The sequence below is a fragment of the Mobula birostris genome, chromosome 11 (assembly GCF_030028105.1).
Source record: "Mobula birostris isolate sMobBir1 chromosome 11, sMobBir1.hap1, whole genome shotgun sequence".
NCBI lineage: Eukaryota > Metazoa > Chordata > Chondrichthyes > Myliobatiformes > Myliobatidae > Mobula > Mobula birostris.
The window spans coordinates 16,933,049-17,210,475 of NC_092380.1; the positions used below are offsets into that span (position 1 = coordinate 16,933,049).

The 277,427-nt window shown below is 45.4% G+C and overlaps 6 protein-coding genes and 1 long non-coding RNA gene across 10 annotated transcripts; 4 read left to right on the plus strand and 3 right to left on the minus strand.

Moving 5' to 3' along the window:
* Window positions 1-1,462: 1,462 nt before the first annotated feature.
* Window positions 1,463-52,321, minus strand: foxred2 (FAD-dependent oxidoreductase domain containing 2). 2 transcript variants are annotated; one of them, XM_072271766.1, is made up of 9 exons: window positions 52,226-52,321; window positions 38,200-38,758; window positions 34,350-34,601; window positions 24,271-24,555; window positions 21,502-21,668; window positions 14,993-15,158; window positions 10,399-10,640; window positions 8,391-8,561; window positions 1,463-6,471 (listed from the first exon to the last, which is right to left on the minus strand). In XM_072271766.1, exons 2-9 carry the CDS (start codon window positions 38,730-38,732, stop codon window positions 6,380-6,382), a joined length of 1,908 nt encoding a protein of 635 aa, XP_072127867.1. In that variant the 5' UTR covers window positions 38,733-38,758; window positions 52,226-52,321; the 3' UTR covers window positions 1,463-6,379. The 2 variants fall into 2 exon arrangements, 1 of the variants encoding a protein (XP_072127867.1); XR_011887716.1 differs by having other exon boundaries at window positions 6,394-6,471; window positions 8,178-8,561.
* Window positions 52,322-55,369: 3,048 nt separating this feature from the next.
* LOC140204875 (uncharacterized) lies at window positions 55,370-60,110 on the minus strand. Its single transcript, XR_011887717.1, has 3 exons — window positions 59,838-60,110; window positions 57,058-57,204; window positions 55,370-55,775 (listed from the first exon to the last, which is right to left on the minus strand). It is a non-coding gene; the product is annotated as an uncharacterized lncRNA (long non-coding RNA).
* A 33,956-nt stretch (window positions 60,111-94,066) lies between these two features.
* Window positions 94,067-105,440, plus strand: hmox1a (heme oxygenase 1a). Its single transcript, XM_072271768.1, has 8 exons — window positions 94,067-94,313; window positions 95,339-95,459; window positions 98,737-99,228; window positions 99,456-99,520; window positions 101,327-101,447; window positions 101,899-102,390; window positions 103,440-103,530; window positions 104,055-105,440. Exons 1-8 carry the CDS (start codon window positions 94,300-94,302, stop codon window positions 104,192-104,194), a joined length of 1,536 nt encoding a protein of 511 aa, XP_072127869.1. The 5' UTR covers window positions 94,067-94,299; the 3' UTR covers window positions 104,195-105,440.
* A 12,836-nt stretch (window positions 105,441-118,276) lies between these two features.
* mcm5 (minichromosome maintenance complex component 5) lies at window positions 118,277-144,853 on the plus strand. The gene is made up of 16 exons (XM_072271769.1): window positions 118,277-118,568; window positions 119,247-119,373; window positions 121,349-121,477; window positions 122,969-123,141; window positions 125,011-125,166; window positions 125,473-125,639; window positions 127,691-127,862; window positions 131,549-131,660; window positions 134,909-135,052; window positions 137,202-137,267; window positions 138,331-138,507; window positions 139,467-139,579; window positions 140,305-140,433; window positions 140,553-140,695; window positions 143,566-143,693; window positions 144,482-144,853. The coding sequence occupies exons 1-16, from the start codon at window positions 118,402-118,404 to the stop codon at window positions 144,581-144,583; spliced, it is 2,205 nt and encodes a 734-aa protein (XP_072127870.1). The 5' UTR covers window positions 118,277-118,401; the 3' UTR covers window positions 144,584-144,853.
* Window positions 144,854-158,758: 13,905 nt separating this feature from the next.
* Window positions 158,759-173,605, plus strand: ndufa6 (NADH:ubiquinone oxidoreductase subunit A6). The gene is made up of 3 exons (XM_072271770.1): window positions 158,759-158,939; window positions 169,000-169,115; window positions 173,401-173,605. Exons 1-3 carry the CDS (start codon window positions 158,804-158,806, stop codon window positions 173,530-173,532), a joined length of 384 nt encoding a protein of 127 aa, XP_072127871.1. The 5' UTR covers window positions 158,759-158,803; the 3' UTR covers window positions 173,533-173,605.
* A 7,767-nt stretch (window positions 173,606-181,372) lies between these two features.
* On the minus strand, window positions 181,373-185,719 carry smdt1a (single-pass membrane protein with aspartate-rich tail 1a). Its single transcript, XM_072273019.1, has 3 exons — window positions 185,515-185,719; window positions 184,511-184,654; window positions 181,373-182,427 (listed from the first exon to the last, which is right to left on the minus strand). Exons 1-2 carry the CDS (start codon window positions 185,674-185,676, stop codon window positions 184,517-184,519), a joined length of 300 nt encoding a protein of 99 aa, XP_072129120.1. The 5' UTR covers window positions 185,677-185,719; the 3' UTR covers window positions 181,373-182,427; window positions 184,511-184,516.
* Window positions 185,720-186,909: 1,190 nt separating this feature from the next.
* naga (N-acetylgalactosaminidase, alpha) lies at window positions 186,910-231,957 on the plus strand. Of its 3 annotated transcripts, none has more exons than XM_072271771.1 (9): window positions 186,910-187,112; window positions 194,431-194,602; window positions 196,993-197,167; window positions 201,011-201,188; window positions 205,990-206,084; window positions 210,333-210,494; window positions 212,744-212,941; window positions 214,492-214,635; window positions 227,679-231,957. In XM_072271771.1, exons 2-9 carry the CDS (start codon window positions 194,451-194,453, stop codon window positions 227,835-227,837), a joined length of 1,263 nt encoding a protein of 420 aa, XP_072127872.1. In that variant the 5' UTR covers window positions 186,910-187,112; window positions 194,431-194,450; the 3' UTR covers window positions 227,838-231,957. The 3 variants fall into 3 exon arrangements, with proteins under 3 accessions (XP_072127872.1, XP_072127873.1, XP_072127874.1); XM_072271772.1 differs by lacking the exon at window positions 186,910-187,112 and adding an exon at window positions 189,803-190,086; XM_072271773.1 differs by lacking the exon at window positions 186,910-187,112 and adding an exon at window positions 190,792-190,812.
* The last annotated feature ends 45,470 nt before the right edge of the window (window positions 231,958-277,427 follow it).

Below are 277,427 nucleotides of genomic sequence, written 5' to 3' on the forward strand. Positions count from 1 at the left end.
CTGTGGTGCAACCAGACAGAAAGCTCTCCAACTTACATCTACAGAAACTTTTACAATAGATTATGAGGACACACAGTCCTCTTTTATTGTCATTTAGTAATGCATGCATTAAGAAATGATACAATGTTTTTTCAGAATGATATCACAGAAACACATGACAAACTGACTTAAAAACTAACAAAAACCACATAATTATAACATATAGTTACAACAATGCAAAGCAATACCGTAATTTGGTAAGAACTTTACATGGCATGGTAAAAAGTCTCAAAGTCTCTCGAAAGTCCCATCATCTCACGCAGACGGTGAACCTCCAGCGCCGCAAACTTGCCGATGCAGCATACTGGAAGCATCCAACCACAGTCCGACTCCGAGTCCGTCCGAAAAACTCCGAGCCTCCAACCAGCTCTCCGACACCGAGCACCGAGCACCATCTCTGCCGAGCGCTTCGACCCTGGCCCCGGCAACAGGCAAGGCCAAGGATTTGGGGCCTTCTCTCCGGAGATTCTCGATCGCACAGTAGCAGCAGCAGCGAAGCAGGCATTTTCAGAAGTTTCTCCAGGTGTTCCTTCGTGCTTCTCACGGCTGTCTCCATCAAATCCGGATTGTGCACGGCCCCCCAGTTAACACATACGTATTCATTCGGAATGGCCGCGTGCGCTGCGTCCAATTTGCAAGAGTCTTTGGTGATATACCAAATCTCTTCAGACTCCTAATGAAATAAGGCTGCTGGACATATGGGCTGAAGGGCCTGTTTCAGACTCCGTGTGTGACTCTATGATTCTATAAATTCAAAAAAATGAGATAGAACCATGGAACATTACAGCACAGAAACAGGCCTTTTGGCCCTTTTTGGCTGTGCCGAACCATTTTTCTGCCTAGTCCCACTGACCTGCACCTGGACCATATCCCTCCATACACCTCCCATCCATGTACCTGACCAAGTTTTTCTTAAATGTTAAAAGTGAGCCCGCATTTACCACTTCATCTGGCAGCTCATTCCACACTCCCACCACTCTCTGTGTGAAGAAACCTCCCCCCCCACCATGTTCCCTTTAAACTTTTCCCCCCTCACCCTTAACCCAGGTCCTCTGGTTTTTTTCTCCCCTTGCCTCAGTGGAAAAAGCCTGCTTGCATTCACTCTATCTCTACCCATCATAATTTTATATACCTCTATCAAATCTCCCCTCATTCTTCTACGCTCCAGGGAATAAAGTCCTAACCTATTCAACCTTTCTCTGTAACTGAGTTTCTCAAGTCCCAGCAACATCCTTGTAAACCTTCTCTGCACTCTTTCAACCTTGTTAATATCCTTCCTGTAATTTGGTGACCAAAACTACACACAATACTCCAAATTCGGCCTCATCAATGCCTTATACAACCTCACCATAACATTCCAGCTCTTATACTCAATACTTTGATTTATAAAGGCCAATGTACCAAAAGCTCTCTTTACGACCCTATCTACCTGTGACGCCACTTTTAGGGAATTTTATATCTGTATTCCCAGATCCCTCTGTTCTACTGCACTCTTCAGTGCCTTACCATTTACCTTGTATGCAAGAACTCTGAACCAAAAAACTTCAGCAATTTAAAATGAACAATCATTTATTAACTCAATAATACATGCACATCTGTAAACATATGAGAAAACACAATTACATGCCAAGCAATCAGCCCATGATCAAGATAGACAGGGTTCTTCTCTTTACTCCCACTCCCATTCCCATAATGTCCCACGCTGGGTTTTGTTTCCACACACCCACCCTCTTTGCCACCGTGCCCGAGGAACCAGTCTTCTCTTCGGTCTGCCCTCAGGCTGTTGAACTACAGGGCAGCACGTTGCAGCCATCTTGATAACGTCCACACAGACATACCCAGCAAGGATTTCTCCACCTTATTCCGTTTCGTTGGCAAACGCCAGAATCAGTAACTCACTAGATGCAGGGATCGCCACTGGACACAGGTCCGAGGAATTATTTAAAAGAGAAGAGGGAAAATTGAGGCATGAGGCAGTAGGCTACTGTGGACCACAAACCTGAACCATCAACAACCTCTCCCTGAGGAAGCTGCTCGACCCGCTGGGTGTTTCCAGCTTTCTGATTGTCTCACAATTATACCAAACATACACACACACAATGCTGGAGGAACTCAGCAGGCCAGGCAGCACCTATGGAAAAGAGTAAACACTGGATGGTTCGGGCCGAGACCCTTCCTCAGGACTGGAAAAGGAAGGGAAGAAGGTGGTGAGGGGAGGAAGAAGTACAAGGTGGCAGGTGATAGTGAAACTAGGAGAGGGGGAGGGGATTGAAGTAATGAGCTGGGAAGTTGAGTGGTAGATGAGATACAGGGCTCGAGAAGGGGGGATCTGATAGGAGAGGACAATATACAATGGAAGAAAGGGAAGGCGGAGGAGCACCGGGGGGGGGGGGGGGTGATGAGCATGTAAGAAGAGAAGGTGTGAGAGGGAAACAAGTTTTTTTTACTCCGAGAGCTAGGCTTCTGCAGCAGGGAAAGGGGAAATTTCCCTATGATATCCAGAACCCCCATTAAGGGTATGACAGGATGGTCAACAACCAAGACTCAAAAGATCAAGCTAGAGGGCAGGCCACCCCAGCACGATTTAGACCCCCATCCAGTCCACGTTGACAATCAACACTTTTACCCTGATCCTAGTTTAACCCCATTTGTATTCTCTCATTTCTCAGATTCTACCCCAGACACACACACACGCACACACACCCACACACACACCCCAGGGGAATTTTACAGAGGCCAATTAACCTACCAATTTGCATTATCTTTGGGATGTGGGGAGGGGGAGGGAAGCCATGGTGGCAGGGACAATGGAGGCATTTTTACATTGAGACCCGAATGCAGCCCTTGCTTGCCGCATGCACTTGGCAGCAGGAGTCAGTGGGTGGCCAGAGGTGGGGACTTTGTGCCAGATTGTCCACCCACCCCCCGAATTCTGAAACGTTCTCACTGTTGTGGCTGACAGCAACAAGCTTCATGTGGGCCACTGACTTGTAGTCAGGACACTGATGACCCACAGTGTGGCCAGTAGATTGTATTAATTATCAGAGAGAGAGAGAGAGATACAGTAGAGAAGCAGGCCCTTCAAATCTATGCCAACCATCTATATTACTAATATGCTAATTCTATGTTAATCCCAGTTTTCATTCTCATTACATCTAGTTACCAGCACTGACACACTAAGGACAATTTAGAGCGAGCAGCCTGCACGCTTTTGGGACGTGGGATGATACTGAAGCACCAGAGGAAACTCACAGACTGGAGATCAGGTCTCTAATGTTGTCAGGCAGCAGCTCTACTCGCTGTGCAATTGAGAATACTTTCTCATAACAGGTTATGATCTGGATTGTGCTGCCTGGAGGATTTATCAAAGATGATTCAACAGCAACTTCCAAATGAGAGTTAAATTATTTTTGTGGAAATATTGAAAGACTTACTGGAGAGTTGTTGTGAGGGGGCAAAACCTTGCAGGATTCTGAATATTAATACTAAATCACTCTCGGCTTTGTCTCCTCCAAGGCAAGCTGTATCCCATGAAGCCACAGGGACGAGCAGCAGTGGAAGACAGGTGGGCACAGCCCTCCATTGCTACAGTCATTATATTGGGTCCGCGCCAAGATTTAGCCTTTGAGATTAACATGCATTGTTGCAGTTACCTTATAAGGTAACTGGAGAATGCACCCTAACAGGTGTCTGCAACAAGTAATCTTTTGCTTAACTCTCAGCAGATCAGAAAGTTAGAGAGTGTTTGTTCTGCTATCTCACGGAGCTCATGACAGTGTAAACAATCACACTCTGAAGGTGAAGGCGTTCCCCACTGCCACGGGGCCCAGCTTGCAGTGGCTGGAGTCAGCTGATTCAAGTTTGGTTACTGGAAAACATTAACCAAACTTAGTGTGAGCTCTCTTGGTATAAACTCACAGCAACAGGGACTTGGGTTGAATCCTGATCAAAGTTCTTACTGACAGTTATTTCATTTCTTTTAAACAAACTGGAATTTGTAGTTTATTATCCTTGGATTAGCTTTAGGTTTACTTCCACTTAAAAATTCAGTGCGCACATGTTGTTGTCACTGGGCAAAAAATTGCACAGCGCAAGATTTTTTGCGCACTGTTGCCATTAGAGGGAACATTGGTAAAGGAGCATTAGTGAAAGGCCTTCGAGCGGAGAGCCGAAAATGAAAGTAATAGGGTGGGGCAGGGGGACTGGAGAGGAAGACGTACTAGACAGGAGAATGGCGTAGACATATCCTGTAAGGAACACTGCGCTAGTGAAGCACACCATGTGGCTGGGGGTGTCATCCAGCATCAGTTCCCTGACGTTTACCCAGTGACACAGCACAGAGCATCGTCCAGCACCATGTCAGGATGCAGCTCATCCTCCTTTTGTCACAAGATTCAACCTGCGATCACATTTACACCGTCTGCAGGCAGTGGGGAGGAAACGGGTGGACTTCCTTTTTGCAGAATCCAGCGAGACTTCATACCCTTACTGAGGATTGTACTGATTAAATGGAGTGTATAAGATCATAATGGAACAAAAGAAACAGTCTGACCTGACTGTGAATGACTTAAAGGCAATGAATCATACACGCAGAGCCTGGAACAATGTGAGCCACAGGAAAAGCGAGCAGACAAGGAAAACAGGGGGAAACAAATCCAAACATGTTGAAAACCACGAGGCCAGCAGAATCTGAGAATGTAAGGAAGGGCATGGTGCCTGTACTGGGAAAGGTGCCCAGTAGGTGATTGATTGCAGCCCAGGATTCCACTGTGCTGATAAGTTTGGAAACTAAGCCCAGGGTGAGGAAAAAAAGACCTCCATCTGCCCCCCGCCCCCAGGATGACAACGCTTTTTTGTAGGTTGGGTTGACAGAAATTACAGATCAGGGAGGGCTTCTGTCTGAATGAATCTCTCTCAAGTCTCTGTGATTTACACAGTTGCTGACTTTGCACGCAATACAAGGAGCATTCTGCCCAGTTTTTACTTGGAGTAGAGCTTCCGATTCTGTTGGTCACCCACACTCTCACCTTTGGGGATTATATATTTCAGTCCTTTGGCCTTTTGATTCATGCACACTGCAACATCTTCCCACTGCCTGTATACTGACTCTGGTTTTTTTTGGTCCAAAACACATTTATTCAGTTGCTTTTGCTGTCCTGCTACCCTTTCCTCTGACTGATGTGACTTCCCGAGGCCTTTTACACCCCGTTCTATTTGCCAAGTCTCCACTGATTCATTCCTGCCAGTAGATTATTTGGCATGTGGCTCAGAATTTACCCATGTCCACTAATGACAATAGCTCAGTTGCACCCTCTGCAGGAATCTCGTGGCATTACAGTTCTTTTTCTTTGGATGAGATACAGCGAAGGAGAGGTGGCAAGTCCAGGTCTGTCTGACTGCTCCTTTGCTCTGCATGTTGTTTACAAGCACCAGTCTGAGCTGAACTCAGCCACGGTTCCAGCAAGCCTGTCATACAAGGCCTCCAGTCACGAATAAAAACAAGCCCCAACTCAGAAACAAGAAATGACTTGCATTCATTTGTGCCTTCCAAAACCACATGAAGTACAGTCCCTGATGGAATGCAGAAAATACCGAACAGGCATGCCCACACAGAACTGCGATAATGCCCAAGTTCCTTTAGTGACTTTAGGTTAAAGCCAGATCGTCACTATACACCAACTAGCAACACTAACGGATCAGCCGTATGTCATGCAAGTCCTAGTTTAAAAAATTTTTTAATACCAGGAGTGACTTGAATACAAAAGTCTATCATGCAAACAAAAATCTATCACACCTACAATAAAAAACTTGTTTAAAAAATGTTTCAGGAAAGCCCCAGTGAGTAGCGAATCCAATAATGTAAAAACAGTCCCCCTGTTAAATGAGTAAATATTTTTTGGCTTGATAATTCATGTATAAATGTTACATTACATTGCATAAAATCTAAACAGGTCTAGCAAGCTGTCTAGGGAGAGTATAGTAGCTGGGTTGGGTTCTGCTGATGTCGCCAGACCTGCTGAGTGATTCCAGCATGATCTGCTTTTGCTTTGAAGTTCCCTTATTTGCAGCATAATGCTTTACTATATAGAAGTTTAGCTTTTAAGAGTAGATCTGTAAGGTACTGGAGAAACTGTGAGTGCACTTGGGCCTCACCTGGCTGAGGTACACTGGTGGATAGACCACTACGTCACAACTCCTCAGTACTTGCTCAGGTAATCACTGTGGCCAAGGGCTTCTCCCTCTGCTCGTTGGACAAGCTCTGGTGTGAGTGTTCCTCGACAGAGACGGTGTCGTGAGAAGGATAGTCCATTTCCTCAACCCTGTAAGTGTGCCGCACGTTCTAGTTGACCAGTAACCCTTGCATGTTTAAGTAACCATGGTGACAGCTGGGTGGCAGGTGCTGGCTGGTCAAAGCAAACTTGAAGCAGGATTCTGCAGGGAGAATGGAAACTCGTTGGAATGAAATGTTACCATACATTCTTATCCAAAAACTATCCATTCTTCAAATAAGAGACTTTCCCAGTGTTATCAAAGGGTTGTTTACGACCTCAAGATGCTCCATTTACAATAAATTGAGTACTTCTGAAGTGTAGCAAACATTAATTACAAGCTCTCAAAAGTTATGTAATTAATGGCATGGAAATTGGTTTTAATGATGTTGACTAATCAATAAATATTGGTCAGGGCATAGAGAGATCCTAATCTGTTGCTCAAAATTGTGCCCAAGGCTTTATTGATTTTAAATATCTCAACTCAAGGAAGTACCTCTACTCTTTCAGGACTGCACATAAAGAGTCAACTCTTTACCTGACAGAGGGGGAAGAGTTCCCTCTAGGTCATTGCTGACAGTCAACAAAGACACCACAGCTTAGCCACACAGTTTATCCTTAACCTGTGTGGAATTGGCAAACCTCAGAACAGCTTGATTGCTAGAGTGGAGGAAACTGGAAAACGGCAAACGAGTGCTCGGTTGTACCAGATTCTGCCAATCAAGTGCACACTAAACAACTTGCTCTACCACTACTGCACAGGTCTGTTGCAATGAACCTTCTTCACCTGTTCCTTTATATCACAATGGGTATGGGCCAAATCTGAAGTGGACAGGAAAAACCTCAGCAAAGACATGACTGACAGAATGGCCTCCCCCAGTATTGTAGGCTTCTATACCACCAGCAGATCCTGCCAGGCAGTCTCTTTACAGCTGTCACCAGATGCATTCTCAACATCCTCAATCCACAGAAACATTTAACCCTCAACCCAGTCTCTGAAGATGTTGCTAACTGCAAGCTGATGGAAGAAAAATCATGAAAGCTGCAAACTGCACAGCTTACTACCCAATCTGACCTGGGCCCAGAGTCCATAAGACATAGAAACAGAATTAGGACATTCAACCCAGTGAGCCCGTTCCACCATTTGATCACGGCTGATTGACTTTCTCTCTCAACCCCTTTCTCCTGCCTTCTCCTTGTAACCTTTGACACTTTTACTAATCAAGAACTAATCAACCACTCCTTTAAGTATACCCAATGACGACCTCCACAGCCATCAGTGGCAATAAATCCCACACTCTATGACTAAAGAAATTTCTCCTCATCTCTGTTGTAAAAGAGCGTCCTTATGTTCTGCGGTTGTGCCCTCTGGTCCTAGACCCTCCCAATGCAGGGGGTTCCACAGACTGCTTGCTTAATGGTAATTGGTCCATGGCATAAACAAGGTTGGGAACCCCTGCACTTTTGGAAACTAATCAGGGTAAGCAACAGTGAGCAGGGGAATAAATTGTACAGCATTATGGTTCTGATGCAGATTAGATACTGGCACATCTGGACTGGTAAATGAGAACCAGCTGAGAGACTGGCAACTGAGACTGCGTCCAAGGCACAGCGAATAAAGATGTGACTGCGAACCACGTGGCCAAAGTCAAGATCCCTGGAACAGCATGGAACTCCATGAAGCAATGTGACCCATCCACCCTAACAACCACCCCACCCTGCGACCCCCCCCCCCCCCACAAACCTCACAAGCTCTGCTACAGGGGCATTGTCCTGCCAACTTACCTCAGCTCTGTCGACCAGACAATGAACTTCGTAGTCTAGCCCATTTGACTACCCTGCAGCCCAGGTTCTATGCTGATAGCTCACCTGAGAAGGTGCAGGATGGTAGCAGGAGGTAGAGGACAGCTGGAGTCAAGGACACAAAGACTCCTGGCTGTGATGGCGCATCATCCCATCCAGTGTTTCCTTATTGCTACAGATTCCGAGAGTGCATGCATTCACAGAAACAGGAACCATCCCCAGCCTGGGGCAAACACCTGGAGTTAAAGGAAATGCCTTTGTTCCAAAAGGATGTCACACCTGCAAAGAAGTTTCTGAGGTCAGTGCCCAGGCAGGTCTCCAGGAAGCGTCGCAGGGGCAGAATGTGAGCTTTGGCAGCTGTCCAGTCTGTCAGGAAGTCTTCTACAATGTGATGGATGTGGCTCGGCCGTGGCAGCGGCCAGAACTTCGGTCTTTGCATCATCTCTGTCTCTGGAAGTGAACAAAAAAAAAGACAAGCTGCATCTACTCTGCCCGTTTAGAATCTGCTCCCACTGCATGATCGCACTATCAGCCATGTTCCTGGGTTACTGCATGGCCATAGACCACACTGAGGGCTCTCCGAACACAGACTGGCAGCACTTCCGGCACGTGGGCAGACTGCATATGCCGCGCGAGACTCTATACCTGGGACCTCCAGCTCATTGCACCCAGAACTCCCTGTTATTTATATACTGTAAATCATTTGTACATGAATGCACGAGACATGGTTGATATGCTCGCTGATAATGCTAAACTAGGGGGCATCGTAGACAGTTAAGAAGGCTATCAAAAAATTATAAGGGAGATCTTGATCAACTAGCTGGGCAAGTGGGTCAAGAATCAGCAAATGACTATCAATCCAGTTAAGTACAAGGAATTGGACTTTGGGAAGTCAAACCAGGATAGGATTTACATAGAGAATGGCAGGGCCCTGGCAGTGTTGTGTAACAGAGGGACTAAAGAATACAGGTACACAGTTTGCTGAAAATGGTGGTGAAGGAAGCTTTTGACACACTGGCCTTCAACAGTCAGTGCACTGAGTACTGGCGTTGGGATGTTACGCTGCAGACATTTTGTGAAGCCACATTTGGAGTAGTGTGTTTAGTTTTAGCCACCTTGTTCTTTCAACACAAAATTGGAAAGATACAGGAGTAAAGGAGATTCACAGGAACATTGCCAGGGCTCAAGAGCCTGAGTTGTTAGGGAGAGGCTGGGCAGACTAGGACTTTATTCCTTGGAACGTAGGAGATTGAGAGGTGACCTTATAGAGGTGTATAGAATCAGGAGGGACATGGGGGGGTGAAAGCACACAGATTTTTACCAGGAAAAGGGAATCAAAGACTAGAGGACAGGGGTTCTAGAGACAAGGGAAACATTTTAAAGGGACCTGAGGAGCAAATTGTTCATGCAGCGTGTAGTGCGTATATGGAATGAATTGCCAGAGAAAGGTAGTTGGGGTGGGTACAATAATGGACGTTTAAAAGACATTTGATTAAGTATATGGATAGCAATGGTATAGAGGTATATGAGCCAAATGGAGGAAAATGGGACTCACTTTTGTGAGCACCTTAGTTAGTATGGATGTGTTGGACTGAAGGGCCTGTTTCTGTGCTAAATGACCTGTCCAGGGTAAACATGTTGGCTTTCACCATCAGTTCTAATGCCATGAAGAACAAGACAAGATCCAGATGACCTCTTGAAACTTGAACATTCTCAAAGATTCACGAAGTCATACTGCACAGATCAGGCACCTGGGACCCACCACATTTATGTCAATCATTAAGTACTAATCCCACTGACCACACTTGCTCCATATTCTGCTGTCTTTACAATTCAAGTGCTTGTCCAGATGCTTAAACATTTTAATGGTCCCTGCTTCCAACTCCCCCTCAGGCAATGTGTTTCCAGATTGAAACCACCCTTTGGGTGAAAAACTTCTTTCCCTCCGGTCTTAGGCATCCCAGTGCTATTGGAAAAGAATTCAAACTACGTGCTCTATCTTTGTTCTTATAATTTTGTACACCTCTACCAGGTCCTTCCTCAGCCTTCTTTGCTCCTAGGAAAACAAATCTAGCCTATTCCATCTCTTCAAGTAACTGAAGCATTCAATCCCAGGCAATATCCTGGAGCTCCAGTCAATCACATACTGTGCTGTCTGGAACCACAGCTGTAGTTCTCTTGCTAAAGTTGACACACCTATTGTATCAACATGAGAGCCAGCAAACAGGCCATGGCATTCAGGGGTCTTTGAAGAAGCAAAAGGGGGTGGAAAGAATGAAATACTGACCTGTTGGGAGGCATTTGTAGAAGTAGATGACAGGATGGAGGAAGTTCGAGAGCCATGCATCCTTTGGCTCTCCCACTGAACGGCTAGGATGGAAAACATCTGCCTCTGGTTTGGAGAAGTTGCTCCCATATTCCAAATTAATAACGAACAATCCGTTTTCAACATTCTTCCCAGTGTTTTCCCAAAGATACGGAAGTACTCCAATTGGATACTCTTCCAAATATTCAAACTCGGTGGCATTCCTAAATATTCCAAAGCAGGAGTAACATTAACAGCCAGTGAGCACAGAAAACTCCCCCTCGAGGCTGATATATATTAGGATTTTCACTTCTTTCTTGAAGACAGTGATCATATCGAGCAACTGTGCGCAGAGCCCCTTGAACTTACCCCAGTGACCCTTCCCATCCATACAGCTTGACTGGAGTTACACCTCAACCCAGCCTCATCTTCAATAATCTCCACTAACACACAACTTCCAGTTGCTGTGCACTGATAACAATTGGGCGATCCAAGACCCTTGCCAGAAAACTTTTTTAAAAAATGCTTTCAAACCCACTTCCTTCTTACAAGCATGTTCCCCACCCCACCAGCTCTCGACTCGATTCTAGACATTCTTGCTATAGAGGGAGTACGAAGAAGGTTCACCAGATTGATTCCTGGGATGGCAGGACTTTCATATGAAGAAAGACTGGATTGATTAGGCTTATACTCACTGGAATTTAGAAGATTGAGGGGGGATCTTATTGAAATGTATAAAATTCTAAAGGGATTGGACAGGCTAGATGCAGGAAGATTGTTCCCGATCTTGGGGAAGTCCAGAATGAGGGGTCACAGTTTAAGGATAAAGGGGAAGCTTTTTAGGACCGAGATGAGGAAAAACTTCTTCACACAGAGTGGTGAATCTGTGGAATTCTCTGCCACTGGAAACAGTTGAGGCCAGTTCATTGGCTATATTTAAGAGGGAGTTAGATATGGCCCTTGTGGCTAAAGGAATCAGGGGGTATGGAGAGAAGGCAGGTACAGGGTTCTGAGTTGGATGATCAGCCATGATCATACTGAATGGCGGTGCAGGCTCGAAGGGCCGAATGGCCTACCTCTGTACCTATTTTCTATGTTTCTATTTGTAAGGGGGTTTCGTCTTTTATGTTACTGCGGAGGCTAATTAAAATGGCTTCTTTGTTATGTTATACTCGGGAATGGTTCTTTGTTATGTTAAACGTTGAGAAAGCTTTGTGCCAGCAGCTTGTTGTGGGTTAGAGGGTGATAAAAGGATGTTACGAACCAATTGGGATAGTTGTTATGACTTTGGTGTATCTGGAAGATTTGTATGCGTGGGGTTTTGAGGGAGAAGGCGGGAGAGAGAGACAGAGAATGGACCCGGTGCTGTGAGTCCACTAACGGGGTTGGACCCTGAGCCGGGTGTTCGGCGAGGAGGGGAGATGGAGATGGACTCGTGTGGAGCGTCTGGTCGACCACCGTTGTTAGTCCCAGGCGGCCGGTCGAGGTGGTCCAAGGGGTCGCAGGGTGAAGAAGAAGGGTCCCGAGCTCCAACTGTTTTGTGCATGAAGAGATTGAACTTTGATAAGTGTGGCGCCTTTTATTTTCCTTTTATATTTTATTCTCTATTAATTATATAGATCCAGTAATACCTATAAACTGTAAATCATCTAATCGTATCTGGTGTATTGTCTGTTATTTGGGCGGGGTGGGGTACCTCACACAGCATCCAAACAAACTATTACCCAGTTTGGTGGGGCTGAGGGCTGTTTCTCTAGACGACAGCGAGCCGAGCGACCCTGAGGGTGGCCAGGGGGGCTACATATTTTAAACATCATTCAGGGTAGATAAGCCAAGCACGTCGACGTATACCCAGCAACTGGTGTCACTGTTCCTTTTTGGTTCTTTTGGGAAAGACTTGATTATTCTCTAGGAAGGGCTGTGATTGTAGAGAGACCATGGATGGATAAAGGCCTGTGCCACGTTATTAGGGGGCAAGATAACAAGTCCTGGAATGGGTTTGAAGAAGCACATGCCACAATGAGAGCACAAGTTGGAAATTTCTACAAATGTTAATCACTGGCTGTGCTCAAGAGGTTGCAAATCCATGGGGACCAAACTGCAACACTTTCCTGCACTCTATTCTGTGGGGACTCTGTTAACCAGAATAGCCCAGATTAGATCTGTGGGGTATTAACCCAGATAACATTGAACAACATACACACATTTGAACAAAACAGGCAACGAGTTCTTCATGACTCATGTAGTAACAGCCCCAAGAAACAAAGTGACATTGGTACTTTATTTCCCCAAACAGTGCGGATTTGCCAGTCTCAACCAGTCCACAGTCCTGCCTTCACTAACGTGGGTTAGGAAGGAGAAGGCAAGTTTACACCCCCATTGCTGAGGATCACTAATGCTCAGGACAGAATCAGGACAAGAACAAGACTGAGTCTCCTGGGATGCATTATCTGAGTTCACCCCTTAAATGGTGCATGGCCATCGAGCCAACAACAGCATTAGAATTGTATGCTGAGGAAACTGCATAGGACATGAGGTCCAAATAAAATTAACTGCAGCTTCTCTGAGGTTATTCTACATTATGCCTCATCATAAGCGGACAAGAGCAGAGCTTTGAAGGTTACTCTTTAATCCAATCAATCGATCATGTTGGTTTGCAATTGACTGGTTTTCCTTCAGCTAATTTCATGCTATTTTTCCAGGGTTACCAGCCTCAAAGCAGCTGCAAAGTGAAGAGACTAGGTTCACTCAAAGCTTGGCTTCAGCAGATCTTCCCAAAGATCGGTCTTTGCAAACCCAGTTTCAGAGGCACAATCAGCTACTGTACATTAACACTTGGTGCAGACTGAAAAGGTTCAAAGGTTCATTTATTATCTAAGTATGCAACCATGTACAACGCTGAGACCCATCTTCACCAGATAGCCACGAGGCAGGGAAAACCATGGATGTAGTTCACAGAGAAACATCAAACCCACTCCTCCCCACACAAAAAAGAACGGCAACCCCTTCACCCACACAAAATGCAACAGGAACACTGACACCCCCCAAATCCCCCCTTTGCACAAAAAGACTAGCAAAACAGAACAAGAACATCAACCCCAAACCCCCCTCCCCCCACACTGCTATGCTGCTGAATCTCATTACATTAAAGGTCCTGGGGCAATAATTATATGGTGTTCTATTTAAATATTCAGAGCTGCAGCACAACATCCTCAGGGTCTAAAGTATGTTCATATTGAAGGTGAGCCTCACTCTGGAAGACAATGAGTTCTGCAGACACAAGGGTCCATAAAGGACAGGACAGAGACCTTAAGACCCTGTGGGGAAGGAGCACAACCTAGGTTCCTTCTGGCATCTCACATGGAAAGGCTGAGTCAGGTGGGGAACTTCTCAAATGTTGAAATGGTGGATCACCCAAGGGAGCCATATGAGTGGCAACACTACTAATTACATTTAAAAATTGTTAACACTACTGAACGCAAAGACCATGAATGTAAAATATTTGCACTGATCTTTTTTTTATACACTGTATATTATGAATAAATGTTATTTTTGGGAAAAAAAAGGCAGTCTCTGGTAGAACCAGGAAATCCAGGAGAAGAGAACTGGATCCTACAGACAAAAAAAAACAATGCTTAGTTTAAGGAGCTGCGTTCTACAGGGTCAGGCCCTGCTGAAGTCAGGGTTCCATCCCAAAGTTTTAATCAGGAACTTGTGCTGGAAAATTCATGGGGTAGACAGAACACTGAGATTTGGGGTTAGATTTGTCTATAAGAAACACAACTGTATCGCATCATCACCCATATGTACACATATAAAATTATGAAAGGGATAGATAAGATAGAGGCAGGAAAGTTGTTTCCACTGGTAGGTAAGACTAGAACTGGGGACATGGTCTCAATATTCAGGGGAGGAAGCTTAGGACGGAGATGAGAAGGAACTGCTTTTCCCAAAAAGTGGTGAATCTGGAGGAGGTTGCTGCTGACCGCACCACGTGGCGACAGGTGTGTAGGGACGGGGTTCGTATTCTGGAGATGGAAAGAGCAACCAGGAGACAGCAGAAGACAGCCAGGAGAAATGCAGCCATGGTTGCCACCACTACATATACATGTCCCACCTGCAATAGAGCTTGTGGGTCCAGGATAGGACTGTATAGTCATCAAAGATCTCACCGTTAAAGGAATGGACGTCATCATCAGATTTCGGTGGACAACCAAAGAGAGAAGAGAAGAGGTGAATCTGTGGAATTCTCTGCCCAATGAAGCAGTGGAGGCTACCTCAGTAAATATATTTAAGAAAAGGTTGGATAGATTTTTGCACAGCAGGGGAATTAAAGGTATGAGGAAAAGGCAGGTAGTTGGAGATGAGTCCATGGTCAGATCAGCCATGATCTTATTGAATGCAGGCTCAATGGGCCAGATGGTCTACTCCTGTTCCTTATGTTATTACGTTCTTATGTACACTGGACGATGTGATCTTAACTATAGAGATGGGAGCTTTTATTCAACAATGAGGATGAGAGGTCACTAATACTGAACCCTTCTAATTAGTGACATTAAAGTGGCAGTTTACTCACTTTTGCAGCAGCACAATGTCAGCAAGGACACTGAACATTTGGTAAGTACCAGAGGCCTCATTGATGCGCCTGATGATGGCATTAGTCAGCTGGGTGATGGGCTGGACAGTAGATGGCCAGTTGACACCGTGGTATCGATACTCCATCAGACGGTGGACTACACGAGCTGGTGGAAGCGACCAAAAAGCACAAGTTTTTTACAAGCATAACCCACAAGTGGCAGCCAAGCTTCATGCGTGATCAGGCATGTTCAAAATATTTTTTTAAATGTTGAAGAGAATGATATTGGCAGCTATGACAAATCTGACTTTGATTTGGTGAGGGCATCCATTCAAACTCAGTCATGGATCACGCTGCATGTGCCAGAGTATCCGATGTCGTAATGTAAGAACTTGCAATTATTGACCAACTTTCACAAGTTATGGAGTCGCAGAATCATAGAAAACTACAGAACAGAACCAGGCCCTTCTGTCCATCTAGTACATGCCAAACCACTTAAACAGCCTACTACCGTTACCTGCACCGGAACCATAGCCCTCCACCCATGTACTTATCCAAACTTCCTGAAATTAAGCTTGCAAACACCACTTGTGCTGGCAGCTTGTTCCACATGTTCACGATCCTCAGAGTGAAGTTTCCCTTTACATTCCCCTTAAACTTTTCACCTCTCACCCTTAACCCACGACTTCCGGTTGCAGTCCCACCCAATATCAGTGGAAAAAGCCTGCTTGCATTTACCCTATCTATACCCCCCATAATTTAGTATACTTCTCTCAATCTTCTATGTTCCAAGGAATAAAGTTCTAACCTATTCAACCTTTCCTTATAACTCAGGTCCTCCAGACCCAGCAACATCCTTGTTAATTTTTTCTGCACTCTTTTGACCTTATTTACATCTTTCCTGCACATAGGAGACCAAAACTGCACACAATACTCTTAATGTCTTATACAACTTCAACATAACATCCCACCTCCTATACTCAAAGCTTTGATTTATGAAAGCCAATGTGCCAAAAGCATTTTTTTATGACCCTATCTACCTGTGACACCATTTTTAATTAATTATGGCCCTGTATCCCCAGATCCCTTTGTTCTACCACACCCCTCAGTAAGACCTATCTTCACTGGTCCTACCAAAGCGCAACACTTCGCACTTGTCTGCATTAAATTCCATCTGCCATTTTTCAGCCCATTTTTCCAGCTCGTGGTGATCCACTGCAAGCCATGATAGCTTTCCTTGCCATCTGCTATACCCCCAGTCTTAGTGTCATCTGCAAATTTGCTGATCCAGTTCCAGCTCTTGTTTCAAAGAAACTGAAGAAGCTGCAAAGCAGGTCATATCCTCTAACTAGAGCAGAATTATAGAGCAATTGCAAATTGCTTTGCTGCCCATTAACAGAACTACCCTTCCCAAGCCCAATCTGTCACCCTCCGGAGAAAACTGGTACCAAATTACTCCATGGTCTCCTCGGCCTAGGAAGATAACTAATTGCTTGAGCAGCCTGGCATGAACTGAAAGACCTTGGAGAATTCTGGTTCTCAGCACTCATATCCAATGCAGCGTAACCAAAAGTCAAGGAATAGATACGTCATCCAGGACAGCTTATACACGTGACTCTTACTTTAAAGGGTATATGTAATCAGCCCAAGGTCTTGTCTCCGCTGGACAGGGAAGTATTCTTTGTTTTATGTTTCTCACTGATCTGATGTAACATCAGACCTTGGCCAAGATGTCAAAAAGCTATTAGTGGAGAAGATAAATTGTCCTCATCTTTCCTGTCTGTTTCAGACCAGTAGGCCATTTGATTATTATGAGTCACTTTTCCACTTCGTTTACTCAATGTTACAGGTCATCTCCTTATAAAGTGAAACCAAATCCACCTGATGGGAGTTGCTCGAAAGTCATTTCCTGTACACAAGTGTAAAGGAGAACGAGATTGTTGCTCCGAATCTGACGCAACACACAAAAGATAAAAAACAATAAATATAAATACATACATACATAGATTGATCGGACGTCCATAAAGTGATGTTATGCTGCATGTAAGCCGACTGACAGAAAATAGTAAAAGTAGTGGAGGAGTTAGTGGGTGGAGGTATTGATCAGCCTTACTGCTGGAGAAAGTAACTGTTTTTGAGTCTGGTGGTCCTGGTATGGATGCTACGTAGCCTCCTCCCTGATGGGAGTGGGACAAACAGTCCATGAGCAGGTTGGGTGGGGTCGTTCATGATCTTCCTGGCCCTCTTCTGGCACCTTTCTGTCCATATGCCCTTGACTTCGGGTGGGCTGGTGCTGGTGGTGCGTTGGGCAGTTTTAACTACCTGCTGCAGAGTCTTTCCATCTGCTGCAGTGCAGCTTCTGTACCAAGCAGTACTGCAGCTTGTCAGGAAGCTCTCCACCGTGCACTCGTAGAATGAAGTGACTATGGATGTGCAAAGTCCAGCTCTTTTCAGACTCTGCAGAAAGTAGAGGCATTGGTGAGCTTTCCTGACTGTATAGGTTGTGTTCTGGGACCATGCGAGGTTGTGTGTGATTTGCACTCCCAGCAGTTTGGAACTGCTTGCTGTCTCCACTGCTGTGCCGCTGATGTAAAGGGAGGTGTGAGTGGTATGAGTTGAAAACATCTCATTTGTCTTTTGACATGAAGGAAGAGGCTATTTGCCTGGCACCAGACGTCTGTCATCTCCTCTCTGTAGACCACCTAATTGTTGGCGATGAGCCCCAGCACTGTCGTGTCATCAGCAAACTTGGCGCTGTGATTGCTCTGGTGTTTGGCCCTGCAGTCACGGGTGGGCAGAGTGTACAACAATGGGCTCAGCCACAGCTCTGGAGGTTGGGGGGGGGGCCTTGTTGAGGATGTTGGGGAGGGAGGAGCAGTTGTGGATCCTGACTATCCGAGGTGTATTCGTTAGGAAGTCCAACACCAATTTGCACAATGGTGTCTTTAGAACGAGGAATAGGAGTTTGTTCACTAAGGTATGCGGGACAATTTAGTAGGGTGTGCATCTCTGTGTTCAGCCAGTACTTTTGGTTGGGCCAAGAGATGATCACTTGTGAGGTACCAACATTGTCTACACATTTACTGTAGTCGACGACAGATGAGGCATAGTCCTTGAGGTCTGAAACTTCTCCATTTGTCGGAGCTTCCTTGAACATTTGCTAGTTGGTCTGTTCAAAACAGTCCTGGAGTACAAAGAGTGGCTCTTTAGGGCATGCAGTGATGGTCCTCTTGACTGGTTTCTCCAATTTCAGCAGTAGTTGGTATGCTGAATTAACATTGTGGAGATGTGGTCAGAGAGGCCAAGATGAAGGTGTGGAATGGCTTTATAAGTACTGCGTCTGTTTGTATGAACCTTATCAAGTCTGTTTGCTCCCCTAGTGGACATGGTGATGTGTTGGTGGAATTTGGGTAAAATGTCCTGCAGGTTAACATGATTGGAGTCTCCTGCTATTATGAAGAGACTATCCAAATGTTTGTTTTATAGAGAGCTGATGATACTGTAAAGCTCTCCCTGTGGGACCTTGGCATTCACACTCAGGGGAATGGAGACAACAGTGATGAACATAACAATAAACTCCCTGAGCAGGTATGTAGCTGGAACTTAATTTTAAGATACTCAATTTCCCCAGACCAGTGACTAAGTACAGACGAATTAGTGTACTTTGTTAATGTGCACTCAGATTTCCACCTCCTTTTGATTTGGCCAACAGGGACTCCCTGTCTGAGGAGAACAGAGTCATCACATCCCGTCAAAACAATGAGTCAGGCATGTTCTTGTTTAGCCATGTTTCAGTGAAAACTAGAATGCAGAAGTTTCTCATCTCTTTCTGTGTGTTCATTCTCAGTGATTCCATTTTATTATCTAGTGAGTGGACACTGGCCAGGAAAAGTGATGGTACTGATGGTCTGGTTGGGTCAGTCTAGCTAGCCCCTAGTTCTCTTGCCATGTTTCTGCCTCCCTACCATTTCTTTGGCTGAGCTGCTGCACATAAGTCATTCAAAATCTTAACAGTAGGTTACCAAACATGGAAGAGCACTGAGTGAACAGAACACAATGCAAGTTAGGATTAGCTTGCATCATGTTAGGACTAGCAGAGCTTCAAAGGAGCCGAATATACCAAGCGTGCAAGGTGGCAGATTGGCCCAGACCGCAGCCCGTCAACTTCAGGTTCATTTCATGATCAACAGGACAGTTTCTGAAGTAAGAACAGCTGTAATAACTGCAGGAGGAATTGCAGCATTAATACACTTCAGCAGAAGAGTTAACCCACAGGTTCAATGCTATTCAACAGAAAACCCTCCAGCCAACCTGAAAAAATCTCACAGCTAGATCAGATTAAGTTTTTTTTGAGTGCAGTGGGTGTTACAACACAACACAAACATAGATGATTTATATCAAGCAGGATTGTAAGTTAGTGAGTTATGTCTCCACATACTATTGACCTTCATTAGAAAAGTATCTTGGACTTGCACCAAGCTTTACTACAGTTAGGAGATCACTGCACGAACACCAGTCTTACGGACAGGCTCAGTAGAACCTTTAATATTAGAATCAGAAAAGGACCCATGGAAGTTATGGGCAGTCTACCCTAAATCTTGTTATTACTCATGTTGAAAATGGTAAACTGCAGATGCTGTAAATCCAAAATGCTAGAAATGCTCAGCATTAACCTCAAATGTTAACTTTGTTTCTCTTTCCACAGATGTTGCCTGACCTGTTGGGTATTTTCATTCCTTAAATACAAGAGATTCTGCAGTTGCTGGAAATCTCGAGCAACACATACAAAATGCTGGCTGGACTGGCAAGTCAGGCAGCATCTATGGAGGGAAATGAGGAGTTGATGTTTGGGCTGAGATTCACCAGGACTGAAAAGGAAGGGGACAGACGCCAGAATAAAGTGGGGGGAGGGGCAGGTGTACAAGCTGGCAGGTGATAGGTGAGAGCAGGTGAGGGGGAAGATTGGTGGTTGGGGGAGTAGAGATAATGCAAGAAGTTAGGAGCAGATGGATGGGAGATCTAATGGCTGAAGAAGGGATCTTATAGGAAAGGGCAGTGGACCATGAAAGAAAAGGAGCCAGAGGGAAGTGATGGACAGGTGAGGGTAACCGGAGTGGGGAATGGAAAATAGAGATAAGAGGGAAGTAATTGCTGGAAGGTAGAGAAATTGATACTCATGTCACCAGGTTGGAGGCTACCCAGAAGGAATATGAGATGTATTTGCCTTCCTCACCACTGACTCAACCTGCAAGTTAACTTTAAGGGAATCCTGCATGAGGACTCCAAAGTTCCTTTGCACCTCGGATTTTTGAATTTTCTCCCCATTTAGAAAATAGTCTACACCTTTTTTCCTTCTACCAAAGTACATGACCATACACTTCCCTACACCATATTCCATCAGCCACTTCTTTGCCCATTCTCCCAATCTAAGCCCTTTTGCAGACTCCCTGCTTCTCAACACTACCGGCCCCATGTACTTATCTTTGTAGCTGCAAATTTGGCCACAAAGCTATCAATTTAGTCATCCAAATCATTAACATATAACATGAAAAGAACCGGTCTCAACACTGACCCCTGCGGAACACCACTAGGCGCCGGCAGCCAACCAGAATAGGCCCCTTTAATCTGGAGGAATGCAGCAGGCCAGGCAGCATCGATGGAAAACAGTAAATAGTTAACGTTTCGGGCCGAGACTCTTCATCAGTCCTGACTCGTAATGAAACATCTGCCAAGCTCGGCAAACACCGCAACATCAAACACCTCTACCCAAGCCTCCAATATTCACCACCATCCTAAACATATGGAGTTACCTAAACTAGGAAATTAATAACTTCAACAGGGAATTCAGAAGAAATATCTTTACCCAGAATGTGTGAGAGAATTTGTAACTCATTGCCACACCATAGCCGAAGCAGAGAGTGCACAAACATGTTTCCGGGGTGAGGGGGGAGAGGCGGACGGTTAGACAAGCAGGAGGGACAGAAAGGAATAGAGTGATGTGCTGAATGGATGATGGTGATGAGAAGTGGAAGCACAGATACAGACTTGTAAGGTGGAATTTCTGTATCTATGCTGCAAACTTAATGTGTGTTTTCAGTTCAGGTACTGCAACTGAGGGTGGCAGGGTGGAGGTACGTCTCTACCAAAGGAGGTGTAAGGCGCTCGTTCTCTCTGCTAGCCTGCAGGTCACCCTTGGGTAAGGTGTAGCACCTGCTTAGCCCCCGATCGGGATCACATGAAGCTATGGGAGCAGGTGATGGATGGTTGTATGAGTAGCTTTGCACATTACAAGTCTGGTTATGTGACACTGACGCCAGGCAGACGATCTCTGAAGAGTATTGATAATGGCTGGGGTTATCATTCATGTAAACTCACCAGCCAGAAGAAGGCAATAGCAAACCAATTCTGTAGAGAAATTTGCCAGGAACAATCATGGTCAAAGACCATGACTGCCTATGTCATTCAACACATCACATAACGAACAAACTGCATTTGGTTCTGATACATACCTGTGTAGCGGAACCCATGGATGAAGCCGCCAGCTGCCTTCCTAAAATCAATGGAATGACTGGCTGTCCCTATAACGTACATTCCTGGAAGATTTACTGCTTCGTAAGAGGCTTTGATCAGTGGATACTTATTCATGCGACCTTGACCCCTCTGAAGCTTCGTAAGACTGTTGGGAAGACAACAGCATTGGGAAAGCAAAATGAATGCTTCAACAATTTAGGGTGGTGAAGTAAATAAAGCCACTGCCTCTCATTGCCACAAACAAGTTTATTTCTGCCTCAGGTGCTAGCTGTATGGAGTCCATGGTGCTCCAAGCTGTATGGAGTTCATGGTGCTCCATTTCCCTCCCACATCCCAGACACGTGCCGGTTAATAGATTAATTGGCCCAAGACTGCGAGTGGTGGAATCTGGGGGTAGTTGATGAAAATGCGGGGAGAATAAAAAAATTAATTAACACATGATTACAGCGTATGGATGATTGATGGTTTGCATCGACTTGGTGGGACCAAGGGTCTGTATCTATGCTGTACCTCTCTATGACTTAATGAATTTCAGGTCCCTTCTATCTTCATAGTAGTCAAGCTAGGTATCCCTTGGTCCCTGTCACTGAGACCTTTAATTCTACATTCATTCTCATTCTGACCTCTTGCACTATATCACAACAGCTCAGTGCAAGTTCAACGATCGTCACTTCAACCTTTAACTCATCACTTTACAACTGTCAGCATTTAACAATAAATTTCAGACAAGTAGTCTTTCCAGTTTGTCATCTACCTGCAACTCAAAATTATCTCCTTCTACAGACATTGCCCGACCTATAGGGCATTTCCAGCACTCTCTTTTATTTCAGATTTGCAGCAACTTCAGTGTTTTGTACAGTACTGCAGTGGTCCCCAACCTCCAAGCCGCGGACTGATACCGGGCAGCAATCTTCTCGGCAATCGCCTCTGACCTGGGCGGCACCTAATTAATTAGCTTGTTTATTTCGGCTTTTTTCTTAAAGATGTGCTGGGTGCGTTCTGGTTACCGCTGCACCCCTGCATGCTCCGCGGCCCGGAGGCTGGGGACCACTGCAGTACTGTATTTGTCAATATGGAGCGGAGAGCAAGTTTGTAAATCTAGCCGGAGCAAAGGATGTGAGGCTGGAGCACCGCGGGAAGGCTGTGGGACAAATGGCAGAGCAGAAGTGGCAGGGGTAGTGTGGGTACAGACACACCCAGCCCCAAGATGCCAGGCAAGGTCATTTGATTCCAAACAACTGATTTATTGATTATTACAAGATGTCTCTCTAGTGCTTTTCACTCCCCTCCACTCTCCCTTCCCCTTTTCCCAACCATGATTCCCCTCTCCCTGCCCCCTTCCCACTCTCAGTCTGCAATAGAGACCCAAATCAGAATCAGGTTTATCATCACTCACAGATGTCATGATTTTTTTTCAGGCAGCAGCACAGTGCAATGCATAAAATTACTACAGTATTGTGCAAAGGTCTTAGGGACCCCAGCTAAATATGTGTGCCTAAGACTTTGCACAGTACTGTATCTCTCAGGCCCAGCATCCCTTCCATTTCCTCTCTTTGTCTTCTTTCATTTCCTTCTGATAACACCTTTAGACAAATCAGCTACGATTAACAAGCTTTCACCGCCCTCTCTCAGCAGGCACTATGAACGTCCATGTCATTCGGTATCTTTGTTCTTCACTCTATCATGCAAAGCTTCAATCTGCAGATTGAAATACAGTAGAAATACACTTTCTAACTTTCCAAGTTCCGAAGAAATATCACTGGCCTAAAACCAAGTCCATTTCTCTCTCTGCAAATGCTTTCTAGTAGTTTCTGTTTCTGATTCAGATTTCCAGTACCTGCTGTTGTTTGCTTTTCAAATGTTTCTTCAGAAGAACTGTTTCAGAAAAACATGAAAAAAAGGAACAGAACAAGGAGAGAAGAACCTGAACAAATGTAAGTAAAAGGCCCTAAAGGTTCTTCAATGGGGAATGAGACATCATACTGACAAAAAATGATAAAAGCAAGTCTGTGTGTAGCTGAAGGACTTGGTATCAAACTCCCGTGGCTACTGGGTATATTTCAGTGAGATCATGGCAGATCTGTGACCAAACTCCATGCACCTGTTTTTGCTCCACTTTCCAGCGTACACTTGATTAACTAGAATGTCAGAGTTTGAATTAACATCTGACACAGTCATTTGAGTAAATTACTCCTAAAATTCTATGATCCTTTGTGGCTTATTTCATAACTTAATTTCCAAAATGGCTTGGTCCAATGCTTCTCCTTGACTTTCCAACCAAGAGAAATATCTATCTTACTCCCCGAAAATGTTGACAGCTTCAGTCAAATCAAACCTCAGATGTCTGAATCACACAGAATGTACCTCTAGTTCAGGGGTTCCCAACCTGGGCTCTACAGACCTCTTGCTTAATGGTATTGGTCCATGGCATAACAAAGGCTGGGAACCCCTGCTCTAGTTAGTGCAGTTTCAGAAGGTAACTTTTGCTAGATCAAAACTATGCTTCCTCCAAGGCCAATAAATCCTCCTGAAAATGTGGTACACAGAACTGCTTTACTGTGTGGACCAGGACAACTTTGAAATAAATTGAGACAATCCTGTTGGATACAAGTGTGGGAAAGGAGACACGGAATTTCATGAATGGAATAGTGCACCAGAGCACTGCATAAATAATAGGTAATAGTGAGAGGGAATCTTCTGTAGCTGCTACTTGACACCAGTGAATGGTTCTCTGACTATTCACTTACTTGTTGAAAATGGAGAAGTTGAACTTCCAACCCAAGCAGCGGATAACACGATCATAAGGCAGACGCACTGCCAGGTTATCTGCCCATTCTTCAGTCAGGAGGCATGGCTCACTGCTGTCGGAGGGTATATCTTGCGAGGTGTTTTTCTGGACAAAGTCACGTCTTCGCTGTAAGTGGAACTTTCCCTTTTTGTCTTGGATTATCATAATATTTTCCAGGTCTCCCTCCAGCAAGCCATCCAGCGACTTCAGTTGATAGGTGTCCAATAGAGCATTGTTCACTGCCCTGAAGAGCACAAGAATTATAAAGGTTGAAAGGTACATTTAATGTCAGAGAAAGGTATACAATATACATCCTGAAATGCTTTTTCTTCACGACCATCTACGAAAACAGAGTGCCCCAAAGAATGGATGAGAGTTGAATGTTAGAACCCCAAAGATCCCCCCCGCCAGCTCCCCTCCCTCCCGCGCGTAAGCGGCAGCGAGCAACAATCCCCCTTCCCCCCACCGGCAAAAATAAAGTGCACCTGCTACCAGCACTCAGGCATGAGCAAAGTAATAGCAAAGACACAGACTTGCAGTTACCCCAAAGCCTTCGTTGTTCACCTGATAGTTCGACATGCTGCAGGCTCTCTCTCTCCTAGTAAGGGAGAAAGAGGTGACTCCATTCTAAGTAGCTGTTAGGTAGTGAAAGCATTAGGGTTCTTTCACCTACCACCATTTAACAGCTGACTAACCAACACAATTTTACATGCATCAGCCTGAGGAACTCAAATGGACAGTGATATTTTGTACAGTCTGGTTTCTACCCTACTCAGAGCAGATTCACTGAGAGATTGCATGGGATGGAAATTTTTCAGAGAAGGGATTAGTCTATTAGGCTAAATGTTAAGCATTTGTTCTCCATAGATCAGAGGAAATTGACAAGAGTATTGATAGAAGTACATAAGATTATGAGTGGCCTGAATAAGGTAGATACTTTTCTCCCTGGCAGGGATCTTTTAGACCAGAGGGTATAAGTTTAAGTTTAGCGGGGAACGCTCTGCCCAAGAAGGTGGTGGAGGCAGGCACTCTCACAACATTTAAGCATTTTCACAAGTACTGTACTTGAATCACCAAGGCATAGAAGGCTATAGACCAGAGCTGGTAAATGGAATCAATACAAAAAGGTACTTGATGGTTGGGAAGGACATTAGAGGTAGAAGGACTGTTTCTGTGATTCCTGCGAGCAAGGCCAAGTCAGTTCTATCCATGCAACAGAAGCTGGCTTGCTGTTGTGCTCTTCCAATTTTGATCAGGGTGTTAGAATCCGTATCAAAGGTTGCCCAACCTGGGGAAAATGCCTGAGAGCTGAACAAACGTTACGTCACTGAGGTCAAACTATTTTTAAATCCACATATAATATGAGCAGTGAGAGATATGAAGGATATAATATGAAGGGTCTCGGCCAGAAACGTCAACTGTACCTCTTCCTAGAGATGCTGCCTGGCCTGCTGCGTTCACCAGCAACTTTGATATGTGTTGCTATAATATGAGCAGGCCGTTTCACTGTACGTTGCCTTGTGGCTAGACCCAGCAAGCGATACAGTTCAAGCAACACACATCAAAGTTGCTGGTGAACGCAGCAGGCCAAGCAGCATCTGTAGGAGGAGGTGCAGTCGACGTTTCCGGCCGAAACCCTTCGTCAGTGATACAGTTCAGTCTGCTCTGAATGTCTCAGAGTTCAGCAAACCATCCTACCTTCTCACTCCCTGAATCGTGTTGAACCACAGCAGCAATTTGTATCCCAAACCCAGTACTGATTGGCAATGCAAGCCCTACTTCCAGAGATATGTTGATTGCAGTTTAAACCATACTTACAGAATTACCTTCCAAAAATGTCACTGTTGAACATTTTTGACAGAAGTATTCAAAGGTTATTAACACAAATCATAATATTAAGTGCGCATGCACCAGACGTGCATGCAGCCTGTTACAGCTGTTCCGATCAGTATTCTTACTTTTTAACTTATGTTATTTTTGTATTTTTTTTCTCACGGTAACACGTCGAAGCTGCACCCTTTCTAACATGCTGGTAGAGAGAGTTTTATTTAGGTTTTTAGCGCTGGAAATAATTACATTCCGACACGTCTCATTAGCGGGACAGAAGCATGGTCGCATCGTGTATTCCAGGGACCAGCTGCTTGCGCTTATGCTGGCCGGTTTAGTGTGCAGAGCGGCGGACACCCCTGCTGAAATCTGGAGGAAAACACCCAGAGGATGTAGAGGGGGATCATAAAGTCGAGGAAAGAGGACCGGGTCGAGACAACAGAGACTTATGGAGAAGAGGAGTTCGGTGGGTAATAAAATGGATGAGTTCACGGCGCTAGCCAGGCGTCAGAGAACATTTCGGGAGGGCAGTGTTATGTGTTTCACTGGAACGGGGCTGCATGAGGACATACCCGATCAAAACTTCTCCATGGACGGCTTCCAGACCGTTCGGGCTGTCCGGAAATGCACTGAGAGCGGTAAGCGTAAGGGAGTTGGGTGCTTACTGTTCTGGTTAACAACAGCTGGTGCAATCCAGGTCATATTACGATCAAGGAACGTGTTTGTGGACCGGATATTGAACTTTTTACTGTTGGACTTCGGCCATATTCCACCGAGATACAACACTGGAGGTCGTTCCTGCCTGTGGCCATCGAACTTGCGGCTCCTCCCATGGAGGGTCAGACACCCTGAGCCAAAAGACTGGTCCTGGACTTATTTTCAATCTGGCGTAGTTTGCATTTTGTTGTTTGATTGTTTGTGGTTTTTGTATTGCTATATTTATGCTCTATTCTTGGTTGGTGCGGCTATAACGAAACCCAATCTCCCTCGGGATCAATAAAGTATATCTATCTATCTATTTAAAGTTAATCACATATTAAAACGCTTAAACATCAGTAAACACATGAAATAACTAAGTGTAATTTCAAGAAAAATGCTGATGCTGTGTCTAAAATAAAATCCAAAAATCGCTGCAAATGTTCAAGCTGGCCAAGCCGCATCTAAGGGAAGAGAGACGAGTTAATGTTCACAATGCGGCCTCCTCTACATCAAAGAAACCAAATATCGATTGGATGAGTGTCTTGTGGAGCACTAGCATTCAGTCTACAGAAGCATCTCCGAGCTTCCTGTTGCCTGTCACTTTAATACTCCACCCTGGCCTCTAGTACTGTTTCAATGAGGCCCAATGCAAACCTCATCCATCTATAGATTTATTGAGTATACCCACAAGAAAATGAATTTCAAGGTTGTACATGGTGAATTTCAGGGTTATATATGCACTTTGATAATAAATTTACATTGAACTTTGAAAACATTGCAGCCTTCTGGACTTGATATTGAATTCCACTGTCACAGATAACTTGATTTCTCCATCTGTAGCAGTCATTTGATAGTTTTTTTAAACTCAACCCTCCTTTTTTACTTTGGGAGTGGTAGAGATGTCCATGCTCTACATTCCACAACACTTACATTCTTTTGTCTATGTTCTCAGTCTCTAACTGCTCCCACTCACTCATAGAGCACTACAGCATAGAAACAGGCCCCTCAGCCCATCTAGTCAATGCCAGCCTGTTTTTATGCCAAGTCCTATTCACCTGCACCCAGACTACAGCCCTCCATCCATGTAGCTATCCAAATTTCTCCTAAATGTTGCAATTGGACCCGCATCCACCTCTTCCACTGGCAGTTCCTTCCACAATTGCACGGCCCTCTGAGCGAAGGAGTTCTCCCTCAAGTCCCCCTTCAATATTTCACCTTTCACTCTAAACCTAGTCTAGTCTCACCCAAACTCAGGGTAACGAAATCTGCATGTCACCCTAGCTATACCCCTCGCTGACCAGATAATCTCGTTATTGAACTATGGCAATCCATTGTTTACCTTATCAGACATATCCCTTCCCCACCCTCTCCTCCTCTGACTAAGGTTCTATTCTCTCCTTCCCATTTTAAACAATGAGATCATTTTTGCATGCAAGATAACAATGAAAGTCTTTTAAATTAAGTAAGAAAAGTCTGAATTTCTTGAAACTTACTTCCCACACTCAAAGCTGTTCACTCCCCACTGAAACTGTCTAACTGGCATAAATTCAGCAGGAATGTGAGTTGGTGCTCAGTCAGATAGATGGGATTCAAACTCTCAGGAAGCTTAAGGCTTCCATTTTTTTACAGATAACATCCAAATGAGATTCCAATGTCATCTGGCCTCCCCTAAAAAGCATTTTCATCTCTTAGATCATATGTGCACACTGTGTTCCAGAGGCAGTTATATCCCTTAGATTAATTACAAGTTTGTTCAGGGACGTGATGACTTGACTGCATAAGAGACAGCCAGAAGGATTCAGAGAGTAGTCCTGGAGGCATCTTAGTCCTTCCTTTTATCCAAGAGTTACAAGGTTCTTGCTCCCTGTTTGGATGAGGAACGCAGAGAAGTCCATGTCCAAGGCAGACATGTCCCTTGAAGTGGGAGGAAGGAGGAAGCCAAAACACATGTAGTAGTTATAATGGATAGCATCGGTAAGTTAACAGGCACTGTTCTTGGCAGCAAAGACAGAGTACTGGTACCAGACAACAAACAACAGGAATCCTGCAGATGTTGGAAATTCAAGCAACACACATCAAAGTTGCTGGTGAACACAGCAGGCCAGGCAGCATCTCCAGGAAGAGGTACAGTCGACGTTTCAGGCCGAGACCCTTCGTCAGGACCTCTTCCTAGAAATGCTGCCTGGCCTGCTGCATTCACCAGCAACTTTGATGCGTGTTACTGGTACCAGAGTTAGAAAGATCACTCCTGAATTGGGAGAGAACTTGAAGTGGAAAAAGGAGAAGCTTCAGTAGTCCTGGTCCACATAGGCACCAACAATATAGGTAGAACCAGAAAGGTGGTTTTATTAAAGGATTAGGAGTAGCTTGGAAAAAAATGAAAAGCCGAGCACATAGCTCAAAATCTGGGGTAGGAGAAATGGGCTCTGCTTCATGGGGTAGATGGTACCAGTACTGAGGAAAGGGAGAGTTGTTCTACTGGGACGGGCTCTCGATAGTACTGGCGAATCACATAAACAGGCTTGTAAAAAGGCTTTAAAATACCTAGGAGGGGTAGGTTCAAGTGATGGGAAGTTTAATGAATTAGAAAGAAATATAGAGCAGTAGCAGAGAAAATCAAGGGGGAGAATGAAAAGTATGCAGGAAGGATCAAAAAATAAGTGTAGTGTGCAACTTAAAATAAATCTGGAGTAAACAAGATCTGTACAACTTTTAAGCAACACACATCAAAGTTGCTGGTGAACGCAGCAGGCCAGGCAGCATCTGTGGGAAGAGGTGCAGTCGACGTTTCAGGCCGAGACCCTTCGTCCTGATGAGTCCTGACGAAGGGTCTCAGCCTGAAACGTCGACTGCACCTCTTCCTACAGATGCTGCCCGGCCTGCTGCGTTCACCAGCAACTTTGATGTATGTTACTTGAATTTCCAGCATCTGCAGAATTCCTGTTGTTTTTGTTTCTGTAAAACTTTTAGTGTTTACTTGATTTGACCCTTTATTTGATTGCATACAGAAGTACCAACATTTCCTCTATTTTTTTTTGGCTGCACAGACCGATCATTGCTCTGAACAGGAAACTTTTACACAGCCTGAAAACTGTGCAGCAATTTACATTTATTTTGTAATATGCGTACAATGATTATTTAGGATAAAAATTGAAAAATCACATGCTTCTGATTTTATCTATTAATTAAAGGATATAATGAAATACAAAACAACAAAGAAAATCTTTCATGTTTCGTTAACATTTCCTTATCTGTCTTTATTACAAATCCATTGTCTATAAACACTGTCCGGATTAAGGGGGTGGCATGATAGTGTAGTGGTTAGCATAACGTTTTACAGTACCAGCAACCTGGGTTCAAATCCCATCACTGTCTGTATGGAGTTTGTACGTTTTCCCCTTGACTATGTAGGTTTCCTCCAGGTGCTCTGGTTTCCTCCCACAGTCCAAGATCTGTGGTGGTAGGTTAATTAGTCATTGTAAATTGTCCTGTGATTAGGCTAGGGTTAAATTACTAGTTGCTGGGTGATGCAGTTTGAGGACCTGGAAGGGCCTACTCTGTGCTGTAACTCAATAAATAAAGTAATTAATTTTGCATCCAGATGAAAGATATGATCTCAATCCTCATCAGATCATCCAAATGTTCCACTTCTAGTGCAATAGTTTGAATTCATAAGACTGAATCCACTTTTACAAGCTTGAAATTTTCCAATGATGTCAACAAGAATTGATAGTTTTTCAAATTCTTTGTTTCTAAGCACGTAGTTCAATATATCAGTGAACATATTAATTGAACCAGTCTTTGATTTCTCAGAAATGACAAATTTGAAGTCACAGTATTGCTGCAACATTTCTGGGGCAATGTTTTTGGCGTAGTTCATAATAGTAACTGAGTATTTTTTGTCAGTCGTATGACAATTCTCTTTTCCAAATTCAAAATTGGTTGCATTTGCAATAGCAACAGGGTCAAAAGCTTGCCATTCTCTTAACTCATCACCAGGAAATCTCTTATCCAAGTGATTACACACATGTTGAACGAATCCATTAACAGGCGCAGTACTGGTGTCAGAACTTATAGATGCATGCAGATCTTTCTCGGTTTGTCACTCTAATAAATAGTATTGCCAAGCTACTGTGACTGAAACTTGTTAATTTTTGCTCTTGCATACTGCAGTGCCTCAATTGTATTCACACCGCTTTTCTTAAGAAATTTAGAAAGATATGCCAGATCTTCTAAGATATCATTAAGGACAATTAATGCTACTTGATATTATGAATTGATCAAAATCTTCAGATAGTAGTTGCTGATAAGATCATTACATTTATTAACTTACTCTTTGCAACAATGTTGGTGCGTGGCCAAGTGGTTAAGGCGTCGGTCTAGTGATCTGAAGGTCACTAGTTCGAGCCTCAGCTGAGGCAGTGTGTTGTGTCCTTGAACAAGGCACTTAACCACACATTGCTCTGCGATGGCCCTCGTGCCCTTCCCTTGGACAACATTGGTGGTGTGGAGAGGGGAGACTTGCAGCATGGGCAACTGCCTGTCTTCCATACAACCTTGCCCAGGCCTGTGCCCTGGAAACTTTCCAAGGTGCAAATCCATGGTCTCACGAGACTAACGGATGCCTATTCATTCATGCAACAATGGATCAAAACTTCATAATTCCCCATTAAATCCGTAAAGGCAAAATAGCTTGACAGCCATTTTACTTCATTTCGTGGTTGAAATGTCACAACATCACAGTCTGTGCCATTAGCTAATTCCAGCTGCGCAGCAACAAAGACCACGTGCGCGGAAGCATTTCGGTTACTGCTCAACCGTGCACCATGCAGCTTAGAGGGAATAGTGATAACTAGATAGACTGGTGGTGCAGTGGACTTGAATTCAGCACAAGGCAGATGATCCTGAGTTCAAACCCAGCCGGGTCCCAACCTGGGCAACAGCACGGAAGAAAGGCCTGGCGATCTACTTCCATATCTTGCCCTATGCACCCTATGGTCCATGAGGTCACGAAGAGTTGGGCTCGACTTAACAACTGAACAAGATAGACAAATGATGGCACATATACATTAATGCACAAAATGCTAGAGGAACTCAGCAAGTCAGGCAGCATCTACAGAAGGCAATAAACAATGGATGTTTTGGACCAAGATCATTCATCAGGACTGAAAAGGAAGGGATCAGAAGACACAACAAGAAGGTAAGGTGGATAGGGAAGGAGTACAGCTGGCAGGTGACAGGTGAGATAGGTGAAACACCATGTTTCTAGGCTCTGTATCTCCTTCCTGTACTCTGACTCATTGTTATTTGAGAATTGGCCCACTAAGGTGGTGTTATCTACAGATTTGTGGATGGAATTAGTGCAGAATCTGACGTGCAGTATTGAGTGTATAAGGAGTAAAGGGTTGTGGACACTGTCTTATGAAGCACGAGTATTGAGGATAACATGGCAGAGGTGTTGTTGCCTGTTCTTACTGATTGTAATCTGTCAGTGGGGAAGTCAAGGATCTAGTTGCAAAGGAAAGCACTGAGTCCCAGGTCCCCAGAGTTGAGTGCAGGGCCAAGGAGATAGCACCTGCCAGGGAGGTTGGCAAATTGCAGTGCATTGAGGTTGAGGAAAGATTAGCTTTATTTGTCATATGTAGATCAAAACCTCAAACCATACAGTGAAATCAGAATCAGAATCATCTTTATCATCACTGGCATATATCGTGAAATTTGTTAACTTAGCAGCAGCAGTACAATGCAATACACGATAATATCAAAAGAAAAAAAAAGAAAATAAACAAACAAATAAATAAGTGGAACACATCATTTGCATCAAATCAAAGCATTAAGGATGTGCTGAGGGGAGCCTGAAGTGTTGTCACATTCCAGCACCAAATAGCATGCCCACAGTTTACTAATCGTAGCCCTAACCATACATCTTTGGAATGTAGGAGGAAACTGGATCATCTGGAGAATCCATGTAGAAACGGAGAGAACATATATGTTGGTAGTATTTTGGCAACACACTCTTGAAATTGGCCTGGATGAAGTCACCAGCTTTAACAGAGGGGACTTCAGGGTATTCCATTTCAATGCTGTTGACCAAGGAGATGAACTATCAATTGCAGGCTTCACGTCTGCCTGGGATGGGATGTAGACTACGTCAGGATAGCTAAAGTAACCTCCTGTGAGATATAGTATAGGTGGCACTTCACTGTCAGATATTCCAAGTCAGGTGAACAGGAACTCACCAGGATCATCACAGCTGAGCACAATATGACAGTCAAATCCCTTTCATCCTCTGTGCAGTTTGGGTGTAGGGAAGTTTACATGGAATTACAAAACACCCTCCTAAGACTGAGGCATCGCACAGCCTTGGGGGGGTCAAATTAAAAACACAACACTATAATAGGCCATTTGGCTACCTCTTACATGCACCTATGCCTTCCTGATCAACTGTTCTCCGACGTAGTGAATGCTGCATTGCAACTGCTCCTTGAATTCCCAGTGTGATTTATTAGTAATTGTCATTTACACAATAGATTCTGCAGACGCAGGAAATCTTGAACAACACAGACAAAACACCAGAAGATCTCAACAAGTCAGGCAGCATCTATGAAGGGGATTAAGCAATCGACATTTTGTGCCGAGACCCGACATCAAGACTGCAAAGGAAAGAGGCAGATGCCAGAAAGAGAAGGATAGGGGGTTGGATAGGGAAGAAGTACAAACTGGTAGGTGATTGGTGAAGCCGTGTGTGGAGGAAGGGGAAGGGTTGAAGTCATGCCCCCTCTCCCCACCAGCCGTGATGGAATGGCAGAGCAGACTCGACAGGCCAATTGGCCTGGTTCTAATATCCAAAACATCTACTGTGTATCCTCCCCACAGTCGCTGCTTGGCCTGCTGAGTCCCTCCAGCACTGTGTGTGACCTTAACATAAACCTTACTTTCCACAAATAGCTTCTTCTTCTCGCTATCTCCCCTTTCAAAATCTTAAGGCTTGTCTAGCAGAAATTATGCTATTGAAGAGCATCTCCCACCTCCACTCTCAGCACTTGTTTTCAACGACCTAGGACCTTAAACACAGTAAAACATTTCAATGCACTTCACAAGAATTGTATCAATGACAACCCAACATCAAACCACTTCAACAGATATTAGGACAAGTGGCCAAAACCATGTTCAAAGTTCTGAGTTTTCATACAGTAAATACACTACAAAAAAGTTTAGTGAAGAGATCCCAAGTCTTGGGAATGAAGCAGCAGAAGGCCTTCTTATCCATGTTGCAGGAATGCACAAGTTGCCAAAACTGGAAGGCAGAGTAGGGCTACTAAATGTAACACGTATAATAACATTCATACAATTTGTTATTTTGCGAAAGTTCTAGCTTCAATCAAATGAACTGTTCTTCATGGTAATGATGAAAACATAAAGCATTGAAATTCTGAAAGCGTTTGCAGGAGAGTTCAGTCGGATCATTCCCCACCACGCAAGGCCCTGAATGAAGTGCCCTATTTGACTTACCGGAGATCTCCAACATAATGAGTAGACCAGGCGAGCCGTATTCGGGACCGACTCAATCCGTGGATAAAGTTAGTTACTCCAGCAATGTTGTCTGCTGTCTCAAATGCCGAATTGCCACGACCTAGAATGAGGACTGATTGCCCAACGAAGTCAGCTGGGTCTATGGAAACACTCTCATAACCCTCAGCGTATTCAGAGCCTGGAAAATTGGGCTCATGGGGCACCTCTAATCCGGTTGCTACCAACAGGACACTGGAAGGAGAAGGGGAACAAGAAAGATAACAACAAGGCATTAGTAGCAGTAGAAGACACGTGAGTGCGCTTGCCAATTCCCAGAATTTGACAGAACACTTTAACGTGTCACATAGCTCTTGTCTGCCTGGAGGAAAGCGCCTGATGCTGTCAGGTCAACAGTGCATTTAAAGCCCAAGACCAGCACATCGGTGACCTGTGGCAGCAGTAGAAGAAGTTCAGTGCAACATAAACTTTATGAGGTCTCAGTTCAACAGTGTGGTGTAAACAAAATGATTTTAAAAAGATGTCTCATGGGGGGGGGTAATATCTCATGCAACTTTGAAGCAGATATTACTTCTTAGCTGATCACTGATGCTTTTCTAAGATTTCAGATTCTCTTGTGCAACTTTGCTCAGTTTGAACCCCCTATTCTAAACTCCAGATCCAAGCTCTCCTCTTCTGTCCTCGCTGTTACGGAATTAAGTCTCACTCATCCCTATTACCAAAGCATTCACGACTGGGACCCTAAAAAGTGCAGTCTTCTGTCAATTTACTAGCAATGGATCACTGGTAAAGCTTTTATTTGCAACAGAAAGCCGTAAGATGGGAATATAACCAAACTGACACTCCAGTACAATACTAATCAACAGATGCACAACTGGGTGGTGCCTTTTGAATGAGACTTGTCTCACTCCAATTGTGCAACACTCTCTGTTCTCTCAGGTGAATTAAAGATCAAATCTGACTATTTTATAAGATGATTAGTTAAGTCCTCTTTGATGTCCTGGTTAATACTTATGTTCTTTAACTTATAAGGGAAATTGATGCTTATGCAGTAACAGGAAAAGAATCTGTAGAAAACAGAGGGTGATATTGGATAGCTGTTTTATGGACTGATATGATATGCAGTTTCCCAGATGTCATTTGTAAGGTTCAATAGTCTATTCGACCTTTATAATACAACTTGGACGTGGTACTTCACAATCAGAAACATTGTGAAATTTGTTAACTTTGTGGCAGCAGTACAATGCAATGCATGATAAATTGAGAAAAAAACTGAATTATAATTAAGTGTGTGTATATCTATATATCTATATATATATATATATATATATATGTATGTAAAATAGTTAAGTTAAAATAAGTAATGCAAAAACAGAAATAAATTTTTAAAAAGCAGTAAGGTATTGCTCATGGGTTTAATATCTATATAGAAATCGGATGGCAGAGAAGAAGCTGTTCCTGAATCACTGAGTGTGTAGCTTCAAGCTCCTGTACCTCCTTCCCGATGGTAATAATGAGAAGAGGGCATGACTGGGTGGTGGGAGTCCTTGATGATGGATGCCACCGTCCTGAGGCACTGCTCCTTCAAGATGCCAGTACCCATGATGGAGCTAATTATACAACTTTCTGCAACTTACTTTGATCCTGTGCAGTACCCCACACCCCCACTCCAGACCAGACGGTGATGTCAACAAAAAGCTGAGCGAACCGGACAGAGGAAAGGCTTTAGGACCAAATAACACCACACTGAAGACACAAGTTCTAAAACCAGCTGTACTGTTAATCTGTTCCAGCGTAGTTAAAACATTATACGTGGAAGGGAATTGTCTAATTGCGTCCTGTTCACATAAAGAACAATAAACAATCAGCGAGTTGATGAAAAGTAGCACCATTTGTGATATCAAACTGCATGTACTCATTAATAATTTGCTCAACGGTGATCCGTTTGGGTTTTAAAAGGACAAACCATCTCCAACCTTCATCACAGCCCTGACCCAAACATGGACCAAAGAGGCGAGTTCCAGGAGTGAGATAAGAGTGACTGACCTTGACACCAAGATGACATTTGACCACGGCAGCAGCAAGAAGCCCAAACAAAACTGAAAATCGACAGGCAACAAGGAGAAAACACCAGTGGAGTCATACCTCACTCAAACAATGCTGACTCTAGTTCTTGGAGACCAATCATCCCAGCCTCAGAACATCACTGTAGAAGTTCCTCAGGATAATGTCCAGTGCTTCATCAATTACCTTCTTTCCAATATAAGAGCAGAAGTGGAGATATTTGCTAATGTTTCTATAATGCTCCAACCCATTTGTTACTTATCAAATACTTATCAGTTCATGCCTGTATACATTAAACCCAAGCCAATATTCAGACATGGCTAATAAGTGACAATTTACATTTGGACCAAAGAAATGCCAGACAACTACCATCTCCAACGGGAGCAAAACTAACTGCCTACCCCTGACATTCAATGACATTACAAAATAAATTTACATGGCTACAAGAGCAAGCAATGTCTCACCCCTGCAACTGCAATGCCTTTCCACTGTCTCTCAGGCACAAGTCCAAAGTGCAATGGAATATTATCCAAATGCCTGAAAGACTGTACCACCAACGATTCTCAAGAAGCACAACACTATCTAGGGCAGAGCCCACATGTTTGACACTCTACCTAATGCTCCAAGCATTTATTCTCAAGACCTTCAGCAAAGTGGCTGTACTGTGTGCACCATCTACTACATGCATTAGTTACTCATTTAGATTATTGCAACAGCACCTTCCAAAACCTGATCTCAAGCACCAAGGATGGAAACGAGAGGTAGAAGGGAACATCAGCTTAATCAGGTTCCTCTCCAAACTGCGCTCCATCCTGACTTTGATAATGTATTCCCATTCTTTCATCACTTGCTTTTCAATCCTGAACTCACTCCCTAACCTCACTATGAAGCACCTTCAGTAGGATGCAGCGGTTCAAGGTAACATGTCACCACCGCCTTCTGAAGAGCAATTAAGAGTAGGCAATTTGTCTGTGACACTCAGATCCTAAGAAATTAGAAAGACATTACCAGAGATGCATGACTTGAGAAATGAATTGAAAATACTTGGATTATTCTCACCGGAACAAAGAAAGGTTAAGCTATGTCGTGAGCAGATTTCAAATGATGAAGTTACTTATTAAAAAGAAAAAAAATGGAAAAAAAATATTTCATCGACTGTGTGGATCAGTAACCAGAGGTCAAGGATTTGAAATCACTGGCGAAAGATTAAATGGGACAAAATTTCAATTAAAGTTTTGGAACTTGTCATGCTCTCCTTGAAATAATTTTATAAGAGAATTGGACAGGCATTTGAAGAAAAAGAACTAGAGTTTAGGACAAACACTTTGGTTTAGGAACCCAGTAAAACTGCTCTTTCTTAGAGTCTGACAAGTAAACAGTCCAAATGGTCTCCTTGTTTCTTTAAAGTCTATTTACTCAGGAATTGAGTTAAACAGCACACTAAGAAAATTAAATTACAACAAAAAAAAACTTAGTTATTTCCAAGTTTGCTTTCTTTACATTTCATTACAGGAACCTCCCTACGAAAAATATCCATGAAGATAATAGAACCCTGAATAAAAACTACAGAAACCTCTATTGAGTACAGATTACACTGCTGTAAGAGATATGGACTGCTATCTCCATTGAGACTAATTGAAGAAACACCCAACCATTCTGGCAGGAAATAGCAATGTTTCTACATGCACCCTTGACTAAGAATAAGCAAAACCACCCATTACCTTCAGCATAATATGAAACTGACAAAGGTTACGATGATCTACCATACCTGCACCTGTAATGATGGTTATTCTGATCTGTCAGAAAGAAATAATGCCCATTCCAGGCCTGGGGATCGCTTTCCGCTTCAATCCACTTTATCTCTGTATTGTACTGAACCTTCAGTTTCAGTGTTTTAGTAAAATCATTCAAGTATCGGAGCATGGTGTCAGCATGAGGGAAGAAATCTTTGGTGTAGTGCTTGAAGAGTAGATTGTCATCATGACTGAGCAGTGAGTTCCAGTCATGACGGAGGTTAAACTCTTTGTTCTGTTTCCCAGTGTAACGCTTGTTGATACTGATGAGTTTCCGATGGCGAGGATAACGTATATAAAAGCTCCCAGAGATGTTACTACGTTCAAAAATCAGATACTGCCTTTGGGACTGATGTAGAAAATAACCAATCTGCAAGCCACTAGGACCTGCCCCTATCACACAGTAGTCAAGGTGGAGATAGTTTGATGGTACAGCTCTACTCAGGGAGGCAAAGGCAATGGATGCCACAAGTGTGCCAAGCGTACATCTTATCCATGATGCTGCCATGCTGCTCCCACACCATCAGCGTCCAACTGGAAATGAAAGAGAAAGACATTCACCTTGAAATTTAATGTCAGCCATTGGTCAGGGGCACTTCCAACTAAGTCACAATCACGTGAGTTAAAGTCCACATTTTCATCACAAGTCTAGTTCACCCTATTATTACAACATTAGCAGAAAGTTAAACAGGCAAGACACTGTGGGCAAACAGGATTAGTGTGGATGGGCTGAAGGGGCTGTTTTCATTAGTAACCATTGACACACAACTGTTGAAAAATAGTCCATGTGGTTTTAGCTGAGGGGAGACCTGGTGGAGGTTTATGGGGTGCTGAAAGGCATAGGTGGACAGCTGGTATTTTTTTCCCAGGATTGATATATCTAATACTGGAGGACATGCTTTTAAGGTGAGACCAGTGAATTCGGGGAGATGTGCAGTGCAGGTTTTTCATACACGGGTGCTAGGAATAGGCTGCCAGTGGTAATGGCAGAAGCAATTGCGATAGAGGTGTTCAGATGGCTTTTAGATAGTACACAAATATGGAGAGAATGGAGGGATATGGAAATTGCGTGGGTAGAAGGACTAATTTAGTAAGGTGTTTAATTAATTCTGCACTACATAATTGGCCTAAAGGCCTGTTCTTGTGCTGTACTGTTCTATGTTCCGACACTGATTCCAGCCCCTCAATGTGCAATGGTGGAAGAGGCCTCAACTGAAGCCCATCCCCTCAGAGTCCCTTGCTGTGATTGCAATCAGCTCCAACACAACCCTTAGCACGCACCCTCGACCATTGAGCAGTTTACAGCCTCAGCCTGGACAATACCTTGGTCTGGAACACCAGTGAGTTTCGGGAAGTCTAGGGTGCATCTTTCACTGTTGATAACTGCCCAGCAGCAGTTGAAAGTTGAGCACCCTTCCACCTCCAACCACCGTGATTCTTTCCCCTCCTCTTCCCGTGCTATCTGCTCGTCACCCACCCTCTCCCATTCTCCCCTCCCTCCGCTGTTCCCATCGGCCATCCCACCTCCCTTGATCCCTGCTCCATCTTCCTCATTATCAGCATCCACCATCTGCAGTCCTTTGTTGCCTCCACTAAGCACCTCACAGCTTCTGCCCTATTTCTACTTTTCCCTTCTCTTCCACATCCACCTATTGCTTGCCAGCTCCTGGTCCATCTCTTCCTCTTACTTCTTTATACTGGCTATTTTCCAATCCATATGAAGGGTCTCTGCCCCAAACACTGACTGTCCCTCCACAGATACTGTCTGACTCAGGGTCTCTCCACTAGTTTGTTTTTGCTGTAGTGACAAAATTGTATTAGAAATCAAGCTAGGTCATTATCAGGTTTTGGTTACTTGAGACAACAGGCCTGTAAGTTCATTGGAAGCCTCTGATTCCCAAACACTGGAGATCTCCTCAATTCAGATCCACCTTCTTTAGACTCACTCATAAAGAATGGTCACTCTGGAATAACCGACCACACCATTACCACGAACAAGAGAAAGTCTGCAGATGCTGGAAATCCAAGCAACACACACAAAATGCCGGAGGAGATCAGCAGGTCAGGCAGCATCTATGGAAAAGAGCATAGTCAATGTTTCAGGCCGAGACCCTTCAGCAGGACTGAAGAAAAAAGGCTGAGGAGTCAGAGTTAGACGTGCGGGGGGCGGGGGTGGAGGGGAGGAAGAAACACAAGGAGATAGGGGAAACTGGGTTGTGTGAGGTAAAGAGCTGGGAAGTTAATTGGTGAAAAAGATACAGGGCTGGAGAAAGGGGAATCTGATAGGAGAGGAAAAAAGGCCATGGAAGAAGGAAAAGGGGAGGCATACCAGAGGGAGGTGATGGACAGGCAAGGAGATAAGGTGAGAGAGGGAAAAGGGAATGGTGATGGGGGTATTACCTGAAGTTCGAGAAATCGATGCTCATGCCATCAGGTTAGAAGCTACCCAGAAGGAATATAAGATGTTGCTCCTCCAACCTGAGTGTGACCATGGACTGACATGTCGGAATGGGAATGGGAAACAGAATTAAAATGGGTGACCACTGGGAGATCCCATTTTTTTTGGCGGATGAAGCTTATGTGCACAGTGAAGCAATCTCCCAATCTAAGTCAGGTCTCATCGATATACAGGAGGCCACACCAGGAGCACCAGATACAGTAGATCAGGGGTGGCCAACCTTCTACATTCCATGCGTCAATTTTTTCACGCATGAGTTCAGATGCACCATACAATTCTTGTACCTCCATTCAATTCTTTTAAAAATGTTAATATAGACATATTTAGCATTTTTACATGATATATTGATTTAATATAAAAACAAGACAAAACATTACTTACCTTAATGAGACTTTTGAGTTTGTTTTGATTTTGCTAAGTTTTTAATGTTTGGAGTTAAATTAGTTACTGACAGCAGCAGAGAATTCTTCAAATTTGAATCAGTCAATTGCGACCTCGTTTTGTTTTTAATCAATTTCATGGCTGAAAATGCTTGTTCACATCTGCACATCGTTCCAAAACGACAGATATAACTCTGGGCAAATGTTCACAGGGTAATGATCGCCAGAAATTAATCATGTTGGAAGCATTTGGGACATCAAATTTCATGTTCAATAATGAATTTGTTTTCAAGTCAATAAGTTCTATTTGTATGTTTCTAGGCATCTTCATGATTTTTTGTTCACTAAGTGAAAATGGGTTTATAAATGCAAGTATGCAGTCTTCTTCTTTAGCAAAATCACGAAGACAACTTTCAAATGAATCTTGCAATAACCTGATTTTTTCAATATACTTTGTAAAATTGCCATTATCTTCAGCACATTCACTCTGCTCTTTTAAGTGCGGAAACTGGATCAAATCCTCATTTTCTAACTGAGAGGTAAACAGTTTTGACTTCATCTTGAATGCATTGATATAATTTACTAAGCTAGGGAACAATTTGTTCTTGCCCTGGAGTTTCAAATTTAGATCATTGAGATGGCTGGTAACATCAACTAAAAATGCTAAATCAAATAGCCAATTGTTATCACATAAAACGGCTCTTTTCTCAGGCAGCTCATTTTTCTCTGTTAGAAAATTACCAACAGTATTTTTCAGTTTCCAAAATCTACTCAGAACCTGTCTTCTAGAAAGCCAGCACACCTCACAATGAAGGATATTCCACAATATTCTCTGAATTCTCGTCTGTTTAATCCTCTTGCTCTAATTTTATTCATGCGTTTCACAATCAGTAACATAACATGCTGTGAATTTAAAGTTTTTCCACACAGTGACTCCTGGTGTATAATGGCAGTGATATTTTAGTAGAGGACAACCTAAAAAGTTTTCAACCGAAGTTGTAGTCCCAGCGGCTTTACCTATCATTGACGGCGTTCCGTCAGTACAAACACCGATGAGTTTACTAGAGTCTATCTGTAGATTTTCTAGGCATGATTTTACTTTGTCAAATGTGGCTGATCCTCTTGTTTTTCCATGAAGCAACTCAAGACCAATAAGTTCTTCAAAGATGCTAAAATTATCATCAATTCCTCTTATAAAAATGCTTAACTGGGCTACATCACATATGTCAGCAGATTTGTCCAAAGCTAAAGAAAGTACAAGCATGTTTATCATCAAGACATCTTGCAAATATTTGGAGACAAGGCTTAACAATTTCTTCTCCATCAGAGAAAGACTTCCATTTTTTGGCCAATGTCAAAGCAATTTTGTAGGACGCTTCTGTCATCGCCAAACTTTCACAACTTCTTTTAACAAATATATTTTGTCTTCTTTTGAGTTCTTCCTTTCCCTTAATCATATATTCTTTCCGTAACTCAGACCCAAGCACTAGCTTCAGTTTTCCTTCTATTTCAGTCTGATGTTGTGATTTATAGTGTCTATTAAGATCATGTCTTCCATTATGTGAGAAAGTGTTTTCACAAACAATGCACAACGGTTTTCCTGACAGACCTGCTATAAATAAGAACTCATTTTCCCACTGTTCATTGAATTCATGCTTACTACCACCTTCTGCTTTTCTTTTGCTCATTTCCTTTTGCACTGTGATGGGTACCTGAATGTAAAAACAAGGCTTAATTTCTGAAAAAGTACAAAACTGCAAATGTTCACAAAGGACGAACAAAGCACAACTCCGTAGCGCACGAGTGTCAATTGTAAACTGACTGGCAAAAACCTGCGACGCACCACCGGTGCAGACGCCTGGCGCCTCAGGATCAAACAAGTATCAAACGTGTATTGAACAGTTATGGAACGACTGCAGAACAAAAGTCCTTCTTTCCTAGTTTGACTCATTGAACTTTTTTTAAAATTGAAAACAGATTAATGTGAAAGAAGATAACATTCGCCAAAAAATGTGCACGAAATAATAAAATAACTAAAAATAATTGCTAAGTTTTAGATTTATTCTCAGTAAAACCCATTTCTAGCTCTAAGCCACTTGAATTCCTGTTATAGATTTTTTTCCTACAAATCAGTTAATACTTTTTGCTTGCTTTCAGTAATAGTAAGGCTTACTTTTTTATTATTATTACTGGGGTGCATTGCGCCACTTTTGCCGCATACACCATAGATTGGCCATCCTTGCAGTAGATGATCCCAACAGACTCACAGGCGAAGTATCACCTCACCTGGAAGGACTGTTTGGGGCCCTGAACGGTAGTGAGGGAAGAGGTGTGGGAGCAGGTGTAGCACTTATTCCGCTCGCAAGGATAAGTGTGGAATGGACACGGCAGTCACGTAAGGAGTGATCCCTACAGAAAGCAGAAAGTGAGGGGAAGGAAAGATGTGCTTGGCGCTGGGATCTCTTTGCCATAAAGGTTACAGAGAATTAAGTGCTGGACGCGGAGCCTGGTGGGATGGTATGTGACTACTAGGAGGCTAAGAAAATGAAGCTCAGTTTTTCCATGTTCCTTGTTTCCTCTCCAACATAATAACACTGACAGAGAGTATGGGCACTTCACAAAAACCCCTCAAAGGGTTATTACCTTCCATATGGCGTGTGAACATGCATATTGTTTTCAGCCTTCCCAGCACGTAAGGGGTTGGTTCCGTGAGCACCAACTTCCCACAAAGGGCTTCACCCACACTGGCATTCCTTATTGATGTGGGCATCTAGACAAAGAATACTACAGGGTACATGTAATCAATCCAAATATTTCACTGCCTGAACATCTGCAGTTAGGCAGGTGCCAGCTCATTGGGCCGAAGGGCCTGTTCCCAACCTAGGGTCCACAGACTTCGCGGTTAACGGTAGGGGTCCATGGCATTAAAAAAAAGTTGGGAACCCCCGCTCTAAGTAAAAGAAATAAATTCCACCCACCCCCAACAACAGAAAAAATGGCCATTCTTTTCACCCACAGCCTGATCAGAGACTGCTAGAATCAAACAAGACCTCCTTATAAAGGAATAGGGGAATAGTAAAATACGAAGCAGACAGCAGGGACATTTATTTAGATCGTTAGCCAATGCTTCTTAGAGTGGGAGCAGCAGCAGTAGATGGAGTAATCTGAGATGTATTCAAAGACACATAAGCTTATAGGTAAAGGCATCAAAAGTGGTGAAGCAAAGACACTGGCATGTACAACCACCCCAGCGCAGAGGATGCAAACTAGAATACAGGCAAGAAAGTTCTGAGAAATAAAATGTAAAGATTTGTAAATGTTGAAGATTTTGATTACTTTGAACCATGAGGACTGGTATCCAGTGAAGAAATGAAGATTGTGTCAGGAGTTGCTAGAGTTCTGAGTGAGATACTATGGAAAAGTGAAACTTTGGGAGAGGATCTGAAAATATGCAGGGGTGCACACAGCCTTTAGTTGGAAAATGTGTACAGGTAGGTATGGGGTGAGACTGGTAACATTTCCAAGATGAAGTTATATAGAAATAAAATTGTAAAGGAATGAATGAAAGATTTGGAGCTCAGCAGAAAGTAAACAAAGCAAGGTCTGCAAATATCTAGGCTTAGCTTGACCAGTGATTGAGGAAATTGGGTAGAGCTACCCCATAGTTGTACAAACATTTTACTGGAGAAGTGTGGCTTGCTCTCCCATACTAAATGACTGACAAGCAAGTTGGGTCTTTATTCTTTGGAGCATAGAAGGTTGAGGGGGGACTTAATAGAGGTATTTAAAATTATGAGGGGGATAGATAGAGTTGACATGGATAGGCTGTTTCCATTGAGAGTAGGGGAGATTCAAACAAGAGGACATGAGTTGAAAGTGCTGCGTGGAACGAGCTTCCAGCAGAAGTGGTAGAGGTAGGTTCGATATTGTCATTTAAAGTAAAATTGGATGGCAAAATGGACAGGAAAGGAATGGAGGGTTATGGGCTGAGTGCAGGTCGGTGGGACTAGGTGAGAGTAAGTGTTCAGCACGGACTAGAAGGGCCGAGATGGCCTGTTTCTGTGCTGTAATTGTTATATGATTATTTATGGTAAAACACAAAATAATTAATTGCATAAGTATTCACCCCCTTCAAGTCAGTATTTAGTAGATGCACCTTTGGCAGCAATTACAGCGTTGAGTCTATGTGGACAGATGTCTATCAGCTTTGCACATCTGGACACCTGCAATTTTCCCCCATTCTTTACAAATTGCTCAAGCTCTGTCAGATTGCATGGGGATCGTAAGTGAACGGTCCTTTTCATGTCCAGCCACAAATTCTCAATTGGATTGAGGTCTGGACTCTGACCTGGCCACTCCAAGACATTAACTTTGTTGTTTTTAAGCCATTCCTGTGTAGCTTTGGCTTTATGCTTGGGGAAAACATATCTTCTCCCAAGATGCAGTTCTCTTGCAGACTGCATCAGGATTTCCCTGTATTTTGCTGCATTCATTTTACTCTCTACCTTCACAAGCCTTCCAGGGCCTGCTGCAGTGAACCATCCCCACAGCATGATGCAGCCACCACCATGCTTAGTGTTTTTGATTATATGTTTGGCTTGAGCCAGACACAGCATTTAGTCTGGTGGCCAAAAACTCAATTTTGGCTTCATCACACCATAGAACCTTCTTCCAACTGATTTCAGATTTTCCTATATGCCTTCTGGCAAACTCTAGCAGAGATTTCATATGAGCTTTCTTCATCAGTGGCGTTCTCTTTGCTACTCTCTCATAAAGCACCTGGGTAACAGCTGTTGTATGTGCAGTCTCTCCCATCTCAGTCTCTGAAACTTGTAACTCCTCCAGATATGTCACAGGTCACTTGGTGGTCTCCCTCACTGGCCCCGTTCTTGCACGGGCACTCAGTTTTTGAGGACGGCCTTCTCTAGACAGATTTACAGCTGTGCCATATTATTTCCACTTCTTGATGATTGACAACTGTACTGTGAGGGATAGTTAGTGACTTGGAAATGTTCGTACATCCATCTCCTGATTTGTGCTTTACAATAACCTTTTCGCAGAGTTGCTTGGAGTGTTCTTTTGTCTTTGTGGTGTAGTTTTTGCCAGGATACTGACTCTCCAGCAGTTGGACCTTCCAGATACAGGTGTATTTTTACTACAATCAATTGAAACACTTTGGCTACACACGGTGATCTCCATCTAATTAATTATGTGACTTCTCGAACCAATTAGTTGCACTAGTAATGATTGGTGTGTCATATTAAAGTGGTGAAGACTTAAGGAGTCAATTATTTTGATCTTATATTTGTAATTAATTTAGATCAGTTTGTAGAGTTCTGTTTTCGCTTTGACACGGAAGAGTCTTTTTCTGTTGATTGGTGTCAAAAAAAGCCAAATTAAATCCACTGTGATTCATTGTTGTAAAACAATAGAACATGAAATTAAATTGGATAGATATATGGACAGGAAAGGAATGAAGGGTTATGGGCTGAGTGCAGGTCGGTGGGACTAGGTGAGAGTAAGAGCTTGGCACGGACTAGAAGGGCCGAGATGGCCTGTTTCCGTGCTATAATTGTTATATGGTTATATAAATCTTCTTTCCAAAATGCGAATAATATACAGATAGCCAAACAGCCTTTCAGATAGTTCATTCAGCAGTGGCGTCAGTAACAGCAGCGGGTATAGCCTGAACAAAGTCCAGCGCAGCTTTTGGACCAAAGAAAGTACGAGGAGGAGAATTAGCAGGAAAAACTTTAATTTTTGTTGGATACCTCAAAGAGGGAAAGAGTTTTTTTTTAATCATATGCTTGTTTCATTACCAGGGCAAATTTTGATCTTTGTTCTATTATCTCTCTTGGATAATCTTCGTAAAAGCGGAGCTCAGATTCCATAAATCTAAAAACCCTCTGTTTTCTTGCCTGTCACATTATTTGATCTTTAATTTTAAAGTGATGAAAGCAAACCAGAACAGATCTTGGTTTACTAGAGTCCTTCAAATTCGAGATAAATGCCCTGTGTGCCCTTTCTATAGCAGGCGGCTTTGATAGAATGGTAGGAAATAAAGTGTGGAAAAGCTTAACAAAGTAAGCCGTTAGATCTCCATCTTCAGCTCCCTCCTGCAGCCCAACAATTCTTATATTCCTTCGTCGAGACCTAGTTTCCAGGTCTATAATCTTATTTTGATATCTTTCCAAATGAGTTGTAGCTTCAGACAACTTTTGCTTAGTTATCTTCAATTCCTCTTCATGTGTAATAACTTGAGTTTCCAGGTCTTTAAGTTTTCCCAGAAATGACTTTATTTCATTACTATTCTTTTCCAGTTGGTCCTTAATTGATCCATTCTGATCCTTAATTGAATTCAGTGTCCGAATGATACCTTCAGCCCGCGATGGCATTTCATCAGATCTTTCCTTTTGCACCTTTCCTTTCCCATTACCTTTATCACTAGAGTCAGGTAAATTCTTCCCACTTCTCGCAGACATAGACATGTTGTTCCCCCTCAAGAATCAGCAAATAAAAATTTTAAATTCAAAGTTTAAACTAGGGGGAGAGAAAGAAAACCAAGAGCAGCACAAAATTACTGCTACTCCATTTGCAGACAGGGGCAGTACTCCCTTCCTCACTTCTCGTATAAACTCCACCACTGCTGCTCTGCCGTCCTTCTCGCCAGTGTCCCTTTCCAGTCAACTTTAGCCAGTTTCTCTCTCATGCCACTGTAATTTCCTTTACTCCACTGAAATACCGACACATCAGATTTCGGCTTCTCTTTTTCAAATTTCACAGTGAACTCAATCATGTTATCATCACTGCCTCCTAAGGGCTCCTTTACCTCAATCTCTCTAATCACCTCCGGTTCATTACACAATACCCAATCCAGTACAGCCGATCCCCTAGTGGGCTCAACAACAAGCTGTTCTAAAAAGCCATCTTGCAGACATTCTACAAATTCTCTCTCTCTCGAGATCCAGTGCCAACCTGATTTTCCCAATCACTCGCATGTTAAAATCCCCCACAATTATCACAACACTGCCCTTCTGACAAGCCTTTTCTATTTCCTGTTGTAATTTGTAGTCCACATCACTGCAGCTGTTTGGAGGCCTATAAATAACTGCCATCAGGGTCCTTTTACCCCTGCTATTCCTTAACTCAACCCATAAAGATTCTGCACCTTCCGATCGTTTGTCACCTCTTTCTAATGATTTAATATAATTTCTTACCAATAAAGCCATGCCTCCCCCTCTGCCTACCTTCCTATCCTTCCGATACACCGTGTATCCTTGGACGTTCAGCTCCCAGAGACATGCCTCCTTTAGCCACGTCTCAGTGATGGCCACAATATCACACCTGCCAATCTGTAGCTGTACAACAAGATCATCCACCTTATTTCTTATGCTGCGTGCATTTAAGTATAACACCTTAAGACCAGTATTTGGTACTTTCCACTTTGATTTCACTGCAACTCATCCCAATGGCTACAAATTTGCCCCATCACTTGCCTGTCTTTCCTGACATCCTTACTGCTCACTATCTTAGATTTATTTCTGTTTTCCCCTTCCTCCGCTCTATCATTCCGGTTCCCATCTCCCTGCCAAATTAGTTTAAAACCTCCCTAACAGCTCTATTAAACCTTCCCGCCAGGATATTGGTCCCCTTCGGGTTCAGGTGTAACCTGTCCATTTTGAACAGGTCATACTTCCCCCAGAAGAGATCCCAATTATCCAAGAATCTGAAGCCCTGCCCCCTGCACCAGTCTCTCAGCCACGCATTCATCTGCTTGACCCTACTATTCTTGCCCTCGCTAGCATGTGGCACAGGTCGTAATCCCGAGATTCTCAGCTTCCTTCCTAACTCCCGGAAAAATCTCTCTTCAGGACCTCCTCCTTTGTCCTATCTATGTCATTGGTACCAACATGTACCAAGACAACTGGCTGCTCACCCTCTCCCTCCAGAATATTCTGGATCCAATACGAGACATCCCGTACCCTGGTACCTGGGAGGCAACACACCATGCGGGTATCTCTATCAGGCTCACAGAATCTCCTGTCTGTTCCCCTGACTATGGAATCCCCTATGACTACCGCATTTCTCTTCTCCCTCCTTCCTTCCTGCACAACAGCGCCAGGCTCAGTGCCAGAGATCCGGTCACCGTGGGCATCCCCTGTCAGGTCATCACCCTCAACTGCATCCAGAACAAGATATTTGTTGCTGAGGGGGACAGCCACAGGTGTGCCCTCCACTATCCTGGTATCTTCCTTCCCTCTCCCAACAGTCAGCCGATTTTCTGACCCCTGTAGCCTAGGGATGACTACCTCCCTGTAGCTCCTGTCTATCTCCTCTTCACTTTCCCTGATAAGCAGTAGGTCATCAAGCTGCAGCTCCAGATCCCTAACACGGTCTCTGAGGAGCTGCATCTCGGTGCACCTGGCGCAGATGTGGCCATCAGAGAGGCTGGAGGTCTCCCAGGATTCCCACATCTGACACCCTGAACAAAGCACTAACCCTGCAGGCATGCTATCTAATTCTACAGGAATGAAACAGGAAAAATAAGTCTACTCACCCACTTACCTCGCCAAACAGACAAACCCTTTAAACCATTAGCTCGTATCGTTAGCTGTGTGAGCCCTGCTGTTCCTGTCTGTCCAGACCGATTTGCCAAGGGGGAAAAAAAACCAGAGTTGGTGCTTCACTCTCGCCTCTTCCGGTTTACTGCCGAAGCCCGTTGAAGCCAAAGCCCTACACTCTGCTACCACTCACTCCGCTGCCCACTCCGTCAGCTGCCCGCTGTATAGGGTGGTCTCCTTTTTAAACTCTCCACGCTGTCCTGTTACGTCACGCACCTGCGCAATCTCGTCCTTCTTGCACTCAAAGAAGTTTTTTTAAAAAACTGACTTCCTTCAGAATTCAGCTCCCATGTCGCTCTGTTGTCCTGATCCAAAAGAAAGCCGTTGGAAGTAACCTTCCTTTTTAAACTCTCCGCGCTGTCCTGTTACGTCACGCGCCTGCGCAGTCTCGTCCTTCTTGCACGCGAAGAAGTTTAAAAAAAAACTGCCTTCCTTCAGAATTCAGCTCCCACGCCGCTCTGTTGTCCCTATCCAGAAGAAGTAGACCTATCAGTTTTCTCTGTGGGCAGGCTTTACAGTCGATCCCTCTCTCTCTTTCCTTGTCCATCAGTTCAGCTTAGTGTCCTGCAGCACCATGGCAGAGTGTTCCAAAAAAAGAAAATATAAAACGTACGTCACCCCAGACTACACTAAAGTGTACCCCTGCCTAATAGGGGTCAAAAATAATGACAGTGTTGCTCGCTGCACTGTTTGCAACAGTGACTTTTCTATTGCCCATGGTGGGTTAGGACTGTTAGACATGTTGAGGTGAGTTTAACAGGTGTCATTCGTTCATTAGCATAGCTAACGTTATTTAAACTAGCTGGCTAGCTAAGGAGCTACTCTATTGATGTCCTACGTGATGAGGCCAAACTCCCTGTAAACTTGTATAAAGTTGTAATAGAATAAGAAATGAGTCCATGATAATATAAGTACATATTTTATGAGGTTGAGACTTCCGGCAAAATGCTCAAATCTGCCAAGCCAGCCACATCACAGTACAAGGAAAGTCTGAAAAAGAAATAGAAAAGCTATTTGCATCAGCATTTAGCTATTTAGCATTGAGACTGCCAACAAAATACTCAAGTGTGTGTCTGTAAATAGTTTCAATATGTGATCAAATAAATTGTTCTGTTCTTTCATAATCAAATATCCTATATACGTACAGGTTTCCCCCACCATCCGAAGGTAGAGCGTTCCTATGAAACGGTTCATCAGCCGTAATGTCGTAAAGCGAAGAAGCAATTATCATTTATTTATATGGGAAAAATTTGTGACCATTCGCAGACCCAAAAATAACCTACCAAATCATGCCAAATAACACATAAAACCTAAAATAACAGTAATATATAGTAAAAGCAGGAATGATGTGATAAATACACAGCCGATATAAATTAAAAATACTTCTCTACAACGATTGCCTACACTGTTCTCATAGCCAAAATCTCAAGCAAGCACTCTCGGCAGAAACACTGCGCAAGTGCTCTCCAGTAACCTTTAAGCTATGAAGTTGCCAAATCAAATTAAAAAAAGTCATACTTTATCATTGCAGTGAAAATCTCACGCAGTTGCTTCACATTCGGTTCCTGAACCACTGCACTTTTGCTACTACATTCGGTTTTGTTTGTTATCCTTTCCTCTTCCAATTGTATCAGCTCCTTACCTATCAGTTCTTGGTCATGGGATGCCAAAACTTCTTCAACATCATCTTCTTCAACTTCCACAAGCCAAACTCACTTCGTCCTTACTTCGTTCACCATGATCGAAATGCTTAATTATGTCTAGTTTTATGCTAAGTGTAACACCCTTACGAGCTCTTTCAGGCTTTTCCGATACCTTAGAACTCACGTTGCAAACGGCTGCTCACAGGCACGTGTTTAAGCAATGCCGGCGAGAATGCAGTTCCGAATCTGGGGGAAAGCGGCTGCTTGGGGCACGTGGCGTGCTGCTTTTTTTCGTAACAGTGAAAACACCTTCTGTTAGCGAAAACAGGTAACTAATATAGGTCTTTCGTAACAGCGAAGTTTCGTAACAGCGAATGTTTGAAAAGCGGGGGAAACCTGTACACCCTTTGAGGTCGACGGGCTGGGGTGGTGCTGCCCCCTCCCTGAAGTGAGTTTTTCCAGGGTGGGATGTCCACAGATCAACCGGCAATTGTCAATAGTGGGGTAGAATGGGTTAATGGAAAAAACCAAACTGAAAGGGATTCGGCAGGGGATGCATTGAGAGAGAATAGTTTGGAACGGTGAAGGGCTCCCTGGAGCCGCGCCTGACGAACCCAATGACTCCGATGCAAGACAGCCGATCTGATGTGAACGTTTACGGAAGACGGGATGAAGACTGTGGGAAATCGGTAAAAGGTCAAGGCCAGGCGCGGGGAAAATGTGACGGGAGGTGTCTGGAGGCGCGGCTGAACCGCGAGTTCTGCGAAGGTGTGGGGGACGCGGCGGCCCGGGATCACCACCTGGTTGATCGGTGTCCCGTCCCCTAAATCCCAGTCACGGCGCCGGGGAAGAGGGGCAAAGGCATTTCAAACGACCCGCGTCCCCCACACCGGACCAACCTGCCGCCGCCGACCGACTCGCCCCGTCTCCTTCACGGCTCCAGGCCCGGCGCCGTCACCGATTGCGTCAAACGTCACTTTCCAACGCTGCGTCGCCAACCGGAGCGCGGTGAGGAGCGGGGGTCGCTGGAGGGGTGGGCAGTGAGTGGGGGGGGGTTGGGGATGGAGGGGGGAATCCGATTGCCTTAGCGCTCCCTCTACAGGCTGGAGGGAGGATAGCAGGGAGTGAGGCACCGCAGAACAACCTACTGAGAATGAGAATCAATCTTATTATCTCCGACATGTGTCATGAAATTTGCTGTTTTGCGGCAGCAGTACAGTGAGGTACATAAAATTTAAAATAGTTTACAATAAGAAATATAAAATATATAGGTAATACAAAACCACAGAGCTTTAATCAATCAGCTTTAAGTTCCTTGGGGTCAACATCGCAAATGACCTGACTTGGTCCAACCAAGCAGAGTCCACTGCCAAGAAGGCCCACCAGCGCCTTTACTTCCTGAGAAAGCTAAAGAAATTGGCCTGTCCCCTAAAACCCTCACTAATTTTTATAGATGCACCGTAGAAAGCATTCTTCTAGGGTGCATCACAACCTGGTATGGAAGTTGTCCTCTCCAAGACCGGAGGAAGATGCAAAAGATCGTGAACACAGGCCAGCACATCACACAAACCAATCTTCCGTCCATGGACTCACTTTACACCGCACGCTGTCGGAGCAGTGCTGCCAGGATAATCAAGGACACGACCCACCCAGCCAACACACTTTTCGTCCCTCTTCCCTCCAGGAGAAGGCCCAGGAGCTTGAAGACTCGTACGGCCAGATTTGGGAACAGCTTCTTTCCAACTGTGATAAGACTGCTCAACGGATCCTGACCCAGATCTGGGCCGTACCCTCCAACTATCCGGACCTGCCTCTCGGTTTTTTTTGCACTACCTTACTTTCCATTTTCTGTTTTCTACTTATGATTTATAATTTAAATTCTTAATATTTACTATCGATTTGTACTCCAGGGAGTGCAAAGTGCAGAATCAAATATCGCTGTGATGATTGTATGCTCTAGTATTAATTGCTTGAAGACAATAAGGTATAAAGTATAAAGTATCACAGGTAGACCCCAGGACAGTGTGCTTCACCCCCCCCCCACTCAAGTCATTTTACACCTATGATTGGATAAGCACAGCTCTGGTACCATATTCAAGTTTGCTGATGACACCACTGTTGTGGGCTGAATCAAAGGTGGTGACGAACGAGCATGCTAGAGGGAGATTGAAAATTTGGCTGAGTGGGGTCATAACAACAACCTCTCATTCAATATAGATCAAGGAACTGATTATAGACTTCAGGAAAGGGAAACCAGAGGTCACAGGCCACAGGCAGCTGTGGAGGCCAAGCCTTTATGCAGACAGCTCACCCTGCAAAAACTCATTTCAGGGAGGTAGCACCATCAATTTGTGGGAGACTTCCGGGAGAGGTGGGATGTCTGCAATAGAGTAGCTCCTTAGCAGCTAGCCAACTAGTTTAAATGACGTTAACTATGCTAATGAACGAATGACATCTGTTAAACTCACCTCAACATGTCTTTTACAGTCTTAACCCACCATGGGCAGTAGAAAAGTCACTGTTGCAAACAGTGCAGCGAGCAACACTGTCATTATTTTTGACCCCTATTAGGCAGGGGTATGCTTTAGGGTAGTCTGGGGTGAGGTACGTTTTATATTTTCTTTTTTTGGAACACTCTGCCATGGCGTGTTTTTCTCTTTCTTTCTCTCTCTCTCTCTCACACACACACACACACACACACACACACACACACAGAAGAATGAGATGTATGAAATGCCGCCTCCCCGAAGTGAGATTTTGCAGGGTGGGATGTCTGCAGATCAACCGGCAATTGTAAATAGTCGGGTAGAATGGGTTCATGGAAAAACCAAACCGAAAGGGATTCGGCAGGGGATGCATTGAGAGAGAATAGTTCAGAACGGTGAAGGACTCCCTGGAGCCGCGCCTGACGAACCCAACGAAGCCAACGACCCCGATGTTAGGGAGCCGATGTGATGTGGAGATCAGCCTGATCGGGAGCACCTTGGAACAACACCTTATACCTCCTCTACTGTAAAGATGAAGGCACACTCAGGTTGGAGAAACAACACCTTATATTCCGTCTGGGTAGCCTCCAACCTGATGGCATGAGTACTCCCGATGTGGCCTTCTATATATTGGTGAGACCCGACGCAGACTGGGAGACCGCTTTGCTGAACACCTACGCTCTGTCTGCCAGAGAAAGCAGGATCTCCCAGTGGCCACACATTTTAATTCCACATCCCATTCCCATTCTGACATGTCTATCCACGGCCTCCTCTACTGTAAAGATGAAGCCACACTCAGGTTGGAGGAACAACACCTTATATTCCGTCTGGGTAGCCTCCGACCTGATGGCATGAACATCGGCTTCTCTAACTTCCGCTAATGCCCCACCTCCCCCTCGTACCCCATCCGTTACTTATTGTTATACACACATTCTTTCCCTCACTCTCTTTTTTCTCCCTCTGTCCCTCCGACTATATGCCTTGCCCGTCCTCTGGGTCCCCCCCCCTTTTTTTCCTTCTCCCTGGGCCTCCTGTCCCATGATCCTCTCATATCCCCTTTGCCAATCACCTGTCCAGCTCTTGGCTCCAACCCTCCCCCTCCTGTCTTCTCCTATCATTTTGGATCTCCCCCTCCCCGTCCCACTTTCAAATCTCTTACTAAATCTTCCTTCAATTAGTCCTGACGAAGGATCTCAGCCCGAAATGTCAACTGTACCTCTTCCTAGAGATGCTGCCTGGCCTGCTGCATTCACCAGCAACTTTGATGCGTGTTGCTTGAAATTCCAGCATCTGCAGAATTCCTCTTGTCCACATCTGGACTGCCGTTTTTGGTGGAGTCCATCTTGCTGTGATTCATGTGGTTCTCAGATCCCGTAGCAGACAGGGGTAAAGGCAAGAAGATCCTTTTATGTTTTGTTTTTCTGATTATTTGTTTCTGATTTTCTGTTTTTAATTATTTAAAACTTTTTAGCTGATTTGCTATCTTCTAAAAAATTATAAGGATTTAAAATCTCAAGTTTCATTTTGAATTACTTTTATTTTTTTTAGATTGACAACTTTCAAAGGTGTCAGGGGACTCTTGAATGGTACAGCCAAGGTCTCACGACTGCAGTCCAGGACAGTTCAAGCAGCAAGATAGGCCAGGTGCATCCTGACCAGATGGGTCCTGTTTGGGGTGACTGCTGGCAGTGAGATTGCTCGGATTAACGTATCTGCACGCCCAAACTCTGGCCACTAGGTGCTGCTGTAGAACACTTTTAAAACTCTGCTCTCAGTCCGGCCATTATGACTACCTGTACCTGCAAAACCAAACTGTTGGAGAGACTCGGCAGGTCTGACAGCCGTCTACGGAGCCGAGGGAAATGTCGACTACCCCTCTGGAATTGTTTGCTCCACATTCCAGCATCTGCATCCTCCCGTGTCCCAGGAAATGCTTGCACGAACTGGTTGCTGTGCTGTGTATCTGAAAAAAATAATTTTAAAAATAATTATTTTAAAAAATAATCATTCATTGGTTGTGAACGTTACCAGTCTGGTCCCCCAAATGTCTGAGGGCTGCCTTCTTGAAGCCGCTTTAGGAGGGTGGTTGCTCCTTGCAGGATAGGAGTCACAAACAGGCCAAACCGGGAGAGGAAAATGGATTTTAAACTCAAGGACTCAAAGGAACCGGTTGTACTTTTGCCATGATCATGCAGCTTCATGTTCTGCTTTAGATTATGAGAACATTCAGTGCTCTTTCATTGTCATTTAGAAATGCATACATGATACAATGTTTCTCCAGAGTGATAGCACAGAAAACAGGACAAACCAAAGACTAACACTGACAGAACCACATAATTATAACATATAGTTACAGCAGTGCAAAGCAATACCATAATTTGATGAAAAACAAACCATGGGCACAGTAAGTAGCCAATAATAGTCCTATTTCTCTCAGTTTGGATAGCTAATTTGTTCTTGGGAGATTAATAACTGAAACCCTACTGTAACCTACTGTTGAAACCGTTGTTAAGGACTGTTGACAGTGTTGTTAATAATTCATATGGTGTGTGGCCTTTATCAACCGTGGTATTGAGTTCAAGAGCTGTGAGGTAATGTTACAGCTATGTAAGACCTTAGTTAGACCCCACTTGGAGTACTGCATTCAGTTCTGGTCACCTCACTATAGGAAGGATGTGGATACTACAGAGAGAGTGCAGAGGAGATTTACAAGGATGTTGCCTGGATTGGAAGGCGTACCTTATGAGAATAGGTTGAGAGAACTCGGCCTTTTCTCCTTGAAGTGACAGAGGATGAGAGGTGACCTGATAGAGATATATAAGGTGATGAGAGGCATTGATCGTGTTGATGGCCAGAGGCTTTTTCCCAGGCCTGAAATGGCTAACATGAGTTTTAAGGTGCTTGGAAGTAGGTACAGAGGAGATGTCAGGGGTAAGTTTTTCACACAGAGAGTGGTGGGATGCACTGCTGGCGGCGGTGGTGACGAGCTTCTTGGGTAGGTACATGGAGCTTCGAAAAATAGAGGGCAATGCGGTAGGGAAATTCTAGGCAGTTTCTAGAGTAGGTTACATGGTCAGCACAACATTGTGGGCCAAAGGGTCTGTAATGTGCTGTAGTTAAAAAAAAAAGAAAGGAACAGAATGAACCATTCTATCATTCCTCCCAAAGAAATAACCAACTAAAGTCCCAAGAATTGCACCCCAGGCCACCAACCATCTATCTTGATAGGCAGTCATTAAACACACCTCTCCACGCTCTGCTCCTTTCCTCAGAGAAACATCCATACTGGGTCTTGTGCATATGAAAATGTAGTTCAGACAGAGAACAGCAGGAAAGCTTCCACTCGGAGTTGGAGTCACACGGGAGCCAGCTCAGCACAGAACAGGGTCTTCCTTCCCCAAAAAAAGAGACATGTGAAACGACTATTTTAACTGAAATAGCTGATTTAACCTGTTTCCCCAAAAGCCCCAATGAGAGCTGAACTCAACTTTCTGCATTATTTTTCATGTCACTGGATTAACTAGCTGAGAAACACGAACCCCCACGAAGAAGAAGGCAGAACTAAAAACACGTGATGCTTATCCACGCCGCCTTAAATGTAGAAAATCTGATTTCAGCTCTTCCCCTGCTTGACGTATGAAAAGCCCGTGCGTATGAGTTAGTGCCTGCGAGCTCGGTGGGATGACTTTGCCAACTACTGCATGCTGCAGGCATCTTCAGGCTGCATTTCAAACTTTGGGTTACAAACACTTCACAGGAATGCAACCCCTACTGTAACCTATGAAGACCCTGAAGTTAAAATGAACTTGCATTTATAATACAGCCTTCCATTATGACAGGTTTCGTTACCAACAAATTGTTGTGCAGACGATGACCTTGGGCTCACAGAGGATCGGCAGTAGTGATGTGGTTTTACTGCTGACATCCCCGGGCTGTGGTTGCATGGGAAATGGACACATCCCCCCTCCCCCCCAGTGCCACTGATATTTGCGGAACAATGCATAGTCTGCCTGATAGGTCTGGTTGGGGCTTCAACAGGATCACAGCAAACTGGTAAGGAGACAGGTAAATGTGACGTGACCGAAAAATGGCCTGCTGTGACTGTCAGACACTAATTGTTCCACCAGACTATTGTCCCATTCACTCTAACCCATCAGACTGTCCCACTCACTCTAACTCTCATCAACCTAACATCCCACTCACTCTAACCCCACTAGAATAATGTCCCACTCACTCTAACCCCACTAGAATAATGTCCCGCTCACTCTAACCCCACTAGAATAATGTCCCATTCACTCTGACCCCACTAGAATAACGTCCCGCTCGCTCTGACCCCTCTAGAATAATGTCCTGCTCGCTCTAACCCCACTAGGATAATGTCCCACTCGCTCTAACCCCACTAGATAATGTCCCGCTCACTCTAACCCCACTAGGATAATGTCCCATTCGTTCTAACCCCACTAGAATAATGTCCCATTCGCTCTAACCCCACTAGAATAACGTCCCACTCGCTCTGACCCCACTAGAATAACGTCCCACTCGCTCTGACCCCACTAAAGTAACGTCCTGCTCCCTCTAACCCCACTAGAATAACGTCCCGTCCACTCTAACCCCACTAGAATAACGTCCCGTTCGCTCTAACCCCACTAGAATAACGTCCCATTCGCTCTAACCCCACTAGAATAACGTTCCGTCTGCTCTAACCCCACTAGAATAACGTCCCGCTTGCTCTAACCCCACTAGGATAACGTCCCATTCGTTCTAACCCCACTAGAATAACGTCCCGTCCGCTCTAACCCCACTAGAATAACATCCCACTCACTCTAACCCCACTAGAATAATGTCCTATTTGCTCTGACCCCACTAGAATAACGTCCCACTCGCTCTAACCCCACTAGAATAAGGTCCTGCTCGCTCTGACCCCACTAGAATAATGTCCCGCTCGCTCTGACCCCACTAGAATAACATCCCGCTCGCTCTAACCCCACTAGAATAATATCCCGCTCGCTCTAACCCCACTAGAATAACGTCCTGCTCGCTCTGACCCCACTAGGAATACGTCCCGCTCCCTCTAACCCCACTAGAATAACATCCCACTCACTCTAACCCCACTAGAATAATGTCCTATTTGCTCTGACCCCACTAGAATAACGTCCCACTCGCTCTAACCCCACTAGAATAAGGTCCTGCTCGCTCTGACCCCACTAGAATAATGTCCCGCTCGCTCTGACCCCACTAGAATAACGTCCCGCTCGCTCTAACCCCACTAGAATAATATCCCGCTCGCTCTAACCCTACTAGAATAACGTCCTGCTCGCTCTGACCCCACTAGGAATACGTCCCGCTCCCTCTAACCCCACTAGAATAATGTCCCACTCGCTCTAACCCCACTAGGATAATGTCCCGCTCGCTCTGACCCCACTAGAATAATGTCCCATTCTTTCCAACCCCACCAGAATAATGGCTCTAATCCCCAGCACCTAACAAGCTGTTCCCCCTTCTACGAGATGAATCAAGCTGGGAAATCTTGAACTGGGATCCACCCAGCCGCCCGCCTGGCACCACTCTCTGCAGAGTCCTGCGATCGAGGGAAGTACAGTTCCCGTACCAGGCAGTGATGCAGCCAGTCAGGTGTGGAACAGTCACCCAGAGTTGCCAGTATTCACACCCAGGCATCTTCCACTGCCTAGAACTGGAGCAGAAGTGTCATCCCAGGGGACTGTCTGAGAAATGAGAACCTCCTGCCTGCCCCGTGCCCACACTACCAATCGTTAGTGAGCTGTCCCATTCAATACGCCGCTCGATGTGCGCCATGCCTGCCGGAGCTTTCAGCCACCGCACTCGCCATCGGTTTCATTTTCCACGTATCTAGTGGAAAATGAAACCGATGGCGAGTGCAGTGGCTGAACCTTTTATCTTTTTATCAGTTCCATTTCCTTTAAGGTCATTTATTGAAACAAGCAGGTACATTTGCTGAAAATTTGTTCAAACCTGAGGAAATGTGCCTAATTATGAAATGACTTACTGCCCATTACGCCGCTGGTGTTTAGGTCAGCAATGAAGGTCCGCCATCCCTGGTGATGTTCAGGGCTTCCTTCGTCGTGTCAGTAGCCTCCTCTCAGTTTTCACTCCTGTCAGTCATGTGAGTCCCAAGTGGAGACTCAGGAATACTGTCACACTCAGATGTAGAAGAATTTTTCATTGCTGTTTCTGTAACAGTTTGTTTTGCCAGTCAGGGTTGTTAGCCCCACCCCCACCCCCTGAACTGGCAGAGCAGTGGTCCACTCTTAGTCTGACCTTTAACCCTTTGACCCATTTGGCATGGGTGACCCCACCAAGAGCCAAGACAAAAAGCCCTGACTCCAGCCAACATGGCTCCCTGGGTTTTTGAGGCTCGCAAGCCTCTAAATCTAATGACAAGGTTGTGATCCTCTTGGAGGGATTAAGAAATTGCAAATGAATAATTTGAAGGGTCAAAAAGGCACCACCAAAAGGTACATGGTTCATTGTACCATGATGAGATCAGCAGCACTTTGGTAAATAAACCCTTGCTTCTGTTTGTAATTCAAAGGCCAGCAAGACAGTGCTCTCACAGGGCGAGTTCATTAGACGCGCAACGTGTCCAGTGTGCCTTGGGTTGGAATCCTTTGTCAGTTTGGTGGGGAGAGCCAGAGGTGAGTCAGCGATAAAACTGAAGCATTACTCATCTCTTCCCGACTTCTTCTTCAGTAGTCACAGGACATCAGGGGACTGTGGGCACCAAGCCAGCATCAGGCATGTGCATGAGGTACAAACCTCTCTCCCCATGGTTGAGTCACTTTGAAAGGACAACAGCCTGGCAGTTCTCCAAAACTGGTCTCAGCATGAAATGAAGGGGAGGAGGAACTCAGTAGCAATAACCATGATTCAGCCTGGTAGGATAGACGATATACCAGAAGGTCCAAGAAGGTCAATTTTCCACATATAAAGCAAAAGACACAGTGCTATCCTCCAGAAGTACTCATTTGTCATTAACCCATTAAGAACCTAGCAGTTGTAAGCTAGCCTAATGGCAGAGACAGGAAATATGACTGTTTATAGGGAACTGAACGGGCTTTACAAAGTACTTTAGAAGTGAAAGCAAAGCCCCTTTGTACAACAGAAATGAACTCCCGATCACTCAAATCACTTCATCGTGACCTCACATACCTTATTGTCTACCTTCACAGGATCTTTTTCTGTAATTGTGACGCTATATTCTGCGGTGACACATACAAAATGCTGGAGGAACTCAGCAGGTCAGGCAGCATCTGTGGAAATGAATGAAGTGTTGGCCTTTTGGTCCAAGAGCCTTTCATCGGAACTGGAAAGGAAGGGGGTAGAACCCAGAATTAGGTGGTGTGGGGGTGGGGAAGGAGTTCAGGGTGGAAGGTGATAGGTGGGTCAGGGTGGGGGAATGAAGTGAGAAGCTGGGAAGTGATAGGTGGAAAAGGGAAATGGCTGAAGATGAAAGGAATCTGATAGGAGAGGAGAAAGGGAAGGAGGAGGGGCACTAGAGGGAGGTTTTAGACAGGTAAGAAGAAGAGAAGTAAGAGGGAAGCCAGAATGGTCTCCTTACATGAGGAAGGATATACTGGCTTTGGAGGTAGCGTAGAGGAGGTTTACTAGGTTGATTCCAGAGATGAGAGGGTTAGACCATGAGGAGAGATTGAGCTGCCTGGGACTGTACTCTCTGGAATTCAGAAGGGTGAAAGGAGATCTAATAGAAACATATACAATTCTGAAAGGGATAAATAAGACAGAGGCAGGAAAGTTGTTTCCACTGGTAGGTGAGATTAGAACTAGGGGACATAGCCTCAAGGTTTGGAGGAGTAAATTTAGGATTGTCATGGTCCGGTCCGTGAACTCCGTATTCTGGTTCACAGTCCAGTCCATTGACCCTTGCTCCTGGTTTTCCTGTCTACCCTGTTTCTGTTCTTGTTGAGCTCTAATGGACTCGTTGGGTCTGGCTGCATAAATACCTTCAGAGACCAGGGCGTGGCTGCTGGATTGTTCTTGTCCTTACTCCCTGTATCCCTTCTTCTGCCTTCTGTTTCCTGGCCTGAAGCCCTGCCTTGTCTTGCCGGTAACTCTCGCCTCACCTGAAGTTCTTGTCTCACCTTGCATTGCCTGAAGCCTTGCCTTGTCTTGCTGGTAACTCTCACCTCATCTCGCCTGCAGTCTTGTCCTGGAGCCACCCTGTACCTAGCTCCCTTCCTGTCCCTTGCCTCTGCCCAGGTAAGCCAGTCTTGCCATTACCTGCGGTTGGTTCTGTCCCTTCCTGTCCCTTGCCTCCGTCGGGTAAGCCAGGCCGTCTTGCCATTACCTGTGGTTGGTTTTGTCCCTTCTTGTTCCATGCCTCGGTCGGGTGGTGATCCGCACCCTGCCCAGGAGTACCGCGCCCTGCCCAGGTGAACCACGCCCTGCCCAGGAGGAGCCTGCCTAGCCCCAGGCCTGAAGACTCCGGCCTCCTGCCTAGCCCCAGGCCTGAAGACTCCGGCCTCCTGCCTAGCCCCAGGCCTGAAGACTCCGGCCTCCTGCCTAGCCCCAGGCCTGAAGACTCCGGCCTCCTGCCTAGCCCCAAGCCTGAAGACTCCAGCCTCCAGCCTCCTGCCAAGCCTTGCCTCATGTCTCTAGCCTCTAGCCTCAAGCCTGAAGACTCCAGTTTCCTGCCTCCTGCCAAGCCTCGTCTCTAGCTTCTAGTCTTAAACCTGAAGACTCCAGCCTCCTGCCAAGCCTCGCCTCTAGCCTCAAGCCTGAAGACTCCAGCCTCCAGCCTCGCCTCACCTCGTCTCCTGCCTCCAGCCTCGACTCGCCTCACCTCAAGTCTCCTGCCTCCTGCCAAGCCTCGCCTCAAGTCTCAAGTCTCCTGCCTCCTGCCAAGCCTCGCCTCAAGTCTCCAGCCTCCTGCCAAGCCTCGCCTCAAGTCTCAAGTCTCCAGCCTCCTGCCAAGCCTCGCCTGAAGCTTGAAGACTCCAGCCTCCTGCCTAGCCTCAAGCCTGAAGACTCCAGCCTCATCCTGCCTGCCAGCCAAGCCTCGTCCTTGCCTGGTTCCGGGGTCTGAGCCAGAGGCAAGACCCAGGTACTGGGTCCTTGTCCAGTCTCTGGCTCAGAGTCCAAAAGCCCGGGCTCCTAGCTCTCTTGTCCAGTCCTGTTCCGGGTTCCCAGTTTTCGTGTCCATGACCTTGCTCTTGCCCTGTATCCTAGTCCGGTCCCTAGTACTTCAGTGTCTGTGTCTTGCACTTGGGTCCGTTCCTAGCCACTGCTCTATGACAAGGATGGAGATAAGGAGAAACTGCTTTTCCCAAAGAGGGGTGAATCTGTGGAATTCTCTGCCCAATGAAGCAGTGGAGGGTAACTCAGTAAATATATTTAAGACAAATTTGGATAGACTTTTGCATAGTAGGGGAATTTCCCATAGTAGGGGAAAAGGCAGGTAGGTGGAGATGAGTCCATGGTCAGATCAACCATGATCTTATCGAGTAGCGGAGCAGGCCCAATGGGCCAGATGGCCGACTCCTGCTCCTATTTCTTACCTTCTTTTGTGCTGTCTTTTATTCACAGTGATCTGTCTGGATGGCATTCAAAACAAAACTTTTCACTATATCTTGGTACATGTGCCAATAAATAAACCAATTAAAAGAGAAGGAGGAGGTTCAGCTCTGCAACATCAATTCACCATGGCTGATTTTGTACCTCCACACCACTTTCCTGCCCTTTCCCCTGAACCCTCTATTCCTTTAATCTCCTGAAACCTAATCACTGAGCCTCCGCAGCCCAACAGGGTGGAGAATATCCCCAAAGATTCACTGCTCTCTGACTGAAGAGATCTCTACGCATTTTAGACTAGAGGAGAAATCTCTTCACTCAGTGCATTGGACCTTTGGAATGACGGAGGGAGAGGAAAACGAAGAAGACGGTGTGCACAGTGATGCACTGTCGATTACTCTAAAAGACTGGAAGTAGAGTAAATACTGAAAGGCTTTTATTAACAGTAAAATGGGACCTCGTCCATGCCCTGGACTGAGAGGGGGAGCAGTGGCACAATTGCCTTTATTCAGGGGTCTGTGGGAGGAGCCACAGGAGCAGTCAGCAGAGGGGCGTGTCCAGACAGGTCACCCAGTTACAACATATATATATGGTTTACCACACACAGTGGCTCACGGACACCTTCAGCACTTCACTCATCCAGGCTGCTGTCCCCACGTGCTTCAAATCAGCTGCCACCATCCCGGTACCAAAGAAATCTACATCTTCAGAACTAAGCGACCACCGCCCGGAGGCACACTCGCCAATCTTCATGAAGTGCTTTGATTGGCTGGCAAGTAGTAAAGCTGATCAGTACCTCCACCCACTAACCCACCCCAGCACATCCCTCACCACCACGACTTTATCACTTCCTGTCAGAGTCACCTTATGTATAAAAGCTCCTGTGTCTAGTGTCACATTATGGGCATATAATCAATCTATCTATATACAGTAGGCTATCTTTTGAATTCATGTTTGTTCTGTTTTTTATTATTGCATTTTTTAATTTCACTATGTTTTTTTGTGCTGCTTTGGAGTAAGGATTATTTTGTTCTCCTTTACAATTATGTTCTGATTAAGATTAAAGTCTGTCACGAGCCTTGTGGCCCATCAGGCCGGTGCTTATGCCGGTTTCCGTGGAGTGAAGAGACTGAGAGTACGAAACTCCCCCGCCGGCCCACCCCCCCCCCCCGCCAAGATAGGACGCCAGTCTATCACAGGGTTAACCCCCGGCATTTTTGCCGGTACCCATTCTCAGCTGGAGCACTGTTTTTTTTAAATTAATTTTTTAATGCATTTTTACAATAGAGCTACAGAAAAAAAACCATCAACAAAATGGAGATTTTTACAGTGCAAAACAACATGTCCAAATAAAAAAAGCACCTAAAATAAAATCATGTAAGATTAGAATCCACCCCAACCTCCCACTTAAAAAAAAACCCAGACCAAGAATTTCTGTGTATAAAAGAAAAAAAGTTAATCGGAGCATTCAACCCCACAGAGCTGTAACTATATATAAGAAAAAAGAAAATATAATGCTGACTACCAAAACTATAATGTAATTCACAACAAAAAACTGTAAAACTTACAGGAAAAAAAAGCTGAAAGTAAGGGACTGTAGCATACAAAAAAAAAGGATCAACTTAACCTAAAGAGGAGTTAACCCCCAGAAAAGCTCCCCACACCTTATGAAACTTTATGTCGGAATTAAGAAGTGAATAACGCATCTTTTCAAGGTCTAAACGGGACATAATATCACTAAGCCATTGAACGTGAGTGGGTGGGGAGACTGAAGCATTGTGTAGTTAAGTGCCTTGCTCAAGGACACACACCAAGGCTCGAACCCATGATCTTCAGATCGCTAGTCCAATGCCCTAACAACTTGGCCACGCGCCACACACTTATGATCTGGAAATGACATTAAGCAATCTTGAAAGGTTCAAGCAGAATCAAGAGCCAGTGCCACCTCTTTACTGAACAGAATGACGGCTCTGCAGGACGGTACACGGGGAGACTGGGTTGCTGACCGCTCCCGGCGTGCACAGAGTCAAGGCTGGTGTTGCATCTGACTGGCTCCCCTCCCTGACAGTGCCACCCCCATCATTACCGCGGAGGTCTTGTTGAGAATGGGTTGGAGCGTGTGGGGATTGTCTATGCATGGAGGAAGATGGGTAACTTGGGCGGTGCAATATAAGGGTCCATAATCGGGTGCGGAGAGCGCCAGTGATTTTGGGGAGCTACTTGGGAAGATGACTTTTGCAAGAGTGTCAACAGTAAATGAGGGTGTTAAGTAGGTGGTATACCAGGTTGAAAACTATTCTTGAAGGATTATTGCATCGCAGGATATATATCAGCTGGTTTTGGACTTAGTACCGTTTCAGAAATAGCAACAGGACAATGATGAGATGATCTATTTTGAGTGACATAACAAAAGAAGATATTGGAAATGCAAAGCAACACATACAAAATGCTGGAGGAACACAGCAGAGCAGGCAGCATCCATGGAAATGAATAAACAGTCGATGTCTTGGGCTGAGAACCTTCTTCAGGGGTGAAGGGTCTTGGCCCGAAATGTTGACTGCTTGTTCATTTCTAAGGATGCTGCCTGACTTGCCGAGTTCCTCCAGCATTTTGTTGTGTGTTGCTTTGGATTTCCAGCATCTGCAGAATTTCTTGTGTTTATAATGAATAGAGTTAATATCCTACTGTGGCCTTTTTGTTTGTTCTAATTGTGTTCTTTCTTGTTAAAGTTGTATATAAGTTACGTTTCCTTGTGAATGCTGCGTACATGATGTTTTGTGCATGTGAGCTGCTGCAATTGTGCCTGTGCATACATTTCCCAGGGAGGCAATTGCAATGTTGGTTGGAGTCACTAGCTAGCCTCCTTCCCCTGTCCCCACATTTTCACCCAGGCATCTTCCCCCTTCCTTTCCAGTTCTGAAGAAAGGTCTTGGCCCTAAACATCAAATGTTTACTCTTTTCCATTGATGCTGCCTGATCTGCTGAGTTCCTCAAGCAGCTTCTGTGTGTTGATCTTGAAGTAGGTTGAAAGATTGGCACAACATCATAGACCAGCGGGCATATATTGTACCGTTCTATGTTCTTTATACTTGTGCATATGACTACAAACTTGACTTTGATGTTCAATGGCCTATCATAAGGTTTTAGTGATGTTAATATAGGAGTAAATGTTAGCCAGGTCACCAAAAAGAATATCCCTCCCCTTTTATTGCCACTTGAGAAAAAGGTGTGGCCTTGGTTTAACGTCTCATTTGAATGCCAGCACATCCCTCCGTACTGCTCTGAAACATCAGACTACCCTGTGGTCTGAGAGTGGGGATTGAACTACTTTTTCGCTCAGAACTAAGGGTACAACAACTTCAGCCAACGCTGAAGGAAGACATTGAACCATCTTGCCTGGGACATCTCTTTGAACGAGCTGCCTAATTCACCCAGTTCTGGCTTCAAGTTAAAAGGATGGCAGAGTTTGTCATCAAAACGCTGGCCTGAAGCCCGAGAAGCGTTTATTCATCTCTTTGGGTTGATTGTTATCCACCTTCCCAACAGAAGTAACTGTTGAAGCTTCTCCTAGTGTTTCGGACAGCAAACGCTGCCTGGAGGGATTCCAGAGAGCTGCAGGTTTTACAGTCTGCTGGGTTTCACTTTTCACCGAGCAGTTGTAAAATGGGGAGTTTTGGCAAAAGGTGCCTCAGGAATAACGCAGGCATTTGGTAAGGTACCCCATGCAAGGCTTATTGAGAAAGTAAGGAGGCATGGGATCTGAGGGGACATTGCTTTGTGGATCCAGAACTGGCTTGCCCACAGGAGGCAAAGAGTGGTTGTAGAAGAGGTCATATTCTGTATGGAGGTCGGTCACCAGTGGAGTGCCTCAGAGATCTGTCCTGGGACCCTTACTCTTTGTGATTTTTATAAATGACCTGGATGAGGAAGTGGAGGGATGAGTTAATAAATCTGCTGATGACACAAAGGTTGGGGGTGTTGAGGATTGTGTGGAGGGCTGTCAGAGGTTACAGCGGAACAGTGATAAGATGCAAGACTGGGCTGAGAAGTAGCAAATGGAGGTCAACCCAGTTAAGTGTGAGGTGACACACACAAAAAATGCTGGTGAATGCAACAGGCCAGGCAGCATCTATAGGAAGAGGTACAGTCGACATTTTGGGCCGGGACCCTTCGTCAGGACTAACTGAAAGAAGAGATAGTAAGAGATTTGAAAGTGGGAAGGGGAGGGGAGATCCAAAATGATAGGAGAAGACAGGAGGGGGAGGGATGGAGCCAAGAGCTGGATTGGCAAAAGGGATACCAGGCTGGAGAAGGGAGAGAATCATGGGACGGGAAGCCTGGGGAAAAAGAGAAGGGGGGAGGGGAGCCCGGAGGGTGGAGAGCAGGCAAAGAGTTATAGTGAGAGGGACATAGGGAGAAAAAAGAGAGAGCGAGAGAAAGAAAAGGGGGGGAACAAAATATATAAAATATATATTAAATAAATAAATAAATAAGGGATGGGGTATGAGGGGGAGGTGGGGCATTAACGGAAGTTAGAGAAGTCAATGTTCATGCCATCAGGTTGGAGGCTACCCAGACGGAATATAAGGTGTTGTTCCTCCAACCTGAGTGTGGCTTCATCTTGACAGTAGAGGAGGCCGTGGATAGACATATCAGAATGGGAATGAGACGTGGAATTAAAATGTGTGGCCACTGGGAGATCCTGCTTTCTCTGGCAGACAGAGTGTAGGTGTTCAGCGAAACGATCTCCCAGTCTGCGTCGGGTCTCGCCAATATATAGAAGGCCACATCGGGAGCACCGGACGCAGTATATCACCCCAGCCGACTCACAGGTGAAGTGTCGCCTCACCTGGAAGGACTGTCTGGGGCCCTGAATGGCGGTAAGGGAGGAAGTGTAAGGGCATGTGTAGCACTTGTTCCGCTTACAAGGATAAGTGCCGGGAGGGAGTTCGGTGGGAATGGATTGGGGGGAATGAATGGACAAGGGAGTTGCGTAGGGAGCGATCCCTGCGGAATGCAGAGAGGGGGGAGGGAGGGAAAGATGTGCTTAGCGGTGGGATCCCGTTGGAGGTGGCGGAAGTTACGGAGAATTATATATTGGACTCGGAGGCTGGTGGGGTGGTAGGTGAGGACAAGGGGAACCCTATTCCTAGTGGGGTGGTGGGAGGATGGGGTGAGAGCAGATGTGTGTGAAATGGGAGAGATGCGTTTGAGAGCAGAGTTGATGGTGGAAGAAGGGAAGCCTCTTTCTTTAAAAAAGGAAGACATCTCCTTCATCCTGGAATGCAAAGCCTCATCTTGAGAGCAGATGCGGCGGAGAAGGAGGAATTGTGAGAAGGGGATGGCATTTTTGCAAGAGACAGGGTGGGAAGAGGAATAGTCCAGATAGCTGTGAGAGTCCATAGGCTTATAATAGACATCAGTAGATAAGCTGTCTTCAGAGACAGAGACAGAAAGATCTAGAAAGGGGAGGGAGGTGTCGGAAATGGACCAGGTAAACTTGAGGGCAGGGTGAAAGTTGGAGGCAAAGTTAATGAAGTCAATGAGCTCAGCATATGTGCAGGAAGCAGCGCCAATGCAGTTGTCGATATAGCGAAGGAAAGGAGGGGGACAGATACCAGTATAGGCTTGGAACATGGATTGTTCCACAAAGCCGACAAAAAGGCAGGCATAGCTGGGACTCTTACTATCTCTTCTTTCAGTTCTCCCCCTCCCTCTCCCACTTTCAAATCTCTTACTATCTCTTCTTTCAGTTAGTCCTGATGAAGGGTCCCAGCCCAAAACGTCGACTGTACCTCTTCCTATAGATGCTGCCTGGCCTGCTGCGTTCACCAGCATTTTTTGTGTGTGTTGCTTGAACTTCCAGTATCTGTAGATTTCCTCGTGTAAGTGTGAGGTGGTTCATTTTGGTAGGTCAAATATGATGGCAGAATATAGTATTAATAGTAAGACTCTTGGCAGTGTGGAGGATCAGAGGGATCTTAGGGTCTGAGTGCATAGGACGTTCAATCATGGGATTGAGTTTAAGAGCTGAGAGGTAATGTTACAGCTATATAGGACCCTGGTCAGACCCCACTTAGAGTACAGTGCTCAGTTCTGTTCGCCTCACTACAGGAAGGATGTGGAAACCGTAGAAAGGGTGCAGATGAGATTTACAAGGATGTTGCCTGGATTGGGGAGCATGCCTTATGAGAATAGGTTGAGTGAACTCGACCTTTTCTCCTTGGAGCGACAGAGGATGAGAGGTGACCTGATAGAGGTGTATAAGATGATGAGAGGCATTGATCGTGTGGACAGTCAGAGGCTTTTCCCCAGGGCTGAAATGGTTAATATGAGAGGGCACAGTTTTAAGGTGTTTGGAAGTAGGTACAGAGGAGATGTCAGGGGTAAGTTTTTTTACAGAGAGTGGTGAGTGTGTGGAATGGGCTGCCGGTGATGCTGGTGGAGGCGGATACGATAGGGTCTTTTAAGAGACTCCTGGATAGGTACATGGAGCTCAGAAAAATAGAGGGCTATGGGTAACCCAAGGTAATTTCTGAAGTAAGTACTTGTTCGGCACAGCATTGTGGGCCGAAGGGCCTGTATTGTGCTGTAGGTTTTCTATGTTTCTAATGTCTTCTACCGCCATTCCTTTTCCAGGACTGTGTCAGAACCATAAGTCACCTCGTGATCCTACGCAGCTGCCAAAACTGACCAGGAGCGACTGAAGTCTTCCACACCAAAGAGATGAGAACTGTGAATCTGATTTGCACTGGAAGTCACGGGCAGTGTGGGGATTAGCAGAACCTCTGGTAGGACAGGCATAAATCATGGATGCTGACCTCAAGGTTCTGGTGGACAGAGGAGGAACCTTCACTCCAGAAGACCCAGGAACAGTCTAAAGACAGAGAAAGTACTTAAAGGCCATGATATGGTCCACTCTCCTCTCCTATCAGATTCCTTCCTCTCCAGCCCTTTATCTTTCCTACCCACCTGGCTTCACCTGTCACCTTCTAGCCATCCTCCTTCCCCTCACCCCAGCTTTTTATTGTGGTGTCTTCCCCTTTCCTTTCCAGTCCTGATGAAGGGTCTTGGCCCGAAACGTCGACCGTTTATTCATTTCCACAGGTGCTGCCTGGCCTGCTGAGTTCCTCCAGCATTTTGTGCACATTGCACTAAGTAATTGGTTTGTTATTATCACACGCATTAAACTTTGCTTTGCATACCATCCATGCAGACCATTTCATTGCATCAGTACATTGAGATAGTGCAAGGGGAGAGTAGTAACAGAATGCAAATGAACTGCTGAGGTTTTCCTGCATTTTGTGTGTGTTGCAAATTAAAGTGCCACAGTTACAGAAAAAGTGCACTGTGAGCAGATAACAAAGTGTGAGGCCACATTGAGGTAAAGAGTGAGGTCAAGAGTCATTTTATTGTATGAGGCCCATTCAATAGTCTTATAATTGTGGGATAGGAGCTGTCCTTGAGCCTAGTAGTACCAGCTTTTAGGCTATTGTATCTGCTGCCCAAAGGGGTGGGGAGAAATGAGGGGTGCAGGATGGCAGGGGTCTTTGATTACTGGCTGCCTTAGTAAGGCAGTGAGAAGTGAAGACAGAAAGGAGACTTCTTATTTGTGGTGCGCTGAGCTGTGTCCATAATTCCCTACAGCTTCTTGTGATCTTGGGCAGAGCAGTTGTTGGTATAAGACACTGGCCAGGAGGAGGAAAAACAAACTATTTCTTTTTCTTTCACATTTTAAATCAAAGTTTCATTCAACTATAATAAAAATACCAACCTGCCTGCATCAGGTAGAACAGAAAATAAGCAAAACACGGAACAGGTACGGGTAGTTTCAATTTGCTCAGTAGTCAGGATGGTAAAAAGTACTAGAAAGTTTCATCTTGCCACAGGCCACTTCAGTAACACACATTTAAAGTGTTTACATGTAATACAAATTACACAACATTTTGCAGTGTTTGAATATATGGCACCCGTCTGTTCAGACTGGTCATGTGTTACTTCCCAGCTGGTCAAGTTATCTGCCCACCTGAATAACAATCTGTGAGCCATTGTTCTTGTTTTCCTGCTAACCTCTGTTGCATCCCAATACATCTTGGAAAAGGAAAAGCTGGATAACGGTAGTTACAATCCATCTAATGAGATTTGTAAACTTTAGATTATGACCAATGGTGTGTGGAATGAGCAATACCCAATTACTTGGAAGGACAGAACAAAAAAACAAACAATTTCTGTTGAAAAAATTGCCAAGAACAATCATGAACATGGAAAGACCATGATTGCCTGTATCACGGCACATAATGAACGAACGATCAATAAAAATTGGTGAGGGTAGAGGAGGACATGCCCAATTTTCTCACCCTCCTGAGGAAGGAGAGGTGCTAGTGTGCTTTCTTGGCCACGACATCCATACGGTTCGATCAGGACAGGCTGTTGGTGATGTTTATACCAAGGAACTTGAAGCTCTTGGAACTTGACCCCAGTGCACTAAGAATTTTAGGGCGGTACAATGGCATAGCAAGCAGAGCTGCTGCTTTACTGCTCCAGTAACCTGGGTTCAATCCTGACCTTGGGCACTGTCCGTGTGGAGTTTGCAAGTTCTCTCTATGATCACGTGGCTTTCCCCTGGGAGCTCCGATTTCCTCTCACTTTCCAAAAAACTTGTAGGCTGGCAGCTCTATTGCTGCAAAAGGCAGGCGAGCGGGAAAATCTAGGGGAAGTTGATCTGGAGCAGAGGATCCCAAACTAGGGTCCAAGGACCTTTCGGTTAAAAGTAGGGGTCCACGGCATAAAAAAAGATTGGGAACCCCTGATCTGGAGAGAACAAGGGGAGAATAAAGTGGATAGGATGGGTGTTAAAAGGCATTTGGTGATTGGTTCAGACTCTGTGTGCTATAGTGCCTGTTTCTCTGCTAAATCTCTCCATCAAACTATTGTATTACTCTTAAGTTTAATGATCTAACTTGTGGTCAAAGTCAGTAGAAACAACAACAGGTCCCACCTGTACCAAATCCACTCTCTCACACCGTCTCTCCAACAGTCTTACACATACCCACATTTCACTGTGTACACACACGTGCAGCTTGCATCAGTCATGGGATGTATTTCGTAAAAGCTGCAACACACTCACTAACGCCCCTGCCTATTGCCTCCAGAATGAGGTAGTTCATCATTCCATGTCCAAGGGCTCAGTGCAAGTGACTGAGGAGTGGAAACATGTGACTTTGGGGACGAGTGATTAGCAATATTGAGGTTGATTCGAAACTAGCTTGTCCTCTCATTTCACAATTCTGATGTAGGGTCTTCAACCTGAAGTGTTACCTTTACTCCCCTCTCCACAGACGCTGCCTGACCTGCTGAGTGTTCCTGACAATTTTTGTCCTTATTTTAATATTTTTTGAATGGTCGATTTTATCAGTGTGAGTGGGCATGTGGCCAAGTGGTTAAGGCATTGGACTAGCGACCTGAAGGTTGTGAGTTCGAGCCCCAGCCGAGGCAACGTGTGTTGTGTCCTTGAGCAAGGCACTTAATCACACATTGCTCTGCGATGACACTGGTGCCAAGCTGTATGGGTCCTAATGCCCTTCCCTTGGACAACATTGGTGTCGTGGAGAGGGGAGACTTGCAACTGCTGGTCTTTCATACAACCTCGCCCAGGCCTGCGCCCTGGAGAGTGAAGACTTTCCAGGCGCAGGTCCATGGTCTCACAAGACTAATGGATGCCTTTATCAGTTTAACCACATAGTGAAGGAACAATGGGGGACCGAATCAGCTGATACTCGGACGCGTATGGAAGGTTTGGAGGAGAGCAGAATGGAGTTATTAAAGGTAAATGGTGTCTAAATAATTTTAGAATATGTTGGTGAGTAACAGGGGAGGTCAATGTGGCATTAATGAGCTTCCAAAAGGCATCTGCTAAGGTTTCACCCAATAAGACTATAAGATGTAGGAGGAATATCAGGCCATTTGGCCCTTAGTCTGCTCCGCCATTTCATCACGGTTGATCCATTCTCCCTCTCAGCCCCACTTTTCTGCCTTCTCGTATCCTTTCATGCCCTGACTAGTCAAGAATCCATCAACCTCTGCCTTAAATATGCCCATTGCCTGTGCCTGTGGCATCAAATTCCACAGATTCACCTCTCTCTGGCTATAGGAATTCCTCCTCATCTCTGTGGTAAAAGGATGTCCCTTTATTCTGAGGCTGTGTCCTCTGGTCCTACACTCTCCCACCATAGGAAGCATCCTCTCCGCATCCACTCTATCGAGGCCTTTCAACATTTGATAGGGGTCACCCCTCAATCTTCTGAATGCTAGTGAGTACAAGCTTGCCATAAAGATTGAAGCCCTTGAGACGAAAGTCCCTCTTACACCATAGGCAGAAAATTAACAAAGAAACAATAGGGATGGTGCAGAACAGTTTTGCGGACTAGAGGGAATTTTACAGAGGAGTTCCTGGGGTTAACACGAAGGGCCACTGTTTCTCCTAATATTTATTAATAACCTGGACATGGGGCTGTTCTGCTTTTTTTGCCACAAAGCCGGTGTGTGCAGTCCAGGCGAGATCTTCGGTGACGTGTATACCGAGGTACTTGAAACTACTCGCCCTCTTAACTGTAGACCCATTGATTTTGAACGGGGTGAGTCTGTCCCTGTTCCTCCTGTAATCCACAATCAGCTCTTTTGTCTTTAGCTGCAATACCATATAGTTTGTGATGGCCGACATGTAAATCCCATATATAGTCTGTGATAATAGTCATGTAAATGAAACAGGCTGCCTGAACTTGTTTCGTTGAGTGAATTGGAGTAAATTAATCATACATCACTATACCCACACCCATTTTTGGGGGCATTCTAATCTTGCCCTCTAGAAATCTTCCCAGATTGAGGCCCACTTACACCCTTACACTGTACACACCTAAAGTCTGTGGACACATTCACAGTCACAGACACACTAACACACACACACACACACACACGACTAACCAGGTGGATGTACTCCGACTCATGTAGCATGGAAAAGGCCCTTCAGCCCCACTGGTCTATACTGACCACAGCATCCTCCCTGCCAGTCCCAGTCACCCATGTTCAGCCCATAACCCTTCAAGTCCTTTCCATCCACGTACCTGATCCGAGTGTGACTTAAATGTTGCAATCGTATCCACCTACCTATTAAATGCTCCCAATGGCATGCGCCTCAAGTAGCCGCCGACAAGTCCAGCTTCTGGCTTTCATGCATGTACCAAGCCCCGAGGAATCATTTCTACTGACAGAAAGGGCAAAGGCGGGTCACTGGCGCTTAAACCAGTCGCTCCAGGCAGATGGGGCTCATCCGCCGTTGTTGCCAGCTCATCTAGGAGAAGAGAAACTCCGATCTCAAACCTCAGCTGCCTTGCGGCAATAGCCGCTCGTGGCAAAGGATTCAGAAGTAAACCCCAAGGGAAGATCTGGAGCTGGAGTGCCTAAGGCAGCCCCACGTTGGGTTCAAGCAGACTGGCAACTTCTGCGCCACCGCTGGTGCCAGACTGTACCGGTCTCGGCCGTTCCTTTGGGTTCATCAGCGGTGTGGGGAGGGGGAGTCCGCTGCGTGGGCAACAGCTTGTTCTCCATGTCGTACAGCCCTGGCTTGTGTATCAAGCAGACAGCTAGGGCACAACGTCCATGGTCAACCTCAACAAACGGAGGGCCTCCAAAAAAGTACCGACCTCAACCACATCCTCTGGCAGCTTATTCCAGGAACTCACTATCCACTGTGTAAAGAAATTACCTCTCAGGTCTCTATTAAATCTTTCTTATATCTGTGCCTTCTAGTTTTGGACTCCCCAACTCTTTGGAAAAGGATTTGACTGTCAACTGATCTATATCCCCTTGTAATTTTTTTAACTGCTATGAGTTCACCTCTCAATCTTCTACACTGAATAACAATACAATGTGGCCAACCTCTCCCTATAATTCAGGCTCTCTAGCCCAGGCAGTATCCGTGTAAATCTCCTATATGACTGCAACTTAATGAACCCTACTCCTAAACTTGATACCCTGACTGATGAAGGCCAGAATGCCAAACGCCTTCTTCACCGCCCTGTCTACATGTGTGGGCACTTTCAGGGAACTGTGCACGTACTCCCAGCTCTCAAGTCAAGTCAAGTCACTTTTCATTGTCATTTCGACCATAACTGCTGGTAGAGTACACAGTAAAACAGCTATTCCACAACACTTACCAGTGACCTGCCACTCACTGTATAAGCCACCCCCTGCTTTGACTATTCACATAGCGTTACCTCACACGTATCTGAGTTGAAATTCATTTGCCATTCCTTTGCACATCTCCTTAACTAATCAACATTCGATGATTCCAGCATAGACTAGGCCGTATCCACTACTTTTTGTAGGCTTCCTGCTCCAGGGCATTGGTGTTGCATCACGCCTGGTATGGAATCACCAACACCCACGAATGGAAAACCTACAAACAGTTGTGGATACGGCCCAGTTCATCACAGGTATATCCCTCTCCAACTTTGAGCACATCCACAAAGAACGCTGTCGCAGGAAAGCAGCATCCATCGTCAAGGGCCTCCCCCATCCAGGCCATCTTCTTTTCTCGCTGCTGCCATCAAGAAGGTGGTACAGGAGCCTCAGGACCTACACCACCAGGTTCAGGAACATTTATTACCCCTCAACCATCAGGCTCTTGAACCAGAGGGGATAACTTCACTCAGCTTCACTCTCCCCATCACTGAACTGTTCCCACATCCTGTTGGCTGCAGTCTTTCATTGATTATATCGTGGTTTCTTATACTTACTGTGTATGCCCACAAGAAAATGAATCTCTGGGTCGTATGAGGTGTCATATATTACTTTGAGAATAAATTTACTTTGTGCTCTTAATTCATTGTAACCTGCTTCACTGTCAGTAAGTTCCCCTAATTTAGTATCATCAGCAAACTGCGCATCATGCCGTGGACATTCTCATCCAATCCCATGAATAACAGGGGTCCCAATACCGACCCCTGGGGCTCCCCAGTTGTCACAGGTTTTCAGTTGACCCTCAACTACCATCCTCTGTTTCCTATCATTCAGCCTATTTAAGAGACCTAACCTCCAGGTCAACCTGCCATGTTAGACCTTGTCAAAGGCCACAGTAAAGTCCATATCGACGACATCCACTGCCCTACTTTCATCTATTCCCTTAGAGACAGCTTCAAAAAACTCCAAACAATTTTTCATGCATGACTTCATAGTCATTAAGAGGATCTGGTCTCTCCCTAGGCACCCGACTTACTGTTCAAGTAACTGAACAGACTCTTGGGATTATCTTTAACCCTGCCTGCCTGCACACCCCTTTTCTTCCCCCCCCCCCACCGATTTCCTCAAGCCTGGTCTTTTATACAGTACTTGTTGAAGGATTCATTTGCACCCTGTGCTAGACGTGATGAACGCTTCCTTCTTGTTCCTTCCTAGAGTTTCGACATCTCCCATCAGCCAGGGTTCCGTGAACTTGGTATAGCTTCCTTTCACTCGGGAACATACTGCCCCAGACTCTTGATAGGACCCTTTTAAAAGCCTCACATTTGCCAGCTGTTCCACTGCCTTTGAAGTCTTCTCCCCCACCTCCAACATTGCTGATAATTAGCAACTCCATCATTAGGAAACTCAGAATTAGAATCAGGTTTAATATCACCGGCATATGTCGTGAAATTTGTTAACTCAGCACCAGTACAACGCAATGCATGATAATATAGAAAAAACTGAATTACAGTAAAAAAAATATATAGTTCAATTAAATAAGTAGTGCAAAAACAGAAATAAAAAAGTAGTGATGAGTGTTCATTAGTTCAATGTCCGTTCAGAAATTGGATGGCAGAGGCAAAGAAGCTGTTCCTGAATTGTTGAGTGTGTGCCTTCAGGCTCCTGTACCTCCTCCATGATGGTATCAATGAGAAGAGGGCACGTCCTGGGTGGTGGGGGCACAGCTCCTTGAAGATGTCCTGGGTACTACGGAGGCCAGTGCTCCATCATGGGCAAGTCAAAACTGAGTCAAAGCTAAGGGTGACTGTTTTGTTTTCCCAGCACTAAAGTCTCTGATATAATGTACAAACTCCCTTGCCCGCTAACTGACTACCCCGCTGTAAAAAGGATCGTTGTCTGCGTTAGTACAAATGACATTATTCAGCAGCAATCTGAGCTGCTGGAAAGTAACTTTAATGGTCTCTTTGAATGTCTAAAAATCTGTGGCAAAGGCATTTTTTAAACGTCCGGACCAATTCCCACACTGGGTTGCAGCTCTGGGGGGTTTAGCAGGCTCCTCAGTCTGCGTGATTGGCTTCAGACGCAATGTAGGGTTCTGAACTTTTGCTTTATTGACTATTTTAATCTATCTTAGGAACATGCCACATTTTTCAAACCTGATGTTCTTCACCCAAACAGACTGGGCTCATGGATGCTGTCTACAGATATATTCCCCTGCACACTAACAATACTGACTATTCACTATCAACGGAGTGTGCAATCAATCCCTAATGACTTCCTCCTCACCGTCCACCAGTTCTGTAAACATTACCCATCCTATTCAGACCATTGTCACTGGAAGGGTCCCCAGATTGAACTATCCTATTAAAGGTGTTAACAGAAATAAACCTCTACTCTTAAATTTAAATCTGTTGTTCCTCTCCAAGCTACTTCTAAATGTGCGATCCCTTTCAAATAAGACTTTTATCGTAAATGATTTTATTCCCTTTCCAGACCGTGATTTTATGATCTTAACTGAGACCTGGTTGTAGCCAAATGAATACAGCCAGTTATCTGAACTGTATTCCCCCCCTCACAGTTTCAGTGTGCCATGGCCTAGAAAATGAGGTAGTGGGCTTACCACCATGCTCAGAAAGCATTTTAGGTGCAATCTACTGTCTGCCAACAATTTTCTTCAAGTTTTGAGGTGCATTTGTTTAAAATTTGTGGTCCTCTGTGTTATAATTTGTCACCCTTCTAAATCCAATGCCAGCTTTCTTTTGGAATTCTTATCCTCTATTTTGTTGAACTATGACAGGACTTTCATTGCTGATGATTTCAATATCCATATTAATGATTTCTCAACCGTGAACTCTATGGCAGCTAATTTGTGAGCTTTCTAGATAGCCTAGATCTTACCCAGGATGTCACTGAGCCTACCCTTTGACTTGAAAATACATTTGACTTAGTAATGACTAAAGGGTTAAGTATTATTAATGTCGCTCTGCATGACACCACTAACTCTGATTCATTTTTGTGCACTTTTTGATGCTCTCCTGCTTTTAACCAAGACCACAAAAGATACTGTTTCATACAACTTAAATTCTCTGAGTTGGCTGGTTTATCTGACCCATGTGACTTAAACTACTTGGCAAATGAAATAGTTGATTCTTTCAACAATGACTTGAGAAACATGTTAAGCACAGTGGCCTCACTGAGGGTTAAAAAGAATCACTTAGTAATAAAGTTAAACAATTCTGTCTGCGAATTCATGAGATCATGCAGAGTAGCTGAGAGAAAATGGAGAAAAACTGGACTAGAAGTATATTTCCAAGGAAAAAGCAGCCTCCGTCAACATTGCAATATGCTCTGCAAGAAAACCCCCTTTTTTTTCCCCAAGATTATTACAGAGAATAAAGGCGATTCAAGAATATTGTTATTTTTGAAACTGCCCCAACCTATTATGTCCTCAGTCAAGCATCTGCCACAAAATGTGAGGAATTTGCAATATTTTCTATGTCAAGAAAATTGCTTCCATTAGGGTGAGTATAGCTACAGATTCTAGTGATCTGTACAGCCAACCTCATAAAAAATGGCAAACATGTCAAAATTTGCAAGTATTTCTGATTAAGAACTCTATAAGATTGTAATAAAGAGTAAACTGTCTCAACCCTGTCCCTACCACACTTCTTTAAGAACTCTTTCCAAAGTGTTTTCAATTCTGTTATCCCTTGAAACTGGAGTTTTTCCAGACGCCTTCGAAACTGCAGCAGTCAAACCTTGATAGTGAGGTACGTCGACTGTACCTCTTCCTAAAGATGCTGCCTGGCCTGCTGCGTTCACCAGCAACTTTGATGTGTGTTGTAGTGAGGTGCTAGCTAATCAAATCTTCCTTTCCTGAGCAAGATTCTTGAGAAAGTTACTTTCAACTAACTCAACAACTTTCTGAATGAGAACAATATTCCAGAGAAGTTTCAGTCAGGTTTTAGAGCAAACCACAGCATGGAGACAGCCCTTACTAAAATTGTCAGCTTCCTTGGGCTCAGCACTGGTGCCAACAGAGTCTCAGCTCTAATCCTGTATACACGAGGAATTCTGCAGATGCTGGAAATTCAAGCAACACACAGCAAAGTTGCTGGTGAACGCAGCAGGCCAGACAGCATCTCTAGGAAGAGGTACAGTCGAGGTTTCGGGCCGAGACGTCGACGGTACCTCTTCCTAGAGATGCTGCCTGGCCTGCTGTGTTCACCGGCAACTTTGATGTGTGTTGCTTCAGTTCTAATCCTTCTAGCTCTAAGTGCTGACTTCGACACAATTAACCACAACAATCTTCTAGACTGCATTGAGAACTGGATTGGCATCTCCGGTAGTGCCTTTAATTGGTTTTGCTCACATATCTTAGAGAGAAATTTTTTATCCGTCTTGGTGACTCATCTATTGAGAGATATGATGTACTTTCTGCTGTTGCTCAGGGAAGCTGTCTTGGTTCCCTACACTTACCCTGATACATGTTCCCCTTAGAGAGCATAAACTCGATTCACAGTCATTCAGATGACACACAATTGTAAATCTCAGTTGAGCCTAATGATAATAACACTCTATCTTCTCTGACTTCTGAAATGACTGCAATAAACAAATGCATGAGCAGTAATTTCTTAAATTAAATGAATATAAAACTTAAATACTTTTGGTCAGCCCCAAAGCCAAAAGAGATAAACTTGATAAACTTCGGAATTTGGCTCCACTTGTAAAAATCAGAAGTAATTAGCCTGGGTGTTAGCCTTGATTCAGATTTGAATTTTAAATCCCAATGAAGATAGTGACCAGAACAGATTTCTACACTTAAGAAATATTGCAAAGGTACGTCGGTTTCTGTCACATAATGGTACTGAAAAGCTAATTTATGCCTGTATATCAAATAGATTAGATTACTGCAATGCACTTTGTACTGGCCTTCCAAAGCAAACTACTGACAAACTTTAACACATTCAGAACACTACTGCTAAACTTTTAACCCAAACCAAGATGGGGGAACATATCACTCCTGTCCCAGCTGATCTGCATCGGCTTCTTGTATCTTTTAGAATTGATTTTAAAGTTCTCTCACTTGTTTTTAAAGCTCTTAATGGTCTGGGACAGGAGTACATCACAAGATTATTTTTGCTTTGAAATCCTGCTTGAGATCTCCTTTGCTGGTCTATTAAATTTAAACAATCTCCCCTAAAAGATAGCTGGCAGGTCAGCTTTTATTGAATGGCGCCCCTAAACTGTGGAATTCAATACCTAAAATTACAAAGGATGCAGACTCAGTTGACACTTTTAAATGCCAGCTCAAAACCCTAATTATTTAGCCTTTGCTTTTAACCAACATCTTGCCTTTTATTTTCATGTTAATTTTTATTTTTTTTCATGTTTTTATGTTTATCCCATTGTAAAGCTCTTTGAAATGCATCTTCTGTATGGTAAGTGCTCTATAAATAAGTCATTATTGTTATTAGTAGATGGAGTCATCCGGTCCACTCCAACTAGATCCTGTCTGATGTCCTCAAGGTCACCCTGTTCCTGTGGACTTACTGAAAGCTAGCAGAATTGTAGTGACTGGATCACCACTCCCTAAATTGCCACTTCAATCACTTGGCCTGCCTTATCCCTCACTTACACAGAAACAACTGGAGGAAGAAACATGTGGACACAGGACGCACAGTGAAAATTAGGCATCGACATACAAAGGGAGAAACAGACATGTACACACACACACACACACACATACACCATTCACAGATACACTCACAGATATGTTCGCATGCAACGTTCAAGAACCCTCCCATATATGATATGCTCTGATTGCTTCACTGTTTAAGCAACTTTATTTAACGAAGATTACTAGGCATTATTTTTGCTGTGTCACTCTTTGCTGAACACGATACTAATCAAAATCTTGCTCTGCTGAGTCAATGGCAGCTGAGCAAACTTTGCTGAGTCACGATGGACCAAAGTCCTGTCAACAGGAAACTGCTGACTAACTTTTGGCATTGACTTTGTGCTGAATCATTGTTTCAGTTCTGATTTTATTCCAGTTCCAGTCACAAGCTGCTTTGGCAGGCAGCCAGTGTCAATAGAGATTTCTGGAGGGTTGAGTTACTGCAGTAACTTTCCACAACATTTCACCTCAAGCTTTGCAGTATTATATCACGTTCTTAACATAGGAAGCTGCTCGGAAACATCTCGCAGGAGCAAGATTCTGGGTTAAAAAAACAGGGGGTTTTAGGGGTTTTTCTCTGTTTTAGTTAGTAGGGGTTCTTTTTTTTCCGTCTTTCCTTTTTTCCATAAAAAAAGCTTTAATACTTTGTTTTTTGATTATCATTGATATACTGTTTACAGACATCCCACCCTGCAAAAACTCATTTCAGGGAGGTAGCCCCATCAATTTGCGGGAGACTCCCAGGAGAGGTGGGATGTCTGCAGTAGAGTAGCTCCTTAGCAGCTGGCCAGCTAGTTTAAATGATGTTAGCTATGCTAATGAACAAATGACATCTGTTAAACTCACCTCAACATGTCTTTTACAGTCTTAACCCACCATGGGCAATAGAAAAGTCACTGTTGCAAACAGTGCAGCGAGCAACACTGTCATTATTTTTAACCCCTATTAGGCAGGGGTACGCTTTAGGGTAGTCTGGGGTGACGTACGTTTTATATTTTTTTTGGAACACTCTGCCATGGCATGCTCTCTCTCTCTCTCTCCCTCTCTCTCTCTCTCTCTCTCTCTCTATCTATCTATCTCTCTCTCTCTCTCTCTCTCTCTCTCTCTCTCATGGTCGCTCTTGCGCTCTCTCTTGCTTTTCACTCGCTCGCTCTCAAAAAAATTGATTTCCGTGATATTGTATATAATTTGCGGCCATCAGGGAGCCACTATTAATATGCGGGAGAGTCCCAGAAGTTCCGGGAGAGGTGGGATGTCTGTGTTTAACCTGGTTAATAGTTTAACTTTTACTCTACATATGGATATGTTATCTTGATTATTTTGATGTATTCTTTTCTGTTGTTGATTTTCTATAATAATTAATAAAAAGATTTAAAAATAAAGAAAAAAAACAAGTTCATAAAAAAGGGCAGAGATATAAAAGGTAGAAGGCATTTAAGAATCCAGATCTTAAGGCCCAATTAGGAAAATCAGGAATCCCCAAAAGGCTGGAGAAGGGGAGATGCAAAGATCTGGATATGTAGGCAGCTTCAGTGTGGTTCAAAGTTCAAAAGATCAAAATAATATTTATTATCAGACTACATACTGTACGTAAAACCCTGAGATTCTTCTTCCTGCGGGCATACTTAGCAAATTTACAGAGCAGTAACTGTAAACAGGATCAATGAACAACAAGCTGTGCCAATGCAGATTTAAATAAATAGCAATAAATAACGAGCATGAAATAACAAAATAAAGAGTCCTTTAATGAAACAACACACATCAAAGTTGCTGGTGAACTCGACCTGAAACATCGACTGCACCTCTTCCTACAGATGCTGCCTGGCCTGCTGCGTTCACCAGCAACTTTGATGTGTGTTGCTTGAATTTCCAGCATCTGCAGAATTCCTGTTGTTTGAGTCCTTTAATGAGTATAGTTAGCCCCTTTAGTTCAGGAGCCTGATGCGTGAGCACAAAATCTTGTGCTGTGCAATTTTTTGTGCACACTGAAAAATTTCTTCAATAAAAACAGTGTAAATAAGCCAGTTCTAAAATCTGCAGACAATTCATCACAAACTCCACGTTGTCAACACCGTAGGCATCAGGGAAAGGAAATGTGATTGTGTACGATTATGAAATATACTTAACGTGCCGATGAGGTAGAGGGTGACAAACTTTTGTGCGCAGTTTAAATTCCGTTGTGCGCTGCCAGCGAAAGGTGTGTGCATGCGCCCACGCGCACACCTCAGAGGGAACATTGGTGGTGACGAGGTTTGATGGTGGACGATGGAGGTGCGAGAGCATGGAGAGATTTGAACCCAGCCACACTCCCAATGCTGTTTGTAAGGAGTTTACAGGTTCTCCCCTTAAACACAAGTGTTTCCTCCAGGTGCTCTGGTTTCCTCCTGCAGTCCAAAGCCGTAGCAGTTGATAAGCTAATTGGTCACTAGGCTAGGGTTAAATTGGGGTAACTTTAATTAGTAGTGAACATATTCAGTAATCTATTCCTTCCCAATAAATGTGTTGAAGAAAATAAAGTAAAGGTTTCTCGTTACAATTTATGAGAATTGCCCTTGGCTTCCTGCCTAGACTAATCTGCCTTGTTGACTTCAAGCAAGCTGACGTGCTTGCTACCCACACACCAGTAACTAGGCAATCAATCAATTGAGCCCTTTGCCCAACTGTTGTCTGCATCTGATAAAAACTGCAGTTTCAGAGCCAAGTTTTCCCCACTTCCATCTGCTGCAGTGGTAAATTCAAAGAGATGGTCGTCCCACAGTTAGATCAGTTCAACTGCCCTAGCACTGGTAACACAGCTATAGAACAACTATTGCGATGTTACAGCACAGAAATAGAACCCAGGCCTGTTCCCTCGATGTTGGAATACATAAAAATGGAAAATACTGGCATTTATCCAAAACATTAACTCCACTTCACGACCTTAATTGTGGTTTTGATGTCCGAATCCCAGGGTCCCCTGCAGTCTGGCTCCTTCCATTCACTTTGTGTCCTAGCAGATATCCGCGATGACCCACAAAATCTTGACAGCCTCAGATAGCTGCCCTGGGCCAACTGAAGGAGAAACTTGGTGTGGCTGGATGTGAGGCATGGGCGAGGGTGCTGCTCAAGAGCTGTGGGAGGTGAAATGGTGCCCTCAAGGAGGATGCATCGAGGTCCTGAACCTGGACACCAAGTGACTCCATTGGGCATTGGATGACAATCCTGTTGGCACTCACACTGCCCTACTGATGTTTCACCATCCAGAGCTGAGACACCTGACAGGTATCTGTCTGGTCCCTGGAGACACAAGAGGCTCAAGATGCTGTCACCTATGGAGGGAGGTGGGCAGCCAACTTTTTTTGGCATGACCCTTCATCTGGATCCTGCTATCTCGACGGTTCCTTCTAGAGACATCTCGTGCAATCTACGCATGACTCTGCTCATTAGAGACAGCTCGTGCAATCTACGAGTGACTCTGCTCACTAGAGACAGCTCATGCAATCTACGCATGACTCTGCTCACTAGAGACATCTCGTGCAATCTTCATGTGACTCTGCTCACTAGAGACGGCTCGTGCAATCTACGTGTGACTGCTCACTAGTGACATCTCGTGCAATCTATGTGTGACTCTGCTCACTACAGACAGCTCAAGCAATCTGTGCATGACCGCTCACAAGGAAGAGAAGTGTGAATGGAGGTGGAAGGGAATATGTCACTCTGATGTATTATAATTCACTGTGATGTAAATGGAAATAGAAACTGGGTGCTGTATTTTTGATCGAGCAGGAGAGTTACCCGGCATGTTTGCTCACGCTGGACTTGTGTCCTGCTAACATGAACTTGTGTGCGTGTGGGAACAGTGAGCACTCACGGGCTCTATCCCTGCACGTACTGGGAGGAGCATTCCCGTCACACATAGCATCCTAACTTACAGATGGGACTGCAATCTGCGCATGAGGGGCAATGAACTGAATCAAATGGATTCAGAGTGAAGGGAGGCACGGATGGTTTGTTACTGCTCCTGAAGAGCTTCAAGCTGCTCATGTGGTGGATGCAACGCAATGCAGGCTCTGTCTGCCACTCATCTGAGCCAGTCAGCTCCGTGACAGGATTGTTGTTGAGCCCTTACAGCTTCCAAAGAGACAGCGGCCTCCAGACTCCTGGGGGAGCTTGGACTGGCCGTTGTAACGGATGGTGTCTAGTCGTCATGTGGAATTGACTTTATGTCTTGCATCCTTCATATACATGAGCAGCAAAAATATTTACAATACACCTCTGTCTAAATGTACAATGTGCAATTATAGTAATTTATAATAAATAGTATGTATAAGAGGATAGTCAATATAACATAGAAATACAGTTATGTCAGCACGAATTAATCAGTCTGATGGTCTGGTGGAAGAAACTGTCCCGGAGCCTGTTGGTCCTGGCTTTTATGCTGTGGTACCGTTTCCTGGATGGTAGCAGCTGGAACAGTTTGTGGTTGGGGTGACTCAGGTCTCCAAAGATCCTTCAGGCCCTTTTTACATACCTGTCTTTGTAAATGTCTTGAATAGTGGGAAGTTCACATCTACAGATGCGCTGGGCTGTCCACACCACTCTCTGCAGAGCCCTGCGATTGAGGGAGGTACAGTTCCCATACCAGGCAGTGATGCAGCCAGTCAGGATGCTCTCAATTGTGCCCCTGTAGAAAGTTCTTAGGATTTGGCAGCTCATACCAAACTTCTTCAACTGTTTGAGGTGAAAGAGGCATCCGTTAGTCTTGCGAGACCATGGATCTGCGCCTGGAAAGTCTTCACTCTCCAGGGCGCAGGCCTGGGCAAGGTTGTATGGAAGACCAGCAATTGCCCATGCTGCAAGTCTCCCCTTTCCACGACATCGATGTTGTCCAAGGGAAGGGCATTAGGACCCATACAGCTTGGCACCAGTGTCATCGCAGAACACTGTGTGATTAAGTGCTTTGCTCAAGGACACAACACGTTCCCTCGGCTGGGGCTCGAACTCATGACCTTCAGGTAGCTAGTCCAATGCCTTAACCACTTGGCCACGTGCCCACTGTTGTGCTTTTTCACCACACAGCCAGTATGCACAGACTACGTGAGATCCTCGGTGATGTTTATGCCAAGGAACTTAAAGCTGGAGTGTACCTTTAAGAGCTGAGCAACTAGCTAAAGGGCATAGAGTTAAGGTGACACAGGAGAAATTTAAAGGAGACCTGAGCAAGATATTTTTCACACAAGGGTGGTGAATATATGGAATGAGCTGCCACATGAGGTGGCAAAGTCAGAAACATTTAAAAGGCATTTGGGTGGGAGGCTACAGCGGGATATAGACAGGGTGCGGGACTGGGCAGAAAAGTGGCAGATGGAGTTCAATCCAGAAAAGTGTGAAGTAATAGTCCCTGAAAGATTGAACTTAAAGATGCAGTACAAGGTTAAGGGTAGTGTTCTTGGCAGGGCGGAGAAACAGAGGGACCTTGGGGTCCACGTCCATAGACCCCTCAAATTTGCTGTGCAAGTTGATAGGGTGGTTAAGCAGGTGTATTGACCTTCATTAGTTGGGAGATCGCGTTCAAGAGCTGTGAGATAACATTGCAGCTCTATAAAACTCAGGTTAGACCACACTTAAGAGTATTGTGCTCAGTTCTGGTGACTTCAGTATAGGAAGGATGTGGAAGCTTTGGGGAGGGTGAAAGGAGATTTACCAGGATGCCACCCTTTCTCTTTAGAGCAAAGGGGGATGAGAGGTGACTTGATAACAATATGAGAGACATAGATAGAGTGGGCAGACAGTCCCTTTACCCCAGAGTGGCAAAGACCAACACCCAAAGATATCCATTCAAAGTGAGTGGAGAAAAGTTTGGGGAATGTCAGAGGTAGGTTTTTCTTTTATAGAGAGAGGTAGGTACCTGAAATACATTGCTGGGATTGGCAATAGAGACTGATACAATAGGGATGTTTGGAGTCTCTTAGCTTGGCATATGGATGTAAGAATATTTACTCCCTATTTACTCAAAATATTTTCATAACCTCAATTAAAGCTGTCTTCTTCTGTAGAAAGAACAGCCTCCACATCTCTCCATATTATGTCACAATATTTTGTTTCCCGCTCCTGATCTGCAGAATGGATAAAAATGTTTCGCAATTCGTTTGTTTGTGTGCAACAAAATAGTCCGCCCTCAGACCTGCATCTCGGGAGAGAGGGTGGCAATGAAACAACAGGGAGCCTCTCTTCTTGCTGGGTCTGGCTCCAGTCCCACCAGCATCCCACCTCGTTTGTTCTCAGCCAGACGTCAACAGAGAAGCCTTACCCAAAAATGTGAGTGCCACATTGCTGCCTTAGGACGAGCATGCCTTGTCCACCAGCTTGTGGTGACTGGATGCCCACTCTGCCAAACTGGTTGTGGCAATGAGGCTATTACCTCACTGCTCTGGGAGCCCCTGTGCACAAAATGTCTCTCATTTTGCCGCTTCGGACAATCTAAGAAGGTGTGGAGGTTTCTTGGATGGGCTAATGATCCAGAACTTCCTGAGCACATTCCTTGAACCCACTCATTTTTTTCTGTTGCCCTTGGCAACTCCTTGAATCATTTCCCCTTGAGCTACTCCCCTGCAATTCCCATCCTTCACCTGAACATTTCAAACTACGTTTCTGCTTTGATTTTACCAAGCAGCCACACCCTAACTTAGTCCTCTGATGCTCCCCAAATTTGATTGCTCTTTCAAACCACCCAGCTGTAGAATTCTCCACTTTCTCTGTTTAAAACACATGACTTTTCCGCTTGATTGCACTGTCCATCAGTCTGCTACCCTGATCTCACTGTCCACGACATGTGATCACAGTTAGTCCTATTATTCAGAAGTTGAATAAAGATATAACAGAAATGCTATTTGGGACTCTGCCGCTGCCCTGGGGTTTGGATGGTGGGTGGGATTCCCCTCAGCTCTTTGTGGCTTGGCTAGCAACTTACTGGTGTTAGACCTGGGCACAAAGTTGCTGGCCAGTGCTGTGCTAACCCTAGATCCTAGCAGCAGGAGGCTTAGAGGTTGAAACAGGCTTTTTGATTACCGGGTGATCTAATTAAGTTGTTCAGAGAAGTAGTATGGTTAATGGAAAGGGACCATGATGGACGAGTCCAGAACAAAAAGTTATAACAAAGTTACAGTAGGCTGTTCAGGAAGTGCTTCACACTGAAATGATTAGAAATTTGGAGCTCTTTCCTCAAGTGTTCTTGGTCAGGAATGGGGAATGACAGTCCTTGCAATTGGATCTCCATTGCTGATCATGAAATATTCAAATGTCCTCCTAATTCAAAAGCATTTCGAGAGGTTAAGAGTTCAATATAAGGAGGTGGTGACTGGAATAGTTTTAAGGGGCTGAGTGACCTCTATTGCCCTGCAGTTCTGATGATATTGCTCTGGAAAAAGCAAAGACCAACTTGGTAAATTGGATTATTATTGCCACCTGTACTGAGGCACATGAAAAACATTATTTTCCAAGCCATCCATACAGATCATTTCATCATATCAGTATGCTGAAGTAGTACAAGAGAAAGGTGATAGCAGAATACAGAATAAAGTGTTACAGTTATAGAGGAAGCACAGTGCAGGCAGACAATGAGGTGAAAGGCCATAATGATGTAGGCTGTGAGGTCAGGAGTCCATCTTCTCCAGTGGTTTGCTTTTGTTTTAGATTCCAGCATCTGCAGTCTCTTACGTCTCTCTGATTATATACGAATTCCAATCAGACCTAATCTATTTAAACTGTATAACAGGCCTGAGGGGTTGAATAGCCTTTGCCTTTTTTGACATTTACATCTCTAGTGATGCAAACAAGGTTACACCAGGGCAGTCCTGTCGTGTCAACCAGCAACACCAACAAAATGCTGGAGGAACTCAGCAGGTCAGGCAGCATCTATGAAAATGAGTAAACAGTTGACGTTTTGGGCCAAGACCCCTCTTCAGGACTGCTATTTGCCATCTTGGTTTGCTGCTATATTTCACCTTCCTCTCACTTTCACATCATCCATCCTTAACTCTTTCCTCCCCTTTCTTGACGTCTCCACCTCTATCTTAGAAAATCAGTTCGAGGCTAATATACATGACAAGCCCCCATAACTCCTCCCACCCTGTTTCCTATAAAAACTTCATTTCACACAGCCCAGCATCTTTCACAATGATAATATGTTCTTGCTGTACCAGTCCTTTTGACGTCTTCCTTCCCCACCCCACACTGTAGCTTCCCTCCACTATATCTGACTGAGATCTCAACCACACTGATTCTAATATTATCCTCACCTGTCTCCATTCCTCAATGAGATGCTACTATGGAACACATCTTTCCTTCCCTTTTCAACATCTAAAGGTACTCCTTAACTCAGTGTTCTACCAACCCCAATATCCATACTCCTTCCCACAGCAGATACAATGCCTGCCCTTATACCTCTTCCTTTGTCACCATACAGGAAACCAAACACAAATCTAGACGATGTTATTGAAGAGATCACATTATGACACAGTAAAATTCTTCCAATGCAGTAGGTGCTCACAACGTAGTCTCTTCTGCAAGGGAGAAACCAAATGAAGAATAGGCGACCATTGTAGGACAGTTCAGTTCAAACTGCAAGGGTAATCCTGAGCTTTCAATTGCTTATTACTTTAATTATCCATCCTACTGTCACTCTGAACACTCTATTGTTCCAAACATACCCAAGGAAAGTTTGAGCAACAGCACCTCAACTAATCATCATACACACATCAGGACTCAACGACTTCAGATAGTATCCTTTCTAGCCTGGGTCATAACTGGCCATTTCTGGTAAAAAAAAGAGCAAATTGTAATTATATTTTAGTTCAAATCTTGCCACACAGATGCTGACTAGTCTGCTGATCTGATCTGCATGAATCTATTTAGGCCTTGCCAACTCCTACCGTTGGTGGAATTTGAGGAACTTGTTTTTTCTATTCAGCCCTATTCAGATCCCTTTTCCCACTTTATTTTTCACTATATGAGTGAAACCTCCCACTCTTGCTCTGAACCAGAAAATATCTTCATCTTCGCTGCCACTCTTCAACTTCGGTCCATCTCTGATGTGTGTTGACAATAAGCCATCGTCCTGTGTTCTCCGCAGCCCACCAACTCCCATAGCTATCAGGGTCACACTGCCTCCCACCCTGCTTCCAGTGGTTATGTCACATCTGTTCTGATTCCATAGCTTCCTTCCGTAGCTCTCCTTGAGATACGTCTTCCATCCGGCATTACCTTTCAGCATCAGGGAGTTCGGGTTCTCTCTTCCCGTACTTGCCCCCTTTCTCTTTTACCCCCTCCCTTCCATGCTTCTACAAGCCTTTCCACACGATTAGTAAATAATTTGAACTGCTAACTCAGCATTTAGGTTTGCTGCTCAAAATGTAGTTCCCTCCCTTCTGGGGAGAACAAGTGCAGACTTGGTGACCATTTCACAAAACACCACTATTCAGGCTGAACAGTAACCCTTAACTTTTGATCCACTCTCACTTTGAATCTCTTCCTGCTTCCCACTCCATCCTCTTCCTCTACAAAGCACAACCGAGTTCAAGGAACAGTTCTCATTTTATGATTAGGCATATTATAACCTTGACTTCTGAAAACTGAGTGTTTCTCTTCTAACTTATAGTGTCAACAGTGATTTCCTGTGCTAATTTTAGACAGTGATTCAGGTTCACACATTTACCTATCTGGTAAATAGGTCCTTTATCTTTTTTTAATTTGCTTTTTTTTCCTTAGTTGTTTTTGTCATATCTTCCAATATGCTAAAAAAATCCCTTTTGTAGTCTCCTTGCCTTCTCACTATGCAGCTTAACGTCTGTTTTATGACCAGAATTAGGCCATTCAGCCCATTGAGTCTGCTCTACCTTTCCATTATGGCTGATTTATTATCATTCTAAACCCTATTCTCCTGCTTTCTCTCTCACACCTTTGATACCCTTACTAATCAAGAACCTATCAACCTCTGCTTTACACGTACCCAATGACTTGGCCTCCACAGCCACCTGTGCAATGGATTTCACAAATCCACTACCCTCTGGCGAAGAAATTCCCCCTCATCACCGTTCTAGAGGGGCATCCTTCTTTTCTGAGGTGATATCCTTTCTCTTTTCCAATAATGATGTCAGATTATTGAGTTGAAGCATCACCCATGCCTCTCTTTCTACAGATATTGCCTACCTGCTGAGTGTTTCTGGCAAAGAATGGTTAACAGTAGAGAAGATGGCTACTTGAGGCTGTGCTGGCCCTATTTAGGCAAACTCATCATCTCTTTTCCAGCTCTGTCCCTGTAGCCCTGCTAGCTTCAACTGCCCATCCCTTCTCTCCCATTAATGCCCCTCCCTCCTCACTCTCAAGAGCCCTTCCAATTCCCCTTTGTTTCAGTTTAGGGCAGCACAGTCATGTAGCACCAGCTACCGGGTTCAACTCCTCCACTGTCTGTAAGGGGCTTGTACAGACATCCCACCTCTCCTGAAAGTTCCGGGAGTCTCCCGCAATTTGATGGTGCTACCTCCCTGAAATGAGTTTTTGCGGGAGGGGGGGGGGGGCGGATGTCTACTTGTACATTCTCCCTGTGACTATGTAGGTTTCCTCCAAGTACTCCAGTTTCCTCCCACATTCCAGAAAGATGTACGACTAGTGGGTTAATTGGTCACATGAGTGTTATCGGGTGGCGCAGGCTTATTGGGCTGGAAGGTCCTGTTATTGTGTTGTATCTCTCTATAATAAAAATAACATTTCTAGTATCAGCATTATTTTGCTTCTCTGTGTACTTTAATTGTGCAAGAGTCAATGATGGGATGGAAGGTGGAAGGATAGGTGGCGCTCCTTTCAGCGTGAGTTGGATCAAAAGCCAGCTCAAGGAGCTGAAAGGTCAGGAAGGCAAGCCCACCAAAGAAAGGAGCATCAGAACTGAGGGGACAACCGATCAGACAGCCAATGCAGAAAGGGCCTCACAGAAGGCCTACTCAGTGAGGAGGAGGAGGAGGAGGATGCCAAGAAGCTACTGACCAGGTGACCCAAGGCTGGGATGACCAGCTGGGGGTGGAAAATGAGAATCTTCATTTCCTTCCCATTTTATTGCCTAATGTTTCTATTTTGATGCAGGGGCAGTGAGAGTTTATGTGGCGGGATTAGCAGGAAGGTGGAGGGAGTGGGCATCCTGTCAGTTCCTGCTGTGTGATCCTCAGAACCAGGCCATGTGTTAGGAAATAATCCACGAGTAACTAAAGGCAGAGGGTCCATAGGCTTTGGAAGACATTTGTACAAGTACGGGGACTGGAAAGATTTAGAAGAATATGGGCCAAATGCAGGCAAGCAGGGGCTAGCACCTTGTTCAGCATGGACGGGATGGGACAAAGGGCCCATTTTTCCATGCTGTATTACTTTGTGGCTCTTCCACTAAAGACTAATGCAATTCAATGTTCAAAATTCATTGTTTATGGAGACTGGGGGGTGGGGAGAAGCTGCACTAAGGAAAAATACAGATATGTTGGGAGAGTGGGGAAGACGGAATTGAGGGGAGCGGGACTGAGGGATTATGGAGAAATGAAACAACAAGAAGGGGTAGTGTGGACAGAGCATGTCACTGGGAGGGAAAGAGTGGGGGAGTGTGACAGGAGAGCGAGAAGGAATGATGGAGGGAAATGCGGAGTGAGAGGAAGGAGGGTGCGTGAAATGAAGGGGATGGGATAATAAGCAGAAGGGTTTGTCATGGGGATGAGTTTGCCGGGAGAGACAGCAATTAGGTTTGTGGGGAGTGACAACAAGAACGACAGGGGACAAAGGTTGGGAGAAGAGGAGGAGGTGAGGGAGGAGAGTGTCTCTACACTGTTCTGAGAGGTCCCCTTTACTGGCTACGTTCCTTTAGAGAAAGTGACCAGCATAGGAACATCGGGCTCTTCCACCTACACGGTTAAGGCTGATTTATACTTGTGCATACGGGCTACGCCGTAGCAAGCATGCGTCGCTCTGCAATTCACCGCCAAAACGCTAGTTGGCGGTGGGGTTTCTATGCCACTGTGTTGAGTTTCTTCGTGAGAGACATGGACAGGGAAATGCATTTCAAATATTTTTGGATGTCAGCAGGTAGATTTGACGATTTGGTTCATCATCTCCAACCATTTATTTTGCATCAGTGTACGGACATGGCGGAGAACAGCAACGGGAAATGCAACGCTACCAAGCGAACCAATCACAGTTGTTGCGGTCTGTGTTGCCACGACGTGTGTTACATTTTTGGGGAGGTGCACGTCACCCTACGGCGTAGTGTATGGCATAGGGTACGTGGTACCTACGGCGTATATTTGACGCAGAAGTATAAATTGGGCTTTACTCTGCAGACAACTTTTCTGCCCGAGGGCTTGTGTCACTATCAGAGGTGCCATTTGTTGATGGGAAACAGGTCCCAGGCATTTTCTGTGTGCAAAAGGTCTTGGGGGACTGTTTCAGAGAAAGGAGAGTTCTCTGTGCACCAGCTTGTAATCAGTATCACAAAAGTACTTGCTCCATGAGGAATTTGGCCGCTCGTAGATTGACTGCACTGCAAGAAAACCTCAGTGGGCGTGAAATGTCTCACGTCCTGATATAACTGTAAGCTCCATCTTGCTTCCTGAGCCCCAGCGTGACTTTCCACGGACTCCTCATCTTGATGCTCGGTAAACAGCAACCAAGGGGTTAAACCCCGGGCAGAGTTCTGCCGATGCTGACTCTGTTGTTTGCACCACCCCAGCCTGCCTGAGTTGGGCGGCTCACTTAGAGCCACAGAGGAGCAGCGGACGGTCCCTGAGGAAATGGAGTCAACCGGCTTGCAGGGCGGCCTCATTGTGCGGGCACCGTCATGTGAATGGTGGGAGGAACCTGGCCACAAAGACAACCCCTCGGCACGTCACTGAACCCGAACGAGAGATAAAAGAGAGTGAAGCTGCCCGCTTCCAGCAGTCCGAAAATCAGAAGCATCGAGGGGGGAAAAGATCAAGAGGAGAAGGCGCTCCCCATGGATACTGAAAGGTAGGAGAGAGCAGCACGACCCAAGACTGAAGCTGGAATTGGGGGCGTGCAGAGTGTAAGAGTTAGAGTGAAAAGTGATCCGAGTTTCCGAGTAGATGGGGAACTGGGCAGAGCCAGGAGTTAGACCAGAGGGATGGAACCGGGAATAGTAGCCGAAGATTTGTTGTGGGGAGGGGGAACCCAGGATTCGTAGTGGTGGTGGGGGGGAATTAACCTAGGAGATGGAGCACGGGAGGGGGTCACCTAGAGAATGGAACAGTGAGGAGGGGGTTAACCCAGGAGATGGAGTGAGGGGGTGATGGGGGGGTGACCCAAGGGATGGAGTGGTGGTAATGGGGGGGAAACCCAGGGGATGGAGTGAGGGGGTGATGGGGGGGAAACCCAGGGGATGGAGTGAGGGGGTGATGGGGGGGTGACCCAGGGGATGGAGTGAGGGGGTGATGGGGGGGTGACCCAGGGGATGGAGTGATGTTGATGGGGAGGGTGACCCAGGGGATGGAGTGGTGGTGATGGGGGATAACCCAGAGAATGGAACAGTGAGGAGGGGTTAACCCAGGAGATGGAGTGATGGTGATGGGGGGGCGTGACCCAGGGGATGGAGTTTTGGTGATGGAGGGTGACCCAGGGGATGGAGTGATGGTGATGGGGGGGTGACCTAGGGGATGGAGTTTTGGTGATGGGGGTGACCCAGGGGATGGAGTGGTGGTGATGGGGGGTGACCCAGGGGATGGAACAGTGAGGAGGGGTGTTAACCCAGGAGATGGAGTGGGGGGGTGGAAGCCAGGAGTTATAGAAGGAGTGTGTGAGCCCAGGAATGGGGGAAGCCCCGGTGTTAGGGATGGGATTGAAACTGGGAGTTAGAGTGGGGGGGTGGGAACCAGATGTGAGGCAACCCAGGAGTTAGAACAGGAATGGGGCACGTATTCAACCTGATTAACTCCTCCTGTCCTGCCCCAGGATGTGTTTAACTCGGAAAACTCCCTGTGTACTGCTGTACTTGACCCAATTTGACCTCTTTGTCCTAGCATGCCCACCGACTTATCAGAGGCTCTGAAGTTGGCCACAAAGGAGTCACACGAACTTGCTGAAAACTCTGAATTTATGAGAAACTTCCAGAAGGGTCAGGTCACAAGGGATCAGTTTACAGTAAGCATCTACCTTTGACAATTTGGTCAACCTAGTATACATGGGGGTTAAGTGGGATGGAACTATGCTTGAGAACTTCTCGAAATCATCTATCTTTGCTCTACTTATCCATATTTCAATAGTTGTCCCAGCAATAAAATCGTGGATCTTTCACTGCTGAAGGAGATCTTTTGGTCCTTCATGTCCATGTTGGCTCTTCAAAGGAGCTATCCAGTTAGATTCCATCATTTTCTTCTTCCAAGCCCTATAAATGTTTTCTCTTCGAATAGTTATCACAGTTATTAATAATGTCTTTCATTATATATCTGAACTGAATTCATCTCCTCTGCTGTTTTATCAACTATCCTCCATCTGTGTCCATTGGTTACCAACCTCGTCTGTTTAAACCCATTTACGAATACCCCTGTTAAATTTCCCCTTAACCTTCCCAATCTAAGAGGAATGAGCACAGATTCCCTGTTGTCATACTGCAATGTGCCAGAAGATTATAATCTTTGAGATGGCTTACAAAATGAGGTACAATCCTGCCGCTGTCCATAAGGAGTTTATGCGTTCTCCTCGTGACCTCGTGGGGTTTCCTCCGGGTGCTCCGGTTTCCTCCCACAGTCCAAAGACGAACCGGTTGGCAGGTTAGTTGGTCATTGTAAGTTGTCCTGTGATCAGGCGAGGGTTAAATCGGGGATTGCTGGCAGCAAAGCTGAAAGGGCCTGTTCCACACTGTGTCTCCACAAGTAGATGAAGTTCACTGACCTTGGCCTTGGGGAAGATGGTGATTAGGGAATTGGTGGGAGGCAGTGAGACCTGGAACCTGTGAGACAGGCAAGGCTTTGGGTATAGACATCAGGCCAGAGCCATACATCTATACATGTAAGGAAGGATCACTTTTACTGCTTCTTTCACAACCTCCATAGCATTTAGTTGGCTGTTAGGCACTACGTGAAAGATAGTTACGTTTGTTATGTAGGAAATACTTGTGCATAGCAAATAGCTTGTTAGTGCTGAAGTACATTCCACCCTCCTACGAGATTCTTTCTTCTCCAGCCCTTCACCTATCACCTTCCAGCTAGCCTCTTTCTCCTCTCCCCCTCCACACTTTAATTCAGACATCTTGCCCCTTTCTTCTCAGTCCTGGTGAAGGGTCTCAGTCCAATATGTCAGCTGTTTACCCTTTTTCCATAGATGCTGCCTGACCTGCTGAGTTCCTCCAGCATTTAGTGCAGACTCTTGTGTTTATAAATATAGTTATGGGTTCCATGGAGAAACCCACTGCCCTTTAATAAAATTGAATCTTGAGATAATTCTTCACACAGACTTGAAAAAGACAAGTCTTCATTTGTCTCACCTACGGATGAGTTAGCCAGCCCAGTCTCATCTACTGCAACAAGTCTGGAAACTGACAGATTACAGAATTTCAGAATCAGATTTACAATTGCTGACTTGGATAACGTGAAGTGTGTTGTTTTACAGCTGCCCTGTCAGTTCTGCTCAGTTGCACAACACTGGTCACAACATTGAGATTCCCAATTGGGAGTCGGGCACCTACAAAACAACAGTTGTTATACTGGGCAACCTCAGTCTGTGCTGAAGGGGAGGAGATTTTATGGCTTTAAAGAGCCTGGCAACTCTTATCAGCAATTAAGGAACATATTGTGCACTTGATTGTAGAGCACTCCGATCATTTGAAATGAGGACATTACCCAGCTCACCATGGTCAATCTTTACAAGAAATTACTGTTGTTTTAATTGGTTTTCTAAATTCAGAAATCATTGGCATAACTGATCTCCCTCAACTTGAACGCTTGTTAGGCTGTTTCAGGAGGTGTGAGATTACGTTGAGGGGTCTGGAGTCACATGTAGGCTAGATAGAGTAAAGAAGGCAGGTTTCTGTCCCTAAAGGACAGTCGTGACCCTGGTGGATTGATCAGCATGCCTTGTTCTCATTGCTACCAGGTACAGGAGCCTGAAGGCACATACTCAACAATTCAGAAACTGCTTCTTTCCCTCTGCCATCCAATTTCTGAATGGCCATCAAACCCATGAACACCACTTCACTACTATTTTACTTCTATTGTTGCACTACTTATTTAATGTAACTAATTTATATCAATAAAAATGTATACATATTTACTTCAATTATTTTTTCCCATTATGTATTGCATTGTACTGCTGCTGCAATGACAACAAATTTCACGACATATGCTGGTGACATTAAACCTGATTCTGATCATCAGCATAGTTTTTTTTTATTTTGAGTTTAATTGTTTGAGTTTAAACTTGCTAGTTGTTCTGCTGGGAATCTAAGTCGTGGTTCAGACCTTTGACTACCAGTCCAGTAATTGAAACCCTACTCTTCTGTACCTCCAACTGATAATGTGACATCTTTCTTTTAATCATTTCTATGTGTCACACTTTACCTGCAGTGGTACTGTTTCCAGAGTTTATCTCAAGCTTCGTAATCAATGAGGGAATCAACATATTTAGAGCGTTTTAAAAGGGAGTGCAGGAAAGATTAAGATCCACCAAACTTGCTTTCTGAGGCAATCACACACAGTAACAGAGTTCTTTATTAACCACTCCAACCAATCTCCAAAAAGTGTTCTTCAGAATCCAGGCACCAGGTCAGTAGAACCCCAAATGTGGATAGTCCCCTGCTCATTGTTATTCCTACTAGTTTTGACAGTCTCCCTTCAAATGTAGGCCATAACCTTTCAGTCAGCTTCTAAGGACAAGGTGAAAGATCTGGTCAGGGCCAACACTGCTTTACTTTCTTCGAAGTACTACGGTGTGATCTCCCAATCTCCTGCCTTCAGCAAATACGTCCAATTTGTGTAACCTGTTCTCTCGACCCAGTCCCTCACTGCAGAGACACTTCTGATATGGAGTCTGTAGTAATGTGGGGAAAAAATGCAGCCAATTTGACAGAGGCATGATCCATATCATACATAAGATTTTCTATCCTTGTGATGTTGATTGAGCAACAAATATTGGGCCAGGTTCCCATGGAAACTGTATGGATTCTATTTCAACTGAGATAATGTAGTGTTTCCTTTGTAAAGCTTGGAAAGAAGGCAGAATCTGATATCTAAGAACTCGTTGACCCCACCCTTCTTTGTCCCTGTGCCCTCTTTAATATTATGCTCCCTACAATCAGTTCCCATACCTCCTCACCCTGAGTCATCTTATTCATTCCACCCTCATTCTCTCTCCCCATGTGCCTCATTGTTTCAATAGTGAGTCAAGCTTGCTTATCAGACTCTCACTTCTCTCCCCACTCCAGCTGTTACTGGACTCTCTGTACTTCATCTACACTGCCCTGGAAGAGGAGAGCGAGCGGAACAAGGGCCACCCGGCCTTCGCCCCCGTCTACTTTCCCTCCGAACTGGATCGGAAGGAAGCCTTGGAGAAGGACCTGGAATACTTCCATGGGCCAGAGTGGAGGAGCCACATTAAGTGTCCGAAGGCCACTGAGAAATACGTGAGGCGGATCCAGCACGTGGGGCGTGAGGAGCCCGAGCTGCTGGTCGCTCACGCCTACATCAGGTACCTGGGTGACCTGTCCGGGGGGCAGGTGCTGAAGAAGGTGGCCCAGAAAGCTTTGCAGCTGCCGAGCACGGGCGAGGGGAGCGCCTTCTTCACCTTTGACCGCATCACCAGCGCGAACAAGTTCAAGCAGCTGTACCGCTCGCGCATGAACACGCTGGAAGCCGTCGGAGAGACGCGGCAAAGGATCCTGGAAGAGGCAAATCGGGCCTTTCAGCTGAACGTGGAGGTAAGGGAGAGGTCCTGGTGGAGTATTTCACTGGGTGTTTTTAATATTATCAAAGGTTGTTTGGATTTGTTTCTGCTGTATCTTCAGCTTTAGTAGGAAAGTTGTTCGTCCTTGGTACGAATAGCTCACTAACTTCATACTGAGGGTTTATGTTTGGCCTGGTCCTTGAGGCTTGTCCATACTTCAGTCTTGGTCTCAAACTACCTCAATTTATTTCCACACTGCAGGTTTTCGACGAGTTGCTGCAGCTGGGAGCTCAAGACCAGAAGAACAGCAACCTCCTGAATGGCAGGTAAGACGCTTACAGTTTGTAACACAGTTACATGCAGAGAGATGCTCCAGCTTCCTAAGCCAAAAAATGTGACCCTGTCCCAAAGCCACTCCTTCAATATTTAATTTGGTGGGGGTGGGTGTTACAGTTAGTGACCCAGCAGAATATTGGGTTGGGGAACACGTGATGGATGTGATTAGTTAAGAAAGTGGGCAGGGGCCGGGTGGCGCAATGACATCGGCGGCAGACTCTGGAACGGAGGATCCCGGGTTCGAACCCGGTCAGGGCCGCTCCCGAGTACACTTTCCATCCGTGCCGGGTTGAGTGTCGGGATCGCAACTCGACCTCGTAAAATAAAGGGAAAAATACCGCGAAATGTCTGTGTGAGGAGTGGCCATCCACACAGTCTCTCTCTTGCTCTGCGCCTTGTAAAGGCATGAAAAAGACATCATCTCGCCAACATCGCACACGCATGCACGTGCCAAAAAAAAAGAAAGTGAACAGGATACCATAAAGACAGTTTAACCACTGAGCTGATAAGTATGGTTCTGTACAAAAGTCTTAGCTCGGATGCCAAAGACTTTTGCACAGTACTAGATTTGTCAACCTGGAGCGGAGAGCAAGTTTGTAAATCTGGTGGAAGCAAGGGATGATGGGAATGGCGAGGGTAGAGTGCCACAGGAGGGTTGTGGGCAGGTGGTAGAGAAGGAGTGCCGGGGACAGAGGTTGGCACAGGTCCAGACACGCCCAACCCCCAGACATCTGGCAAGCTCAATTGATTCCAAACAATTGGTTTATTGATATTGAGAATGTCCCTCTGGTGCTTCCTGCTCCCTTCCCCTTTTCCCAACCATGATTTCCCCTCTCCCTGCCCCCTTCCCACTCTCAGTCCGCCACAGAGACCCATATCAAAGTTGGGTTTATCATCACTCAGATGTCATGAAATTTATTTTCTCTTTGTTTACAGCAGCAGTACAGTGCAATACATAAAATTACCACAGTACTGTGCAAAAGTTTTGGGTACTTTACCTATATATGCCCAAGACTTTTGCATAGTACTGTACAAATATCACTCATTCTCTGTCCTTTGCCCAACTGGAGCACAATGACAACAAACCTGTTGGACTCGGGAAGCACACAAGATGGATGAGGAAGAGCTTCCTCAATCCAAACCCAAATTAGTCACTTAAAAATGTCCCGATACAGATTTAGATCAAAGTGCTCTTCATGCATTGCAGGCCCCATGGATCAGATTGCCGTCCTCAAGTTGATATCTGCTATACAGCAGCCCATCCCCACTTCACACTAGCCACACTTTGGGGTTTAATGTTGGTAAACCCAGCATTTCCTGGTAACGAGGTGGCCAAGCAGCAGGTGACTGAGCTACTGCAATGTGAGTTGGAGAGGAAGTGGGTAGGGGTTATAATCTAATACAATATCCTGGGTTGGAGAGTGAGCTGGCAGGGAAGGTGGGTGCCCACACTGCTCTGGGTTGGGATAGGCAGAGGGAATTCATTCCCTGTCATGGACTGGGGAGGATAGAATAGCACAAGACACCAGATTGCCCTGGGTTGAACCAGAGGCGTAATTGAACTCTGGGCTTGAAAACACTGAGCAGTGAACCTGAAGTGTACACTGGGAAAGGGCTTGCCTTTCACAGCTGAAAGAGTTTCTATTTCCCTCCATAAAGCTCTTGGTTGAAAGAACTAATCAGGAATTGTGCATGTATTTTGGAGGTGGGTCTGTTTGAACCAAGGAGTTCGTCTGTGGAGACTGAACTGACACTGGACTCGTCCAAACTAATTCCCTTTTGACTTCTTCCTTCAGCGTGCCCGGTGACCTGTCAGAAGCCCTGAAGCTGGCCACAAAGGAGTCCCATGAATTGGCCGAGAACTCTGAGTTTATGAGGAACTTCCAGAAGGGCCAGGTCACCAAAGATCAATTTACGGTAAGGATGCAAGAATGTACCATCCTTTCAGTTTGAAGTTGGACTGTAATTGTATATCCTGTTTCATATTTTCTTCATTATTTGGCCTGCACTTGGCCCATCCCTCCTCTTTTCCATCCTTCCCACATCTCTCTTCCCTATCGTTACCAAGCTGGAAGCGGGGAGTTCAGCTGGTCTTGCTGTTTTCTTGCCTTGGGTGGTAAGACAAATGCTCCTCGAACGAGCGCTCCTTCAATGTAGGTTGGAAACCTGGCTCTCGTATCTCTCCAATGCATTCAGAACCGTGGGAGTTCTTTTTCTACCTTCCCCTTCAGTATCATCATTTTGCTGACAAGCTCACTGAGATGAGCCAATGTCTGCTCTACCCTCTCCCTCCGTCCCCTCCTGTGTTGATGCTCCAGTCATGAGATAAACCTTGCTCACCAGCCATTTGCTTCCCTCCCCACTCCAGCTGTTACTGGACTGTCTGTACTTCATCTACACTGCCCTGGAAGAGGAGAGCGAGCGGAACAAGGACCACCCGGCCTTCGCCCCCGTCTACTTTCCTTCCGAACTGGATCGGAAGGAAGCCTTGGAGAAGGACCTGGAATACTTCCATGGGCCGGAGTGGAGGAGCCACATTAAGTGTCCGAAGGCCACTGAGAAATACGTGAGGCGGATCCAGCACGTGGGGCGCGAGGAGCCCGAGCTGCTGGTTGCTCACGCCTACATCAGGTACCTGGGTGACCTGTCCGGGGGGCAGGTGCTGAAGAAGGTGGCCGAGAAAGCTTTGCAGCTGCCGAGCACGGGCGAGGGGAGCGCCTTCTTCACCTTTGACCGCATCACCAGCGCGAACAAGTTCAAGCAGCTGTACCGCTCGCGCATGAACACGCTGGAAGCCGTCGGAGAGACGCGGCAAAGGATCCTGGAAGAGGCAAATCGGGCCTTTCAGCTGAACGTGGAGGTAAGACGTGCTGAATGCTACAAAACCGGTAACCACAGTTTCTGGTTAAATTTGTACGCTTTGTGGGTCAGCAAATCATTTAAGACTGGCAGTGTGCAGTGGTGGTTCTGTTCATATCCGTATGTTCTATTTTTTTTCAAACACTGCAGAGGATGTAACCTCAATCTGACTAATACAGTGACGGAACATGTCACAAATCCTCTCTGCACCACCTCCATTCTAACCGACAACTAAGTTATTCTGAAAATAATTACAGATGCAAAAAAAAACCTACAGATGGTGGAAATCTGAAATATCAACATTTCTGAGAAAGAGTCACAGACATGAAGATTTGCCTGACCTACTGAGTTTCTTTTTCAGTTTTTGTTATTATTTAAACTTTTTTTTTTGATGGTATGGGAAGATGTTGTGTGGTCTGTCACATACAGTGCAGCGAGGATGCAGTGAATTCATCAAACCATAGTATCCATTTAGCTGGTCCAGAAGTCCTACCCATCCTCCACTTGCTAAGACCTTCCAGAAGGGAGTTCCACCACTGCTCCTTTGATTCAAAGGCGTGTACACTGCTACCCAGCTCAAGTCAACTTATCAAGCCAAAGTGTCCAATTAGCTAGTCCAGAACTCCAACTCATTCCTCCACTCACCAAGACATCCAGCTCAGTACTCCTCTCACTAAGACCTTCCAGAAGGGAGTTCCACCACTGCAACTTGGATTCAGAGGTAGGAAAGCTGCCACCCAGCTAAAGGTTCACTCCAGTGACCAGGCTTGCATGAGCCCAGCCATCAAGATATTTAACCATAGCTTCCCGGCAGTCAGGTGATGGAATATTTCCCGCCAATTTGAGGAATAATGGTCAATTGTATTCCTTTTACTTATTTTAAAGATCAGCTGCTCCGAACCTCTTTGGGGATTGGAGCCCAGCTTTTCGGACTATCTCACATCAATTGAGATCCCACCTTTCCTTTAACCACCTCCCCCCCCCCCCCCCCCAACTGGCAGCTGCTGTGCATCCTTCGGAATAAAAACATCTCTTCATTTCTCTTTGCAGGTTTTTAGTGAACTCCAGAGACTGAGCTCTGGGTCAGAGAGAAACGGCCCTGTACATGACAGTGAGATCCGAAAACGCACGGTTGTTCAGGGTAAGGGAAATAAATGTGAGAGGGGCATAACTGCGTATGGAAGACTCCGGGAGGTGGGGGGGGGATGTTGATTCTAGTGGATGCCCAGAAAGGAGAACTCTAAAAGAGCGGGTTAGTGGGTGGAAATGGGATGGGTTACTAAACTGGTGTTGGGTAACCCTAGCCTTGCCTAGGAGTCTGTAGCCTCCTGCAAAAGGAGGAGGTAGAAACAAATAGAACACAAAGGCTTGCACGAGGATAAAAGAATATTCCATTTTAATGTAAACACAATAATTCTTGCAACCACTGACATAGGGAATTCTGCAAATCTTGGAAATCTTAGACAATGCACACAAAATACTGCAGCAACGCCAAGTTGGGCAGTGTCTATGGAGGGGAATGAACAGTCGGCCTGAAACATCAACTGCTTATTTCCCTCCCTAGATGCTGCCTGACTTGCCAAGTTCCTCCAGCATATTTGTGTGTTACTTACAACCACTGGCTGGTTATAATTGGCCAATGACAGTAATCTGCTTTCTTCACAGAACGGGCAGCGCACAAAAGAAACACCCTGGATCAGCCTTCACAACCACGCGACTTACTGACCAACAGTTCCAGCCTGCGATTTGCTCTCTTTTTTGGCTTGGTGGTAGTGTCACTTGGCTTTGGATGGTATCTGCTGTGAGCCCGTTGGACACGAAGCACAGGATTTCAACCCAAATGGACCTCTTCTCCGCCATGTCTGTATCTGCAGCACTAACTGAATTGTATCATATGTCAGCGGTGGCTCAGTGGGCTGTACTCTCACCTTGTAGTCCGAGGGGTGTGGGTCCAAGTCCCGCTCCAGTGACTAGAACACTTGAGCTAGGCTGATTATCCCAGTGCAGTGCCCTACTGACAGAGATGCTATGCTTTGGACAAAATGTTAAATTAAGATCCCAGCAGCCTATTTGAGAATTCAAGTGCAAAGTTAGAGCAGAGTTCTAAATTCTTGTAGTGCCAGCAATAGTTGGCTCTGAGGCAACTCACATTAAAATTGATCATTTGGACAGTATTGCACCATGGTTAGTGAGATTCTCAGGGTTTTTAACTAATTTGGGTGCTCTTGGAAAAAGAAGTTTTGTCAATCTTCTCTGAAGCCCTGTGGTGCTCTGCCCATGCAGAAATGGTGCTCCAGACCCATGCACTGGAAGACTGGGGCCAGTGTCCAGTTACTCAGGTCCTTGCCTGATCTTGGTCCTGCATTGTATCAGGTACTGGAAGAAAGAGCTCAGGGAAGAAAATACAGGATCAGGAAGGAGCACTGGAACAGGAAGCACTTAGATCCTTGAATTGGATCCATGATTCAATTAAATCAAAGCTGAACTGCACCATTCGCCGGCTTTACTCAAAATCTATCTATATTCTTACCAAACAGAAGTCTATTGGTCTCAGTATTTAAAGATAATAATTGATCTCCACTATCTACAGCTCCTGGGGAAAATCCAGGTCTGTGTCCTGCCTTTCAACAAACTGCATCAGACAATGAGAAATACGAAATGGAGAATTTGCATATTTTCTTAAAATAAAATTCCTTTTGGTTTGCTTTCAAACATGAACTGTTGTAAATGCTAAGAGTACAATTAACAGTTGGATCCATCTTTGTGTTGCAATCAGCAATGTACCTTTTAGCTGCCCAGCCCGTGAACTTTGTACTCCCCACCTTCTAATTTCCCTACCCCAGATCTCCCTCCTCAGACCAAGTCTTTGGTCAGCGGTCCTATTAATCTGGCATTAAATTTTGTCTGATTGTCCCTTGGTATGTGAAGTTTTTAAAAGTTATAGACCTTTTTCTATTTTTTGATGTTCTGTATATAAATATTTGTACAAATTATTTTGCAATCATGTTAATCTAAACTACTGCTTTTGAATTAAAATTTGCATCAATTATATATTGCATTATGTCGCTCTGATTGTGGAAATAGATGAAATAACAGTCTGAGAATTTGATGGGTTAACTCAATGGTGAGATACACAAAGCCCCTTTTGGACTCTGGATCTGTACTGATCTCAATTAGTACAGTCACAAGATAACTGATCACAGAACCACTAATAGAAGAACTTTGTCAGTAAGGGGAACGGGTAATGTGGGGAGAAATTCACTCACATTCTTGCTCCCACCACGATAACCAATGCAAGCAGCTGTACACCAGAAATAGCTTTGGATGTAATGCCACTTGTATTTAAAGAGCATTGGATAATTGGGTGAAATACCTTCGAGGCACGAATGTTTTTAAAATACACAGAAACCAGTGGGCACACTCACTGCGAAACTGCAGCTTTAAAAATATCCTGTGCAGAATGTGCAGATGGTCTCTGGGTTGCAACATAAAGTAAGGGGAGTGTTTTCACAAAACTGGACTGGAGGGAGAGGGTTACAACTCTGGGACAGCAAGGGTCTTCAAAGTAAATGTTATTATCATTTTCTTGTGGGCATAGAATAACAACCATTACAGAATCAATAAAATTTTACCCAACTAGGGCGTTCAACCAGAGTGCAGAAGACAACAAACAATGTAAATACAAAAACAAGAAATAAAAAATAAACAAACAATAAATATCAAGAACATGAGATGAAGAGTCTCTGAAAGTGAGTCTATTGGCTGTGGGAACATTTCAATGATGCATCTTCAACAAAACACCTTCAACGGGACATTGGGGACACATGAGAGATGGCCTTCAACGGAAGAACCAGAAACCCAGGATGTAGACCAGGAGAGGCCCGTGAGCCATGGGATTTAATGTTAAAATAGGTGTTATGCTGAAGGAGTATTGAGCCGTCCAAAACAAAAGCCATGACGTGAAACCCATAAAATTATGATTTTCAGTCAGTAATTGGTTTATTTTTGTCACATATACCGAGATACAGTGAGACATTTGTTTTGCACATCACCCATACTGATATTTCCAAGATAGTACAAAGGGAAAGGCAATAACAATATGCAAAATTAGTGAGAAAGTGCCGTGCAGATAATAAGTAAGGTGAAAGAGCCGTGATGAAATAGATTGAGATCAAGAGGCATCTGAACAGCATTATTGGGTTTCCTTATGTAACACCACGCTGTCTCCATTATAATGCTGCTGGTTCTCATAAAAATTGTTTTTGTGAGATCTCAACAAGGTTCTTCCCATCCGTTTCCAGATCTTCTTGTCAAACACGCAGTCCATGAGATGGAAGATGATTTTCAAGGGCAGTATGCAGCCAGAGTGATTTTCCGGCTGTGTGGGAAGAATCCGATGGGGAGGGTCCCTCTCACGACAGTTGGGAGGGGTTTGGTGATGAGGACTCTGCCGAATTACTTGAACAGTTTGCATAGGAAACCACCCCACTAGATCCACCATCTTCTTCTGCAGAGCTTCCAGTTCATTCTGTGCTGACGCCTGCCTGATGGATGCTGTCAAAAATGTTTTTTTAACTGCTGAAACTTTTCCATGAAAGACCTTTAATGCAGTTAGGTCCAACAGAGTGTAATATTGAATGGCACCGAGGTCAGGATCCTCCTTTGCAAAGGGGTGGGTGGGGGAGAGAGTTAGCCGCACTAGATGTTTGTGTACACAAAGCTTGATGCAGGCACATAAAAAGGTGGCCGTTGAGAACGGGGCAACGTTGGGACCCCTTTCTCTGGACCCCATTCAAAACCTCCAGCTGAGTCTAAAGATGGGTTGGTTGGCTGCTACAGACAGCAGTGAGATAGGGGCCACACCTTCTCCACATACTCCACTAAGAAGTCTCCGGATCGGAAGACGATCTTGGTGGATGCCAAGGCAAACATCAAGGCCCGCTGGCACTTTCCTCTCAGAGTTCCTCCTCTACATCCATCCCATTGTTTGCAGCAGGAGCAGATTCGACATGTCTTTTAGAGTTTGTCCAATTTCCCTGTGGCAGTCTTGCTTTCTGAATGCACCGATGAATTCCCATTGATGTCCTTCAATTCTCCCTACTAGACATTCAGGGAGTCAAAGAGTGGCTTCATGGTCTCTCCACCATTTAATACCTCTTAGGTTTCTCAATAATATCTGGGTCAGCAACTTGATATCCGACTTCAATGTTCCCCGGTCAGCCCTGAGGTACTTCTGTAGGCAACAGTCAGCCAGAAGGGAGCAGTGGTCAGAGCCACTGGCGCAGCAGACAGCAAGTGCTTGAAAGACAAGGAGGAAGTCTATCTGAACCGTTTTGGTCTCGACCAGGAAAACTGTTGTTGTGCTCCACCTGCAGGGTTGCTGAAGACATTGCACAGCTTGCTGTCTTTCCGTCTCACAAGGACTCTGGAGATGATAATCCGGTCTGCTGTTGGAACTGCAGGGAGTCATCAGTCAGAATGACTCGATAGGAAGTGCCAGCAGCAGTGGTGGTGGAAATAGTACAGCTCTGGATTTAAGCTCCCCCCTAAAAAAAATAATTCAAGACTTTTCATGATTTTATTTCAAATTCAGTTTTTATATTAATAGAATCTGAGGGAATTCATAAGGATGTGGGAGAATGAAAAATGGGACTAGCAGAGGATGATGGGCTGAAGGGCCTGATTTCTATGCACTATCACTCAGTCACTCTTTGACTTGTTTACCTATTTATTGAGATACAGCTCAGCAACCCCTGATTTAATCCTAGCCTGATCACGGGACAATTTACAACAACCAATTAACCTACCACCAGATTGTGGGACGAATCTGGAGCACCCGGAGGAAACCCACGTGATTAAGGGGAGAACGTACCAACTCCTTACAGGCAGCGGGAAGAATTGAACCCAGGTCACTGGTACAGTAAAGCATTGTGACTCGTGCCACGACACTGCTTGTTAAAGCTGGTTTGATGGGTTTACCATCAGTGGTGGAAAAACCCCTCAATACAATATGCAAAAATGTAAAAATAATTTCTACATGGAAAAATACAGTCTATGAAACCCTGAAAAAATTGTCAAAAGCAACCTGTGCTCAACTGCTTTGACCCAGTTGTTTGATGAAACAATGATGTGTTACACATACGGTGGCTCCTGGTTAAATGGGACACATCAGGACCAGAACATTTTGGCCCAGTTAAGCAGCTGCCCCAATTAGCTGAAGTTTCATCCAAATAAGAAGACAAACTACCAATTAACTGAGTAACAAATTAGATTAGATTAGATTATGAGTACACTCAGTCCCCTTTTTATTGTCATTTAGAAAAGCATACATGCCTTAAGAAATGATACAATGTTTCTCCGGAGTGATATCACAGAAAACAGGACAAACCAAAGGCTAACACTGACAGAACCACATAATTATAACATATAGTTACAGCAGTGCAAAGCAATACCATAATTTGATGAAGAACAAACCATGGGCACAGTAAACAAAAGTCTCAAAGTCCCCGAGTCGATCGACTCCCGAGTCCCCGATAGCAGGCGGCAAAAGGGAGAAACTCCCTGCCATAAACCTCCAGGCACCATCAACTTGCCGATGCCTTGGAAGCAGCCGACCACAGCCGAGACTGAATCCATCCATCCGAAAACTTCGAGCTTCCGACCAGCCTCCTCCAATATAGCCTCCCGAGCGCCATCCTCTGCCGAGCGCCTTCAACCTCGCCCCGGCCGCTGAAACACGGAAAGCCGAGGATTTTGGGGCCTTCAGCTCCAGAGATTCCGGACCACACAGTAGCAGCGGCAGCGAAGCAGGTATTTCAGAAGTTTTCCAGATGTTCCTCCGTGCTCTCACATCCGTCTCCATCAAATCAGAATTGTGCACGGTCCCCTACTTGACAGATAACAGATATCATCACCAAAGTGGCCGTGCACCGCCATCTTCTCCTGCTTATGTATGTATTTAAATAAAATACTAAATTGAACACTACCAATACTTATTATTACCATCAAAATAGTTATCAATGGAGGAATTCATTGAGTATACACTGCCGTGTTCTTTTGATTGACAGTAAGTGAACAATATCAGTGGCGACACCTGGTGCAGATAATGGAGTGCCTTCATTGCCTTCCTGCAGGTGGATGGCCTTTAATTTGGTCCAGTTGGGTAACTACCTCTGAGATTGTCAGTTTTATTTACCAGGATACATATATTTGCCAGCAACAATATAGTCAGTACTGGGAGTCGATAACCTCTTTTTTTAAAAACACACTTGTAGCCCAGTGCGGCAACCACACTTCCGATGAGAAGTAAGGATATTACAGCTACAGTTGGTATTATTTCCATCAGTTTTAGCAGCGATACATTGTCTGATCGCATTAAAACATCTTTATTAACTGTATAGACCTTGGATGCAATTGTGATTCTCCGCTGTAGCAGGCTGAAATGGGAATATTTAATTGTATCTATCGAGCTGTGCCATATCGAGTCCACCCTGAAAGTGACCCAGAAGTTAAACAAAGATTTACCTGGATGTTGCCTGGCATTGGGGGCCTGAGTTACAAGGAGAGGTATCGTAGACTAGTCTACTTCTTCTTCGGCTGTCCATTGATTTCGATGTTGACTGTTGGCCTGGGGCAGGGTTGTATGGAAGACAGGCAGTTGCCCATGCTGCAAGTCTCCCCTCTCCACGCCACTGATGTTCTCCAAGGGCATTAGTACCCATAGAGCTTGGCACTGGTGTCATCGCAGAGCAATGTGTGGTTAAGTGCCTTGCTCAAGGACACAACACGCTGCCTCAGCTGAGGCTCGAACTAGCCACCTTCAGATCACTAGACCGATGCCTTAACCGCTTGGCCACGCGCCAACACTAGTACAAGAAGAGGGAAGTGGATCAACCATGAAGAAATGGCGGAGCAGACTTGATGGGACGATTGACTTAATTCTGCTCCTATATCTTAAGGTCTTTGATCCCTGGAACACAGAAGATTGAGGGGTGACCTGACAGAGGTACATAAGATCATGTGGTACATGGACTGGTTAAAAAGCAGAGTCTTTTTTCGCCAGGGAGAGGGCGCTAAAAACGAAGGGGCATAGATTTCTTCATGCAAAGAGTGGTGAGTATTTGAACTGAACTGCCAGAAATAGTGGTTGAGATAGCCATATTAGAAGCTATCTGGAGCAGTACGTGGATAGGAGAGATTGTGGGCTGTGAGCCAGATTGGACCAGCTTGCTGGGCCACATAGTTGGCATGGATGAGTTGGGCTGATGGCCTTATTTCCATGCTCTGTGACTTAACCATTCCATCGTAGAGACAGACTCTAGCCAGGAAGCATTGGACATGGTTAGAAAATACGTCAAAAGAAAGACTGCAGATGAGGGAAAAAACTGAAATAAAAACAGAAAGTGCTTGAAAACCCCAACCTGACCTGCTGAGATTTTGCAGCATTTTGTTGCGATTTTTGATCTTGGTTGCAGCCCGTCTGGGAACACCCGATACGTCAGGAGGACTCTTGCAACTTTCTGCTCAGCTGCTGGCCTGATTTTAAATTTCCCCAAATCACTCAGGTTTAATTGCCATGCAATTCATAATCATCGATAGTAGGTGGCATGCTTAAAACCACTACCTTTAGCAAAAAGATGAGTGGAGAGATATAGCAATTTCTGTATCCTTACCACCCAATGAAATTGCGGTTCCTCTCCAATTACTGACACTTACCACAAACCAAATTTCTTCTTTCACCACTGGCAATTATGGCTTCAGCTTATGATTTAAACCGAACTGCAGTATTTCCACTCCAAAGCTCTCTAATCTAATGACCTGACTTGGTCCAACCAAGCACAGTTCACTGCCAAGAAGGCCCACCAGCGCCTTTATTTCCAGAGGAAACTAAAGAAATTTGGCCTGTCCCCTAAAACCCTCACTAATTTTTATAGATGCACCGTAGAAAGCATTCTTCTAGGGTGCATCACAACCTGGTATGGAAGTTGTCCTGTCCAAGACCGAAAGAAGCTGCAGAAGATCGTGAACATAGCACAGCACATCACACAAACCAATCTTCCGTCCTTGGACTCATTTTACACCGCACGTTGTCAGAGCAGTGCTGCCAGGATAATCAAGGACACGACCCACCCAGCCAACACACTTTTTGTCCCTCTTCCCTCCGGGAGAAGGCTCAGGAGCTTGAAGACTCGTACGGCCAGATTTAGGAGCAGCTTCTTTCCAACTGTGATAAGACTGCTGAACGGATCCTGACCCGGATCTGGGCCGTACCCTCCAAATATCCGGACCTGCCTCTCGGTTTTTTTGCACTACCTTACTTTCCATTTTTCTATCTATGATTTATAATTTAAATTTTTAATATTTACTATTGATTTGTACTCCAGGGAGCGGGAAGCGCAGAATCAAATATCGCTGTGATGATTGTACATTCTAGTATCAATTGTTTGGCGACAATAAAGTATGAAGTATATGAAACTCACTAGCTAGCAGCCCAAGTGCCAGCTGATGTGACTCGATATCAAAATGTTTTTGAGAGCGTCACTGTGAAATGCCCTGGAATAGTTTGCTATGTTTCATGCCCTTCACAAATGAGCGCGGCTATTGAGAGAGATGCTGTTGCTCGATCTGTTAATGGGACAAGCCGATTGGGATTTTTCAGTCGCCAAGGTTGCCCAGCTTCTTTCAAGATCAACCCTCGGCCAAACATACTTAATACCCAAACGCACTCTTATTTCACTTTCACTAGGACGGCGCGGTAGCACAGTGGTTAGCGCATCGCTTTACAGCGTCAGCAGCGAGAGGAGTTCGATTCCCACTGCCACCTGTAAGTTTATAGGTTCTCCCTGTGACTCCTGTTGGTTTCCTCTGGGTGCTTCAGTTTCCTCTCACATTCCAAAGATGTACGAGTTAGGACAGCATGCAAAGATGTGGGCATGCTATGTTGGTGACACTAGCGAACTGCCCTCATCATATTTTCCATGCAAAAGACACACTTCACTGAACGTTTCCACGTATGCGTGACAATGAAAGCTGACTTCCTTCATTTATTCCCCTCCCCAACATGTCACACAGTAGTATGTTTAAAAGCAAGCACGGTGAGTTTAAAGGGAGGAGGAACTATACAAGCATCTGCACCCTTGGTCCTCACTACTGGTGCTGCAGCCTTTAGTCTCTGCCTACACTTAGGGAGTTGAAGTTCAGCCAGGTGATCAGACTTTCCAAAGCGTGGGTGTGGAATCACACGGTCAGTGCTCTTGATGGTGGTGTAGCAAAGGCCCAGGGTGTTGCTTCCTCTGTAGCACTGGCTACAGGACTCACCCATCATCCTGGACGTACGGCTGGTCCCCAATCAAGAAAGAGCCCAGCCCAGGCTATACACCCTACTTGCACTTTGGACCCTGACTCACATCTGGATTAATAAGTGACCCAAATGATAGGCTATCAGGGTTTCCAAGTAATTGAATGGTGTTATCATAGTTACACTGTAAATAGTTGAAAGGCTAGTCAAGCTTAAAGGATCAGAATAATAATTTAATGCGGGAGCAAAGTCAGGCAATAAGATCTGTATTAAACATTCATTTATTTAAACTGAGGGCTGTGAGGGATTAATAATCTGCCAGGACTATATAAATGGTGGAGGCTCCTGTGTAACATGGCAGCATGGATCAACCGGGCTGAATTAATGTTTTTTTCATTGCACATTTTCTGCAATGCAACGGTAGTAATTTCAAAATTTGTACTCAATATGAAAAATAATAGTAAATATAAGTTGGTAAGCTGGTTAAATGGCCAAATACAAGATTACATTTAACAAAAAGTTCTGCAGTTCCCAGAGTCAAGAGATTTTCAGTATAAAAATCCTTCTCAATTTAAAATGTTTGATTGTTCGTCTTCCTAGTTCTGATGAAAGTTCTTTGAACTGAAATCTGACTTACCAAATATGTCAGCATTTTCTGTTTCTATTTCAGTTCCCTGTAGTCTGCATGTTAATTTAATATTGTCAGGATGGGTTAAAGAGGCTGTCATAAAGATGCCTGTGATTCCTTACCAACAGCAACTAATGCACAGGAGGTGTAGTACACCTTCACTGCCAACCAGACTTCCACATCGTGTCTAATTTTGGGAAACTTAGAAGGAGCTGGGGCTTCAGAGCAGCTTCAAGTTCCTGGGTGTCAACCTTTCATAAGATCAGAGACATCAATCATACCAGTGCCCAAGAGCAGGATGGTGTGCCTCACAATTACCAACCTGACAGCACACACGTCTACTGTTGGCCATGGTGGATTTAAAATATGGAAAGAAACATTGAACTTGAATGGGTCAAGGATAGTGGAAGCAGACGGATCAATTGTCTTTGTTCCTGCCATGTGCTTGGAGGTGGAGGCTACCATCTTGTGGAACTGTTTTACATCCTCCATTTTGTGAGATGGAGTTGCTTCGCTTTCTGTGTTTTAAAGTGGACACAGGTTTCAGGTAATCTGCTGCGCTGGAGATCACTTCCAATTAAGAAGTTACTTGTGAGGTGTTTTTTTGATTTAACATAACGTGCACGTTTGTGAATGTTGGGGTTGGTACCTGCCTGAAGTGATTCAAGCTGGTTACTGAAGAGAACAAAGAGCCATAAATCACCGACTGTCACTTGCTGGGAAGAGCGGAATAAATGGATGCTGGCCTGGAACACAGCCAATAAAACTTGTTTCAGGTCAATCAGATGACCGACAGCCAATGACACTGGAATGCAATATTTGACTTGGTAAGGAACAAGTATAAAAGTGGACACTTTGCAGGTGTTTTCAGCGATAACTCTCTCAAGAGACCCACCATCACAAGGAACAACCCCAATGCCAGTGGCTGGGCGAAGAAAGGATTGATCACCTGTTATAAATCGGACAAGTGGTCTGAGTGCGTATTGGTACAGAGGGCACAGTAGAATTTATGTTCCAAGTTGTTGGCCCAGGGTCAGCATAATATGTTGTTGTTTATATAGAGACAATAAAGTGCGAGCTTCGATTAATTACGAGTTGAGTAGTGAATTTCCTAACCTAGTTCTGTTGAAGAACGGTCAACACTGCTGCGATGAAGTGCTTTGAGAGTTTGGTCAAGAGCAAGGACTTGGATCACTACAATTTGCAACAGGTCTAGAGCAGACACAACCTCACCACCTCTGCTTGACCTTGGAGCACGTAGACAACAGCCACACAAAGGTCAGGCTGCTGTTTATCAATTACAGCTCGGCATTCAGCACCATCAGCCCAGCAGTACGATTCCACAAGCTTTAAAACCTGGGCCTCCAGACCTCCCTCTGCTACTGGATCCTTGACTTCCTCATTGAGAAACCAGTCTGTATGCATAACGTCTCCTCCTTGCTGGCTATAAACGCAGGTGCACCTCAAGGTTCAGTAGTGTCGCAACAACAACCTCGCACTGAACGTCAGTAAGTCCTAGGAACTGGTGGTGGTGGACTTCGAGAAGGGCATGTCTGGAGAATACACAATAGTCCTCGTTCAGGGGTCAGCTGGGGAAGGAGTGAACAGGTTCAAGCTCCTGGGTGTCAACATCTTAAAGGATCTATTTGGAACCCCAACATATCAATGCAGTCGGGAACAAGACACACCAATGGCTCTACTGTGTTTAGGAGATTTGGTATGTCACCAAAGACTCTTGTAATTTTCTACAGATGCATGATAGAGAGCATTCTGACTGGCTGCATCACCACCTGGTAAGGAGCCTCCAATGCACAGGATCAGGAAGAAGCTGCAGGATGTTGTAGACTCAGCCAGTTCTATTATGGACACAGACCTCCCTCCACACCATCCAGGACAAGACTCAAAATTCAGCATCCATCATTAAGGACCATTGCCATCACAGACATGCCCTTTTTTGTGTTACTTCGCGGAGGAGGTACAGGGGTCCCAAAAACCACACTCAACGTTTTAGGAGAAGTTTCTTCAGTGTTTCTTTCTGAATGCTCCATGAAACCATGAACACCACCTCATTATTCCTCTTTCACACTCTTTATTTATTTTTTGTAACTTCTATAGATTGCACTGATGCAGCAAAGCAACAGATTTCATGACATGCGTCAGTGTTAGTTAGTTAGTCATACTTTATTGATCCCGGGAGAAATTGTTTTTCGTTACAGTTGCACCATAAATAATAAATAGTAATAGAACCATAAATAGTTAAATAGTAATATATAAATTACGCCAGTAATTTATGAAATAAGTCCAGGACCAGCCTATTGCCTCAGGGTGTCTGACCCTCCAGTGGAGGAGTTGTAAAGTTTGATGGTCACAGGCAGGAATGACTTCCTATGACGCTCTGTGTTGCATCTCTGTGGAATGAGTCTCTGGCTGAATGTACTCCTGTGCCTACCCAGTACATTATGTAGTGGATGGGAGACATTAACCAAGATGGCATGCAACTTGGACAGCATCCTCTTTTCAAACACCACCGTCAGAGAGTCCAGTTCCATCCCCATAACATCACTGGCCTTACGAATGAGTCTGTTGATTCTGTTGGTGTCTGCTACCCTCAGCCTGCTGCCCCAGCACACAACAGCAAACATGATCGCACTGGCCACCACAGACTTGTAGAACATCCTCAGCATCGTACGGCAGATGTTAAGGGACCTCAGTCTCCTCAGGAAATAGAGGTGGCTCTGACCCTTCTTGTAGACAGCCTCAGTGTTCTTTGACCAGTCCAGTTTATTGTCAATTCGTATCCCCAGGTATTTGTAATCCTCCACCATGTCCACCCTGACCCCCTGGATGGAAACAGGGGTCGCCGGTACCTTAGCTCTCCTCAGGTCTACCACCAGCTCCTTAGTCTTTTTCACATTAAGCTGCAGATAATTCTGCTCACACCTTGTGCCAAAGTTTCCTACTGTAGCCCTGTACTCAGCCTCATCTCCCTTGCTGACGCATCCAATGATGATAGCTGATGATAGCAAACCTACTTCTGATTACCTGGATCTTTAGAGTAGCTTTGACAAGGTGGGGCACACAAGACTGCTAAACAAGATAACAAGAGCCAAGCTACTATCATGGAAAGAAGATCAGTTGACTGTTAGAGGGGAGATAAAGGCTTCCTTTTCAGGATGATGCCAGCAACTAGTGGTTTTCTGCAGTGGTCAGCGTTGGGACTGCAACTTATCACTTCCTACTTGAATGGCATTGTGGCCAAGTTTGCAGATGATAGAAAGATAGATGGAGAGACAGTGTCACAGTGGCGTGGAGTCTGCAGGCCGTGTACGGGTTTTAAGAGTGGGTAAAGAAGTGGCAGATGGAAACTTAGGGAAGTGTATGGTCATACACTTTGGTAGTAGTATAAAGATGCAGACTATTTTCTCTATTGTCACAGAGGGCCAAGATGTTGGGTGCTTTTAAGTTAAAAGAGTGATAGATCTTTGAAAATTAAGGGGGCAAGGGGAGAAACAAGAATGGGGCTTAACAAGATCAGCCATGAATAAAGCAAATGTGATCTTCCAAACGACCTAATTCTGTTCTAATAGGGTGGGGTGCTGGGGAGAGGGCGGCAGGTTGAGTGAAATACTCTTCCACTGTGGCGAAGAGATTTCAAGCTCTCGAAAAGAATGGAGGGTTATGAGCTGAGTGCAGGTTGGTGGGACTAGGTGAGAGTAAGAGTTCGGCATGGACTAGAAGAGGCGAGATGGCCTGTTTCTGTGCTGTAATTGTTATATGGTTATTCATTGAGGATTACCGATTTTTGCACTTGCACCATTTGTTGTTCATTGATCCTGTTTACAGTCACAGTATGCCCACAGGAAGAAAGCATCTTGGTGGTACGTGGTGGCTTGTACATAATCGAACATTGAGATGCTTTGAGCTGGAATTCACTACATGGAAGATTTGTTTGTTTATTTCAAAATAAAAGTTTATTCATAAAGGTGACCCGGCTGGTGGCGTAGTGGCATCAGTGCTGGACTTCGGGACGAACATGTGTAGTTTGCGTATTGCTGTTTGATTGTTTGTCATTTTTGTATTTCTATATTTATGCTCTATTCTTGGTTGGTGCAGCTGTAACGAAACCCAGTTTCCCTCAGGATCAATACAGTATGTCAATGTCTATGTCTATGAAAGGTCCTGAGTTCGAATCCAGCCGGCTCCCCTGCACACTTTCCATCTGTGCTGGGTTGAGTGTCGAGCTGGTGATCTCCTCGGAAACTCACCTGGCAGAAGGCAATGGCAAACCGCTGCTGAAACTTGCCTCGTCAGACAGGCGTGGAGGGAAATCGTCCGCAAACCGGAGAAACTCCGGATGCGATGTACCTTTTCTTATTCATAAATATAAGGAACACTAAAATACCAGTTATCTGCAGGGTTTTGTTTGTGTCTGCCTGGCTAAATCTCAACATCTGCAATGTTGTTGCGTTCAGTTACAGGTTCAACACATTAGCAGTGTTAGTATTCTGTGTAGGCAGCACCAACTGCGACCCATGTGCGACCAGCAACTTTTATGTGCGTTGCTTGAAATTCCAGCATCTGCAGATTTCCCCATGTGGCATTTGACAGACCTGTTCTCGGTGTCCAGTGGCAGGATGACCATGGACCGCAGTCGCTCTCCAATAAAGCTCTGTGCAGGCTGTGCCGAACCTTAGTACGCTGGAAACTACCGAACTTCACGTACTTTATAATCCCACTTCCGGCATGCCGACGGAACTTTAACTAGAACCCAAAGCAACGTCTCGATTGGTCGCCCAGGGAAACGCTATTCCACAGAACCCCACCTCCCTCTACGTCACGTCCGCTCCTGTTTCGCGCCATGGTTTCACTGAGGGGCGGGCCCATGGCTGACACTGACCAATAACCCATCGGTCTCAGTCCGGCAGCCAATCCGAGCCGAGTGGGCGGAGCCGGTTGCTCCGTTTTGGCGCGAAGCACTGGTTCGCGCGGAGCGAGTAGCCGGAAGCGGGAGAGAGCCGTCGGGTGGTTGTGTCCTCTCCCCCTCCCCGTTACCAGTCCTCAGGCTTGTCTCCGGTGCCGGCTCCGCCATGTCCGGTTTCGATGATCCCGGCGTGTTCTACAGCGACAGCTTCGGGCCCGACCCGCAGGGCGACGAGGGGCAGCTCCGCCGCTCTCAGGTCAAAAAGCGGATGCGGGAGTTCCTGCGCCAGTACCGGGTGGGCAGCGACCGCACCGGCTTCACCTTCAAATACAGGTCGGTGCGGACACAGGGAGAGCGGGAGGTGGTTTTAGTTAATCAAACGCGCGTCCCTCAATACAACCCCCCCCCCCCAGAGATCGCCGCTTCTCAACACCCCTCCCCCGACGAGATCGCACCTCCCCCCCCCATTCCTGCCCCCTTTGCCATTGGGAATCAAACCCTCCCGCTTCCTTACTCTTTTATCTCTCTGGGCTCGTCCCTGCTCCCCTAACCCCCCCCCCCAAAGATTGATCCCAGTATTCAACCTGGCCCTTACCCCAGCCCCTTCACTGTTGTCCATCCTCCTTCCTCGACTGGCTTTGCTTTTTTTCTTCACCACGTCAGGCAGTCAGATTTAGTTTCATGCAAATTCCAGTGTGGAAGGGTCTCTGGCGAGAGCTTGTGTTGTGGCTGACATCAATGGTCAGTTGCTGGAGACTCCCGTTGATCTGTCTGCGCATTTGCGCACTGGGGGAGGAAAAGTACCTCACGCAGTACCTCCTTGGCTGAGTATTGCTCTGAAGGTACTGAGGTTGTTAAGGACACTGTGTAATTGCTGACCTCTTCCTCACCATCCTTTTGGAGTCGGCAGTTTCAATCCTAGCTTTCCCACATTGGTTGTGTTTTAACTAGGAAGTTCAGATGTTTAAATGTCTTTACAATCCTCTCGTCATCCTCCTTACCCCACTGTAGGGATGAACTTAAACGCCACTACAACCTGGGTGACTATTGGATTGAGGTGTCTCTGGAGGACCTCAGCAGTTTCGATGAGGACCTGGCGGACCTCCTGTTGAAGCAGCCGTCTGAACACCTGCCGCTGGTAAAGTTCGAGTGCGCTATGTCTACTGTGGCGTTGGGTGGCTTGTGTACTCCACACAGCCTCGGCACTGATGGGCTTAACTCTTCTCATCTGCCTATCACCTCCCTGGAGCCCCTCTTTCTTCCTTTTCTCACGTGGTCCACTCTTAATGTCAGAGAAATGTATACAAGATACATCTTGAAATTCTTCTTCTTCGCAAACATCCACAAAAACAGAGGAGTGCCCCAAAGAATGAACGACAGTTAAACGTTACAGCCCCACTTCCATGCACAGGCAGCAGCAAGGCTTTTCTATCAGATTCCTTCCTCTCCGGCCAGTTACCTTTCCCACCCACCTGGCTCACCTGTCACCTTCTAGCTTGTCCTCCACCCGTTTATTCCTTTCCAGTCCTTGTGAAGGGTGTTGGCCCAAAACGTCGACTGTTAATTACCTTGGATGCTACCAGACCTGCTGAGTTCCTCCAGCATTTTGTGTGTTTTCCCGATGGAGCTTGTCCAGTGCTAGTCTGCATGCTGTTGGTCAGGGGGTTGCTAGGTGACTTGATCAGACCTCTTCCGGTATAAGCTCTTCAGTCACCCAACGGATGGATAATCTAGTGTTAACAGGCCATTTGAGAAGAATTAATATTTGGAATGAGGTAGGAGATTTGTTTTGACAATAATAGTTGGCAAGAAGCCCGTATTATTTGGCCCCAGTGGCCTCATGGGTAAACTAGGGGATTGTGTGTCCCATCTGGGGTGGTGAGGTTTTAATAATGCCTTCCATTGTTTGCAGTTGCTTTTTCCCCTGGCTGGTGTCTGATCAGCATTTAGACTGTGAAGGTAGAATTATGGAGCAAGAGGATGCCTACTGAGCCCATCCATCATTCCTGGGCCAGGTCAGCGACAAGATGCCCGACTGGTCCCACTCCAGAGCTTCCTTTTAAGCTTTCTATTCTCTTGCCCTGTCCTTTCAGGTCAGGAGCTTCAGTTTAAAGTTCAAAGTGAATGCAGTATACAACCCTCAGATTTGTCTTCCCACAGACAGTCATAAAACAGAGAAACGTGGAACCAACCTGTTCAGAGAAAAACAATCAAACCGTCCTCATACCCACAAGCAAATAAAAATTGCATTAACGGCAACCAAAAAAGATCAAAAGACGGAAGAGGCATATTTCAGTATGGTTTTACAACATATTTCAGACACTGTTTGCAATTCACTACTTCAAAGGTTTCACCTTGCCTCCAGTTCCACTGTCTTTTCCCTTGTGTCTCTTCTCTGGTCACCGGATCTTGTGTTATTAGAGACAGTTTTCTCAGTACTATCAAAATCCCTGGATCTGGTCACCTGTGTTGTGAGAGCAATCCAGGAACTAATCCAGTGGGAATATAATAATCGTGCTTTCGGGTAAAACCAAGCCTGCCTAAACATTGGAACAGGAGGTAAAACTAGTTTCATGGCCTGTGTCAGGATGCTGCATGTTATTCAGCCCCAGTGGCCTAATAGATAAGGTACTGGCTTCCTAAACCAGGGATTGTGGGTCCCATCTGGGGTGGTGAGTTTTTAAAATTATGCTGTATGTTGTTTGCAGTTTGATTTACACTTCAAAATGCTCTTCTCCGTGCGAGTTTCTGCATAATCTCACACATTGCATCCAGACGTAAATGTGGTTTGCATAATGTAAAGGCTGGTGGTGCTGCTAATCCGTGGCTCCCATGACCCAGATACAATCCTGGCCTTGGCACAGTGTGTGTGTGGAGCTTGCATGCTCTCCCTGTGACTCCATGGCATTCCCCTGGGTGCTCAAACCTGTGACGGTTGATAACTGAAAATTACTCCTGGTCTGGGTAGATGATGGGAGAATTAAACTGGGATTGGCAGGCTTGTGAGAGAGAATAGGTCATAGCGAAGTGAGTGGGAGGATGGGTTACTGTTTACCCTGGTTGGTGGGCCTTCTAGACTTTCACAGTTGCTTTTGTTTCCTCTGTTCCTGTAGCTGGAAGAGGCAGCGCAGGAGGTGGCAGATGAAGTGACCCGTCCCCGCCCAGCGGGTGAGGAGATCCTACAGGAGATCCAGGTCATGCTGCACTCCGACGCCAGCTGTGCCAGCATTCGCAGCTTGAAGGTAACTCGACTGAATCAGCTGTGCCCTCGGAGGGGTGGGGCTGCTCCGCATTATTTAAAAGCAAAGCCTTCACCTGAGCGTGCCCAGCGTGTGCCCTCTGTGCCAGGCAGAGTTTGCTGGATGTGGTCCAGGGGCGTGTCTGTGTCTCTGCCCTGCTTCATATTACGCAGTGCGCTGGAGAGCAGTGGCTGGACTGGCAGCTCTTGCTTACAACTCTGTCTTTGTGCAAAATGGCATTGAAGAGAACTTCTGATGCTGTGTCCAAAAGTGCGTGTAAAGCTGATGTGGAACATAGAACTCCTTGCTTGTTATGTTTTGTTAATCCTAAACACAAAATTAATCTGAAGGAAAAGACGGGAGCCCAAGAGAAGCGAGTCTTAGTTTGGGGTGCCATGGTAGCGTAGTGGTTAGCATTGTGTTTTACCACACCAGCGATCTGGGTTCAGTACCTGCCACTGTCTGGAAGGCGTTTGTACGTTCTCCACGTGACCATGTGGGTTTCCTCCGGGTGCTCCAGCTTCCTCCCACAGTCCAAAGACCTTCTGGTTGGTAGGTGAATTGGTCATTGCAAACTGTCCCGCGACTAGGCTAGGGTTAAATTGGGGGATTGTTGGGCAGTGTGGCTTAAAGGGTCAGAAGGCTTATTCTACACTGTATCTTAAATCAATTTAAGTCAGGTGCACATGTATCACATCATGACGTATGAAAGTTATTTATTTTTTACGTGTAACCCATAATAAATTATTTAAACCAGGCATTCCTAAACTGGGGTCAACCGACCCCTTTCTTAATAGGTCTATGGCATATTAAAGGTTGGGAACCACTAATTTAAACAAAAAGCAATGTTGAATCAAGCAATATTACTCAAATACTACTGAAATATTAAATACACAACATTGATAAATTAATAAGGTCAGTGTTACTGCATTGATTGCTCGGCAGTGAAATTTATTTAAATAGATTGTATAACTCCCAAGTTTTTTAAAGTATCATTTGTGATATTCCTGGTTTGATAAGATTGAGAGGCATCTGAATCTGAAAAGACCAACACAAGGTTTATCTTTTTTCTATCTTTTGGCGATTAGGGTTGAAGCTTTGATCTTGCATGAGGGTACGGCTGGTGGAGTCAGTGCTGCCAGGACGTTAACTGCCAGATAAGCCATATAGTTTTGGTCAGTACTGTACTCAGAGAAATGTAGAGCTGCAAAATACATTGTCTCCATGCATGCACTACCAGAATTTTCAAGCCTGATGTTTTGAAAGTCAAAGGTTCTAGTCTAATCAGCTTTTTTTTTTAAAAAGGGAAGAGGCGATTGAACTTAACCAAATAATGATTTGCACTCAGTGTTTTCAAAGCATTTAAAGATAGATTAACCTTCAGAATAGAAGGATCATTCATCATGTTGATAGATGGATAGCTATCTCTGGTTTTGAAGGCAACGTTTATTAATGTATGAGCTTACAGATTGACCCTCACTCTTGCTCCTTCAGTCAGACCAGATGTCTCGGTTGGTGAAGATCCCAGGAATTGTGATCTCAGCAAGCACCGTGCGTGCCAAGGCCACCAAGATTGCCATAGAGTGTCGCGGCTGTCGCAACGTGATGAGCAGCATTGCCGTCCGGCCTGGTCTGGAAGGATACGCTTTGCCTCGTAAATGTAACACGTGAGTGTGACGCCAGTGGGGAGACGGGTGCTCACAGACCCTCTGGTCCTGACAATTAACAGAGAATGTTGAATACTTCCTACTAGTACCTTGATTAAAACTTTTTCACACAGAGGGTTGTGGATCTGTGGAATGCTCTGCCTCAGAAGCCAGTGGAGGCCAATTCTCTGCATTCTTTCAAGAAAAGGTTAGATTGAGCTCTTAAAGATAGCGGAGTGAAGGGATATGGGGAGAAGGCAGGAAAAGGGTACTGATTGTGGATGTTCAGCCATGATCACAGTGAATGGCGGTGCTGGCTCGAAGGGCTGAATGGCCTACTCCTGCACCTATTGTCTGTAGCTGTAGGGGCCAGTGTGAAACTGCATCCGTTACTGACATGTTTTGTGGACACTCCCACTGCCGCTGACTAGCTGGACTCAGATCTTGCACTCATTCCTCAATCACGCTATTTACTTGCGTCTAAAGAGAGCATCATGATTTCCGTTACTAAACCATACTGAATTTTGAACCTAGAAATGACCAATTGGTACCTTGGTGGATGTTCATATTCCTTATTTGTATAATCACCAATCACACTGCAGTAATACAGGTATTGATGGCCAATAGAATATGCACATTCAAAGCCAATAATGCTTCCAAATTGACCAACTGTAAGTGTCGTCCTAGAATCTTTTCTTTGCATTTTTACTGTGTCTTGGTATACCAAATGGCTCCATTGCCCCCCTGTGCAAAAGGAAGCAATATTTTTCAAGACCTTCATTGACCCGGCTGACTGCATACTATCTGTGAAGTATCCTTTGCTGAACGTTATCTTAGACCTTGCCTTGTTGCAATTGTGGCTCAGTAGTTGCTGCATGCTCCGATGCAAAAAGCTTTGGTTATACCATGTGAGGAAAGGCCGGTTAGAGGTGCTTAATCCTTTGCCCTTTCACTTGGTAGGGCTGGCATGTCCTTGTGTTGCAAGATACCATTAACTCAGTGTCAGATGCTCGTCTGATGTCCTGTCTCCTTGAGTCAGCATCCAGTGCCACCGTTGCCTCCTCCAGCCACGTCACAACACGTGGATATGTTTGTGCAGTTTCGTGGACTGTATAAGATTCGCCAGAGTATGGAACATAATCCACGTGGTGCTCGACTCGGTGCCCTGGCCCTGGTTCATTATGGTTGTGGGGCGGCACGGTAACGTAACAGTCAGCACAATGTTTACAGTACAGGCGACGCAGGTTCAATTCCCACCGCTGCCTGTAAGAAGTTTGTACGTCCTCCCCGTGACCGCGTAGGTTTCCTCTGGGTGCTCTGGTTTCCTCCCACAGTCCAAAGATGGGTCATTGCAAACTGTCCTGTGATTACACTAGGATTAAAATGGGGGATTGCTGGGTGCCTTGGTTCAAAGGGCCTATCCTGCTCTGTATCTCAATAAATAAATAATTGTACCAAGCTACAGTGAAAAGCTTGTCTTTCATACTGTTATACAGATCGAATCATTACACAGTGTTGGGCTAGAATAAGGTTAGACAATTACCATGCAGAATGAAGTGTAAAAACTACCAAAAGAGTGCAGTGCAGGTAAACAAAATGCAAAATCACAACGAGGAAGATTGTGAGGCCAGTGGTCCATCTTATCGTACAGGAGCCTGTGCAACATGCTGTGTGAAGATACTTTTTTTTTAACCCTGACATGCTGTAAAAATATCCATAGAATTGTGAGGCGCCATTCCAGCAAAGCGAGAGATTCCTGGGCAGGGTACAAAACATTGGCCTAGGGTGTGGAGCTGCTGGGGGGAGGGTGGCGTTTTCCCGGTGCCGGGGAGCGGGGCTACCCTCTGGGTGTGATGTTTGCCTAACGACGGCTGTGTGCGCATGTTGTAGGGAACAGGCAGGTCGGCCCAAATGTCCCGTCGACCCGTACTTCATCATCCCCGACAAGTGCAAGTGCGTGGATTTCCAGACGCTGAAGCTGCAGGAGTCCCCGGACGCCGTACCGCACGGAGAGATGCCCCGGCACTTGCAGCTCTATTGTGACAGGTACGGGTTTTGGGGAGGGGAGGGTGGTTTGATCGTTTTTGCCGTTCCCCCACCAACAAGGTGTAGGTGGGCGGTAGGAGGAGGTTTCGCCAGACTCTGCGCCTGTTGACTGGGATTAGAAGTCTCTGCCTGCTGGGAGTGGGGCTGGGCTGGTAGGGGGGAGGCTGTGAGCTTCTTGCTGGACGATGGAAACCGCTTTCCAGTGGATGGTGCTGGAGGTGTGAGCCAGATGTTCGGGGTTGACCCCAAATATACTCTCGCCTCTCAGTGACTGCACTCCACCTTGACTCTTCTCTCCACCCGCAGGTACCTGTGCGACAAGGTCGTCCCTGGCAACAGGGTCACTATCATGGGCATCTACTCGATCAAAAAGTCGGGCAGGACCGCCAACAAAGGTCGAGACCGCGTGGGTGTGGGAATCCGGGGCTCGTACATCCGGGTGGTTGGAATCCAAGTGGACACTGAGGGCACGGGTATGTTCTCTTTCCTTAGGACTGTCCTGTCCAACTGTGACACTCTTTGCTGCCTTATTCCTGCTATTGCCGGCTGGCGTGTGTACTAGGTGTCTATAGATCCTGTATCTGAGGTAAAATGCAGCACCACACAGTCATGTTAATTATTCACATTCTTGCCTCTTTAAAACGACATCAACGATCCTCAGATCTCACGATTGATAGAAGAATATGGGGCGGTTAAGCGTGGTACCCTTTAAGGGTCGTCACCGTGGCCGTAAGCTTGGAAGGAGAGTGCAGATCAAGCCAGGCTGGAACGCTGAGGAATGGGGCCTCCTCTATCCATCATCTTGTTGGCGAAGGTGCAGTGACTGGAAAATAAGATTGACGATCACATGGCAAGACTGCTGTATCAGAGGTCGACCTCAAAGGTTTGTTGTGCCGAGGCTTGGCTATCAGTGGGCGATCCTACAAGGAAAGCAGCATCCATCATCAAAGATCCTCACCACCCAGGCCATGCTCTTTTCTTGCTGCTGCCATCAGGTAGAAGATACTAAAGCCTCGGGCTTCGAGCCACTGGGTTGAAGAACAGTTAATTACTCCCCAAGCATCAGGCTCTTGAACAAAAGAGGATAACTACACTCGTCTTACTGGATCTCCAGATGTTGACCAGACCGTATTCTAATAAAAAAAGAGTTCATACAAGTCGCAGCTTTATTACGAAGCGACGGATTAGTGGACGATCTGTCAATCGACAGATTGAGACAACAGTTAAAGTCACCACCCATAATCAACTTATATTCATTTAAGTTCGGCAATACAGAAAATAGCTTCTTAAAAAATTCAGGACTATTTATATTAGGTGCATTTCCACACACCAAAGCCACCTTTTGACCACATAACAGAGCAGTGACAATTAAGTATCTTCTAATTAAATCAGTAACAGTATTAAAATGAACAAAGGGCTCATCTTATTGAGATGTTTCCACAACTAATGATCTTGCATTAAGGACTCTTTATCTTGTTACTCATGTTCTTGTTATTGTTTTATATTTGCATTTGCACATTTGTTGTCATCTCTGCTCTACCTGTTTTTTCACTGATCCCGTGTACAGTTACTATTCTATAGATTTGCTGAGTATGCCCACAGAAAAAAATAATCTCAGGATTGTATGTGGTGACAAGTGTACTCTTTGATAATAAATTTTACATAATTACAGATGCCCACCACCCAGGACATGCCCTCTTCTCATTGTTGCCAACAGGAAGTTGGTACTGAAGCCTGAAGGCACACACTCAGTGATTCAAGTACAGCATCTTGCACTCCACCGTCCGATTCCTAAATGGAAACTGACCCCATGAACACTACCTCACTACTTTATTTTTTAATCTGTTTTTGCACTACTTTTAATTCAACAATGTATATACTTTAATTCATTTTTGTCCATTTCATTGTACTGCTGCCCCAAGGTTAACATAAGTGGCGATATTGAACCTGATTCTGAATTTTGGTTAGAAGATCAAATCCGATTCCAGTGTTCAGAGAGCACTACGGTGTGGGTGGGACTAGGGCGGGTATACAATGTGGAGAAGTGTGGGCTGATTTCTCTTCAACGGCCTGGCTAATCCAGCATCATTACGGTAAGCTATCTGGCTATCATTACATTGATAGCATTGTGTTAGTCAACTGCATGTACAGATGCCTTTATTCTTAGGGAGATCACTGTCTTGAAGGCTACTTTGTAAATGTGAGGTTTCTGCTTGAGTGAGGTGTGCTTCAGTTGTACAATGTGCGTGCTTTCTGTAGGCTTTGCTTGAAAGGGGATGGTGGGGCGAGGGATTTGCTGGAGTTGACTGTAGGGGACGCTGACTGAGGTTCATGCTGAGGCATTGTCTGGGATGTATGAATCTGTCCCTTGGTTAAGTTTTTATTGTTACTTAGCCATCTGAGTAGAGGTGACAATAACTGCATCAACAGAATTGTTTTTCCCCTGCCCCTGGTCTGTAGGGAATTGGGAGGATATCTCTGGCGATAGTTTCTAATGAGCTCAGTTCCTTGCTTTTCGCTGCAGGTCACGGCCTGCCTGGGACCACGTCACCGCAGGACGAGCAGGAATTCCGCCAGCTGGCTGCCATGCCCAACATCTATGATGTCATTTCGAAGAGCATCGCTCCCTCCATCTATGGCAGTGCCGACATCAAGAAGGCCATCAGTTGCCTGTTGTTCGGAGGCTCCAGGAAGCGGTGAGTGTCAAGTGGGGGTGGTTACAGACCGCATGGAACTCGGGCTGGCCTGGGTTTTGTCCCAGACTGAGCCCAGCAGAGTATTCTGACCATTGTGTTAGTGCTATCTATTTGAAAAGATCTTCTCCATTAGTCTGCCCTCCTCTGGTCTTTACCCATTCCTTGGCAAAATATCCCTTTTGAGTATTTTTCTAAAATCCTGATTAAAATTTGCTTTTGAATCTCCAATGCCATAAAAGTGTGCTGTATCTACAAAACACTTCCCCATTGGTTTTATTGCTAATTGCCTTATATCTCTGTTCTCGCTGAAGCTTCTGCTAAAAAAAATGTTAGTCCACATCTGCTCAGGAAAATTCTGTCTCCATTAAAGATCATCTAATGACATTCTCCAGTACAAGGAGGTTAATGTCTGTAAGGCTTTGCGGGGTCTCTGGGCTGAGAAGTGCAAAGGAGGAGCAAATTGCGCAATGGCAAAATAAAAGTGAATACACAGAATATTAACTATCAAACCACAGTCATTGAAACAGTCTGGGAATGTTCAGTTCAATTGAAACAGGACCATGCACACTCCTGTCATCAGAAATTGCTGGAGTCATTCAGCAGGGCAGTTGACCATTCTTGTTTGACCTAAGTGTTTCTATAATGAGTAAAGGTATAACGAGGGTAAGGCCGCTTCTCTACCAAAGGAAGTGTAAGGTGCTCCTTCCCTCCTCTAGCCTGCAGGTCAACCTTGGGCAGTGTTGCACCTGTGTGCCCCTCTCCCCCCACAAAATCAGGGTCATGTGAAGCTGTGGGGGCATGGGACATCCTTATTTTTTAATGTGTATTACTGGCAAGACCTCCATTTATACTGAGCCCGTAATCACACTTGAGAAGTGGTAGCAGATGACATCTTCAACTACTACATCATTCCTTGGAGTGAAGATACTCTCTTGTGGCGGCTTGGAGGAAACCTTGCATGTCACTGTATTTCCTGTTCGTCTACTGGTCTTGGCCTCCTCTGTGGGAGTGGGCACGTGTTTAAGGGTTATGGTTGGAGTAGCCTAGCTGAATAACTGAGTTACAATACACTAGGTCCCTCCCTCTATGGCTTACCAAGATGAAAATATCATGGTGGTTAGTTAGTTAACCAGTCCTATGTTCATGCTTGTACATTATACCAATATTTAGAGCTCTTGTATTCTACAGGAACTTTTTAGGTACTTTATCAAATGCCTTTTGGAAATCCAGATACACTGTATCTACAACTTCCCCTTTGTCCACCAGCTTGTTACATTCCCAAAGAATCGCCAAGGCATGAAGGGTACTCCCCTGACGTAGGTAAATAGGGTTAGTATAGATGGACAGAGCGGGTGTGAACATCGGAGGTGAAGGGGCTATTTCTGTGCTGTCCACTGAATTCAAAAGCATTAGTGAATCACTGTTTCCCTCTGTTGATTTGGCTTGGTTGATCTATGATTTTCTAAATCTGTTTTGAGAATGGGTTCTAGCATTGTCTGCAATAACAAATGCTGGGCCTGAAGTCTCCTAGTTTCTGTGTCCTTCCTTTCTTGAAAAGAGAGCTTACATTTGTACTTCCCCATCTGCTGCATCACAGTCAGGACCTGTGAGGTTTTGGAAGGTCATAGCACCACATCCAGTGTCTCTGCAACTGCTTTTAATAGCGACAGCCTCTAGTGACCCACTAGTTTGCTTGGTTCCTTCGTGACGATGTTCCTGTAAATTCCTTTCATTTTGTACACCCCCCCCATCTCCAGGTTTTGTTTCTTATTGTTTCCAGGAGGCATTTAGTGTTTTCCCTTAAATCTGAGAATATTTCCTTGTGTCCCAGTGTTATCCTGATGAACCTAATCAGTTCCCCTCTACCACCACTCTGCTCCGTCTAGCGGAATTAGTCCTTACTCTTAATAATTTCTCCTTTGGCTCCTCCCACTTCCTCCAAACTAAAGGTGTAGCTATGGGCACCCGTATGGGTCCTAGCTATGCCTGCCTTTTTGTTGGGTTTGTGGAACAATCTATGTTCTGTGCCTATTCTGGTATCTGTCCCCCACTTTTTCTTCGCCACATCGATGACTGCATTGGCGCTGCTTCCTGCACGCATGCAGAACTCGTTGACTTTATTAACTTTGCCTCCAACTTTCACCCTGCCCTCAAGTTTACCTGGTCCATTTCCGACACCTCCCTCCCCTTTCTAGATCTTTCTGTCTCTGTCTCTGGAGACAGCTTATCCACTGATGTCTACTATAAGCCTACTGACTCTCACAGCTATCTGGACTATTCCTCTTCTCACCCTGTCTCTTGCAAAAACGCCATCCCCTTCTTGCAATTCCTCTGTCTCCGCCGCGTCTGCTCTCAGGATGAGGCTTTTCATTCTAGGACGAGGGAGATGTCTTCCTTTTTTAAAGAAAGGGGCTTCCCTTCCTCCACTATCAACTCTGCTCTTAAACGCATCTCCCCCATTTCACGTACATCTGCTCTCACTCCATCCTCTCGCCACCCCACTAGGAATAGGGTTCCCCTGGTCCTCACCTACCACCCCACCAGCCTCCGGGTCCAACATATTATTCTCCGTAACTTCCGCCACCTCCAACGGGATCCCACAACTAGGCACATCTTTCCCTCCCCCCTCTCTCGATTCCGCAGGGATCGCTCCCTACACAACTCCCTTGTCCATTCATCCCCCCATCCCTCCCCACTGATCTCCCTCCTGGCACTTATCCATGTAAGCGGAACAAGTGCTACACATGCCCTTACACTTCCTCCCTTACCTCCATTCAGGGCCCCAAACAGTCCTTCCAGGTGAGGCAACACTTCACCTGTGAGTTGACTGGGGTGATATACTGCGTCCGGTGCTCCCGATGTGGCCTTTTATATATTGGCGAGACCCGACGCAGACTGGGAGACTGCTTTGCTGAACATCTACGCTCTGTCTGCCAGAAAAAGCAGGATCTCCCAGTGGCCACACATTTTAATACCACATCCCATTCCCATTCTGACATGTCCATCCACGGCCTCCTCTACTGTAAAGATGAAGCCACACTCAGGTTGGAGGAACAACACCTTATATTCCGTCTGGGTAGCCTCCAACCTGATGGCATGAACATCGACTTCTCTAACTTCTGCTAAGGCCCCACCTCCCCCTTGTACCCCATCTGCTACTCATTTTTATGTACACATTCTTTCTCTCACTCTCCTTTTTCTCCCTCTGTCCCTCTGAATACTTCTTGCCCTTCCTCTGGGCTCCCCCCCCCCCCCCTTGTCTTTCTTCCCGGACCTCCTGTCCCATGATCCTCTCGTATCCCCTTTTGCCTATCACCTGTCCAGCTCTTGGCTCCATCCCTCCCCCTCCTGTCTTCTTCTATCATTTTGGATCTCCCCCTCCCCCTCCAACTTTCAAATCCCTTACTCACTCTTCCTTCAGTTAGTCCTGACGAAGGGTCTCGGCCTGAAACGTCGACTGCACCTCTTCCTAGAAATGCTGCCTGGCCTGCTGCGTTCACCAGCAACTTTGATGTGTGTTGCTTGTTATCCTGATGTGTCCAGTGTTTATAGTACTCTTTCCTTTTTTTTATGTGAACTATGCATTGCTGTGTATGTGATACACAGGGTGTTTCACAGAGAACAGGATTGTGCGCAGTACTGTGCGTGTTCTGACTTGATCTTTGGATTCGTCCTGCCCACTGCAGGTTGCCCGACGGTCTGACAAGGAGGGGCGACATCAACCTGCTGATGCTCGGCGATCCCGGCACTGCCAAGTCGCAGCTGCTGAAGTTCGTGGAGAGGTGTTCACCCATTGGGGTAAGTGACGGGGTCGGGCAGGAGGAGCTTCCGGATCTTCGCCCAATCCGCTTATTACCTCTCATTCCGAGTCCATTGTGAGTCGGTGAATTGTCTGCTGTGCGTTGCCTCCAGTGTGTAGTGGTGCTGGGGGAATGTGGGGAGAATAGATTTACAGAGAAGTTAGTGGGGAATGAGAGTTGTTCTGAGCCAGCAGAAACTGGATGAACTGATGTAAGGAAACCTGGAAATACAGAGATTAAACACACCTAGCCTACAGTTTACAAGGGTGTAAGGTGATCTCACTAAAGTGTGTGTTTGTGTTTGTTTGTTCTGGGAGCTTGGAGAGCTGTTGAAAGTAGAGAGCTCCAACTTCTCAAAGTGGTGGTATTATGTAGTGAATGTGTACAGAGGGGTCTGACTGCTCCCTTTTCTGCAAACTGAAAGTACAACAAGAATTCAGAGGACAAACTCTGCAATAGCCTCTTGCAGGGCTTTCCAACTTTTTATGCCATAGACCCCTACCATTAACCCAGGGGTCCATGGACTCCCAAGTTGGGAACCCTTGCTCTATTGCAAAGGGATGGAGTACTAAAGGGAATTGAGCATGGGTTATTAGTGATACCTTACCAGCTGTGATCTTGGATCCTAAGAAAAGACGTATTTGCCGTGTAGGAGATGCAAGACAGGTTTGCTCAAATGATTCCTACTGTGGTGGTGCTGTTGATTGGGATGACATTGGTTAAGCCTTTAGTAGACTTCAGAAGAGTGAGATGTGACCTGATTGAAAGATTTTGGAAAGGGTTAGATTGCGAAACTGACATCTGGAAACAAGCGGCACTCTTGGGGGCAGCGTCGCTGAGGACTAAGATGAGAAATTTGTCTGCAGACAAGGTTTTTCAATTTTTAACAGAGCTCAGTGATTGAGTATGCTCAAGACTGTGACGCAGCTAAATGGTCACTTAAACATTTTTTGGATATGGACACCAGGCAGGAGAATGGACAAGGTATGAAGTTGGATACCTGAACGGACCTGCTCTGTAGATTTCTGAACTGGGAAGGGTGTAAGTGGCTTCCGAGTACCCGGCTGAAGTGAATGGTTCTGTATTAAGTCTCTGTCACTTTCACCCACTATGAACATGCCGCCTTGCCAGATCTGTGCAAACCCACAGATGGTTGATTTGGTGTTGTGCCTGATCCGGATATGGAGAGGCAAGTGACAGCCCAGTCAGAGCAGAAAAGAAACACTAGCCCATTAGTTCTTCAACTGACCCAATATATGATGTGATATGATCATGAAGACACGCAGTCCTCTTTTATTGTCATTTAGTAATGCATGCATTAAGAAATGATACATTATTTCCTCCAGTGTGATATCACAAAACACAGGACAGACCAAGACTGAAAAAACTGACAAAACCACATAATTATAACATATAGCTACAAACAGTGTAACAATACCATAACCTGATGAAGAAATCCGTGAGCACAGTAAAACTCTCCCTGCCATGCCGACCACAATCCGACTCTGAGTCACCCGAAAACTTCGAGCTCTGATCAGCTCTCCGACACCCAGTACTGAGCGCCACCTCTGTCCGAACAATTTGACCTCCTTCTCGGTCGCCAAAAGCAGGCAAGGCCAGGGATTTTGAGGCCTACCCTCTGAAAGATTCCTGACCACATAGTAATGACAGCAGCGAACGGGCGTTTCAGAAATTTCTCCTGATGTTCCTCTGTGCTTTCACGTCCATTCTCCATCAAATCAGAATTGTCCACGGCCCCTATTTAACAGATATGGTATCATTTTTCACCGGAGAGCTACGTACACGCAGGCGTGCCACCATCTTCACCTCCCGCCAATGTCCCTCAATTGCGTTATTATCCAAGAATCTATCCATCTATCTTGAATATTTTTGGCTGTTACGGTCCCATATCCCTCTTAGGTGAAAAATTCTGCAGATTAGTCATCCTCCAAGAGAAGAAGCTTCTTTGGATTTTTGTCACAAACAGCCAACCTCTTTTAATGTACACCTGGTCTGGGGAAAGTATTAATTCCATATCCGTCATGTGACATCCTGTTGTATGTTTCAGTCAGATCACCTTTCATTCTAATAAACTTGAGAGTACTGGGTCTGTGTGCTTAACTGCTTCATTTCCATGTTTTGTTACATCAGTTGGAGTATGCTGGCTCATAGAAAAACCCTGGTATCTACTAATTTTCCCTGTGAACACATTCTCCCCACATTCCCATCAATTCCCCCAGATTCTACCACTCAAACATACACGGGCGATTTACAGTGGATGGTCAGCCTACTCGAGAGCAAGTTTTTGTGGTGGGGAGCTGGAGCATCCGGGAGAACCCACGAGGTCACAGGGAGAATGTGCCAACTGCACACAGACAGCGCCTGATGTTAGAATTGAAGCCGTGTCACTGGAGCAGTGAGGCAGCAGCTCTCCTCTTTGCACATTCTGCTCCGTTACGGCAAAACTCATCGATTGGGTGATCTCGCCATTGAGGACGTGTACACAGGAAGGTGCCAGTAACGTGAGGGATCTCGTCCACCCACCCTGCTCGTGGATTGTTTGTTCCACTCCCAAAAGGGAGGAGGCTACGTAGTATCCACGCCAGGAACTCCAGACTCAAAAATAGTTACTTTCCCCAAGGAGAAAGGCTAATCATCACCCCCAGTCCCCACCCCACCAGCACTACTTTATCATTTCCTGTCAGTCAATGTATGTATGTGTGTGTATGTATATATACGTGTCTGTGTGTATGTATGTGTATATATATGTACAGTTATATTTATATTGATGTATATAAACTACATTATGTATTTCTATTTAAATTGTTTTACTATTGTGTTGACTATCTTACTGTCTTAGTTTTGTGTGGCTTTGGATCTGGAGTAACAACTAATCTGTTCTCCTTTACACTTGTGTACTGGAAATGACATCAAAGAATCTTGAATTCCCATCCCAGGGGTTAAACTGGTGAACTTTCACTGTATTCCCTCTATCAGAGTGGAAAGACCAGTTACAGACCACACTGTTAAAGTTAATATCACCTCTGTCTCTCTAGCTTGCAGCCCCTGCCTGCTGGGACCTCTGCACAGCTCCGTCGGCCCCTGGTTAGCCCTTGGACCCCAGCGGCAGCTGTGGCTGCATTGCTGTATCCCATGATTGCTTGTTGCCTCGAGGGGTGGGAGGGGGAATTCTGAACGGTTGCCATGGCTGTTTCTCTGCTGATGGAATTCTGTGTCCTGGTGCAGGTGTACACCTCCGGGAAGGGGAGCAGCGCGGCTGGACTGACCGCTTCCGTCATGCGTGATCCATCTTCTCGGAATTTCATCATGGAGGGTGGCGCCATGGTTCTGGCTGATGGAGGTGTTGTCTGCATTGATGAATTTGACAAGGTAAGGATGCCATCAGTGCTGCACTAAGAGACAGTTGTGACGAGATGATGGTCTGCATGATGTTCTTGGGATGGACAACAAACTTTACTGTAGACCAGAGTTGTCTGGACCAAGGCCAGCTACTGACTTGGGCCCTTCTATTTATTCAGTGTTCAGATCATGGATAGCGAGCAAGACTGCCAGCTTTTGCCTTTTCCTATTTTCCCTTATGATGCCCTTGAGCTATTGAAGGAATTGCTTGCCCATGAACTGTTGCTATTCCTCTGAGGGTACCAGGCACAAGAGAGACTGTTGATGTCGAGAATCCGGATCAGCGCGCCCAAAAAACAATGCTGGAGGAATTCGGCAGATCAGGCAGCACCTTTGGAGGGATTATTATCAGAGTACATACATGTCACCATATGCAACCCTGAGGTTCATTTTCCTGCGGGCATTCTCAGCAATCTATAGCATAGTAACTGTAAAAAATATAAAGATACAAACGTGATGTGTTGGAGAAGGTGCAGCTCCAAGGAGGCAAATCATTTCCATATTTTCTGGGATTGTCCTAAATTAAGTTTATATTGGGAAGGTATTCATAGAACATTAGTTAAGGTACTTAGGACCCAGATACCTCTGAATTTTGAGACACTCTATTTGGGGCATGTATTGTTTCTTGAACAGAAGGAAGATATAAAGTTGCTGCAGGCCCTCTTAGCGGCAAGTAAGAAATCAATCACTAGAAAGTGGCTAAATCCAAAACCACCTAATTAGAAGATTGGCAGAAATTATCTTAGAAATATTTAAAATGGAAAAGTTGACTTACTCCCTGCGAATTCAAAAAGAAAAATTTTATCAAATCTGGAATAAATGGATTGAATATATAACCTCAATGCGAGCAGACTTTAGATGACTCTCCTAATGATTTATACTGCTCTTCTCATCAACACAGTAATATTGCTAACGTAAGCACCTCTAGTCTAAATGTTTACTGTTTTTGTTTTTTTTTTGAAAAATAGAGAATTAATACAAGTAAAGGAAGAGATTTGGGTAAGGGATAAAAAATGATAAAATTAAGTAAATAAGTACATAGGGATTGGATAATTATGTTTGGGGGCAGGAGCAAGTATGAACAAGTTAGGATATAAACACCTACAATGATTGTTACATAGGCTTACATACAACATTTTGGACCAGAAGAAATGCTCCAGAAGAGATGTATGGAAACTATTACTAATCCACTATTATTACTATTTTTCTTAATAATTAATACCATTACTTAGCCTAATAGATTAGAATTTCCACTGGACATAATTATCTCTGTCTAATTTCTTTTTATATCATCTCAATGTGTACTTAGTGTATAAATAATTATAGTTTTATACATATATAAAAAAAGGAAAAGGTTATACATGTGAAAAAAGTACATGATACTTGTGAATTCCTTATCCAAATAAAAATAAAATAAAAAAAAGAATAGTAACTGTAAACAGGATCGATGAAAGGTCAGCCGACAACAAACTGTGCAAATGCAAATATAAATAAATAGCGATAAATAATGAGAACATGACCTAACAAGATGGTCCTTAAAGTGAGATCATTGGTTGTGGGAACATTTCAGTGGATGGGCAAGTGAGTGTAGTTAACCCCTTTGTTCAAGGGTCTGATTGTTGAGGGTTTTTTTCTTTTCTTAAACCTGGTGGTGCAAGTCCTGAGGTTCTTGTACCTTCCAGCTGATGGCAGCAGTGAGCAAACAGCATGGTCTGAGTGGTGAGGACCTCTGATGATGAATGCTGCTTTTCTGCAGCGGTACTTCATGTAGCTGTGCTCAATGGTTGGGAGAGATTTGCCTGTGATCTACTACCTTTTGTAGGATTTTCCCTTCAAGGACATTGGGGGGAAAAAATAGAATTTGTGAAAATCTACACACCACCACCACCACCACCTAGTGCCTCCACTACCACCCCTCGCAGCGCCTTCCAGGCACCCACTATTCTGAGTTTAAAAGAATCCTTTCCATGTGGCCTGTTGGGTGTGGGAAGGGTCAGAAAGTCCTGGGGTTTACTTGTGCACGCATCCCAGGAGTGGAAAATGAGATTTGCTGGGCGCACTGGTTCTGGTTCCTAGTTCATTGCCTGTTTCGCTGACCAGTTTCGTTCTGTCTCCCCAGATGCGAGAAGACGACCGAGTGGCGATTCACGAAGCCATGGAGCAGCAAACTATCTCCATTGCCAAGGTGAGGAAAGGGTGTCAGTCCAGAGCACCTAGGGACTGGTGTACGGTTATGGAAATAGAGTCGGGCAAGGACCACGAGATGGTGTCCTCAACAGGAAATCCGTATTGTACACATGCCAGAGAGAAGGTGCTAACTGGAGAGTGGATTGAGATAGTTCGTAGACAGGGTGGAATGGAGACCACGTGGGCCACAGGCGCGGGATCCTGTGTGGATCACAGAGCTAAATGTGGGTTGGAGTGTTGTAGGGAGAACAGATTTCTTGTGGGAGTGATACCTGGGCCAACTATTGTGTGATGCAGCCAGACTGATGATTGTTAAAGAAATAATTGAAGCATGTAACAAAGGTAACACGGTGCTTGGGTGGGAGGAGGGTGCTCAGTCTTCATATCGACAGCACACAACTAAATTCAGAAAGGTGGCCTTAAGGAGGAATTTATGGTTTTTGTTCAAAGTGTAGGGTAGTTATGAGGAAAGGTAAAGGGGAACAGATTGGTCAGGGGAAGTAAAGAGGGGAGGAGGCAGGAGTGAAGGTTTTGGAGACAGGGTTTTTGCAGGGAGGCATTAAGGGTGAGGGAAATAAAAATTAACAAAGGAGGATGGTTAGGAATTGTGTGCCAGTGTGTAAGATGAGGAAAGGCATAATATCTGTTTTCCAAATTTGAAGTTCCAACATTAATTCAAAGCATTTAACTGATTGGTTGCTGGGTTAGAGTGTGTAATAGAAGATAGTTGGGTGGATTTTTGTTTTGTGCAGTTGACAGGCTGGTGTAAGGTGTGGTTTGCCATTCTAGTTGTGGACAGAGGGGAAGAGCAACTGGTCCAGTATTCCTGGAAAGGTTTGTCTGGTTTTCAGGGTAAGGGTTGCCATGGTTACTGTAGGTCATGGAGTGGCTTACAGTGGTCATCTCATGGTGACCGTACGCTGTGGAGATTTTTGCCAGGGGCATTCCTGCAGAGGGGACTGATGTGTCCTGGGAGCCCTACTGTGAACACCTGGAGTTGGCCAGGGTTTCTTTGGAAAATCTGTTGCTGGGGAATTGACGGGAATGTCTTCCCTGTGCAGGCTGGGATCACAACCACCCTGAACTCCCGTTGCTCCGTGCTGGCCGCAGCGAACTCTGTCTTTGGCCGATGGGATGACACCAAGGGAGAGGAGAACATCGATTTCATGCCAACTATCTTGTCCAGGTTCGACATGATCTTCATCGTGAAGGATGAGCACAATGAGGAGAGAGATGTGGTGAGTGTCAGGGAATGAGGAAAGAATCTTGTGTTTGGGGCGGGGAGTGTGGAATCTGAAAAGGTTTCATTTTTGATCCTTTTCAAAATGGGAGCAAGATATTTGGCCCTTTTCATTTTGTTCCCCCTGTAATATATTGTGGCCCTTTTATGTTTGCCTCCACTTGCCCGACTGAAAGTTATTGCTGCCAATTCCTTTCATTGTCTTCTTCCAGTAACTCCTGGGCAGCAGCAAAATCTGGTGCTGTGCTTGGCGATGCCCGCCTGGCTGGAGTCAGAATGCTCTCGGTGGGGAGGTTAGTGCCCGTGCTGGGGCAGGTTGAGTCTACAACCCTGTGCATTCCATACCCGGTGACCAGTTAAGCCTGATTTATACTTCTGCGTTAACTGGACGCCGTAACCTATGCGCGTTGTGAGCATTTATACTTCTGCGTTGGTGTGTCTGCGCCACTCTGCAATTCGCGCACGTCACGCATGCGCACTCACCTGCCCACGCAAGGCTTCATGGTCATGGTAGTCTTTACTCGGGGTAAACAAGAAGCAAGCGTCTTTTTTCGTAAAAGCGAAACGAGACCTCCATAATTTTGGAGGTCTGTAAAGCTTTATGGAAAGCATTGCAGCCAGAGTTTCTTCCCTGCCCTTCAGTCGCCCAGTGGGAAGCTATTGCAGCGTAGGAGGAAATGCGATGCTACCAAGCAGATCAATCACAGCTGTTGCAGTCTGCGTTGCCGCAACGCGCAGTTACATTTTGGGAGAGGTGCGCGTCGCAGCAACGCAGGTTCTGGCGTAGGGATCCGCGTCGGCTTTGTGTAGGGTTTGCGGCGACGCAGTACTTAAGACATCATGTTGATGCAGATGTATAAATCAGGCTTTAGAATGCTCCCGCGGTGGGCTGATGGGTCTGGCTTTTGCTCCCTTACGGTGCCTCTGCCTCACCTTGTTCTCCGTCCCCTCGCACAGGTTCTGGCCAAGCACGTCATGAACGTGCACTTGAGCGCCCTGACGCAGACACACGCCGTGGAGGGAGAGATCGAGCTCAACAAGCTAAAGAAGTACATCGCCTACTGCCGCACGTGAGTGAGCGGCTGCTGTTGTACCACTTGTGCCCCGTGCTGTGCTTACACAGTCGCCTCTGAAAGGGAACATTTGAGGAATGATGTGCTGGGGCTTGAGAGGATCCAGAGGGAGGTTTACAAGAAAGTCCTGGGAAAAAGGCTTAAATTATGAGGAGCATTTGATGCACTCACTGGAGTTCAGAAGGAGGAGGGGATGGGAGGGGAGGTTTCCGTTAGAGAGGAGTTTAGGACCAGAGGGCAAAGCTTCAAAATGAAGGGACCTCTCTTTAAATCAGATCATGAATCCCTTCATCCATAGGGTGGCAAATCTTTGGGATTTGTTATCATAGAAGACTGTGAAGGCCAAGTCATATGTATTTAAGGCAGAGACTGATAAGTTAATTGGTAATAAGGTAAAGGGTTATGGGAAGAAGCCAAGAGAATGGGGTTGGAAAAGAATCAGCCATGACTGAAGGGCAGTGCAGACGGCCATGATGGTCTAATTCTGCTCCAATATCTTAAGTCTTGTAGAGTTTGGTTCCCACTGAAGTGACTTAATGCTGGGGTCTCCTCTGAATGCCCGCATGATGCTATGGATCACCCTGAATGTGATGTCCTTTGTGGGCAGATGGCTTGGTGCTGATGCCTGCCCAGGCGTGTGGGTCCAGTCGCTAGGATGGAGCCAATCGGGAGAAAGTGCCAGTGAGGTTCGGTGGTGCCTGAATCTGCTCTCTCTCCAACAGGAAGTGTGGCCCGAGGCTCTCGGCCGAGGCTGCGGAGAAGCTGAAGAATAAGTACATCCTGATGCGCAGCGGGGCGCGGGAACACGAGCGAGAGAGCGACCGCACCAGCAGCATCCCCATCACAGTCAGGTCAGCAGCGGGATGGGGGCCTGCTCCGGCCGGGGGTGGGGGTGAGGTGTGTCTAGACGCTCTGTGTGCTCACTCCACTCTTCCCGCGCTCACCTTCCTCTCCCTCTTGCCCACCCCAGGCAGCTGGAGGCCGTCGTTCGCATCTCAGAATCGCTGGCGAAGATGAAGCTGCAGCCGTTCGCCACAGAGCGGGACGTGGAGGAGGCGCTGCGGCTTTTCCAGGTCTCCACGCTGGACGCGGCGCTGTCTGGCACTCTGGCTGGTGAGTGGGAGCCAGCCAAAGTGAGACTGGTGCTTCGGTGCCCTTGTCTGGATGGGGTTGGTAGGAGGGGGAGATAACTGGGGACCACAGAGAACAGCACAGCACAGGCACAGGCCATCTGGCCCACAATGTCTGCAGCTTATTCATGACTCTGCCTAAAAGCCTCTTAAACATCGCTATCGTATCTGCTCCTAGAGGCAACACCCTAGTGTAGTGGTTAGCACAGGGCCTTGCGGTACCAGCAACCCAGGTTCAATTCCCAACGCTGTCTGTAGGCGTTTGTACATTCTCCCCATATCCACATCGGTTTTCTGTAGGTGCTCCAGTTTCCTCCCACAGTTCAAAGATGTACCGGTTGGTAAGTTATTTGATCAATGTAAATTGCCTATAATTAGGCTAGGATTAAATTGGGAGATTGCTAGGCGGTGTGGCTGGAAGGGCCTGTTCCACACTGTATCTCAATAAATAAAAATACTCTTGTCCCTGGCAGCCTGCTGCAGGCACTATCACTTTTCTCAAATAATAAAATCCTGCCTCACGCGTCTCTTAAATTTTGCAGCTTTCACTTTGCCTCTAGTATTTGACATCTCTGCCTGGGGGGGAAATGATTCTGACTCTACCCTATCTATGGTTTTCAGTTTTATGAATTTCTATCAGTTCTCACTGCAGCCTCTGACGCTTCAAAGAAACTAATCCAAGTTGCCAAACCTCTCCTTTTAACTCTAGAGTAGGCAACATCATGGAAAACCCTGTCTGTACTTCTAACCTGGAATTGCTCACAGTGCTCCAAGTGCCAACTACTCAGGTTTTATATAACTGTACTGTTATCCTGACTCTTGTACTCAGTGCCCCAAGCAATGAAGGCTAGCATGCCATATGCCTTCTTTACCACCTTTAATACTTGTGTGGCCACTTTCAGTGAATTATAGACTTGTTGCCCAACGTTCCTCTGTCTATCAATACTGTTGCTGCCGTTAACAATATACTTTCTCTTTTGATCTCCCAAAGTGCAATCCCTCACACTTGCACAGATTAAACTCCAGTTCCTAGTAAAAGTTTGTAAACCCTTTGCAATTACCTGGTTTTCTGTGTTAATTACTCATAAAATGTGGTCTGATTTTCATGCAAGTCGCAATAATAGACAAACACAATCTGCCACAAACTAATAACACACAAACACTTATACTTTTCACGTCTTTATTGAACACATTTAATCATTCATAGTCCAGGCTGGAAAAAGTATGTGAATCCTTGTAATTAATAACTGGTAGAACCTCCTTTAGCAGCAATAACCTCCACCAAACGTTTCCTGTAGCTACTGATCAGACTACAGCAAGGAGGAATTTTAGACCATTCCTCCATACAAAGCTTTTAGTCCATCAATATTTCTGGGATATCGGGTCATGCCACAGCATCTCAATTGGGTTAAGGTCTGGACTCTGACTCAGCCATTCCAAAACATGAGTTTTCTTCTTTTTAAACTATTCAGCTGTTGGTTTACTCTTGTGTTTCGTATCATTGTCTTGTTGCATTGTCCAACTTCTATTCAGTTCCAGGTGACGGACCGCTAGCCTGACATTTTCTTTTAAAATGTATTGATACAATTTTGAATTCATTGTTCCTTCAACGATTGCAAGCTGTCCAGTTCCTGAGGCACCATGATGCTCCTTCCACCATGCTTCACAGTTAGGGATGAGATTTTGTGTTGATGTGCAATGCCCTTTATCCTCCAAACATAGTGGTGTGCATTTCTGCCCAAAAGTTTAGCTTTTGTCTCATCTGTTCGCATAACATTGTCCCAGAAGCGTTGTGGAACCACCAGGTGGTCCTTTGCAAACTTGAAATGTGTAGCAATGTTTTTTTTTGAAGAGTAATGCTTTCCTCTGTAGTGTCCTTCCATGAACAGTATCATTCTTATAGTCGACACATGAACAGAGACTTCGGTAAATTCTAGAGATTTCTAGAGGGTTCTCTTTCACCTCCTTCAGCATTGCACATTGCACCCTTGGTGTGATCTTTGCAGGATGCCCGTTCCTAGGGAGAGTGGCAACAATACTGACTTTCCTCCGTTTGTGGACTATCTCTCGTACTGTGGACTGATGAACAGTCAGGTCTTTGGAAATGCTTTTGTACCCTTTTTCAGCTTCATGCATCTCCACAATTCTTCTTCACGGGTCTTCTGAAAATTGTTTTGATTGAGGCATAGCGCACATAAACAGATCTTTCTTGAGAAGAGCAGGCTTTGTCAGTAACCTGACTTTGTGTCTTTTTTTATAGGGCAGGGCACCTCTACAACCCACACATCCAGTCTCATCTCATTGATTGGATCACTTGACTCCAAATAGCTCTTGTAGAAGACATTACCCCAGAGGTTCACATACTTTTTTTGAACTTGGACTGTGATTGTTTAGATGCCGTTCTCCGTATTGATGAAAAGAAGTACAATTGTTTGTGTGTTATTAGTTTAGGCAGATTGTGTTTGTCTATTATTGTGGCTTCAATAAAGATCAGATCACATTTTATGAGTAATTAACACAGAAAACTAGGCAATTGCAAAGCGTTCACATCTTTTTCTTGCAGCTGTATATCTGCCATATCTTCATCTTTTGACAAACTTCACTGCCAATTTTTGTGTTATCTACAAATTTACTAATATGCCCATCTACATTTTTATTAGTCATTTGTATCACAGAAGTCCCAGCACTGATCCCTGGGATCACAGGGTTCTGCAAGTATTGGGTCTCACAGTGAGTTAGTGGATTAAACTGTAGCTCTATGGTTCGGAAGGGGTTGAGGGACAGTTTGGTGCTTGGGAGGTGAGGTGTCAGTGGTGTGTCGGACTCTGCCCCAACATGGCCTGTTGTTCACAGGAGTGGAGGGCTTCACCACGGCTGAGGACCAGGAGATGCTGTCCCGTATCGAGAAGCAACTGAAGCGTCGCTTTGCCATCGGGTCGCAGGTGTCTGAGCACAGCATCGTCCAGGATTTCCTGAAGCAGGTGGGTTCCTCTGTGCGGAGCCACATCGCTGGGTTGTGGGGCTGAATGACCTCCCTCTTTCTGCTGGTCGTGCTGGGAGCAATGGAAGATGGTGGTGCCAGCGCTGGCGGGCCATTGACCGAGGAGGCCAGGGGCTGTTGTTGCCGAGGGCTGGTGGGGTGCAGTTCAACTGGCAGTGTTGACTGACCCCCTTTCCCAGGAGTTTGAGGTTGGGCTGAGATCTCACCGGAGCCAGGACAGCAGGGTGCCGAGTGGTGGGGAGCCCATGGATGCCACAGGGATGTGCTGGGGTCATTCATCTGTCATGGTGGTGTATCTGTCGGCAAGCCCTGGATGAGGCGAGGGAAGTCCTAGTTGAGCAGGAGAGCTGGCAGATCCGTCCGACCCGAGTCACCTGCTGCTCAGCTGATGTTCCAGGCTCTGTTGGTGGTGAGATCTCTGTCTGGACTAGGGTGTTCATTGGGTCATGGTGCTGGTGGTATCTAACTTCTTGTTAGAGCAGGATGCCCAGCCCAGACGGTAAATGCAAGCCCAGGCTTGTGAAGTGGGTATTCCCTCCATGCGTGCTGTGTTAAGTGGTGAGGCGTGCACCATCACAGAAACCCTGCCCCATCACACACCCATTGTTCATTGACAGGAAAAGGGTGGCTGCACTCATTGAAGGACTTGGCCTTATCTGGGCCCCAGGAAAGAGGGCAAAGGACCTCGCGATGCGGAGCGCTTTCCCGCCCAGTGCTCGCTCTCGTGCCCCCACATTGAGTGTCATCTGTTCTTTTTACTCCTCGCAGAAATACCCAGAGCACGCCATCTACAAGGTCCTTCAGCTGATGATGCGTCGGGGGGAGATCCAGCATCGCATGCAGCGCAAGGTGCTTTACCGTATCAAGTGATGGCTGCCGCCTGGCCCAAGAGAGAGAGGAGGTGACTCCTGCATGACTGGCAGATACAGGTGCCCCTGTCTGATGGTGCTCATCCCTTGCCTTTCTGGTCTCCCATCCTAGCCAGGTCACTGGGAGTCAAACCGGACAATAAACCATGTCCCAGCTCTGAACACACTTCATCCGGGCTGTATTTTTACCTACCTTGATTTTGATAAAGAAAGAAGTTTGTTACACAACACAGCTGCCTTTGTTATTCCCCAATAAAGTTGCTTGTCAGAATGAATTGTGTTCCTATGTTCTCAATAGGTTTCAATGGGTACATTTCATGTCAGACAAATGTATACAATATACATCCTGAAATTCTTTTTCTTCGCAAACATCCACGAAAACTGAGTGCCCGAACGAATAAATGACAGTTAAATGTTAGAACCCCAAAGCCCCCCTCCCACGCATAAGCAGTAGCAAATTGATGACCCATCATGGGTATATATTCCCAGCTCCCACTGATGCCCTCCCTTCCCCTGGACTGTCGCACCCAGATCCCTTCAGATTCGTCACACTGACTTCCATTTTCTTCAGAGGCATCGCAGCTCGTGATTGTGAGTGTCTGCTGGTGTGTGGGAAGGGTACAAGCTTCAGATAGTAGATGAGTGACCACCAGGAGTAGTAAGGGGAGTAATCATTTGGTGTAGGCTTCCCATCAGTGGATACTGCTGGGGAGAGGGGTGACCTGTCAGGGCTGTGAGGCTCAACAGGGAAGGGTAAAGTCAGGTAGAACGCTAGGGAAAGGAGGTTCTGTGGCTGGGAAAGAGACCGGGATGATGTGTTCCCTCCTAGATGATAGGATCAAGAATGGCTGCAGAATGTTCTCAAGAGGGATGGTGAGTAGCCAGAGTTTGTGGTGCACATTGACACTGGTGATGTGGACGGAAAGGGGGAAAAGGTTCTGTGCAGTGAGTATAAGGAGTTAGAGAAGAGGCTGAAGTACAGGAATGTGAAGGTAGTAGTCCTGGATTACTCTCAGTATCATGTGCTAGTCAGGGCAGGAACAGAATGATAGCACAGGTGAAGGAGTAGCTGAGGAACTGGTGCAGGGGGCAAGGTTTCAGATTTCTGGATCATTGGGATCTCCTCTGGGGGAGATGTGACCTGTACAAAAAAGGACGGGTTACACCTGAACCCGAGGAGGACCCATATCTTTGTGGGCAGTTTTGCTAGCGATGTTGGGGAAGGCTTAAACTAACTTGTGCAGTGGGGCGGGAACCAGAGAGAGGGCAGTTTATATACAAATCAATGCATTGTGTAGTGAGACTGTGAGGAAGGATGGGCATTGGGGCAAAATAGAAAACGGTGATGAATACAGGACTGGAGGTGCTGTACTTGAACGCGTGCAGTATCTGGAATAAAGTAGATGGTCTTGTAGCGTAGTTAGAGACCGGCAGGTATGATGTGGGCATCTCTGAGTTGTGGCTGAAAGATCGTAACTGATAGCTTAACATCAAATCCTTAGGAAGTGGTGACATAAGAACGGAAGGTGTAGAATTCCTCTGGGTAAGAGTTAAGAAACTGCAAGGGTAAGAAAACCGATGGAAGTTGTATATTCTGAACACTAACCAGGATGTAGGCTATAAATCACAACAGGAGATTGAAGAGGTAATATTATGAGTCACGAGAGATTTCAATATGCAGGTAGATCTGGCAAATTAGATTGGTGCTGGATCTCAAAAGAATTTGTAGAAGGCCTATTATACAACTTTTTAGAGCAGTTTGTGGTTGAGCCCACTAGGGGAAAGGCAATTCTGGATTTGATGTAGTGTAATGAACTATATTTGATTAGGGAGCTTAAGGTAAAGGAACCCTTAAGGACGCAATAGATAGGATTTACTGTGCAGTTTGAGAGAGGGAAGCTAATGTATTAAAGTGATGTAAAGGAATTACAGAGGCATGAAAGAGAAGCTGGCCAAAGTTGATTTGAAGGGGACGCTATTAGGGATGATGGCAGAACAGCAATGGCTGAAGTTTCTGGGGGCAATTCAGAAGGCGCAGGATAGATACATCTCAAACGTGAAGTATTCTAAAGGGAGGATGAGATAACAGTGGCTTGACAAGGGAAGTCAAAGCATAAAAGCAAAAGAGAGCATATAATATAGAAAAATTAGTGGGAAGATGGATGATTGGGAAGCTTCTTAAAAATCAACAGAATGCAACTAGCCATGTGAGAAAAGGTGAAATATGAAAGTAAGCTTGCCAATAATTTTAAAAGATACATAATTTTTTCCAGATACATAGTATAAAAGAGAGGTAAGTGGATATTATGACACTGGAGAGGTAGTAATGGGGCACAAAGAAAGGGCAGACAAACTTTATAAGTATTTTGAGCTGGTTTACACTGAGTGTAGTTGCTATTACTAGGGAGAAGGTGCTTGGAAGCTGAAAGGTCTGAAGACAGATAGGTCAGATGGACTGCAACTCAAGGTTCTAAAAGAGGTAGCTGATAATATTGTGGAGGCATTAGTAATTTTCCAAGAATCTAGATTCTGGAATGGTTCTGGAGAATTGGAAAATTGAAACTGGCACTCCAATCTTTAAGAAGAAAGGAAATAATATATCAATTAGCCTGACTTCAGTAGTTGGGAAGATATTGGGGACCATTATTAAGGAGGGGGTTTTGGGGTACTTTGAGACTTGTGTTAAAATAGGTCAAAGTTAGCATGACAAACATGAGAAAATCTGCAGGTGCTGGAAATCTAAGCAACACATAAAATGCTGGAGGAACGCTGGAGGTCAGGCAGCATCGATGGAAAAGAGTAAACAGTTGGCATTTTGGGCTGAGGCTTTTTATCAGGACACAGCATAGTTTCCTTGGGGAAAATCTGTTGAAATTCTTTGAGGAAATATTAGGCAGGATAGAGAAAGAGTCAGTGGATGTCATTTATTTGGATTTCCAGAAGACCTTTGACAAGGTGCCGCACATGAGGTTGCTTAAAAAGATCAGAGCCCATGGTATTACAGGAAAGATACTAGCATGAATCAAAGATTGTCTCCTGCCAGTCAGCCAACGTGGTCTTTTCTGGTTGACTGTGGGTAACAAGTAGCGTTCTGGGTTGGTATTGGGATCGCTTCTTTTCATGTTATATGTCAATTATAAATAAAAAAAAATTAATGATTAGGATGATGGAATTTATGACCGTGGATGACACAAAGATGGAGGGGCAGGCAGTAAGGAGTCTGCTGAAGGTTTTGGATAGACTGGGAGAATAGGCAAAAATGTGGCAGATGGAATATAGTGTAGGGAAGTGGAATGGTCATGTTCTTCGGTAGAAGGGATAAAAATGTAGACTTTTTTTAAATCGGGAGTAATTTCAAAAATCAAAGGTACAAAAGGACTTGGGAGTCTTCGTGTGGGATTCTTTAAAAGGTTAACTTGTAGGTTGAGTCGGTGGTAAAGGAGGCAAATGCAATGTTAGCATTCAATTCGAAGGGTTAGAATACAAGACCAAGGGTGTAGTGCTGAGGCTTTATAAGGCATTGGTCAGACCACACTTGGAGTATTGTGAGCTGTTTACCTGAGAAAACTGCTGGCATTGGAGAGGGTCCAGAGCAGATTCTGGGAATGATAGGGTAAATGTATGCAGAGCATTTGATGGCTCTGGGCCTGCACTTGCTGGAATTTAAGAAGAATGGCGTGTTAGGAATTCTTATTGAAACCCGTTGAATATTGAAAGGCCAAGATAGAGTGGATCTGCAGAGAATGTTTCCTTTAGTGGGTGAGTCTATGGACCAGAGGGACACAGCCTCAGAATAGAGAGATGTCTATTTAGAACAGAGATGAGAAATATCTTTAGCCAGAGAGCAATGAATCAGGAATTCATTGCCACAGACTGTTGTAGGGGCCAAGTCATTGAGTATATTTCAAGTGGAGGTTGATAGGTTCTTGATTAGTCAGGACATCAAAGGTTATGGGAGAAGACAAGAGAATGGAGTTGAGAGGAATGATGGAATGGCAGAGCAGACCCAATCACTTAATTCTCCTGTGTTTTGTATTCTGGAAAGGGTTAATTAGTCTGCGTGAAAATGGAGATACCTCGCTCTCCCTTATTACGGAGAGAGAGAGCCTGTGTTATGTCGAATGCCGGGTGAACACTGTAGTCTCTGGGGTGACTGCAAGTCTGTGTCTTTGCTGTTCCCTTGCTCGCGCCTGAGTGCTCGGTGGCGGTACAGAAGCTTTTTTTTGCCGGTGGGGGGAGGGGGGATTGTTGCTCACTGCCGCTTACGCGCGGGAGGGGACCTTGGGGTTCTAACATTTAACTGTTGCCTATTCTTGGGGCACTCTGTTTTCGTGGATGGTTGGGAAGAAAAAGCATTTCGAGATGTATATTGTATACATTACTCTGACATTAAATTGTACCTTTTGTGAGGTACTGTGCTGCTACTGAAATATATTTCTTTGCCCACGTACTGTTCCCATTAACCCTTCCTGCTCCACATTGGCATTGGTTTATTATTGTTACATGTGCTGAGATAGTGAAAAGCTTATCTTGTGGACTATTCGTACAGATCACGATGCAGTGGGGTAGAAGAAGGTAAAACAATAACAATCAAGTGTACAGGCCACAGTGAAAGTGCAGTGCAGTAAAGCAAGTGCAAGATTATAACGAGGTTGATTGTGAGGTCGAGAGCCCATCTTATTGTACAAGAGATCCATTCAATTGAGAGTCTGATAACAGCAGCATAGAATCTGTCCTTGATCCTGGTGTTACGTGCTTTCGGGCATTTGTATCTTCTGCTGGATGGGAGAAGAGAGAATGTCCAGGTTGGTTGGTTTCTCAATTATGCTGACTGCTTTACTGAGGCGGAAAGAAACATAGACAGAGTCCATGAAGGTTTCTATGATGTATACTAAGCAGGTGATGGCCATTCTGGTATTGAACCCTCTATCTCCTGCTGTTCTTGCAGCCCTTGGAAGAACTGCCAGGTGCCCATGCACAGTCTGCCCCTTTCAGTTCTGGAGTACCACTCTGCTTCTCTAGAATCTCTGCTTTCTATATTTGTACCATTCCATTCTAGAATCTTCTGTTTTGAAAGCAAACAGTGTGTACTGACTTGGATGAAGGCAGCTGTGAGTGCCAGCTGGCTCCCATTGGCACCTTTGGGTGGTGTGTACAGCGGCTGAGTGTGGGCACAAGGGGAAGGGGGCAGGCGGGACTCGGTGGAACCAGAGCAGAGGCTGCCCCCGGCGTGGTGGGATGGGGCAAGATGCTGGAGCAGCTTCAGAAGATCGACCAGCTAGGCCTAGCAGTGGAGGAGGCGTTTTATTCATGGACTGTCAGGAGCTGTGAGAGGCTGAGGGCCATTCCCTCTGTCCGGCTGCTGTTGAAGTGTGGCTGCGGCTTGTTGGCCTTCCTGGGGAGGGTGCTGTGCTTCAGGACGCTGGTGGCTTACTGGGGCTGGGCAACCAACTGGCTCAACGAATGGGTGGCAGAGTTTGAAGCCATAGCACAACTGGATCTGAAAATGCCGCTGGGAGTCCTGGAGGTGAACAGGTAACGGACAAAAGGGCAGGGCGAGGTTTTATGGGTCAAAGAGCCGATTGCCCAGACCAAGGCAGAGGTGCCTTCTTTCACGCAAAGTTCCTGCAGCGCTACTTGTGAGAAGGCCGGGAGTCCCAGACCCTCGACCCACAGCACCAAAACAAGCTGGCTTCTTTTTATAACCCCACTGTTGGTAGGAAGTTTGCTCTCTTTCCCTCTAACTGAGAGGAACTTTAAAAAAAGTCATTTTTTAATGTAGTCAAAAATGCCAACTGAAAAATGGCAGCGACACAGAGATTACTATAAGCTTGGTCGGGGGAAGAGGGAGGGAGATTCCTCACAAGGTGGAACTGGGGCCTTATAAGGGTCGAGGGATAGCTCAGTGAGGCGAGAAATAGAGAAGAGTTACTGGGGAGGATTGTTGACTGACCCGGTTACAGAGAAGTGGAAAAGGGTATCAAAGAGTCACAGGGTGAATGGAAAGATAAGGAAAAATAAATCAGCCATGATTGAATGGTCATGCATACTCGTTGGACTGAATGGCCTAATTCTGCTCCTAAGAGCAGTGGGCTGTTGGTAAGTTAGTGGGGTGACGTTGGAGAAGGGCCAGGTGATGCTACAAGGCCAGTGTTGTATTAGGGAGAGTGGGTGGGATGCTGGAGGTGCTTGGATTAGAGCCAAAATGTTATGAGGATATATCTACCACCCCCTCTTCCCCAAGCCCTTCGCCCCTCCTGCTGTCCCCACTCCTCTGTAGCTCCTCTCCTCCCCAATCCAACCCCCTCCTTCCTCACCGTCCTCTGTGCCTCCCACCGCTCAGCCCTCCGCTCTGTGTTTAGGAAAAGGTATAGCTACTATCAGAACCTGCAGAATCAGATGCTGCCACTTAACTGGGACCCGAGCACCCACCTGAGGCAGGATCTAGCCGCCGCCATGACCCTCAGGAAGTACCGCAATCATCTCCTCGACGTGCTGGAGTGGGCCAACCAGTCTGCAGACAAACAGAGGTACACAGTGTCTGGCTCGCTGCTGGGGCAGTTATAAAGCGATCATCCTTGCTATTGTGGTGAGGCATTCATCACAAACCACCACCCCACCCCACCCCCTGTCACCTACTGCCACAGCAGGATACAGGAGCGGAGACCCTCACGTCCAGCTGGTGGGCAAAGACAAAGCACTCCCAGCTCTGTGTGGGGGTCAGTGAAACCCAGGATGAGCTGGGGCTGTCTGAGTCCTCTCAGTGACCCAAGGCTCTTGTCCCCTAACCCTTGACCCAGGCTCATGTTATACCTAAGCAACACACACACACAATGCTGGAGGAACTCAGCAGGCCGGGCAGCGTCGATGGAAAAGGGTAAATGGTTGACGTTTCGGGCCGAGACCTTTCATCAGGACTGGGGGAGCAAAAGATGAGAGGTCAGAGCAAGAAGGTGGGGGGAGGGGAGGAAGAAGCACAAGGTAGTAGGTGACAGGTGAAACCATGGGAGGAGGAAGGGTGAAGTAAAGAGCTGGGAAGTTGATTGGTGAGAGAGATACAGGGCTGGAGAAGGGGGAATCTGATAGGAGAGGACTGAAGGCCATGGAAGAAGGAAAAGTGGGGGAGGAGCACCAGAGGGAGACAATGGACAGGCAAGGAGATAAGGTGAGAGAGGGAAAGGGGAATGGGAACAGTGAAGTGGGGGAGGGGGGGGATTTACCAGAAATTTGAGAAATCGATGTTCATGCCATCGGGTTTGAGGCTACCCAGACAGAATATAAGGTGGTGTTCCTCCAACCTGAGTGTGGACTCATTGCGACAATAGAGACACGATCAGATTAAACACTATTCTGACTCCTACCCATATGCTGTTAATAGCTGTGTATGTTGACCTCTGAGTGTGAGTGGGCACGTGGCCAAGTGGTTAAGGCATTGGACTAGCTACCTGAAGGTCGTGAGTTCGAACCCCAGCCGGGGGAACGTGTCATGTCCTTGAGCAAGACACTTAACCACACATTGCTCTGCGATGACACTGGTGCCAAGCTGTATGGGTCCTAATGCCCTTCCCTTGGACAACATTGGTGTCATGGAGAGGGGAGACTTGCAACTGCTGGTCTTCCAAACAACCTTGCCCAGGCCTGTGCCCTGGAGAGCGAAGACTTTCCAGGCGCAGATCCATGGTCTCGCAAGACTAACGGATGCCTTTACTTTATGTCCCAGACTGGGATGTATATGGATGGCTGAGAGTAGGAGTAGGTTTGGGTTTGGCCGAATATCCCTCTGCTGATGTAAACTCGACCTGGTCAATCAATCCCCGCTGGTCCTAATGCTGCATTTCTATGGAGGGACATTGGGGAGTGTTTTGGGGGCTTTACTGGTGTGATTGGGGAGAGGAGAGTGGCTGCTTTTACAGCCAAGACTATCAGGGACTGCTGTTTATTGCAGGATCATAATTCAGGAGGGAGAGCTGGCCAAAAACCTCCAAGCACTGGACGATCTGAAGAAGATCTGGAGACTCCTCGTCGAGGAAGAGAAGCGACTGAATGAGGAGCTGAAGAATCACCCAATGCAGAGTTTTACACAGGAAACCTCCAGCACAGGCTCTCTGCTCGATTAGCCTTTTGTCGCACCTCCAAGATTCTTATAAATAATAAATAAAAGCATTCAAAGAAAGATAAGTTGACAATTTGTTTCAATAGCCCAGTGGTTTCTTAGGCTGCAGACAAAACGGGTTTTGGGGAGTTATCCCTGTGCAGGCCTTGTTGGAAATGGTATTTCAGTCAAAAAGATAAATAAAAATGTCACACGGCGACAATTGTTAAAAGTTATGTTTGCGGAATGAAGGTTTCATATAACATTCAGATGTGGCACCAAATAGATGCACTGCCCTGGGAAGAGATGTTCACATTATCTGCAACACTCACAACATGCTGGAGGAACATGCCGTGGAAACGATCAGTTGACGTTTCGGGCCGGAACCCTGCGTCAGGACTGTAGGGGGAAGGGGCAGAGGCCCTATAAAGAAGGTGGGGGGAGGGTGGGAAGGAGAAGGCTGGTAGGTTCCAGGTGAAAAACCAGTAAGGGGAAAGATAAAGGGGTTGGGGAGGGGAAGCAGGGAGGGGATAGGCAGGAAAGGTGAAGAAGGAATAGGAGAAAACACAATGGGTAGTAGAAGGAGGTGGAACCATGAGGGAAGTGATAGGCAGCTGGGGGAGGGGGCAGAGTGAAATAGAGATAGGGGAAGGGAGGGGGAGGGAATTACCGGAAGTTGGAGAATTCAATGTTCATACAAAGGGGCACATCATCTGCTTTCTCAGACAGAGTTGACAGTCCAGCGACAGAGTTTGTAAGTTGGGTGGGAGGGTAGGGTCTGTGTGTGTGTGTGTGTGTGTATGTTTTGGGGATTTGTGCTCTCACTGCTTCCCAATCTGACAACTCAACTCTCAACTGGCACCAGTAACAGCAGGTTATCTGGTCACGACCCACCCAGCCAACACACTTTTTGTCCCTCTTCCCTCCGGGAGAAGGCTCAGGAGCTTGAAGACTCATATGGCCAGATTTGGGAACAGCTTCCTTCCAACTGTGATAAGACTGCTGAATGGATCCTGAGCCGGATCTGGGCCGCACCCTCCAAATATCCGGACCTGCCTCTCGGTTTTTTTTTTGTACTACCTTACTTTCCATTTTTCTATTTTCTATTTATGATTTATAATTTAAATGTTTAATATTTACTAATTTTTACTATTTTTAATATTTGTAATCCAGGGAGTGGGAAGTGCAGAATCAAATATCGCTGCGATGATTGTACGTTCTAGTATCAATTGTTTGGCGACAATAAAGTATCTACTGTGTTGCAGTGGGTGGGATCTTCCTGTGCCTGGAGTGATTGTCACTTTTCCGACAGAGTTCTGTTGAGGTGAAAGGGGCTTTGAAATGGCAAGTGCTGTTCCGCAGTTAAGCTGCTCCATAATCCCTGGCCCAGAGGTAACAGGTACAGTGTACCTGGTTGTCTTTTATAGGCCATGTTTTTAGACTGCTTTTGCACTGCTCTGCACAGAAGTTCAAAGTACGCTTACAGTGTACAACCTTGAGATTCGTCTTCTTGCAGGCAGTCACGAAACAAAGAAGCACGATAGAGCCCATTCAGAGAAAAACCCCACACAACAAGAGCATCAAATAGCCAGTGCGTGTGGGGAAAAAACTGAACACATCACGCGAACAATAACAAGTCAACAAGTGGCATTGACCGTAGAGTTTCCAAAAGTGAGTCCTCAGCACTGTGCCGATGGCCACAGGCCACAACTGCACGGTCAGTTCAGACCAACTCACGCAAATGGTGAAGGAAGAAATAGTTAACAAAAAGCACAAGGAACATGAACTGCAGAGACCCCAGAGTGAGTCCACAATCGCGGAGTGCGTTCTGTGCTGAGGTGAGCCAGTCCTGAAGCCCAATGGTTGCATAAGAACGTGAGAAATAGGAGCAGGAGTCAGCCATCTGGCCCATTGAGCCTCCTTCAATAAGATCATGGCTGATCTGACCATCTACCTGCCTCTTCCTCATAACCCTCAATTCCCCTACTATGCAAAAATCTATCCAACCTTGTCTTAAATATATTTACTGAGGTAGCCTCCACTGCTTCACTGGGCAGAGAATTCCACAGGCATCAGCTGTTTCTGAACTTGACGGCTTGGGACCCAAGATTTCTGCATCTTCTGCCTGCCGGTAGAAGCAAGAGAGACCGGTCAAACCCAGGCAGACGGTGCTGAACGCCTGTTTGTTTACCGCTCGTCCTCAACAATTTCAATCTTGCCTGATACTTTAATTGGCTCGGAGCAATGCAGCCGACCGTAGGTTCATGTTCCACCATTAGGGATCGATAGAGAATCTCAACCATGCCTCATCCCCCGGGAGATCGCAGCAGTGCCAGATTGTTCAATCGGCCCAAAAATATTTTAAGACCATAAGACATAGGAGCAGAATTAGACCATTCAGCCCATTGAATCTGCTCCACCATTCCATCATGGATGACCCTGGATCCCACTCAACCTCATACACCTGCCTTCTCGCCATACCCTTTGAAGCCCTGACTGATCAGGAAATGATCAACTTCTACCCTAAATATACCCGCAATCTGCGGCAGAGCATTCCACAGGTTTACTATTCTCTGGCTAAAAAATTTCCTCACCTCTGTTCTAAAGGGTCACCCCACAATTCTGAGGCTGAGCCCCCTGGTTCTGGATAACCCCACCACAGGAAACGTCCTCTCCACATCCACCCTATCTAGTCCTTCCAATGTTCGGTAGGTTTCAATGAGATCCCCCCCACACCCACATTCTTCTAAATTCCAGTGAGTACAGGCCCAAAGCTGCCAAACACTCCTCATATGTTAACCCCTTCATTCCCGGAATCATCCTCGTGAATATTCTTAAAAGGGAAATTATAGACTGCATTCAATCGCATTTCAGAACAAGTATATTTAGAGGAGGGTATCTAGTAGTTTTGTAAGCTGTCTGCAAGATGTCGCCATTGGTTTATCCAATAAATTTGACAGCAAATGATGGCCTTGGTATTTTTAATACTGAACAACCATATTTGTAAAGTTGCTGGCTAGCTGCTTATGAATATTTTAAGTACCGGGGGAGGGATGTGGAATGAATTTCCAATTCCAAGGGCTATGTGGGAGAGAATGCTTACATTGATCTTGGAATAAGTTAAAAGGAAGGCACAATATCTGGGCTGAAGGGCCTGTACTGTGTCATATTTTTCTATACAAATCTGCAGTCTTGCATCCTCTAAAAAGCCAGAGGAAATCTGGCTCCGTAATGTCTTTGTGCTCCTGTCTTCGATCAGGATCACTTTATGTAGGGTAGGTTTGTATTTAATTTAAGCTTTTCTTGCGAATGTGGTGTCTCTGATGCCATGTGTCTGTGATGCTGCTGCAAGTCAGCTTTCCATTGCACCTGTGCACACAAGGATTTATGCAGATGACGGTAAACTTGACTTTGACTTGGACTCTGAGGGCACGAGGGCACTGGGGCACGGGATGTGTCCAGTTGACCAGCTCACTGGGTGCAGATCAGAAATCAGGAGCCTGGCTTTAAGATCTCTTAGAAGAGAAAAGATAGCTTTATTTGTCACATGTACAAATAGTGACACACGGAAACTGAACTCCTTTCAGACTCAGGCTGAACTACAGAGGACGGGGAGGAGGTCTGGCCCTGCACATGTAGCATGCAGGCCCACCGGTGTGTGGACACGCCCTGGTGCTCATGAACCAGATCCCCAGCTATGGGTAATTAGCCCCTCCGCCTTGAAGGCAGCCTCGGAGAGATGAAGGCTACGGGCGTAAACCGGAGTGGAGCCCCGAACACCCGTCCAGCAGCTCCTGCGCCAAGCTGGTGCCAAATGAATTGCTTCATAAGCTTTCCTTTGGACTACAGTGGTGAGGCCGAGAGGGGGATCTTGACGACTGGGCATCTCAGGATCTCCATACCTTCCGCCTAGGCTTGTGTCGATGATGGTCATCACCCATTGTACTTTGAGACAGACAGATACCAACCACATATGTTGTTTATGTCAGTGACCAAAACAGTAAGAGGATGAGCTGAGGGCAGTCCACAAGTCTCATCTTGCCTCTGGTGCCAATACAGCATGCCCTCAACTTCCCAACCCGTGCTTCTTTGGAATATGGAAGGAGAGTGGAGCACCCAGAGGAAACTCATATGGTCACGGAGAGACGTCACAGACGTCCCAAAGCTAGCACTGTAAAGCGTTACGCTAGCCCCTACGCCACTGTACCGCCTGGATATTTGGGCTGGCGGAAGGTTTGGAGAGTACTTCAGTTTGTCGCCAATTACTTTGATGGTCCAGATTGGGGTGCAGTTTCAATAACTTTGTAACTTGGGGAGAATTAGTGTTGAGGAACCAATTGTGAGTGTCCAGGACAGGCAGCACATCATCTGCAAATTAATATCAGTGTGGGTGGGGCCCAGTCCTATAGGAGGGGGAGGTGAGTGAGCCTGATCTCTGGGCAGGTGGGATATGGGTTCCATACCTGCTCTGCTCTCTCATGTTCTGGATATGTTGTGTGTGTGGGGGGTGGGGGAGAAGCTGGAGTGGGAAGTGGGTGATCAGACTGGGAGTTCCTCTCTGATCACAGCACCCACAGACCTTTGTACAGAGTCGGCTGTGTTGCTGGTAATCCTGACTGTCCCAAGGCATGTGGCAATCGAGGCAACAGACAGAACATTTCAACTGACTCAAAGTCAGCATTTCTTTATCAAAAAGAAATCTTTTCAAGATCATTTTAAACAGTTGAAGAGACTTGTAGGAGGAGTCTCTGAGATTTGAGCCCTGGAGGAAAACCCGATGCATTCTTCAAGAGGACTGCAACTTGGAAGATTTGTTTTCCAGCAAGACAATGACCCAAGCATAAAGCTAAAGCTATACAAGAATGGCTTAAAAACAACTAAGTTAATGTCCTGGAGAGGCCAAGTCAGAGTCCAGACCTGAAGCTAATTGAGAATTTGTGGCTGGACTTGAAAAGAGCAGATCACTCATGATCCCCATGCAATTTCACAGAGTTTGAGCAGCTTTGTAAAGAAGAATGGGGAAAAATTGCAGTGTCCAGATGTGCAAAGCTGATAGAGACCTATCCACACAGACTAAAGGCTGTAATTGCTGCCAAAGGTGCATCTACTAAGTAGTGACTTGAAGGGGGTGAATACTTATGTAATCAATTGTTTTGTGTTTTATATTTGTGATGAATTTAGATCACTTTGTAGAGATCTGTTTTCACTTTGACACAAAAGAGTCTTTTTCCATTGATCAGTGTCAAAAATACCAAATTAAATCCACTGTGATTCAAAATTGTCAAACAATAAAACATGAAAACTTCTGGGGGGGGAGGGAGTGAATACTCTTTATAGGCACTGTAATCACAGGCATCTTTAAGTACCCTTGGATATATGTTGTCTGGCCCTGGAGACTTATTAACTTTCAGCCTTTTCACCTGAAGCAGGACCTCACTTTCTAAGATCTCTAAGTCACTTAAAGCAACCTAATTTTTCTCTACACTTCCTAGCACATTGCTAACATATTCACAGGTGAATACTTAAGCAAAATATGAGCTAGGAGTGTCCATTATGTCCTTCTCTGCATAATGTAACATCCCACTATTATTCCTAATACACTTAACCTCCTTCCTGACTTTTCTTTTACTACTAAGGTATTGAAAAGACTCTCTTGGGGTCAATCTTAGCATTATCAGCAATATTCTTCTCAACCTGCCTTCTGGCAATGTGAATTTTCCTCTTGATTACAGTTCTCATATTTTCATATGCTCTATGGCTAACGTCATTACTATATTTTCTGTATTCTTAAATATATCTTTTCTTCAATAAATTATATGTACATATTTATTCATCCATGTAGTTTAGTCTATTTTTATGACCCCAGTTAACGCCGGCGCTTGTGATTGATGTAAATATTAACCAATAAATGAAGGGGAAATGACAATTTCTGCAGCGGCTGAACTCGAGATCAAATATTCACCAATTAGTGCAAAGAAGGGTGCTGATGATGACTGATTGATGTGAATATTCACCAATCAGTACAAAGATGAGAAAACGTCACGGTGTTGTCACCTCATTGTCATAAGGTACGCACCAATAACCTCCCAGTGGCCTCCCGCCGGAGGCGGGCATTGCGATTGAGTGGAGATGATGGCGGCGGCCGGGCGCGCCGTTGCGGCGTCGGGGAAGGTGGTGAAGCCGCTCCTGTCCCGGGAGCAGAGCGAAGCCAAGCGGCGGGTGCGGGAGTTGTACCGGGCATGGTACCGAGAGGTGCCCAACACCGGTAAGGAGCGGCGGTGCAGTTTGCACGGGGGTCGGGTCAAGGTCGGCGAGCGGCCGGTTGCCTGGCTGCGAGTCCAGGGAACCTCGGCCTAGACTGCCTGGCTCCATCGCCGGGATCTGGGAGAGATTGTGGGCGAGAATGAGATTCCGAGCCCCAGTGTGGTCACTGACCACCCGGTCTTTTGGTAGGAGATGCCCCGGGGCAGGTTAACACTGGCTATGGTCCTGGGATCTGAGCATAAAAATATAAGCGGGAAGCAAGTCTATGGCACAGCGAGTAATAGGGAAAGAATATTAACAGAGTATTAACACTTCTTTTAGCTTTTACTCTCTGGGCCTGTACTCGACGAAGTTCAGAAAAATGAAGGGGATTTAATTGAACGCAAATACGAGGAAATTTGCAGATGCTGGAATTTCAAGCAACACACATAAAAGTTGCATTCGTCCCCCCCATCCCTCCCCATCGACCTCCCTCCTGGCACTTACCCTTGTAAGCAGAACAAGTGCTACACATGCCCTTACACTTCCACCACCACCATTCAGGGCCCCAGACAGTCCTTCCAGGTGAGGCGACACTTCACCTGTGAGTCGGCTGGGGTGATATACTGCGTCCAGTGCTCCCGATGCAGCCTTCTATATATTGGCGAGACCCGACGCAGACTGGGAGACCGCTTTGCTGACATCTACGCTCTGTCTGCCAGAGAAAGCAGGATCTCCCAGTGGCCACACATTTTAATTCCACATCCCATTCCCATTCCCATTCTGACATGTCCATCCACGGCCTCCTCGACTGTAAAGATGAAGCCACACTCAGGTTGGAGGAACAACACCTTATATTCCGTCTGGGTAGCCTCCAGCCTGATGGCATGAACATCGACTTCTCTAACTTCCGTTAATGCCCCACCTCCCCCTTGTACCCCATCCGTTATTTATTTATATACACACATTCTTTCTCTCACTCTCCTTTTTCTCCCTCTGTCCCTCTCACTATACTCCTTGCCCATCCTCTGGTTCCCCCCCCCCCTTGTCTTTCTCCCTAGGCCTCCTGACCCATGATCCTCTCATATCCCTTCTGCCAATCACCTGTCCAGCTCTTGGCTCCATCCCTCCCCCTCCTGTCTTCTCCTATCATTTTGGATCTCTCCCTCCCCCTCCCACTTTCAAATCCCTTACTCACTGTTCCTTCAGTTAGTCCTGACGAAGGGTTTTGGCCTGAAATGTCGACTGTACCTCTTCCTAGAGATGCTGTCTGGCCTGCTGTGTTCACCAGCAACTTTTATGTGTATTATGGGGATTTAATTGAATACTGGTTAAGTAGAATGGACTTGGAGAGAGGCAACCGGATAAAACTGAATGAGGATGAATTTCTTTAGCCAGAAGGTGGAGAAGCTTTGTAGGCAAAATCGTTGGTTGCACTTAAGGTAGAAATTAGATAGGTTTATGATTGGTAAGGGGGTTAAGGTGAGAGAATGGACTTTTAAAATAAGCAAACATGACCAAATGGTGGAACAGACTCAATAGATAGGACAACCTAAAACTGCTCCCATATCTTATGGTGTGATTCAGTGCAAAACCAGAGAGGTTATGCAGACACAGGAGACTGTGGATACTGGAATTTGGAGCAATGAACAATCTGTTGGGGGCATTGAATGGGCAGAGAGGAATTTAATTCCTTCTGCAGGATTTAGACCCAAATCACTGACAATTCCTTTCCTCCCTCAGATACTGCTGGACTCACTGACTTCTTCCAGCAAACTGTTTGTCAATCAGGAGGTTATGCTACTGTTATATAGGGTAACACACATCAAAGTTGCTGCCTGGCCTGTTGCGTTCACCAGCAACTTTGATGTGTGTTGCTTGAATTTCCAGCATCTGCAGAATTCCTGTTGTTTGCGTTTAAAATCACTACTGCGAAGCCTCTTCCGGTGATGCCTACACCGAAGAAGTTTAGATCCTCTCTTCGACGGGAGTTCAGTGAAACCATCTCTCACTGCTCCCCATCTGTAATTTCTTCGGCTCTTCAACTTTTCGACCACACTTTGACTCAGACTCGCTATCACAGCCATATATCCTTTCTTGGAACGTGCCTCCGTCGCCAACTTACTCCAGTTGGCTTTAGGATTCGTTTCCAAACCTCTCAATTTGGACCTTCTGAGGATCCCAGGTACTCACATTTTATTGACTCTGCCTCTCGCCGCTTCTCCCGTCAAGCTCTGAAGGCGACTCTCTCCGCCATGAGGAGGTACTTGGTGTCCCTTTCCCAGACCCTTCCACACCTTCGGGACACTTTCTTCGCTGTCTGTAATGGTCCTACCCGTTATTTCATCCTCCCTCAGATTCACGCCTGCAATCGCCGTTTTTTTGATTTTGCCATGTTAGGCAAAGATCGCAAGATCCTACATCTACGGACTCCAGAGCCTGCCGGCCCCGACGCTAGCAGGCATGAACTTCAGATTGCGGCCACTGCCATTGATCTCGGCGGCTCCAACACCTCAGGGCACATTCAAAACCCGGACTCCAGCAACGACCATGGACACCTTCACAGCGATTGCGCAACCACCAACTGCAACGCCAGCCTTGAACTCCAGGCCGGGTCTTTATGTGCTGCTATTGTGACTCCTGTCTCCCCTTCCCCCACCACCACTCTGCAACCCCGTCTCCCTCAGATCCCACGGTCAGCTCTTGGGTTCTCAGAGGCTCCATCTTCCTCTCACCCCAACCCTCCCCTCTCCATTGACACCCCCAGCCTCCCCCCTCCCCCCCCTCTGATCCCAGCTCTCATCCGTGCCGGGTCTTTACCATCCCCTCCGACCTTCAACTGTCGGAGGCAGAACGCTGTGTTCTCAGTATGGGCCTCACCTTTGTCCCCCTTCGCCCACACCTCAGCGAGTTCCGTGTTTGCCATGATGCGGAACTTTTCTTTCTCCGTCTCCGAGCCTACTTCTTCGGCAAGGACTCTTCCACCCCCACCGATGACCCCTTCTCCCGTTTTCAACCCTCCTCTTCTTCATGGACACTCCGCTCTGGTCTTCTACCTGCTCTGGATCTCTTTATCGCTAATTGCCGAAGGGACATCAACCGTCTCGACTTCACCGCACCTTGTCCCCATTCCAACCTCACTCCTTCGGAACGCTCTGCTCTCCACTCCCTCCGCACTAATCCTAACCTTATTATTAAACCCATCGATAAGGGGGTGCTGTTGTAGTCTGGCGTACTGACCCCTACCTTGCCGAGGCACAGCGACAACTCGCGGATACCTCCTCTTATTTACCCTTCGATCGTGACCCCACTAAGGAGCACCAGGCCATTGTCTCCCACACCATCACCGACTTAATCCGCTTAGGGGATCTCCCATCCACTGCTACCAACCTTATAGTTCCCACACCCCGCACTTCCCGTTTCTACCTCCTACCCAAGATCCACAAACCTGCCTGTCCTGGCCGACCTATTGTCTCAGCTTCCTCCTGCCCCACCGAACTCATTTCTGCATACCTCGACACTGTTTTATCACCCCTTGTTCAATCCCTTCCGACCTATGTTCGTGACACTTCTCACGCTCTTAAACTTTTTGATGATTTTAAGTTCCCTGGCCCCCCACCGCTTTATTTTCACCATGGATGTCCAGTCCTTATATACTTCCATCCCCCATCAGGAAGGTCTCAAAGCCCTACGCTTCTTTTTGGATTCCAGACCTAATCAGTTCCCCTCTACCACCACTCTGCTCCGTCTAGCGGAATTAGTCCTTACTCTTAATAATTTCTCCTTTGGCTCCTCCCACTTCCTCCAAACTAAAGGTGTAGCTATGGGCACCCGTATGGGTCCTAGCTATGCCTGCCTTTTTGTTGGGTTTGTGGAACAATCTATGTTCCGTGCCTATTCTGGTATCTGTCCCCCACTTTTCCTTCGCTACATCGATGACTGCATTGGCGCTGCTTCCTGCACGCATGCAGAACTCGTTGACTTTATTAACTTTGCCTCTAACTTTCACCCTGCCCTCAAGTTTACCTGGTCCATTTCCGACACCTCCCTCCCCTTTCTAGATCTTTCTGTCTCTGTCTCTGGAGACAGCTTATCCACTGATGTCTACTATAAGCCTACTGACTCTCACAGCTATCTGGACTCTTCTCACCCTGTCTCTTGCAAAAATGCCATCCCCTTCTCGCAATTCCTCCGTCTCCGCCGCATCTGCTCTCAGGATGAGGCTTTTCATTCTAGGACGAGGGAGATGTCTTCCTTTTTTAAAGAAAGGGGCTTCCCTTCCTCCACTATCAACTCTGCTCTTAAACGCATCTCCCCCATTTCACGTACATCTGCTCTCACTCCATCCTCTCGCCACCCCACTAGGAATAGGGTTCCCCTGGTCCTCACCTACCACCCCACCAGCCTCCGGGTCCAACATATTATTCTCCGTAACTTCCGCCACCTCCAACGGGATCCCACCACTAAGCACATCTTTCCCTCCCCCCCTCTCTCTGCATTCCGCAGGGATTGCTCCCTACACAACTCCCTTGTCCATTCATCCCCCCATCCCTCCCCACTGATCTCCCTCCTGGCACTTATCCGTGTAAGCGGAACAAGTGCCACACATGCCCTTACACTTCCTCCCTTACCACCATTCAGGGCCCCAAACAGTCCTTCCAGGTGAGGCAACACTTCACCTGTGAGTCGACTGGGGTGATATACTGCGTCCGGTGCTCCCGATGTGGCCTTTTATATATTGGCGAGACCCGACGCAGACTGGGAGACCGCTTTGCTGAACATCTACGCTCTGTCCGCCAGAGAAAGCAGGATCTCCCAGTGGCCACACATTTTAATTCCACATCCCATTCCCATTCTGACATGTCCATCCACGGCCTCCTCTACTGTAAAGATGAAGCCACACTCAAGTTGGAGGAACAACACCTTATATTCCATCTGGGTAGCCTCCAACCTGATGGCATGAACATTGACTTCTCTAACTTCCGCTAAGGCCCCACCTCCCCCTCGTACCCCATCTGTTACTCATTTTTATGCACACATTCTTTCTCTCAGTCTCCTTTTTCTCCCCTTGTCCCTCTGAATATACCTCTTGCCCATCCTCTGGGTACCCCCCCCCCCGTCTTTCTTCCCGGACCTCCTGTCCCATGATCCTCTCGTATCCCCTTTTGCCTATCACCTGTCCAGCTCTTGGCTCTATCCCTCCCCCTCCTGTCTTCTCCTATCATTTTGGATCTCCCCCTCCCCCTCCAACTTTCAAATCCCTTACTCACTCTTCCTTCAGTTAGTCCTGATGAAGGGTCTCGGCCTGTAACGTCGACTGCACCTCTTCCTACAGATGCTGCCTGGCCTGCTGCGTTCACCAGCAACTTCGATGTGTGTTGCTTGAATTTCCAGCATCTGCAGAATTCCTGTTGTTATATAGGGTGTTGGTGATATCTTAATTCCAATAATCTCTTTGTAAAACAAAGTCTGTATTGAATGTACGATCACTGAGTTTTCTTGGGCAGAGATTTCAGAAGATTGCTAGATGCTGGGGAAGAAATTTCCTCTCATCCCAGTCCTGAAAGGCTAACCTCTGGTTTAGAGTCTGGTTCTAGACAGCTCAGCTAGCAGAAACTCTATCCCCTGTCAGGCCTTAAGGGTTTAGTATCTGTGGGTTCATTCTCATTGTATAACAAACCTGTTACTCCTGTGTCTTATGGTCATTGTAAGAATTGATCCTGAGGGTTATTGTACTCCTGTGCAGTATAGGAGTGTACAGGCCCTCTCCAGGATTTTGCAGGATCCCTCTTCTGCAGGATTTTGTTCATTTGAACTGTTCATAACCTAACCGGTTCACAAATTGGGAGTGCTGCATGAGCGGAGAGTTCCCACGTGGTTTCCTGTAACAGCTGTTGTCTGATTGTTTATCAGTATAGGCTGTACAATAGATGGGTGTTTGTAAGCTGGGTCAGGATGTTCCAGATGTGATTGCTGGAGTACCCCATAAAGTTGGAGCAAGATATCTCTACTGTGTTAAATCCTCTTCAGACTCAAGTTCAAGATCAGTTTATTGTCATTCATCCATTTACACGTATACCACCAAATGAAACAACGTTCCTCTAGGCCGAGGTGTACAACACAGTGCATATCATTCACACATAAGTAATAATGCCTCAAATAAAGTAACAGATGATGTGTATGTACTATGCAAGTTATAAAGTGAACAGTATAATGCTCGCCTACCCATCACCTCCCTCTGGTGCTCCTCCTCCTTTTCTTTCTTCCATGGCCTTCTATCCACTTCTATCAGACTTCCCCCTTCTCCATCCTTGTATCTCTTCCACCAGTCAACTTCCCGGCTCTTTACTTCATCCCTCCCTGTTCAGGTTTCACCTACCACCTTGTGGTTCTCTCTCCCCTCCCACCACCTCTTCAATCTACTCCTCAGACAAGAGGAACCCCATCCCTGGAGCTGGGAAGCTGGCAGCTGGAGAAGCATGCGAATTCACCACAGACAGAACCGGAGGTTGGGACTGAATCCAAGCGGCTGGAGCGGTGAGGCAGTTGCTGTGCTGCCTGTTTGGGGTGAGGAGAGGTGTGCGGCCAAACAGAGCAGGGAGCACCTGGCTTCCGCCGTGTCTGACGGAAAGGCTGTAGGCTCCGGGTAACCTATCCACCTGTGGAGCAAGTGCTGTTGGTCCCCTGCAACGGCCTGCACTGATTGTCCACGTGCACCCCTGACTTCCACCCTCACGGGCAGCCTCTCCTCAGAGCTGTGTGCGTGGTTCATTGCTACAAGAGCACAGACAGACAGTGGGGATTTGCTAGAGCTCTGCCACTCAGAATACCACCACAAAGTACTGTCCAAAACGCATCTCCCTCTCTGTGCGACAGCATTGCCGTCAAAATGCACCTTCCCCTCGGGACATAAATTGTTAGACCGACCATTTACAGCATTGATCTCATTCTTGGGGGCACATCCCGAGCACTGAGGGGTGCACACATACACATTTTTAAATACTTAACATCTAGCTGTAGTAGCTAATTGTACAACCCATCCAGCCTACTCTGCCATTCAACTGAATCATGATCTATCTCAATGGTCCCCAACCACCGGGCCACAAAGCGTGTGCTACTGGGCTGTGAGGAAACGATATGAGTCAGCTGCACCTTTCCTCATTCCCTGTCACGCACTGTTGAACTTGAACATAGGGTTGCCAACTGTCCCGTATTAGCCGGGACATCCTGTATATTGGGCTAAATTGGTTTGTCCCATATGGGACCGCCCTTGTCCTGTATTTTCCCCCACTGAGGTAGAGCGTTCCTATGAAACTGTTGGTAAGCTAGAATGGTGTGAAGCGAAGAAGCAATTACCATTAATTTATATGGGAAAATTTTTTGAGCGTTCCCAGACCGAAAAAATAACCTAAGAAATCATACCAAATAACACATAAAACTGAAAATAAATAACACTAACATAGTAAAAGCAGGAATGATATGATAAATACACAGCCTATATAAAGTAGAAATAATGTATGTACAGTATAGTCGGGAAGATGAAGGCAAAATCGATTTGTGGGGGGAAAAATCGGCACATACGCGCATGTGCACATCAAAAGCACATGCCACACATGCGCACACAGGTGCCCGCACAAAGCTTCATGGTCATGGTAGTCTTTCCGGGGGTAAAGTGTCCCGGGATTTGACGGCTACTTTTGTCCCTTATTTGAGAGTGAGAAAATTGGCAACCCGAACTGTAAAAGACATGTTGAGGTGAGTTTAACCCTACTTGAACAGCCCCCCCCCCCCCCCCCCCCCCCCGGTTGGCTGGTCCACAAGAATATTGTCAATATTAAACCGGCGGTCCACAGTGCAAAAAAGGTTGGGGACCCCTGATCTATCTGACTTCCCTGCCTGATAACCTTGGGGTTTTCTGCACTATCGTGGAACAAATTACCACTAACCTTTTTCTTAGCATTTTATTCTCTATCTTCAGTCATTCCAGAGCTAAGGCGCTGGAAACGTCGATGCAGCTCCCTATGCTACGTACTTGGCACGCTATTTGGCGCCCAAAGCGGCTGCCCAGGACAATTCTCACTGATTCAATTTGACACAAACAACACATTTCACTGTATGTTTTAATGTACCTGGGACATATAAAACTAATTTTATCTTATCTACCTCAGCCCCCTGCAGGAGGTTATTCTGCCCCTCAGAACAGCTGAGCTTCCACTGTTTAATACTTGAAGCACAATATATTTTGATTCCAGTGTCTGGCCAGATCCCCCTCCCAGTCGAGTGTATTTGTGCTTCCATTTCCTTTTCCACTTTATGTCAGGTAATATCATTGTTTCCATTAAGTTTCCTGCTTTGTTGCCCAGGATTAGATCCAGAGGTTTCCTTTCTTGGGCTGCAGGCACACAGATAGATTACATTTTCATGAAATCTTCTTCCCCAGCTTCTCGTATCACACTTACACATTTCCATTTGTATTGCATCTTAACGAAGAAAATGTAGAGGCCAGTTTTTGCACAGCAAGATCTCAAACAGCAATTATATAATCACCAAATAATCTGGTGCAAGATGTTGCCTGAGGAACCAGGACTTTGTTTGAACTCATCTGTTCTTCGACCCGGTGTATCTTGCATTCACTTGGAAAGGATTGTTGGTTTAACATGTGGCTCTCTCACTTCCTCATTAATTTACTGATGGGTCAGTTTGACCAAGACCAAGGAGGTGATTATGGACTTCAGGAGGAGGGAACTGGAGGTCCATGAACCGGTCCTCATTGGAGTATCAGAGGTGGAGGGGGTCGGTGTCCTATAATTCCTCAGTGTCATTATTTTACAGGACCTGTCCTGCGTCCAGCATGTAAGTGCAATTATGAAGAAAGCATGCTGCACCTCTACTATGTTTGGAATTTGCAAAGATTTGGCATGACACCTAAAACTTTGATAAACTTCTGTAGATGTATGGTGGAGAGTATATTGACTGTTTTCATCACAGCCTGGTATGGAAACACTAATGCTCTTAAAAGGAAAATACTACAAAAAGTAGTGGATACGGCCCAGTCCATCACAGGTAAAAACCCTCTCCACCATTGTGGACATCTACATGGAGTGTTGTTGCAGGAAAGCAGCATCCATCAACAGGGACTCCACTACCCGGGCTATGCTCTCTCTTTGCTGCCATCAGGAAGAAGGTGCAGGAGCCTCAGGACTCACCACCAGGTTCAGGAACTGTTATGACCTCTCAACCATCAGACTCTTAAAGATTCTTCTCCCCCTCCCCCTCCCCCTCCCCCTCCCCCTCCTTTTCGCATTGGCACAGTTTGTTGTCTTTTGCAGTCTGGTAGAATGCCGAAGTTGGTGTGGTCTTTCATTGATTCTATTATGGGTATCGTTTTATGGATTTATTGAGTATGCCTGCAAGAAAATGAATCTCAGGGTTGCATATGGTGAAATATGTACTTGAATAATAAATTTACCTTGAACTTTGAATTGTGTGCCTCAGTCCCTGGGATAGATCCTAAACTTAACGGTACGAAGATGGTTGGCAATGCTGCCTGCCGAGCCTTGGCTGATGTTAATTGGGGTTTCTGTTGCAGTTTTCAGAGCTTTACAATGTCTCAGATCATCTTGCATCCAGTGACATATTCTTGCAGAATTGTAATACAGTGGAACTGCAGTCCTAGCACGCTTTTTCTCGAGGCAGCCTGTGCTTGACGTCTGAAAGCAAGATCTGTGTAGAGCTTCTGTGGGGAGAGAGAGCCAGATACTCTTTGTAAGTGTGAGGACAGCCTGGTACTGACACATTTGAACCATGGGATGACATTTTTTCTCTACAGTTGTCATGAGCTGATTGACCAATAACCAAGCCAGAACTGTCGCTCAATATGCTGAGTTATGTTAAGCCACAAGTCCCAGAAAAAAGGATAATAGCTGTTCAGGTTGTGTTAGGATAGGAAGAATCTTTTGAAAACTGTATATTCCGACTTTAATCAGTTGGGCCAAATGACATTTCTGTGCCTTGTGAGAGTGAGGTGGAACCCAGCAACGTTTGATCACTGCTTGATGGTTGGTATTGTGTCTCCTCTGCAGTACAGAAGTTCCATCTCGATATCACAGTCAAACAAGGACGCGATAAAGTGCGGGAGATGTTTATGAGAAACGCCCACGTCACCGACCCCAGGGTTATTGACATTCTGGTGATTAAGGTACAGGAATTTGGGGATTAATAGAAGAGCAACCAATTTCTTTTGAGTCAGATGAAGCTCTGCTGTTTTTAGCTTTTCACTCTGAACTATTTCTGTACAGGTTCAGGTCAGACAAATGCTCACTCGCCTTTAGTTTTGCCTACTACTTTACTCCTCATTTTATGCTTAAGGTTAAAATAGTTAACAATGCCCACAGGGATCAGTGCTGAGGTTAACACGATCTAATTACATATAGTGACTTGGATTTGGCATAAGAATACAAATTTCAATTGGGGTGTATGTTGATATTGAGGAACACTTAGACAATACAAGACCATAAGACATAGCCTTAGGGGTAGAAATAGGCCATTCTGCCCTTCGAGTATTCTCTGGCGTTCAGTCATGGCTGATTTATTTTTCCCTCAGCCCCATTCTCCTGCTTTCTGTCTGTAACCTTTAGCACCTTTACTAATCAAGGATCTATTAACCTCTGCTTTAAATATCTCCAATGGCTTGGCCTCCACGGCTGTCTGCCATCCTCTAGCTAAAGAAATTGCTCCTCATTTGTTGTAAAGACACATGCCTTTTTTCTGAGGCTGTGCTATCTTGTCCTTTACCTTTCTGCTACTGGAAATATCCTCTCCATGTCCATTATATTCATGCCTTTCAATATTCAGTAGGTTTCAATGAGATTCCACCCCCGTCCATCACACCCCACCAGCCATCCTTCTAAACTACATTCAGTACAGGCCCAGAGACAGCAAAAGCTCCTTTCATCCCCAGGATCATTCTCAAAAACATCCTTTGGATTGGGGTCCGTGGACCCTTCGGTTAATGGTAGGGGTCCATGGGATAGAAAAGGTTGGGGACCCTTTCCTTCCATCCTTCCTTAGATATGGGGCCCAGAACTGCTCATTATATCCCAGTGTGGTCTGACCAACCATTATCAATCCACAACATTACCATATTACTTTAATTTCAAGAGAACTAGAGTATAAATGCTAACATTGCACTTGACTTCCTTGCTACTCACTTGGCTTGCAAGTTGACCTTTAGTCCTGCACCTCAGATTTCTGAATTCTCTCCTCATTTCAAAAATCGTCTGTAATTTCCTGGCTTTTGCCTCCCTCCCTTTTTAAAGTATGGAGTACATTTGTAATTTTCCTGACTCAGATAATTATTGAAAGATCACTACTGATGTCTCCACAATCTCTTCAGAACCCTGACGTGTAGTCTATCCAGTCCTGGTGGCTTATTCACCTTCAGACCTTAACTTCCAAAGCACCTTCCACTTAGTGATAGTGACTACGCTCACTTTTGCCCCTGATATTCTCAAATTTATGGCATGTTGCTGGTGTCTTTCTCAGTGAAGACTGATGCAAAATGCTTATTCAGTTTAACTGCCATTTCTTTATTCTCCGTTACTACTTTTCCAGTGGTCTGATGTCCACTTGTCTCTCTTTTACTCTTTATATACCTGAGAAAGTTTTTGTATCCTCGTTACTAGCTGATCTTCATTTTTCATCTTTTTTCCCTTTATTGCTTTTTTAGTCACCTTCTTTGGTTTTTAAAAGCTTCCCAATCCTCAAGCTTCCTACTAACTTTTGCAATATCGTATGCACTCTTTTTTCAGGCTGTCTTTGACTTTCCTTGTCAGCCATGGTTGCCTCATCCTCCCTTTAGAACACTGCTGTTTCTTTGTGATGAAATGATCTTGTGTCTTCCAAATTACTCCCAGAATCTCTACCATGCATTGCTGCTGTACCATCATTCTTGCTAGGATCTTCTTTGGCCAACTCCTCTCTCATGCCTTTGTAGTTCATTTTACTCAACTGTAATACCAATTTTAGCTTCTCCCTCTCAAACTGCAGGGGGAAATTCATCCTGCTATGATCACTGCCTCTTAAAGATTCCTTTACCTTGAGTTCCCTAATCAATTTGGTTCATTGCATAATATTAAACCCAGAATTGCCTTTCTGTTCATGGGATCCACCACATGCTGCTCCAAAAAGCATTCTGATAGACCTTCTGCAAGTGATTTCTCTTGAACTTCCCAGTCTACCTGTATATTGAAGTGCCCCCATGACCACTGCAGCAATACCTTTCTTACATGCCTGTTCTACCTCTTGTTACTCTTGCGATTTCTAACTCTACCTACAAGGATTCTAGCTCTTTGGGTCCTATGACACTTCTTGCTATGAATTTGTTTTGATTTAATTCTTTAACCAACAAGGCTACCCCACCCCATCCCATTGGCCCCCGTCTGTCTTGTTGTTAGGATACGTATCCTTGGATGTTTAGCTCCCAACTGTGATCTTCTTTCAGCTGTGACTGTGATGCCCACAATGTTGTATCTGCTAATTTCTAACTGTGCTATAAGCTCTTGCATCTTGTTTCATATACAGCGTGCATTCAAATATAACACCTTCTGTGCTGTATTCACCTCCCCTCTTCTCCAAGTTGCCTGATAGTTCTTAACCCTTTCTAAACTATTTTGTACTTTATTCTGGAGACTTTAATAACCTCTCCTATGCTCTCCTTCCCTTTTAGTTTATCCATAATTTCCAATCTGTTGAATCCACTCCCCTACTATTTAGTTTAAAACCCTATTCACGGCCCTAGTATTGTGATTCTGCCAGGACCCTGGTTCAGGTGGAGCCCACCTTATCGGAACAGTTCCCTCTCCCAGTAGTGGTGCCAATGTCTCATGAGTTCAAATCCACTTCTCCCACACCAGTCTTGAGCCACCACATTTAACTCTCTAATCTAAATGAACCACATGGCTCGGGTAGCAATCTAGAGATTAGTATCTCTTTGGTTCTGCTTTTTAATATAGTCCATGGCTGTTCAAATTTCATTAGCAGAACCTCTTTGCTTGTTCTTCCCGGTACCCACATAAACCATGACAACTGGCTCTTTCTCCTCCCACTGGAAATTCCTCTGTAGGTCAGATTCATGTGAGATCTGCTGCAGATGGACACCAGGCAGACAGCACAGTTGTCAGGATTCATGATCCTTGCAATAGACAATTACCTTGACGATATGATATCCAAGTACAACTATATTTCTCTTCTCTCTCCCCTTTCAAATGGCTCCCTGAATCACAGGCTACCATTAGGTTGCTCATCCTTCCTGTAGCCCCCGCTCTCACCCACACAGGAAGTAAGAATCCTGTTAGTCTAGCTCAAGGGCTGAGGCTCCTCCAGTACTACCTCTTGAATTCCCCTACCTGCCTCACTCACAGTCACACCCTCTTGATGTTGACCTTAGTCAGAATTTGAAACATACACAGTATGACTGCCCCCTGAAACACAGTATCCAGGTAACTCTACCCTTCCATGGTGTGTCACAGTGTTTGAAGCTCAGATTCCAGGTGATCAATTTAGAGCTCGAGTTCCTCAAGCTGCAGACATTGTAAACAGGAACTACATTGGGGTCCACCAGCTCCCACGTGCAACCTCAACTGCATCCTTACTTTATTTAATTAGTTGTTTTATTGTCAGCCACGTTTTCAGTAACCGTGCTTAAGTCTCAATTACTCAGCAATTAGTCCATCTGAGTAGTTTAAAAAGGCTTCTTGCCGAAGCCTCTCAAGCCAAAGCCTTAAAATCCCACCCCTACACTCAGCCACCCCACTTGTACTCTCCTTCCTTTTATTAGCAGCTGCTGTCCAATTAGCTAATCAGCCAATATTTTGCCGAGATTGTGAATAAATTAATATGGTTTTGTGAGGCTTATTTCTTTTATAAATGTGCATGCCAATAAAGTGGAAAATGAGATGATAATGAAGCAAAATCCCATAGAGACCTTTAGGGTAGATTCATATATCATTAAAAGTAAAACTGTAGGTTAATAGTAAACAGAAACCAAGCAGTGGGATTTATAGCTGGAATAACAGAATTCTGAAGCAGGTAAGTTAAACTTGTATAGAAATAACAACAAAGTGCAGCTCAGGCAGAATCTGTGGAAAAAGAAACAGCTGATGTTTCAGGTTGAGGGGTTTCCCATCTGCGCTTGATCACAGACGTTCCCCATATCCTCTCCAAATTTTCTGGAGGTTAAACACGTTTGATTTCTAACTCCTGTCAGTTCTGAAGAGAGGTTAGCAACCTAAAATGCTGAGTCTGCTTTTTCCTTTGCCTGACCTAAATATTTTCAGAGTTTTCTGCTGTTGTATCAGAACTTGCAAGTGACTTTTGCATTGTCCACACTTCTGATTTAGCCACAGTTCCATTTACTTTATCACCCCATCTTTGGTCGTTCATACTCCCCTAATTTCTTGCCCTGTTGGTTTTTCCATTTCCAGGGTAAAATGGATCTTGAAGAAACGATAAAAGTTTGGAAGCAGCGGACACACATCATGCGTTACTTCCATGAGACAGAGACTCCTCGACCTACCGATTTCCTATCTAGATTCTACGCGGGCCACGATGTGTAAATAATGAGGCAGTGTGTCTATTGTAAAATAAAGATATTCAAAAGTAATAAATCTGATGGGTTTAGTCTCTTTCCCTAGAGGTGTCGCATGTTGTTATTTGGACACAAATTCATTATTTTCCAGCCAGTGAGCTCATGTATCCCCAGGTAATTCCCCATCAATCTGGGTCTGAGTCTGGCTTCCAAAAGGTTGGTTCACAATTTCGTGGTACTTCACACCAGAGTATCTTGGATCAACTCTTCTCTCCATTCCTAATCTCATTTTAAACCCTGCTGCATCTGTTGTCCCTCAAACATCTGTTTTTCTCACAAGGACATATTTCATAAGAGCAGGACTCTGCCCTGTTAGGGTGTATTCTGGAGTAAGGGTATATAGCTGGTATTAATTTCAGTAGCAACCAATCTTCAGATTTGAATGTGGATCATAGATTGAATTTAAAATGCAGCTCTGAACAAGAGCCTCCCTGGTGCTGCAGATTGGGGTTGATTACAAACTACCCATTCACTTGATGTCGGCATATGTGTGAATCTAGAGTCAGTGGGGATTAACATTCGTTTTGGGTGTCAGTGTGAGTATGAAGGAGGATGTGTTTGAAAACTGTATGTAGTTCAAAGGAAGCATTGTAGATACATTTTAACAAGAGAATTGTCCTGTTACCTTTGATCTTTAGCATATAAAATGTAATTTAATATTGTGTCAAGCAGTCCTCCTCTTCTGAGAGTGTCTCAAATAGCTGCTTGTTGTGCTGAATAAATTTCTATATCCACTAGCTTGTCTCTCCAGTGCCTTGTTCACATTACAAATGCACTTAGATAGCCCTGCCTTCAGTAAGCCCACGGCTGATCTGATCTTTAGTGTCAGCTTCACTCTCCGTTTTCACCACCATTTAGCCCCAAAATCGATCTCTGCCTTCAATATACTCAGTGACTCTATTCCCATGGCTCTCAGGAGTAGAATATTCCAAGTATTCACAACCCTTCTCACCCCATTCTGAAATGGGAGACCCTTGATCTTGAAATTAAACTCTGGAGGGTAAATGCAGATCATCGAAAGAGAGTTGTAGACTCAGGCAGGTCCATCTCAGGCACAAGCCTTCCTATCAGCGAGCACATCTTCAAGAGGCACTGTCTCAGAGAGATGGTATCCATCACAAAGGACCCTCACCATTCAGGACATGTCCTTTTTTTTAACCATCATCAGGGAAGAGGTACAGTAGCCTGAAGATGCATACTCAGTACTTTAAAGACAGTTTTTTCCCCTCCACCATCAGATTTCTGAATGGTCCATGAACATGATCTCACTATTCCTTCTTTATATTTTATTTCTTGTTGCAACTTACATTAATTTCATTGTCTTGTGCTGTACTGCCATCATGAAACAACAAGTTTCACTACATAAACCTAATTCTGATGCTTAAACGACAATATAGAACATAGAATAGCACAGCACAGTACAGACCCTTCGGCCCACAATGTTGTGCCGACCCTCAAACCCTGCCTCCCATATAACCCCCACCACCTCAAATTCCTTCATATACCTGTCCAGTAGTCTCTTAAATTTCACTAGTGTATCTGCCTCCACCACTGACTCAGGCAGTGCATTCCACATACCAACCACTCTCTTGAGTAAAAAAACCTTCCTTTAATATCCCCCTTGAACTTCCCACCCTTTACCTTAAAGCCATGTCCGCTTGTATTGAGCAGTGGTGCTGTGAGGAAGAGGCACTGGCTATCCACTCTATTCCTCTGAATATCTTGTGTACCTCTATCATGCCTCCTCTCATCCTCCTTCTCTCCAAAGAGTAAAGCCCTAGATCCCTTAATCTCTGATCATAATGCATACTCTGTAAACCAGGCAGCATCCTAGTAAATCTCCTCTGTACCCTTTCCAATGCTTCCACATCCTTCCTATATTGAGGCATTCAGAACTGGACACAGTACTCCAAGTGTGGCCTAACCAGAGTTTTATAGAGCTGCATCATTACCTTGCGACTCTTAAACTCTATTCCTCGACTTATGAAAGCTAACACCCCATAAGCTTTCTTAACTACCCTATCCACCTGTGAGGCAACTTTCAGGGATCTGTGGACATGTACCCCCAGCTCCCTCTGCTCCTCCACACTACCAAGTATCCTGCCATTTATTTTGTACTCTGCCTTGGAGTTTGTCCTTCCAAAATGTACCACCTCACACTTCTTTGGGTTGAACTCCATCTGCCACTTCTTCATCCTATCAATGTCTCTCTATAATCTTCAACAATCCTCTACAATCCTCAACTTTTGTGTCGTCTGCAAACTTTCCAACCCACCCTTCTACTCCCACATCCAGGTTGTTAATAAAAATCACGAAAAGTAGAGGTCCCAGAACTGATCCTTGTGGGACACCACTAGTCACAACCCTCCAATCTGAATGTACTCCCTCCACCACGACCCTCTGCCTTCTGCAGGCAAGCCAGTTCTGAATCCACCTGGCCAAACTTCCCTGGATCCCATGCCTTCTGACTTTCTGAATAAGCCTACCATTTGGAACCTTGTCAAATGCCTTACTAAAATCCATGTAGATCACATCCACTGCACTACCTTCGTCTATATGCCTGGTCACCTCCTCAAAGAACTCTATCAGGCTTGTTAGACACGATCTGCCCTTCATAAAGCCATGCTGACTGTCCCTGATCAGACCATGATTCTCTAAATGCCCATAGATCCTATCTCTAAGAATCTTTTCCAACAGCTTTCCCACCACAGTTGTAAGGCTCACTGGTCTATAATTACCCGGACTATCCCTACCACCCTTTTTGAACAAGGGGACAACATTCGCCTCCCTCCAGTCCTCTGGTACCATTCCCATGGACAATGAGGACATAAAGATCCTAGCCAGAGGCTCAGCAATCTCTTCTCTTTAGTCCTGGAATTAATTTTTATGTCCTTCCACTGACCACATGGGTTTCCTCCCACAGTCCAAAGTTAGTAGGTATTACAGGTAAATTGTTCTGTGATTAGGCTAGTGTTAAATAGGTGGGCGTTGTGACTCATTGGGCAAGAAGAACCTGTTCTGCAGTGTATCTCTAAATAAATAAATTCAATGAGTCTCTTTTATTATCTTCATAGCAGTTACATTTATCATTAAATGAGAGACGAAGACATGGAGGCCACAGTGGTGCAGCAGGTAGATCTGCTACCTCGCAGAACCAGAGGTCCAAACCTCCAACATTGTCTGTGTGAAGTCTGCACGTTCTATGACCTCCCCCAACCACCACCACATGTTCCAGTTTCTTCCCGCATCCCAAAGACATTTAACTTGGCCCCTGTAAGTTGTCTGTGGTGTGTAACGAATAGCAGAGTTGGGTAGTTGGTGAAAAGATGCATTGATGTAGGATTAGTGTAAATGAGTGGTTGACAGTCTGTGGAGACTTGGTGTGTTGAAGAGCCTGTTTCGGTACCATATGGTTCTATGGTGTTAAAGCTGCTCATCTTATTCTAGCTGTCATCTATCCACTACTCTTGTATCCAACAAAGCCATCCTATCCACTCTGCCCACCTGTCTTGTCAACAGGATATACCCTTGGGTGTTTAGGTCCCAGTGGTGATCTTTTAGCTATGACTGATGCCCACAGTGTTGTACCTGCTAAATTCTAACTGTGCTATAAGCTCTTACATCTTGTTTCACATACTGCATGAATTCAAATATAACATCTTCCGTCCTGTATTCAAAATCCCTCTTCTCACATTTTGTCTCCATATTGCCTGAAGTTAAATTCTTAACTCTTTCTAAACCCTCATTTTATTCTGGAGACTTCAATAACCTCTCCTTCCCTTTTAGTTTATCCACAAGTTTCCAATCTGTTGAATCCACTCCCCTTCTATTTCGTTTAAAACCCTATTCACAGACCTAGTTTTGTGATTTGTCAGGACCCTGTTCCAAGCATGGTTCAGGTGGACCCCATCTTATCAGAACAGTTCCCTCTCCCAACAGTGGTGTCAATGTCCTATGAATTCAAATCCACTTCCCCACACCATTCTTTGAGCCACACATTTAACTCTCTAAACTTATTGACCCTGTGCCAATTGCACATGGTTAAAGTGGCAATCCAGAGATTATTATCTTTTCCATTCCACTTTTTAATGTTACCCTTAGCTGTTCAAATGTCATTTGCAGAACCTCTTTGCTTGTTCCACCTGGTACCCACATAAACCATGACAACTGGGTCTCCGACCCCCCCCACTCCAAATTCCTCTGCAGGTCATATTCAATCTGCAGCTGGGCACCAGGCAGGCAACACAGTCATCAGGACTCTTGATCCTTGCAATAGACAATTACCCTGACTACATGATATCCAAATATAACTATATTTCTCTTCTCTCCCCCTTCTCAAATGGTTCCCTGAACCACAGGCCCCCATTAAGTTGCTCATCTTTCCTGCAGCCCCCACTCTCACCCACACGGGGAGTAAGAATCCTGTGAGACTATCTCGAGGACTGAGGCTCTCCCAGCACCACCTCTTGAATTCCCCTACCTGCCTCACTCATAGTCACACCCTCTTGATGTTGAGCATGGTCAGAATTTTTTTAGCAATTAATCTTCTGGGTATGACTGCCACCTGAATCACAGCATCCGGGTAACTCTACCCCTTGATATATCAAGGACTGTTTCTTTCATCCACTGCCTCTGGAATTAACCTTATGGTGCATTTGTCCAAATCCGAGAACTTCTGTCAATTCAACATGTTCCCAATGACTCTTACCAACTTTTGTAAATATGCTATATAAAGCCTCCTATGTGGATACCTCACAGCTTCTGCTCTGCCCGAAACCACAAGAAATGCAGAGTAGTGGACGCAGGCTAGACCACCATACAAACAAACCTTCCCTCTTGACTCCGTCTACACTTCCCACTGCCTCGAGAAAACAGCCAGTTGGATCAAGGACCCCCTCTCACCCCGGTCATTCTCTCCTCTCCTCTCTCCTGTCAGAATCAGAGTCTAATATTACCAGCATATGTCGTGAGATTTGTTAACTTTGCGACAGCAGTATAATGCAAGGCATACTAACAGGGAAAAAAACTGAACTATAGTAAGTATATATATTAAATAGTGCAAAAATAGAAATAAAAAAGTAGTGAGGTAGTGTTTATGAGTTTAATGTTCATTCAGAAATCGGATGGCAGAAGGGAAAAAGCTGAATGATTAATTGTTGGGTTTATGCCTTCGGGCTTCTATACCTCCCTCCTGGTGATAGCAATGAGAAGAATGCATCCCCTAGGTGAAGGGGGTCCTTAATGATGGATGCCGCCTTTCTGAGGCATCGCTCCTTGAACGCGTCCTGGTTGCTATGTAGGATAGTGCCCATGATGGAGCTTTTTACGTTTACAACTCTGCAGCTTAATTTGATCCTGTGCAGTAGCCCCCGCCCCCCCATTCCTGAACCAGATGGTAATACAACCAGTTACAATGCTGTCTACGCTACATCTGCAGAAATTTGTGTGTTTCAGGCGACATACCAAATCTGCTCAAGCTCCTGATGAAATATAGCCACTGTTGTGTCTTCTTTGTAGCTGCATCAATATGTTGGGTCCAGGTTAGATCCTCAGAGATACTGACACCCAGGAACTTGAAGCTGCTCACTCTTTCCTCCTCTGTGTCGGGCAGAAGATACAGAAGCCTGAGATCACAAACCATCAGACTCAAGGACAGCTTCTATCCTGCTGTTATGATTCTTGAGTTGTCCTCTCACATGCTAAAGGATGAATTCTTGATCTTCCAATCTAGCTCACCATCACCTTGCCCGGCTGCACTGCTCTTTCTAACCATACACTATATTCTGCATCGCTTCTCCTTTACTACCTCAGTGTAATGTGTTCCATAAGGATGGTACATAAATGAAAGCTTTTCACTCTACCTCAGTACGTGTGACAGTAATAATATTAAACCAAACCTAAACTGGCCATTACCTAAGTGGCATGTGAGAGCACTGGTAACTGGCTTCCATGCTACACCCACAACACGCTGGAGTAACTCGGCAGGTCGGGCAGCATCTGTGGAAACGAGCAGTCAACGTTTCGGGCCGGAACCCTTCGTCAGGACTGAAGAGGGAAGGGGCAGAGGCCCTATAAAGAAGGTGGAGGGAGGGTGGGAAGGAGAAGGCTGGTAGGTTCCAGGTGAAAAACCAGTAAGGGGAAAGATAAAGGGGTGGGGGAGGTGATAGGCAGGAAAGGTGAAGAAGGAATAGGGGAAAACACAATGGGTAGTAGAAGGAGGCGGAACCTCCCCCCACCTTCTTTATAGGGCCTCTGCCCCTTCCCTCTTCAGTCCTGACGAAGGGTTCCGGCCCAAAACGTTGACTGATCATTTCCATGGATGCTGCCCGACCTGCTGAGTTCCTCCAGTGTGTTGTGAGTGTTGCTTTGACCCCAGCATCTGCAGAGTATTTTGTGTTTACAACTGGCTTCCATCACTTTAATGATTTTGACTGTTTGGGCAGTCATTATTGGATTTGTCCTACAGCTTGTGTCCACGAGATTGTGGGACAATTATCTGACAGAAACCTGTAACTGCACTGGAACACGCATGAGTATTTGTGGTGTTCAGGTCTTCAGTGGTACGGATGGGAAGTGGTCTGCTCCTGTAACCATTGCTGTTTCCTGTGTTCTCAGCTACTTCTCGATACGAGAGGAAACTTCTTCACTAAGACTGTGGTATGGACTGCCAGCACAAGTGGAGGATGCAATTTTGATTTAGTACTGTATAGTGGTTAGCACAACGCTTTACAGTACAGGTGACCTGGGTTTAATTCCCGCCACTACCTGTAAGGAGTTGGTATGTTCTCCCCGTGACCACGTGGGTTTCCTCTGGGTGCTCCAGTTTCCTCCCACAGTCCAAAGATGTACTGGTTGGTAGGTTAATTGTCCTGTGGCCATCAAACTTTACAACCCTTCCCTTGGAGGGTCAGACACCCTGAGCCAATAGGCTGCTCCTGGACTTATTTCCATCTGGCATAATTTATATATTATTATTTAATTATTTATGGTTTTATATTGTTATATTTATACTCTATTCTTGGTTGGTGCAACTGTAATGAAACCCAATTTCCCTCAGGATCAATAAAGTATGTCTATCTGTCTATCATTGTAAATTGTCCCGTGGTTAGGCTTGGATTGAATCGGGGGTTTTGCTGGGTGGCGTGGCTCAAAGAGCTGGAAGGGCCTATAGCACACTGTATATAACAAAAAGTAAGTTTGGATAAGTACATGGATGGGAGTGGGATGGGAGTGGGATGGAAGGCTGTGGTCTGCGTGTAGGTTAGTGGGACTAGGCAGTTTAAGTGGTTCAGCACGGACTGGATGGGATGAAGGGGCTGCTTCTGTGGTGTAGCTTTCAATGACTCTGTATTATACAAACTCTTCAGTTCCTGAATAAAGCATCTATAGAGGGAAGGTCCACATTTGACAGTATTAAAGGGGGCAGGGGCAGAGTGGGAAAGAATAAAAAAGCTCTTGGTAACAATGGAAAGGGATGTTTCTGAGCAATTTTGTGGACAAATCTACTGTCCAAGCAAGTTTTCAGAATCAGCTACCTACTCACACAGATCATAGGACTGGTATTGAGAAAGAAAAATGAGATTTAACAAGATGAATGGAGGAACCTGCACAGGTAAAAAAATACACAAACAAAAGCCCGCTGTATTGGGGAGAGTGCGCCAACGTTCACAATAAGCATTCATGTTAGCCTGTATTGAGCTCAATGTCCTAGTGTTGGGAGAAATAGAAATTAAGGCCACACAATATATAAATCTGCTACACCATTTGTCAAAATGAAGCTCACCCAGTAATATGCAGAAAAACACAAGTTGTTTGGTCAGATTTAACCAGTTTTATTGCTGTGGGTGACAGAAACACATTCCATCAAAGACACTGGCAAATCTTTAGACCAGAGGTAATGTGGCTGAAGCATTTAATCCCACACATCATGCACAAAATAAAGCAAACAGCAGGCAGCCAGTCACACACCAGATGTGCACACCCACTGGCAGCATATCACACATTCCCAACCAATGCAAAAGTCCAGATGCACACAACCAGCCTGAATCTCGTTCCATTTTCCTTTACATTAATTTCTCCGTGTTACTGGTTGCAATGATCTTAGTTCTGGGCCAAATAATTCACTACTGATCACGTTTCACTCTGCTCAATGTTTCTAAATTTCAGTTACTTGTTTCAAGGAAGTACCTTTTCTCGTTTGATTAGTTGTGGAAATTATACATCCCTTAACCAATATAGAGTTCAAGCCCTCTGTTCCAAACCACCAATGGCCCTGTTGCTGATTCCAAACTGCAAATTATAAATTTGAACAACCAGTAAGGAGTGTTTAATCCCTGACCCAGTGCTGACAACTGTTGGGTTATTTCAACCAACATATAGCAGGCATTTAGCATGCCTTCCTATTTATGGTGAAACTATAATTCAAAGGCATCCACAGAGCACCAACACCATCCAATTCTAGTTCTGAAGCAAAACCAACAGTTTTAGTGCAACAGGACATTTACATATGCTGAAGTCCAGCTTGGGTTTTGTACTGTTGGAAGTAGAAATACAATTCAAACATAAGAAGTCCTTGTCTAAATAAGTGTTAATCTAACTAAGTTTTCTGAGAGTGATCTGAATTCTAATGAGTGTTAATTGTCTCCCCCATACCCTCTTGATCCAAACCCCACCCCACACACATACTATGTGCAACACATGCAAAATATGGTCATGTTTGATTGCTCCTCTCTTCAGCGAAGTTGTCTCTTCAGTCCGAGAGATTTGGGCGATCGATTTAGTTACAGAAACAATATGTACAGCTAATGGCGCCCATGGAAACGAAACCAATCAAACGAGACCAGCTTGTGCACAGAGCTGAAACCTGAAAGACAAGAAGAGAGAGAGATGACACCATCTTCACTGCCTCTTTCTGCTGAGTGTTTAATTCCCCCTGCAGTCTTAGGGGCATGGAGGTTTGGGGGCAGACTAATACTGGAGCATCTGCAGCTGATTGTTATCAGTCACCAAACACAGTGACGTTGTGTTCACATCCCTCTATTCACAACCAAGATCATCCCCGGAAGAACCACCCAGAATCAGGAGCAGATTTAGAATTGGAAGGCAGATGGGTTGTAAAATCCAACTTGCTCATTAATGCCATTCAGGGAAAAAGACTTATAAACACAAAATACTCTGCAGATGCTGGGGTCAAAGCAACTTTCACAACACACTGGAGGAACTCAGCAGGTCGGGCAGCATCCGTGGAAACGATCAGTCAACGTTTCGGGCCGGAACCCTTCGTCAGGAAGGGAAGAAGACTTGCTGTTCTTAATCAGTGTGTCCCCTGTGCAGCTCTATCCCCACCCACCTTCCAAAATGGCAAACAATTTGGTCTTGCACTCTACCTACTAAAGTATGCTCTCAGAATCCAGAGGAACAACAGTTCCAATTGGATCTGCATAGCAAACTCCCACAAATCCCAGATAATAAACTTATTTTTAAAATCTAGTGATACTAGATAAATATCAGCTAGTGCTTCAGGGAAAAAAATGTTCTTGCTTCTCTTCACATAGGTCATGAAACGTTTTCCATCGCGGTCAGGACGAACCATGGTTTAAAAGTTTTGTGCGTAACTCGTCAGCACTGACAGGAAATAATGAGTGGGATTTGAATCCACCACCTTCTGATTTAGAGGCAGGAGCACTACCCACTGAGCCGGTAACTTCAATTTGCCAAGATACATGGTAAAATTTTGCCTTTCCACATTGATGGCTCCCCCTGGCAGTGACAGGGAACAGTTTTCAAGGACAGCAGTTCTTTCTTTAGATAGCCCTGCAAGTCATCCTAATGACAGCTGGATTCCACGTGGACAAGAGATACAAAACTCCCCAGTAGTGAGCTGCCAGTCAGCCTTTATTCTCCAGCATGGGTGCCTGGAGTAACTTTGAGATACTATAGTTCACTCCTGTTTCCTGTCAACACCTACAATCAGGAGAGGTCATGGTGTGGATCCTTATACCAGTCACGCACAAGAACATCTCAAGAGGCTTCACAGAAGCAGCCATTAATTGTCTTCGGATCAGTGGGATCCAGAATACACTACTCAGCTGCAGACCGAACACTTGCCCCACCACCAGGTTCAGGAACAGTTGCTCCCCCTCAACCATCAGGCTCTTGAAACAAAGAGGGTAACTTCACTCACCCCATCACTCAACTGTTTCCATAACCTATGGACTCACTTTCAAGGTCTCTTTGTCTAATATGATCGATAATTATTAATTATTATTTTCTTTTTGTATTTGCACATTAGTTGTCTGTCTTGTGTGTGGTTTTTCATTGATTCCATTGTGTTTCTTTGTATTTACTGTGAATGCCTGCTAGAAAATGAACCTCAGGGACATATATTTAACTCGAACATCAGGAAGTTTTTGACAAGAACAAGCCATTTGGCCCATCAAAACTTGCAAAGTTCCTACTCACATAGTGTGTTGAAATAACTATTGAGTTAAAAAAATTGGATAGTTATATGGACAGGAAAGGAATGGAGGGTTATGGGCTGAGTGCAGGTCGGTGGGACTAGGAGAGAGTAAGTGTTCGGCATGGACTAGAAGGGCCAAGATGGTCTGTTTCCATGCTGTAATTGTTATATGGTTATATGGAGTTTAGATTTAGAAGTCTCTAAGGTACTACTCTTAACTACAAAAATAGGTAGATTGTTCCATGTGTCCACAACTGGCTGCGTAAAGAAATGTTTCCTGAAACTGATCTCCACCTATGGCCCTGTGTCCTCATAGATGGATTAATTTTGAAGTAGCAGCTGGCATTCACCTTACTTTAGACCTTAATGATTTTGAACACTTCTGTCAAGTGTGGTGACACATATGTACTTTGATAAAACATTTACTCTGAGCTTTGAAAAGGCAGGACTGGCATCAGACAGTAAATTTGCAGGCATGCTCCTTTACCCTGAGTCAATCATCATCGTCGTCATCAGCTGGGACAAAGATATCATGTTCCTCCAGCAGCGAGGCAAAGTTCTTGCTGATCAACGTGCCCATGTATAGAAAAGGAATAACCACAACGAAGACTTTCAAAAGACCAAAGGAAATCTGCAGGAAGGAAAGTAAAACTTTATTTTAATATTCATCCACTTCTACCAGCGCTGCATGCCAGCATCAGCCCGCGAGGTGATGTTCACGACCCAAACCTGCACAGTCTCCCTCATCTGATGTTCACACAGCCAGCCATATCTGGTCTCAGAAAGCCACGGCATCATACCACACCCTCCCAGGAAACACAGCATTCACATCCCATGAAGAAATAAATATCATTAAGTAGATTCAAGATAAAAGATGGATTTCTGGTCTATAAACGGAGTCAAGGGTAATGGAAAACAGATAAGAAAATAAGACCTGCAGTTGGTGAACATCTCAAGTAAAAATAGAAACTTCTGGAACCACTCAGCGGGTTAGGCAGCATTTGTTGAAAGGCAAGCTGAGAGTATTGTTGGGAGTTTTTTTAAAAAAAAAGCTTTAAAAGCAGATAGGACACGGGAGAAGAAGGGGAGATCGGGTCAGCCCTGATCTCGCTGAATGCACCCAACAGTCCCAGGAAGCGCACAGCCAAATCCTGACTCCATGAAGCCCACAACTTAAAATATGGATCAGAACAGGATAATTAAATCGGTCTTCAAAGCCAGCAGTCATTCATTGAAGTACTGAAATAAAATATGAACAGAAAATACTGGAACACTCAGCGGGTCGGACAGCATACTCGGCCCGACACGTTCACACTTTATGCCCCTCCACAGATGCTGGCTGGCCTGTTCAGTTCCTCCAGCATTCCGTGTCTGCCCTCCTTGTTCGTCAATGGGCAAGACACATGTCAATCATCGCACTCTGCCCGCTGATTGGTGCAGAGCGCCGTCAATAAAATATCCGCCATTCACCGGACTAAGAGCCGACCTTACCTTTTCAGGTTTGGGTAAAATGGCTCCCGATCTTGTCACCAACATGTTTCGGGCCGAATCGAGCTGCCTCCCAGGTTTGACCTGAGGATTCAACAAGCCCCGGGTTACCCCGACCCTTAGGGTGTTTCTGAGACCGAACAGAGACCGCCCAAAAGCCGCCATATCTGTGGAAGGAGAGCGGACGTTGCTCGCTGCTGACGTCACGCATTTTTTAAAGGCCGCTCCCCGCCTTTGACTGGGTTCTCATGGCAACTGGTTGCTATGGCGCCGGAATCAACACAGTAGGGACCTCCAAACCAAACTGCGTTAAAGGGTCGGTAATAGTTGGTGATCGATATTTACTTAAAAAGGCAACTGGAATGTGTAGAACAAAAGTGAACGATAGTGTTAAGATCTAAATCGAAGGGCCAAGTGGTTTGCTCCCACAACAGATGGATTGCACACAAACCCTATTGTCACTGATTACACTTTAAAAAAGACTTAATTAGTTGCAAATTCTTTTGAGATTTATTGGAATAGCTCCGGGACTATTAGGCTGGAAAATCAGACGAAGGGAGGAGGGTGACAGAAAGAGAGGTAATCAGAAGGAAAGTGGTCTAATTAACAAATGATTCAAAGGCAAGGAGCACAGATTCAAACTGAAGGGCAAAAGAAGCAGGTGCAATGCAAGAGGAAATCTTTTGCAACACACACGCACACACACAATGCTGGAGGAACTCTGTAGGCCAGGCAGCATCTATGGAAAGTAGCAAGACATACAAACCTGCTGGATTTCCAGCATCTGCAAGTTTTCTCTTGTTTGTCTATGGCAAGGAGTGCATCTGAGGTTTTGGGCCGAGACCCTTCCTCAGGACAAATCTTTTGTTCGGTAATAATCTAATACTTGCTGCCTATAACTTTGCTGAAATCATTGAAGCAATGCTTTCACAGGAGAATTGGAAAGGTACTTGAGGAAATGAACGTGGGATTGGGAATAAATGATCTGTATTACAGGGTTTTATATGACATCGCTGGCCAGAATGACTCCTAGCACTTTAATTCGATGATTCTAAGTTATTTCTGATCTGAAATTATTTGAATTATGAATGACATTGCATGAGTCAAAACTAAGGATATGGGTAATCGAACGCAGATGCACGACAGTTTTCAATCCTTGCTTTAAAATGATCCATTTTTCTCATTATTTGTAAATTAAGTAATTTCCCTTCATAAATGTTCACGTTTCTATTTCGTGCCTACGTATCCATGGGAGATGGGAATCGCAATCACTCGTTAGGTCGGCACTGCACCTCCTATAATGTAAACGATGAATTTATAAAATATCGAATTTATACTTAAACAAGGGCCGGACTGGGTGTGGGGGCAGTCGATGTGGCACGGAAGAGGTTACGCCAGAGGTGAACTGCAGGTGGCAGTGTCGCGGGAGCTTTGGCTGCTCTCGCTCTCGACTTCGGCACGAACTACCGGGAGCGGGAGCGCGCCTGTGACATGGGAGGTGCGAACGAAGGTTGAGGATTGTTGTCAGGTGACACAAGTCAGCTGATCCTGGGGTTTCAACTCTAACTCCTGGGCTGCAACTGAGCAAGGATCAGTGGTGGGTAAGTAAGTGGCAACGGGGGCAAGAGGGAGGGAGATTGCCAAAAGTGGCAGAGGGAAACAGGAGGGGTGGGGAAAGGGGGTAGTGGAGGAAGGGATCGTTGGCAGAGGAAGAGAGGATGATGAATGAAGCACTAGCAATGGGAGCGAGGGAGGCAGGGTGGGAAATGGAGAGAATATTGGAAGGGGGCGGCGATAGAGCGATCATGCACATCGCGATGGAGAGAGAGATAGAGACTAAGCGTTAGTGAATGGTGGCAGAGATGGGCAAACGGGAAGGCAAAGAAGCGTTACCAAAAATAGCAGAACTTCTTGCCAGTGGCTGTGATGTGTGTTTGGGTTAGAACAGTGTATGAGCTCGTTTGAGCTTCGGAACTCGGTTGCTTTGGTGGACGGGCTATGGGGGTGTTTGGGAAGAAGGAAAATAAATTTCTCTCAGCTGGGGTGACTGTGAGGCGTGTGTAGCCCATTGTCAGCTATTGTATGACCAGCTTGGTAAGTGGGGCGAGGGTCAGGGAGACTGTAGGTATGATATGAAATATAGTCATAGAACATGACAGCACAGAAACAGGCCATTCGGTCCGTCGAGTCCATGCCGAACCATTAATCTGCCTAGTCCTATCAACTTGCACCTGGACCCCTCCATACCCCTCCCATCCATGTACCTATCCAAACTTCTCTTAAATGTTGAAGCTGACCTCACTCCACCACTTGTGATGGCAGCTTCATTCCACACTCTGAGTGAAGACGTTTCCCCTCATGTTCCCCTTAAACATTTCACCTTTTACCCTTAACCTATGACCTTCTAGTTCTAGTCTCACCCAACCTCAGTGGAAAAAGCCTGCTTGCATTTACCCTGTCTATACCCCTCATAATTTTGTATGTCTCTATCAAATCTGCCCTCAATCTTCTACTATGTTCTAGGGAATAAAGTACTAACCTATTCAGCCATTCCCTATAACTCAGATCCTCAAGTTCTGGCAGCATCCTTGTAAATTTTCTCTGCACTCTTTCAATCTTACTTACATCTTTTCTGTAGGCAGGTGACCAACTTTGACCTCACCAATGTCTTATGCAACTTCGAACTCCCAACTCCTGTACTCAGCACATTGATTTATGAAGGTCAATGTTCCAAAAGCTTTCTTTACGATCCTATCTACTTGTGACGCCACTTTCAATGAATTATTGGTCTGTATTCCCAGATCCCTCTGCTCTATCACATTCCTCAGTGCCCTACCACTCACTGTGGAAGACCTACCCTGGTTGGTCCTCCCAAAGTGCAAAACTTGTCGGCATTAAATTCCATCTGCCCATTTTTTGAGCTGGTCCAGAACCCTCTGCGAGCTTTGACAGTCTTCCTCGCTGTCCACTATACCCCCCAATCTTGGTATCATGCATCGATTTGCTGATCCAGTTTACCACGTTATTATCCAGATCATTGATATAGATGACAAACAACAACATATCCAGCTCCGATCTCTGCAGCACACCACTAGTCACAGGCCTCCACTCACAGAGGCAACCAACTACAACCACTTTCTAGCTCTCTTGAAGCCATTGTCTAATCCAATTTACTACCTCATCTTGAATGTCAAGAGATTGAACCTTTTTGACTAACCTCCCATGTGGGACCTTGTCAAAGTCCTTCCTAAAGTCCATGTAGACAATATCCACTGCTTTGCCTTCATCAACTTTCCTGGTATCTTCCTTGGGGGGGGAGGGGAACGTCGACTCAGACCATGAGAGGCCTGCGTCGGAAATTTTCGTGCCTTACAAGGCGCAGATTGGAAGTCTGTGTGGGGCGCCACTCCTCACACACACACTAGAGCAATGTGTGGTTAAGTGCCTTGCTCAAGGACACAAACACGCTGCCACAGCTGAGGCTCGAACTAGCAACCTTCAGATCACTAGGTGAATGCCTTAACCACTTGGCCACGTTTTCCTTGAAAAACTCTATAAGATTGGTTAGACACAAATTACCATGCACAAAGCCATGTTTTTCACTATCTCTAATCAGTCCCTGTCTATCCAGATACTTATATATATCCTGTCCCTTAGAATACTTTCTCACTACTGCTGTCAAATTCACTGGCCTATAATTTTCTGGCTTATTCTTAGAGCCTCTCTTAAACAATGGAACAACATTATCCATCCTCCAATCCTACGGTGTCTCACCCATGACTAGTGATGTTTTAAATATCTCTGCCAAAGCCCCTGCAATTTGTGCACTAGCCTTCTCCCCCCCCCCCCCATAAGGCCCGAGGGAGCACCTTGTCAGCTCCTGGGGATTTATCTATTATAATTTGCCTCAAGACAGCAAACACCTCCTCCTCTGTAATCTGTACAGGGTCCATGTCCCCGCTGCTGCATTGCCTCGCATCTATAGACAATGTGTCCGTCTCCTGAGTAAATACAGATGCAAAAAAAAAATTAGTTTTAAGATCTCCCCCATCTCTTTTGGCTCCATGCATAGATTACCAATCTGATCTTCCGGAGGACCAATTTTGTCCTTTGCAATCCTTTTGTGCTTAATACAGTCGGCCCTCCTTATCCGCGGGGGATTGGTTCTGGGATCCCTCACGGATACCAAAAAACCCGGATGCTCAAGTCCCTTATTCAACCTGCCCAGTGCGGTGGTCTTTAGGACCCAGCAGAACCCCGGACCTTATTTAACCAGTCTCGGTGCGGTGGATATTAGGACGGGGCGGCGGAGCTCTGAATCGGCAGTGTTTCTGTTCACGAAAATAATCACGATCACAATTGAAAATAAAGTGGAAATAATAAAGCGATCAGAAAGAGGTGAAACGCCATCGGTCATTGGAAAAGCGTTAGGCTACAGTCGGTCAACGATCGGAACAATTTTAATGGCACATGTGAAAGGCCCTGCCCGATGAAAGCTACAATTATTACTAAGCAACGCTGTGGTTTAATTATTGAAATACATTCGTGTCTTAAGTGTTTTATATGCATAGAAAGGTAAAATATATACTATATACTTAGGCAAACGTTTGACTAACTGATGCTAAATAATACCGGATGTACCTGTTCTGACTTAAAGACAGACTCAGGAACGGAACTCGTTCAGAACCTGGGGACTGCCTGTACTTTTAAATCATCTCTAGATTACTTATAATACCTAATACTGTACAATGTAAATGCTATGTAAATAGTTGTTATACTGTATTGTTTAGGGAATAATGACAAGATAAAATAGTCTGTACGTGCTCAAACAACGAGTGCTGGAGACAAAACTTCCGGGTTTTCCTGATCCGCGGTTGATTGAATCTGCGCATGCGGAACCCGCGGATAAGGAGGGCCAACTGTATATCGGTAGAAGCCTTTGGGATTCTTCTACAGTTTGACTGCTAGAGCAACCTCTTTTAGCCCTCCTGATTTCCTTCTGATGTGTCCTCTTGCATTTTTGTACTGAAATACCTCTTTTGTTTCTGCCTGCCTCTCACTGCAATGCACCTCCCCTTTCATAACCAGGGCCTCAATCTCTCTTGAAAACCAAGGTTTCATAAATCTGTTATTCTTGACTTTTACTTTGACTGTTTGCCTAGGTACCGTATCCGATGCGGACTTTGGTGACCGTGGTTTTCCATACAGATCTATCCTTCGTTTTTTGGATGACGTCCATTTCCTCGATGTGTAGCCACCTGGCTAGGCTTTTGACGTACATAAGCCGAGGTCTTCCTCTAGGTTTGCTCCCCTCAATCTTTCCAGAGAGTATGAGTTTTTCTAGTTCATCTTTCCGCATGATGTATCCTAGGAACCTGAGTTGTCTTTCTCTTATTGTTGGTATGAGTGATCGAACTGCTTGGGCTCGTCTGAGAACTTCTTCATTTGATGTGTGTGTGGTCCGTGATATTTTTAACATTCTCCTGTAGAACCAAAATTCAGCTGCTTCTAGTCTCTTTTCCATTGCTGGAGAAATGGTCCAGTATTCACTTCCTTAAATCAGGATAGAATAAATGTAGCACTGCAGTATTCTGTTTTTAGTGTACGTGCTCATCTTTCTGTCTGCTAATATGGGCTTCATTTTTTGGAAAGCTTCTCTCACCATTGCTATTCTGTATTTGATATCTGTGTTGCACCTGCCATTACTTGTTATTAGGCTGCCAAGATATTTGAATTTGTTGACTTGTTTGATGTTTGTATTTCTGATCTTGATCACACATTGTGGGATGTTTGTCTTTCTGGAGATGACCATGCTTTCTGTCGTCTTGGTGTTGATTGAGAGGCCTTTGCGATTACTTTCTGCTGCCACTATAGTGAGTAATTCTTGAAGTTTTGTTTCTGAGTCAGCTATTAGTACAATGTCATCAGCATATCTGATGTTATGTATATTATGGCCTCCAATTGCAAATTCTTTGATATCTTTGATACTTCTCAAGATATTTTCACTCTACAGGTTGAATAAGTCTGGCGAAAAGACACAACCTTGCCTGACTCCTCTCATGATATTCACATACTCACTCACTTCTCCTTCTATTCTGATGGATGCTGTCTGGTCCCAGTATAAGTTTCTTAAGAAACATATATCTTTCCCATCCACGTCAAGATCTTGAAGCATTTCCAGAAGATCTTGCTGTCTGACAGTGTCAAAAGCTTTTGTATAGTCAATGAAACATAGGCAGATGTCTTTTTGTACCAGATGGTTCATTCATAGATCATCTGTAGCATGAAATTTACTTTGACCAGAACATATAAGCTCCGTACTCTCAAAATTTCACTTGAAGGCCTCCCACTTACCAAGTATACCTTTGCCAGAACACAGCCTGTCCCAATTCATACTCACCAGATTCTTTCTGATAACATCAAAATTGGCCTTTCTCCAATTTAGAATGCCAACCCATGGACCAGTCCAATCCTTTTCCAAAATTACCTTGGAACTAACGACATTTTGATTACTAGGTGCAAAGTGTTCTCCTACACAAACTTCTACCACCTGCCCCGTCTCATTTCCTAATAGGAGATCTAGTATTGCATTCTTTCTAGTTGGGACTTCTATACAGATTAAGGAAATTTTTCTGAATACATTCGACAAATTCTTTCCTATCCAGCTCTTTTACAGATTGGGAGTCCCAGTCATTATGTGGAAAGTTAAAATCACCTACTAACATAACCTATATTTCTTGCAACAGTCCGCGATCTCTCTACAAATTTGCTCCTCTAAATCCCGTGGACTGTTGGGTGGTCTATAATATAATCACATTAACGTGGTCATACCTTTCTTATTCCTCAGTTCTGCCCTTAAAGCCTCACTATTCAAGCTCTCTAGTCTGTCCTGACAGAACCCCGGAATGTTGAGCTGCCAGTCCTGCCCCTTCTGTAACCAAGTCTCACTAACGGCTACAATCGTTGTCATAACTCTACACGCTGATCCATGCCCTAAGCTTGTCTGCCTTTCTTACATTGCATTGAAATATACAGAGCTCAGAATATCTGCTCAACTTTAGGTAGGCTTAACAACATCTTTCTCCACAACCAGTCCACTATCTGTTCTGGCGCTCTGTTCCCATCCTCCTGTAACTCTGATTTAAATGAGCCCCCCCCCCCCCCCCCCCAGTGCAGCAGTAGCAAACCTTCCAAATAGGATATTAATCCCCCCTCCAGTTCTGGTGCTAGTCATCCTTTCTGCACAGTTATCACCTTCCCTGAAAGAGACCTCAATGATCCAAAAATCTGAAGCCCTCCCTTCTGCACCAACTCATTATCCATGTGTTCAACTGTATAATCTTCCTATTTCTGGTCCCAGTGGCATGTGGCACAAGTAGCAAAGCTGAGATCACAACCCTGGTGGTCCTGTCCTTTAACTTAGCACCTAACTCCCTGAACTCACTTTCCAGGACCTACCACCCACCTTATTCAGGTCATTGGCACGAGCGTGGACTGTGACCTCTGGCTGCTCTCCCTCCCACTGAAGAATGTTGTGGATCTCGATCCGAGGAATGGGTAAATGTACCTATCTGAGGAGTAGGAGTAGGGATATAGCCCAGTTTCATCTTCCTTCTTCCAGCAAGTAAGGCTATTTCCTTTTGGGTTGATTTTAGGAACTGGCGATCAGGAAGTACAATGGGCCGGATGGAAAGGATGGTGTGGGGAGGGGAACTCTGATTGCTTCCCAAAAAGTTTGAAATGCAACCTATAGTTTGGCTTTTTCTACCTGGCATTAGGGTTGAGGGCCTTTAATTACCTGCATTTATTTGCAGAGAATTCCAAAGTTTTGCTTCTTTTTTTTTGGAGAGGACAAACTCCTCTTCATTATCAATTGACCCCTTATGCTCACTTACCAAGGTAGACATCCTCATAGCACCTACCCTGTGGATCACCATCCACTGCCCCTGTCTCCTAAGCCCTCCAGACGCAGGGTCCTGAATATTTCGGTGTGATCATCGTCCATTCTTAAACTCTTCAGAGAGTGTACGCTCAATCGTTTCTTGTAACGCAGCTGTTTCATAACAGCAATCCTCCTCTATTTTGTACCTGAGATTTTGAGTGCTTTATGTGAGGTAAATGAGGAGAAACTATTTCACTAGCAGGACACACAAAAAAGCTGGAGCAACTCAGCAGGCCAGGCAGCATCTGTGGAAAAGAGTAAACAATCGACATTTCTGGCTGAGACCCTTCTTCAGGACTGGGAAAAAAAGAAGAGAAGTCAGAGTAAGAAGGTGGGGGGGGGGGAAGAGGAAGAAAAAGTCCAAGGTGGGAGGTGAAACTGGGAGAGGGGGAGGGGTGAAGTAAAGAGCTGGGAAGTTGATTGGTGAAAGAGATACAGGGCTGGAGAAGGGTGAGTCTGATAGGAGAGGACAGAAGACTGTGGAGAAATAAGGAAGGAGGAGGAGTACCAGATGAGGTGAGATAGGGAAACAGGAATGGGGAATGGTGAAGTGGGGGATGGGGGCGCATTACCGGAAGATTGAGAAGTCAATGTTCATGCCATCAGGTTGGAGGATACCCAGACGGAATATAAAGAGTTGCTCCTCCAACCTGAGTGTGGCCTCATCGCGGCAGTAGAGGAGGCCATGGACTGACAGTTAGTAATAAGTAGGGACTTATTTTGGACAGTTGATATATGAACCAGGGCCGAGCTGAGAAAGGTTTTGTGCAGGGAGGTGCGTTCTGAAGTGGGCTGTCTAAAAGAACATTGGGGGAGGAAAGATGCAATAAAAACTTCCAAAAGGAAATTGGATAGGGAAGATGGGAGATGAGTTGCAGGGACATAGGACTAGTTTACAAAGGTCCCCATCAGAGTTAGCTGAGGGACAGAGCTCAGTGCCTCTCTGCTACATCATTCTCTTTCTGTTAACCATACAGGTTGCTGAAGGCTGTGAGTGATGGAGCTGCTGGTTTTCCCTCTTGTGCTGCTTGCCCATTTCGCTCTATCCCTGGACAATGGCCTCATGAGGACCCCTCCCATGGGCTGGCTGGCATGGGAACGGTTTCGCTGCAACATTGACTGTGCCACGGACCCCAAAGACTGCATCAGGTGAGGCCAGTTACTCCCAGGCACTGAGACGTGTCACAGGAAATCTCAGTGAGGAGTTGAGTAGGATTCGCTGGATGAATGTGGAAATTCTTCACCACTGAGGTTCATCACAAGGTCTTGTACACAGTCCCACTACCAGGAGAATAGATGCCTGTGGGGTCCTGGTGGATGGACAGTTCACTGAGGGTGCTGACTGTAGTCAAGATCCCTTTGTTGGTGATGCCGACTGTTGCCAAACTCCCATCTCCAGGGAGGTGAGTGCTCACCAAGCTCTCCTGGTCTGGAGCACTGGAGCACTGACAGTCAGCCGCATCCTTACCTGCTGACATTCCCTTTCACAAAGGGACCTTTTTTTTGTGTGTGTGGATATTATCTCTCGCCAGGTTCCCGATGGTGGGTGGGTCCTTGGCTCTTCTCAGGGTCCTATTCCCAGTGGCATTGACTTGTGTTGGGGAATGGATTTTGTGACCTCAGAGCTTCTGAGGTCATGCTCTGATGAAACTTGGTAACTTAAGAAGAAAAGAGCTTCTGAAACAGAGGCAGGATTGGGCCATTTGAATCATCATCATCAGGTGCCGTGCCCAGTTTGAGCTTTGACTGCCATGGCCCACACACTCCTGTTTCGGGTCAAGTAGATGAATTCCTTGGTATTCATTTCCAGTTCTCAGGCTGCTGTCTCCATCATCATTTGTCTTTGTCTTCCTCTTGCTTTCTTCCCTTCAATCTTTCCCATAATTACTGTGCATTCTAACTCCTCTTTCCTAATCACATGTCCAATGAAGTTACATTGCCTTTTCATGATCTCATACATTATTTCTCTTTTTGTGTTTGCTCTGTTCATGACATCCTCGTTAGATATTCGTTTCGTCCATGATATTCTTTGCATCCTCCTCAAAAACCACGTCTCTGCTGCTTCAGTTCGATTCCTCATGTTACTAGATATTGTCCAACATTCTGAGCCATGTAACATAACTGGATAAAGGTAACATTTCAGTACTCTGAGGCGGGTTGTCATGCCTAGTTTAGTATTGGTCAGTATATTCATTCTCGTAAAGGTGTCTTTTGCCATCTCTATTCTTCTTTTGATGGCCATGTCGCACCTGCCATCTGATGTCACCCAGCACCACTGTCCTGCACTGATCCTATATGTCTTTATTCCCTTAATACTCAAAAAACTTAGACCTGTGTTTTGAAAGTATTCAATGACTGAGCCACCGCAGCCCACTTTGTAAAGAATTCCTAAGACTCACCATCCTTACGGTAAGGTGGTTTCTTCCCATCTCAACTAAACCTTGACCCTGAATCTGACTTTCACACGGTGCCCAGTTGCCTCTTAATTACAGCTTAGATCAGGACAGCACACAAAGGAAATCTCTTATATAACGGCGTTGAGTTTCTCAAACAAATTTATTCAGACCCGATTACAGTGTATACTGGGGAGCTCTTCTAGTGAGAGTTCAATACTGATTCTTAAAAAAAAATTCCAACAATTTATAGTATTTGTGTTACAATAGTTTCATACAGAATTTACAATCTCATCAGTAACCCACTTTAATTTGTGCTATTTGATCTTTGTTTCATTTCGTCAGGGGTTGTCACTTAACTGTTTGACAAATGGAAGTTCCTTTGCCAAACAGCAACTGTGCCTCCCTCCCTCCCCCCCCCCCACAAGGTGCTGTGATTTATGGTCTTGCCCTTTTTGCCCTTTTATGGTGTCTTGGCTTGTCTCCTTTAATTAAGATATATTCCAGCCTCCCATTTATTTATCTCTGATCCAGCCAGCTATGCCTTTTAATCAAAACATTTCCCTGCTCTTAATAGTAGCCTGTTTCTGTTCCACTGCAACACGTACAAAATGCTGGAGGAACTCAACAGGCCAGGCAGCATTTTTGGACAATCAGCGTTTTGGGCCAAGACATTTCATTAGAGTTATTGGCCTTTTTTCCCATCAATCCATTCTAATTTGTATGGCATTTAAGTTGACCTTATTTCAAATGTTCCCAATGTTCTTGATTCCTAGAGATTCCTTGCTAAAACATGAACCTCAATTATAACCATCCAAATGGGGTTGTATCTATCCTATCAAGTTCTATAAGAACTGTGCACCTTTCAGAATCAGGTTTATACAGTATATCATGAAATTTGTTGTTTTGCAGCAGCAGGGCAGTGCAATACATTAAAAAAAGATCACCTACTATATCAATGATATCACCTTTCATTCTTCATCTCTCCAGAGAATAGGCTTCGTTTGTTTACTCTCTCCTTATGGGACTCATCTCCCTCCCCTCCTCCATCCCAGGAATCAATCTGTAGAACCTTTGTTGAACTCCGTCTAAGACCAGATCGGTACACAGTATTCTAAGTTTTAACCCTGTGCCCTCTGTGAACAGTGAGAGCTTGTTCATGGACATGGCCGATCGGTTGGCAGAGGACGGCTGGAAGGAGCTTGGCTACGAGTACGTGAACATCGATGATTGCTGGGCGGCAAAGAAGAGGGACTCTCAGGGACGGCTGGTTCCTGATCCTGATCGATTCCCCAGTGGAATTAAAGCTTTGGCACAATACGTGAGTCTATATGTTAACTCCTTCTTTCTATCCTGATTCTCCAATGCCGTATGTGGCAATGAGTATACCGGTCAAACCCTGAAGAGGTGAGGGTTTGTGCAGGGGGGTGTTGCAAGAGGGTAAGCATAGTGTTGCAGTTGTGCTTGTTCGTGTAACTACTGGCCCCATGACTGCTTTGTGTGGTGAATGAGTCAGAATGCGGTGGGAATTGGTCGCAGTGTTGATTACCTTCTGCAGTGTCAGGTTCTGGTTTCTGCAGAAGTAGGATTCCTTCTGCATTTGTTGCTGTATTATGGGCAGTACTGGCTAGAACTTCTTTTGTTGCTCTTAACCAGACAGATAAAAGGCAACCAAATCGGTACTTGGAAGTCACGTAGAGGATAATCTTGAGTAAGTGTGGCAGATTTTTTTCTCCCTGACAATTGTTAGTGAACCAGAGGAGATTTTGCAACAGTCTGGTGTCTTCAAGACCACTGCTACTGAGACTAGAATATCAAGTTCAAATTGTATATTCGCCACTTTCTGTTACGCCCCTGGCATTTAGGGCAGTGATGAAGGTCCTCCATCACTGGTGGTGTTCAGAGCTTCTTTCATCATGTCAGTAGCTTTCTCCTGGTTTTCACTCCTGGCTGTCATGCAAGTCCCAGTTGTGGACTCAGGAACACTGTAACAGTCAGATGTTGGACTGAGAACATTGCTGTTTCTGTAACAATTTTGTTTGACCAGTCAGGGCTGTTGGTCCTGAGCTGAACCCCAGAAACTGGAGATCTGGGGGCTACTCTGAGTCTGTCCTCTACCCTTTGACCTGTTTGGCATGGGTGACCCTACCAAGAGCCAAAGTGTAAAGCCCTGACTCCAGCCAACATAGCTCTCTGGGTCATTGAGGCACGCAAGCCTCCAAACTACAACAAGGTTGGGGAAGCTTTAAAATACCAACAGAAGGCAATTAAAAAAAGTCATTAAGAAGGTAAAAATGGAATACAGAAGTCAGTTACCCAAAAATATTAAAGAGGATAGCAAATGTTTCTTTAGATACATGAAGTGTAAAAGGAAGGCAAGAATGGATACTGACTGCTGGAAAATGATGCTGGTGAAGTAGTAATGGGGGACAAGGAAATGGCAGATAAACTGAATAAGTATTTTGCGTCAGTCTTCACTGCGGAAGACACTAGCAGTATGGTGGAAGTTCCAGGTGTCAGGGGCATGATGTGTGTGAAGTTACCATTACTAGAGAGAAGGTTCTTGGGAAACTGAAGGGTCTGAAGGAGCTTAAGTCACATGGACCAGATGGTGTACACCCCATGGTTCTGGAAGGGGTGGTTGAAGGATTGTGGAGGCATTAGTAGTGATCTTTCAAGAATCACTAGATTCTGGAATGGTTCCTGAAGACTGAAAAATTGCAAATGTTACTCCACTTTTCAAGAAGGGAGAGAGGCAGTAGAAAGAAAATTATAGGTAGTTAGTCTGACCTCAGTGGTTGAGGAGATGTTGGAGTTGATTGTTAAGAGTGTGGTGTCGGTGTACTTGGGGGCACATGATAAAATAAGCCATAGTTAGCATGGTTTCCTCAGGGGAAAATCGTGCCTGACAATTGGAATTCTTTGAAGAAATAACAACAAGCAGGATAGACAAAGGAGAATCGGTTGATGTTGTATATTTGGATTTTCAGAAGGCCTTTGACAAAGTACCACACGTGGGGTTGCTTAACAAGTTACGAGCTCATGGTATTACAGAAAAGATTCTAGCATGGATAAAGTAGTGGCTTACTGGCAGGAGGCAAAGAGTGGGAATAAAGGGAGCCTTTTCTGGTTGGCTGCCAGTGACTGCTGGTGTTCCACAGGGGTCTGTGTTGGGACCGATTCTTTTTATGTTATGTGTCAATGATTTGGATGTTAGAATGGTGGCTTTGTTGTAATGTTTGCAGATGATATGAAGATAGGTGGATGGGCAGGTAGTTTTGAGGAAGTAGAGGGGCTACAGAAGGACCTAGATTAGGAGAAGGGGCAAACAAGTGGCAGATGGAATACAGTGTCAGAAAGTGTATGGTCATGTATATTGGTAGAAGAAATGAATGGGTTGACTATTTTCTAAATGGAGAGAAAATATGAAAATCTGAGGCACGGAGGGACTTGGGAGTTCTTGTGCAGGATTCCCTATAGGTTAATGTGCAGGTTGAGTCTGTGGTGAGGATGGCAGATACGATGTTAACATTCCTTTCAAGAGGACTAGAATATAAAAGCAAGGATGTAATGTTGAGATTTCATAAAGCACTGGTGAGGCCTCACTTAGAGTATTGTGAGCAGTTTTGAGCCCCTTATCTTAGAAAGGATGTGCTGAAACTGGAGAGGGTTCAAAGGAGCTTCATGAACATGATTCCAGGATTGAATGATTTGTCATATGAAGAGTGTTTGATGGGACTGGGCTTGTATTCACTGGAATTCAGAAGAATGAGGGGTGACCTAATTGAAACCTATCGAATGGTGAAAGGCCTTGATAGAGTGGATGTGGAGAAGATGTTTCCTATGGTGGCAGAGTCTAAGACCAGAGGGCACAGTCTCAGAATAGAGAGGCGTTCTTTTAGAACGGAGATAAGAAATTTCTTTAGCCAGACAAATCAAAGGGTAGAGGACAGTCTAAAGGTGGCCACTGGTCCTCCAGATTTGGGGGTTCAGCTCAGGGCTAACAACATTGACTGGCAAAACAAAATTGTTACGGAAACGGCAATGAAGAATCCTTGTAGATTTGAATGTGACGGTATTCCTGAGTTTCCACCCAGGACTTGCATGACCAAGAGTAGTGAAAACTGAGGAAAGTGGAAGCTGCAACTACAGTGAAGAAATGGAGATGGAGGACTTCATTGCTGCCCTAAACATCAGTGTCATAATGGACAGTAAGTAAGTCTGAGAGCCAGCACTGAGTTCATGGGCAACTGGCTGCCTCCTGTGATGTAAAGAATATGAATCCTGGAATTTGTTGCCTAAAGGTAGTGGAAAGGATAAATCAGAACTTCGAAAGGAAATTGGAAAGACGAAGGATAATTTGCAGAGCCATGGAGAAATGAGACTGACAGGATTGCTCTTCCAAGGCATAAACCCAATAGGCCAAGTGACTAATTTGATTCTATGAGATTCTCTTCATCTTGTTGTTTTGCTGATTTTATGTTGTCAGTTCAATACAATATACTTAAGTAAGGACCTCCCCCCCCCCCCCGCCTCCACAACATACTCAACTATAATAAGGTCATCCCCAACCACTCTAGTCCAGATGCCACTCATCCCTGGTTTCATTTTGAGGTACCCTCTCCAAGTGTTTGACATTCTTCCTGGAGTCTGTTGCCAGACATTAGTATTAGAAGTTATTCAGAGAGGATTTATTGAATTAATACTTGCTTGAAAAGGGCAGGTGGGCTTATGAGGAGAGGATGGAACAGGCTGGGCATGTATCTGCAGGATTTTATAAAGAGTGGACTAGATTGAAATGTGTAAGGGTCCTGAGGGGTGGGACTGGAGAGGATGTTGCATCTTGTGGACCATCTGAAATCATGGGTGGTTGTTTGAAAATAAATCAGCAATTTAGAGTCACATAGAGGTGTAGCATGGACACAGGCCTTTTAGCCCACAGAGTCTGCACCAACAAAAGACAGGACATTTGGTATTGAGTGTGGAAGGTTGTGATCTGCCTGGTTGGAAGACAAAGTGTGTCTCATGAGCTGCTGTCTAGCCTTATTGGAATAGCAGAGGAGGTTGAAGACCTGTGAAGTGTTTCCAACATTTTCTGTTTTTAATTTTAGATTTCCGCAGTTTTTAGATGTCTTAAAATAAATCAACATTTGTCTTGTTAAAGGTCCATTCTAAAGGTCTGAAACTTGGCATTTACGCGGACCTAGGCAAGTACACGTGTGGTGGCTACCCAGGCACCACAGTGGACAAGGTTGAGTTGGATGCCCGTACCTTTGCCTCCTGGGGAGTGGACATGCTGAAGCTGGACGGCTGCTACTCAAACTCTTCCGACAAGGCTGTGGGTAAGGCTTGGAGCAGCTGGCTGGCTGCTTGCTGCTTCGTTTGGTGAAAAGAATGAATATTCAAAGCTATAGAATTCACTGAATTTCCATCCTGACCTCAAAGAGGCCATTGATTCAATCAACTGAGGAATTAAAGGTTCAAAGGTTCTTTTTATTAAAGTATGTATACAGAATACAACTCTGAGATGTGTCTTCTCCAGATAGCCACAGAATACAGAAAACCACAGACGTAGTTGAAAGAAAGACATCAATCCCCCCCCGCATGAAAAGAAAAAGAAATAAAAACACCTCCAACCCCTCCCTTGCACAAGAACTAACAGATCACCCAGACCCCCAGCCAGCCAATTGGCGTCAAGAAGGAATGGGTGAGAACATGAATAAAAAACATTGAACTGAAAGAGGCCAATGTGAACTACAGTACCATCCATAAATCTCAGAATTTTGATAACACCTCTGAGAGCATCGGGACCCAACGGCTTCTCTGAGGGAAGTGACATGGCCCAGCAAGACTGTTTAGTTTGGAAGTTGTATTTCCCAACTGGATGTATGTGATTATAAAACTGGTGATTGACAGTATGACTAGAACTTGTACTGGCTCTTTGGAAAACAAAACAATAGAACCCATGCCCTTACACTTCCTCCCTTACCACCATTGAGGGCCCCAGACAGTCCTTCCAGGTAAGGCGACACTTCACCTGTGAGTCGGCTGGGGTGATATACTGTGTCCGGTGCTCCCGATGTGGCCTTCTATATATTAACGAGACCCAGCGCAGACTGGGAGATCATTTCGCTGAACACCTACGCTCTGTCTGCCAGAGAAAGCAGGATCTCCCAGTGGCCACACATTTTAATTCCACGTCCCATTCCCATTCTGATATGTCTATCCACGGCCTCTACTGTAAAGATGAAGCCACACTCAGGTTGGAGGAACAACACCTTATATTCCGTCTGGGTAGCCTCCAGCCTGATGGCATGAACATTGACTTCTCAAACTTTCGCTAGTGCCCCACCTCCCCCTGGTACCCCATCTGTTATTTATTTATTTATATACACACATTCTTTCTCTCTTTCTTTCCTTTTTCTCCCTCTGTCCCTCTGACTATACCCCTTGCCCATCCTCTGGGTTTCCCCCCCTCCCCCTTTTCCTTCTCCCTGGGCCTCCTGTCCCATGATCCTCTCATATCCCTTTAGCCAATCACCTGTCCAGCTCTTGGCTCCATCCCTCCCCCTCCTGTCTTCTCCTATCATTTTGGATCTCTCCCTCCCCCTCCCACTTTCAAATCTCTTACTAGCTCTTCTTTCATTTAGTCCTGACGAAGGGTCTCGGCCCAAAACGTCGACTGTACCTCTTCCTAGAGATGCTACCTGGCCTGCTGCATTCACCAGGAACTTTGATGTGTGTTGCTTGAATTTCCAGCATCTGCAGATTTCCTCGAGTGAACCCATTTTTCTATTCTTTCCCTGCAAATATTTTCCTCTAAGTATTTGCCGATACCGTTTTGAAAGTTCAAGTCAAGTTCAGTCAAGTTTAATGTCATGTGCACGATGAAGAACTTGCAGTATCATCACTGGCACAAAGGTCCGAACAACACACAATATAACAAACACGAGAAAGTCTGCAGATGCTGGAAATCCAGAGCAACACACACAAAATGCTGGAGGAACTCAGCAGGTCAGGCAGCATCTATGGAAAAGAGTAAAGAATCAACGTTTCGGGCCGAGACCCTTCTTCAGGACTGAGAAGGGAGGGGGGAAGATGGAAGATGCCTCAGTGAAAAGGTGGGGGGAGGGGAAAGAGGCTAGCTGGAAGGTGATAGGTGAGGATAGGTGGGTGGGAAAGGTCAAAGGCTGGCGAAGAAAGAATTTGGTAGGAGAGGAGAGTGGATAATAAGAGAAAGGGAAGGAGGAGGAGACCTGACAGGATGTAATAGACAGGTGAGAAGTGAAAGGTCAGAGTGGGAATTAGAGGAAGGGGGGCTTGAATTTGTTCACCAGAAGGAGAAATTGATATTAATACCATCAGATTGGAGGTTACCCAGATGAAGTATAAGGTATAAATTGTATACCTTCTAATTGTATACTCCTATAAATTGTACTTCAATGATGTGATATAAATCTGCAAAGCAAAACATTAGTGCAGAAATAGACATAATCAAAAAACATGTCCAATGTAATACAAGAAGTTGTCGTAGTGTTCTGTTGTGGAGGTAGATACCCCAGCCTAAAACTATTTAATATTGAAAGGTCCAAATAGAGTGGATGTGGAGAGAATATTTACATTCATAGGAGCGCCTAGGGTCTGAGAGCACAGCCTCAGTGAGGAGATATTCCTTCAAATCTGAGATACGGAGCAATTTCTTCAGCCAGAGGGTGGGGAACCTGTGGAATTCTTTGCCACAGAAGGCTGTGGAGGCCAAGTCACTGGGAGTATTTAAGACAGAAATTGATAGGTTCTTGATGAGTAAGGAGGTAGATGTTACAGAAGGAAGGCAGGAGAATGGGCTTGAGGGGGGAGAAAAATCAGCCATAATGGAATGGTGGAGCAGACATGATGGCCCAAATAGCTAACTCTGCTCTTAAGATCTTAATAGTACTGGACATTCCAAGAATCTGATGGCTGGAGGAAAAATGCTGTTCATGAATCTGCTCCTTTCTGTACTGCAAAGTACATTCTTGATCACATTAACTCACAGTATAAAATAATTCCCATTTCTTCACTTGGGTTTTTACTCATTGCCTGTTTCTTCCCTGGTTATTTTTTTTTTCCATTTTCTCATTACCCTTTTCCCTTTGACTCTCGTATCACTAGAAACAGTTGCTTTTTCTTTACTACTTCCATCATTATTTATGAATAACCAGTCTGCAACTCATTTATTTTCTTGAGAGTTTCAATGAAATGTTCTCCAAGCATCAGAAATCTAACTGTCTGACTCGCACTTGATTTGTAAGCCAATGTATGATGGATATTTCAGCCGTTCTTAGGAAAGGTATTGATTGATCAGCTCCAGCGTGCCAATGTCTGTAGCTCTGTGTTCGGAAGGCAATTGTAGAGTCTTGGAGAGATACAGCACGGAAATAGGTCCTTTGGCTCACTGGGTTTCCAGCAGCCAACAACTAGCACCACCCATTTCCATTAATCCTGTGTTAGTCCACTTTTTATTTTAGATTATGAGGACACTCAGTCCTCGTTTATTGTCATTTAGAAATGCATGCATTATAAAATGATACAATGTTCTTCCGGTATGATATCACAGAAACACAAGACAGACCAAGACTAAAACTGACAAAAACCACATAATTATAACCTATAGTTACAACAGTGCAAAGCAATACCATAATTTGATAAGAGTAGACCATGGGCACGGTTAAAAAAAAGTCTCAAAGTCCTGATAGCCCCAACATCTCACGCAGATGGTAGAAGGAAGAAACTCTCCCTGCCGTGAGCTTCCAGCGCCGCAAACTTGCCGATGCAGCATCCTGGAAGCACCCGACCACAGTCCGACTCTCAGTCTGACCGAAAACTTCGAGCCTTCGACACCGAGCACCATCTCTGCTGAGCGCTTTGACCCCGTCCCGGCTGCCGAGCAACAGGCAAAGCCGAGGTCTCAGGGTCTTCCCCTCCGGAGATTTCGGATCACACAGTAACAGCGGTAGCGAAGCAGGCATTTCAGAAATTTCACCAGATATTCCTCTGTGCCCTTACGTCGGCCTCTATCAAATCAGAATTGTGCACAGCCTCCTACTTGACAGATTAGACATATTCATCACCGGAGAGGCCGTGCGCGCTGTGTCGCGCCGCCGTCTTCTCCTTCCCCCTGCATCCTCAGCTGCTTCTCCCACATGGTATCACTCACTTACAAGCTAAAGGAAATTTACAGTGGCCAGTGTTTGGATTGTGGGAAGCAACAAGATCACCTGGAAGAAATCTATACAGTCACAAAGAATGTGCAAACGCCACACAGAAAGCACAGGAGGTTAGGATTGAATCCAGGTTTCTGACGCAATAATAGTAGTGTTGTCTCTGGTGTCCTGTCGTGTTTACCCCTTGGCCAGAATTGCCAAAAATACAATACCTAGTTACTTTCAGAGTTGTGGCTAGTGGGATTGAATCACTGTTGCACTTCCTTCTTTAACAACAATGACTACATTTCCAAAGTATTCATTGGCTGAGATTGTGAAGGTGCTGCAGTAGTGCTGATTAATAAACCCTGATGCGATTCAAGATAAGATCCCTCCACACGCAGAGGCAGGCAGTTAATGAGCTTTTGTGGATTCCCTGTCCAGGCCAAAGTTCAAAGTACATTTATTATCAACGTACGCAGTATACGGCCCTGAGTTTCATCTTCCCACAGACAGCCACTAAACAAAGAAACACTGAGAACCTTTTCAAAGGAAACAACAAACACTCAATGCGCAAAAAAAGAACAAATCGAGCAAACAACAAAAGAAAGAGCGAAAAATAAAATATTAAATGTCAAACACAGAGTCATTGAAACAGCCTAGGAATGTTGTTTAGTTCAGTCAATTTCAATTTAGCGCTGTGTTATTCATTGACTGCAGGCTACAGAACCAGTACACCCTAATCAAAATGGCACAAAGTAGCAAATAAAAAGGGAGTGACCAGAAACACACATAACATGAACTACACCAAAGACCCAGTTCTCAAAGCGATGGTGATGACAATCTGTGTTCTGCCACTTGTGTCAGCAATTGGGAATCAGGAGTGTTTAGAGGAGCTAAAGGAATGGAGAAGGATGAGGGATGATTCCTTTTTAAAATTCTGTCTCTCTTCCTTTTCTAGGTTACCCACTGATGTCAAAGGCGCTGAATGCCACGGGGCGTCCGATTGCCTTTTCCTGTAGCTGGCCAGCATATGAAGGAGGTTTACCACCTCGGGTAATGTCACAGCATCCTCAGCTCACTTGGGATAGAAAAAGAACAGAAATTCAAGATGAGTGGTTCAGCAGATATCTTGATTCTTGTGGCCAAAGAGTTTATCACAGAGAATATGACCATTTGTCCTGGCTGGCATTTATACTCCTCCTTCCATCCAGTTCCCTCAACCTAACCCTTTGGTGTTTATCACCCACCCCTATTCAGTGACATTTTTAGAGGTTGAGACTGATGGGATAATCTTTGTGAACTGGACAATTTTCCCCTCTTGTATTATTTTTTAATTGCGATACAGTGTAGAATAGGCCCTTTGAGCCACAATGCCCAGCAATCCCCCATTTTAATCCTAGCCTAATCATGGGACAATTTACAATGACCAACTAACCTACCAACTAGTACGTCTTTGGACTGTGGGAGGAGACCAGAGCACCCGGAGGAAACCCACGCGGTCACGGGGGGAATGTACAAACTCCTTGCAAGCAGCGGCGGGAATTGGATCCTGTTTGCCTGTACTATAAAGTGCTGTGCTACCATCCCTTGCGATCTCTTGTTTTGGATCAGCCATAAGTGGAAATATTTCTTTAATTTGCCCTCTTGTAATTTTCAAGTGCTCCTTTACATTGCTCCTTAACCTCTTGTCCTGTAGGGAGAAGAGACTTGCATGTTAAGCCTGAATATGTATACTGTCAGGGTCCAAACGTCAATGCTCAATGAGATTCTGTAGTTATTTTCTAACTTTAAGCAGCCTTGAGTGACTTGCAGATGTGACACAAAAGTAGCCTTCGGTAGAATGTCGCTGCAGGGTGCAAAATTTGACAATGACAGCAATAAGATTCTCTTACCTGAGAGATTGATGGTTCTGCTACTCCGCTATTTTCATAGAATTGTACAACATGGAAACAGGCCATTTGGTCCAATTGTCCGTGCTGACAGTATGGACTGAATAATCACTTCCACATTTATTCCATCACTCAGCAATTCAGGTAAACACTTAAATGCTGTCAATGATTCAGTTTCAACCAGTTCCTCAGGCAGTGCGTTCCAAATATTCACACTCTCTGATTTAAGAAGGATCCCTCAAAGCCTCTCTCAATCTTTTCATCCGTACCCTAAACTTACATCCTCCAGTTTCATCTCCCTCTGATATGGGAAATGTTCCTGCAATCTACCCTATCTATACCCTTATAATTTAATGTACCTCTATTGCATCTGTTCTTAATCCCCTCTGCCTTGAAAATATCTCACTGTTCCTTCTTCATCACTGAGTCTAAATCCTGAAGCTCCCGACCCAAAAGCATTGTGGGAGCAGAAGGCATGCAAGAAAGTGACTCACCTCACCCTTCTCAAGAGCACCTGGGAATGGGGTGTAAATGCTGATGTTACCAGTGACACCCCCAACCTGAAAATGAATAAACAGAAGCCAACCCCAATAGGAAGCCTGGGCTGTGGTTTGAAATCTGTAGAGTGGTTTAGTTTATGCAACACTCACAACACGCTGGAGGAACTCAGCAGGTCGGGCAGCATCCGAGGAAACGATGAGTCGACGTTTCGGGCCGGAACCCTTCGTCAGGACTGTAGAGGGAAGGGGCAGAGGCCCTATAAGGAAGGTGGGGAGAGGGTGGGAAGGAGAAGGCTGGTAGGTTCCGGGTTTATGCAATTAAGGGGAAGAGAATTCAGTTGGACTGAATGCCTACTGTCTGCAGGGCAGGCTTGAGGGGCCTGATTGTCTACTATTTTCTTATGTGTTCAACCTCACACTGCAGGCTAGTGTCTGCACACATTTTACTGGAGTATTCTGCCTCCTCTGCCCCCTTCAAGCAATATGTTCCAGATTTCAGTCACCCCCTAGGTGAAAGAATCTTACTTCAAATACTCTCTAAATCTCCTATCCCATACCTTAAATCTACTGCTACTTCTGCCAAGGGGAAAAGTTTCTTACTATCTACCCTATCTACGCCACACCCAAGTTTGTGTAACGCAATCAGATTCCACCTTGACCTTCTCTGTTCCAAGAAAAACACACCCAACCTGTCCCATCTTACTTCATAATTCAAATGCACCATTCCCAAACAACAACATGCTGAATCTCCTCTGCACCCTGAGGAAAGCCGTATCCATTCGTCAGGGATAAATTGGCAAAGCAGTAACAGTTAGAATTTAATCCTGAAAAGTGAGAGGTGTTACATGCTCTGTTCTCACTGTTGCCATCGGGAAGAAAGTACAGGATCCTCAGGATTCTCACCACCAGGTTCAGGAACAGTTATTAATCCTCAACCATTAAGCTCTTGAACCAAAAGGGATAACTTCACTTGCTCCATCATTGAAATATTCCTATAATCTATGGACTCACTTTCAAGGACTCTTAATCTCATGCTCTCAATAATTGTTTATTTATTATTATTTATTACTTCTTTATTTTTGTATTTGCACAATTTTTTGTCTTTTGCACAGTGGTTGAATGCCCAAGTTAGTTTGGTCTTTCATTGATTTTGTTATGGTTATTACTCTTATTGAAACTGAATTTCAGGGTTGTAAATGGTTACACACAGTATATGTACTCTGATAATAAATTTACTTTGAACATGCTTTTGTGGTGTGCCAGCCAGAACAGCCAGTATTCCAGATGTTTTATATATTGTATAACCTTGATCATTTATTCTCTGCCTTGGCTTAAAGAAGGCAACCGTCCCATGTGCCTTCTTAACTGCCTTATCCACCTGTGCTGCTGCCTTCCTTGGACATGGACAGCAGGGTTCTCAGTAGTTCTAGGGTCCTACTATTGTGTATATCCTAGTCTCTTTCCTAAATGTAACGCCTCCCATTTTTTCAGGATTAAATTCTACCTACCTGCCACTATTTTGCCAATTTTTACCAGTTCATCATTATTATTCGCACTGTGATTGTACGTGTTTCTTCCTGAAACCCAAAAATGTGCTGGTAAGTTAATTGGGTATTGTAAATTATTCCTTGGTGTAGTTAAATGCAAAAAGAATCAAAGGGAAATTGAAGGGTAGTGTGGGAGAGAATAATTTGCAGTGCTCCAGGTAAATAAAGAATGGAAATGATAGCACTGCTCTGTTGCTGCTCATTATATTAAAGGATTTACAAGGGGTGATTGATAAGTTCATGGTCTAAGGTAGAAAGAGTCCATTTCAGAAAAGCTAAGTGCTACGTAGGCAGACAATAAAATACAAGTCCACGCGGAGGCAGGCTGTGAGGTCACGAGTCCATCCTATTGTACTAAGCAGCTATTCAATAGTATTATAACAACGGGATAGAAACTTTCCTTGTGCATGGTAGCATGCATTGACAGACTTTTGTATCTTTTGGCCGATGGGGTGGGGGGTTTGGGGAAGACAGAGTGTCTGGGATGGGTGAGGTGCTTGATTAGTTAAGGACCCCACCCTCCCTGAAGGTGGCAGCAAGAAGTGCAGACAGAGTCCATGGACGGGAGTCTGGTTTGATAACCCTTCAAGAGGCACATCTGGGGCTTAAAAGCACTTTGGCATATTCTGAACGACACTGTGCACTGTTATGTTTGCTAACTTCAAAACATTAAACTAATTCAAAGGAAGACACGGGGGTCCGAGTTACAGGTCTAACTTCGAGTTTACTTCAAGCGCACGTATCATATGGTAGCCTGATGGCATATGCAATTCACGTATTTGTACATATAATCTGTAATAAATTATTTAAGTGAACAAGAATGCTTGATCAATATTTTTACAAGGTTACTCAAATATTACTTAAATATTAAATACACAATGCACACTTGTGCTCCTTTTTACTGTTGTCATATCCTTTCTTCACGTGTTGGCGCATGGCCAAGTGGTTAAGGCATTCGTCTAGTGATCTGAAGGTCACTAGTTCGAGCCTTGGCTGAGGCAGCGTGTGTGTTCTTGAGCAAGGCACTTAACCACACATTGCTCTGCGACGACACCGGTGCCACCCTTCCCTTGGACAACATCGGTGGCGTGGAGAGGGGAGACTTGCAGCATGGGCAACTGCCAGTCTTCCATACAACCTTGCCCAGGCCTGCGCCCTGGAAACCTTCCAAGGTGCAAATCCACGGTCTCATGAGAGTAACGGATGCTTATATAAAATCCTTTCTGTATACTCCGACCGCCCCCCCCCCCCCACCATTTTGCACTATGATTCAGGCTTTAGTGGATCTATTTCTGTATAATGAAGAGCTGTCACTGGCGGCTGGGACTTCACTTCTGACTCTTTATCCGAATTGGTTTCCTGCAGGTGAACTACACTCTGCTGGGGGAGATCTGCAATCTCTGGAGGAACTATTACGACATCAGCGATTCATGGGAGAGCGTTCAGAGCATCATCAACTGGTACGGGAAGCACCAAGATGTCCTGCAGCCGGCGGCCGGTCCGGGGAGATGGAACGACCCAGACATGGTATGTGGACACTGCTTCATCGCTCTGCTCCTTCCCCTCATGGGGCCAATCTGCCCTTCAGTTTAAAAGATTCAGGTTTATGGGCTACAGGCACTTTACAGTTTCCACACCCCTTGTTATATTTTCCTTGGACAGTTCTGAATCCATAACTTTAATGGGAACTGCTGACTTCCCTTCACAAAATTGTGGGCTGACGTCTCATTCCAGTTGTAAGGCAGTGTTGCGTTGCCAGCAATATGGCTTGTATAAGGGGCAGTAAATCAAGTGCTTGGCTGTTGTATTATGTGGTATCTCATTGCTGCAGTTTCGAAGTTGAGACGATAGGCTTCCTAGAGTTGTCTTGAAGTCGTGAAATTAGATTTTAAGAAGTACACTTTGCCTTAGCATGAGCTTCTTTGTGCCCTTATACCAGGGGTTCCTAACTTGGGGTCCATAGACCCCTTAATGGTATTGGGAACTGCTGCCTTATACCGACATGCATGTGCCAGCTGTTGACTACATAGTCCTATAGCCAGCAGGTGATGGGATTCCATTTCTGCAGCATCTGTCACTTCAGTAGTTCTCTATGGCAACTCAGCACCACCTTCAAGGCCTGATATGGGTAGATGATGTGTGCTGGCTGAGCCAAAATTGACCAAGTCCCACTAGCATCTAAAAGCAAATTTTGGATATGAAATAGAAGAAGTGAGTACAGGTGAGACATGGCGGAGGGGGTAAGCAGGGGGCTAATAATTAATGGAACACACAGTGGAGATATTGAAAATCTTCTTGCTGGTTCTTCTGAACGTCAGCAGGAGGTTTAGACATTTCCCCAAGGAATCTGGGAAACTTGACTAATAAGATGAAACATCAACGGGGCAACATTTCTAACAGAAACATTATCATTTGGACTACTGTCTTTTGTGCTTTCTTACATGGGGTATCTTAAGGAACGTTCAATCAGTAAATGTTCATTTGGTCCCAATCACACCCTTGGTCTCCTTCTGATATCATAGCTCGAGTCTGAGCCAAACTGTTCTGACTTTGCTGCAGAGTCTCGGACTCTATGCAAAGCTCCTGACCGTGTATTCTATTGATCAAAAAGATCCCAGCATTTTCTATGAAATATTCTAGCATGGTCTCTGCTCAAGCCCAACTTCTGAAACTTTTCTTGTTACTCTGGTATTGGTTATTCCAATGAACTCATTGATCTTCCAATTTATAGTGTCCTTTCAGTTGAGCTAAATCAAAACTTGTGTCCTATTAAAGTTCAAAGTAAATTTATTATCACAGTACATATATGTCACCATATACAATCTTGAGATTCATTTTCTTGTGGGTATATTCAATAAATCCACAATAGAATAATAGAATCAATGAAAGACCGCACCAGCTCGGGCATTCAACCAGTGTGCACAAGACATCAAACCGTGCAAATACAAAAAGAAAGGAATAATAATAAATAAGCAAGTAGTAAATATTAGGACATGAGATGAAGAGTCCTTGAAAGTGAGTCCATAGGATATGGGAACAGTTCAATGATGGGGCAAGTGAAGTTATCCCCTTTGGTTCAAGAGCCTGATGGTTGAGAGGTAATAACTGTTCCTGAACCTTGTGGTGAGGTTCCTGAGGCTCCTGCACACCTTCCTGATGGCAGCATCGAGAAGAGAGCATGACCTGGGTGGTGGGGGCCCCTGATGGTGGATGTTGCTTTCCTGCAACTGTCCCTATTGCCTATCATTCCTGCAGTTACCAATGTACCCGTTTCGCAGTCCCTCAGCAACTTAAATTTAAATTCTCATTCTTGTTTTCAGATCCCTCCTTGACCTTTCCCTTGCTACCTCTCTCATCCCTTCCTGATATTTCTGTGTTCTTCCAGCTCAGGCTTTTCCATCTCCCATAATTGGTGAACTGTCTGGACACCAATTGAGATTTCCTCTGCAAAACTCCCTATTTCTTTCTACTCCTTTTGAGATATTTCTGAAAACCCACATCACCTTCTGCAAACCTCCCTATTTCTTTCTACCCCTTTTGAAATATTTTACCTTCTGCATATTGGGATTGCCTGAGTCCATATATTTTGGGCAGCATCATGGGAAGGTTTTGTTATTGGACTTTGTTGGTCATTGACACAAATGACACTTTCATCACTGAATGCTTTGATATTTCGATGTACAGGTGACAAGTAAAGCCTATTTAAAAGAATGCAGGTTGATTGTCATAGCAGTGCACTAATCTCATCCTCTTGTTTTATTTAATCCTCTCTCCAGTTAATCATTGGCGACTTTGGCCTGAGCATTGAGGAGTCCAAGTCACAGATGGCTCTTTGGGCCATTCTTGCAGCTCCCCTCTTCATGTCTAATGACCTGCGGACAATCTCCAGGTCAGAAGTTGAGATCCTACAGAACAAGCTGCTGATCAAGATTAGTCAAGATCCACTGGGAATTCAGGGCCGTATGATAATGCAGGTAATCAATGGAGTAAAGGGTAAGACTGGTGACAGGCATAGGAGAGAAAATAGTTAATGGAGAGGTTAGTGGGGGAATGTGAGCTGACGTTGATTCAATGGTCTTTGCAAGGAAATATGAACATACGAGGGGTAGTGGGGTTTGGACTCAGTACCAAAGTAGACAATGTAAGATTGGGGCCCTCCAGGCAACCAAAATATGTGAAGTCCAGGTGCTATTAAACTACATGGATTGAAAAATCACAGGTCAATGTCTGTGATTGGTTAGGACAAGGTTAGAGGCTGTGGAAGTGTGTGTGTGCTGCAGCAAGGGTAGGGGGTGGAGGCCTGTGTTTGTAATGAGGGGCATGTGTTTGTACATCATGTGATCATGTTTATGTGCGTCACAGGACCGTGGGTTTGTGGGTTTCGCACGATTACAATAACTTGTTGGGATGACTTTCATCTCCAACGGCTTTATGAACCTGCTGAGGAAACTCAAATTGCTTGAATCTTTTCTCACTACAACTAAATAAACTTCCGGCCATTGCTCTATTCTTGCATAAACTTAAAAGAAATAGGTGCAAGAGCTTGGCATACAGTCTGCCCACTATCCTTATCAGGGGAGAAATTCTGTCAACATCTACTTTACCAACTTCCTTCCACAATGTCATATGTTTTGATAAGATCGTCCATTGAGTATGAGCCAAACCTAAAACAATAGTGAACATTTTTCTTCAAGAATATGTACGGTAAATAAAGGGCCTGGCCCCTTCGTGACCAGTGACTGTAGGTGCTCCTTCACAGAGCCTCGATGGTGACTGCAGCGAGCTTCACTGCGTCCCTCAGCATGCACTCCTGCTCCCTGGTTTGTGCCAGTCGGCAATATCAGTTTGCACTGGAAGACCAGCAAGCTTAGGGCAGACCAAAATGTGTCTTTCACTGAGTTTCCAGCAGCACTTTTGATGTTTGCCTCAGGAAACATCCCCTACCTTGGGTCACAGAGTCCCCTGTTACGCAGCTGTTCAGGGTAAACTTTGACAACCCTTGCGAACCTTTTCCAGACCTTCGCAAACACAAGTCCACAACAAGCTGGATATTCATTTCCTCAAAGGCTGCATGTGTTGGGAGAGACTCTGACTATACAGGAAGGATTTGATGAGAAGGGCCCCTCTCACTTCCATATTTAAAACTCTGTTGAGACAGTCAGCCTAAAGTTAGGGAACTCTGCTGCTTCAATGATTATCTTTTTTTTGGGTCAGGGAAGATAACCTCTCTGCAGTAACGATTACTGTACAAAATTGGTTATTTGCCCTATTCAAAGCCTTGTGGTGAATTGATGTGGAAATCCAGAAACTTCTGTAACTATTGGGCAGACTGAGGGAAGAGGAGACACAGTTTATGTGAAACTAAGAAAGGGTTGGCTTGACATCCAACAATAAGTGAGTTTTGTAATCAGCCTGAAGTTGATTTGGCTAATAATGTATCATTAGCATGTCTGTCTATTTCAGCAAGTATCAACTTGCTGTGTTTTTAATGTCTGTGTTATATTTCCCACACTTTCTGCGCCAGGAGAAGAATAGTATTCAAGTCTGGATGCGAGTGTTGTCCTCCTCAACCATGGCGTTCGCTTTCTTCAGCCAGCGCACTGACATGCCTTACCGGTATACCACGTCTCTGATCCAGCTCAACGTCACGGCCCCAAAGGTGTTCTCGGTGAGTGGGGGCTACCTCTCTGTAGGCTGAAAATGATTCGGCGAAGGAGATAGGTGCAAATTAAAGTTCAAATGATCAGCTCACATTCGAGGGGGTGCTGTGGAAGATCCCACAAACAGGAGTACTTTCCAGAAAGAGGGGGCTGAGGTGACTTAATGCTTTCTGAAAATTTGATTGGTGTGATGTACGGAATAGTCCAAAACTAGAGTTGATAACTGTGGCTTGTCAAATTGCTGGCTGAACGATTAGCTTTAGTTGTACTGCAAATCATGGTCTTTCTTGGGGGCTGTGCTTTTGTTTGCTTGGTGGGTGGAGGACGCTGATGCTTTTTGCTGAATTGTGGGGGAGAGAGGGTCAATACTTTGCTGCTGCTTGTGCGTGGGACGGGAGAGAAGGAGGACTTTAGGGTTCTAACTTATTGTCATTCTTTGGGGGTACTCTTCTGTTTTTTGTGGATGTCTGCGAAGAACAAGAATTTCAGGTTATTTATTGTCTACATTCTCCGATATTAACTGGAACTACTGAACTATTAAATCCAATGGGGAATTCTGGTGAAATTTCCCATTTTTTTCCTTCCCCATTTGAGTCTTTCTAGCATGTGAATTAATTGAGACAGATTGCAATTGATACATGAAAGGGGAAGCTGGATAAATGTAAGGGAGAAAGGAATGGGAGGTTCAAGTTTAATAGTCTTTTTTTAATAGAACATAGAATAGTACAGCACAGTACAGGCCCTTCGGCCCACAATGTTGTGCTGACCCTTAAACCCTGCCTTCCATATAACCCCCCACCTTAAATTCCTCCATATACCTGTCTAGTACTCTCTTAAATTTCACTAGTGTATCTGCCTCCACCACTGACTCAGGCAGTGCATTCCACGCACCAACCACTCTCTGAGTAAAAAAACCTTCCTCTAATATCCCCCTTGAACTTCCCACCCCTTACCTTAAAGCCATGTCCTCTTGTATTGAGCAGTGGTGCTCCGGGGAAGAGGAGCTGGCTATCTACTCTTACCTATTCCTCTTAATATCTTGTATACCTCTATCATGTCTCCTTTCTCCTCCTTCTCTCCAAAGAGTAAAGCCCTAGCTCCCTTAATCCCTGATCATAATGCATACTCTCTAAACCAGACAGTATCCTGGTAAATCTCCTCTGTACCCTTTCCAATGCTTCCACATCCTTCCTATAGTGAGGCATTCAGAACTGGACACAGTACTCCAAGTGTGGCCTAACCAGAGTTTTATAGAGCTGCATCATTACCTCGCGACTCTTAAACTCTATCCCTCAACTTATGAAAGCTAACACCCCATAAGCTTTCTTAACTACCCTATCCACCTGTGAGGCAACTTTCAGGGATCTGTGGACATGTACCCCCAGATCTCTCTGCTCCTCCACACTTCCAAGTATCCTGCCATTTACTTTGTACTCTGCCTTGGAGTTTGTCCTTCCAAAGTTTACGACCTCACACTTCTCCAGGTTGAACTCCATCTGCCACTTCTCAGTCTACTTCTGCATCTTATCTTCTTTCTTTTCAAATCTTCTTATTTTTTTCCAAAATAAACACGAGTACATCGAAGTAAACAACAGTTACAATGTCTCAAGAAAAGAAAACATATAAAGATTGAAAAAATTTTGTGATGGGGAAAAAAACCCTACTAAGCAAGGAAAGTGGGGGAAAAAGAAAAATCCCATTAGGTGTTCAACCCCAGAGCCATGCGTCGTACATAAAGCTTCTAAAGGTAAACATCAAACCGCCAGCAAAAAAACAGTACCAAAAAAAATTTACAGTTAGATCGTGGAGAATCCATCAATTAACTCAAATGATAATAATGAGCAAATGAACTCCGTCTTTTCTCAAAATCAAACATAGGTTCAAAGGTTCGACTTTTAATTTTCTCCAAACTAAGACATAGCATCACTTGAGAGAACCATTGTGAAAAAGTGGGAGCTGATGTATCCTTCCACTTCAACAAAATGGCCCTCCTACTATTAATTTAACAAATGCAATAACATGTTGGTCAGACACAGAGATACCATGGATATTTTGAGGAATTATTCCAAAAAACACAGTTAATTTGTTAGGTTGTAAATTAATTTTAAGTGCTTTAGAAATTGTTGAAAAAACTGACTTCCAGAACTGTTCCACTATAGAGCAAGACCAAAACATGTGTGTCAGTGTAGCTGTCTCAGTTTTACATCTATCACAATAACTATCAACATTAGACAATCTCTCCTTCGTCAAATGGTAACGATGTACAATTTTAAATTGAATCAGTGAATGACTAGCACAGACAGAAGAAGAATTAACCAGCTTCAGAATCCGCGTCCAATCTTCTGTCGTAAATATCTATTTCAGAATATCCCTCTTTTTTCGACTGTTAAGTTTTTTGACCGGATTGATTCTGTTATTTTATCTTTTATCTGGAAAAATAAAAGAACAAGAATTAGTAAATGTCATTTACAAAAATTGAAAAAGGATGGAGGTCTCACTTTGCCTAATTTAAGAATGTATTACTGGGCTGTTAATGTGTGATACATATCCTTTTGGTTATATTGGATTGATAAGAAGGATTGGCCTATCTGGGTAGATTTGGAATTGAAAGCTGTGGAACAGTTTTATTTAACTTCGTCACGTGGCCAAGTAGCTAAGGCATTAGACTAGTGACCTGAAGGTCGTGAGTTCGAGCCCCAGCCGAGGGAACGTGTTGTGTCCTTGAGCAAGGCACTTAATCACACATTGCTCTGCGATGACACTGGTGCCAAGCTGTATGGGTCCTAATGCCCTTCCCTTGGACTTTCCAGGCGCAGATCCATGGTCTCGCAAGACTAACGGATGCCTTTTTTATTGGGAGCTGCTTTGCCTATACAATTAGCTAAAGTTGCTAATTTAAACTTGTATCCTGTGATTAAGCATTCTTTACAAACTTGGCTTCCGTGCTGCAATTTTTTTAATCCTAAAAAATTTAAGCTTTGTAGTTTAATTTATCGAAACTACTTTTTTAAGCCTTCTTTGAGTGATCCAATTTTTTTACTTTGGAAAAATAAGGGTATTAATTCTTTTTTGGATTTATTTAAAGAAGGTAGACTGATGTCCTTTGAACAATTAGTTGATAGATATTCTCTTTCATACTCACACTTTTTACAATATCTCCAACTTAGATATTTCTTACAAAAATATTTACGTAATTTTCTTTACATATTGGATGCTGACCTGTTAGGTATTTCTGCATCATATCAATGTCTCTTCTGCAATCTTCCACAATCCTCTACACTATCCACAACACCACCAACCTCTGTGTCATCTGCAAACTTGCCAACCCACCCTTCTACCCCACATCCAGGTCGTTAATAAAAATCCTGAAAAGTAGAGGTCCCAGAACCGATCCCTGTGGGACACCACTAGTCACAACCCTCCAATCTGAATGTACTCCCTCCACCACAACCCTCTGCCTTCTGCAGGCAAGCCAATTATGAATCAACCTGGCCAAACTTCCCTGGATCCCATGCCTTCTGACTTTCTGAATAAGCCTACCGTGTGGAACCTTGTCAAATGCCTTACTAAAATCCATATAGATCATGTCCACTGCATTATCCTCATCTATATGCCTGGTCACCTCCTCAAAGAACTCTATCAGGCTTGTTAGACATGATCTGCCCTTCATAAAGCCATGCTGACTATCCCTGATCAGACCATGATTCTCTAAATGCCTATAGATCCTATCTCTAAGAATCTTTTCCAACAGCTTTCCCACCACAGATGTAAGGCTCACTGGTCTATAATTACCCGGACTATCCTTACTACCTTTTTTGAACAAAGGGACAACATTTGCCTCCCTACAGTCCTCCGGTACCATTCCAGTGGACAACAGGGACATAAAGATCCTAGCCAGAGGCTCAGCAATCTCTTCCCTTGCCTCGTGGAGCAGCCTGGGGAATATTCCGTCAGGCCCCGGGGACTTATCTGTCCTAATATATTTTAACAACTCCAACACCTCCTCTCACTTAAAATCAACATGTTCCAGAACATCAACCTCACTCATATTGTCCTCACCATCATCAAGTTCCCTCTGATTGGTGAATACCGAAGAGAAGTATTCATTGAGGACCTCGCTCACTTCCAGCCTCCAGGCACATCTTCCCATCTTTATCTCTAAACAGTCCTATCTTCACTCCTGTCATCCTTTTGTTCTTCACATAATTGAAGAATGCCTTGGGATTTTCCTTTACCCTACTCGCCAAGGCTTTCTCATGCCCCCTTCTTGCTCTCCTCAGTGCCGCCTTAAGCTTCTTTCTTGCTACCCTATATTCCTCAATAGACCCATCTGATCCTTGCTTCCTAAACCTCATGTATGCTGCCTTCTTCCACCTGACTAGATTTTCCACCTCACTTGTCACCCTACCATTCCTCATCTTCCTCATGTAAGGGGGTTTCGACTTTTATGTTACTGCGGAGGCTAATTAAAATGACGTCTTTGTTATGTTAATCTGGGGAATGCGGCTTTGTTGTGTTAAGCGCTGAGAAAGTTTGCGCTAGGAGCTTGTTTTTGCTTTAGAGTGTGATAAGAGAGTGCAATTAACCAATTGGGATAGTTGTTATGGTTTTGGTGTATTTGAAGATACTGTATGCGCGGGGTTTTGGGGCAGAAGGCGGGAGAGCGAGACAGAGGATGGACGAGGTGCTGGGCGGGGTGGGGTACCTCACACAGCATCCACACAAACGAATTACCCAGTTTGCCGGGGCCGAGGCTGATTCCCTAGACGACAGCGAGCCGAGAGACCCTGAGGGTGGCCAGGGGGTCTACATTGTGGGGGCTCATCCAGGATTGAGTCTGCTGGTATGCTGTGTGGGTGCCCTGTTTAAATCTGTGATGTGTGTCTCTGTGGGTTATTTGCTGGTGATTGCTGTATGCGTGGTGGGTGAGGTCTTTGTTCGAGTTCGGGCTGGCATTGACGAGTTGGAGGTGGCACTCGGGGCTGCCCATGCGGTTGGGAGAGAGAGGGAAGAGTGGTCTGATTTGGAGGTAGGGTCTGCGAATAAATGTTCTAGCTCTGGCAGGCCTGGCACTTGGGATAGTGTCCACCCCAAGAGGGGCGGAGATGTGGGTGGAGCAGATCTCTCAGTTGTTAGATGAGTGGCAGGCTCGGTTGAGGGAGAGTGACAGGGATTGGTTGAAAGTTTGAGTAGGCGGGCTGGTGACGGTGTTAGAGCTGTCAGGTTCACTTACACCGTAGTGACAGCTGTCAGTTATTTGAAAGAGGGGGGAAAGTTTTCAGTGTGTCTTCTCTGGCTAGGAGGGCAGCTAAGTTGCTTGTAGTGCCGGGGGATCATTTCAGGGGATCAGACCCTCCTTCAATTGTTCAGCTGATCAGAGAGGTGTCGGGAAACTTAGTAGAGGCCCAGTGGGGGAACGGCTTGGGGTCTCTGGGGAAGTACATTCCCAGCAATGTACCAATGTACTTCCGAAAGGAGAAGACCCTATTCCTGAAGGCTTAGAGGGACAACACCCCAGGGTGTCGTTATGGATAGAGGGAAGTGATGCTAAAGCTATCCTCGACCCCGGGGCGCAGATCAAGTTGTTGTACAGTTCGTTTTACAACCAGTGTCTGAAGCATTTACCCTTGACAACCGCAAGGGCACCGGAGACTTTGGGTACTAGTGGCAGTAGTTATCCAGAAGACGATGATTGGTTAATGACCCTGGAGTTCATGGAGGCATTGTCTGGGCACCCAGCATGTCGAGTTGCTTCTGAGGACGTGTGTAGCAGCCTTGAGCCGGTACTGAATTTAAACGAGACCCAGCGGTGGTACGGCCTGGGGAAAGTAGCTGAGGGTGAGACCCTCTTAGTAGATGCTCCAAACCACCACGAGGGAGGGGACTTGACTGCTGAAGACACCTCAGTGAGAGAGAGGTCACGGCAACTGGACCCTAGCGGCGTGGAAGATGAAGGCAGCGTGTGTGTGTGGATTATGCGATGTGGTTTAATGTGCTGCACCTGAGGGGTGGATGTTGCCAGATCCTGAGGAGTGCGGCTGTTGAGCTGAAGACAGCCGTTACTAGTTCCCTAGGAGTCTTCCGATCCGAAAAGATGCCCAAGGGCATATCCGGAGCCCCTGCATCCTTCCCGCGGGGCATGAGGAAGACCATGGGGGAAGTGAAGGTGTGTGGAGTTTTGACGTATGTGGATGACTGCCTGGAGCTTGGATTCGCCTGTGGGGACTATGAGGCGAGGCGAGTGGCTGAGCCCGGGCGACCGAAGCGAAGTGCCAAATGTGGAGGAGTTTTTGGCCGGAGGAGTTTGGTGCAATGTGAGGAAAATGACCCGACATATCAATTTTACTTCCTGGTGTTGGGACAGATGATGGTGGACCAGGGGATGGAAACCCAGGTCGTCAATCTGAATGAGACACAGGGAAGAGAGGGGATTTGCACCGCACTGCGGTCATGTACTGATGAATTAATCCAGCGAGAAGAAATAATGACCCACCTTCGAAGGGATTAGCAGAAACTCAAGACGTCAATTCAGAACAGATTGGAAGATCAAGGAAGTGTTCTGACTAAGGTCAACAGAAAACCGAGAGCCCAGGGAGGGGAGTTTGACTACACTCCCGAGGTGGTAAAGAAATGGAGGACAGATCTCGGAAAAGGGAGGCAGACGTTTGAAAGGAACCTGAAGGTGACTATCGCGAGTTTAAATGAAATGGAAAAACTGAAAGTTGATCTGGAAGACGTCCTCAGGAAGAAACAACCGGAGGCTGAACATTCTTTAACTGCTGCTTTTCAGGTCAGTGTGGAAGAAGCTGGTGGGGTAACTGCGTCCCAGATTGAGATGACCAAGAACCCTGAGTCAGAACTGCGGAGGCTGTGGCGAGAGTTGAAGGAGTCCCCGAAGAAGCTGACATCTCGACTGCAGGAGGCTGAAGGGATAGCCCCAGCTAAATGTTTCAGTTTGGAGAAACTTAACCAGCAGCTATCGATCGCGGGAATGAGGAAGGATACGGATTCGAAGGATGATGTGCTGCACATGTGGTACATGCTGCCTTTCGCTAACTTCCCCGTGATTGAGGAAGAGACCTTTGGCCCTTCTCCCACTGAGTCAGGTGTAGTGGGGAGGGCTGGCTGTGGGCAGTCTGAGTTACGACAGGATCAGGAAGGAGGAGAGGCGGGGCCCCGGACACTGGACTGGGGGCTCCAAGCTGCAGTGGTGGCCTGAGTGAGAGAGGAGTTGGCAAGCAGGCCGGAGGTATCCCTAGTAGTGTCTGAGCCTCTTGGGTTTAGGTGAGGGGGCGCGGAGGTCTCGGAGGGTTAAGAAGCTCCCAGGTAGGTTGGCCTATGGTAGCGCCTGTGGGACGGGAGTAAGGTCCACTGTTTGGGGAGCACTGTCACTGTGTGTATCTGTGTATGTGTGTGTTGTGTATGTGTGTGTTGTGTGTCTGCAGGACTGGTTGGCGAGTTATTTAGAAGTCTTGAGGACATGACTTTATTGGTCGGGGGAGAGTGTAAGGGGGTTTTGACTTTTATGTTACTGCAGAGGCTAATTAAAATGGTGTCTTTGTTATGTTAATCTGGGGAATGCGGCTTTGTTGTGTTAAACGCTGAGAAAGTTTGCGCTAGGAGCTTGTTATTGCTTTAGAGTGTGATAAGAGAGTGCTATTAACCAATTGGGATAGTTGTTATGGTTTTGGTGTATTTGAAGATACTGTATGCGCGGGGTTTTGGAGCAGAAGGCGGGAGAGCGAGACAGAGGATGGACGAGGTGCTGGGTGGGGTAGGTACCTCACACAGCATCCACACAAACGAATTACGCAGTTTGCCGGGGCCGAGGCTGTTTCCCTAGACGACAGCAAGCCGAGCGACACTGAGGGTGGCCAGGGGCGGGCTACATTCACCAGGACAAATTTATCCCTAACATCCTGCAAGAGATCCCTAAACATCGACCACATGTCCTTAGTACATTTCCCTGCAAAAACATTGTCCCAATTCACACCCGCAAGTTCTAGCCTTATAGCCTCATAATTTGCCCTTCCCCAATTAAAAATTGTCCCGTCCTCTCTGACTCTGTCCTTTTCCATGTTAATGGAAAAGGCCAGGGAGCGGTGGTCACTGTCCCCCAGATGCTCACCCACTGAGAGATCTGTGACCTGACCTGGTTCGTTACCTAGTACTAGATCTAGTATGGCATTCCCCCTAGTTTGCCTGTCAACATACTGTGACAGGAATCCGTCCTGGACACACTTAACAAACTCTGTCCAGTCTAAACCATTGGAACTAATCAGGTGCCAATCAATATTAGGGAAGTTAAAGTCACCCATGATAACAACCCTGTTATTTTTGCACTTTTCCAAAATCTGCCTTCCAATCTGCTCCTCTGGATGGTACTCTGCTGCTACCAGGGGGCCTATAGAATACTCCCAATAGAGTAACTGCTCCCTTCCTGTTCCTGACTTCCACCCATACTGACTCAAAAGAGGATCCTGCTACATTACCCACCCTTTCTGTCGCTGTAATTGTATCCCTGACCAGTAATGCCACCCTTCCTCCCCTTTTTCCTCCCTCTGTATCCCTTTTAAAGCACTGAAATCCAGGAATATTGTGAATCCATTCCTGCCCTGGTGTCAGCCAAGTCTCTGTAATGGCCACTACATCATAATTCCATGTATGTATCCAAACTCTCAGTTCATCACCTTTGTTCCTGATGCTTCTTGCATTGAAGTACACGCACTCTAGCCCTTCTACCTTACTACCTTTACACCCTTTATTCTGCTTCCCTTTCCTCAAAGCCTCTTTATATGTTAGATCTGGCTTTACTCCATGCACTATACTTGCAGTTCTCTCATGACCTTTATCCTCCTCCATCTCACTATCTGCTCTAACACTCTGGTTCCCCTCCCCCTGCAAATCTAGTTTAAACCCCTCGGAGCAGCACTAGCAAACTTTCCCGCAAGGATGTTAGTCCCCCTCCAGTTCAGGTGCAAACCGTCCAGTCAGAACAGGTCCCACCTTCCCTGGAACAAGGCCCAATTGTCCAGAAAATGAAGCCCTCCCTCCTGCACCAACTCCTTAGCCACATATTTAGCTGCATTATCTTCCTATTCCTAGCCTCACTAGCACGTGGCACGGGTAGCAATCCTGAGATTGCAACCCTGGAGGTCCTGTCCTTCAACTTTGCACCTAACTCCCTGAATTCTCTTTGCAGGACCTCCTCCTCCTTCCTATCCACGTCATTGGTCCCTACTGGACCACAACATCAGGCTACTCACGCTGCCTCTTGAGAATACTGAGAACTCGATCCGAGATATCGCGGACCCTGGCACCAGGGAGGCAACAGACCATCCGGGATTCTCAATCTCTTCCACAGAACCTCTTATCTGTCCCCCTAACTATCGAATCCCCTATCACTACTGCTCTCCTCTTTTCCCTCCTTCCCTTCTGAGCTGAGGGTCCAGTCTTGGTGCCAGAGACGCGACTACTACAACTTGTGCCTGGTAGGTCATCCCCACCAACAATATCCAAAACAGTATACTTATTATTGATGGGAACGGCCACAGGGGTTCTCTGCTCATTCTGTCTATTCCTCTTCCCTCTCCTGACAGTCACCCAGCTACCTGCCTCCTGACTTTTAGGGGTGACTTTCTCCCTGTAACTCCTGTTTATTTCTGCCTCTGCCTTATGAATGATCCAAAGTTCATCCAGCTCCAGCTCCAGTTCCCTAACTCAGTTTGTCAGGAGCTGCAGTTAGATGCACCTTTTACAGGTGTAGTCATCAGGGACAATTATGCTCGCCCTGACTTCTCACATACTGCAAACGGAGCACTCGTCTGCCCTAACTGCTGCCTCCGTTACCTACTCCTAAGTTAATTAGAGTAAATAAAAGAACTTACCTGGCCTTACCTCACTGAGAGCAGGCTCGTCCTCAGCCTCTGCTCGCCGAAGCCTCTCGAGCCAAAGCCTCCCTACTCTGTCACCCGCTACTACGTCACCCACTCCATTAATCTTTTTATTAATTTTCAAATTCATAAACATAGCAACAATACTAATACAAAGAGATTGGGGTTACATTATTGGTAATTGACATATGCAAGTAAAAATTACAGATAATACAAGTATATTGGGCCTCCCAAACTCTTAATATAATTAAACATGATAAAAAGAAAAATGAAAAAATATAAGAAAAAAAACCCAAAATAAAAGAAACTAAACTAAACTGAACCAAAAACCGAACTAAACAAAGCAAATGTGTTATATTACATTGAATACAATCATTAATGTCATTAACTCCGCTCCTCTGTCCATATATTTTAGGTTAATAAAAAGGATTTGGAAGAGGTGGTGCACAGGGCCCATGTGTCTAAAGATAAACTAGCTCATTTTTACTCTCATATAAATCCTGTTTGTGTCAGATATCATTCTGAGGTAGCTTCTTTGACTCATATGTTCTGGTCTTGCCCTCTTTTGAAAAAATTTTGGAAAGATATCTTTGATATTATTTCAACAATTTTGTGTATTGATTTACAACCTCATCCTATTACCACAATTTTTGGTTTACCAATGACGGAACATAGTTAATTAACCTCTTCAGCTCGTTGGATGATTGCAGTTGTTACAATAATGGCTAGAAGATCCATTTTATTGCATTGGAAAGAGATCAATCCCCCTACTATATTTCAATGGTTTTCCCAAACTATATCTTGTTTAAATTTAGAAAAAATCAGAAGTGTCACTTTTGATCCTTCGGTTAAATTTGAAGAGACTTGGAGGCCATTTTTCAACACTTTCATATGATGTAGCTTGACCTTTTCTGAATCCTTTTTATTAACCTGAAATATATGGACAGTCAAGTTTAATAGTCATTCAACCATACATGAATACCCATGAATGCAGCCAAACAAAACAATTTACTCCAGGGCCAAGGTACAAAACACAGTAACAGTCACACACAGCCTAAGACACGTATAGCACATATAAGATAGCAAGCACATAAAATATCAGTAAAATGCAGCCACACGAAAAATATATATAGCCTGAGACCCTGAATCTATGAACACTGCAGAAATCTGCAGTCGACCACAATAAAGCTTGTCTTCTGCCACATGAACACTGGGGGGCAGCACCGACACCAGCTTGGATGCTGTACCACACCACCTCCGGTGCTCAAGAATGGGATGAAGTTTGTTTGGGAATTCACTCAACGGTTTGAAAGGGAGAAGCTAAAATCAGATGTATTGGTCTGACAGTAGAGTAAAGGGAAGCACAGAAGCATGAGAGAGGAACCGGCCAAAGTTGATTGGAAGGGGACACTTGACAGGGATGACAGTAGAGCAGCGATGGCTGGAGTTTCCGGGAGTAATTTAGAAGACAGAGGATCAGTTCTTCCCAAAGAATTAGCATTCTAAAGAGAACATGAGACAAACGTGGCTGTCAAGACAGCATAGAAGCAAAAGAGAGAGCATATGATACATAAACACAAAACATTCTGCAGATGCTGGGGTCAAAGCAACACGCACAACACGCTGGAGGGACTCAGCAGGTCGGGCAGCATCCGTGGAAATGAACAGTCAACGTCTCAGCCCGAACCATTGACTATGCGTTTCCACGGATGCTGCCCAAACTGCTGAGTTCCTCCAGCGTGTTGTGCGTGTAGCATATGATACAACTAGGAAGATATAAGATTGGGAAGCATTTTAAAACCAGCAGAAAACAACTAAAAAGCAATTAGGAGAGAAATGATGAAAAAAAGTGAAAGGTAAAGGTAAGCTAGCCAAATATAAAAGACGATACCAGAAGGTTTTTTTTCTCTGATAAGTGAAAGAGATACAAGAATGGACATTGGACCATTGGAAGATGTCGCTGGAGAGACAGCGATGAGGGACAAAGAAATGGTGGATGAGCTGAATTAAGTATTTTGCATCAGTCTGCAATGCGAAAGACACCAGTAGCATGTCAGAAATTCAAGAATGGAGTCAGAAGTGAGTGTAGGTACTATTACTAAGAAGAAAGTGCTTGGAAAGCTGAAAGGTCTGACAGTAGATATGTCACCTGAACCAGATGTACTACACCCCACTGTTTTGTAAGGGGTAGCTGAAGAGATTGTGGCAGCATTAGTAATGATCATTCAAGAATCACTAGATTGTAAAATGATTCTGGAGGAATGCCAAATGTCACTCCACTCTGGGAGGGAGGCAAAAACAGGAAATTATAAGCCAGTTAGCTTGACTTAAGTGATTGGCAGGTAGTATTGAGGAAACAGGTATGGAGGAACTTGGATAGATAAGGAAAATGGGCGTAGACTTGGCAGATCAAATACAGAGTGGAGAAGTGTATGGTCCAGCAAATGAAGGAATAAAGGCATAGACTATTTCTAAAAGGGGAGTGAATTTAAAATTCAGAGGTGCAGGGTATTTGGGGGCCCTAGTGCAGGATTTCCGAAAGGTTAACTTGTAGTTTGAGTTGGTGGTAAGGAAGGCATTGATTAATAAAATGTTCCAAGTCATCGATCTTGTTAGATTCATTCACTACATTCTTAAATACTTCATCAATCTTAACCTGTCATTGAATGCCTGGAAACAGGCCTTGTGGCCCACTATCAATCACCATTTACATGTGAGATTCCCAGCCTGAGGACCATGGACCTCTCCATTAACGGTAAGGCTCCATGGCATTAAAAAAGTTGGGAACCCCTGACTTGCACTAGCCCTGTCTTCTCCTCACATTCCCCCAGATTCTTCCCCTTACCTACACATGGGGCAGCTTACAGTGGCTGATTACCTTACCAACCCCTCACATCTTTGGGGTGTGGGATAAAACCATAGCACCTAGGGGAACCCAGGGTGATTGTGTAAACTCCAGACAGACTGTGCCAGAGGTCAGGATCGAACCTGGGTATCTCTGCTGCTTTGGGACGTTTGATTAAAAATACTGATGCAAGAATTTATTTCTGTTTTTAGAAAACATTTCCTTCCCTCAGCAGGGCCTAATGAACAGCTTTAAGCACCGCCTCCAGTTTGTGTTGCTCTGATCTGTTGGGTTTTGTCGTCTCCATGTTTAGGCACAGGACGTGTACACAGGTCGTGTCCAACACGGCCTGCAGCTTGACACCAAGTTCACTGTCACTATCAACCCAAGCGGAGTGGTAATGCTCTACGTGTATCCAGAAGACCAGTTCAAACCAAACAGAAGGCCCAGAGACTACCCACTACTGCTGTGAAGGAGCCTCCACCACCATGGCAACAGAAGGCCCAGGGCCTGTACTTGGCCGCCATGAAACAGCATTAACCGCTGTTGAGATTCTGGCCTTTAACTCTTTGTGCATTTCATTGAAAATTGGGCATATTTTATGCTTAGGTGGGAAATTCTGAAGGGATTACTTATCCCATTGGCTCTTGATGGTCTATTTTTTAATGTAGTTTTCCTTCAATTATGGTGTTTCTGGTACTCTAAGGGTTAAACAGTCAGTATGGGTGTCTTGGCCATTGACTGTCCATTCTCTCAGGTAAAAGTGTGCAGCACTGTTGCAGGCTGTTCAGCCCAACATGGATCGGTCTCCAGACATAGACCTATAATAGGGCTCCTATCAAGCAGGCTGCTTCATCCTTCATCCTGGATGGTAGGTGAAGCATTTAACATGTTAAAATTGGGATGGAATGATATTTGTTCTTTAACAGCATGCAATTTATTAACAAGGATCTTCTGATCGCTCAAAACCAGATATCCTGATTCCACTGGAATATTATAGTCAGCCTGTGCCAACAGGACTGTACCTTTGAAAAACTAAGCCCCTCGAGTAGTGAAACTAAACTTGGAAATAGATTCCAGAGTACAGTAGCCTCATGGTCAAATTACTGGATTGGCAGCCAGACCTCTGGAACATTGAGCTTGAGCTATGAGTTAATATCCTACAGTGGCAGCTTGGGAACTTAAATTCAACAAAATAAATAAATATTGATTTTTACCATAAGAGATTCTGCAGATGCTGGAAATCAGAACAATACGCACAGAATACTGGAGGAACTCAGAGTGGTTAGGCAGAATCTATGGAGTTGACTTTTCAAGCTGAGGTCTTTCATCAGGATCCATTGGTTTTTGAATTAATATCATTGACAGTGACGGTAATGCCACTGAGCTGTTATACAAACCCACCTGGTACATTAGTGATGTCCAGAGAGGAAATCTGCTCTTCTTACCCGGCCCAGCCCGAGCTTGACACCTAAGTGGTTAACTCATAACCCCTCGGTTCAGGAGCACTTGGTGATGGGTAATAAATGGTGCTGTGTTTCCACACATCCACACCCCTGGAACAAATCAATAAAAACCAAGAAGTTTGCATTTCTAATAGTTAAAATGTGGCAGAGTGAAGCACTCCAGCCCTCAAGTACTCTGGGTGAGCATTCTCAGCACAGGAACAGCTAGTCTTGCTGGAGGCAGAGTCACCACTGGGTACGGTACCTCCCACCCGAACTCCTTTAACACTGTGCACAAAACCTTCACTTCATTCATGTAATTCTGGTTGCTCTTAAATGCAAGATGTTCATTACTCTGTGCCCATGTGCTTTCAAGTTCCACCATTCCACTTCTGTCTGGGGAAATTTAGTTCCTTCTGAGTTCCTCATTTTATTTTTGGTGTTTATAACCACCAATTTTGGATTCATCTTCCAATGTCTGCCTCTGAGACCTGCATACTTACAAATATTATGTCTCACCTTAGTTTATCTTTGCCAGAGAAGTTGGCCACGAACTTGGTCTACGATACTAGTTGTAGGCTCTCAGTTGAGCTGCCATTTTCCTTGTTGTTATTCCTGTATCTCCTCCTGTGCTCCTCTATCCACTTCAACCTAGTGGTTGGGACTGTGCTCCAGGATTTGGGATTTGTTGCTATCTTTTTATTTGCAATAGCTCCCCATGGTATTCGTGTTGTATTCAGAGAGCAGCTCTGGCCAGAGGCATTCCACTCCCAGGCCTTAACGTAGGTTCTGGAAATCTACACTGCTGCAATGGGGTGTTGGAAATCTTCACTGAGTGTGTGCATGATTCCCATCTGGTATTCTCACCGAGTTGGGAACAGCGTATTGGTCCAATGGTGCACTAAAGATTTGGGAAATCTCTGCTCCACATTAAAATTGACAGCTTATTAGACCCCCCCCATCCCCCATTCATCCATGTCACTTTATCTTGGGTTTAGCTACAGCTTTTCCTCTTCAGTATTTATTGCGGTAGAAGCTAGGCTGCATCGCATTTGTGAGACTGTGCTAGAGCCACCATTTTGGTTATGATCGTCATTCCCAAGGACATCAACACTTGGCATTACACAAGTGAATCCAAGCTCCTTGATTTCCATGGGAAAGGGCTGCTGATGGAGGGAGGATTGAACTTGCATACCCATGAAGCAAAGGCAATTTAGTGCAATGTAATGTTCAGAGAGGGCTTTTCTTTTTAACTTGTTCGCTTACAGGATTTCAGCATTGGCAATACTGGGAATTATCCAACCGTCAATACCCCTGAACTAAGGCCTGAGGTCAATTGTTTTGGTAGTCTGAGGTCACATGTAGGCTAGGGTTTTATACCTCTCTGGTTATTTCACATTGCCACTACAGAAACTAGCCATTTTAATTCTCCATTTATTTAATGACAGTTTAAACCCTTCCCTTCCCTCCCCAGCTAATGTGGTTGGATTCCAACTGGAGTCTCTAGATCAAAGTTCCAGACCTTGGCTGCTAGTCCAGGAATTTGAACAGTAACTGCATGATATTGATTCATCTGTTGGACAGTTGAGAAGTGGTGCCAATCTTTGGGATATTGTGAACCTTCTTGAATGAGCTGAGAAATACATTTACTGAAAGAATTTTGGATTTTTTTTTAACCTTGGGGAACTGCAGATGTCTCAGTTATTGAAAATATTTAAGGCTGGTGTTGATGGACTGAGAGACTTTCAAAGAATGGAGGGGTTCGGTGAGGAAAATATTGCGGAAGTTCAGCTGTGATTGTACTAAGTGGCAGTCAGCTGGGGCCTGAGTGATCTCCACCTGTTCTCGGTAGTTAACGTAGTGACCATAAGACAAAGGAGCAGAAGTAGGCCATTCGGCCCATCGAGTCTGCTCTGCCATTTTATCATGAGCTGATCCATTCTCCTATTTAGTCCCACTCCCCCTGCCTTCTCACCATAACCTTTGATGCCCTGGCTACTCAGATACCTATCAATCTCTGCCTTAAATACACCCAGTGACTTGGCCTCCACTGCCGCCCGTGGCAACAAATTCCACAGATTCACCATCCTCTGGCTAAAAAAATTTCTTTGCATTTCTGTTCTGAATGGGCGCCCTTGAATCCTTAAGTCATGCCCTCTCGTACTAGACTCCCCCATCATGGGAAACAACTTTGCCACATCCACTCTGTCCATGTTACCAGATTAGCGACTGGGGGCTTGGACTATTGATCCAGGTGTATAGAATCAGGCTCTTCAGCCAATCGTGCAAGATCCAATTTCACAGTGGCCACTGAAAACTTCAAGTAAGAAATAAACAGTAATTAAGGAAAACTCAAAACAGATGTTTGGAGTTAGTCATGATGGCCATAAAACTATTGAATTGTCATTTAATCCTCCAGATTCACTAATGAGCATTTGGGGAGGAAACCTATCTAGTCCTTACCTGGTTTGGTTTACATGCAACTGAAGAGCTATCAGTGTGCTTGGTCCTGAAGTACCTCCTCAGGTCAAAGACCTTTAAAGGTAGTGGTGTGGTAGCACAAGGAGAGTTTCTCTCTTCAGTTAAAGGGTGGTGGTTCTCATTCAGTGGGGGCATCACTGCTGTTATACCTCATCCATCCTGCACTGTCACAGCATCTGCAAGGGCAATGTGTTCATGGTGTCTGTGTGACAGAGCTAGTCTCCTGGTTGACTACAGGTAGATATGTGCACATTGTTCCAATTCCATTATTTGTTCAGTTCCCTTTTGCAAGTCCGCCTCCGCTGCCATTTCAGTGAATGTAAATCCAACCGTAATAACTGACCGTGAGTTTTCATTGCCTTTTGATCTTCTTGCCTTTCCTGTTGTCAAATTATCTTTAATCCCAAATTTCACACAATCAGCAGCTGAGACATGTTCATTTGTTAAATTGCACTTTTAAAACACTTACTAAGGCACTGAGATTGTTGTTCACGCCACCGTAAAGCTGCCGTGCTGTGAGGGTGGCGGAAGAATTAAATATGTATGGTGATTGATTGGGTGCTGAAAGATGTCTTCTTCAGCAAAAAAAATCTTACTGCTTTTTTTTAAATCAATACGTTGCTTCTGTGAATTTGTATTTTCTTAAAAAATAAAAATGTTACTATATGTTCTGCTGTCAAAGTGCTCTTTGAATGTGATGGGATTTAGTTACAAGGTGAGGAGGCGGTTATTTACAAATGATTATTTGTGGTGGTCCTACCCGCGCCGTTTCCTTCGCCTGTTGTGTGTAGCTCAACGCGGAACCCAGTGCGTGTGGAAAGCGTGCAGGGAGCCGGCGGGATTCAAACCCGGGACCGCTCCCACTCGCCGGTGCGGCTGGCACTATACTAGCAGCCGGCTATTTACAATATGAGGTACTTAACAACTTCTTCCTACGGCCGGTGGGAAATCACCGTAATCACTCTTTCACACAGAGGGTTGTGGTTCTGTGGAATGCTCTGCCCCAGAAGGCAGTGGAGGCCAATTCTCTGGATTTTTTCAAAAAAGAGATAGAGCTCTTAAAGATAGCGGAGTGAAGGGATATGGGGAGAAGGCAGGAAAAGGGTACTAATTGTAGATGATCAGCCATGATCACAGTGAATGGCGGTGCTGGATCGAAGGGCTGAATGGCCTACTCCTGCACCTATTGTCTATTGTAATCCTATACAGTACTCCAGACAATGGAGAGTCAGTCACTGAAGTTTTGTTTTAGGCAATTGAGGGTTATGGAAACTGACACAGAAGACGAGCTGAGATGATCATAGTCAATGGTTGAGCCCACTTGAGGGACCGGGTGGTCTACTCCTGCCCAGCTTAGGCGAGAGTGGACCTACAATCGCTGCCGAAACTCGGCAAGGAGTTTCCGAATGACAGCAAGACATCAGTTCTCCTGCGCTCGCAGGGGTTCCCAACCTTTCTAAAGCCATGGGCCAATACCATTAAGCAAGGGGTCCACGGAACGCGGGTTGGGGTCTACAGTTTAGTGTATTGCTTAACTAGCTCAGCAACATTTGACATCGCTGATCCGCCCGCCATAGGGTCTCGCCACTCAGCTGGTCAGAGCTGTCACTAGAAGCCAATCACAAAAAAGGTGAGGTTAGTATGCTATTAAATATCGGTGATGCTACTTGCGTGTAAATTGGCAATAGAATAAGCCATTCAAAGCCTTTTTCGTTTTCACTCAATGATTGGTGAATTGCTGGAAATATGCAAATGTCGAAATGAGCAAACAGTTTTGGAAATGGATAATATCAATTAAACTGAATGGTTTTTACGTAATGAGAAACAAGTGATGAGTTACTTCACGTCAACTATATAAAAAGTAGGATTTATGCTGGGCAATAATGTTCAATCACCTGGAGGTAAAAGACGGAAGGCCGATTAGAACAGTGTGTGGTACAAATGTAGAATTTGCTCTGCTACCAATTTATAAATCACGCAATTTTTGGGCTGGGGAGAAGGTGGGAGTTCCTTCTATCTCTCGTGATGGGGGGAGATCTTGACCCGTCTCCTTCATCCCCTTAGGGAGGAAATTATGGCGAATTCATAGCAGACATGTTTTATTGATCCTGCCAGAGATTGGTTTATGGCAAATTCTCCCCACCATCTAAGCAATGAAAATGCTGTAGATCTACTTTTCCCCAACTGATGGCCCATGATTCTACCCAGTTTGTTCCGTCCTGATCTTTGGTTGTCCATCGAAATCTGATGATGACGTCCACTCCTTTAACGGTGAGATCTTTGATGACTATACAGTCCTATCCTGGACCCACAAGCTCTATTGCAGGTGGGACATGTATATGTAGTGGTGGCAACCATGGCTGCATTTCTCCTGGCTCTCTTCTGGTTGCTCTTTCCATCTCCAGAATACGAACCCCATCCCTACACAGCTGTCGCCAAGTGATCTGAGATATCTACTGGTTCTGGTCAAGCTGGCGGAGTTGGGGATGAGGGGAAGTTAAAGGAGGGGCAGGATACAATTTTCGGAATCCAGGTGGTCAAAGGTCAGTGATCCTGGAGGTTGGGTTGGCAGGCACTGATCCCAAGGTCAGCAAATCCAGAGTTGGAGATCAACGTGCTTAAAAACCTGGGCCTCTGCAACTGGATCCTTGACTTCCTCACTGGGCGACCACAGTCTGTGCAGTGCGGACCAGAAATAACATCTCCTTCTCACTGACAATCAACACTGACGCACCTCAAGGATGCGTGCTTGGCCCACTGCTCTACTCTCTCTACACCCGTGAACGTGTGGCCAGGCACAGCTCAAACCCCATCTATAACTTTGCCGACGATACAGCTATTGTTGGCAGAAGTTCAGATGGTGATGAGAAGGTGTACAGGAGCGAGACGGACCATCTGGTTGAGTGGTGTGGAAACAACAACCCTGTACTCAACGCCTGTAAGACCAAGGAACTGATTGTGGACCTCAGGAAAGGTGGCCCCTCCTATTCACACCCACTGGATACGTGATGTGATGTCACGTTTAAATTTAGAGAAGATTGGATGTTCAAGTTTTTGAATCTAATCAAGACTTCCAAACATTGTGGGGATCTTTTCTGAATTATTTTCAAAATCTCTGATTTGCTGTTAAAGCACAGATGATGACTAAAAATCTTTTTTTTCTACTAGTCAGCTTCAGTCTTGGTAGTGGGTTAGATTTTTTTTAATATAATAAAATTATTATTTTTCAATGTTATGAACTAATTGACTTGTACGAATATAGGGTAAGGAGTCTATATGCGATTTAGTTTAATGTATTGACATATATATTTTTTTCCTGTACTCTGTATTCATATATAAAAATATTGGAAAAGGAAAGGAAAGGTAAGTTGAGGGAGCACATGCCTGTCCTCATTGAGGGATCAGAAGTGGGTAGGTTGAACTGTTTCAAGTTCCTGGATGTCAGCATTTCTGGGGATTTTTCCTGAGCACAACTTATTGATGGAGTTATGAGGTTCAAGTACATTTATGTATCAAAGTATGTATACATTATACAACTGAGATTTGTCTCCTTACAGGCAGCCACAAACCAAAGAAAGAGCAGGTTGATGGGAGTAGGCAGTTTAAATGGTTTCAGCATGAACTAAATGGGCCAAAGGACTTGCTCCTGGGCTGTACTTTTCTATGAGTCCAAACCTCAAAAGAACCCATTTAAAAAAAAGACCATCAAGCACCCAATGCACAAATCGTGCAAACAATAAAATTAAGCAAGTAGCCTCAGAACCAAAGTTCTACAAAGCCAGGCCTCAGTTCTTCGCAAAGCCAAATAAATGTTGTGAGACCGCAGATGCGAAGCCAGGCATCACTGCGTCCAGAGCAGGCCGCAACCTCAGTTCAGCACGGAGCTGAGTAAACGTCACGGAGCCGAGTAAACGTCACGGAGCCGTGCGCAGAACCCGCCCTCGCCTCGCGTCCAGTCCCGACACCCTGACCATTCAAACCTGGCCCGGCACTTAAATCTTATAAACATTGGGTTATTCCTCGCTCTCGGGCCCGCTCTGGGGCCTGAACCCCACTGCCATGATTCGGCCTGTACCTGACTTTTCAAATTTGGCCCGGCGCTTAAGTTGATCAGACTGGGACTTTCCTCACTGTCAGGGGTGTCACAACTCTGCTTTGACCACACCGCTGCCTTCACTTGGCTGGGCCATGCCTCGCCTGCACCAGCACCTCTGTTTTCCTCGACCATGCCTTGCATGGCAGGAGCTAGATTTCATTAGGGGTTTGAGGAGAATTGGTATGTCATCTCATAAATGTCTACAGACGTACCGTGGAGAGCATTCTAATTGGTTGCATCACCGTCTGGTATGGAGGGGCCACTGCACAGGACTGGGCAGCTTGCAGGAATAAGTGCCAGGAGGGAGATCAGTGGGGAGGGACAAACAGACACGGGAATTGCAAAGGGAGCAATCCCTGTGGAAAGCGGGGGTGGGTGGGTTCGATGGTAAGGATATGCTGAGTGGTAGGATCCCTTTGGAGATGGCGGAAGTTGCGGAGGGTGATGTGTTGGATGTGGAGGCTCATGAGCTGGTAGGTAAGGACAAGAGGAACTCTACCTCTGTTAAGGCGGCGGGAGGATGGGGTGAGCGCGGACGTCCGGGAAATGGAGGGGATGCGGGCATCGATGGTGGAGGGACGGAAATCCCATTCTTCGATGTCCTAGAGTGGAAAGCTGCATTCTGGGAAGAGATCCGGCGAAGGCAAAGGAACTGAGAAAAGGAAAAGCATTTCTTACAGGAGGGAGGGTGGGAAGGGGTAGAGTCAAGAGCTGGGAAAGGCTTAAACTGGGACTGGTTTACATAGCCAACAAAGAGGCAGACATAGCAAAAAACTGAAGATATTTATTTCAAGCAACACACATAAAAGTTGCTGGTGAATGCAGCAGGCTAGGCAGCATCTCTAGGAAGAGGTACAGTCGACGTTTCGGGCCGAGACCCTTTGTCAGGACTAACTGAAGGAAGAGCTAGTAAGAGATTTGAAAGTGGGAGGGGGAGGGGGAGATCCAAAATGATAGGAGAAGACAGGAGTGGGAGGGATGGAGCCAAGAGCTGGACAGGTGATTGGCAAAAGGGATATGAGAGGATCATGGGTCAGGAGGCCTAGGGAGAAAGAAAGGGGGGGGAACCCAGAGGATGGGCAAGGGATATAGTCAGAGGGACAGAGGGAGAAAAAGGAGAGAGAGAGAAAGAATGTGTGTATATAAATAAATAACGGATGGGGTACGAGGGGGAGGTGGGGCATTAGTGGAAGTTAGAGAAGTCAATGTTCGTGCCATCAGGTTGGAGGCTACCCAGACGGAATATAAGGTGTTGTTCCTCCAACCTGAGTGTGGCTTCATCTTTACAGTAGAGGAGGCCATGGATAGACATAACAGAATGGAAATGGGATGTGGAATTAAAATGTGTGGCCACTGGGAGATCCTGCTTTCTCTGGCGGACAGAGCGTAGGTGTTCAGCAAAACAATCTCCCAGTCTGCGTCGGGTCTCACCAATATATAGAAGGCCGCATTGGGAGCACCGGATGCAGTATATCACCCCAGCCGACTCACAGGTGAAGCATCGCCTCACCTGGAGGGACTGTCTGGGGCCCCGAATGGTGGTGAGGGAGGAAGTGTAAGGGCATGTGTAGCATTTGTTCCGCTTACAAGGATAGTGCCGGGAGGAAGATCGATGGGAAGGAACGGGGGGGACAAATGGACAAGGGAGTCTCGTAGGGAGCGATCCCTGTGGAAAGCAGAGAGAGAAACCCATGTGCACAGAGGGCGAATGTACAAACTGCCCTGGAATTAAACTCCAGTCTCCAACGCCCCAAGCTGCAATATCGCTGAGCAAACCGCTATGCTACTATGAAATCTCCTGATTAATACTCAGTTAAATCTCCACCACCAGCTCAGCAGTAATGTACAACATGTAACAGGGTTACTTACACGCCAAAGATGAAACTGTGGGAGTTGCAGTAAGGCCAAGGTTAACATAATGTCCAAGCAAGGATAAATTGCAGGCAGCTCAGGGAAACAAGGTTATTGAAGAGCAAATTTTCCCTTTGCATTAACAGGTTACCAGTGTCATTTTGAGATAAGAATTTAACAGAAGGATACAAAACACACACACACACACCAAATAAGGGACAATTCCTTTACTAACTTCAAAGTGTCATCGGTTGTCAGCTTGTAGTTTCCATTGACTTCTAACATCTCTATTCAGAATGGTAATTGAGCTCGTAAGGAATTCAAACATACAGAGTTTACCAAAAGGTCAATATCTGTAACTGATAAATACTACCTTTATACAAAATTGGTTTATTTGTTCGGACTTCGGAACAGTGTGGGTAATGGGGGCCACGCTGTTCTCCTTGTGCACAAGTAAAATAAAGTATGTTTGAGCAGTAAATGTTTGTGATTTGAATCTATTTGCTGGATTGTGTATGCGATAGAAGAAAGGCTAGGAAAGTGAATATTGAGAGCTACAATTGGGGATTCTGAGAAGTAGTTTGCATCAAATGTCAAAGATAATGTTTGCTGCAAGCTCACTGAATAATAGTGATTGCACAGGGAACTTTCACCAGTTTACCCTAATAATCTGGAATACTGTTTTTTTTACCATACACCTTGCTCTGTGTTAGGGTGTGTTTCTGCAGAACTGCACGCGGTTAAACGGAGCTATTTAGAGCAGAACCTGATCTCCTGGATGGGAACTGACCACTAGTTTACCTCACCACCGAACTCAAAGAGGGGAATTGCTTGTCTATCAGACTCAGCTAGTGGCAGCCTGTCTGAGACCGAGTGACAGACTGCACCCTAGGGGTCTTTGTGGAAGGGGGTACCCAATACAGAGAAGTACTTTCCATCAGAGAGCCAGAGGGACCACGGGCTAAAATGAAGCGACAATGACAGGACATGGCAAGAGAGATTTAAAAAAACTGGGGCCTGAGATTGTAGGGCAACACAGAAAAAAGGTCAATGATCTTGAGTTTGTTTAAATACAATGGTCACAGACACTAACTTGCACTGCTCACAACATGCTGGAGGAACTCAGCAGGTCAGGCAGCATCCGTGGAAATGATCAGTCAATGTTTCGGGCCGGAACCCTTTGTCAGGACTGAAGAGGGAAGGGGCAGAGGTCCTATAAAGAAGGTGGGGGAGGGTGGGAAGGAGAAGGCTGGTAGGTTCCAGGTGAAAAACCAGTAAGGGGAAAGATAAAGGGGTGGGGGAGGGGAAGCCTCCCACCCTCCCCCACCTTCTTTATAGGTCTTGAACACGGCGTTGAAAACCTCACCCTCCTTCGTACTGCCCTTTGTTCAAGCCTGGGAACCAAGGTCACCAGGCAGACCAGGACGAGATAAAGATGCAATAAAGGATTCTGGAGCCACACTGACAATTGGACAGTATTTTACTAATTCCCAAGTAACGTTATTTAATTGGCTATTAATACCTGAAATATATATTATGATTGGTACTTAAATACGCAAATGATAGCATTATATGTGTATTAAAATGGCATTTCTTTGCTGAAACTTCAGAGTAGTTTGGTGACAGAGGCCATGCTGTTTTCCCTGTGCACGAGTAGATGAAGTGCGGTTGAGGGACGAGTGTGAGTTGTCAGAGTCTAGTTATCTGGTGACGACTCTGCTAGCGGCAGGGGTACAGCCGGAGTAAGGGGTGCGTACAAGCAGAGGCATTCACTAAAGGTCTGACATTTGGGTGCTCAGTTACCATCGTAACTCAGTGCTTAGACTTCCATTTGACATTTCATTGACTGCGTGCGCAGCCCTCTGGTGAAAATGATACCATATCCGTTACATAGGGGCCGTGGACAATTCTGATTTGTTGGAGACGGACATGAAAGCACAGAGGAACATCTGGAGAAATTTCTGAAATGCCCGTTCGCTGCTGTCATTACTGGGCGATAGTGAATCTTCTGGAGGGAAGGCCTCAAAATCCCTGGCTTTGCCTGCTGTTGGAGACCGAGATTGAGGTCGAAACGTTCGGACAGAGATGGCGCTCAGTACTCAGTGTCGGAGAGCTGATCGGAGGCTCAAAGTTTTCGGGTGACTCAGAGTCGGACTGTGGTCGGCATGGCAGGGAGAGTTTTTCTTCCTTCTCCCGTCTGCGTGAGATGTGGGACATTTGAGAGACTTTGAAATTTTTACTGTGCTCATGGACTTCATCAAGTTATGGTATTGTTACACTGTTGTAACTATATGTTATAATTATGTGGTTTTGTTAGTTTTTTCAGTCTTGGTCTGTCCTGTGTTTTGTGATATCACACCAGAGGAAATATTGTATCATTTCTTAATGCATGCATTACTAAATGACAATAAAAGAGGACTGCGTGTCTTCGTAATCTAAATTAAACCTGTTCTTTAAAGGTTTGTTGGAATTGCATTTGGTTTACTATTGTCATGTGTACTGAGGCACAGTGAAAAACTTGTCTTGGAGACTTCATACATAAGACAAAGGAGCAGAAGTCGGCCATTCGGCCCATCGAGTCTGCTCCGCCATTTTATCATGAGCTAATCCAGTCCCCCATTTAGTCCCACTCCCCTGCCTTCTCACCATAACCTTTGATGCCCTGGCTACTCAGATACCTATCAATATCTGCCTTAAATACACACAATGACTTGGCCTCCACTGCTGCCCGTGGCAACAAATTCCATAGATTCGCCACCCTCTTGGCTACAGATCAGATTATTGCACGGTGCGTTGAGGTAGTACAAGGTAAACCAATAACAACGCAGAATAAAGTGTAACAGCTACAGGGAAAGTGCTGTGCAGGTAAATGATAAAGTGTGAGATTATAATTGTGGCAAAAGTCACAGAAGTGGCCATGAATTGTGGTCACAGAGGGAGAGAGAGGGGGAAGATAGAAGGGGAGGGGAAGAGAGAGGTGTTGGGGAGAGGGGTAGCGAGAAGGGGAGAGAGGCAGAAAGAGAGACATGGGAGGGAGGGGGAAGATACAAGGGGAGGGGAGACAGGGAGAGGATAGAGGCGGAGACAGTGTAGAGAGAGGGGGAAGGAGAGAGGGGTGGGGAGGATGGAGGGGGAGAGGGAAGAAAGTATATTCAGCATGGAAAGAGGCTCTTCAGCCCATAAATTCATACCATTTACACTAATCTGAAATTGATCACCCCATTTTTTATTAGGATCCTAGATTTATACAAAACATGCACTTAGACCTAATTCATTCATACCCACCAGGATACATACCTGAGGTTTGTCTCCATTTAGCTTACATGCCCTTAACTCTTTCCTATCCATGTATTTGGGTAACTGTACCCACCTCTGTTAGTTCTTCTGACAGCTCGTTCTGTATGCCCACTGTCTTTGTGAAAAAGTTGCTCCTCAGATCCCCTTTAAACATTATCCCTCACACCTTAAACCTGTGTCCTCTACTCTTAGACTCCTCCACTGTGACTGCTACCTTTTGTAATGTCAAAACATGAAACTAATTAAAATGAAAAGACAGAGTGTCTGAAACGAGAGTCTTAGTTTGTTCTTTACTTTGAACGAGGCACGTACTTTTCATTGGTACATCGAACATTGAGCAGTACAAGACAAGCCATTTGGCCCACAATGTCATGCTGAACCAGTTAAAAAGCAAATCAAAAACATCCAAACACTAATCCCCCCTACCTACACCATGTCCATATCCCTCCATCTTCCTCACATCCATGTGTCTATCCAAATGTCTCTAATGAATTTGCTCTACCACCACACATGTGCAATTCAGTTATTGATACATATTACTTGTAATGAATTATTTAAACAAAAATGTTTAAGCAACAACTTATTTACAAGATTGCTCAAATATTATTGAAATATTAAATACACAACACTCCTAACACAAGAGGATAGATAAGATAGCAGATTGTTTGTAGATAAGATATAGAGGCAGGAACGTTGTTTCCGCTGTTAGGAGAGACTAGAGCTGGGGACATAACCTCAAGATTCGGGGGAGTAGGTTTAGGACGGAGATGAGGAGGAACTGCTTTTCCCAGAGAGTGGTGAATCTGTGGAATTCTCTGCCCGATGAAGCAACGGAGGCTACCTCAGTAAATATATTTAAGACCAGGTTGGATAGGTTTTTGCATAGCAAGGGAATTAATGGTTATGGGGAAAGGCTGGTAGGTGGAGATGAGTCCATGGCCAGATCAACCATGATCTTATTGAGTGGCGGGGCAGGCTCGATGGGCCAGATGGCCGACTCCTGCTCTTATTTCTTATGTTCTCCCTGCTTAAACGCCAAATCTATAGAGAATACATTTCAACTGTATGCACAGTGTATTGTATAATACAAATACTATATACAGACATCCACAGCAGAGTACTGTAAATTATAATTTGTCCCAGTCAGGCCTAAAGATTTAATCTCTGTGGCGGCTGTCTTACTCTTGTGGGATAAAGTCTTTCTTGACCCTCTGTTTGGCAGGAGAGACTTGTGACTGTGAAACAGTTTCAGGTTCTGGGGCCGCCTCCCCGGTGGATGTAGGAGTTGACGCTGGTGCTACAGGAAGTGTTTCTGACCGTTCTGGCCACCTTTCTTCTTCCTCTTTCTTCTCCTACGTCGTGCATCTTGATCCGTTTAGATCACTGGAGGATTTTCTTGTCTGAACCTATTTGCTTCATCACAATCCCTCATGAGTTTATAAGCTCACTGCCCCACCCAGCTGCCTACTCTCCACATTGCCACCAACCCCCCCCAGGTTCTACACACTGGGAGAAATTTACAATTACAAATGGATTGCATTAAACCTGCCTAGAGTGGGGAACAAGGACTGATCACAGCTGCTGTGCGTGCTGTGGAACTGGAGTCTGTTCCACTTGGTGTGGGTGCTGATAAGCGGAGAGTGGAGATTCACCCCTTCACCCCGCCATCAGGATCCAAGTTTGCAACAATGGCCCGTCTAATGTCCCTCTGGCTGGGGTTTCCTTCAGGGAATGGGTGCCCCTGATTCCCAGAGATCCTCCATTTTCTTCCCTGGTTGTCTACCTCCACCTACCACTCACCTGCCTCAACCTCCCAGCTGCAGCTCTCCTCCCTTCCCCCTACCCTCCCCTCCCCACCCAGCTCTCCTCCTCCCCACCCAGCTCTCCTCCCCTCCCCCTCCCCTCCCCTCTCCACCCAGCTCTCCTCCTCCTCCCCACCCAGCTCTCCTCCCCACCCAGCTCTCCTCCCCTCCCCTCCCTTCCCCCTCCCCACCCAGCTCTCCTCCTCCTCCCCACCCAGCTCTCCTCCCCTCCCCTCCCCACCCAACTCTTCTCCTCTCCCCTCCCCCTCCCCACCCAGCTCTCCTCCCCTCCCCACCCCTCCCCTCCCCTCCCCACCCAGCTCTCCTCCCCTCTCCTCCCCACCCAGCTCTCCTCCCCTCCCCTCCCTTCCCCCTCCCCACCCAGATCTCCTCCCCTTCCCACCCCACCCAGCTCTCCTCCTCTCCCCTCCCCTCCCCACCCAGCTCTCCTCCCCTCCCCTCCCCACCCAGTTCTCCTCCCCTCCCCTCCCCCTCCCCACCCAGTTCTCCTCCCCTCCCCTCCCCACCCAGCTGCAGCTCCCCTCCCCTCCCCTCCCCACCCAGCTCTCCTCCCCTCCCCCTCCCCTCCTCTCGCCCTCCCCACCCAGCTCTACCTGCCTGCCTTCCCTCACTCCACCCATCACCAATAGTCCCTCTCGCTCTCTCTATACTGGCCATCCCCCCTACCCCGCACCCCACCGCTCTCAGTCCTGTCACGGGGGTTCTTGATCCAAGAGGTTGGGAGTTTTTTCCCTCCCTCAGATGTGGCCCCACAGCAGGCTGTGAGCTGCTCCAGATTCCAGTGGGACGCCTTCACGTTAATCCCGCCGCCGTCCTTTGGCACAGGGCCGCGGGAGAGGGGTCGTACCTTTGCTTCAGCCGGCTGGTCATGAGGCTCGGGACGCTCTGCATGGGCGACCGTGCCTCCCTCAGTCCCATCCCTCCGTCCCTCCAGTCCCACCCCTCCGTCCAGTCCCATCCCTCCCTCCCTCCAGTCCCACCCCTCCCTCCCTCCAGTCCCACCCCTCCCTCCGTCCAGTCCCATCCCTCCCTCCAGTCCCATCCCTCCCTCCGTCCAGTCCCATCCCTCCGTCCAGTCTCATCCCTTCGTCCAGTCCCACCCCTCCCTCCCTCCAGTCCCACCCCTCCGTCCAGTCCCATCCCTCCCTCCGTCCAGTCCCATCCCTCCGTCCAGTCTCACCCCTTCGTCCAGTCCCATCCCTCCGTCCCTCCAGTCCCACCCCTCCGTCCAGTCCCACCCCTCCCTCCCTCCAGTCCCACCCCTCCGTCCAGTCCCACCCCTCCGTCCCTCCAGTCCCATCCCTCCGTCCAGTCCCACCCCTCCCTCCCTCCAGTCCCACCCCTCCGTCCAGTCCCATCCCTCCGTCCAGTCCCACCCCTCCGTCCAGTCTCACCCCTTCGTCCAGTCCCATCCCTCCGTCCCTCCAGTCCCACCCCTCCCTCCCTCCAGTCCCACCCCTCCGTCCAGTCCCATCCCTCCCTCCGTCCAGTCCCATCCCTCCGTCCAGTCTCACCCCTTCGTCCAGTCCCATCCCTCCGTCCCTCCAGTCCCATCCCTCCGTCCAGTCCCACCCCTCCCTCCCTCCAGTCCCACCCCTCCGTCCAGTCCCACCCCTCCCTCCCTCCAGTCCCACCCCTCCGTCCAGTCCCATCCCTCCCTCCGTCCAGTCCCATCCCTCCGTCCAGTTTCACCCCTTCGTCCAGTCCCATCCCTCCGTCCCTCCAGTCCCACCCCTCCGTCCAGTCCCACCCCTCCCTCCAGTCCCACCCCTCCATCCAGTCCCACCCCTCCCTCCAGTCCCACCCCTCCGTCCAGTCCCACCCCTCCGTCCCTCCAGTCCCACCCCTCCCTCCCTCCAGTCCCATCCCTCCGTCCAGTCCCATCCCTCCGTCCCTCCAGTCCCACCCCTCCGTCCAGTCCCACCCCTCCCTCCAGTCCCACCCCTCCGTCCAGTCCCACCCCTCCGTCCAGTCCCATCCCTCCGTCCCTCCAGTCCCACCCCTCCCTCCCTCCAGTCCCATCCCTCCGTCCAATGGTGAGAAACCCATCCTCAGGACCGATCTCCGTCATAGCAGCCGCACAGCTGTGGGATGGGGTGCCGTGCCTGTCGAGGGTAGCCCAGGCTCATGGGCAGTGTGGGGCATGAAATGCAGCCGGGATGGCCTGAGGAGGAAGGCGCCACGTGGGTCGCCCAGGTACCAGCCACTGACCTACGGAGTCGCGGGGGAGCGGTGTGATCAGAGAGCCCTCACCGTTCCTGGGCAAAGCTCCCAATCCCGACATTCCGGGACCCTTCCTATTCTCTACTCCAGCAGCGTGAAACCAGAGAACTGTTACAGCACTGGAGGAAGCCATTCAGCCCGTTGTGTAAATGCTAGCACCTAGCAGAGCAATCCCGTCCACTCAATCATCCTGGAGGCAGCAGAGACTGCAGATGCCAGAGTCTGAAACAACAAACGATCTGCCGGAGGGAGTCAGCAGGCCAGGCAGCATCTGTGGAGGGAAATGAACTGTCAATGTTTTGGGCTGACACCCTTTATCAGGACAGAGAGATAGTGGGGAGATGGTCGTGTACAGAGGTGAGGGGAAGGGAATGGGAATCAGAATCAGGTTTATTATCACTAAAAAATGACTTTCAATATACCATCACCTCAAAACTAATCAAAAGCTTCAAATCCTTGGGCTCAGTATCTCCTTGTGCAACTGGATCCTCAATTTCCTTACTTGCAGACCACAGTTAAATCAGATTTTCAACCAGATCTCCTCCATGATCTCCATCAGCACAGGTGCACCACAAGGCTGTGTGCTTAGTCCCCAGCTCTACTCGCCTTACACTTACGACTGCGAGGCTAGGCACAGCTCCAATGCCATATTTAAATTTGCTGACCACACCACTGTCGTTGACCAAATCAAAGGTGGTGACAAGTCAGCGTGTAGGAGGGAGATTGGAAATTTGGCTGGATGATGCCACAACAACAATCTCTCACTCAATGTCAGCAAAACCAAGGAGCTGATTATCGACTTCAAGAGGAGGAAATGGTGAGCCAGTCCTCATCAGAGGATCAAAGGTGGAAAGCGAAAGCAACTTTAAGTACCTCGGTGTTATCATTTGAGAGGATCTGTTCTGGGCCCAGCACGTAAGTGCCATTACGAAGAAAGCACAACAGTGTTTCTATTTTATTAGAAGTTTACAACCATTCAACATGACATCTAAAACTTTGACAAACTTATATAGATGTGTGGTGGAGAGTATATTAACATCATGGCCTGGTGTGGAAACACCATCGCCCTTGAATGGAAGATCTTACACAAAGTAGTGGATCCAACCCAGTCCATCTCCCCACCAGTGAGCACGTCTACGGAGAGCACTGTTCCAGGAAAGCTGCGTCCATCACGAAGGACCCCCACATCCAGGACATGCTCTCTTCTCGCTGCTGCCATCAGGAAGAAGGTACAGGAGCCTCAGGACTGGCACCACCAGGTTCAGGAATAGTTATTACCCCTCAACCATCAGGCTCTTGAACTGGAGGAGATAACTTCACTCAAGTTCACTTGCCTCATCACTGAACTGTTCCCACTGAACTCAACTCACAGAACTAGACTCACTTGCAAAGACTCTTCTTAAGTTCTCAATATTATTGTATAGTTATTTATTTTTTTCTCTTTTGTTCTGTATTTGCTGTTTGTTGATTTTTTTTTTACACATTGTTGTCTGCCCAGTGGTGTTGTCTTACTGATCCTACTGTATTTCTTGTGTTTATTATGATAGCCCACACGAAATTAATCTCAGGATTACATTTGGTGACGTAAACCCATAAAATATGGGAACAGAATCAGGCCATTTGGCCCATCGACTCTGCTTCACCATTTCGTCATGGCTGATCCATTTCCCTCTCAGGCCCAGTCTCCTGCCTTCTCCCCATATCCCTTTATGCCTTGACAAATCAAGAACCTATCAACCTCTGCTTTAAATATACCCAATGACTTGTCTTGCTCAGCCGCCTGTGGCGATGAATTCCCTTCATTCACTACTCTCTGGTTATAGAAATTCCTGCTCATCCCCATTATAAATGGTCATCCCTCTGTCACCTCTGGTCTTAGACTTCCCCACCATAGGAAACACCCTCTCCACATTCACTCTATCAAGGCCTTTCAATATTCCACAGCTTTCAAAGTGATTTCCCCCTTCATTCATCTAAATTCCAGTGAGAAAAGGCCCAGGACCATCAAACACTCCTCAAATGACAAGCCTTTCATTTCCAGAATCACTTTTGTGAACCTCCTTTGAAGCCTTTCCAAAGTCAGCACATCCTTTCTTAGATATTCTCAATACTCCAAGTGAAGCCTCACCAGTGCCTTGTAAAGCCTCAACATTACATCCTTGCTTTTGTATTCTAGTCCTCTCGAAATGAATGCTAATATTGCATTTGCCTTCCTCACCAATGACTCAACCTGCAAATTAATCTTTAGGAAATCCTGCACAAGGAACCCCAAGTCCCTTTGCAACTCAGACTTTTAAAATTTTCTCTTCATTTTGAAAATAGTCTGCAGTTTTATTTTTTCTACCAAAGTGCATGACCATACACTTCCCAACACTGTATTCCATCTGCCATTTCTTTGCCAATTCTCCGAATCTGTCTAAGTCCTTCTGTAGCCTCTCTGCTTCCTCACAATTACCTGCCCTTCCAACTATCTTCATAATGTCTGCAAGCTTGGCCACAAAGCAATCAATTCTATCATCCAAATCATTGACATATAATACAAAGAAGTAGTCCCAACACCAGTCCCTGAAGAACACAACTAGTCACCAGCAGCCAACCAGAGAAGAATCCTTTTTTTCCAACTTTTTGCCTCTTACCAATCAGCCAATGTTCTAACCACGCTGGTACCTTTCCTGTAGTACCATGGGCTCTTAACTTGTTATGCAGTCTCATGTGAGGCACCTTGTCAAAGGCCTTCTGAAAATCGAAGTACACAACATCAACCGATTCTCCTTTGTCTACCCTACTTGTTATTTTTTCAAGGAATTCTGATGGATGTAGCAGACAAGAATTTCCCTTGAGGAAACCATGCTGACTATGGCCTATTTTATCATGTGCTTCCAAGTACTCCAAAACAACATCCTTAACAATCAACTCCAACATCTTCTCAAATATTGAAGTCAGACTAACTGGCCTGTAATTTATTTTTTCTGCCTTTATCCCTTCTTGAGGAGTGGAGTGACAGTTGAAATTTTCCAGTCCTCCAGAACCATGCCAGAATCCATTGATTCTTGAAAGATCATTACTAATGCCTCCACTATCTCTTCAGCTACCTCTTTGAGAACTCTGGGATGTAGCAAATCTGGTCCAGGTGACTTATCTTCCTTCAGACCTTTCAGTTTCCCAAGTACATTCTCCCTCATAATTGCAACTTCATACACTTCTGTCCTCTCAAACTTCTGGCACATTGCTAGTGTCTTTCGCAGTGAAGACTGATGCAAAGTGCTTATTCAGTTCATCACCACTTCCTTGTCCCCCGTTACTACCGCTCCAGTGGTCTGATATCTACTCCCTTTTACACCTTATACATCTGAAGAAACTTTTGGTATCCTCTTTTATATAATTGGGTTGCTTTCCTTTGTATTCCATCTTTTCCTCCTTTATGACTTTTTAAGTTGCCCTCTGTTGTTGCCCACTAATTTTTGCTCTATTATATGCCCTCTCTTTGGCTTTGATGTTGGTGTCACCTTCTCTTGTCAGCCACAGTTGCATCATTCTGCCTTTAGAATACCTCTTCTTCTTTGGGATGTATATATCCTGTGCCTTCCAAATTGCTCCCAGAAATGCCTGCATTTGCTGCTCTGCCGTCATCCCTGTTAGTGTTCCCTTTCAATCAATTTTTGCCAGCTCCTCTCTCATGCCTCTGTAATTCCCTTTACTCCACTGTAATACTGATACACCTGACTTTAGCTTCTATTTCTCAAATTTCAGTGTGAATTCTATCATAGTATAATCACTGATCCCCTAAGGGCTCCCTAATCAATTCTGGTTCATTGCACAACACCAAATCCAGAATAGCTAATACCCTAGTGGGCTCAACGACGAACAGGTATAAAAAACCCATCTCGGAGACATTCCACAAACTCACCCTCTTGAGATCTAGCACCGACCTGATTTTCCCAATCTACCTGCACATTAAAATCCCCCCTGATTATTGTAACATTGCCCTTTTGACATACATTTTCTGTTAATCCCGTTGTCATTTGCAGACCACGTTCTTTCTACTGATTGGTGGTTTGTGTATAGCTCGCATCAGGGTCTTTTTACCCTTGCAGTTTCTTAGCCCTACTCACAACAATCTTCCGATCCTATGTCACCACTTTCTAATGATTTGATTTCATACTTTACCAACAGAGCTACAACACCACTGTCTGCCTACCTGCCTGTCCTTTCGATATGAAATGTATTCTTGTCTGTTAAGCTCCCAGCTATAATCTTCTTTCAGCCATAATTCAGTGATGCATTTTGTGTATATATGTGTACTTTGATAATAAATTTCCTTTAAAGTGTTTTGTTTTGCAGCAGCAGTTCAATGCATTACATATAAAAACTATTAATTACAATAAGAAATCTATTTAAAAGATCCTGGAGGGAGGAGAAGATGGCGGCGTGACGCAGTGCGCGCGGCTTCTCCGGTGAAATGATATCGTATTTGTTAAATAGAGGCTGTGCACAATCCTGATTTGATGGAGACGGACGTGAGAAGCACGGAGGAACACCTGGAGAAATTACTGAAATGCCCGCTTCACTGCTGCTGCTACTGTGTGATCGAGAATCTCCGGAGGGAAGGCCCCAAATCCTCGGCTTTGCCTGTTGCTGGCGGCTGGGGCCGGGGTTGAAGTGCTCGGCAGAGATGGTGCTCAGTGCTCGGTGTTGGAGAGCTGGTCGGAGGCTCGAAGTTTTCGGACGGACTGAGAATCAGACTGTGGTCAGGTGCTTCCAGGGTGCTGCATCGGCAAGTTTGCGGCGCTGGAAGCTCATGGCAGGGAGAGTTTTTCTTCCTTCAACCATCTGCATGAGATGATGGGACTTTCGAGAGACTTTGAGACTTTTTTTACTGTGCCCACGGTCTGTTCTTTATCAAATTTCGGTATTGCTTTGCACTGTTGTAACTATATGTTATAATTATGTGGTTTTTGTCAGTTTTTCAGTCTTGGTCTGTCTTGTGTTTCTGTGATATCACACTGGAGGAACATTATATCATTTCTTAATGCATGCATTACTAAATGACAATAAAAGAGGACTGAGTGTCCTCATAATCTAAAAAAATAAAATCAGTAGTGCAAAAAGAGAGCAAGAACAGTGAGGGAGTGTTCGTGGGTTCATTGTCAGTTCAGGAATCTGATGGCGGAGGGGAAGAAGCTGTTCCTAAAATGTTGAATGTGTGTTTTCAGGCTCCTGTACCAGTAGGGTGAAGCAAGAGCTGGTGGGCGATAGGTGGGGAGGTGTGATAGGCTGATGGAGGAGGGGAAAGTGGAAATAGGGGCAGAGGATGAGAAGTGGAGGCAACAAGATGATGGCTGGGAAAGGAAGACAGGATGTGGAGCCATGTAGGGATGGTGGGGAGGGCAGGTAGAGTCATGGGGGATAGGGGACCCTGAAGTGTGTGGGTGCTGTACAGATGGAGTGGGTGGGGCAGGGGGAAGAAATAGAGTGATGGGAGCTGGGGTGTGTGTAGGCCTTTTCTTATGCACACTCACTTCAGTTCCCCTTTCACTCTGCCCCTCCCACTGTTCCCAGCTGCCTTCTCCACCGTGCTCTGCCTTCTTTTGCGGAGGCGTTGGAGAGGATGCAGAAGAGGTTCACCAGGATGCTGCCTGGATTAGAGAGTATTAGCCATAAGGAGAGGTTGGACAAACCTGGGTTGTTTTCTCTGGAGACCTGGCAGAAGTATGGACAATTGAAGAGAGGAGAGGCATAGATAGTGTAGACAGAGTATTTTCCCCAGGGTGGAAAGGTCAAATTCTAGAGGACTTAAGCTTAAAGTGAGAAAGGGAAGGTTTAAAAAAACACGCAGGACTGTTTTTACTGAAGAGAGTGGTGGGCACCTGGGGCGGACTGTCAGGGGTAGTGGCGGAAGAAAAGTTTAAGAGGCATTCAGACATGAGCAGACTGCAGGGAATGGAGAGATGCAGCCTATCTGCAGGCAGATCGGATTAGTTTGAATTGACGTTGTGTGCCAAGCAGTTTTATGTTCTTTTTTTATTATATTTCAAAAATCAACTTTATTCATGATACAAAAAAAATCTACAAAGAAAAGGTGCGAAACTTTTATATTCTGGTCAATAACTTCAGTTGTGTTAACTTATTTTAAGAGCCCTAGTACCATTACAGTTCATGTCGCTCCCCCCCCCCCGCACGTGATACACCATTTCAATGTTTGAGAGGCCTCCCACCCGCCACCAACTCAAGCCCCTCCATCGGCAGGAGGGAATGGGTTCTAGCCTGCGGTCCTTCCAACGAAGCTGCAGTTCCACCTGTTTCCAACAGATGTCCCCCTTCCAGATCAATCGGAATATCTGTGCCATTGAGAGGCCGTTCTGACGGGAGCCCGGTGCAGTTCCACACGAATACTGCAGAGGGAGCAATGGTCCACTCAATTCAAGTTTAAGTTTGTTTCATTGTCATTCAACCATATATAAATACCCATGAGAACAGCCAAACAAAACAGCGTTCCTCTGGGGCCAAGCTGCAAAATACAGTATCCACGGTCACACACAACACAAGGCACATATAAGATAGCAGTAAACATACAATCACACAAAATACTATATAATAATAATAAGTACTTTATTAAACCCGAGTGGGAAATTATTTCATTACAGCAGCAACATTTAAAAATACACTTAGCAATAATAAATAATAATATATAATAATATTAATAATAAGGACAGAATAATAATATACACAATAATAATTTACCAATATGTAATACTGTGCAATATATGAAATAATAAAACAGAGACTACTGTACTATGATGTGTGCTCTCCTGTCACACAGAGATGAACTGTTGTATATGCTTATTGCGTCTGGTAGGAAAGATTTTCTGTAACGATCCTTGTGACAGCAGAGCTGAGTGAGCCTGTTCGAAAGGGTGCTCCGCTACTTACTCAGTAGCTCATGGAGAGGATGTGCCAGATTGTCCATAATGGATAACAGTTTGTTTAGTGACCTCCTCTCCACCACCAACTCAGAAGAGCCCAGGTTGTAGCCAATGAAGCATCCAGCCTTTTTGATGAGTTTATTTAGTCTCTTTGCATCACCAGCACCGATGCTGCTCCCCCCCCCAACATAAAGCCGCAAAGAAGACTGCACTCGTTGCAACAGACTGGTAAAAGATCTCCAACATCCTGCTGCACACACTGAGGGATCTCAGCTTCCTTAGAAAATAGTCTGCATGTAGATCAAGTCTTTGAGCGTCATCTCCTGATGGATGGTGCATGGATGCTGTCGGCAAGAACAAGCCCGCAGCGGTCCACAGATGAACGCAATCCAGTTTGTCTTCTACTGAGCGAGACTCTTGGCAGTGTGGAGGATCAGAGGGATCTTGGGGTCCAAGTCCATAGGATACTCAAAGCTGCTACAGTGCATTGGCCTTCATCAACCGTGGGGTTGAGTTTAGGAGCCGAGAGGTAATGTTGCGGCTATATTGGACCCTGGTCAGATCCCATGTGGAGTACTGCGCTCAATTTTGGTCGCCTCACTACAGGAAGGACGTGGAAACCATAGAAAGGGTGCAGAGGAGACTTACAAGGATGTTGCCTGGATTTGGGAGCATGCCGTATGAGTGTAGGTTGAGTGAACTCGGCCTTTTCTCCTTGGAGTGACGGAGGATGAAAGGTGACCTGATAGAGGTGTATAAGATGATGAGAGGCATTGATCGTGTGGATAGTCAGAGGCTTTTCCCCATGGCTGAAATGGCTAGCATGAGAGGGCATAGTTTTAAAGTGCTTGGAATTAGGTACAGAGGAGATGTCAGGGGTAATTTTTTTGCACAGAGAGTGGTGAGTGCGAGGAATGGGCTGCCGGCGGTGGCGGTGGAGGTGGAAATGATAGGGTCTTTTAAGAGACTCCTGGATGGCTACATGGAGCTTAGTAAAATTGAGGGCAATGGGTAAGCCTAGGTAGTTCTAAGGTAAGGACATGTTTGGCACAGCTTTATGGGCTGAAGGGCCTGTACTGTGCTGTAGGTTTTCTGTTTCTATGTCTCTAAAATCTACAAATGAATTGCACATGAATAAACAAACTCAATTAAATATTACCATCACTCTGCTCCGTCCAGCGGAATTAGTCCTTACTCTTAATAATTTCTCCTTTGGCTCCTCCCACTTCCTCCAAACAAAAGGTGTAGCTATGGGCACCCGTATGGGTCCTAGCTATGCCTGCCTTTTTGTTGGCTTTGTGGAACAATCTATGTTCCGTGCCTATTCTGGTATCTATCCAAATCTGAAGACAGCCCGGGTGATTTCCGAGCTGTAGGAGCGGGGGACAGGCCAGACCTGCGCCAAGTACAGCAGCCCTGAGAGCACCTCACACCTGATGACCAGGTTCTTGCCCGTTATCGACAGGGAGCGCCCTCCCCACAGTCCCAGTTTCTGTTTCACCTTGGCAGTCCGCTCCTGCCAGTTCTTGTTGCACGCCTCAGCCCCTCCGAACCAGATCCCCAACACCTTCACGTGGTCAGACCTGATGGTGAAGGGGACGCTGGATCGGTCGGGCCAGTTGCCGAAGAGCATGGCTTCGCTCTTCGTGCGGTTGACCCTGGCCCCCGACGCTAGCTCGAACTGTTCGCAGGTGCCAATCAACCTGCGAACTGACCTCGGATCAGAGCAGAGATCCAAGATGGAGCGGGTGAGATGGACCGTCATGCACAAGTCCCTGGACAACGGGGGCAAGAACGTCTCCAATGTCGCCCTCGCCCTGATGGCCAGCTTCGTATGTGGCTGCATCAGGTTGTGTGTAGAGCCCAGGTATGTGGGCACCAAGTACCACTATGTGCCCAGGTTCTACTTGTCGCCCTGGCTACGAAGGATGGGTCTGGCCCCACTCCCGCGCAACGCCCCAGTCAGCTGGTCGTTGCCGGCATACCTATCCTACGTAGCAAAGTTCTTCCAGGAGAACGCCTTTGACCACAGGGCCATCAGGCAGTGGTCGGCACGAAGTGTCCTGCAGGCACTGCAGGAGAAGGACGTGATGGACACAGTGGGGTGGTTCCCTGAGCAGACTGTCCAGTTCATCTGGCAAAATGCCTCATCGCCAGATCTCACCAACAGGCACCAAGACCTCGCCTGGCTGGCGGTGAGAGGGGCCCTCCCAGTCAGAGCCCTCCTGTACGCCCGGAATATCGTCTCCGCACCCCACTGCCCACGGGAGGACTGCAGTGAGGAGGAGTCTGTGACCCACCTCTTCGCACACTGCCAGTTCGCAAAGAGGGTGTGGAGGAGGATGGACGGGCTAGTGTCACGTTTTATCCTCAGCAGCTGCGTAACAGAGGACTCTCTGATCTACGGGCTGTTCCCGGGGACGCACACGGAGACCAACATCCGGTGCTGCTGGCAGATCATCAACTCGGTGAAAGACGCTCTTTGGTCGGCCCGAAACTTGATGATCTGCCAGCACATGGAGATGTCCGTGGCAGAATGCTGCCGACTGGCACATTCTCAGCTGCAGGAGTACGTGCTGAGGGACGCACTGAAACTTGGTGCAGCCACCGCAAGGGCCCGGTGGGGAAGGACCACAGTATAGGTTTCCTCACCCGTAGGAGTGGGAAGGGTCGGTGGGCGGGGAGTATACCCCTCAACAATGATATGCTAAGCTGAACTACTGGAGTGCCACGTGGGTGGCTATAAATACGGATATTTTACTGAGTATAATGGAAACGTATGTAAAGGATGAAAAGTTATTGAATGGTTTATTGTATATATTTATTTATTTTTGAATAAAGTATATTTTGAAATAAAAATTCTGGTATCTATCCCCCACTTTTGCTTCGCTACATGACGACTGCTTTGGCGCTGCTTCCTGCACGCATGCAGAGCTCGTTGACTTTATTAACTTTGCCTCCAACTTTCACCCTGCCCTCAAGTTTACCTGGTCCATTTCCGACACCTCCCTCCCCTTTCTAGATCTTTCTGTCTCTGTCTCTGGAGACAGCTTATCCACTGATGTCTACTATAAGCCTACTGACTCTCACAGCTATCTGGACTATTCCTCTTCTCACCCTGTCTCTTGCAAAAACGCCATCCCCTTCTCGCAATTCCTCCGTCTCCGCCGCATCTGCTCTCAGGATGAGGCTTTTCATTCCAGGACGAGGGAGATGTCCTCCTTTTTTAAAGAAAGGGGCTTCCCTTCCTCCACCAACAACTCTGCTCTTAAACGCATCTCTCCCATTTCACGTACATCTGCTCTCACTTCATCCTCCCGCCACCCAACTAGGAATAGGGTTCCCCTGGTCCTCACCTACCACCCCACCAGCCTCCGGGTCCAGCATATTATTCTCCGTCACTTCCGCCACCTCCAACGGTATCCCACCACTAAGCACATCTTTCCCTCCCCCCCCCTCTGCATTCCGCAGGGATCGCTCCCTACGCGACGCCCTTGTCCATTCGTCCCCCCCATCCCTCCCCATTGATCTCCCTCCTGGCACTTATCCATGTAAGCGGAACAAGTGCTACACATGCCCTTACACTTCCTCCCTTACCACCATTCAGGGCCCCAAACAGTCCTTCCAGGTGAGGTAACACTTCACCTGTGAGTCGACTGGGGTGATATACTGCGTCCGGTGCTCCCGATGTGGCCTTTTATATATTGGCGAGACCCGACGCAGACTGGGAGACCGCTTTGCTGAACATCTACGCTCTGTCTGCCAGAGAAAGCAGGATCTCCCAGTGGCCACACATTTTAATTCCTCATCCCATTCCCATTCTGACATGTCCATCCACGGCCTCCTCTACTGTAAAGATGAAGCCACACTCAGGTTGGAGGAACAACACCTTATATTCCGTCTGGGTAGCCTCCAACCTGATGGCATGAACATCGACTTCTCTAACTTCCGCTAATGCCCCACCTCCCCCTCGGACCCCATCTGTTACCTATTTTTATACACACATTCTTTCTCTCACTCTCCTTTTTCTCCCTCTGTCCCTCTGAATATACCCCTTGACCATCCTCTGGGTCCCCCCCCCCCTTGTCTTTCTTCCCCGACCTCCTGTCCCACGATCCTCTCATATCCCTTTTGCCTATCACCTGTCCAGCTCTTGGCTCCATCCCTCCCCCTCCTGTCTTCTCCTATCATTTTGGATCTTCCTCTCCCCCTCCAACTTTCAAATCTCTTACTAACTCTTCCTTCAGTTAGTCCTGACGAAAGGTCTCGGCCTGAAACGTCGACTGTACCTCTTCCTAGAGATGCTGCCTGGCCTGCTGCGTTCACCAGCAACTTTTATGTGTGTTGCTTCAATTAAATATTGTCGGGCACAGAACAAGTTAACCAGTGACACTGCGAATGGGATGTGGCAGGGAGTTCACAAGCATTTTGAATTTATTTTAATTAACATATTTGTGGCAATATTTAATGTGCTGTGTGTGATAAACGTATTGTGTTTGCATAATGGTGTGAAGAAACACTGTTTCATATGTTTCATATGTAAACCCAGGTGTCAGTAAACTTGAAATTTCTACAGTCTGAGCAGAATTTAGAAATTACTAAGTAACACACACAAAATGCTGAAGGAATTCAGCAGACCAGGCAGCATCTATGGAAAAAAGTACAGTCGACGTTTTGGGCCAAAACCCTTCGGCAGGACTTTTAACAGTAGAAATTACTGTTGGGCTTGACATACCAGAGGTGGCCAGCAGATGGCTGTATTGAGCACTGAATACTGTATACTAAGCCTGTCAAGGGCAGGAGTATCCCATCTGGCCCATCTGACGTCTGCAGCTGCTAGTGAGGTTCTCTCCTTCACAATCATCCGCCACCTCCCGCCAAATTATTGTCCCTCGGTTTTAAAATTCCTTTTTGAGAGTGTGGGCCAACATTTCTTTATTTAATATTTATCGTCCATCCCTCAATCACCTTGAGAAGTTGACAAGGTTCCCTTCAGTACAGTCCAATTCCAGAAATCATGTTGGAAAATGATAAAAAACGTGATCTTGGTGATTATAGTGCAAGCTCAAAGGGCCAAAAGGCCTGCTTCTGCTTTAATTCCCCTTTGAAAACAAAGCTTCAATTTACCACACTGTGAATCCCAGATCTGAAGTACTGTCCACATGACCTTACTGTCTGGTAAGGTGGCAGCGCCTTCTTCGGGGTCATCCAAAGGTGCTATTTCCCATTTTAAGTGTATTATTTATGATCGCAAGTCCATGCTGGACAGTAAGAACATGAAGTACTGTAGATCAGCGAGTTGCTCCTTGGTGGAAAAACTGAAGAGGCTGGACTGAAGAAGGTGCAGGTGTACAAAGAAGGTGTGCAGTCTAGCAATGCGTAATTGTCTTAGTTGCTTTTCTTGTGGTCGCAAGACCCTGTTGCACATTGTTAATGTGGAACGCTACAAGTCCGATTCACGGATTTATTGGCGGGCGCAGGGGAGCCGCGTAGCCTCAACTGTAGTGAGGACTGGGCCACAAGCTGCAGTGTCACCTGTTTACAGCTGCCCAGGAGTGAGGCGTCAGAGTCAGTGCGCTCCACCGGAGATGGTGTGGTGTGGAGTCCAAACAGGAGTCGGTGCTGCCCCCCCAGTGTTTGCCTGGCAGAAGGCAAGCTGTATTGTGTTCGATTGCAGACTGCTGCAACAGTCATGGACTCAGGGTCTTGGACTATTTTTTTATTGATCTCTTATATGTGCTTTGTGCTGTGTATGACTGTTGGTACTGTGTTTTGTACCTTGACCCCAGAGTAATACTGCTTGGTTTGCTTGTGTATATGGGTATTCATGTATAGTTGAATGACAATTATAATTGAACTATGAACAATGAGGAAGATTTTCATCAAATCGTCCTTACATCTTTTTCTTAACAGTTTAAATCTGTGTCCTGGGTCCTTGAATAAATGTCTAGTTGAAACAGTCATCCTCTGTCTCCCTGCTCTAAATGAATCAAGGTCTTATCTGTCTCTAACTACGCGGTATCACAGTAGTGTAGCAGATAGCACAAAGCTTTTACTGCCCAGGGCATTGGAGTTCAGAGTTCAATTCCAGTGACCTTTATGAGAAGTTAGTCTGTCATTCCCGTGAGTGTGTGGGTTTGCTCCGGATGCTCCAGTTTCCTCCCACAGTCCAAAACATGTACCAGTTATTAAGTTAATTGGTCATCGTAAATTGTCCTGTGATTAGGCTGGGGGGTGGGGGTTAAATCGGTGGGTTGCTGGGCAGTGTGACTTGAAGGGCCGGAAGTGTCTGTTCTAAGTAGATAAAAAAGTCTCCCCCCACCAAGCTTAAATGAAAACAGAAACACTTGGCAGGTCAGGCAGCGTCTGTGGGGAAAGAAACAGAGTGAATGTTTCAGGTCATAACCCATCTCAAGGTCAAAGTTTATTGTCATGCATAAGCACGTGTATACACAGATGCAGTCAAAAACTTAACTGCAGCAACTTCGTAGACATATAGTGTTATATAAGCAGTGTTAGACGTCATTCTGGGGTTATGAAATTTTGGATAGCATCATCATGGAATAACTAAAATAAGAACAAGACTTCAGGCAATAAAACCTACACACTACTGGACTTGCAATTGATAGCTGGTGAATGTGGAAAGTGAAATTCCATGGGAAAAAACTTAGATGAATGTCCCAGAAGATGATAGATGTAAGCACTCGCGAAACTGAACAATATTGTCTGCAGGCAAGAAACAGCCCATCCTGACACAGTTCAAATGATAGTCGGTGACTTTAACCAGGACTGTTTAAAGAAAACACTACACAATTTTCACCAGCATGTAACTTGTTCCTCCAGTGGTCCCAACAGACTAAACCACTACTACATTACGATAAGGAATGCCTATTGTTCCTTCCCAAAACCACATTTTGGCAAGTCGGATCATTTGGCTGTACTCCCACCTGTATACAGTCAGAGCCGAAACAGCAAAGCTCAAGAGATCAAGACGACTAAGAAATGTTTGCAGAAGGCTGAGGAACAGTTACAAGATTGCCTTGAGTCAGTGGACTGGGCCATGTTCAAGAACTCATCTGAAGACACTAATGATTACACCAGGGTGGTTACAGACTTTATTAAAACAACTATGGATGAGTGTGTCCTCACAAAATCGTTCAGGGGCCCTGGATGAACAATGAAATCCGGAACCTGCTGAGAGCCAGGTCAGAGGCATTCAAGCCTGGAGATCAAGAACACCAGAAGAGGTGCAGGTATGATCTCTGGAAAGCCATCTCTTGGGCGAAGTGGAGATTCTGGACTAGACTGGAATCAGCGAGGCTGCTCGACAGCTGTGGCAGGGTTTGAATGTCATAAACTCCTACAAAGTTAAATCTTGTGACATAGGGGACAGCAGAGCTTCAGTTCCAGATGAGCTCAATGCCTTGTATTCTCGCTTTGACCACCAGAACAGGGAGGGACCATCACGCATCCCCATGTCTCCTAATGATTCTTTGGTCTCAGTAACTGAAGATGACATGCATCCAAGAGAATGAATCCGAGGAAAACATCCGGTCTGGACAGAGTACCTGGCCAAGTACTGAAGATCTGTGCTGACCAACTGGCTGGTATTCATGGATACCTTCAACCTCTCACGCCGGCAGTGTGTAGGACCATCTGCTTCAAGTAGGCTTCAATCGTACCGGTATTCTGGAAAGGTGTGGTAACCTGCCTAAATGACTATCACCTAGTGGCACTCCAAGACCTGGGCCTCAATACCCCCTTGTGCAACTGGATCCTGGATTTTCTCACTTGTCGACCCCAGTCAGTTCAGATTGGCAAAAACATCTCCTCCACAATCTCCATCAGCTCAGGAGCCCTGCTGGGATATATACTTGGCCCCCTGCTCTACTCACTTTACACCTACGATTGTGTGTCTAAGTACCGCTCCAACACCATACACATTTCCTGACGACACCACTGTTGTGGGCCGTATCAAAGGGGTTGGTGCATCAGCATACAGGAAGGAGACTGAAAATTTGGCTGAGTGATGTAATAACAACAACCTCTCACTCAATGTCAATAAGACCAAGGAACTGATTGTAGACTTCAGGAGAGGGAAACCAGAGGTCCATGAGTCAGTAATCCTTGAGGATCAGAGGTGGAGAGGGTCAGTAACTTTAACTTCCTGGGAGTCACTACCTCAGAGGACCTGTCATGGACCCATCATATAAATATAATTGCAGAGAAAGCACAACAGCACCTCTAGTCCTCAGGAGTCTGCGGAGATTTGGCATATCATCAAAAACCTTGGCAAACTTCTACAGATGTGTGGTGGAAAGTGTGCTGACTGGATGCATTACTGCCTGGTATGGGAACACCAATACCTTTGAGTGGAAAATCCTTCAAAAGGCAGTGGATTCAGCCCAGTACATCACGAGTAAAACCCTCCCAACCATTGACTACATCTACATGAAACACTACCATAGAAAAGCAGCATCCATCGTCAAAGATCCTCATCACTCAGGCCATGCTCCTTTCTCACAGTTACGATTCTGGCAATGAAGGGGTTATCATACGAGGAACGTTTGATGGCTCTGGGTCTGTACTCCTTGGAATTCAGAAGGATGAGGGGGGGATCTCACTGAAACTTTTCAAATGTTGAAAGGCCTAGACAGAGTAGGAAAGGATGTTTCCCATGGTGAGGGAGTCTAGGACAAGAGGGCACAACCTCAGGATAGAGGGGTGTCCATTTAAAACAGAGATGTGGAGAAATTTCTTTAGCCAGAGGGTGGTGAATTTGTGGAATTTGCTACTACAGTCAGCTGTGGAGGCCAGGTTGTTGGGTGTATTTAAGGCAGAGCTTGATAGGTTCTTGATTGGACACGGCATCAAAGATTACGGGAAGAAGGCTGGGGATTGGGGCTGAGAAGGAGAAAAGAAGGATCAGCCATGATTGAATGGGGGAGCAGACTCAATGGGCCAAATGGCCTAATTCTGTTCCTATGTCTTATGGTCTTATCAGTACATCAAGGTCATACAGAAAGAAAAACAGTAACAGAATGCAGAATATAGTGTTTACATCCCAAGACAATGAAATCCAATGCAAAATAGTCTGCTACAGACATAGTATTCACTGTGTCATATTCTGACCTCCCACTCACCACGAACATGAGATGTGATGGTTGACTAATTTGCCATGACTGTACCACAGCATAGCTGCTGCTTGCAATTGATCATACACACTTGGGGTAGTGGATAGAACGCAGCAACTGAAGGCTGCAATAGATGAACTCGTCTATTTGGACACCTGGCATCAGGGATCAACTTCACAGCCACCTCCCTAAATATGGCAATCCCATCAGGAAAGGAGGTGGGCGACAAAAGTGAGACCGGTTTGACGTCTTGCACCATATAACTTTACTGTCCTTGGAATCGTAGAGTTGACCTCAGTTCATATCATCCGTGTAGAATACCTGCCCCAGCGGGTAGAAGCGGTGCAGCCGGGCAGAACGGTCCAAGAGCCACAACGAGTTACACCAAGAAGCCAAGAGTAGCAGTGGTATGGCGCAATGCTGTTCAGTTCCAGAAATCCGCGTGCAATCCCACCACTGTTAGTTCTAAGTTTGTACTTTATCTGTCACACGTTTGTTTCTCCCTGTGACCAGTGGGTCTCCTCCAAGTGCTCTGGTTTCCTCCCACATTCCAAAGGCGTAACAGGATTGGAAAACAGTGGGCATGCTACGTTGATGTTGGAAGCGTGGCGGCACTTGCGTCCGCGAACTGTGCCGGTCGTTGGTGCAAGCGAAGAGCGTCTTCCGCGGCGCTTCAATGAACAGGTGGCAATTCAAGCTGATCTTTTTCTTTGCTGCACATGAGGTCCCCGTCCGAGAGTTTAATAGCAGCAGGGCGGGAAGTTGTCCTTGAGCCTGGTGGGTATGTGCTTACAGGCTTTCGTATCTTCTGCCCGATGGGAGGAGTGAGAAGAGAGACTGTCCGGGGTGGGTGGGGGCTTTGATTATGTTGACTGCTCCACCAAGGCAGGGAGAGCTGTAGACAGAGTCCATGGAGGGGAGTCTGGTTTTGGTGACGGATTGGGCCGAGTCCACAGTGCTCTGCAATTTTATGCAGTCTTGGGTAGAGCAGTTGCCGTGACTGGGATGCTTTCTATGGTGCATCTGAAGAAGTTGATGAGAGTCCCTGAGAATATGCAGAATTTCCTTAGCCTTCTGAAGTAGAGGGGGATACATAGCTGAGCTTATAATCGGACAATCTTCTTTTTTTATATTTTTTTTATTATAAAAATAACAAAAAAAAAATACAGCACATCCACAAAAACCACGACCTTAACAAAATCAAATTAAATATTGAGCAGCAAATGGGAGAAAAATACAAAGGCAAAAGTAAACATACACAGAAGAGGTGTACCTCACCAAAAAACCTCAGTCCTCACCCCGTAAGAAAGTCCAATACAGGGCCCCATATCCTTTCAAAGATGTCCCCTCTGCCCTCATTACATAGTCACAGTCTCTCATAATCAGACAATCTTATTGAATGGTAGGAAAGACACAAGGAGCTGAGAGTCCTACTGGGTTCCAGAGTTACATGATACAGGTAGAAAAGGTAGCTAACTGAAGTCATGGAGTTTAACATTAAGTCCAACAGTCTGCAATGTGCAAAGGCAGAACACAAGGTACTGTCCTTTGAGCTTGTGTTGGACCTTGTGGTAATAGATGTCACTCTATTAATCACCAAGCTTCTAAACCTTGGCCCCCCCGCCACCACCCAAGCGAGGTCTTATTGCTTGTTGGTGAAGTTTGACGATGAGGCATTTTGCCATATGGTCTGGACAGTCTGCACAGGGAACCGTGTCCATCGAGTGCTCCTCTGCAGGGTGTTCCATGCAGACCACTGCCTGAGAGACCTGCAGTCAAAGTGCTTGCTCGGAAGAACACTTGCACGAAAGGCAGGTTGCGTGCCAATGTCCAGCTAACTGGGACGTTGCGCGGCAACAGGGCAGGACCCATCCTTCGCTGCACTGGGGTCTGATAGAACCCCTGGGTGTGTAGTGATACTTGGTGCCCACGTAACTTAGGTCCACACACCATCTGATATGGCCACATATGAAGGTGGACATCGGAATGAGGGCAACATTCGGTACACTTCTGCCATTCTCAGGGGAACTGTGCATCGTGGCCTGTCGGACTCGCTCTATATTCATCATCATCATCAGGTGCCATGCCCAGTTTGAGCTTTCACTGCCATGGCCCACACACTCCTGTTTTGGGTCAAGTGGATCAATTCACTGGTATTCATTTCCAGTTCTCTGGCTGCTGTCTCCATCATCATTTGTCTTTGTCTTCCTCTTGCTTTCTTCCCTTCAATCTTTCCCATAATTACCGTGTATTCTAACTCCTCTTTCCTAATCACATGTCTAATGAAGTTACGTTGCCTTTTCATGATCTCATACATTATTTCTCTTTTTGTGTTTGCTCTGTTCATGACATCCTCGTTAGATATTTGTTTCGTTCATGATATTCTTTGCATCCTCCTCAAAAACGACATCTCTGCTGCTTCAATTTGATTCCTTGTTACTAGATATTGTCCGACATTCTGAGTCATATAACATAACTGGATAAACGTAACATTTCAGTACTCTGAGGCGGGTTGTCATGCCTAGTTTAGTATTGGTCAGTATACTCTTCATTCTCGTAAAGGTCTTTTGATATTCTCGTAAAGGTCTTTTGATATTCTTCTTTTCTTCTATTCTTCTTTTGATGTCCACGTCGCACCTGCCATCTGATGTCACCCAGCTTCCTAAGCAGCAAAAGTTCTGTACTTGTTTTATGTCTTCCCCGTTTATTCTCAGCCGGCAGATAGGATTCTCCTTTTTGGATGTCACCATACATTCTGTCTTTTTGCAATTGATAGATAGACCCATGTTTGCACTTTCTTCAACAACTATATCAATTAAGTTTTGTAGTTCTTCCTCCATACTTGTATTTAACACAGTGTCATCTGCATATCTGAAATTACTGATGTTTTCACCGCCAACTTTGATTCCCAAGCTGTCTCTTATTTTTTGTAATATTGTCTCAGTGTACACATTAAACAAATCAGGGGAGAAAACACACCCTTGTCTAATGCCTCTCTTGATTTTCGTAAACTGACTCACTTCTCCAACTATTCTTACAGCAGCAGTTTGTTCCCAGTACAGATTTCTGATTAGACGGATGTCTTTCAAATCTAGATCTAGAGTTTCCTGTGATATTTCAAATAACTTATTGTGCTTCACTTAATCAAATGCTTTTGTGTAGTCGATAAAAGAAACAAATCTTTTTGCACTTGAATAGCTCGTTCTGATAGTATCCTTAACATCAATATTGCGTTTCTTGTACCTTTGTCTTTGACAAAACCACATTGTTCTTTACCTATTTCAGCTTGTTTCTTACTTTTAGCTCTTTTCATTAAAATTCTTAGAAGTATCTTAGTGATAAGACTCATTAAACTTATGGTCCTATGTAATTCATGTTCTATTGTTCCAGGTTTCTTAAGAAGAGTGATAAATACTGATCTTTTCATCTCTTCTGGTATTATTCCAGTCTCATAAATGTCATTGATTAAATGTAAGTTTTTCAATTCCATAATCTTCAAGGGCGCTAATTCATCAGGACCTGCTGCCTTTCCTTTCTTCATCTTATTTATTGCATTACGAACTTCAGATTTTAAAATACTTGGACCTTCAATTTTCTTCTTAATTTCTGATTTTTCACCTCGATCGTCTTCAGACAACTCCTGAATATACTCAGTCCATCTGTTCATAATCTCATTTTTTTCCATGATAATTCCTGAATATACCATGATAATTCCTGAATATACTCAGTCCATCTGTTTATAATCTCATCTTTTTCCATGTTCGTTGCTTTCAAACATCCACCTGGCGAACAGAGGGGCAGTTACCAGTGGTATTCTAGATTTGTTATGTACTCTTTTAGGATCAGTAATAGGGATTCTTTCTAGTTGCTCACATTCCTGGTTTTTTGGCTTTTTGACATAAGCTTTTAACTTTTTAATCTAAGAACTTATATTCCATAGGATTTGCTTTCTTCGGTCTCCTTTCTTCCATTAGATTTTTGATTTCATCTGTCATCCATTTATTCTTTGTGCTTTTTTCTTTTTTAGGAATCACTGACTTTGCTGATTCTACCAAGGCATCCTTTAGACAGTTAAATTTCATTTCTACGTGATTGCTATCATCTTCAACAGATTCTATTTCTAGACTTTGAAATCTATTCCTCACTTCAATTGTAAATTCTTGCCTTAAGTTTTCTTCTTTAATTAATTACACATAGTCAAGGGATTGTTCAGGTTTTTGCTTCTATAGTTTTTTAAGTTTCACTTTTACGTGACATATTACTGAGTTATGGTTCACTCTTACAGTCTGCACCTGGATATGTTTTGCATTGAGTCACTGAGTTTCTAAATCTTTGGTTTATAGTAATAAAGTCAGTTTGATTTCTGGTGTTATCACCTGGACTTTTCCAGGTCCACAAGCGTCATGGATAGTTTTTAAAGTAGGTATTCATAATGACCTGATTATTCATCTTGCACCATTCTACCCATTTCTCACCTCTTTCATTTCTTTTCCCTAGCCTAAATTTTCCTATGGTATTTCCATCAGCACCTTGTCCTACTTTAGCATTTAGATCTCCCACGACAATAACAATATCTTGAGATTTGCATCCATTCTTTGCTTGTTCAAGCTCTTCATAGAATTTATCTATCTCCTCATTTGTTCCATCTATTGTTGGAGCATATACCTGTATAATTGCTAAATCAAATGGTTGTCCTCTGAATCTAACAAGGACCACTCTTTCTGATATTGCCCAATGTCCTAAAACACTTTTTGTCATGTTTTCATCCATAAGAATTCCTACTCCATTAGTATGGGACGTTCCACAAGAATAAATTAGTGTTTTATTTCTATTCTGACATGTTCCAGCACCTATCCAACGAACTTTGCTAATTCCCATGATGTTGATTTTTAGTCTTTCCATTTCATTTATCACATTGTTCAATCTTCCTGCTTGATATAGGGTTCTTACATTCCAAGTGGCAATAATTTTCTTTTGTGTTACGTGAATTTTATGAGCAGTAGCTTGATGGCGCTCGGGGATCCCCTGCTGACCAGAATCAACCCTACCGAGCGAAACATCTTCAGAGTTGTCTTGAAAGATCCTCTTGACGCTGTTGTTGTGTGATACATTTTGTGAGTTTGACCGTGGTTTTCTCAGCAAATAGCAATGGTGGTTTGCTATTGCCTACTGTTGGGCGAACTAAAGAAATCGCCATTTCTCTTCCCAAATGTTCATCCGCCTGTACTATAGCCGTTGTCACTTGAGGTCGTAGCTCATCCGCCTTCTCCGGCATAAGTTCAGTTACTGAACTGCCGGATCTGCCGTTGGCCTTCGCCTGTATCCTGAGCAGGAACCCTTGCAGGTGCTACCGTTCCGGGTCAGAGCGGCCCTGGGAGCAATGAATGACTGAGGGGCAACTCCACTTTTCCCAAAGCTCTGAAAGTCCCCAGTCAGAGCCTCATCACCGGTTGTAGTTTAGAGTCATACCCAGGACATCGCTCTATATTGGTCTCTCAGATAGACTGGGAAACGTCCCGGGTTACTACCAAGAGCAAGGAACAGGCCTCACCTGGGCCAAGTACAGCAGCCCTGAGAGCATATCGCGCCTGATAAACAAGTTCTTCCCAGTTACCGACAGAGAATGCTATTTCCACAAACCCAGTTTTTGCTTGACCTTCTCAACCTGCTCCAGACAACTCTTGTTACTCACCTCAGCCCTGCCGAACCCCGACACCTTCAGATAGTCGGCCTGACAGTGAAGGGGACACCCGATCAGTCGGGCCTGTTACTGAAGAGCATGGCCTCACTCTTCCTACGGTTAAGTCCGGTCCCCGATACCAGTCACAGATGTCGACCTATCTGTGACCTGACCTTGGATCTGAGCAGAAGATGGCGGCATCTTCCATGGAGCAAGATGCTTTGACTTGCGTCCATGCACTGCCTGGCCATGTCACCCCTCTTATGCCCTCGTTCTTCCTGATGGATTCGGCAACACTGCGATACAGAAGCAAGGTGGGGGGCAGTGGACTCCCTCTTGACTGGTTCCAGCCTTCGCAGGGAAGCTGTTTGTCTCAAACCCACTGATTTGGACTCCACCACTGATTTCCATGTAGGATAGTTGGATTCTTTTCCTGACACCCTCCCCAAAGCCCTTTCTGGAAAGCACGTCTATCACGTACACATGTGCTATCCTCTCCACCCTGTAAGCATCAAACTCTTCCCCTGGGCTTTGGAAGTTGATTTTACTTCCAGCTGGCTGTGGGACAGACTGGATGGGAAGTCCTCCTACAGCCAGAACACCTCTCCCTCTTTAGCCACCAGAACCACAGCTCAGGAACAGACCATCCCACCCAGCATCTCCAGCTTAGATCCACATTTCACAGACAACCCCTAAAACAACGAGTTTTAATTTGCCACACTGACTCCTTACGTGGGGCTGCGCTGAAAGTTGTCTGGAAAACTAAATTCAGCTCACATCCTTATCTGTTCCACAGTTACTTCCTCAAAGTATTTCAGTCAGATTTGTCAAGCACAATATCCATTTCCGGTGGCTGGCAATGTGGACGAAGCGCATCTGCGGATGTCAGTCTGTCCCAGGTCGATACATGCCTGAGGGGAGAGGAGGCACGAGGGCCAGTCAGTCAACATGTTCCGAGTTTGAGCCACGGGGCCCAGGAGTTGATACCAAAGATTGAAGCCTGAAAGTTGATCGGAGGTCTGGAAGTTATAAGCTGGTGGCCAAAGACTGGAGGCCCGGAGGTCTGTCAGGGGTTTGGAGGACTGTCTGCGTGTGTGGGTGGGAGAGAGGAAAGAGGCATGTTTTGTTTTGTTTGTAGTGTTTCATTTTGCTGGGTTCTGTGTTGCTCTGCCGAGCATTGTGGGCATCCTATGTTGGCGCCAGGAAGTGTGGAGGTTAAAGGGTCAACACAACATCAGGGGCCGAAGGGCCTGCACTGTGCTCTGGTGTTCTACGTCTCTGTTCAATACATTCTCTGTCAACGTGTTGGCGCGTGGCTGAGTGATTAAGCCGTTCGTCTCGTGATCTGAAGGTCGTGAGTTCGAGCCTTGGCTGAAGCAGCGTATTGTGTCCTTGAGCAAGGCACTTAAACACACATTGCTCTGCGACGACACCGGTGCCAAGCTGTATGGGTCCTAATGCCCTTCCCTTGGACAACATCAGTGGCGTGGAGAGGGGAGACTTGCAGCACAGGCAACTGCCGGCCTTCCATACAACCTTGCCTAGGCCTGCGCCCTGGAAACCTTCTAAGGCGCAAATCCATGGTCTCATGAGACTAACGGATGCCTATCAACCTATTATAACATACATTCTCCGCTAACCAATTATGACAACTAATATATCCTTAACAACTGACACATCAACCAATGGTATCAGCTGGTACATCCTTTCTCAACCAATGATATCAGCTGGTACATCCTTTCTCAACCAATGATGACAGCTGGTACATCCTTTATCGACCAGTGATGACAACTGGTATGTTCTCTAATTGTCTCCCTCCCTTTGGCTCTCAGAATCAGGTTATCTGTCCCTGGGGATTTATCAGTTTTCAGTCACATTCATTCCTCCACAATAACGTCCTCTGGGAGCCTGGTTTCACGTCTCATCCACACAAAAGACAATGAACTTAACAGACACGGGCACCATTGGACGTATCTGTGTTTTTCTGATCTGAGGCTCTTTTCCAGGTTACTTTTACAGAATGTTTATTAACTAATCAGAAACTGGGAAATGATTTTGGGGTCACAGTGACTTGTCCAACACAGTGAGTACTCCCCTCTCCTAAAAATACTTGCCGAAGCCCAGGCCTTGTGGCAAAGTTGTTGCTGCCAAACAGTGCAGCGATTTGGGTTCAGTCAGGGAGAGACTGTACACTGTCTCCGTGGCCATGTGGGCTTTTTGTAGTTGCTCTGGCTTCCTCGCACGGATGTGCTGGTGGCTTGATTAGCTGCCCTCAATTCCAGAATGAGGAGGGAGTGGGTGAATATGAGAGGTGACAGGGAGAAAAGCAACAACGGGATTGGTCTAAAGAGCTGCCAGAGAACCAATGGCTTATTTCAGAAGAAAGTGTGAATGTAAAATGATAGGAATGTCTCCTACACAGACGATGCAGACCACTCCATGCCTGGTAACTCCTTACAGTAAAGAATGTTTCCCATGCCAATGACAGAGAACAGTCCATGCCGGTTAACTCCTTAGGCAGTGTCAGAACAGCACTGGAAATATGAAACAAAATCAGGCACTTCTGGAAATACTCAGCAGGACAGGCAGCAGCCGTGGAGGGAAGAACTTAGAGTCGTAGAGCACGACTATGATGTCCCAAATCAATCTGTGGGTCAAGGGAATGAACACTCTGATTCAGTTTCAGACAGATGGCACAGAGAATCAGGATCAGAACCAGGTTTTTGTCACTGGCATTAGTCGTGAAATTTGTTGTTTCATGGCACCAATGTCTTGACCTGAAAATCTAACAAAAAGCAGTGGATGTGGCCCGGTCCATTACGGGTAAGGTCCTCCCCACCATTGTGGTGTCATCCCCACTGTGTACATTTACACAAAACACTGTCACGGGAAATCTATCATCAAGGACTCCCATCATCCAGGTCATGCTCTCTTCTCACTGCTGCCATCAGAAGGTACAGGAGCCTCAGGACTCGCACCACCAGGTTCAGGAATAGTTATTGCCCCATAACCATCAAGCTCTTGAATGAAAGGGGATAACTTCACTTGCCCATCACTGACATGTTCCTACAACCTACAGTGCCTATAAAAAGTATTCACACCCCACTTAGAAGTTTTCATGTTTTATTGTTTTACAACATTGAATCACAGTGGATTTAGTTTGATTTTTTTAAAACTGATCAACAGAAAAGACTCTTTTGTGTCAAAGTAAAAACAAATTTCTACAAATTGGTCGAAATTTATTACATTTAATAAACACCAAATAATAGATTGCATAATTACTCACCCCCTTCAAATCAATATTTAGTAAATGTACCTTTGGCAGCAATTACAGCCTTAAGTCTATGTGGATAGGTCTCTATCAGCATTGCAGATCAGGACACTGCAACTTTTCCCTATTATTCTTTATAAAACTGCACAAGCTCTGTCAGATTGCATGAGGATTGTGAGTGAACAGTCATTTTCAAGTCCAGCCACAAATTCTCAATTGGATTGAGGTCTGAACTCTGGATTGGCCACTCCAGGACATTACCTTTGTTGTTTTTAAGCCATTCCTGTGCAGCTTTGGCTGTATGCTTGGGGTCATTGTCATGCTGGAAAACAAATCTTCTAAGTTGCAGTTCTCTTGCAGACTGCATCAGGTTTTCCTCCAGGATTTCCCTGTATTTTGCTGCATTCATTTTACTCTCTACCTTCACAAGCCTTCCAGGGCCTGCTGCAGTGAAGCATCCCCACAGCATGATGCAGCCACCACCATGTTTCATGCTAGTGATGGTGTGTTTTTGATGATGTGCAGTGTTTGGCTTACACCAGACATAGCATTTAGTCTGATGGACAAAAAGCTGAATTTTGGTTTCATCAAACCATAGAAACTTCTTCCAGCTGACTTCAGAGTCTCCCACATGCCTTCTGGCAAACTCTAGCTGAGATTTCACGTGAGTTTTTTTCAACAGTGGTTTCTCTTTGCCACTCTCCCATAAAGCTGTGACTGGTGAAGAACCCGGGCAACCATTGCAGTATGCAATCTCTCCCATCTCAGCCACTGAATCTTGTAACTCCTCCAGAATTGTCATAGGTCTTCTGGTAGCCTCCCTCACTAGTCCCTTTCTTGCACGGTCACTCAGTATTTGAGGACGGCCTGCTCTAGGCAGATTTACAGCTGTACCATATTCTTCCCATTTTTTGTTGAATGACTTAACTGTACTCCAAGGAATATTTAGCATCTTGGAATTTTCTAGTATCCATCTCCTGACTTGTGCTTTTCAATAACCTTTTCGTAGAGTTGCTTGGAGTGTTCTTTTGTCTTCATGGTGTAGTTTTTGTCAGGATACTGACTCACCAGCAGTTGGACCTTCCAGATACGGGTGTATTTTTGCTACAGCCCATTGAAACGTTTTGATTGCACAGAGGTTTATATAAATAGCTAGGACACCTTAACTGATTGTGTGACTTCTAAAACCATCTGGCTGCACCAGTGATGATTTGGAGTATCATATTAAAGGAGGTGAATACTTATGCAATCAATTATTTTGTGTTTTGTATTTGGAATTAATTTAGATCACCCTGTAGAGATCTGATTTCACTTTGACATGAGTCTTTTTCTGTTGATCGGTGTTAAAAAAGCCAAATTAAATCCACTGTGATTCAATGTTGCAAAACATTAAAACATAAAAACTCCCAAAGGGAGTTACTTTTTATAGGCACTGTAGGAACTCATTTTCAAGGATTCTTAATCTCATGTCCTCAGTATTTATTGCTTTTTATAATAATAATTTACATACTACTAAAATTCTCATGCTCTGTTTGTCTGTTTGTGACCTCTAATTAGCCCAAATGGTGCATTACAGCGGCACTTTTTTTGACTAAATCAACTTAAAAAGCGCTAACTTACAGAATGCATGCAAAGTTCAGGGTTATATATTCATATAAAATTGTTCACTCGTCCATCAACAGGCCCCGCTTTCCACAACCCGAGCCGATTCCACCTTTCATGGAAACCGCGACATGACACCGCGACACGTGCGCACGGCCAGCCTCAGCGGCACCTCACGATGCTCACAGCAGCCACCACATAAACTGGAATTGAAGAGGGGGTCTCCCATCATTTCAATGAGGAACTTGGATCCACCGAGGCTTCGCAATGGAATGCGAATGATGGTGGACGAACTGAACGACAATCTCATCGTAGCAAAGATAAACATTGGTGCATTCAAAAATGACATTGTCCTGATCCCAAGAATTACTCTCAGTTTATCAGAAGGGGAAGATGTCCCTCTTCAGAGGAGCCAGTTCCCGATACAGTCACGCTTTGTTATGACTACGTACAAGGAGCAAGGTCAAACCATGGAGAATGTGTTGATTTATTTGGAGAAACCAATATTCCAGCATGGTCAGCTGTATGTGGCTTTAAGCCAGGGAAAAAGAAATGAAAACGTTACAGTATTCTTGAAGGATGGCACTACTATTACTATGTTGATTCAGGCCTAGGGGGCCGGCATCGGGCACGATGACGTCTCTCCACTTCTCCCTCACCCTCATCAGTGTGTTCAGTTCATCTACATTAGCCGCGCCGCTGTCTTCTAGGAGCGTGCTGACCATACTGTTACGTACCCTGTAACTGGGTTGCCAAACCAGCAGAAATGGATCACTCAGTTGGAGTCTGGATTACTAGAACTAAAAAAGTTTTATTAAAGAAACAAGCAACACAGTACTCTAATCAAAAGGATAATAAATGCAACAGTTCAGCAATGATAAACATACATGTGCACAGAATTAAGATAACAGGATCAATCAAGCTCTATCGTCCTCTAGGGGTAAATGACCAATTTCAAAGTGACGCAAAGTTCAGTTCAATTTAGTTCAGTTCAGTTTGCAGACAATGGGGGGAAGGAGAGAGAGAGCAAAATGAATGAATATTCAAACCGCTTCCACACACAGACCTTTGCAGTCAGCTTTCGTGCGAGCCCTTTGTGATGTCATCTGAGGTCACTGACTGTGACCCCTCCGTTTCCAGATATGAATCGTTTCCCTGCGGTGAACCTGGCACCCAGGCAAGAGTGGACACACACCAGGTTCCCGCCGATCATGCCTTTCCACCCTGAGCATCTATGGCTTGATCCCGCGATCAGCCGTCCAAAAGCTTCCCACCGACTTGTGAGAGGCGCACTGCTTCCAGGGTCTCGTTACCTCGGGTGTTGTGTGTGTGTTGCCTTAGCGAACCTGTCCCTTTTTATCCCCCTGCTGGGGTATCGCCTGTCCATCACTTCAAACAGTTCAGGGTTCAAAGGGGGAGCCGCTCTTGACAGCTCCCTCCTTCTGTTACTCTCTCTCCCGTCCCTTCATTAACATCTCCAAATGCTGCTCCATTGTTTTCCTTATCTCTCTCTCTCCTGAAGACAGGTGGCAGACCAACTGCTGATCCCACTGGTGCCAGCACAGGACAGCTAACATCTTAATCTATGTGTATTCTTGTCACACTTCCCCCCTTTAAGGATTTTTACCGGGGGGTAAAAATTACAAACATGAATACATTATTTGATACACACACAAATATACATCTTTATCAGCTATTTGGCTAACACAGCGAGTTTGAAGTTGTCAACACCTGACAGACAGTCAGCCATCACATTTTCTGTTCCTTTTATATGTGTTATTAATAATCCCTTAGACCAGGCTCCAACTTAGCAAACTTCATAGTGGCCAAAAACACTGATGAATTGCGATCAATGTAACCTCTCATTTGGTTTTGTCCCGGACCACAATAACAAGGGTCGTCCCATTCCGACTTAGTTTTCTCTCGCAAGGGCTTAGTAGGAGGGGGAGGGGTAGTGACCGCAGAGTTATTGCAAAACTTCCTACAGTACCCCACCATCTCCAAGAGCCTTCTGAGGGCCCTCTTGTCTGTCGGGGTTGGGATGTCAGCGATAGCCTGCACTATAGCTTGCATCGCTGCCAGCTGCCCCTGTGTCACCACAATTCCCAGGTAAGTGACCTTCGTGTGGCCGAACTCATTTTTTTCAAGGTTCACTATCAAGCTGGCTTCAGACAGCCGTATTACATCGCCAATACACACCTCTGTGTTCGTCAGCCCTTTAGTCACTGAATTACTCATTCTATATAGTTGTTGCTTGCTAGGCTGCTCTAGTGTAACAGACACCACCCAACGTCCCAGTTCTTTGCATCACCTCGGGACAACCAAACACACGGGTGCGAGTCGTTTAATTACTTCTCCTAAAGAGTCGCTTTGTTCGGGGATTAAGGGAGAGACCTTATCAGCAGACCTGGCCAAAACAATAGCCTTCTCCCATCTGGTCGATACCATACTCATCTTTTCAAAATGTTTTTTTTCTCTTATCGGGGGGACCCTAGCTTCATTGATTTCCGCGCTAACACCGACTAGGTTTGTTAGCATATCAAAAGCTGGTGACCGTCTCAGTTCGCATCGGCCATGATCAATAACATCCTTCCTCCGGTGCAGCCGGTAAACCTCTTTCATGATTCCACCAACTGTTCCCTCTAGTACCGCAAAATGTCCACCGGGGGGTTCCTTGTGGGCCAGGTTAAAAACCTCATCCCCATAACTCTTTTGCACCACCCTCCATTCCTCATCTGCAGGTACGGTACTTGGTTTCCCTTTCTTCCTTAGCACTTCCTCCTCCACACAATAGCCTACTAGTTCCCTTGTCAAGTCTGTGTCAGAGAGAGCTGTCTCTGCCAAAACCATCAGCCCCTCGTCTCGCTCCTGCGTCTGCACGAATTCTTTCCTGGCTAATGCTACGTCTGTCTCAGCTCCCTCACTACCTCTTGTTTCACTACACTCCTTGTTTTCACTTTCTACCCCCTTCTCGTACAAGGCTGGCAGAAACGTCTCAGCTAAATTTACCACCGCAGCCCCGTGATGAACCTGTGAGTCCATGGGCGGGGCCTCACTGCTGGCAGGCTGACCTGTCAATCCCATGACTGGGAACACGATTCCCCCGGTGATGTCATTACTGAGCAAGACTTCCACGCCTTTCATCGGTAATTTGGACCTCACCCCGATCGTGACTAGTCCAGAGACCAGGTTGCTTTGTAAGTGTACCTGGTGCAAAGGGACTGTCTCTGTCCCTTCTCCAATACCTTTGACCTTGACTTCCCCAGTCTGGGTCTCTGAGCTAAACTATAATACACTCTTCAGTATTAGTGACTGACACGCTTCCGTGTCTCTCCAGATCCGCACTGGAACTGGTTTTAACCCCTCCTTCACTGACACCAATCCGGCCGAGATAAACTTCTCACGCCCTTCCTGAACTTTGGCAGACCTGTCCCTCCCTAGCGGTTCGTTTACTAGCTCGATACAGCCAGTCAAAATCGCCATTTTTCCTTTTCCCGTCTCCTTCTTTGGGGCAAAGCACCTGGACGCAAAGTGTCCGACTTTCCCGCAATTATAACAGACGACCCCAGGAGACTTCCTACCAGACTGTTCCCGGTCTACCTTATCCTTCTCACTTGTCCCCAGCTTACCTTCTGACTTTTCCGGCGGACTCTCCCCGCTGTCCTGACTACTCTTCTGGTAGCCTTTACTCGGGGCAAACCATTTTATGCGTCAACGCATACTCATCCGCTAACTTAGCAGTTGCGGCTAACGTGGCTGCCTCTTTCTCATCTAGGTAGGGTCTCATACCCTCAGGGACACAACCTTTAAACTGCTCAATCAGGATCAGCTGTAGCAGTCTGTCATAATCCCCCTCTACCCCCTTCGAAGCGCACCAACGCTCACAATATGTCTGCATCTCACAGGCAAACTCCAAATACGTACAATAATAATAATAAGAAGAAGAAGAAGAAGAAGAAGAGGAGGAAGAAGTACTTTATTGATCCCGAGTGGGAAATTCTTTTGCTACAGCAGCAACATTTAAAAACACACTTTGCAGTGTGCAGAGTTAACTAATAATAATGTACAGAATAAGAATATACACAATAATAATTTACCAACATGCAATAATAAAACTGAGACTATTGTACTATGATGTGTGCTCTCCTGTCACACAGAGATGACCTGTTGTATACGCTTATTGCGTTTGGTAGGAAAGATTTTCTGTAATGATCCTTGTGACAGTGGAGCTGAATGAGCCTGTTCGAAAGGGTGCTCCGCTACTTATTCAGTAGCTCATGGAGAGGATGTGCCTGATTGACCATAATGGATAACAGTTTGTTTAGTGACCTCCTCTCCACCACTAACTAAAAAGAGCCTGGGTTGTAGCCATGGAAGGATCAAGTCTTTTTGATGATGCTGAGTATTTGCAGTATTTCCATTCATTTATTTCAGGTGGAAGGAATTTCCAATCACACAGAGACAGATATCGGAATGGAAGAGTTGAGGGGGGTGACGGTGAGCCAGAGGCAGGTGTTGTGCACACACTACGGATGAAATGGTAAAACTGGAGTCAGAGTTGCAGTCAGCCCAACAGATAAATGTGCAGGCATTGGAGGAGATGCCATTGGCTGTGATGCTCTGGCTATAAGCAGACAGACAAGAGCAGAACCAGACCAATATCGCCCCACCCTAAGGGGAGAAGTGACGTTTCAGAATAACATCTTGCCTGTGGAGACCAAACATTATATTTGAAGGTTAGCTGATGAAACAAAACCAGACAGGAAGGAAGATGTAGGGAGGAGGCTTCAGGGAAATATTGGCAAATGGAAGAACAGAGCATATGCAGAATAACTTGTAAAGTTTCTCATATGTGGTGATGTTCTATGAGATTTCTTGCTGCTCTTTCTTTGTACCACAAAAAGTCAGTGTAATTTTGGAATTCTCTACCCTTTAGGAATGTAGAGACTCAGTCATTTAACTCATTTAAAACAGAGCTGGGTAGATTTCTGGATATTAAGAACGTGGGGACTATGCAAGAAAATGGAACTGAGGGAAAGTGACAGCCATGATCTTGGCAAATTGCATAGCAGTGAATGGGCTAACTGGTCTTTGCCTGCGGCTGTCCAGTGTTATCATTCATCTAGATTCTTTCTCCACAGCTGCTGCCCGTCTTGCTAAGTACTCCCAGCATTTTCTCCTTCTCATCTCCATCCAGCCAGCTTCTCAGAAGAATGAAGATTCATGGATTAGACTAGGCTTCTGTATTTTCCACACAACACCCACAGTCATTCTCATATCTCAGGTGAACTTATGCTGGGGCAGAGGCACTGAACTGGTATGGTATGCAGATGACAACAGCACGATGCAGACAGGCAGAGTCTGGGGAGAGATGTGCCAAGAAGCTGATCACAGAGGGAAAAGACCAACTCCATTGCTCTTTTCTGCAAATATTTTCTCTCTAAACGTAGATCCACAAGTATTCTGTTCTCCATTAAATCTCCCTTGAACCTTCTTTGCTCTATGGAGAGCAAGCTCAGCTCCATATAAGCTGGGCTCCTTTCCTAGGTATTCTCATACATCTCTACCATTTCTACAAGGCTTCTCACTGGGCATATTGTCCACCACTTGGCTGCTGTCATCTTTCTCTGGTAAAGAGACAGAATGCCCTGTAATGCATAACCAGAAGTAGGGAGTTCTATGTTAGCATTCACCCCCCCCCCCCCCCACCACCACCTAATTAGCAGCACCAAAGTAGATTCATTGGCCAGGCAACATGGAGCAGATTATCTGCTGCTTCGTTTCCAGAAGCAATTCTCGGGTCAGTGAATGGTTCCGGTTACCTTTTTAAGGAAACCTATGAAGTTTCAGAGCAAAAAGCTTAAGCTAATAATCAACCTCACTGTTAACAGGCAAAGACCAGATCCGGATAATCACAGAATTTCAAGTGCTACACCTGAAAGAGTTTAGAAATAACTCTCTGGAAGTGTAAATAACCTTGTAATTAAGGAATTCAAATTGCCAATCTACAGCTAACACAAGTACTTCAATCAGCATGACCTTGAATTGTTTTGGGACTTTCTGATAACATCGTAACAAAGAGCAGAGTGACCTTATGTGCATGAGCATTTTCCATTGTTCAGTCAGCCGCCTGTGAACTTTGATAATGCATGAGGTTGCTAACCAAGGTAAGAGCCCATCGTATTACAGGGAAGTTACTAGCATGGGCAGGAAGTTGGCTGACCAGCAGAAGGTAG

What these genes read in the sequence shown, in the direction of transcription:
- ndufa6 (XM_072271770.1), top strand. Translation starts at nt 158,804, where the DNA reads ATGATGGCGGCGGCCGGGCGCGCCGTTGCGGCGTCGGGGAAGGTGGTG. An exon ending in CCGAGAGGTGCCCAACACCG is followed by an intron (nt 158,940 to 168,999) that starts GTAAGGAGCGGC and finishes TCTCCTCTGCAG; the next exon opens with TACAGAAGTTCCATCTCGAT. An exon ending in TTGACATTCTGGTGATTAAG is followed by an intron (nt 169,116 to 173,400) that starts GTACAGGAATTT and finishes TTCCATTTCCAG; the next exon opens with GGTAAAATGGATCTTGAAGA.
- mcm5 (XM_072271769.1), top strand. Translation starts at nt 118,402, where the DNA reads ATGTCCGGTTTCGATGATCCCGGCGTGTTCTACAGCGACAGCTTCGGG. An exon ending in AGAGGTGTTCACCCATTGGG is followed by an intron (nt 131,661 to 134,908) that starts GTAAGTGACGGG and finishes GTCCTGGTGCAG; the next exon opens with GTGTACACCTCCGGGAAGGG. An exon ending in GCATTGATGAATTTGACAAG is followed by an intron (nt 135,053 to 137,201) that starts GTAAGGATGCCA and finishes CTGTCTCCCCAG; the next exon opens with ATGCGAGAAGACGACCGAGT.
- hmox1a (XM_072271768.1), top strand. An exon ending in TCACAAGGGATCAGTTTACA is followed by an intron (nt 95,460 to 98,736) that starts GTAAGCATCTAC and finishes TCCCCACTCCAG; the next exon opens with CTGTTACTGGACTCTCTGTA. An exon ending in CCTTTCAGCTGAACGTGGAG is followed by an intron (nt 102,391 to 103,439) that starts GTAAGACGTGCT and finishes TTCTCTTTGCAG; the next exon opens with GTTTTTAGTGAACTCCAGAG.
- smdt1a (XM_072273019.1), bottom strand. Translation starts at nt 185,676, where the DNA reads ATGGCGGCTTTTGGGCGGTCTCTGTTCGGTCTCAGAAACACCCTAAGG. An exon ending in TTTTACCCAAACCTGAAAAG is followed by an intron (nt 184,655 to 185,514) that starts GTAAGGTCGGCT and finishes TCCTTCCTGCAG; the next exon opens with ATTTCCTTTGGTCTTTTGAA.
- naga (XM_072271771.1), top strand. Translation starts at nt 194,451, where the DNA reads ATGGAGCTGCTGGTTTTCCCTCTTGTGCTGCTTGCCCATTTCGCTCTA. An exon ending in AAGGAGGTTTACCACCTCGG is followed by an intron (nt 206,085 to 210,332) that starts GTAATGTCACAG and finishes GGTTTCCTGCAG; the next exon opens with GTGAACTACACTCTGCTGGG. An exon ending in AGGGCCGTATGATAATGCAG is followed by an intron (nt 212,942 to 214,491) that starts GTAATCAATGGA and finishes TTTCTGCGCCAG; the next exon opens with GAGAAGAATAGTATTCAAGT.
- foxred2 (XM_072271766.1), bottom strand. Translation starts at nt 38,732, where the DNA reads ATGGCAGCATCATGGATAAGATGTACGCTTGGCACACTTGTGGCATCC. An exon ending in AACCATCATTACAGGTGCAG is followed by an intron (nt 34,602 to 38,199) that starts GTATGGTAGATC and finishes TTCTCCTTCCAG; the next exon opens with TGTCCTGTTGGTAGCAACCG. An exon ending in CCTCAGAAACTTCTTTGCAG is followed by an intron (nt 6,472 to 8,390) that starts GTGTGACATCCT and finishes TTCTCCCTGCAG; the next exon opens with AATCCTGCTTCAAGTTTGCT.